Raw genomic sequence first — 288,358 nt, 5'->3', positions numbered from 1 at the left:
GAAGGGCTGTATATAACCACTTGATCTTTGTTCTGCCTGCTGTGCTGATTCAGACCTGCTTTATGCCTTCAGCGGTGCTACCTACCAGTGCTCCAACTGTGGTAGAGGTGCTCATTGATGGACTGGCTGTCCTTCTTCTTTTTGACGCACAGTATTTTATGTGGCACTTTGTGCACCACAAACATCCACAACTGTATCGGTGGGTCCATGCCATCCACCATGAATACATGGCACCCTTCTCCTGGTCCACTCAGCAAATCAGCATTCCTGAACTGATAACAGTTGGATTCTGGAGCAACCTGGACCCCATCCTGTTGAAATGCCACCCTTTCACCATCTGGTGCGTCACCATCTTAAGTATCTGGATGTCAGTGGAGGACCACATAGGCTATGACCTGCCATGGGGTCTTAACCACCTGGTACCATTTGGTCTGTTAGGAGGAGCACCAGCGCATGACATGCACCACCAGAAGCCCAACAGTAACTATGCACCTTTCTTCAGCCACTGGGATAGAATTTTTGGGACTGCCATCCTGGCAGGGAAGATAACTGAGAAAAAAGTGTTTTATTCTCTGTAAATAGAAAAATTCACTATAATTATTACGTTCATACTTACTTTTTATTGCTTACTGTGCATTGTACATACAAATAAAATGTGTCTTTGTTTTTATTCATTTGTCAGTGTCGAACATCAATTGTATTAAAATGTACTACATTTTTACACACAAGTGCAATGTTTGAACATTTTCTAAATTAATTAGATATGGTAATTGCTGGAATTAGAGCAAAAGTAGTAATACATAGTCAAAGGATACAACTAGACAGCCAACTCCAGTTTACCATTTGCCCCAGAGGATGGCAGCAAACCATAATTTAAGCTTTTGTTTGCCTTGTCTGTTACAGTCTGATTCAGTAAAACATTTTTAAAAAACTGGATTCTACACAATGCAGCACAAGCTTACGATTTCTTAAACAACACAAACATACTTCGTCTTTGAAGACTTAGTAAGGATTTTCCTGTTTTCGTCTGGCTTTCATATCAACAAATCTGTTTGTTGGCCAGGGGTCAAGTTGAGCCACGGGCCAAGTTTTAAGTATAGGGCAAGGAAATGTTAGAGCCAATTAAAGAAATGTATTGTTAATCCATAGCTATGTGACAAAACTAGGTAAAATCAAAAATCTATATACAGTTGAAGTTGGAAGTTTACATACACTTGTTGGAGTCATTTGTTGGAGTCGCTGTTGGAGTCATTAAAACTCGTTTTTCAACCACTCCACAAATTTCTTGTTAACAAACTATAGTTTTGGCAAGTCAGTTAGGGCATCGTCTTTGTGCATGACACAAGTACATTTTCCCAAAATTGTTTACAGACAGATTATTTCACTTATAATTCATTGTATCACAATTCCAGTGGGTCAGAAGTTTACATACACTAAGTTGACTGTGCCTTTAAACAGCTTGGAAAATACCAGAAAATGATGTCATGGCTTTAGAAGCTTCTGATAGGCTAATTGACATCATTTGAGTCAGTTGGAGGTGTACCTGTGGATGAATTTCAAGGCCTGCCTTAAAACTCAGTGACTCTTTGCTTGACATCATGGGAAAATCAAAAGAAATCAGCCAAGACCTCAGAAAATAAATTTTAGACCTCCACAAGTCTGGTTCATCCTTGGGAGTAATTTCCAAACGCCTGAAGGTACCACGTTCATCTGTACAAACAATAGTTTCTCTAGGAGACAAGTTCTGTCTCCTAGAGATGAACGTACTTTGGTGCAAAAAAGTGCAAATCAATACCAGAACAACAGCAAAGGACCTTGTGAAGATGCTGGAGGAAACAGGTACAAGATTATCTATATCCACAGTAAAACGAGTCCTATATCGACATAACCTGAAAAGCCGCTCAGCAAGGAAGAAGCCACTGCTCCAAAACCACCATAAAAAAGCCAGACTACGGTTTGCAACTGCACATGGGGACAAAGATCGTACTTTTGGTGTCCTCTGGTCTGATGAAAAACGAAAATAGAACTGTTTGGCCATAATGACCATCGATATGTTTGGAGGAAAAGGGGGATGCTTGCAAGTCGAAGAACACCATCCTAACCGTGAAGCACGGGGGTGGCAGCATCATGTTGTGGGGGTGCTTTGCTGCAGGAGGGACTGGTGCACTTCACAAAACAAATGGCATCATGAGGGTGGAAAATGATGTGGATATATTGAAACAACATCTCAAGACATCAGTCAGGAAGTTAAAGCTTGGTCACAAATGGGTCTTCCAAATGGACAATGACCCCAAGCATACTTCCAAAGTTGTGGCAAAATGGCTTAAGGACAACAAAGTCAAGGTATTGGAGTGGCCATCACAAAGCCCTGACCTCAATCCTATAGACAATTTGTGGGCATAACTGAAAAAGCATGTGCGAGCAAGGAGGCCTACAAACCTGACTCAGTTACACCAGCTCTGTCAGGAGGAGTTGGCCAAAATTCACCCAACTTATTGTGGGAAGCTTATGGAAAGCTAGCCGAAACATTTGACCCAAGTTAAACAATTTAAAGGCAATGCTACTAAATACTAATTGAGTGTATGTAAACTTCTGACCCACTGGGAATGTGATGAAATAAATAAAAACTGAAATAAATCATTCTCTCAACTATTATTCTGACATTTCACATTCTTAAAATAATTGTTTACTAGGATTAAATGTCGGGAATTGTGGAAAAACTGAGTTTAAATGTATTTGGCGAAAGTGTATGTAAACTTCCGACATGAACTGTATTTAGTGCAACAGGTTTCTTCAAAAGTTTTGAGTAATGACACCACATTGGGGTTTACAGTGAAGAAAGAGGGGAGAGGGGCAGAGGTACTGCTGTCTAAACTATGTAAACGTGTCTCATGTCTCAACCGCTCTCTGCTCTCTCTGAGCTCTAGGCTAAAGCCATCACAGAGGAAAACAGATGCTCTCTCTACTCTAGGCTAGAGCCAACACAAAAGAAGACCGATCTCTGCTCTCTCTGAGCTCTAGGCTAAAGCCAACACGGGGGAAGACCGGTCTCTGCTCTTTCTAAGCTCTAGGCTCTTCTGAACTACAGATTTTTGAGTTTACTTAACTCTTTTGTACTTACTGATTATGTGCAAGTTATGCTAATTTATAAAATTGTGGTAATCAGTTTCAAAAACATTTTTATGTCAACTTAGTTACATTTCAGAAATGATATGTTATAGTTTTTGAGTAAGGTTGGACTTTGTTAAACTCAAACATTTCAAGTATTGCAACTTATACTTAAGTAACTTTGACTTATAAAGATTGTCATGTTCACTTCACCATATTGATTTAATTTAACTTGTTTTTTATGTAATAGAAAAATCAAAATAACTAAGTTGATTTACATGAAAAATGTTAGTATACTCAAAACATTGCATGTGTTACTCATATGAAGGTTTAACGATTCACTTCAGCTATTTGAGTTGGAACTTTTTTGAGGTAATCATTTCTTTTCTTTTTTATTGTATAATTTATCCGGTTTTACAGTGTGCGTATTGCTTGACATAGATTGGATTTGGCGCATCAAAGGCTGCGTTTACACATGCAGCCCAATTCCGATCTTCTGCCCAATTATTGGCAAAAGAGCTGATCTGGGGTCAATACCCCAATTACTTAAAAAGATCTGAAATGGGCTGCCTGTGTAAACACAGCAATATTGTTCAGTCGGTTGGGGAGACTGGCGGGGGATACTTGCAAAATGGTTTGACTTGCCTGAGAAAACACATTTTGGAGGGAAAACAAATTGCCCTAGGTGTAGGTGTATTTTTTTCCAGCACATTGTCATCAGAGAAGGGATATCAGTCATAGCAGAAGGGATCTTTTGAGGACAAAGGATGCTGATGCAGTCATGTACATGTTTATTTGCAATTATTTGAAGTAAACATTACAGCAAGGCACAATGGCCGATGCAGTTTGAATAGATATGTGATGGCTTAAGAAATAATGCTAATAAAAGGTTAATTAGCTACTGTGTACATGGGTTAGCTTACAAGTCCTTAATATTGTACATATCAAAAGTACAAAGTTTCTCAACAGGCTATAAAAACACTGAGATGTGAATTTTCATATCAGCCACTGAGTTAACACTGATTCTATTTAAAGCATGAACACTGATTCATATAACCACTAGACAATGAACAGTTCATACAGCACTTAAATAGAAAGTTCACAAATAAGTCAATGTGACTATAAATATCAATCTCCAAAGTAATTTATAAAATTGAATATTGTGGGAGATAATAAACATTTTACATTGCAGCAAGACCAAAGGTGAAATCTCCCAAAACATCCGAAGTTTAACAATCACTGCCATACACCGTGGAGGTAGGAAGGAAGAGCTGCACAGGTCTTTATATTCAGCTTATTTCACATTTTTCACATGCACTCAAACATGCTATAACCCTTTACATTTAATCATTGCTCTTTCAATTGCCTTAGTACACCGTTAGAAATGAGCCATTTAACACCCTGCATTATCTTGCAAAACAGATGCTCTCTCACATTCAATGAACACTCGCCAAAGATCACAATTAACTAAGAAAAACAATGACATCGCTAAGACAAGTCACCACTACTCTAAACATAGATATAAGAGCATTTTAAATTAAAAGCTCACTTTTATCAGGGTACAAAAGCAAGAGTACAGTAAAACAGTGTAATATCTTTAAGCAAGGCATTTAAAGCAGCAGAAAAAATAATAAAGCGTTATCCCTGCCCATTTCAGTAAAAAACAGATGGGGCTGGAGAAACATAAGCACTAGAAATTATAGCCATGGCTCTGGATGCAAGGACTGATCATTCATGATATCAAAATTATATATCTTTAACCATGTTGTACATGTACATTGTCAGTTTACATTTACTAATGTATGACAGTTGAAATAAGCTCATGTTATATTTTAAGAATCAAATGGGTACATATAAATGTATAGGTCCAAAAATGGATGTAGCAACTGCTGATTGCCTCTAACTCCAACACATGTATTTTATCTTGTAGAAAATTGCTATTTTGGTAATTTAACCAGATTTTATAATACATTCCATATCACATACCATGTGGTATGGAATTGATATCAAATATATCTTCTGTGCTAAGTGATACCTAGGTCAGAGTAAATATTTCAACATACACATACAGTATGATAGAAGTTGCAATACTGTTACATACTGTCAGTATCATCACGACCTGCCTGAAGCACCATCTATTATAATGTACTTAAGTAGGAAACCAAACATATATGCCTGCTATAGACTAAAGCAAAGTCTATAGGCTTTTATTATTTCAAATTTAATGGGAGGTTAGCCTGAGGGACAGCTCCTTGACGTTCCTGAGTCGCTTGTCAGAGTAACTGGAGTCACTAGAGAATACTGCTGAACCAAACAGTGTGCCTTAACAGGTGGGTGTGGTTATGTACCAGAGGCTCTTAAAGACATTTAATACAACACATGCAAACTTCAAAAGGTAAAATGAAAGTAAATAATTAATGATAATCTTGGCCAAAAATTACACATGATTAATTTTATATTTTCAGTTGATGTGGAACATCTGCCAGTCCCAAGGGCTTGAGAAACATACAAATTATTTTGTTTTAAGGCAAAAAAAGAAAAGCGTGACTATTATTTACCAAAGAAATGGAGATAGCATTTTTTAAGAAGTTCAAAATTTTTCTTATTGATTCTATTATGCCTGAAGATTATCCATGAATCTCTAGGTCAGTGTTGTATGTAGATTTAAAGGTCAATGGTCTTACTGCAGTCTCACAGTGCAACCTGGTTGGATCCTCTTCTAGTGAAGGGTCAGATTTAACTAATGGAGGTGGCAAGTCCTCTCCCTCATTCACACCCACTGTTTTCCCCACATCCTCTTCCTGCTTCTTTCTGCGCTCATACTCCACATCCATTATTTCCTTCTTCTCTTCCTCGCGGTCTTTGACTTTGTGCACAATAAACAGGTGTCTGTTGAGAGACAGCTGAGATGCAAAACATAATCCACAGTGCAGGCATTGGGGAGAATTTTTATCGGTTTTATGCTGAGGTATGTGCTGCTGGAACTGTGTGCCATCCTCTGAGGTGAAACCACACTTAGCGCAGCGAAAGTGAGATTTCAGACGTTTGGTAGAGGAGCCTTCTAGGGCAGCACCATCCTCCCCCTCCCTCTGGGATGCCACAGCAGGTCTCTTTGAAACAAGCCTCTGCAAGTCAAAGTTAATGATTAGATTTCAAGTGTCCTTTTTGACAATCAGTAAAATGCAGAAAAAAATAAGAAAATTAAAATCACCTCTCCCAAGGCTTTGCTGGTATCTAGAGGGGTTGATTTTGACAGACTAAAGTCTGGATTTTTGATCCCATGCATCAAACTGATGTGGTTCTTCAGCATGATGTTTGTGGTGAATGTTGTCCTCTCATCTGTGCAATACCTGCACAATAAGAACAAATTATATCATATACAAAAAATTTTCAAAATGTGGTAACCACAGCTTTGTTTTTGCACGTTGGACCATTTCCTGCAGTGCCACCCAGGGGCCAATCATTGCCAGATATGACCCAACCTTTCATAAAGTAATGTACTTTGTAATGTAGATTTCAGGATAAATCTCACCAGCAGGTAAAGGTTTTCTTTCCATTGTGGTCATTGCGAATGTGTCTTCTCAAACTTGTGGAGGAATTGAAAGACCTCTCACACTGCCGGCATGGATACCGTTTCAGTGACTACAAAAAGCACAGAGAGAAGATTGACTTAATTAGGGTTGAGCTGAACTTGGGAATTATTTCATTTCATTAAGGGCCTGAAAGATGAAAATCCCACGTCTGAAATGGTCCCTAAATTATCATCGGTCCTATAGTATAATTGCTACAGCTAATTAGTTTGAATGAGCAATAGAATAACTAAGTTGCTCCTCACCCTCCCATGGTTGTTCTTCATGTGAGAGACGTAGACTTCTCGGTCAGGCAGCCAGTGTAGGCACTCTTCACAGGTCCAACCAGCATTTTTCAGATTGGTCTTCCTGTCCCGAGAGGCCAAGTTGGCACTCTTTCTGGTTGCATCAGAGTGTTCATTGGGAGTGTTTACCTTTGGCTGGTGGAATGCAGAGGTAACATCTTGGTGCTGTGCAGTCATCTCTGTTGGTTTTGTGCTTTTCTCCACCTCTTTGAAGATTCCTTCATGCACCCCCTGTAATATAGGCAGACAGCGTTGAAAAAGACAAAATAAAAAACGTAACATTATGTGCCCCATTTTATGTCAATGTGACTAGGTTGAATTTTAGGATGATGGCAAACCTTAAAATGCTGCATTAACGACTGCTTGTGGGTGAAGATTGAAGTGCACTCAGGGCACTTGAACACACAGGTTGTAAGCTTTTTGGCGTTTTGATAGAAGTGCTGAAGCAATAACTGCTTTTTCTTGAACACTGTCTCACAAGAACACTTGAAGATTAACCTGCAACAGGTTAAACAATTAGAACGAACAATCATGTCAAACTTTAACATGGGTTAGCAAATATGCAATTTCAGAACATGCATTTAGTTAAACTCACTGAGGAGACACTACGCTGGCGTTGTGCTTAGTTGTCAAATGCATTTGACATCCATCAGAAGACTTGAAGGCAACAGGACAGATAGTGCACTTATAGAAGATCTCACAGTGTTTCTCCTCAATGTGACTCTTCTGCACATTAAATGACATGAAAACCATATCACAGTGAAGACACCTGAAAGAAAACAAAGGACTTAGAAAAGGAGGCCAATGTTATAGAACACTTTTGTGATATGTATCCACCGAGTCCCATTCAAGGTCCTAACAAAAAGCATATACTTCAGTATTGATTTACTTATAGCCAGGCTTGCGTGCATAGTGAAGACAGTTCTCCTTCACATGCTTCTGTATGTCCACAGAGCGACTCAGCGCACCACACTCAGGGCAGCAGTAAGGGGACTTGTGGGCATGAATACGCTGGTGAGCCCGGAAGCTGCACTTGTTTGGTAGCAACATTGGGCACACCGTACACATCTATACATGACAAAACAACACAAAGCAAAACATATAAATACTGTCATTATTACCTGGCCTATGAAAGTGAACATCTCAGCAATTATTATCGTTTCAATTCAATCTTTACTCACCAGTCCCTCCATTTCTTCCGACAGCCTCTGGTAATGGCCTGCGAGACCTCTGTAATCTGATAGCTGCTTGTTACACTCCAGGCAGCAGAGTCTGTGGCGGATGACTTTGTCTGCATAGAGGGGCATGACTGGTTGGGTTTTAGGTGAGGATAATGGGGGCACATGGGAGCCCACATGCACAGAGGATTCAGCGAGCAAAGGTACAAACATCTGTCCCTCTGCTATGGGCTTCATGGAGAGCTGTGTGCACTGCATCACCACACCTTTGTTCTTATGTTCCCGTGCATGTGCCAGCAGGGCACACTTGTTGAAGAATACCATGGTCTTAGCACAGTGGGTGCAGGCTACTTCAATGTGCACACTCCTCCTGCCATAATGATAGGCGAGACTCCTTTCTACCCCAAAGGAGTCCCCACATTCAAGACAGCAATATCCGCGTGGTGGCAAGTGGATGTTGCTCTCAGGTGGTGGGTTCAGGTTGGGTACGAATGTGGGTACAGGGTTGGCATTGTTTAACAGTCTGTTTAAATTACCTGCTGATGTACTAGGAATGGCAGCACATGGTTTAGGGGCAGCTTTTTTTACTTGATGCACCAATGGGACAGTGCTGCACACCATAGAAGAGGAAAGTGCATGTTGTTGGCTCTGTTGATGGGAGGTGGAGCGTGCTGCGACTGATGCAGCAACACTGTGAGGGACTAGGTTCAGGTTAGCTAAGTGCATTGCCTTAGGAAGGAAGCTTGCATTGGGCGAGTTGCCTGTTTGAACTGATGAAATCCTCTTTTGTGTAGAAGGCCCGTGCTGGGCAACCGGCATAGGTCTCATAACCGGACTAATTGTATTATGAAAAATAGTTGGGGATTGCATTGGTCTTGGCCTCTTGGAGTTCCCCTTTAATTTGTCATCAGTAACCTTTGATGGCAGAATGCCAACTGGTGTACTTTTGATGGGCTTATCAACAATGATATCGCTTATCACATTATGAGAGGGATAGGGAGACAAACTAGAGTAGGCCTCCTCAACAATAATTCTCTGGGATGGGGAGGACTCAACAGACAGGACCTCCTCATTTTCTGAATCAGGTACTACACTGGTAACCGTGCGCTGGATTTGCCCAGTCGTAGTTTTAATGGTCTTTATTCTGACCCTCGGTATGGCTGGGGGTGAGCCAGATGCCAGTGCTGGGGATCCCTTGCCACTGCTATCACTGCAAATGCTTACAGGACTGTCAGGTGGTTTCATTAACCGCTTCACAGCTTCAGGGGGACTTCGGGGACTTTGTGGTGACATGGGCATTTTTGGACTAATATTCATGGTGCCGTCATGAGCCACTGATAAGTCTCCAGAGTTTGGTGGTTCACTGGGATAATTTCTGGCATTCAGAGCCACTAATGCCTCAAGGCAAGATGATAGTTTGGATGTTGGAGTTTTGACACATGGATGAGAGGTGGGCATCTTAGACGTTGCCACTATATTGTTACTGCTTGACTCAATAATGTTATGATCATTTGCAGGGAGCACTGCACTACTATGACAATCTCCCTTGTCCTTCTGGTCACTGGCATTACTGTCAGGCTTCACCTCTGTTCTGGTATCCTTTGCTTTGATAGATTCTCCTTTGCTCCTTGGCAGGTTCTCAAGTTCTTCACAGTCTACTTTATGGCACTGGTCAAACATGCTGTAAGACAGCTGTTTTTTCTGATTGTCTGACATTGGGGGTTCTGCAGACATAAATATAGAGGCAGCAGGGAAGTAGGGTCTCTCTTGTTTTGGATGGAAATCAACCCCATTGCTTGGGGTGTCTTCAGATTCTGGACTAGAGATGGGGCTGAACTGGGAAAAGGACTGAGAGAAGGAAGGTGTTCCTTCAGGTTTTTGCTGGACGGGGGTCTTCCCTAAGAGTCCTCTTGAGCCATTCCCCTTCAAAGCACACACAAAAGACTTAGAACCACAGTGGCCTATCTGATGGGAGTCCATGGAGGCCCCTGACCCCCTGAACCCATTTTGCAATGGGTATCTGAAATGTGGGCCCTCTCCACCACTATCAGGCGACTCCTGGTGACTTGTGTTCTTCACTATAACACTGACAGCAGGAACATCAGACGCACCCACAGCTTGGTGAACAGATACACTGTCCTCCATACACATCTCTGTGTGTTTCAGCTGACCTTCTGCCTCATCATGACTCTCCTGGGTGGGCTCTTTAGCATCCAAACTGGTGGCATCAGGGATGTCAAAGGCAGCCAAAAGATCGTCAAAATCAGGGGTCTTCATGTCACCCATGTTTGAAAGCTTACAAACACCTGAGGAAAACATAAAGAGGTCAAACATGAGCACATAAACTGGGGTACCAGAGATGTGGCACATTCCCCAAAGATAGTGATGTTGAGGAGAGTTATTTACCATTTGGCTCTCAATTATGGGTTGTTGCTATAATTCTGCATGGTTGTCAATTGGTGTCATGATGGGCTGCTCCATCTGTGCACATACCTGAGATCAATTAATAGGTATTAGGTTTCCTTTTGTACATTATAGACATACAGTAAGCTAACTAGCTTGTAATGCTAAAAAGTGTATTTCACTGGCTAGCTAAGTTAGCTGTCAAATAACTGCGTCTAGACATGAGCCAAGTGGATAGTTAGGTAACTAGTAACTTGCATCTTCAGCTGGCTAGTTATCCACAGCAAAGTGTAATTGAAGTTGAGCATCAAAATTGATAACTAGATATACAATATATCACCAAACAACGCATTGTGCAGCAACATAATTGTTTAAACTGTAAATAGCCAGAACATGTGAATACAGTGGCCGGAGTTATCATGCTAGCTGTTAGTTACCAAGTTAGCTAGGTGTGTAGCTAATGTTAGCCAGTTTGCTTGCTAATTGTCTAGCTAACGTTAGCTGGCTCGCATATTTGACACTCGCAGATCTAGCTACCATTAGCCAACTAGCGCTAAATTAGAGAGCTAGCTAACGTTAAACGACACGCTAAATCATCTACTGCCGAGTGAGTTGAGGTTAGCTTTAAGATTAAAAACAAATTCGAGCATATCGTTATAGCCTAATGAGTTAAAATGTAGAATTCACCTACTTGACGATTAGTTAACATGTTGAAGCCATAATTCATCCGATTCACAGGCCTCATTATTTCGGGTGGATTTCTTAATTTGCAACAAAACAGCTAGCTAGCTTCTAGCTTATTGCTTGCTAACTCGCGAGAGCTAAACACATATGTCATCTCGCGAGTCTGAAGTGAAAATGGATTGATAAATCACAAATCGATGCAATGTTGGAAGCTATCAATGCAAACTGCTTCAGTAAATTTGATGTGGAAATTCTACAGTCCCTCTCCTGTACCATTCCTTACAGCTAGCTAGTCGCTCAGAATAACATTTGTTCTGAGCTCTCTAGCTAGCGACTTTATGGCGCATCGCCAGCTTCCTGACGCAATTCCTATAGGATCAGTGTTGCTATCCGGAATCCTTGGGAAATCCTTACCTTAACCTGAACCTTAATCCTAACCCCTACCCTAACCATAACCCTTGCCTAACCCTCATGTTTACCTTCAAACTGCAGTTCTAATCTTAACCATTAATCCAAATCCCAACCCCTACCCTAACCATATCCCTTGCCTAACCCTAACGCTGACCTTAAACTGCAATATCAAATCAAACCAAATTGTATTGGTCACATACACACATTTAGTAATGTTATAGCGTGTGTAGCGAAATGCTTGTTTTCCTAGCTCCAACAGTGCAATAATATCTAACAGTGCAGTAGTATTTTAAAATGATTCACAACCATACAAACCAATTTTTATTTTTTTCACTGTATTATTGACTATATGTTTGTTTTTACTCCATGTGTAACTATGTGTTGTTGTATGTGTCGAACTGCTTTGCTTTATCTTGGCCAGGTCGCAATTGTAAATGAGAACGTGTTCTCAATTTGCCTACCTGGTTAAATAAAGGTTAAATAAATAAATAAATAAAATCTGAAAGTAAAATAATGGAATTAAGAAATATATAAATATTAGATTGAGCAATGTCGGAGTGGCATTGACTAAAATACAGTAGAATAGAATACAGTATATACATATGAAATGAGTAAAGCAGCATGTAAACATTATTTAAAGATGAAAGTGACTAGTGTTCCATTATTAAAGTGGCCAGTGATTCCAAGTCTATGTATATAGGGCATCAGCCTCTAAGGTGCAGGGAAGAAGCTGTTTTGACCTCACCTTCTCAATGATAGTGGGGTGAACAGGTCGTGGCTCAGATGGTTGATGTCCTTGATGATCCTTTTGGCCTTCCTGTGACATTGGGTGCTGTAGGTGTCCTGGAGGGCAGGTAGTTTGCCCCAGGTGATGTGTTGGTGTAACAGTTTAACTTTACGTCCGTCCCCTCGCCCATACCCGGGCGCGAACCAGGGAACCTCTGCACACATCAACAACAGTCACCCACGAAGCATCATTACCCATCGCTCCACAAAAGCCGCGGCCCTTGGAGAGCAAGGCGAACCACTACTTTAAGGTCTCAAAGCGAGTGACGTAACCGATTGAAACGCTATTAGCACACACCACCGCTAACTAGCTAGCCATTTCACATCCGTTACACTCACCCCCCTTTCAACCTCCTCCTTTTCCGCAGCAACCAGTGATCCGGGTCAACAGCATCAATGCAACAGTTTAATTTTAATCCGTCCCCTCGCCCCGACGCGAACCAGGGACCCTCTGCACACATCAACAACAGTCACCCACGAAGCGTCGTTACCCATCGCTCCACAAAAGCCGCGGCAACCAAGCCGCGGCCCTTGCAGAGCAAGGGGAACCACTACTTCAAGGTCTCAAAGCGAGTGACGTAACCGATTGAAACGCTATTAGCGCGCACCACCGCTAACTAGCTACCCATTTCACATCCGTTACATTGGGCAGACCGCACCACCGTCTGGAGTGCCCTGCGGTCGTGGGCGGTGCAGTTGCCGTACCAGGCGGTGATACAGCCCGACACAATGCTCTCAATTGTGCATCTGTAAAAGTTTGTGAGGGTTTTAGGGGCCAAGCCAAATTTCTTCAGCCTCCTGAGGTGGGTGGACCATTTCAGATCATCAGTGATGTGTACGCTGAAGAACAAACGTCAGTGATGTGTACGCCAAGGAACACATGTTGGGCGACCCATCCAAGATTAACATAGAAATGTGAATTATAGATCTGTCATTCTCATTGAAAGCAAGTCTAAGAAGTGGTAGATATATTTTATGTGAGCTATTTCTATGCTTTCTGTTTTTAAGTTTCATTTGGGGTCTTTTACATATGGTTTTGTACACCAGCTTCAAATGGTTGAAAATACAATATTTTTGGTTATGGAAAATATATTTCACAGCCGTTTAGATGGTACAATGATTCTCTACACTTGCTTTTTTTGTCACATAAACTGAAATGAGGCGAACAATTAGAATTTTAGCAACCAGGAAATGGCGGAGTGATTTATGCATAGTGAATCTTTAAAATATCCACATCAATAGGGATGTCCCAAGGAACCTGGATAGCACATATCATTCCCCTAGTTGTAACCATAGAGATAGATAGAGGACACATAGAGATAGAGATAAATAGAGATAGAGTACTCGGCAGGTAGCCTAGTGGTTAGAGTGTTGGACTAGTAACCGAAAGGTTGCAAGAGCTGACAAGGTGAAAATCTGTCGTTCTGCACCTGAACAAGGCAGTTAACCCACTGTTCCTAGGCCGTCATTGAAAATAAGAATTTGTTCTTAACTGACTTGCCTAGTTAAATAAAGGTAAAATAAAATAAATAAAAAAACAGCCCAAACTGGCTCTAACCAGAATAGAAAGAGTGTGAGGCCACGGTGCACAACTGAGCAAGAGGACAAGTACATTACAGTGTCTATTTTGAGAAACAAAGTCCTCAACTGGCAGCTTCATTAAATAGTACCCACAAAACACCAGTCTCAACGTCGACAGTGAAGAGGCGACTCCGGGATGCTGTCCTTCTAGGCAGAGTTGCAAAGAAAAATCCATATCTCAGACTGGCCAATTAAAAGAAAAGATACAGGTGGGCCAAAGAACACAGACACTGGACAGAGGAACTCTGCCTAGAAGGCCAGCATCCCGGAGTCGCTGGTGATGCCGAAACGTAGGTAAATAACCAATAAATTACTGGGAGTTTATAAAGGGAGTTTGCGACTCTCTTTATTTTGATAGTTTATAGTTTATTCACCGTTAGTCTTCATCTCCACACAAACACATGTTTCTGTCTTTCACTAATTCATTCTAATTAACTTAATCATTATGACACACCCCTCACTATTTTCATTGGTTGCACCAATTGCACTGTTTGTCTACATAACCTGGTTCAAGTATTCATGATATTACCATGAAGAAGGCACAGTGATGTCGAAATGTTGGTAAATACCTAATAAATTACTGGGAGTTTATATGGAGTGTGCGACTCTCTTAATTTTGATACAAAATCCGTTGGCACCACATAACATACCAAGTATTACAGTGTCATGGACATTAATTTCAGTAGCACTCTGCCAACACGCACACACATATACCTCACTCACTCACTCACTCACTCACTCACTCACTCACTCACTCACTCACTCACTCACTCACTCACTCACTCACTCACTCACTCACTCATTCACTCACTCACTCACTCACTACAGTACATACACTACAAACTAGTGACAATATCACCCTATTACAGACATTTAACAGTTTTCTCTTGTTTTTATTTATTTATTTTATTTTATTTTTACATAGCCCTTCGTACATCAGCTAATATCTCGAAGTGCTGTACAGAAACCCAGCCTAAAACCCCAAACAGCTAGTAATGCAGGTGTAGAAGCACGTCACATCAAACAACAATTTTCTTACAGTAGTTTTGACACGGTCATCTACAGTTCATGAATAAGTAAACACCAGAAGTGTGAATGATGTGAATGCATATCAATTTCAGTCATAAAGATAAGCTACCAGGTGAGCTACTGCTTTACTCTGACCATGGGCCAGGTCCAACCCAGTTTTTACATGGTTCTCATGTTATATAGCCATGTCTTTCACTTTGTAAGTTGACCCATGTGTGTAAATGGCACTAACAAAGTTAGTGTTTATTTCTGTAAGCCCCTTCCCACTGTTTATCACTCAAAGCTTTGTCAGTTACATATCACGACAAGTGCCAATCCTTTGAGGAACCAGGGTAAGGGGATCAGTGTACTGTACTGTTCAGACTTAAGCATAGTTTTAGGACATAATACTGCCATGACAGAACATCTTAGAACATGCTATTCCACTAACATTAACAAGATCCAATTACTGACCAACAAAAACTATTTCTACAGTGCATTTGGGAAGTATTCAGACTCCTAAACTTTTTCCACATTTAGTTACGTTACAGCCTCATTCTAAAATGGATTAAATTGTTTTTTCTCCCTCATCAATCTACACACAATACCCCATAATGACAAAGTAAAAAAAAATATTGGGACATTTTTGCAAAAATACTCAAACATCACAAGTATTCAGACCCTTTACTTAGTACTTTGTTGAAGCACCTTTGGCAGCGATTACAGCCTTGAGTCGTCTTGGGTATGACGCTACAAGCTTGGCACACCTGTATTTGGGGAGTTTCTCCCACTCTTCTCTGCAGATCCTCTCAAGCTCTGTTAGGTTGGATGGGGAGCGTTGCTGCTCAGCTATTTTCAGGTCTCTCCAGAGATGTTTAATCAGGTTCAAGTCCGGGCTCTGGCTGGGCCACTCAAGGACATTCAGAGACTTGTCCCGAAGCCACTCCTGTGTTGTCCTGGCTGTGTGCTTAGGGTCGTTGTCCTGTTGGAAGGTGAACCTTCGCCCCAGTCTGAGGTCCTGAGCGCTCTGGAGCAGGTTTTCATCAAGGATCTCTCTATACTTTGCTCCTTTCATCTTTCCCTCGATCCAGACTAGTCTGCCAGTCCCTGCCACTGAAAAACATTCCCACAGCATGATGCTGCCACCACCATGCTTCACCGTAGGAATGGTGCCAGGTTTCCTCCTGACGTGACGCTTGGAATTCAGACCAAAAGGTTCAACCCTGGTTTCATCAGACCAGAGAATCTTGTTTCTCATGGTCTGAGAGTCCTTTAGATGCCCTTTGGCAAACTCCAAGCGGGCTGTCATGTGCCTTTTACTGAGGAGTGGCTTCAGTCTGGCCACTCTACCATAGAGGCCTGATTGGTGATATGCAGCAGAGATGGTTGTTCTTGTGGAAGGTTCTCCCATCTCCACAGTGGAACTCTGGAGCTCTGTCAGAGTGACCATCGGGTTCTTGGTCACCTCCCTGACCAAGGCTATTATCCCCGATTGCTCAGTTTGACCAGGCGGCCAGCTCTAGGAAGAGTCTTGGTGGTTCCAAACTTCTTCCATTTCAAAATGAAGGAGGCCACTGTGTTCTTGGGGACCTTCAATACTGCAGACATTTTTTGGTACCCTTCCCCAGATCTGTGCCTTGACACAATCCTGTCTCGGAGTTCTACGGACAATTCCTTCTACCTCATGGCTTGGTTTTTGCTCTGACATGCACTGTCAACTGTGGGACCTTATATAGACAGGTGTGTGCCTTTCCAAATGTCCAATCAATTGAATTTACCACAGGTGCACTCCAATCAAGTTGTAGGAACATCTCAAGGAGGATCAATGGAAACAGAATGGACCTGAGCTCAATTTCGATTCTCATAGCAAAGGGTCTGAACACTTATATAAATAAGGTATTTAGATAAGTATTTCTAGAAACCTGTTTTTGGTTTGTCATTATTGGGTATTGTGTGCAGATTTATAAAGAATACAATTCATTTAATCCATTTTAGAATAAGGCTGTAATGTAGCAAAATGTGTAAAAAGTCAAGGGCATTGAATACTTCTCGAATGCACTGTACTTAACCCATTTCTATATCTTGTGTTGTTTATAGCCTCCATTTGCCCATCCAGAAGTAGCAATATCTCTTCTTTAGTGTTGAGAGGCCTGTTCATAGGTACCTATGTATCTCTGATTAATGCCTGTATTGCAGGTAAGTGCTTATTTTCACTTCAAAATGATTCTTGATATCACAGTTAACGCATCATCTGACTCTCCTTGGTGTAATATATCACACATTTCTTTTTCGATTTGTTTGAAGTGGACCATGCTTGCTTTGTTTTTCATTGTTCATTGTGACCTCTCCAGTTATTCTCTATGTTCCACCTCCTCTTGACCTTTTGAATGTTTTTGGGACCTCCTTTTTCAACACCACACATATAGACCTAAAAACCTGCTTTACTGATCTCTTTGGAAGGTAGGTTTGAACATTTACAACAGTAAAAACGGTTTAAGAGCTGGTAGATATCAGGATATAACATGTTTCTCTACAGATCATTCTACAAATCTAACCTAATGTTTTGTTGCTGCACTGTGAACAATGGGACCATATCATTTGATGGCTCCTGGAGCACGGTGACCAATGCCACTTTGTACTTCACCAAATGCTGTGACCTCTTTGATAACACCGATTGTAACTAGGTCATCCTGTAAATCTTATGTTGATTACCAGTGAGTAGATTAACTTATTCATTGTATGTATATATTTTTCATAACCTTTATTCACATTTTATTGTATATATTTATACTGTAAGTAATATAGAGTAAACTCTGTCCCGAGATTACAAAATTAAGATAAAGCATGTACAGATTAAACCAGCCCTTTGACATGTTATTTTTTTAATGATAAATATTTATTTCTTAAGATTCACCCTTTCATTCAAAGTGTCAGAAGACAGATATCATGAAAATAAATGTAAAGAAATACTGAAATGTATATTGATTGTAAATTATAAGAGTAGATTATTATATTGAGTAAATCTGTAAATACAGTACGTAAAAATATGAGTATGAACGTTTGACAAGAATGGTATGTACACTTTTATTTTACAAAATCCGTTGGCACCACATTACATACCAAATATTATAGTGTCATGGACATTATTTTCAGTAGCACTCTGCCAACAAGTACACAAAAAACCTCTCTTCCTTCCTTCCTTCCTCCCTTCCTCCCTCCCTCCCTCCCTCCCTCACTACAGTACATACACTACAAACTAGTGACAATATCACGCTATTAGACATTTAACAGTTTGCTCATGTCACATCAGACAACAATTTTCTTACAGTATTTTTGACACGATCATCTACAGTTCATGAATAAGTAAACACCAGAAGTGTGAATGATGTGAATGCATATCAATTTCAGTCATAAAGATAAGCTACCAGGTGAGCTACTGCTTTACTCTGACCATGGGCCAGGTCCAACCCAGTTTTTACATGGTTCTCATGTTATATAGCCATGTCTTTCACTTTGTAAGTTGACCCATGTGTGTAAATGGCACTAACAAAGTTAGTGTTTATTTCTGTAAGCCCCTTCCCACTGTTTATCACTCAAAGCTTTGTCAGTTACATATCACGACAAGTGCCAATCCTTTGAGGAACCAGGGTAAGGGGATCGGTGTACTGTACTGTTCAGATTTAAGCTGTGAACATATTATTTTCTAATTAACAGATTATGGGGTTAATAAAGTTCAACAAAAATGAACTGAACTACAGAAACCTGGCAATTTTCAAAAGGCAAGAAAACATTTGCAAAAAAAGTGCACAAAAACAAATTCCCAGTAAAGAGGCAAGAGTAATATTGTCTTTGCTCAGTATTTGGAAGACTGCATTGCATAGTTTTAGGACACAATACTGCCATAATAGAACATCTTGGAACATGCTATTCCACTAACATTAACAAGATCCAATTACTGACCAACAAAAACTATTTCTACAGTGCATTTGGGAAGTATTCAGACCCCTAGACTTTTTCCACATTTTGTTACATTACAGCCTTATTCTAAAATTGATTAAATTGTTTTTTTCTCCCTCATCAATCTGCACACAATACCCCATAATGAAAAAGTAAAACAGTTTTTTAGACATTTTTGCAAAAATACTGAAATATCACAAGTATTCAGACCCTTTACTTAGTACTTTGTTGAAGCACCTTTGGCAGCGATTACAGCCTCGAGTCTTCTTGGGTATGACGCTACAAGCTTGGCACACCTGTATTTGGTGAGTTTCTCTCATTCTTCTCTGCAGATCCTCTCAAGCTCTGTTAGGTTGGATGGGGAGCGTTGCTGCACAGCTATTTTCAGGTCTCTCCAGAGATGTTTTATCGGGTTCAAGTCCAGGCTCTGGCTGGGCCACTCAAGGACATTCAAAGACTTGTCCCGAAGATGCCACCACCATGCTTCACTGTAGGAATGGTGCCAGGTTCCTCCTGACTTGATGCTTGGAATTTAGGCCAAAAAGCTATCATGTTTCTTGTTTCTCATGGTCTGAGAGTCCTTTAGGTGCCTTTTGGCAAACTCCAAGCAGGCAGTCATGTGCCTTCTACTGAGGAGTGGCTTCTGTCTGGCCACTCTACCATAAAGGCCTGATTGGTGATGTGCAGCAGAGATGGTTGTCCTTGTGGAAGGTTCTTCCTTCTCTACAGAGGAACTCTGGAGCTCTGTCAGAGTGACCATCAGGTTCTTGGTCACCTCCCTGACCAAGGCTATTCTCCCCCGATTGCTCAGTTTGACCAGGCGGCCAGCTCTAGGAAGAGTCTTGGTGGTTCCAAACTTCTTCCATTTCAAAATGAAGGGTGCCACTGTGTTCTTGGGGACCCTCAATGCTGCAGACATTTTTTGGTACCCTTCCCCAGATCTGTGCCTCGACACAATCCTGTCTCGGAGTTCTACGAACAATTCCTTCTACCTCATGGCTTGGTTTTTGCTTTGACATGCACTGTCAACTGTGGGACCTTATATAGACAGGTGTGTGCCTTTCCAAATGTCCAATCAATTGAATTTACCACAGGTGGACTCCAATCAAGTTGTAGAAATATCTCAAGGATGATCAATGGAAACAGGAGGCAATTTCGAGTCTCATACCAAAGGGTCTGAACACATATGTAAATAAGGTATTTCTGTCTTATTTTTAATACATTTGCAAAAATTCTGAAAACCTCTTTTCCCTTAGTCATTATTTGGTATTGTGTGTAGATTGATGAGAGAAAAAAATGATTTTATCAATTTTAGAATAAGGCTGTAACTTAACAAAATGTGGAAAAAGTCAAGGGGTCTGAATACTTTCTGAATGCACTGTATGTCCAAGACATATACAGTACATCACAAATGTACAAGGCAGTTGGTGCACTCCAATCCCCTTGCATCTGCATCAAGCTATTAGATTGCTGCTTACAGCCACCGCTTTTCATCCAGCACCATTGTTTCAACCACTTCATAAGTCTCTTCTCCTTTGCAGAGGACAGAGCACTGGGTTCAGGTGAATCACTGTGTCTCATTTCCGTAGTGCTGGAAGTTGAAGAGACCTTAAAAGTACTGTACCTCCACTCAATTAACCAGTTCAGCAGTTCAACAGTAAGCTGGAGAAGGGGGAGTATCTTTCTACTGATTGTGATTGAGAAATTCACAGTATTGTTACATAACCATCCAACAGGGTCAGTCATTGACCTATTCCCTAGATTTGAACTAATCTCCCTGTTTTTCTCTTGGATGAGGACTTTTCAGGTACAAAGTCTGCTGCATTTTGTTCAAGGCCATGCTGGTCATCTTAGCTTCAACCAAACTAAATACAGTAATAGGTGACAGGAAAACAAAGTTGAATGTTTGCGTGAAAGAAAAGGGAAGCTGTTTTGATATATATTCCCTTTTGTCATTTTTTACCTCATACCACAACTTTGAGTCTGTCATCGGCATTGGGTTTGGCTGTGGACTTGTTTTCTGTCTCCCCAGTCTTTCTTGGCACCTTTGGGCTGGAGGTTGGCTTTCTGGTTGTCAAGGGGCTGTTCAGTCCTTTTCTCTGTAGCTGGGGGCTGGATGAGCGCAACTTCCTGTTGAGCTGAGGGCTGGACGAGCCCAACTTCCTGCCGAGCAGGGGGCTTCGGGAGACTTTGATTTTAGGGGGCTGCTGCAGGGTGTCCATGGGCTTCAGGGTTCTCAGGCTGAGAAGCCCACAGTAGTAGTTACACTGATGCTGGGTCAGGAACTGCTCAAACACCTTAGGAGAACCATCCTCTGTAAGGCCTTGATACCTGCAATGCAGAAGTAATTTCCTTAGAGTTGGATAAGATGATGTGGACCAACTGGTAAAACATTAGCACACATATATGCCTACTTTAAATAATAGCAGCAACAGAGATGGGGAGTAGTGAACTACATGTAGATCAACTGTAATTTAATGACATTTTGCCGTAGCTTGGTGGTAGTTTTACTGAATTCATATCTAGGTAGTGTTTTCTCTAGTTAATTACCTTTTTTCCATGTAGCGGTGTAGCTAACTACTGGAAATACACACTACCTTATTTTTGCAAAAAGATAAGAAAATATGGGTAAAGTAAGCAATCATTTCCTTTCTTTTTCAGCATCAGACCTGCTTAATACTCACTTGAAATGTTTAATAGGCTAAATTACACATTATGTTAACTTATGACCCCAGAGTTATCTGTTCTTGTAATTTGTAGTTTGACATTTCAGATATGATAATAAAATAAAAAAAGTAGTGAACTACTTTTTCAAAGTAACTATAGTTAAGTAAACTCGATTTCTCTTAAGGGTAGCTGTAATGTAGCTTAACTTCTTCCAGTGTGAAGTAATCGTTAGCTTGGTAAACTATATTTTCAGAGTAGCTTCCCCAACACTGAGCCTTAATGTGTATTTCCATATGACAACCTAAATATATAATGATATACAAACCCCTTCAATTTTGTGACGATTCTAACTTTAGTGATCTTTGGTCCAACACCTGAAATAAACAAATAACACGGATCATTTTATTTGAACTGCCTTTTGTTCTTCTTTTTCTTTTGAGAATGACCTTGTCTGCTAGTCTTTCTTACCCTCCAGCCCAGTGACCAGTAAGTTGCCGTTTGTCCATTGGTGGATCCAATGCTGGAAGGAGCAGCATTTCATTTCCACCTCTGAGGTGGCTCTGGTGATGAGCCTGTCTTTGGAATCCATCATACAGTACTTGAGGAAGATGTCCTTCAGGTCAGCCTCCACAGTGGCATATGGGACCGAGTTGGCAGGGCGGTACATCAGATAAAGAGGGCTCACTCTGTGTAAGCATGCAGAAAAACAAAGGAAATGAATGACATAACCATACTCTGTCGTTTTTTGTCATTGATTTACTCATACAATTGTGTATTGATAATGATCATTGATAAGTGTATTGATAATGATCATTGATAATAATCAAAATTTGAATTGCAGTCATTATACACTGCTCAAAAAAATAAAGGGAACACTTAAACAACACAATGTAATTCCAAGTGAATCACACTTCTGTGAAATCAAACTGTCCACTTAGGAAGCAACACTGATTGACAATAAATTTCACATGCTGTTGTGCAAATGGAATAGACAAAAGGTGGAAATTATAGGCAATTAGCAAGACACCCCCAAAAAAGGAGTGATTCTGCAGGTGGTGACCACAGACCACTTCTCAGTTCCTATACTTCCTGGCTGATGTTTTGGTCACTTTTGAATGCTGGCGGTGCTCTCACTCTAGTGGTAGCATGAGATGGAGTCTACAACCCACACAAGTGGCTCAGGTAGTGCAGTTCATCCAGGATGGCACATCAATGTGAGCTGTGGCAAAAAGGTTTGCTGTGTCTGTCAGCGTAGTGTCCAGAGCATGGAGGCGCTACCAGGAGACAGGCCAGTACATCAGGGGACGTGGAGGAGGCCGTAGGAGGGCAACAACCCAGCAGCAGGACCGCTACCTCCGCCTTTGTGCAAGGAGGTGCACTGCCAGCGCCCTGCAAAATGACCTCTAGCAGGCCACAAATGTGCATGTGTCTGCTCAAACGGTCAGAAACAGACTCCATGAGGGTGGTATGAGGGCCCGACGTCCACAGGTGGGGGTTGTGCTTACAGCCCAACACCGTGCAGGACGTTTGGCATTTGCCAGAGAACACCAAGATTGGCAAATTCGCCACTGGCTCTTCACAGATGAAAGCAGGTTCACACTGAGCACATGAGCACATGTGACAGACGTGACAGAGTCTGGAGACGCCGTGGAGAACGTTCTGCTGCCTGCAACATCCTCCAGCATGACCGGTTTGGCGATGGGTCAGTCATGGTGTGGGGTGGCATTTCTTTGTGGGGCCGCACAGCCCTCCATGTGCTCGCCAGAGGTTGCCTGACTGCCAATAGGTACCGAGATGAGATCGTCAGACCCCTTGTGAGACCATATGCTGACACATGCACATTTGTGGCCTGCTGGAGGTCATTTTGCAGGGCTCTGGCTGTGCACCTCCTTGCACAAAGGCGGAGGTAGCGGTCCTGCTGCTGGGTTGTTGCCCTCCTACGGCCTCCTCCACGTCTCCTGATGTACTGGCCTGTCTCCTGGTAGCGCCTCCATGCTCTGGACACTACGCTGACAGACACAGCAAACCTTTTTGCCACAGCTCGCATTGATGTGCCATCCTGGATGAACTGCACTACCTGAGCCACTTGTGTGGGTTGTAGACTCCGTCTCATGCTACCACTAGAGTGAGAGCACCGCCAGCATTCAAAAGTGACCAAAACATCAGCCAGGAAGCATAGGAACTGAGAAGTGGTCTGTGGTCACCACCTGCAGAATCACTCCTTTTTTGGGGGTGTCTTGCTAATTGCCTATAATTTCCACCTTTTGTCTATTCCATTTGCACAACAGCATGTGACATTTATTGTCAATCAGTGTTGCTTCCTAAGTGGACAGTTTGATTTCACAGAAGTGTGATTGACTTGGAGTTACATTGTGTTGTTTAAGTGTTCCCTTTATTTTTTTGAGCAGCGTATTACTTACTCCAGTGAAAAGCCAAAGTTTTCAATCACCCTCGCCTCAGCAGCAAAGATTTTGCAATACTCCCGAACTGTGTTTTGGATTTTGCACTCCTGGTGAGACAAAATGCAAAGATGCATTGCATTTGTGTCACATTTGTTTTCTCATATGCTTTTTCTCTACAATCTCCAATTCAATGTTAAACTAGTCAAAGCCAATTATGCATTGGTTTGCACACTGGACTCTTTTAAGTTTCTTAAATCTGTACCTGAATGCTGTTATTCTGTCATCCAACCAGTGGTCACCAGGGTCATATTCATTAGGGCATACCATAGAAAATATTTTGCAACAGAAAACGGTAATTAACGTTTCTTATTGGACAAGTTCAGGTAGTCCCGTCCCTCCCTGTTTCAGTCCATTTCCTTCTGTTTGGTGCCTACTGAATATGACCCAGTACAGATGACTTCCTAAGCTACAATACCAAGTCAGAGCAATACAAAACACTACAGGAGGGCTGTCCTCGTGATGTGATGTACAGTAAGACTCACCTGCTTAGTCATTTCCATGTTTCTCTCTGCAAGGTTGCTGTCCTCATTGGTCCCATAGGCGATGGGGTTTTGTACTTTGATGATGCAGTTGGTTCCGGATTCAAACACAGGGTCCAGGCCATAGATGACCTTCACCCTGCAGGCCTTGTGTGCACAGCCCTCTCCCAGGTGGGCCTCTTGTGTCATGATGCGCCCAAAGAACTTCTCACCCCAGTATCCCGGGTCTGCTAGGCCTTTGGTGAATAGCATTGGAGTCATTTCTATCTCTTCTCCAACTGTAAAGGATGCAATATGAATGTCAGAAACTCTCCGCAGGAGCAGTAACATTGTGTTATATCATAGCAATAAGGTAATCAACAATACAGTGAGTTTAAGTTATTTAAGCAATAAGGCCTGAGGAGGTGTGGTATATGGCCAATGTACCACGGCTAAGGGCTGTTCTTTTCACGACGCAACGCAGAGTGCCTGGACACAGCCCTTAGCCGTGGTATATTGACCATATATCACAAACCCCCGAGGTGCCTTATTGCTATTATAAACTGGTTACCAACATAGTTAGAGCAGTAAAAATAAATGTTTTGTCATACCTGTGGTATACAGTCTGATATACCACGGCTATCAGCCAGTCAGCATGCAGGGCTCGAACCACCCAGTTTATAATATTGTATAAACCTCCTCAGAGCCTATGAGGCTTACCTTCTAAATCCTCACGCAGGAAGTACTCTGAAAGTACTGCAGAAAAAAACAAACACAATTAGTAACTCATGGAATACATGGTTGAAGTAATGTTGTGGGATTTGAAATATGCCATTAGGTTAACATAATTTACAGTCTACGCTGAGAAGGAAGTCAGTTGAATCAGTCCCAAATTCGTTCTTGATTGTGCAGCCGTACACCCCACAATCTTGACTGGATGTCTGGACGATGGCCAGTGCTACTTGGCTCTCATCTCCTCCACTGGGAAATTAAAGAAGATAAAAAGGTTGACGTGACACAAGACACACGCTCACAGCATATTCAATAATGTATTCACCTCCACAAGAGGTCACTGTGAGACTGAGACAGACAGTAGTGCTGCGTGCCATGCTTGCATGAGGGGAGATTTTGCTGACCTAGCAGCCAATAGCACAGATTTATACTTTAAAGCCCCCTGGTGAATAGCGAAATAGTGTCTGGCCAAAGCTTCACCTCCCTGTGTCAGTCAGGATCAGAGCTGTGGGCTCCCTCGTCACATAAACTGGACACCTCCCAGAGTGAGAATGAGAGAATGACATGGCTGTGTGATAAACCCGCTGCTAAAATTAAAGGCTGTTCATCTTCAGAACATTAGTCCTTCAAATATAGCACAGGGCCCAGATGAACCAATCAATGGGGCTATTAATGAATGCTTACAGTAATATTGTACAAAGCAACTGCTTTCAGAGGGCAGGTGTCTAATACTGTAACTGCATGATGGCGTTGATCAGAGTGAATATAAATGCCATGTCACCGCTAGATTGTATTGCAAGCAGTTACTGTAAACTCTGGGATGGGAGATTTACCTTCTTTTCACCTCAACTATCTCTTCCTCGTCCCTGTACCACTTGATGGAGGAGTCACTGAGCACGTTGAAGAACTGGCACCAGAGTTTCAAGTGTCCTGAGGCATCTGGGAAGGGCTCTCCCCTGATTTTACGGATAACCTGAGGAGCTGGGTGGGGGGACACCAAGGTAAAGATATACTGTACATGATTTCCTCTAACGTTTCTACTTCATTCAGTGGCAGCTTCCTGATCAGCTCCTCCTGATATGAGACACCAACACCAAGAGATGGACATAGAAACAATATTGGATTTCCTATTTTATTGTTTTACCTTTGAAGGGGTTCAGCTTCTCCTTCTCAGGAGGTTTGACCTCAGTCTTTGGGCTCTCTGGCTCCTCTGTGTTGGTCTCCACAACTTTAGGCACCTCCAGAGTTGCCTTCCTACGGCTCAGCAGAGGGGAGCGTCTCTCCAGCGGTGGGGTCTGTGAGCCTGCTGGGGCCTGCAGGAACGCTGCCCTGCGAGCCTGACTGGGCGACAAGTATGGAGCCGCCTCCTTGACCTGGGTGTCCAGTGGGCTACCACCCACACCCAGCGCCACCACTACCCCTTCTCCCTCCCTGGGGATGAAGATCTTGCGGCGAGCTCCAGACGCCAGCTCCTCAGGCGTGGCAGAGCGGATGAGGGTCAGACTGTCCCTTCTTTTCAGCTTGGGGCTGCTCTCACAAGACAGGGAGGACGTTGGGGTGTCTCCACCACTCTGCTCCAATCCTGCCTTCTCACTGTTAGCAGGGTCATCCACAGTAATGGCAGGGGGAGTCCTGGACATAAACCTGCGAAGAGTACTGGGACTCCTGGGGGGTGTTGGGGGTTTGACAGCAAGCCTCTCAATAGGGGTTCTTTCTCTTGGTTCATCACCAATGATGTAAGACTCTATCCTTGACTCTTTGAGTGGTTTTACTTTATCAGTTTCAGTAATACTGATGTCCTCAGCTTTTTGGATTGTTGTTTCTTCTGTTGGCATTACAGGTTTATATGACACAGAGGGGATGTTGTCTATCACGCTATGTTCCTTTGTTTCTATAGTCTGTTTTTGTGGAATACTATGGGGTTTGTCAGACTCAGGGGTAGAAGAATTTTCTAAATCACTCTTGACCCCCCTGAGCATAGCCGCCAAGGATTCTGATTCTTTACTCTCATTTTTAAGAAGCTCTTCGCTTTCAAAAGGGCTATCCTCACAGATTACAGAAATAGGAGGGACCACAAACAGAGGCACTTTGGGTAATTCCTCTGGTGTTCCTGTATCTAAGACGAGGGGCTTAACTTGTGGATGCTCATGGTCTAGTTCACTATCATCAGAATATGAAACATTTATTTTAGGAATTAACTTAGTATCCATCTTTGTGAGGCACTCACTATTAGTTGGTTGCTCTGCCGTAGGCGTTTTTGCCTCTTCAACTGGTGTAACTTCCTGCACTTTCTCCATTGGTTCGATGATAATATTATTCTGCTTACTTTCTTGAGTGGGTGTCACATCAATTATCACTGGGGTAACAGCTGCACTTTTTTCTGTGATCATTATGTCTAAAACTTCGTTTGCATCATCCTTTTGGAAAATGGCTGACTCTGATGTAGGTTCATTGGGTGTAATAGGTATTAATGGCTGTGTAGGCTCTTTGACTTCTGGGTCCGTAATCTCTATATTTGGTATAATCATTGGCTCTTCTTTTGCCTGTTGTTCTGTCACAATAATTTTGATTTCTGGGATTTTAAGAGCAGAATCTACAATTCTAATCTCTTTTACATTTCCAGAATGTCCACCCAGATGAGTGGCATTAGCCTTTCGACTGGTAACTGATGCTGCCACTGGTTGCTCAGCGGGCACAATGGCAGAGCCTCTCACAGGCTGTGTCTCTAAGTGGCTCTTAGATTCACCCAGCATTTCTACCTTTATCTCAGTCACAATTTCTTCCATTTCAACCCGTCTCTCCATAGTGAGGGTTCGCACCTCATTTCTCTGTAATCTCACATTCTGTTTGCCAAATGGACAGTCAAATAAACTTTTCTCCAAAGCAGGAGTACATTCCACTTTTAAGGCACTTTCAATGCTTTTCTCTAAAGCTAAGGTAGATTTCCTTTTTGTGTTGAGATCATGGTCCTCTATGCTCTCCACTGCCACAGGAGGGTATTCATCTGTTATTTTTAGATCTCTATTCTTTAAACTCTTTTGCAGCAAAGTGGGAGAAGATTCCTCCAATCTTTTAAAATGTATCTCCTCCTCCTTGTTATGTATTTTCTCTTTACTCTCCTCTAAAACCGGGATGCATTCTATGTGTGCTTTTGAAGAAATTCTCTCTACATTCTCTTGCAAAGTATCAATATACTTGTCTTGGGATTTAGAATCGTGTGTATTAACTTTATCATCCAAAGTAAGAGTCTGCTGCTCTTGTGTTTTAAAATGGCATGTTTCAATTCTCTCTTCTACAGCAAGTGTTTTGATATAAAATATCCCTTCACTCACATTTAAAAAGGGACATGGTTGATTCTCTGCTTTGACATCACCTTTCTCTCCTTGATTCTTATAGACACTTTCAATGCCCTTCTCATCCACATGCATTTCCTTCTCTTTTTCACTTTCGATGAGGCACTGGCTGACTGTGGGTGGGACATTATTGTTAGGAGCACTCCCACTGTCATCCATACTAGTTAGGTTTGACATGTGGGGACCTGCTCCACTGCTGGGGTCTGGGTTCTGTGTAGAGTCAGATATACCCTGTTTGTGTAAATCTTCAGTTTTATCATTTAGTCTTGTCACCTGATCAGTCCCGGATGAAAACACTTGGATGTTTATCTCATGTGGGGCTGAGACAACCATGTGGGGGACTGAGTCTGCCTGGGTCTGATCCTCAGCAGCCTTGAGGCAAAAACAAACACAGCTGTTTAGTACCACATAATATCAACACTCACATGGTATTTGGAAAGCCCTGAACAACACCATAATTAATAACAACACCATGATAACTACTATGTTAGGATTTACCTTAGTGGTAGCCGATATAATCATATTATCTTGTGATAATGAATCTTTATCGACACTTAGCTTTGGAGAAGTATCACAAACCAATAATGATTACCTGCAACGAAAAGGGTTTTTAAATCATTGACAAACTATTTGTTATGGCCAACCACATGACCAAGGCCAGTATGTTCACCTTTGACTATTGAACACTCAGTGCTTCTTTTAGACTGAGGAAAGTTGTTTTCCATAATAAATCAGTTTTAAAGAATGACCAGAGATATAATATAATTCCAGAATATTTAAAAATCCATATCAGAGTTTGGTAACACTTTATTTGGATAGATGGTTTGTAGATGTTCCATAGATATTCAATAACTGTCAACAACATTTCAACTATCTACTATCCCTATCCCTAACCCTAACCTTAACACTTACCATAACACTTAGTCTAAACCTAACCCTTTGTCACGTTCCTGACCTGTTTTCCTTTGTTATGTATTTGTTTTAGTTGGTCAGGGCGTGAGTTGGGTGGGTTAGTCAATGTTTCCAGAATATGTGGGGTTTTGTGTTCGGCCTGGTATGATTCTCAATTAGAGACAGGTGTGTATCGTTTGTCTCTGATTGAGAGTCATACTAAGGCAGCCAGGGTTTCACTGGTGTTTTGTGGGTGTTTGTTTCCTGTGTCAGTGTTTGGGCCACACAGGACTGTTTGAGGTTAGTCACGTTTGTTGTTTTGTATTTTGTAGTGTTTTCTTGTTATTTACATTAAACATGTACAATTACCAATCCGCATCTTGGTCCGATCCATGCTCCTCCTCGTCTGAGGAGGAGAACGACATTGACAACCTTAACACCCTTACTGTAACCTTAGCAAGCAGATTCTTAGCAAGCAGATTCTTATCAACAGATAGTTTGTTGATAGTATGACCATCTGAAGATAAAATACAGTATATGGGAATATCCAAATAAAGTGTCACCCAGTTTTCAACATACGTGAACTGTATAACCTTTGTGAATATGTTAAATCGGTAAATGTGTACATAATGTTTGTGTGACCACGGACAATTTAAAAACAATGTTTGCGACCTGTCAGTTTTCATGAACTCTCCCTTACCCATATCGAACAGGCTCAAGGTTAATTGAAACCAAGTGTTGGAAAATGTCAAGTGTTTAAAAACGGACAGCTTTATCTGCACCAGATAAGGTAAACGGTTCCTCATTTTTTCCACACAAAGAAAAAACCTGTAACCCAAATACTGCTACTGTATTACATATGGCAGTCTAATAAGGGAAATAATCATTTGATCTGATGATACAATTAATGAAGCAATAAATTAAACCATTCTATCGTTTATTTTATTTCATGCTTTTCTATTTTGCAGTAATGTATTTAAAGGGGGACCATGTGTTGGGATAATTCAGATGTTTTCTTGCCAGGTACAGTAGGTTAAAGGATGCTGAAAATGGACCTGTTGTGTTGAAGTTGGGGATTTCCCCAGTCCTTTAACAGGTGTGTTTACACAGTGAGCTGAATGAATGAGTGCCTATCTGTTGACAAGGGAATATCATCCCACCTCAAGTGACTAATGCTCAAAGTAATTTGCCGTTGCTGAGCACATGCTTAGAAAATTTAATTGTCTTTGGGGAATTAGGGACAACACGTGACTTTAACATAAAAGTCTAATTATATTTTTATCAACATTTCTTCTGTTTTGAAAAATGGAGCCATTAAAAAGTAACATTGCCTGTGGCAAAAGCAATTTCCATGTTAATTAAAACAATCAGACGCATAAATGTTTTATTCTAATGCAATATTTTTACTGGATTACAGGATTGTTTGAAGAGCAGTATGTAGTATAAATATGTGAATAATAACGTTTATCATTTTGAGGAATCTATCTGCAACTTCCCCTGGGTTTTTTCTCAGGTCATTCATTTTCTTATGTGACGTCAAACAGACACGTACAGTTCCATGACATGTTAGAACAGGAGAGTTCGAGTTGTGTTTAATGAAGAGGAACTGGTGTCACGTTCAGTCTAAAAAATGTTACTCTAGCCCGAACAAGGCCTCTTTAACAGAATTTTCACTCTTGTGCACAAACAAAGTTCTCTCAATTGTTATGAGTTCCTCCAATTGATTTGCCGCAACTTCTAACATTAACTGGCCACAACAGGAAAGGGGAGTTGCAGTTCCACATTATGGAGAAACATATCCACAAAACCATTGTTTGTGTGAAGAGTGGAGAGCAGCTCCCCTTACTGCATGTTCTAATGTTCTAATCCAATATAAACACAATAGGCAGCAGACTTCGAGGTTAATTGGAATTAGCACCGTAGGGGACTAATAGAATTAGTGTCATCATGTGTCACACTGGCATTGAGAGAGATGTTGATTCTAGTTACATTACTGAGACAATCTGTCAGATTGCATTTCAACAGGAAAGGAAGTAAAGCCATTAAACAGAACCATATCAGTTTGCCAGTGAAGTTAATCTTTGATGTGTCATATAGTTGCGTTGTGTACGGTATAACATTACATTGAACAACGTCAGTAAGTTGTGGGCAGGACTATAATCAAACAACGATTATATATACAGTACCAGTCAAAATTTTGAACACACCTACTCATTCAATGGTTTTTCTTTGTTTACTATTTTCTACATTGTAGAATAAAAGTGAAGAAATCAACACATATGGAATCCAGTAGTAACCAAAAAAGTGTTAAAAAAAACTAAATATATTTTATATTTGAGGTTCTTCAAAGTAGCCATCCTTTGCCTTGATGACAGCTTTGCACACTCTTGCATTCTCTCAACCAGCTCCATGAGGTAGTCACCTGGAATGCATTTCAATTAACAGGTGTGCCTTGTTAAAAGTTAATTTGTGGAATTTCTTTCCTTCTTAATGCATTTGAGCCAAATTGGCAATTAACTACACCTCAGATTGCAGCCCAAATAAATGCTTTACAGAGTTCAAGTAACCAACACATCTCAACATCAACTTTTCAGAGGAGACTGCATGAATCAAGCCTTCATGGTTGAATTGCTGCAAAGAAATCCCTACTAAAGGACAGCAATAAGAAGAAGAGACTTGCTTGGGCCAAGAAACACGAGCAGTGGACATTAAACCGGTGAAAATCTATCCTTTGTTCTGATGAGTCCAAATTTTTGGTTCCAACCGCCGTGTCTTTGTGAGACGCAGAGTAGGTGAACGGATGATCTCTGCATGTGTGGTTCCCACCGTGTAGCATGGAGGAGGAGGTGTGATGGTGTGGGGGTGCGTTGCTGGTGACACTGTCAGTGATTTATTTAGAATTCAAGGCACACTTAACCAGCATGGCTACCACAGCATTCTGCAGCGATACACCATCCAATCTGGTTTGCGCTTAGTGGAACTGTTATTTGTTTTTCAACAGGACAATGACCCAAAACACACCTCCAGGCTTTGTAAGGGCTATTTGACCAAGAAGGAGAGTGATTGAGTGCTGCACCAGATGACCTGCCCTCCACAATCACCCGACCCCAATTGAGAGGGTTTGGGATGAATTGGACCTAGGGCTGTGGCAGTCACGAAATTTCATCAGCTGATGATTGTCAATTACCGTCGGTCTCATGGTAATTGCCCATTAATTAACATAAAGGAGTTCCACACATGCAAGCTGCTGATGCGTGCCTTTGAAACATCTACATTTTAAAAGTCTAAAGTGTAATAAATCCATTTAATTGCCTGTACACCATCACAATAAATCCATTATTAATTTTAGGCAGGTCTTTTCTATGAAACATTATAATATGAAGAAGTGCCATTATTTTATATTATATGATTTTATAGTAAGAATATAATTGAACTTCACTGAATAAAATTGAAAGAATATTTTTCCTTGCTAGTGCGTGCATGGAGCTGTTATTCTGTATTCAGCTTAAATTGTGATCATTTGAATCATTTGAAAATATGCTTGATTTTGAGTTATTTGGCAACTTCAGTTGTGAATGATACAAACCTTAGAATGTCTTATGAAATAAAAACATATATGGGCTGCATGATTCCACATTATTGATGATGTAAAAAACTTTAGTGGTTATCTCGCCACAATGACAGGGGTCAGCAGATGTGTCCGGTTCCTTCTCTTCCATAAAGCAGGTCATCTCGGTGTCGGCACGCACTTACAACTTTAGTTGTTCTACAAACGTTGAGCTATATGTTTTGATTTTTAATACATTGTAAGACTGCATGATGAGACTCTAATGATGATTTGAAAAGAGTCACTTGAAAGGCATGAGCTCTGCTTTCTTATTGTGCAGTCTGTACACACTCCAATAGTCTCTCATTCACGATTTGACAACTTGATAATGCCTTGAATTTCACGGCGGCATCCCCTTTGTGGCCATAATGCACCCTAAAGAAATGCATGCCTTTTTGGCCCGGAGTGCTGCGTAGTGCCCTTCTCCCTTAGTGTTCTGCACAATCCGAAGCTCGCGGACGCACCTGCACGTGTCCTTATCCAATTACGAGGTGCATATTGAAGATATTGGAAGAACTGTCCACATTGACTTTTCGTCAGCCAACAAGAGTAAGCCTAATGAACAGCAAAAGCACTAGACTATGTCAATCTACTATCCCCCATAGTACAAAAGTCGACCAATTCTATTCTGTACAAGAAATAAATATTTCGAACATCGTCTGAGACACTTGTGGGATGCGATAGGTCCCAAATTAATACAACCACTAGCATCAAACATTTTTATGCAATGTGGCTGACACAACATATCAGAATGTTTAGCTTAAAATGTTGATAAACTATTAGGCTATTTCTTCACATTTTAAGCGCTGCAATGCGCACATGGCAGTAGGCTATAAGCGCCAATGGTCCATTAGCGGAAAACACCCTTATCAAAAGTGACCGCAAATGCAATTATGCATGAAATGCTTTTATAAAGGTACATTTTATGGTGAAAAATATCTTCCCCAAACTTTTAAACCTACGCACTGCTTATATATGCTAGTTAGACTCTACACCCCTTGTAAAGTGGATTCATTTGCTTAATTTTAAGAAGTTATTTGGCCACTTTAGTTGTGATATAAACCTTACTAAAACATATAGGCCTATGGGATAGGCTACATGAGGTGTGCGACTATGATTCAAAAAATTCGAAAAAAAAAAAGACATTCTTTCTTATGCTGGGCATCATTCACAAGTGATAATATCATTCACAAGTGGTAGGCTAATATTGTCACCCATCAGACTATCCTTGATTTAATCTTGTCTTTACATATACTAAATAATATATGTGTGACATTTGTTTTGATTTAGAATGTACCATTATCATGCACCTGTCTCGAAACAGGGGCAGCGGGAATAAATGCATGTCATCTATGTACTTAAATAGCATCTATGCTTTTCCCTGTGGTTAATTTAAAAAAAAAATACATTTTAATTTTCATGCCAGCCAAGTAGGCTATACTCCTGTTGTAAATGTGAGCAATGTGCTTAATATAAGGAATGTTCGACAAATAAATATAGCAGTCCTAGCCTATAGAAAGCTGATGGGATCCTCGTCTTTTTATTCGTGGCCATCACTCTGTTTTCTTGCGCAATTGCATAGCCTATAGAAATGTTGCGCAACATGAGCTCATGGGCTCTCATGAAGTGTTTGATTAGATTTTCAAATACATTTGCATTGATGTCAGAGTGATTAGAGGGACAATAGATTGCTGAGTGCCAGGCAGTTAGCAAGTTTGGTAGCATCAGAGCTTGGAGAAGCCTAATTACCGTGACAAACGGTAATGTGGAATTTGACTGCCTTCATGACTTGTAACCGCCGGTGTGGCGGTAAAATGGTGACCGCAACAGCCCTAGTTGGACCACAGAGTGAAGGAAAAGCAGCCAACAAGTGCTCAGCATATGTGGGAACTCCTTCAAGACTGTTGGAAAAGCATTCCAGGTGACTACCTCATGAAGCTGGTTGAGAGAATGCCAAGAGTGTGCAAAGCTGTCATTAAGGCAAAGGATGGCTACTTTGATGAATCTCAAATATGAAATATATTTTGATTTTTTTTAACACTTTTTCAGTTATTACATAGTTTGACGTCTTCCCTATTATTCTACTTTGTAGAAAATAGTAAAAATAAAGAAAAACCCTTGAATGAGTAGGTGTGTCCAAACTTTTGACTTAGTATTTTATTTAAACTTTTTGTGAGGGTAGATCAGCTTTAATATTGTGGACAGATGATTATATTATCCAGCAGAGCTAATTGTTAAAATATAATGCTATTTCATGGTCACAACATAATGGTAGGGTACGCCTATCTTAATGTCTTCAGTACATGCAAATGGGTGCTAATACAACCCTAAGAGTTTGACATTGAGATAGATGTAGAGTTTTGTCATTACCATCAAAGCACAATGAAAACAGTGCACAGAGAATTACAGAATGTTTTTCATTTCAATTCCTAGGAGTTTTTGTAAATACATTTTTTTTCAGTTTATCCAATCTCCCTGAGAATTATTTGTATTAGTCAACACCAGACCGCCCCAAATGGTCTCATTCTTTTATACAAGTTGGGCAGATTCACTGTTTCCCCCACTACATTGCTTGAGGTGTTGCTCTCGAGTGATACTGATGCACTGAAACCCACACTCTCAAGAGTCTAGATAGTCTGACAGAGCCTGGCTGACACACTTGCCCCCATGTTGCTGATTAGTTTCTTTAATGGGTTAGTGTGTTCTGTCTGTTTTAGACAGTACAGTGGCTACGAACACACAACAAACAAACTAATAGTCTCTGTTATGATTCATCTGCATTCAGCATGTTCTTTGGACTTGCTCTAGCTATTTGCTGTGGCTTAATCATATGTACCATTTTATCTGTTGACCTGGAGTGGTTAGACTCAAGTCTTGTTGCACAAATGTACAATCTATAAATAGCCTTTAAGTGGCTCCCTACTGCAGTGTGCGACTGAGCGGTCAATGTAATCTTAGACGCAACAAGGCACAACTTACCTCACTGAGGGCTGGAGGGCCAGACATGGGCACTGTCTCCGTAGTGTTGCTGATCACCTCCAGACATACATCCATGGCCCTCTGCTCAACATGCTCCAGTGAATGAGGCACACTCTCTGGTGCTCTTTTGGAAGCTGAAGGGGGTTCTTCTGGGTGTGAAAAAGTAATTCCACGCTTGTGTTCATCTGGGTTCAACCGCTCCAATGAATCTGGCTGCTCATGTGGTAACAGCGTTATTGGGGCTTTCTGTGGCCCATCTACCTCCATGGGTACTGTCTCCTCTGTGGGTTTTTTATCAACAACATCTTGCTCTTGTGGATGTGGATGGGGAAGGCTAGGGTATGGCTGTGTTGGGGCTAATGGATGACCTCTCTCGCTCTCCTGACCTTTCACATGATGATCATGAGAAGCATGATCCTTCTTGCTCTTACCAAAGAAAAAGTATTTGACTGAGTGGAGCACATTGGAAAGAGTTTCCTGCATGTGGTGGTGATCGTGATGATCTCCCTCCTTGTGGGCATGCGCCTTAGCCTCCATTTTGACTTCTGAGGCTGTGTTGCTATGTGCTGTTGTCCTATGCAGCTGTTCTGCCTCTCTTGCTCTTTCTTTTTCTCTCTCAATTGACAGTTCTCCCCCTCTCATTTTTTCTCTTTCCTGTTCTCCAAGAATCCTCTCTCTGTCCGTCCCCTTTCTGTCCTCCCTCTCTCTCCCCTTCTCCTCTCTCACATCTGTTTCAGGATCAGCAGCAGTAGTATCCATTATCTCCGCTGGCAATGTTTCCTCCACTTGTGCAGGGATCTTTTCTTCAGCAGTCTGTGAATGAAGAGTATCTGCCAGAAATTGAGACAAACTTATCCCTCCATCATATGAATTTTCTCCGGTGCCCGGTCCTGTATGATTACTGCCCGGTCCTGTATGACTACTGCCCGGTCCTGTATGACTACTGCTGACAACACCAGAATCTACACCATTTGAGATCTTTATTTTCTTTTTGGCTTCTCTGGTTTCTCTGTTGGGAATTTTGCCCCCATTCTCTGTAGGTTTTACTGGAGCCAGTTCACTGACTTTAGCACTGACCCCATTAGGTTCTTCAACAGCAGGAGCTAGCTGCTCCACAGCCTCTGCCCCCTGGCTGACTGTGATCTCCTCCCCATCTGATGGATAGGAGGGGACGCTTGAGGCCCGGCGCTTCCTCTGAGAGGGGATCGGGCTGCTTCGGAGAGGCTGCTGTTCCCGAGGCTCTTTCTGGACGTTCTCCTTGCCCCTTTTCCTGCTCTCCTCCAACTCCCTCTTCTTGTTCTCTGCCTTCTGTTTCAGCTTGGCAAAGAACCTCTGGTGGATCTTGTACTCGCTCATGGTGCCTACCTCCAGAACCCCAGAGCAGGAGACAATGCCTTTGCTGTTCCTGGCTGAAGCCTGATAGATGGCTGCATCATCCACTGTGCAGCTGCAAAAAGAGAGGTTCAAATAATTTAGGGAACTGTGCAGGGATCATTGAGCACAAATTCAAATATAAAACGCAAATTGTAATTGTTGAATTATCTGGTGTAAATGGTATATGGTTTTCTCTGTCTTACTTACTTGTAAATGTGGAGTATGTGAGTTTTTCCATTGCAGACAATTTTATATTTTGGAAGACCGCAGTATCGGTCCAACTCCATGTCGTCTCGGTACCACGTCAGTTCTGGGGCTGGGTTACCTATGGACATCACATGGAGATGGTACATCACAGACATACAGTATAATATAATGACTTGGTTTAAACCTAAAATACATCTATATTTGATAAGATATCTCTCATTAAGAGTATGCCCTCATTAACCTCATTTTTTAATTTACAAGTTACCCTTGAGATTTACATACAGTAGCCACTAATCATAAAACAAATCTACGTTTTGAAAGGAAATTGTATCAAGAACAAAGGCATGTTTCAGACTGTTGCATCACAGCAGTATGCAAGGCCACAAGTTTTACTGCGGTGGTTGAAAAGCAGCCAACCCAAGTGCCAGAGGGAAGGCAACAGCAAAACCTGCTTAGATTTTCAAACCTATTTTTGTCTTGATTCTCTGCGCCAACATTATGCCATTGCATCATTTAGTCTCAGCTGCCTTTATTTTTTAACTGCTTTTTTTCTTTTCACGTTATTGAATACGCTTTAGAATAATTGTAAAGAACAGGAAGGCCTGCACACTGTTTATGCTCCCAATTTACTGCTTTATTGACTACACTTGTAGAGTGCTCACATCCCAAAATATACACATTTCACCTCACATGACCATTACGCACATGCAATGGTGGGTGAGGAAACAATTAAATTCACTTTTGCGCATAGTCAATCATAATTATTCACAGAGGTACATATGGTCATATTGGATTCTATACATACAAATGTGTCCAAGTTAAAGCCTAGGCAACAGTAAAAAAAGAGATTACATTGTAAGACCCGTCCATATGACCATTACGCGCAGGACGCGTGGTGGCCATAGTTATAACTATAGCGACCCACACTACAGGACCAAAAGTATGTGGACATCTGCTTGTCGAACATATCATTCCAAAATCATGGGCATTAATATGGAGTTGGTCCCCCCTTTGCTGCTATAACAGCCTCCAGTCTTCTGGAAGGCTTTCCATTAGATGTTGGAACATTGCTGTGGGGACTTGCTTTCATTCAGCCACAAGAGCATTAGTGAGGTCGGGCCATGATGTTGGGCGATTAGGCCTGGCTTGCAGTCGGCGTTCCAATTCATCCCAAAGGTGTTCGATGGGGTTGAGGTCAGGGCTCTGTGGAGGCCAGTCAAGTTCTTCCACACCAATCTCGACAAACCATTTCTGTATGGACCCCTCTTTGTGCACGGGGGCATTGTAATGCTGAAACAGGAAAGGGCCTTCCCCAAACTGTTGCCAAAAAGTTGGAAGCACAGAATCGTCTAGAATGTCATTGTATGCTGTAGTGTTAAGATTTCCCTCCACTGGAACTAAGGGGCCTAGCCCGAACCATGAAAAACAGCCCCAGACCATTATTCCTCCTCCAACAAACTTTACAGTTGGCACTATGCATTGGGGCAGGTAGCGTTCTCCTGGCGTCCACCAAACCCAGATTTGTCCGTTGGACTGCCAGATGGTGAAGGGTGATTCATCACTCCAGAGAACGAATTTCCACTGCTCCAGAGTCCAATGGAGGCGAGCTTTACACCTCCAGCCGACGCTTGGCATTGCGAATGATAATCTTAGGCTTGTGTGCGGCTGCTCGGCCATGGAAACCCATTTCATGAAGCTCCCGACGAACAGTTCTTGTGCTGACGTTGCTTCCAGAGGCAGTTCGGAACTTAGTAGTGAGTGTTGCAACCGAGGACAGAATTATTTTTATGCGCTTCAGCACTCAGTGGTTCCATCTTTGAGCTTGTGTGGCATACCACTTCGTGGCTGAGCTGTTGTTGTTTCTAGATGTTTCCACTTCACATTAACAGCACTTAGAGTTGACTGGAGCAGCTCTAGCAGGGCTAAAGTTTGACGAACTGACTTGTTGGAAAGGTGGCATCCTATGACGGTGCCACGTTGAAAGTCACTGAGCTCTTCAGTAAGGCCATTCTATTGCCAATGTTTGTCTATGGAGACTGCATGGCTGTGTTCTTGATTTTATACATCTGTCAGCAACAGGTGTGGCTGAAATAGCCGAATCCACTAATTTGCAGGGGTGTCCACATACTTGTGTATATATAGTGTATTTCAAAAACAACTTGTGTACCTCTAATAATATCAATGAGATGGGCACATGTAGTAGTTACAAAAAATCATATATATGTGTACCAAGTGGAGACCTGGATGGCAGGACTAATCAACGTGACATATTCCTGTAAGAAATGGTCTGATATCAAACTCTTGGTTCAGACTAGAGGTCGACCGATTATGATTTTTCAACGCTTATACCGATTATTGGAGGCCCCAAAAAAGCCGATACCGATTAATCGTCCGATTTTTAAAAATGTATTTATTTATTTGTAATAATGACAATTACAACAATACCGAATGAACACTTTTATTTTAACTCAATATAATACATCAATCAAATCAATTTAGTCTCAAATAAATAATGAAACATGTTCAATTTGGTTTAAATAATGCAAAAACAAAGCGTTGGAGAAGAAAGTAAAAGTGCAATATGTGCCATGTAAAAAAGCTAACGTTTAAGTTCCTTGCTTAGAACGAGAACATATGAAAGCTGGTGGTTCCTTTTAACATGAGTCTTCAATATTCCCAGGTAAGAAGTTTAAAGTTAAGGTTATTATAGGAATATATCATCAACCATGTGTAGTTAGCTAGTGATTATGTTAAGATTGATTGTTTTTTATAAGATAAGTTTAATGCTAGCTAGCAACTTACCTTGGCTTCTTGCTGCCCTCACGTAACAGGTAGTCAGCCTGCCACGTAGGCTCCTCGTGGAGCACAATGTAAGGCAGGTGCTTAGAGCGTTGGACAAGGAACCAGAAGGTTGCAAAAACGAATCCCCGAGCTGACCAGGTAAAAATGTGTCATTCTGCCCCTGAACAAGGCAGTTAACTCACCGTTTCTAGGCCATCATTGAAAATAAGAATGTGTTCTTAACTGACTTGCCTAGTTAAATCAAGGTGTAAAAAAAATTAATTATAATAAATAAAATCGTCCACAATTGGTGTACAAAAATACCGATTTCCAATTGTTGTGAAAACTTGAATTCCGATTAATTCCGATTAATCGGCCGACCTCTAGTTCAGACCTTTAGGAAACATGGTGGACAAACGGTGAATCCAATACAATTCTCTTCTCTGTAATAGATTATCAGTATCTCCCCCTCCTAGGAGGCTTAACATGTTCAATACCAATGTATCTCAGAGAGCTGATGTTGTGACGAGCTTCCATGAAATGCGCAGCAATAGGCGTTTCTCTGATGAAGAGTCCTGATATTACTCCTGTGTTCTGCAATCCTTGTTTTCAGAGCTAGTTTAATTTTATCCTACATAGTATAGACTACAAATAAACTTGATCAGGTATACCATATTTTTTGTGGAACACGTAATGATGCCTGCAATCTTAATGGCCTTGCCCGTGATAGGGTGATTGAACTTTTGCATTTGTTCGTAAAGTTACACGGCCGCATCTGTAATTATTGTTTGGCACATTTTGTCTAGGAAGGTGCTACGCCGCATCGGTGGAAGATCAGACCTCACCACCATTTGACTGATGTTGGGGGTGCTTCTGAAAACTACCCTTGGGGGTTCTTTAAATGTCTTTTCCAGTTGTGGATCAGTGCTGGGTCATTGTTTTTTAATGATGTGGTCGAACTGTTTGCCAAGTGGGGAGTATTGAAGGAAGCATTGAACTCGTTGGTCAGGGGGTTTGGGGTGGATAAGCATTCGTGAGCAGTCATAACCATTTTGAAGTAACTTGTCTCTTTGCATTGTCTTCTGCAAGAAGAGCAAAAGTAATCGTTTCTCATAATTTATCGCCATTCTTACTTCATTTTTGCATCGCTGTTTAGAAGTTGGTTTGTTTCTCCGCTTTTATTTTCAAACTAACCACGGAGTGACTAATACTTAATACCAAATCCTCAACTCACAACTATCTAATGCATTCCAACACACATACACAACTCTGAAGGAGGTAGGCGTACCTGTAACCACACATGTCAACTTCACATTACAGTTCTCTGACACAGCCTTGGATTTAACGGTGGTCTCAAATACAGGCTGGGTGTCCTCAGTCAGCTGAGCCATCACACCGAACAATGTACTCCTGGAGAGAGAAAGGGTGCTTTAGCTTGAGTGTCTGTTCTTCAGGGCATGTGCTAAAGTACTTTCCAATGAGAAGACCAATATTTCAGGGATCTTTTAGCCAACCTTTATTCTGTACATTGTTTATTCCAGGCAGGGGAAGAAGGCAGTTACTTATCATTACTGATTGTGAAGGGAGATTGCTCTCTCAAACATTAAACATTTCTCAGCAGTTGAAAAAGTGACATGGTAAAAGTACTTACAAAGTTATATTTTCAACAATGTCATATCAATGAAATTGTATATCAACGTCAATGTTCAATAACATCAAAGTCAATATAACAGGTTCACTTACAGCATTGTTAAAAACCGGTGTAGATTTGCTCTTTCACTCTTGGGGGTAAACCGGGATGTGTGGTTAAGATGTTAGTTGGAATAGGTGTTGTAAAAGTATGCATTACCTCGATGACCTGGATTGAGAATACCTTGAGTAGCTATTCAGAGAGAAGGCAAATAAAGGCAGCTCATCAGACATATTGGTGGTTTTGTGTCTTAGATTCTCTTACACGGGACTCAGTTGTATTTATAAAGTAGGCTACAAAAGAGATTCTTACTGGTATTCTAAGATTTGTGCTTTTCTTAAGAATGCTGAAATACTGTTACTTGGTTATTACTTGCCATGTAGCATTTTGGACTTCAGGAAACAATCCACAGATATGTTGAGATGGCCGAAATATCTAATGAATGTGTGTGGTGGACAAAGTCGCACTGAAACGCCAAGCGTCACACTGAAACAAGTAAGAAGAGGTGATCTACCTGTTTTCAGGCCTGACATTGGAGAGGTAGTTGCTGCTCTCCAAGCGGCCATTCGAAGAGCTGACCTCCTCCTCATTGTAGCTTCCGCCGGACCTCCCGTTACCAGAGTAAGAACGGGTCATTGGTCTTCTGGAAGTCATTGTCCACGCAACAGATATTCCCACAAATATAAAGGAAATGTGTCTACTACAGCAGACTGCTCCTTGAGTAAAAAATGCTCAGCTTGTCATGGATCAAAGCCCCAGGTTCAAGTTGCAGTGTCTTACCGGTGTAAGAGTAGCTGGAAACGAAAGGAGAAAACAGCTGTGAATACTGTTAAATGTTGGTCTAGGTTAGTCTGGGAAACCATTCACTCATTCGAATAGATCCTTGAAGAAAATATTACCTGTATGCATCTTTCTCAAGCAATGCAACAATTATCAAAACTCCAAAGTAATTCAGACAGTGGCAACTGCTTTCCTTTGACCAAGCTAAGCAGTTGCAATGAAAAAGGTATAAATGTGAACCGTTATCAGGCTCTACAATGGTTATTAGGAGTCAAACTGAACCCTTAGACATTATTTTAGAATTCAGAGGTTAACATTGAACTCAAACACTTCTTGGTTGAAACAAAAGTTGATGAATTTGTGAACTTACCATTGATAGGCTTTTCAGAGTCCCAGAGGCAAAGCTCTGACTGCAATTGTCAATCATACACATGCTTGTGGTGCCAGCAGGACCCTATTTATAGCAGGCCTACAAATAGGTGCAAGTGCACATCACATTTTCCTAAACCAGCCTTCAGACATGTATTCAACAAGAGAACGCTATTTTGCTCTGAGAACAAATCAATGTTCTCCAAATTTGAAAAAAATATTTAAAATCGAAATACCAAGAGAAAACAGATCATTATACACTACCATAGTTGACCAAGAAAGGTCATGTCAAAAACACAACCTCTTAACATGTTGACAGCAGTGAGTAGAGACTCACATCTAGGTGGGACACTGTGTTGGTGAAAGACTTATTGCAAAACACTGATATGTCATGTGTTCAGAGATACTTGGGGATTTATTTCATGAGGTAGATGATGACGACCTAAGCATGCTTGGTTCTTACTCAGGACAGCCCTCTCCCTTGATACTGCCTGCCCCTCAAGAGTTCTTCCAAAACACCCTTGAGAATAAATTCAGCCATCTGATCACATTGCTTCATTTTCCAAACATAAGATTGCCTGCTTAGGTTACACAGTAAGGTCACAGAGGACTACCAGGGTATTACATAAAATAAATGAACTGTATTGCTGTTGAATTCCAAATCTAAACTAATGAGCACAAGAGTTGTAATTTCATAACATTAAAATAAGTTTATTTTTAGACAAAAAAAAGCAACAGGCCTATCTATTTTTTATTATAAACTGGGTGGTTCGAGCCCTGAATGCTAATTTGCTGACAGGCGTGGTATATCAGACCATATACCACGGGTATGACAAAACATTTATTTTTACTGCTGTAATTACATTGCTAACCAGTTTATAATAGCAATAAGGAACCTCAGGGATTTTGATATATGGCCAATATACTGTACCACGGCTAAGGGCTGTATCCAGGCACTCCGCGCTGCGACGTGCGTAAGAACAACCCTTAGCCGTGGTATTTTGGCCATATACCACACCCCCTCGAGCCTTATTGCTTAAATATACACTCCAGATATGAAGAACAAAATCCTTCTTAAGTGCTTCAGAAGCAAGGTTGGGTAGTTTAGGCTACTTTCTAAATGTTTTCTGTTACATTTACTAGTTAACTGAACAAAATTGTAATCATTAATGTAACTTTTGGATTACCCAAACTCAGTAATGTAATCTGATTACTTTTACATTACTTTCCCCTTAAGCGGCATTAGAAGAAGACAAAAACAATACAGCAAACACATTTGGTGTGTCATCATAGTGGTCTCTGACTTGTGGTCAGACTCGTTCAGGTGGAGCAAACTTAAACTTGCTATTTCTTTCAATGCTGATTTGAATGTCATTGAGAAAACAGAAAGGTGTCATAGTGTATTTCTTCGCAAACATCCTTTCTGAAATGAAAAGTAATCCAATAAATAATCATCTAGTTTTTCAAAGGTACAGTGTCTGTAATCCGATTTCAATATTTTAGCTGGTAATTTAACTGTAATAATTTCGAGTTAAATCAATTTATAATCAATTTACCCTGTTCAGAAGTGAGAAGGTTGGTGAGAGTATTGTTGACAGTGTTGAGAGCATTGAGGTATAAGAGAGAGAGACATCTGAAGAAACTCAAAAAAGACAGTAACATTAACTGTACTTTTGTGATGAGCATCCAGAAACAGTTTTGCATTTATTTTGGCATTGTCTACAGGTAAAAAATATTATGGCAAGATATTTGTATATTTATTGGTGATAATATTCTTGATGACTTTTGTTTATTATGGGAGAATGTGCAGTTTGGTTTCCTCAACTACAATAAGGATAAAGAAAAAACAATTTGACCTCTTAAATGTAATTGTGCTAATGGAAAAATGTCATATTCAGAAAATCACTAATAAAAAAACACTTCCTTGTTTTCTAGTACATTAAGATCATTCTAGATTATTTGAATAAGAAAGCTGTAAAAACAGTCAATGTGTCTTTTAAGGCCTTTGTACAGCCAGTGGTGTAAAGTACTTAAGTAAAAATACTTTAAAGTACTACTTAAGTAGTTTTGGGGGGAATTTGTACTTTACTTTACTATTTATATTTTTGACAACTTTTACTTTTCTACATTCTTAAAGAAAATAATGTACTTTTTACTGCATATATTTTCGCTGAAAAAGTACTCGTTACATTTTTAATGCTTAGTAGGACAGAAAATGGGCCAAATTCCACACAAAATAACATCCCTGGTCATCTCTATTGCCTCTGATCTGGTGAACTCATTAAACACAGATGCTTCATTTGTAAATTATGTCTGTGTTTTGGAGTATGCCCCTGGCTATCCATAAATTTAAAAAACAAGACAATTGTGCTGTCTGGTTTGCTTAATTTAAAGAATTTGAAATGATTCATACTTTTACTTTTGATACTTAGGTATATTTTAGCAATTACATTTACTTTCGATAATTAAGTATATTTATAACAAAATACTTTTAGACTTTTACTCAAGTAATATTTTACTGGGTGGCTTTCACTTTTACTTGAGTCATTTTCTATTAAGGTATCTTTACTTTTACTCAAGTATGACAGTTAGGTACTTTTCCCACCACTGTGTATAGCCTAATCTGTCATTTATTGTACCCTCTAGCATATAGCGTTTATATGTTTCTCCTGTTTGTTTGTTGGTTTGCTTGTATACGTCCTATACGTCCTATTGTGTATATATATATACACTGGTGTTTTGAGCAACAACAACCCCCCCCACCCAAAAGAGAACAATTTCTTCAAAAGTGAAATCAAATTATAATCCATTTCACAATACCGTAATATCTGTGCTATGCTACTTTGACCCACACGTAATTGTGGATGGATCTGGTTTTGGATCATTATTTCTGCTAATTGAATTACGATATGATTTTGCCTTTCATAGAATATTTAATTAGCTATACGTGTATGTGAATGTATAACATGTGCCCTGGAGTCAATTCTGTATTTAGAATGGATTTCCAATTCAAAAAAGTTGCTGATGGATATCCAAAAAATATTTGGCCTCATATACTACATACAGTACGGTAATAGGTGGATATCATTGTTCCGGGAAAAGGATGTTCTGTTTTTTGTTGATATAAAGTTTTGAGGATTTACAAGAGTTACATTCTCTTCTATAGTTTGTAAAGGCCATCTTAAATTCTCTACTCTAGTTTGTTTAATGCCATCGGGTGAATGCTGTTACAGACAGTGTGGCATGTGCATGGTGTTTCGTCGCATTTCAGGTATGTACAATACATTGATAACAGGTAGCCTACACAATAACCCTCTCTAACAATAGAAATGTGTTGATACATTTTCCAATAATATACTATTTGCCTGTTTGACTTTAGTTTAATTTAACCATACCTCTCACAATTACAACAATTAACATAGGCCTAGTTGTTTTTTTAAATTATCTATGACAATAATTGCGTAATTATCAATGCACTCATAATTTTATAACATATATGTATTTTCTTGACTTCCAAGAGCTGATACACCATAACTCAAAACATATGGGCTGAGTGTGCAAACAGGAATGTGTTGTGATTCTCTTGACCAGGGTTGCCAGGTTTAGCTTATTACATTTTCAATGAAGACCACTCAAAATCCACGCACAAGGCCTCAAAACTGGGCCAAAAAAATGTTTTTGCGCAGCAGTAGAGGAGTTGCCATATGTATCCAATAAACCCCTTTTCGATAACGCTATTGAGCTCATTTAGAAGGAATATCGATTTAACATGTAATGACAAGAAGCAAAATTCAGATTTCCATCAAAATAATAATTATTGCAAGCTAACGTGACTAAAGGAATTTGAATATGTAGCAAGAGAAAGGATAATTTGCCTTTATTAAACTCGCCAGATAATTTACCATCCATCAATGGATGTCCATTTAACTGGTTTGACTGCTATGAATAAGCAATAAGGCCCGAGGGGGTGTGGTATATGGCCAATATACAATGCTAAGGGGTGTTCTTAAGCACGTTGCAACGTGGAGTGATATATTGGCCATTTACCACAAACCATGAGATACCTTATTGCGATTATAAACTGGTTACAAATGTAATTAGAACAGTAAAAAGTAATGTTTTGTCATACCCGTGGTATATGGTCTGATATATCACAGATTTCAGCCAATCAGCATTCAGGGCTCAAACCACCCAGTTTAGAATTGTAATTATCAACTATGTGGTTTGAGCCCTGAATGCTAATTGGCTGACAGCCATGATATATCAGCCCATATACCACTTGTATGACAGAACATTACTTTTTACTGCTCTAATTACATTTGTAACCAGTTTATAATAGCAATAAGGTACCTCAGTGCCTTAGACCGCTGCACCACTCGGGAGCATTTCAGGAAGTCCAGGATCCATTTGCAGAGGGAGGTGTTTAGTCCCAGGGTCCTTAGCTTAGTGATGAGCTTTGTGGCCACTATGTTGTTGAATGCTGAGCTGTAGTCAATGAACAGCATTCTCACATAGATGTTCCTTTTCTCCAGGTGGGAAAGGGCTGTCTGGAGTGCATTTGAGATTGCGTCATGTGTGGATCGGTTAGGGCGGTATGCGAATTGGAATGGGTCTAGGGTTTTCGGGATGATGGTGTTGATGTGAGCCATGACCAGCCTTTCAACATGAATAGTGAGGCAATTTCGAGGTAAGAAGTGCTTGTGTTGAAGAATAGCCTTCTGTAATAGGCTACTGAGGGGAGGATGGCTCATAATAATGTTTGGAATGGAGTCAATGGAGTGGTATCAACCACATGGAAACCACGTCTTTGATGTGTTTGATACCATTCCATAGACTCCATTCCAGCCATTATTATGAGCTGGCCTCCCCTCAGCAGCCTCCACTGGGATGGGGGTCTTTCAATCACAAAATCAAATATGAATAATATGGATATAAACTGAATATGCTTGTCAGTAACACCCAGCATTTTTCTTTTTTACCTGTAGCCTAATCTGATTTAATATTACCGTCAATCTAATGCATTCTAACAACAGCTTCATGGCAAAAAATGTTTTTTGATAGAGCTATGACCATGGTCACAATTGATAACTTCCAATTGAATTACCTAAACATAGACATTAATAATTGCATAATAACACAAGGCTACAACAACAATAAACTGAAGTTATAGGCTACTTATTAAATCAATTTTCCAGCTCCAGGTAGGCAACACAAGTCGCACAAATTGATTAGCAATTATTATAATAAAAATGTTTCACCTTTATTTAACCAGGTAGGCCAGTTGAGAACACGTTCTCATTTACAACTGCGACCTGGCTAAGATAAAGCAAAGCAGAGTTACACATGGAATAAACGAATGTACAGTCAATAACACAATAGAAAAGTATATACAGTTGAAGTCAGAAGTTTACATACGCCTCTGCCAAATACAATTAAACTCAGTTTTTCCACAATTCCTGACGTGTAATCCTAGTAAAAATTCCTTGTCTTAGGTCAGTTAGGATCACCACATTATTTTAAGAATGTGAAATGTCAGAATAATAGTTGAGAGAATGATTTATTTCAGCTTTTATTTCTTTCATCACATTCCCAGTGGGTCAGAAGTTTACATACACTCAATTAGTATTTGGTAGCATTGCCTTTAAATTGTTTAACTTGGGTCAAACGTTTTGTGTAGCATTCCACAAGCTTCCCAGAATAAGTTGGGTGATTTTTGGCCCATTCCTCCTGACAGAGCTGGTGTAACTGAGTCAGGTTTGTAGTTCTCCTTGCTCGCACACGCTTTTTCAGTTCTGCCCACAAATTTTCTATAGGATTGAGGTCAGGGCTTTGTGATGGCCACTCCAATACCTTGACTTTGCTGTCCTTAAGCCATTTTGCCACAACTTTGGAAGTATGCTTGGGGTCATTGTCCATTTGGAAGACCCATTTGCGACCAATCTTTAACTTCCTGACTGATGTCTTGAGATGTGGCTTCTATATATCCACATAATTTTCCATCCTAATGATGCCATCTATTTTGTGAAGTGCACCAGTCCCTCCTGCAGCAAAGCACCCCCACAACATGATGCTGCCACCCCCATGCTTCACAGTTGGGATGGTGTTCTTCGGCTTGCAAGCTTTCCCCTTTTTCCTCCAAACATAACAATGGTCATTATGGCTAAACAGTTCTATTTTTTTTTTCATCAGACCAGAGGACATTTCTCCAAAAAGTACGATCTTTGTCCCCATGTGCTGTTGCAAACCGTAGTCTTGCTTTTTTATGGCGGTTTTGGAGCAGTGACTTTTTCCTTGCTTTCAGGTTATGTCAATATAGGACTCGTTTTACTGTGGATATAGATACTTTTGTACCTGTTTCCTCCAGCATCTTCACAAGGTCCTTTGCAGTTGTTCTGGGATTTATTTGCACTTTTCGCACCAAAGTACGTTCATCTCTAGGAGACAGAGCGCGTCGCCTTCCTGAGCGGTATGACGGCTGTGTGGTCGCATGGTGTTTATACTTGCATACTATTGTTTGTACAGATGAATGTGGTACCTTCAGGCATTTGGATATTGCTCCCAAGGATGAACCAGACTTGTGGAGGTCTGCAATTGATTTTCTGAGTTTTTGGCTGATTTCTTTTGATTTTCCTATGATGTCAAGCAAAGAGGCAAAGAGTTCAAAGGTAGGCCTTGAAATACATCCACGGGTACACCTCCAATTGAATCAAATGATTTCAATTAGCCTTTCAGAAGCTTCTAATGCCATTAAATAATTTTCTGCAATTTTCCAAGCTGTTTAAAGGCACAGTCAACTTAGTGTATGTAAACTTCTGACCCACTGGAATTGTGATACATGAAATAATCTGTCTGTAAACAATTGTTGGAAAAATGACTTGTGTCATGCACAAAGGAGATGTCCTAACTGACTTGCCAAAACTATAGTTTGTTAACAAGACATTTGTGGAGTGGTTGAAAAACGAGTTTTAATGACTACAACCTAAGTATATGTAAACTTCCGACTTCAACTGTACAGTGTGTGCAAATGAAGTAAGATTAGGCTGTTAAGGCAATAAATAGGCCGTAGCGGATACTTTTAGAAAGAGAGGGTCCAGATTATCTAGCCCAGCTGATTTGAAGGGGTCCAGGTTTTGCAGCTCTTTCAGAACATCAGCTATCTGGATTTGGGTGAAGGAGAAATGGGGGAGGCTTGGGCAAGTTGCTTTGGGGGGTGCAGATCTGTTGACTGGTGTAGGGTTAGCCAGGTGGAAAGCATGGCCAGCCGTAGAAAAATGCTTATTGAAATTCTCAATTATCTTGGATTTATCGGTGCAGTGGGCAGCTGGGAGGAGGTGCTCTTATTCTCCATGGACTTTACAGTGTCCCAGAACTTTTTTGAGTTTGTGCTACAGGATGCAAATTTCTGTTTGAAAAAGCTAGCCTTTGCTTTCCTAACTGTCTGTGTATATTGGTTCCTAACTTTCCTGAAAAGTTACATATCGCGGGGGCTATTAGATGCTAATGCAGTACGCAACAGGATGTTTTTGTGCTGGTCAAGAGCAGTCAGGTCCAGAGTGAACCAAGGGCTATATCTGTTCTTAGTTCTACATTTTTTGAATGGGGCATGCTTATTTAAGATGGTGAGGAAAGCACTTATAAAGAATAACCAAGCATCCTCTACTGATGGAATGAGGTCAATATCCTTCCAGGATACCCGGCCAGGTCAATTAGAAAGGCCTGCTCGCTGTATTGTTTTAGGGAGAGTTTGACAGTGAAGAGGGGTGGTTGTTTGACTGCGGACCCATTACGGATGCAGGCAATGAGTCAGTGATCGCTGAGATCCTGGTTTAAGACAGCAGAGGTGTATTTAGAGGACAGGTTGGTCAGGATGATATCTATGAGGGTGCCCGTGTTTACGGATTTAGGGTTGTACCTGGTAGGTTCCATGATAATTTGTGTGAGATTGAGGACATCTAGCTTAGATTGTAGGATGGCCGGGGTGTTAACCATATCCCAGTTTAGGTCACCTAACAGTACAAACTCTGAAGATAAATGGAGGGCAATTAATTCACATATGGTGTCCAGGCCACAGCTGGGGGCTGAGGGGGGTCTATAACAAGTGGCAACAGTGAGAGACTTATTTATGGAAAGGTGGATTTTTAAAAGTAGAATCTCGAACTGTTTGGGCACAGACCTGGATTGCATGGCAGAACTCTGCAGTAGATTGCAACTCCATCCCCTTTGGCAGTTCTATCTTTTCGGAAAATGTTGTAGTTGGGGATGGGAATTTCAGAACTTTTGGTGGCCTTCCTAAGCCAGGATTCAGACACAGGTTGGCGGAGTGTGCGGAGTGTGCTAAAGCAGTGAATAAAACAAACTTAGGGAGGAGGCTTTTGATGTTAACATGCATGAAACCAAGGCTTTCACAGTTACAGAAGTCCAGAAATGAGAGCGCCTGGGGAATAGCAATGGAACTGGGGGCTACAGGGCCTGGGTTAACCTCTACATCACCAGAGGAACAGAGGAGGAGTAGGATAAGGCTATAAGAACTGGTCGTCTAGTGTGTTGGGGACAGAGAATTAAAGGAGCAGATTTCTGGGCGTGGTAGAATAGATTCAAGGCATACTGTACAGACAAGGGTATGGTAGGATGTGAGTACAGTGGAGGTAAACCTATGCGTTGAGTGGCGATGAGAGAGGTTTTGTCTCTGGTGGCATCAGTTAAACTAGCTGAGGTCTCTGCATGTGTGTGGGGTGGGATGAAAGAGCTATCTAAGGCATTTTGAGCGGTACTGAGGGCTCTACAGTGAAATATAACAATAAAAACTAGCAATGTCTCCAGTGATATCGTCATTTCAACATATTTATTGTATCAAGTGGTAGGCAAGTAACCTACAATGGCATAGACATGAATAGGCTACTTGATGACCAACAGATGCAAATGTATCATTCTCCACGTTTATTGTGAGTTTCATTGTGGACTTTTCCCCAAAACAGAAGCACGCAAGGGAGTTCCATAATTTCCATTTAAAATTTCCAACTGCGCAGCGCTCGAGACCCAAGAACTGAGCATGCGTAAAACCCTTTCCTTGCATGCAGTTAAAACCACCTTCGAGAGAATTTGTGTAATGCGCACTAGTGCGCCTAAAGTCATTTCCCAGTGCTTTGTCGCAGTTATTTCTTTAGAAGTAGCCCAAAAACCTGGTAAATTTTCATCCTTGACATCTTTTTCAAATTAACTAAATGTCTGGAAAACTGCGCACATGTCAACCCTGCTCTAGACACTTACAGGCTATTCATCTTATTGGTCCAGTTAGAGACCATATCATTTAGAGTCACAATTTGAGCTGTAGACTATAAAGGACATTATTTGGCCCTAATTTTACAGCCATTGATAAACTTGCAAATGTTGATAGTAGCCTATAATTGTTACTACTCTGTAGTAAGCCATTTTCAGGAAGATGTCCAGTTTGGCTGACCTTTTATTAAAGCACAGATTGTTTTGCAAATATGCTACCCTACCTACCAGTCTTCTTGAAATAGATTCATTGTTCCTTGTGTTATCGTGTTTGTCACATGCGCGGTTGTGAAATGGGAAGTGGGAAGAAAATCTATTAGTGACACTTGTGCGTACATTGTATGCACATTTGTTCCATGTGGCCCTTATCAGACGTCATCTCCATGACATGTTCCTGTGATTTTTGGCTGGATCTTGACTTGTTTTAGTTGATACCCTGTTCACTCACCTCTGGCACAACTGATGCTCATATTCTGTCTTTTGCTTATTAGGTAGCACAGTGCAGTAATGACCTGAACAGATCATACTTGAAGTTCTTATTTCACATTGAAGTGATGAAAAACATGATCAGAGGTGTGTATTTGCCCTATTTATTGTGCAAGTTAACTATGTTCCATTTGATCAGTACACTGACATAACATTATTTTGAATAACAAAACATAGTATTATGTTATATAACTTAACCTACAGTAACTGTGAAAGGGGCTATCTATTTTTAGACTTATAAATTAATGATGTATACATAGTGATTCTTGAAGAATATAACTTCATGAGCTTAGTTCAAATGTCACACGTCATCAGAACCCAAAATATAAGGTTGTTTTACTCCAATGTTTGTAAACATTGTAAATGTTAACAAACACTGCATAGCCTAAAAACACTAATGCTGATATCATGGATGGTAAGCCCTTGCATCCATATCTGTCTATGGCCCATCCCTCAGGTTTTTACCAACACATAGGCTTTGTTATAGTTTCAACTGCGGATTGGCCCTTTAATCACTTATCACTTTATAAATGTACATTTTCAGACATCGTCATTGTGCAGCATCCTGTTTCTGTGTATGTACCACTGAACTATAAGGTGACTCTGAGTGTGAGAGCAGAGGGAACCGGTATCCTGAACTACCAGTGGTTCAAGTCTAGTAAAGAGGAGGTATGTGGTTGTTGAGGATTTTTGTCATTCTTGTCTGACACAGTATTATGTTGTCAATTCATAGAGTAACACAGTATATATCCAATGAAATGGTTAATGTTTTTTAGGTATTTGGTGGGACCAGAGCAGATCTGATTGTCACAGCCCAGAGGTCTCAGCTCTACATTTGTCGCGTGAATGACCAGTTCTGCAACTGTGTGTTCAGTGAATGGGTCAAAGTAAAGGTCCTGGACATTGCTAAACCAGGTATAGGAATCCCCTATATTAGTTACCAGTTCTAAGATAATAACATGTTTGTAATACAGATTATTAAATCTTATTTGATCAATTTAGAGCACTATTCTGCCTATAATGTATTGCTATTGCATTTTTTCTTATTTTTTTTCTTCAGGTCTCCCAGTAGCATGGCGAGGGGAGCCCCATATCGCTGTACACCCTGCACCCCAGACTGTCAGACAAGGGGAGAGACTCACCCTCAGCTGCACTGCCTTTGGCATTCCCACCCCTCACTACCAGTGGTACAGAAATGGACATCCTCTGTTGGGCAAGACCACGGACACACTGCAGGTAACACCAGTGTTTATTTACTCCTGCACTGAGGGCATCGTGTTTACTCTGTCTTATCATTTGCTGGCTGCGATACCATGCTTCACCACTCCTATTTAGTGATATAGTGGTAAAAAAATAGGTGTGAAAAAAGGCGAAAAAAGTAACTCTCCCTATATTTTCAATGCAATTTCCCACAGAAAGTGAGTGACAAGTGCCGTGCAAAAAAAAGTGGGTTAACTGTGTTTACTTGTGTTTACCCTCCACTACACCACTGGTCCTATGTAAACATTGTAATTTAGAATAACTTAGTTCATATTTAACATGAGGTTTAAATTCTAGGAGAGAAGTCTTATTTGTATGAGTAGAGCCAAACAGTGATGTGAATGCATTTGATTGTGTCCCTTGTAGATAGAGAATGCAGAGTCAGACCATAGAGGAACATATCTCTGCTATGTATCCAATGTTCTAGAGGAGAGATGGACAGAGGCAGCTGATGTTGAAATAGGTAAATGGAAGTGGGATTCTACTTGAAGGGCATCTGGGCAACAAAAAGGAAATAATGTTTACATGAATTGAACATACTGTGAATGATGATGTCATATAGCCAAGTCTTTTGTGAATGCTGCTCTGTAATTATATACAGATGTGCAATAGTGAATATAAAACTCTCACAGTAGCACATGACATAGCACTAGCAGCAGTTATTTTACGTTTTCAGTGGCATGAGCTTTACTATTAGCGTTTTATATATTCCCTGACAAAGTCTACCACATAATTCACTGGAAAGTAATTCCCCACTTTTCACTGAGCTAGTAAGTTCAGATTTCTGCACATCCCTTCCACAAGTGGGTCTTTCCATTCCACTGACGATTTAAGGTACTTTCCCTTTGTTAAAGACTGTACTAGAAGTTTTCAGGCTCTAAAAAGTGGTCAAGGAACTAGGCTTTGGATGTAGGTTCCCCTTTGTATGTGTTTTCTACATGTTGGCACATCAACAACATTCATATTTCAAAATCTTTATGAATTTGACCCAACCAGTTTGAATGAACACTAGGAGTCCTTTTACACTCTCATATTGCTTTTGATCTTGTTTGTTGTGTTAACAGATTGAAGTGTGAAGTGTTAGGTTATGCACCTTTGTCTTTTATTTTTTTTCCATTTCTTTTAGTGCCATCTAATCAACTCACAGGTAAGGGTCAGTGGAATACAGTATCCGTTTGAGGTATTTTTAGAATGCGGTTTGAGCATTATGTCATTGAAGTGGGGAACTGTTGTACCAGTATTTCCTGATATGTGTGGTTTCATGTTTCTATAGTATAATTAATTAGCTGTTCTCAAAGTACAGTAAGGTGACCCTGATTACAAATTCCACCATGGTCTTTTCGTCCAGCTACTGACAAAGTGGCCCTGCTTATTGGTAACCTCAACTACTCCCACCATCCGGACCTGATGGCTCCCACTATGGATGTCCATGAGCTGGCCAACCTGCTGCAGCAGCTGGGCTTCAGAGTGGTGTCTCTACTGGATCTCACCAGGGAGGAGATGCTGGCGGCCATTGACAAGTTCCTTCTCCTGCTTGACAGGGGCGTGTATGGTGAGTTCAATACTGTACAGTATTCAGGTGGTTACACTACAAGGGAGAATGTATTTTGAAATGAGGGTTTTTCAGAGACTCTAGAAAGCTAATGATGACACTATTCACTGAAAAGGTGCAAATGCATACAAAAATATTTCTCTGTTAAGCTGAAACCAGACATCGTAGTCTTGTTAAGCTCCCTTTAAACGTATTCTGCCCGTTTTGGTTGATCTAGCATAATCCTATGCTGCTGTTTAGAGATCTTATTAGTAGCTTGGTGTGAGAGTGTGGTTTAACATGCAAATAAAAGGTGGAAAGGAGAAGCTTGGGCCTGTAGTGTTTGGAGCGAGATGCCTTGCTATGTATAGCTGTTTCCAGTGGTGTGAAGTACTTGAAAGTACTACTTAAGTCTTTTTTGGGGTATCTGTATTTTACTTGACTATTTATATTTTTTACAACTTTTTACATTTTCCCTGACACCCAAAAGTACTCATTACATTTTGAATGCTTAGCAGGACAGGAAATTTGTCCAAATAACACACTTCTCAATAGTACATCTTTGATCATCCCTACTGCCTCTGATCTGTCTGACTCACTAAACACATGCCTTGTTTTTAAAGGATGTCTGAGTGTTGGAGCATGTCCCCTGGCTATCAGTAAATGTTTAAAAAATATATAAAAAATGTATGCTGTCTTGGTTGCATAATATAAGTAATAAAAATGATTTATACTATATATTTTAGCAATTCTATTTACTTTTGATAATTAAGTATATTTGAAACCAAATACTTTTATACTTTTACTCAAGTAGTATTTTACTGGGTGACTTTCACTTTTACCTGAGTAATTTTCTATTAAGGTATCTTTACTTTTACTCAAGTATGAAAATTGGGTACTTTTTCCACCACTGGCTGTTTCTGAGGCCTGTAGAACTTCTACTTGGCAGATTTATTTTGCACCTGTAAAGGGCCTTTAGCAACCTAGCAATTGTCAGCTTATCTTCCTTTTTATATTTGAGTCAAATAAGAACATTACATTTTATGTGGCATGTAAACATTTGAAAGAGTTTGACATTTTCTGTCTCATCTAATAATCCATGCTTGTGTGTTTGTTGTATGGCTGTTATAGAAAACGAGGTCAGCTTAACATGAAAACCAATCTGAAAAGTAGCGATCTAGATTTTCTAGGAGCTTTAAGGACCTGCACAGTTTACAGATTCAAAACATGCTACCTGAAATTACCCAACTCAGCTGTACAGGGATGCAAAGCTTCCAGTAGTTTACCAAAGTTACTGGAATCTTCAGTCATTTTGGTAATTAACAGAAAATCTATGGCAATCTATCATAACTTTGGTGATTTATACTTGAATAATTTTTTTTTTTTAATTATTCATACATAGTATATTTTTTTTTATATCGGTGTCCATATTGTCCATACATTTCTAGTAGATACACCATATGGTTCAAGAGAAAATGCCTAATTAATGAAAAAAGCATCTTATCAACAATGGCATTATTTTAAGTTATTATTTTAACTCTTCCAACTATTGACTTTTTTCACAACTGCCTCCAGTTTGACTATGAAACATTGACAGCAAATACATACTGACATAGTAAAATAAATCAAAGTGTATGAAAAAATAAAGGATATTTCATGATGATATATATATTTCTATATTTTATTTGATTAACATTTTTCAAGTGATACAGCCACACAGAGGGACAGAGATAAAGTATCTGAAGTATCTAGAAGGGCCACTAGATGTCTGGTGATATATTACATAAAATCCTTGAAGGATACCAAAACTCTGGTAGTTGACTGGTAGTAACATACCGTCCCTTTGCAACCCTACACATAATATATAGAGCACAAGCAACATAATATTTTATTGATATAGGACAGGGTCAGTGTTGTGTGATATTCTACAGTATATGATTGCTAAAATGAAACATGGAGCCTTGTTTGACAGATGCCATATTAGATCTGTACCTCTCGCTGAACTGGAGTATCGGGTGCTCTGAATTTACTCTTATGCTGAGAGACTTTGCTTTTCCTGTTCACGCCATGTAAAATGTGTTTGCCACGGATTTGATTTTAATCTGATTAATTAACAGCGATCAATGCTAAATAACTAAATAGTTATTTTGGTGTATAACTGATATACACACAAAATATACAACTAACATAATGCTATCCCCCACAGCCCTGTTCTACTATGCTGGTCATGGGTACGAACGTTTAGGGAGAAACTATCTGGTGGCCGTAGACGCTCCACAACCATACCGTCCAGAGAACTGTGTCTGTGTACAGAGGGTCATGCGCAAGATGCAGGAGAGACGGACTGTATTGAATGTGGTCTTACTAGACACCTGCAGAACATGGTAGGCCTCCTGATGGACACCTCATGTCATTGTTTGTTGCTCTACAGTGCCCTGCAAAAGTATTCACCCCCTTGGTGTTTTTCCTATTTTGTTGCATTACAACCTGTAATTTAAATGGATTTTTATTTGGATTTCATGTAATGGACATACACAAAATAGTCCAAATTGGTGAAGTGACATGAAAAAAAAATGAAAAAATTATATATACAAAAAAAACGGAAAAGTGGTGCGTGCATATGTATTCACCCCCTTCGCTATGAATCCCCTAAATAAGATCTGGTGCAAACAATTACCTTCAGAAGTCACATCATTAGTTAAATAAAGTCCACATGTGTGCAACCAAACTGTCAAAGGATCTGTCACATGATCTCAGTATATATATACTTGTTCTGAAAGGCTCCAGAGTCTGCAACACCACTAAGCAAGGGGTACCACCAAGCAAGCAGCACTATGAAGACCAAGGAGCTCTCCAAACAGGTCAGGGACAAAGTTGAGGAGAAGTACAGATCACGGTTGGGTTATAAAAAATAACAGAAACTTCGAACATCCCATGGAGAACCATTAAATCCATTATTAAAAAATGGAAAGAATATGGCACCACAACAAACCTGTCAAGAGGGCCGCCCACCAAAACTCACGGACCAGGCAAGGAGGGCATTAATCGGAGAGACAACAAAGAGACCAAAGATAACCCTGAAGGAGCTGCAAAGCTCCACAGCGGGGATTGGAGTATCTGTCCATAGGACCACTTAGAGCCGTACACTCCACAGAGCTGGGCTTTACGGAAGAGTGACCAGAAAAAAATAAGCAAACATGTTTGGTGTTCGCCAAAAGGCATGTGGGAGACTCCCCAAACATATGGAAGAAGGTACTCTGGTCAGATGAGACTAAAATTGAGCTTTTTGGCCATCAAGGAAAACGCTATGTCTGGCGCACACCCAACATCTCATCACCCTGAGAACACCATCCCCACAGTGAAGCATGGTGGTGGCAGCATCAGGCTGTGGGGATGTTTTTCATCGGCAGGGACTGGGAAACTGGTCAGAATTGAAAGAATGATGGATGGCGCTAAATACAGGGAAATTCTTGAGGGAAACCTGTTTCAGTCTTCCAGAGATTTGAGACTGGGACGGAGGTTCACCTTCCAGCAGGACAATGACCCTAAGCATAATGCTAAAGCAACACTCGAGTGGTTTAAGGGGAAACATTTAAATGTCTTGGAATGGCCTAGTCAAAGCCCAGACCTCAATCCAATTGAGAATCTGTGGTATGACTTAAAGATTGCTGTACATCTGCGGAAGTCATCCAACTTGAAAGAGCTGGATCAGTTTTGCCTTGAAGAATGGGCAAAAATCACAGTGGCTAGATGTGGCAAGCTTATAGAGACATACCCTAAGAGACTTGCAGCTGTAATATCTGCAAAAGGTGGCTCTACAAAGTATTGATTTAGGGGGGGTGAATAGTTACTCACGCTCAAGTTTTCAGTTTTTGTCTTATTTCTTGTTTGTTTCACAAGAAAAAATATTTAGCATCTTCAAAGTGGGTGGCATGTTGTGTAAATCAAATGATACAAACCCCCCAAAAATCAATTTTAATTCCAGGTTGTAAGGCAACATAATAGGAAAGATGCCAAGGGGGGTGAATACTTTCGCAAGCCTATTTAACATTTTAAGAAGTCTACAATTCCATTGATTGAAAGAAAAAATAACACATCAGAAGACAAATAAGGCTAACACAAACATAAGCAAGCATGATGAGCAGATCAATTTTACTTCACTACATTCCTAAAGAAAATAATGTACTTTTTACTTCATACATTTTACCTGACACCCAAAAGTACTTGTTACATTTTGAATGCTTAGCAGGACAGGAAATTTGTCCAATTCACGCACTATCAAGAAAACACCGTCATCCCTTTTGATCTGGCGGACTCATGAAACACAAATGCATCTTTTGTAAATGATATCTGAGTTTTGGAGTGTGCCCCTGGATATCCATAAATACAAAAATAACAATAAATGGTGCCACCTGCTTTGCTTAATAGAAGGAATTTGGAATAATTTTACTTTACTTTTGATACTTAAGTACAGTGGGGCAACAAAGTATTTAGTCAGCCACCAATTGTGCAAGTTCTCTCACTTAAAAATATGAGAGAGGCCTGTAATTTTCATCATAGGTACCTTCAACTATGACAGACAAAATGAGAAAAAAAATCCTGAAAATCACATTGTAGGATTTTTAATTAATTAATTTGCAAATTATGGTGGAAAATAAGTATTTGGTCACCTACAAACAAGCAAGATTTCTGGCTCTCACAGACCTGTAACTTCTTTAAGAGGCTCCTCTGTCCTCCACTCGTTACCTGTATTAATGGCACCTGTTTGAACTTGTTATCAGTATAAAAGACACCTGTCCACAACCTCAAACAGTCACACTCCAAACTCCACTATGGCCAAGACCAAAGAGCTGTCAAAGGACACCAGAAACAAAATTGTAGACCTGCACCAGGCTGGGAAGACTGAATCTGCAATAGGTAAGCAGCTTGGTTTGAAGAAATCAACTGTGGGAGCAATTATTAGGAAATGGAAGACATACAAGACCACTGATAATCTCCCTCGATCTGGGGCTCCACGCAAGATCTCACCCCGTGGGGTCAAAATGATCACAAGAACGGTGAGCAAAAATCCCAGAACCACACGGGGGGACCTAGTGAATGACCTGCAGAGAGCTGGGACCAAAGTAACAAAGCCTACCATCAGTAACACACTACGCCGCCAGGGACTCAAATCCTGCAGTGCCAGACGTGTCCCCCTGCTTAAGCCAGTACATGTCCAGGCCCGTCTGAAGTTTGCTAGAGAGCATTTGGATGATCCAGAAGAAGATTGGGAGAATGTCATATGGTCAGATGAAACCAAAATATAACTTTTTGGTAAAAACTCAACTCGTCGTGTTTGGAGGACAAAGAATGCTGAGTTGCATCCAAAGAACACCATACCTACTGTGAAGCATGGGGGTGGAAACATCATGCTTTGGGGCTGTTTTTCTGCAAAGGGACCAGGACGACTGATCCGTGTAAAGGAAAGAATGAATGGGGCCATGTATCGTGAGATTTTGAGTGAAACACTCCTTCCATCAGCAAGGGCATTGAAGATGAAACGTGGCTGGGTCTTTCAAACACACCGCCCGAGGAACGAAGGAGTGGCTTCGTAAGAAGCATTTCAAGGTCCTGGAGTGACCTAGCCAGTCTCCAGATCTCAACCCCATAGAAAATCTTTGGAGGGAGTTGAAAGTCCGTGTTGCCCAGCAACAGCCCCAAAACATCACTGCTCTAGAGGAGATCTGCATGGAGAAATTGTCACGATCTATCACAAGGATGACGCTGGAGAGACGAAGCAGGTACGGGGAGTAACATTTAATATGGAACGAGACATAAACAGCTTAGCAAACAGAAAAACAATCACTGCAGAAGCGGGGAACAGAGCTGGGGAACTGACACATATAGGGGAGGAAATGAACAGGTGATAAGAGAGTCCAGGTGAGTCCAATAACGCTGATGCGCGTGACGAGGAAAGGCAGGTGTACGTGATGGATGGCAGGAGTGAGTGATGCAAGGCATTCTGGCGCCCTCAAGCGCCAGGGGGAGGGGAAGAGCGGGAGCAGACGTGACAGAAATGGGCCAAAATACCAGCAACAGTGTGTGAAAAACTTATGAAGACTTACAGAAAACGTTTGACCTCTGTCATTGCCAACAAAGGGTATATAACAAAGTATTGAGATAAACTTTTATTATTGACCAAATACTTATTTTCCACCATAATTTGCAAATAAATTCATTAAAAATCCTACAATGTGATTTTCTGGATTTTTTTTCTCATTTTGTCTGTCATAGTTGAAGTGTACCTGTGATAAATTACAGGCCTCTCTCATCTTTTTAAGTGGGAGAACTTGCACAATTGGTGGCTGACTAAATACTTTTTTGCCCCACTGTATATATATAACCAAATTCTTTGACTTTTGCTCAAGTAGTATTTTACTGGGTTACTTTTACTTGAGTAACTTTCAATTAAGATATCTATACTTTTACTCAAGTATGACAATTTATTACTTTTTCCACCACTGCTAAAACAGGTGTTAAGTTGCATATTTTTATTTTCAGGTACAACCAAGATTGCATAGCTTCTGAAATCAGGCCCTTGGTACCAATGGGAAACACAGTGTATGGATATGCCACGTATGTATTTTTACTCTATGTAACAACAATTGATTTATGAGTGTTCATTCATGGCCTGAAATCTAAATGACATGCCTTAATTAACAGATGTGAAAATGCAGAGGCTTATGAGGTACAGGACGGAGGGAAGAGCACCGGAATCTTCACTAAATATCTGAACAAGCACATCCTGCAGCCAGAGAAAGTCACCCACATCCTAGAGCTGGTGTCTGAGGGTCAGTGTTCTTGTATGATAGGCCTTGCTCTTGTGGAAGCCATTTTAACATATATTCATTGCATTTTTTAAATATTAATATTTGTATTTTTTTATATCAATAATGGAATTTTCTATATCAATTATTTAAAATGTTTATATACAAAAATGAATTGCTGATATCAATAATAATAATAAAAATCATATTCATAATTACATTTTTTATATCAATAATTACCCATTTGATTCATTGGAGAAACCCATTTTGATAAAAAAAAAAAAAATCAATCATTCAAATTATTTATATAAAACATTTAATTATTGATATATATTTTATTTGTAGATATACATTTTATTTGTTGATATTGCTCATAATTTTAAATATAAAACACTCAAATTACTGAATTATTATTATTATAGTGATAATTGGAATTATTGATATCGATTATTCAATTTTTTTATTTTTTTATTTTTTTTATTCATTATATAAGAAAATTCAATTATTGATATAAAAAACTCACCCCTGAATCCTATGGGGAGTTATTGATATAAAAAATTGGAAGTTTTGATATTGAAAATCTGAATTATTGTTATTGAAAATGACATTACTGATATCAAAAATACAATTATTGATATAAAAAATATATGAATATTAGCATATATTTAGCACAATTAAGACTTAAACCTGTATTTAAATTGTATCTAAACATTTATTCAATTATTTTCCATTTCTAAAGTAATAGAAAATGATAGAAAATAAAAAAGACAAAAAGAAAATGTCTTGATTACAAACTGTATGTCTTCACACCCCATAGTTAATGTGTGAATCATTTTGAAGAAGATGAGTATTGTGGTGACAGCAGCATGTTATGGGTATGCTTGTTACTGGCAGGGACTGGGGAGTATGTTAGGATCAAAATAAATATCAAAGGAACAGGTAAAAAGTTAGAGGAAAACCCGCCATAGTCTTCTGAAAACCTAACCCGGCGACAGTTTTATTTTTCAGTGGAACAATTACATAAATTCTAATGCCAAAGACACACCACAATGGCTTTCCATGAAGTGTTGAGTGTTCCTGAATGGTTTAGTAGTCTCAATCTTCACCTAAATCTGCGCGAAAATCAGTGATAACATAAACATTGAGTATTGCTGTCCATCAATGATTCCCAAGCAATTCCTTGAGCAATTTTGACAAAAACAATAGATATATGTTGCCCTAAGTGTTGCGTAAAGCTGGTAGAATCTTATTACTCCGTACGGGAGTTGCAGCGATGGGACAAGACTGTAACTACCAATTGGATACCACAAAATTGGGGAGAAAAAGGGGTAAAAAAATAAAAAAATAAAATGTGGTGTAGGTTGTATACATCAGTAGGAAAAATATCAAATAAAATTTTAAGGCAGCAAATGTCAAGACTGTGCAAGGGGTGTGTATACTTTCAATAGGCACTGTATGTTGGAGCATGAAAATGTAATACCACCCCCATGAAGGTCTTTAAAATATAGTTTTTATATCAATAATTCAGTTATCGATATCAAAAATGTGAATAATTTATATAAAAAAATATATGATTGATATAAAAATATATATATACTGTATATTGATGTATGACGGTGGCTTTGCTTTTAGTACTTCCCTCTAGTGGCCACATTCTGCAGTCTGTGTGACTGACATTTCAGGATGGATGTTTTGACATACTATTAACACCAATCCATGACTCACATTGAAAACCCCAGGGTTTCTTTTGATAAATAGGAAAATTACTTTTGACAAAAATGACAAGATATTATGCAAGAAATACTAAATTCCCTGCTAATAAGAGCAGAAGTGTGGCTTTTGGCTCCATTGCTCCTCTATACGAGATGTACAGCAGTGTCTGTAAACGGGGTCAGACAACGTGTTGTTGTCTACTTGTTGGAGTACAGACATGTTGACATCTAAATGTTTATCCGTCACTGGCTACTCCACCTGGTGTTTACCCTGCAGCAGGTAGCAGTGGGCGGAGCTTGGAGGGGTAAGCATGCTTTCCCCACTGGGTGCTTGTTTGTTTGTTTGATGGGTCTCTCTGGTAACATGACTTTGTGCGACAGAGCTGCATTAGCATGTGACCTCATTCTCTAGAAATTCACACTGTTGGCCATAGCACAGCAGGAAACCTGAGAGGGGTAGAGTTAAAGACAGCTGCTCTGCCGTGTGTGTGCGTGTGTGTGTGTGTGTGTGTACCTCCCTACACTGCTCTCCTGTGGTCACTCAGATCCAGTGACAGTGATCCTGCATAGCTTAACACAGCCCATCAAAGGGGGTGGTGGCACAGTACTGTATAGGTTGACTGATGAATGTGTGTGGCTGTAACAGTCGAACCTTGGCACAGAACCTCACGGCTTAGATTAGAGATATTTGCTGTATGTTAAGATTTCTCAGATGAGTTGCACCGCTACTCACAATAGGTTTTATTTCAGGGTTACAGCTGAAATACATTTCTGAAAGTGTTACAATTGTATCCTTGTCACTGAAGTGACAGATCACATCACAATCAGATCATGAGACCATTTTATGAACAATAAACACAGCGTTCCCAGAAACTCATTTGAGGAATTATGATCTATGTCCTTCTTGTCTTAGACTTATTTATAAATGGAAAAATAGTTGATGTTGAACTGCTGTCCACTCAACTCTAATAGAAACATGGCGAAGACAGTGTCACGAATGACGTCACGGAAATGACAGGACCAAGGTGCAGCGTGGTGAACGTACATTTCTTTTAATGTTATAAATGTCGCCAACAAAACAAGAAATACCAAAAACGAACGTGAAGCTGACTAGGGCTATGCAGGCCACTAACACAGACAACTACCCACAACTAAGGTGGAAAAACAGGCTGCCTAAGTATGATTCCCAATCAGAGACAACGATAGACAGCTGTCCCTGATTGAGAACCATACCCGGCCAAAACATAGAAACAGAACACATAGAAATAAAGAAACTAGAATGCCCACCCTAGTCACACCCTGGCCTAACCAAAATAGAGAATAAAAGCCTCTCTATGGCCAGGGCGTGACAGACAGCTTGCTTAAAATATGTACTGATGCCAAATCCTCTGCAAGGCTAAGAGTAAGCCTGTATCCAGACACCTGAATATGATTTCAGTGTATCAGTTTCTGATCTGGCCAGCAATGCCTTTTACATACATGCCTTTTGCCTAAACATTTCTGTAAGTTCACTCTTATCATGCACATGTTTATAATTTAGGAGCCTTTACATCAGTCAAATAGTATTATTATTTTCATTTCAGTCCTACCATTAAATCCTCCTTAAGAACAGCTGTTACCTCGGTTGCATAGGCTAACCTTTAACCTGTTCCTCAGATCTGGGCAGAGACCCTTTCGTCACAGGCAAGCAGGCGGTGGAAATCAAACACACGCTAAAGGAGCCTCGCTCCCTCACAGATCCGATCAGGACCACCGGCCACACTGGAGAACTACACATGAGAGACGCCTGCTGGAGACAGGCCAACGGTAAGCTTTAACACACCAAAATATCCCCAATACAGACATGATCTTTACCCCATTTTTCACAATTGAAATCCAAAGACACTATTGATAAATGACTGTGTGTATGTCAAGTGCTGTTTTTATTTCAGATGTTTTAGCCATGGTGTATCTTTTTCTTTGAAATCGTGTAACTGCTAAGTTAGTTTCTTGCCCTAAGCTAGTCTTAACAAGAAAGAGGAAAAAGCACTCTTTTTCAGTGTTGTTATGTGACATGGTTGTGGCTGTTATCATGTACAAACAGTGTGGTTTAGCATGAGTAATGACCATCACACCACCATTCAAGATTTTACTGTTTATTTGTGGTGATAGCAGAAAGCGAACTTGTTTGTATATTTAAAGTCAGCCTTCAGCTTATTTCACTCACAGTGTACCAGTATGTATAACATAAGGGAATATACTTTTGTCTTCCCCATCACATAAAAACGTACTTATCTTGTATTCTTTCTTCAAATAGAATTTTGTCGTCACTGAAGTTCTTCAGAATCCCCATATATACATTTCTGGCTCAGATTAAATGGGAAGAAATAGTATCTGCTACTATAAACTTCTTCAAGGACAAGATGACGACCTTTAAAAGCAGCATTTCTTAACATGGCTGCCTAACTTTCTTATCACATGTATCTAGTCTGCATTCCAGAGATGCTTTGTTGCGTAGAATTTGTATCTTAAAACTGTCTTTCTATGTGATGTCCTCCTACACAGAGCTACCACGTCAGAAGTTGCTTATTTTCACCTGTGGAGTTGAGGTGGAGGTCAGCTTCTCTGCCTTGTTCTCCAACGTCATGGTTGCTTTTGGCACAGTGAAAACCACTGGACCCAGAGCCCAGGACTGCACTATCGCTCTGAGGAGCACACCTGTGAGTGACATTTTCACTCTTACTTACCGCTACCTGCCACACTACCTAGAGGGCAGGACATGGTGTACAAACAGCCCTTATTAATAAGCAGTTTGATTTAGTTGCATGACTTCACATGATACTACACATAAATATTTGATTAAAATTACTTTTTAACTCCTTGTGAGACCTGAGAAATATATGTAACCCTGACAACAAAACTGAAAACCAAAGGTTAGGAAAATGTGTTTAGGTGCTAAACTTTAGAAGGTTCTAAGAGTGGGTTCTGCACAAGGTGTATGAACTATTTCCTGTTGTGGTCAAATCAAGTTTATTTTATATATCCCTTCGTACATCAGCTAATATCTCGAAGTGCTGTACAGAAACCCAGCCTAAAACCCCAAACAGCAAGCAATGTAGGTGTAGAAGCACGGCGGCTAGGAAAAACTCCCTAGAAAGGCCAAAACCTAGGAAGAAACCTAGAGAGGAACCAGGCTATGAGGGGTGGCCAGTCCTCTTCTGGCTGTGCCGGGTGGAGATTATAACAGAACATGGCCAAGATGTTCAAATGTTCATAAATGACCAGCATGGTCAAATAATAATCAGGAGTAAATGTCAGTTGGCTTTTCATAGCCGATCATTAAGAGTATCTCTACCGCTCCTGCGGTCTCTAGAGAGTTGAAAACAGCAGGTCTGGGACAGGTAGCATGTCCGGTGGACAGGTCAGGGTTCCATAGCCGCAGGCAGAACAGTTGAAACTGGAACAGCAGCAAGGCCAGGTGGATTGGGGACAGCAAGGAGTCATCATGCCCGGTAGTCCTGACGCATGGTCCTAGGGCTCAGGTCCTCCGAGAGAGAGAAGGAGAGAATTAGAGAGAGCATACTTAAATTCACATAGGACACCGGATAAGACAGGAGAAGTAATCCAGATATAACCAACTGACCCTAGCCCCCCGACACATAAACTATTGCAGCATAAATACTGGAGGCTGAGACAGGAGGGGTCAGGAGACACTGTGGCCCCATCCGATGATACCCCCGGACAGGGCCAAACAGGAAGGATATAACCCCACCCACTTTGCCAAAGCACAGCCCCCACACCACTAGAGGGGTATCTTCAACCACCAACTTACCATCCTGAGACAAGGCCGAGTATAGCCTACAAAGATCTCCACCACAGCACAAACCAAGGGGGGGCGCCAACCCAGACAGGAAGATCACGTCAGTAACTCAACCCACTCAAGTGACGCACCCCTCCTAGGGACGGCATGAAAGAGCACCAGTAAGCCAGTGACTCAGCCCCTGTAATAGGGTTAGAGGCAGAGAATCCCAGTGGAGAGAGGGGAACCGGCCAGGCAGAGACAGCAAGGGCGGTTCGTTGCTCCAGAGCCTTTCCGCTTACCTTCACACTCCTGGGCCAGACTACACTCAATCATATGACCTACTGAAGAGATAAGTCTTCAGTAAAGACTTAAAGGTTGAGACCGAGTCTGCGTCTCTCACATGGGTAGGCAGACTATTCCATAAAAATGGAGATCTATAGGAGAAAGCCCTGCCTCCAGCTGTTTGCTTAGAAATTCTAGGGACAATTAGGAGGCCTACGTCTTGTGACCGTAGCGTACGTGTAGGTATGTACGGCAGGACCAACTCGGAAAGATAGGTAGGAGCAAGCCCATGTAACGCTTTATAGGTTAACAGTAAAACTTTGAAATCAGCTCTTGCCTTAACAGGAAGCCAGTGTAGGGAAGCTAGCACTGGAGTAATATGATCAAATTTCTTGGTTCTAGTCAGGATTCTAGCAGCCGTATTTAGCACTAACTGAAGTTTATTTAGTGCTTTATCCGGGTAGCCGGAAAGTAGAGCATTGCAGTAGTCTAACCTAGAAGTGACAAAAGCATGGATGAATTTTTCTGCATTATTTTTGGACAGAAAATTTCAGATTTTTGCAATGTTACGTAGATGGGAAAAAGCTGTCCTTGAAACAGTCTTGATATGTTCGTCAAAAGAGAGATCGGGGTCCAGAGTAACGCCGAGGTCCTTCACAGTTTTATTTGAGACGACTTTACAACCATCAAGATGAATTGTCAGATTTAACAGAAGATCTCTTTGTTTCTTGGCACCTAGAACAAGCATCTCTGTTTTGTCCGAGTTTAAAAGAAGAAAGTTTTCAGCCATCCACTTCCTTATGTCTGAAACACAGGCTTCTAGCGAGGGCAATTTTGGGGCTTCACCATGTTTCATTGAAATGTACAGCTGTGTGTCATCCGCATAGCAGTGAAAGTTAACATCATGTTTTCGAATGACATCCCCAAGAGGTAAAATATATAGTGAAAACAATAGTGGTCCTAAAACGGAACCTTGAGGAACACCGAAATGTACAGTTGATTTGTCAGAAGACAAACCATTCACAGAGACAAACTGATATCTTTCCGACAGATAAGATCTAAACCAGGCCAGAACTTGTCCGTGTAGACCAATTTGGGTTTCCATTCTCTCCAAAAGAATGTGGTGATCGATGGTATCAAAGGCAGCACTAAGGTCTAGTAGCACGAGGACAGATGCAGAGCCTCGGTCTGACGCCATTAAAAGGTCATTTACCACCTTCACAAGTGCAGTCTCAGTGCTATGATGGGGTCTAAAACCAGACTGAAGCATTTTGTATACATTGTTTGTCTTCAGGAAGGCAGTGAGTTGCTGTGCAAAAGCTTTTTCTAAATTTTTTGAGAGGAATGGAAGATTCGATATAGGCCGATAGTTTTTTATATTTTCTGGGTCAAGGTTTGGCTTTTTCAAGAGAGGCTTTATTACTGCCACTTTTAGTGAGTTTGGTACACATCCGGTGGATAGAGAGCCGTTTATTATGTTCAACATAGGAGGGCCAAGCACATGAAGCAGCTCTTTCAGTAGTTTAGTTGGGATAGGATCCAGTATGCAGCTTGAAGGTTTAGAGGCCATGATTATTTTCATCATTGTGTCAAGAGATATAGTACTAAAACACTTAAGTATCTCTCTTGATCCTAGGTCCTGGCAGAGTTGTGCAGACTCAGGACAGCTAAGCTTTGGAGGAATACGCAGATTTAAAGAGGAGTCCGTAATTTGTAAATTCACATCTCAATGCTAAAACTGTTGTATAGATATTTATCTGATCCTGACATGGCATTACTCTTTATAATTTTGAAAATGTATTGCTCATAAAACAATGTTTTATACACTGCTCAAAAAAATAAAGGGAACACTTAAACAACACAATGTAACTCCAAGTCAATCACACTTCTGTGAAATCAAACTGTCCACTTAGGAAGCAACACTGATTGACAATAAATTTCACATGCTTTTGTGCAAATAGAATAGACAAAAGGTGGAAATTATAGGCAATTAGCAAGACACCCCCAAAAAAGGAGTGATTCTGCAGGTGGTGACCACAGACCACTTCTCAGTTCCTATGCTTCCTGGCTGATGTTTTGGCCACTTTTGAATGCTGGCGGTGCTCTCACTCTAGTGGTAGCATGAGACGGAGTCTACAACCCACACAAGTGGCTCAGGTAGTGCAGCTCATCCAGGATGGCACATCAATGTGAGCTGTGGCAAAAAGGTTTGCTGTGTCTGTCAGCGTAGTGTCCAGAGCATGGAGGCGATACCAGGAGACAGGCCAGTACATCAGGAGACGTGGAGGAGGCCGTAGGAGGGCAACAACCCAGCAGCAGGACCGCTACCTCCGCCTTTGTGCAAGGAGGTGCATTGCCAGAGCCCTGCAAAATGACCTCCAGATAGCCTGCAAAATTCTGTCATACTTTCCAAGTCTATGCCCAAACAGTTCGAACTTCTAATTAAAAAAATTAATCTCTCCAGAAATAAGTCTCTCACTGTTGCCGCCTGCTACCGACCCCCCTCAGCTCCCAGCTGTGCCCTGGACACCATCTGTGAATTGATCGCTCCCCATCTAGCTTCAGAGTTTGTTCTGTTAGGTGACCTAAACTGGGATATGCTTAACACCCCGGCAGTCCTACAATCTAAGCTTGATGCCCTCAATCTCACACAAATCATCAAGGAACCCACCAGGTACAACCCTAAATTCCACCTGGCGACTCCTTCCACCTGGCGACTCCTTCCACCTGCCTTCCACCTGGCGACTCCAACCTTGGCCAACAGCCCCGCCCCCCCCCGCTGCTACTCGCCCAAGCCTCCCCAGCTTCTCCTTTACCCATATCCAGATAGCAGATGTTCTGAAAGAGCTGGAAAACCTGGACCCATACAAATCAGCTGGGCTTGACAATCTGGGCCCCCTATTTCTGAAACTGTCCGCTGCCATTGTCGCACCCCCTATTACCAGCCTGTTCAACCTCTCCTTCGTATCATCTGAGATCCCCAAGGATTGGAAAGCTGCCGCTGTCATCCCCCTCTTCAAAGGGGGAGACACCCTGGACCCAAACTGTTACAGACCTATATCCATCCTGCCCTGCCTAGCTAAGGTCTTCGAAAGCCAAGTCAACAAACAGATCACTGACCATCTCGAATCCCACCGTACCTTCTCCGCTGTGCAATCCGGTTTCCGAGCCGGTCACGGGTGCACCTCAGCCACGCTCAAGGTACTAAACGATATCATAACCGCCATCGATAAAAGACATTACTGTGCAGCCGTCTTCATCGACCTGGCCAAGGCTTTCGACTCTGTCAATCACCATATTCTTATCGGCAGACTCAATAGCCTCGGTTTTTCTAATGACTGCCTTGCCTGGTTCACCAACTACTTTGCAGACAGAGTTCAGTGTGTCAAATCGGAGGGCATGTTGTCCGGTCCTCTGGCAGTCTCTATGGGGGTACCACAGGGTTCAATTCTCGGGCCGACTCTTTTCTCTGTATACATCAATGATGTTGCTCTTGCTGCGGGCGATTCCCTGATCCACCTCTACGCAGACGACACCATTCTGTATACTTCCGGCCCTTCCCTGGACACTGTGCTATCTAACCTCCAAACGAGCTTTAATGCCATACAACACTCCTTCCGTGGCCTCCAACTGCTCTTAAACGCTAGTAAAACCAAATGCATGCTTTTCAACCGTTCGCTGCCTGCACCCGCACGCCCGACTAGCATCACCACCCTGGACGGTTCCGACCTAGAATATGTGGACATCTATAAGTACCTAGGTATCTGGCTAGACTGCAAACTCTCCTTCCAGACTCATATCAAACATCTCCAATCCAAAATCAAATCTAGAGTCGGCTTTCTATTCCGGAACAAAGCATCCTTCACTCACGCCGCCAAACTTACCCTAGTAAAACTGACTATCCTACCGATCCTCGACTTCGGCGATGTCATCTACAAAATAGCTTCCAATACTCTACTCAGCAAACTGGATGCAGTTTATCACAGTGCCATCCGTTTTGTTACTAAAGCACCTTATACGACCCACCACTGCGACCTGTATGCCCTAGTCGGCTGGCCCTCGCTACATGTTCGTCGTCAGACCCACTGGCTCCAGGTCATCTACAAGGCTATGCTAGGCAAAGTGCCGCATTATCTCAGTTCACTGGTCACGATGGCTACACCCACCCGTAGCACGCGCTCCAGCAGGTGTATCTCACTGATCATCCCTAAAGCCAAAACCTCATTTGGACGCCTTTCCTTCCAGTTCTCTGCTGCCTGCGACTGGAACGAATTGCAAAAATCTCTGAAGTTGGCGACTTTTATCTCCCTCAACAACTTTAAAAATCTGCTATCCGAGCAGCTAACCGATCGCTGCAGCTGTACATAGTCCATCTGTAAACTACCCACCCAATTTACCTACCTCACCCCCAAATACTGCTTTTATTTATTTACTTTTCTGCTCTTTTGCACACCAGTATCTCTTCTTGCACATGATCATCTGATGATTTATCACTCCAGTGTTAATCTGCTAAATTGTAATTATTCGATTTATTGCCTACCTCATGCCTTTTGCACACATTGTATATAGATTCTCTTTTTTCTACCATGTTATTGACTTGTCTATTGTTTACTCCATGTGTAACTCTGTGTTGTTGTCTGTTCACACTGCTATGCTTTATCTTGGCCAGGTCGCAGTTGCAAATGAGAACTTGTTCTCAACTAGCCTACCTGGTTAAATAAAGGTGAAATAAAAAAAATAAAAATAAAATAAAAAAATGGATTCATTCTCGGATCCTTTGATTGGGTAGACAACATGCCAGTTCATGCAGCAAGAGTTCTGATAGGTTGGAGGACGTAATAATTACTGCTAGCGTCCCACCTCTACAACAGCCAGTGAAATTGCAGGGCGCCAAATTCAAAACAACAGAAATCCCATAATTCAAATTCCTCAAACATACAAGTATTTTACACTATTTTAAAGATAAACTTCTTGTAAATCCAGCCACAGTGTTCGATTTCAAAAGGGCTTTACAGCGAATGCACACCAAATGATTATGTTAGGTCAGCACCTAGTCACAGAGAACCATAAAGCCATTTTCCAGCCAAGGAGAGCCCTCACAAAAGTCAGAAATAGCGATTAAATTAATTACTAACCTTTGATGGTCTTCATCAGATGGCACTCATAGGACTTCATCTTACACAATAAATGTGTCTTTTGTTCAATAAAGTTAATCTTTATGTCCAAAAACCTAATTTGAAATTGGTGTGTTATGGTCAGAAATGCATTGTCTCAAACAAACATCCGGTGAAAGTGCAGAGAGCCACATCAAATTACAGAAATACTCATCATAAACATTGATAAAAGATACAAGTGTTATTCATGTAAATATAGATAAACTTCTCTTTAATGCAACCGCTGTGTGTCACGTTCCTGACCTTTTTTCTGTTGTGTGGTATGTGTTTAATTGGTCAGGGCGTGAGTTTTGGGTGGGTAGTCTATGTTATGTGTTTTCTATGTTGGGTTAATGGGTTGCCTGGTATGGCTCTCAATTAGAGGCAGGTGTTTGGCGTTTCCTCTAATTGAGAGTCATATTAAGGTAGGTTGTTTCACATTGTTTGTTGTGGGTGGTTGTCTTCCGTGTCTGTGTATGTTGCGCCACATGGGACTGTTTCGGTATGTTTGTTCGTTCGGTTTTTGTGTAGTCTGTTTTTCCCTGTTCGTGCGTTCTTCGTGTTACATGTAAGTTCTTACGTTCAGGTCAGTCTACGTTGTTTTGTTATTTTGTAAATCCTTCCAAGTGTTTGTTTTCGTGTTTCGTCGTTTGTCTAATAAATCATTATGTATTCACAACCCGCTGCATTCTGGTCTTCCGATCCCTCTCTCCTCTCCTCGTCCGAGGAGGAGGAAGAATATTACGACAATCGTTACAGAACCACCCACCAAACCCGGATCAAGCAGCGGGTTAACGGACAGCGCACGAAGCAGCATTTCTGGTCTTGGGAGGAAATCATGGAAGGAAAAGGACCATGGGCTAAAGTGGAAGTGAATCGCCGCCCATGGGAACAGCTGGAGGCAGCTCGGAGAGCGGAGGAAACCGGAGAGAGGAACCGGCGTTATGAGGGGACGCGTCTAGCACGGAAGCCCGAAAAGCCCGCAAGTACAACCCAAAAATTTCTTGGGGGGGAGGCTAAGAGGTAGTGGGTCTAGGGCAGGTAGGAGACCTGCGCCCACTTCCCAGGCTAACCGTGGAGAGCGGGAGTACGGGCAGACACCGTGTTACGCAGTAGAGCGCACGGTGTCTCCTGTACGTGTGCATAGCCCGGTGCGGGTTATTCCACCTCCCCGCACTGGTAGGGCTAGAATGAGCATTGAGCCAAGTGCCATGAAGCCGGCTCTACATATCTGGCCACCAGTACGTCTCCTTGGGCCGGCTTACATGGCACCAGCCTGACGCATGGTGTCCCCGGTTCGCCTACATAGCCCGGTGCGGGTTATTCCACCTCCCCGCACTGGTCAGGCAACGGGGAGCATACAACCAGGTAAGGTTGGGCAGGCTCAGTGCTCAAGGGAGCCAGTACGCCTACACGGTCCGGTATATCCGGCGCCACCTTCCCGCCCCAGCTCAGTACCACCAGTGCCTACACCACGCACCAGGCTTCCAGTGCGTCTCCAGAGTCCTGTTCCTCCTCCACGCACTCTCCCTGTGGTGCGTGTCTCAAACTCAGTGCCTCCAGTTTCGGCACCACGCATCAAGCCTCCTGTGCGTCTCCAGAGCCCTGTACGCACTGTTCCTTCTCCCCGCACTCGCCCTGAGGTGCGTGCCCTCAGCCCGGTACCTCCAGTTCCGGTACCACGCACCAGTCCTATAGTGCGCATCGAGAGTCCAGTGTGCCCTGTTCCTGCTCCCCGCACTAGCCTTGAGGTGCGTGTCTCCAGTCCGGTACCACCAGTTCCGGCACCACGCACCAGGCCTACTGTGCGCCTCAGCAGGTCAGAGTCATCTGTCTGCCCAGCGCCGTCTGAGACATCTGTCTGCCCAGCGCCGTCTGAGCCATCTGTCTGCCCAGCGCCGTCTGAGCCATCTGTCTGCCCAGCGCCGTCTGAGCCATCTGTCTGCCCAGCGCCGTCTGAGCCATCAGTCTGCCCAGCGCCTTCTGAGCCATCCGTCTGCCCAGCGCCTTCTGAGCCATCCGTCTGCCCAGCGCCTTCTGAGCCATCCGTCTGCCCAGCGCCTTCTGAGCCATCCGTCTGCCCAGCGCCTTCTGAGCCATCCGTCTGCCCAGCGCCTTCTGAGCCATCCGTCTGCCCAGCGCCTTCTGAGCCATCCGTCTGCCCAGCGCCTTCTGAGCCATCCGTCTGCCCAGCGCCTTCTGAGCCATCCGTCTGCCCAGCGCCTTCTGAGCCATCCGTCTGCCCAGCGCCTTCTGAGCCATCCGTCTGCCCAGCGCCTTCTGAGCCATCCGTCTGCCCAGCGCCTTCTGAGCCATCCGTCTGCCCAGCGCCTTCTGAGCCATCCGTCTGCCACGAGCCATTAGAGCCGCCCGTCTGCCACGAGCCATTAGAGCCGCCCGTCAGTCAGGAGGCGCTAGAGCCGCCCGTCAGTCAGGAGCCGCTAGAGCCGCCCGTCAGTCAGGAGCCGCTAGAGCCGTCCGTCAGTCAGGAGCCGCCAGAGCCGCCAGCCAGTCAGGAGCCGCCAGAGCCGCCATCCAGTCAGAAGCTGCCAGAGCCGCCATCCAGTCAGAAGCTGCCAGAGCCGCCATCCAGTCAGAAGCTGCCAGTGCCGCCATCCAGTCAGGAGCTGCCAGAGCCGCCAGCCAGTCAGGAGCTGCCAGAGCCGCCAGCCAGTCAGGAGCTGCCAGAGCCGCCAGCCAGTCAGGAGCTGCCAGAGCCGCCAGCCAGTCAGGAGCTGCCAGAGCCGCCAGCCAGTCAGGAGCTGCCAGAGCCGCCAGCCAGTCAGGAGCTGCCAGAGCCGCCAGCCAGTCAGGAGCTGCCAGAGCCGCCAGCCAGTCAGGAGCTGCCAGAGCCGCCAGCCAGTCAGGAGCTGCCAGAGCCGCCAGCCAGTCAGGAGCTGCCAGAGCCGCCAGCCAGTCAGGAGCTGCCAGAGCCGCCAGCCAGTCAGGAGCTGCCAGAGCCGCCAGCCAGTCAGGAGCTGCCAGAGCCGCCAGCCAGTCAGGAGCTGCCAGAGCCGCCAGCCAGTCATGAGGTGGCCTACAGTCATGAGCTGCCCTACAGTCATGAGGTGCCCTACAGTCATGAGCTGTCCTACAGTCATGAGCTGCCCTCCAGTCATGAGCTGCCCTCCAGTCATGAGCTGCCCTACAGTCATGAGCTGCCCTACAGTCATGAGCTGCCCTTCAGTCATGAGCTGCCCTCCAGTCATGAGCTGCTACTCAGTCATGTGCTGCCACTCAGTCATGTGCTGCCACTCAGTCCGGAGCTGCCACCCAGTCCGGAGCTGCCACCCAGTCCGGAGCTGCCATTAGTACAGAGTTGTCCCTCTGTCCTAAGCTACCTCTCTGTCCTGAGCTACCTCTCTGTCCTGAGCTACCTCTCTGTCCTGAGCTACCTCTCTGTCCTGAGCTACCTCTCTGTCCTGAGCTACCTCTCTGTCCTGAGCTACCTCTCTGTCCTGAGCTGTCTCCTCTATGTAGGAGGGGCCTTAGTGAAGGTTCCTGGACCATGGTCGGGGGCGAGGGTCGCCACTCAAAGGACGCGAAGGAGAGGGACAAAGACAGTGGTGGAGTTGTGTTCTCGTCCACCGCCGGAGCCGCCACCGCGGACAGATGCCCACCCAGACCCTCCCCTTGAGTTTTAGGGGTGCGCCCGGAGTTCGCACCTTGAGGGGGGGGTTCTGTCACGTTCCTGACCTGTTTTCTGTTGTGTGGTATGTGTTTAATTGGTCAGGGCGTGAGTTTTGGGTGGGTAGTCTATGTTATGTGTTTTCTATGTTGGGTTAATGGGTTGCCTGGTATGGCTCTCAATTAGAGGCAGGTGTTTGGCGTTTCCTCTAATTGAGAGTCATATTAAAGTAGGTTGTTTCACATTGTTTGTTGTGGGTGGTTGTCTTCCGTGTCTGTGTATGTTGCGCCACACGGGACTGTTTCGGTATGTTTGTTCGTTCGGTTTTTGTGTAGTCTGTTTTTCCCTGTTCGTGCGTTCTTCGTGTTACATGTAAGTTCTTACGTTCAGGTCAGTCTACGTTGTTTTGTTATTTTGTAAATCCTTCCAAGTGTTTGTTTTCGTGTTTCGTCGTTTGTCTAATAAATCATTATGTATTCACAACCCGCTGCATTCTGGTCTTCCGATCCCTCTCTCCTCTCCTCGTCCGAGGAGGAGGAAGAATATTACGACAATCGTTACACTGTGTCAGATTTAAAAAATGCTTTACGGCGAAAGCACACCTTGTGATTGTTTGGTAAGCGCCAAGTCACAGAAAAACAATCAGCCATTTTCCAAAGAAGGAGAGGTGTCACAAAAGTCAGAAATAGCATTATAAATATTCACTTACCTTTGATGATCTTCATTAGAACGCACTCCCAGGAATCCCAGTTCCACAATAAATGTTTGTTTTGTTCGATAAAGTCCATAATTTATGTCCAAATACCTCCTTTTTGTTCGCGCGTTTAGTACACAAATCCAAACTCGGGAGGCGCGGGCAAGTCCAGGTGAAAGGTCAGACAAAGTCATATTACAGTTCGTAGAAACATGTCAAACGCTATATAGAATCAATCTTTAGGATGTTTTCATCATAAATCTTCAATAATGTTTCAACCAGAGAATTCCTTTGTCTTTAGAAATGCAATGGAACGCAGCTAACTCTCACGGGCATGCGCGAGACTGAGCTCATGGCACTCTGCCAGACACCTGGTTGAAGCAGCTCTCATTCTCTCCTCCTTCACAGTAGAAGCCTCAAACAAGGTTCTAAAGACTGTTGGCATCTAGTGGAAGCCTTGGGAAGTGCAATATGACCCCATAGACACTGTATATTCGATAGGCAATGACTTGAAAAACTACAAACCTCAGATTTCCCACTTCCTGGTTGGATTTATTCTCAGGGTTTTGAGTTCTGTTATACTCACAGACATCATTCAAACAATTCTAGAAACGTCAGAGTGTTTTCTATCCAAATCTATTAATTATACGCATATTCTAGCTTTTGGGCCTGAGTAGCAGGCAGTTTACTCTGGGCACCTTATTATCCAAGCTACTCAATACTGCCCCCCAGTCCCAAAGTTAAATCAATTATTTGGTGACATATTTATATTAAGTATAGTTTTATCTAAAAAGGATATGTTTTTTAATGTTTCACTATTTTTATTTTATTACATTCACTGAGGAGGATGGCCCTCCCCTTCCTCCTCTGAGGAGCCTCCGTTGAGGCATACAGAGCATTCAGAAAGTATTCAGACCCCTTGACTTTTCCAGATTTTGTTATATTACAGTCTTATTCTAAAATGGATTCAATAGTTTTTTTTCCCCTCATCAATCTACACACAATACCACATAATGACAAATGTATAAAAAAGATTGAATAAAATATAACATTTACATAAGACCCTTTACTCAGTACTTTGTTGAAGCACCTTTGGCAGCGATTACAGCCTTGAGTCATCTTGGGTATGACGCTACAAGCTTGGCACACCTGTATTTGAGGAGTTTCTTCCATTCTTCTCTGCAGATCCTCTCAAGCTCTGTCAGGTTGGATGGGGAGTGTTGCTGCACAGCTATTTTAAGGTCTCTCCAGAGATGTTCAATCGGGTTCAAGTCTTGGCTCTGTCTGGGACACTCAAGGACATTCAGAGACTTGTCCCGAAGCCACTCCTGCGTTGTCTTGGCTGTGTGCTTAGGATCGTTGTCCCGTTGCAAGGTGAACCTTCGCCCCAGTCTGAGGTCCTGAGCACTCTGGAGCAGGTTTTCATCAAGGATCTCTCTGTACTTTGCTCGTTCAACTTTCCCTCGATCCTGACTAGTCTCCCAGTCCCTGCTGCTGAAAAACATCCCCACAGCACGAGGCTGCCACCACCATGCTTCACCATACGGATGGTGCCAGGTTTCCTCTAGATGTGACACTTGGCATTCAGGCCAAAGAGTTCAATCTTGGTTTCATCAGACCAGAGAATCTTGTTTCTCATGGTCTGAGAGTCCTATAGGTGCCTCCAGGCAGGCTGTCATGTGCCTTTTACCTAGAAGTGGCTTCTGCCTGGCCACTACCATAACGGCCTGATTGGTGGAGTGCTGCAGAGATGGTTGTCCTTTTGGAAGGTTCTCCCATCTCTACAGAGGAACTCTGGAGCTCTGTCAGTGACCATCAGATTCTTGGTCACCTCCCTGACCAAGGCCCTTCTCCCCCGATTGCTCAGTTTGGCTGGACGGCTAGTTCTATGAAGTCTTGGTGGTTCCAAACTTCTTCCATTTAAGAATGATGGAGGCCACTGTGTTCTTGGAGACCTTCAATGCTGCTGTAATTTTTTGGTACCCTTCCCCAGATCTGTGCCTTGACACAATCCTGTATCGGAGTTTTATGAACAATTACTTCGACCTCATGGCTTAGTTTTTACTCTGACATGCACTGTCAACTGTGGGACCTTATAAAGACAGTTGTGTGCCTTTCCAAATCATGTCCAATCAATTGAATTTACCACAGGGGACTCCAATCTAGTTGTAGAAACATTGCACCTGAGCTCAATTTCGAGTTTCATAGCAATCAATGGGTCTTTATACTCATGTAAATAAGGTATTTATGTTTTTTATGTTTAATACATTTGCAAAAATGTCTAAAAACTTGTTTTCGCTTTGTCATTATGCGGTATTGTGTGTAGATTGATGAGGGGGAAAAAATGTTTAATTAATTTTAGTGTAATTAATTTTAGGCTGTAACATAACAAAGTGTGGAAAAAGTCAAGGGGTCTGAATACTTTCCGAATGCACTGTATCTTATGAACAGCACAGTTATTTTCATAGTTTTCATAGTCTGCCTTATGCGCTCTCAACTTTCATGACAACCTTGCTATTAGAAATGGCTGAAGTGAGAAACAAGAGCAGGACATTTTGGCACAACAGTTTATCAGGTTTCTGCTTCTGTGAAGTAATAATTCCTAGGAGCATACTGACACCTAGAGGTTTAATCCATTATGTTCTCCCTACTTAATCCACTAGTCTGCCACTTGTTATGCACTTTGTAAAATAACAACAGTTTTTGCTGTAGTTGCCTGATGTATCTTATTCCTGACTTCTGTGTTTAGGCAATGGAGGATATATTCTCTAGTCCTGGGAGGTCAGGTGAAATGGACTCTCTGTTGCTAAATAACTTGGTTGCTGAAAACCCTGACTGTAGCCTCAGACTTTGTGGCCTTCAAAAGCTTCAGGTAGGTTTACTATGTCTGGGACCCCATATTTAATATTTGCAATTATATGTCTAGAAATGTATAAATTCAATCTGTATTATGTTTTTTCTCTCTCCCTGTTGTAAAGGGATCCTTAGTGATAAAGGTGGACCTACACTATACCCACATGGACAGGAAGCTGCGGCTGCAAGAGAGCAAACAGCTGGACATAGGGAAGCCTCTGGTGGCATCCTGTGATCTGCACAGGGGACAGCAAGCAATGGTTGGCCAGAGACCAGATGGTGCCACTGCCCAGAGTATGGGACACAGCCGCATCTCACACAGCAAGCAGCGCCCACGTCAGACATTGGGCCAGCCAGGCCGTCCCTTCACTAAGAGGGCAGAGTGTGCTGCCAAAGTCCTCACTGCAAGGAGCAATGAACCAGGGGAGAATGATGAGACTGAGCCTCAAGACTTTACCTCTTGATTTCCCCTCTCCACGTCTATGGAAAAAGGATAGGTTAGTAGTAGTGACTAGTGTAGTCCATCGGATATTTGCTGTTTAGGCTTTAATCAATGCACATAATAAAATCAGCATGATACATTCCCTTTCTCTGGTTAAATTCTATCAGTTTAATTGTGGTTATAAGGTGTGTATGTACTGTATACATGGGTGCATGTGAGTTTGAGGAGATGACATTCTGGATCATGTTCCTCTCAATAAGCACTATTGTTCTGTTGTCAGTATAATACTGAAAGAAATGCAAAATTTATTATTTAAATGATCACAGAATGAAATAAATTACACAATATAATGGGACAATATTTTCATGTTGCACATCTTTTAGTTGTCTCAGTAAATGGTTTCAATATCTGTATACACAATTTATAGTTGGTTAGAAGTTTTTAAGTCATTGAAATTTGGAGCTATTGAAATTGAAAATATTGTCCCATGTACAGTGCCTGTACAAGTATTCATACCCCTTTATTTATTCCATATTTTGTTGTGTTACACTCTGAATTCAAAATGGATTAAATTGTTTTTCCACTTACCCATCTACACACAATATCCCATAATGAAAAAGTGCAAACATGTTTATTAATGTTTTCACATTTATTCTGAATGAAATATGGAAATCTAATTTGCATAAGTATTTAAAACCGAGTCAATACTTTGTAGAAGGACCTTTGGTGGGGATTACTTGCACATGTCTGTAACAGCTTTGCACATCAGGATTTAGCGATTTCTCCCATTCTCCCTTGCAGATTTTCTCAAGCTCTGTTAAATTAGATGTGTAGCAGCGGAGAACAGCAAACTTCAAGTCTTTCCACAAATGTTCATTGGGATTCAGGTCTGGGCTTTGTCTGGGCCACTTAAGGACTTTCACATTCTTGTTCTAAAACCATTCCAGTGTTGATTTGGTTGTATGCTTGGAGCCATTGTCCTGTTTTAATTAAAATATTCACCCCATTCTAAAGTTGTTTGCACTCTGAAGCAGGTTCTCATCAAGGATTTGCCTGTATTTGGCTCCATTCATTGTTCCCTCTATCCTTACCAGTCTACCAGTCCCTGTCGCTGAAAAGCATCCACATACAGTAGTATGATGCTGCTACCACCATGCTTCACAGTAGGGATGGGATTAGACGGGTTATGAGCTGTGCCTGCTTTTCTCCAGATATAGCACTTTGCATTCAGGCCAAAGAGTTACATTGTTGTCTCATAGAACCCCTGAATCTTTAGTCTTTTGCTCTTGGAGTCTTTCACGTGCCTTTTTGCAAACTCCAGGCGTGCTGTCGTGCGTTTTTCTCAGGAGTGGCTTCCGTCTGGCCACTCTTCCATAAATGTCAGATTTGTGAAGTGCTGTAGAGATTGTTGTCCTTCTGGCAGGTTCTCCCATCTCAGCCAAGGAACTCTGTAGTTCTGTCAGTGTGGTCATTGGGTTCTTTGTCACCTCCCTGACCAAGGTCCTTCTTGCCTGGTTGCTCAGTTTGGTCTGACGACCAGCTCTAGCCAGTCTGGGTAGTTCCATATTTTTTGAATTTCCCAAGGATGGAGACCACTGTGTTCTTCAAACCCTTCAACAGTCTATAAATTGTTTTATCCCCTTCCCCAGATATATGCCCCATCACAATTCTATCTCAGAGATCTGTGGTCAGTTCTTTGGAGTTCATGGTATAGTTTCTGGTCTTACATGCGCTGTCAACTGTGGGACCTTATATAGACAGGTGTGTTTCTTTCTAAACTGAACAAAAATATAAATGAAACATATAAAGTGTTGGTCCCATGTTTCATGAACTGAAATAAAAGATCCCAGAAATGTTTAATGTGCACAAAAAGTGTATTTTTGGCAAATTTTCTGCACAAATTAGTTTACATCCTTGTTAGTGAGCATTTCTCCTTTGCCAGGTGTGGTTTATCAAGAAGTGGATTAAACAGCATGATCAATACACAGGTGCACCTTGTGCTGGGGACAATAAAAGGCCAGAAAGATGTACAGTTTTGTCACACAACACAATGTCACATGGAATTGGCATGCTGACTGCAGGAATGTCCACCAGAGCTGTTTCCAGAGAATTTCATGTTAATTTCTTTACCATAAGTCACCTCCAACATAGTTTTAGAGAATTTGGCAGTATGTTCAACTGGCCTCACAACTGCAGACCACGTGTAACCACACCAGCCCAGGACCTCCACATCCAGCATCTTCACCTACGGGATCGTCTGAAACCAACCACCTGAATAGTTAATTAAACTGAGGAGTATTTCTGTATGTAATAAAGCCCTTTTGTGGGGAAAAACTCATTCTGATTGGCAGGGCCTGGTTCCCCTTGGGGGGTCATATGCCCTCCCAGGCCCACCCATGGCTGAAATCGCGCCTCATTAGCTCATTGTTATGGATGTTTCCAAATAACTGTCACTAGAAAACAGCTTAAACAAAAGCAAATTCAGCTACTGTTGTTATTCTGGCTGCAATGTTTGACGTGACCGTAAGTTAGCCGTAATTGGCTAGCGAGCAAGCAAGGGATAAGAACTGGCAACGGAACATTTAAAACGAACGACTGGGTTGCGTCCATAGATACAGAACACAAAGACTGAGCGACTGGGTCGCATCTCTGGCAACCGAACCGATAGAACGAACGACCAGCCAGCTTGGGTAGCAACCCTAGATTTGTGTCGGGACGATATCTTGTGGAAGGATGAAATAGCATGAATAAATTAACCAAAATAAAAAACATTTTGAAAATATGTAAATCATTATTTGAAAATGTTAGAAACCCGTTGTATAAAAGTGATAATGCCCTCGAAGCCGTTGTTTGGCGGATATATTGGCATGGTTTGCCGGCCCGAGATGAACAACCGTGCTAATATATCGTCCAAACACCTGCTTCGAGGGCATTATCACTTAAATAAACCCAACGGTACAGTTCACTCCGTGACATACAAGTTTTTCCTATCACCTAAGTTTTGGGCGAGACTGTCTTTATGACCAAATAAATCCTATTTATACTTTACAATACATTTTGTACACTCTAATAAAGGTTTCTGACCCATATCGATGCCAGATAGGCCGTTTTCAAAACGAGAAGTTGCTTTTTAGGGGCATAACTTGTGGTTACAATAGTTTAAGGTCTTAAAAATATATGGGTGATTTTACAACTACAGGCTTTTTTTGTGTCCCAGGTGAATTATTTTTTATAATGACATATATGAAGTAGTTAATAAAATAACCTTAAAGGCCCAGTGCAGTCAAAATGTTATTTTCCTATGCTTTAAATACCGGAAAATCAACACACCTATTAATTCCAGCTAAAAAAAAAAGTTTACTATTTTCTACACTGTAGAATAATAGTGAAGACATCAAAACTATGAAATATCACATATGGAATTATGTAGTAACCAAAAAAGTGTAAAACAAATCAAAATATATTTTATATTTTACATTCTTCAAAGCAGCCACCCTTTGCTTTGATGACAGCTTTGCACACTCTTGGCATTCTCTCAACCAGCTTCATGAGGTAGGCACCTGGAATGCATTTCAATTAACAGGTGTGCCTTGTTAAAAGTTAATTTGTGGAATTTCTTTCCTTCTCAATGCGTTTGAGCCACTCAGTTGTGTTGTGACAAGGTAGGGGGGTATACAGAAGATAGCCCTATTTGGTAAAAGAATAAGTCCATATAATGGCAAGAACAGCTCAAATTAGAAAAGAGAAATGACAGTCCATCATTACTTTAAGACATGAAGGTCAGTCAATCGGGAAAATGTCAAGAACTTTGAAAGTTTCTTCAAGTGCAGTCGCAATAACCAACATGCGCTATGATGAAACTACCTCTCATGAGGACCGCTACAGGAAAGGAAGACCCAGAGTTACCTCTGCTGCAGAGAATAAGCTCATTAAGGTTACCAGCCTCAGAAATTGCAGCCCAAATAAATGCTTCACAGAGTTCAAGTAACAGACACATCTTAACATCAACTTTTCAGAGGAGACTGTGTGAATCAGGCCTTCATGGTCAAATTGCTGCAAAGAAACCACTACTAAAGGACACCAATAAGAAGAAGAGACTTGCTTGGGCCAAGAAACACGAGCAATGGACATTAAACCGGTGGAAATCTGTCCTTTGGTCTGATGAGTCCAAATTGGAGATTTTTGGTTCCAACCGCGGTGTCTTTGTGAGACGCAGAGTAAGTGAACGGATGATCTCTGCATGTGTAGTTCCCACCGTAAACTATCAAGGAGGAGGTGTGATGGTATGGGGGTGCTTTGCTGGTGACACTTTCTGTGATTTATTTAGAATTCAAGGCACACTTAATCAGCATAGCTACCACAGCATTCTTCAGCGATACGCCATCCCATCTGGTTTGCGCTTAGTGGGATTATCATTTGTTTTTCAACAGGACAATGACTCAACACACCTCCAGGCTTTGTAAGGGCTATTTGACCAAGAAGGAAAGGGATGGAGAGCTGCATCAGATGACCTGGCCTCCACAATCACCCGACCTATACCCAATTGAGATGGTTTGGGATGAGTTGAACCGCAGAGTGAAGGAAAAGCATCCAACAAGTGCTCAGCATATGTGGGAACTCCTTGGACTGTTGGAAAAGCATTCCAGGTGAAGCTGGTTGAGAGAATGCCAAGAGTGTGCAAGTTGTCATCTAGGCAATGTGTGGCTACTTTGAAGAATCTAAAATCTAAAATCTATTTTTATTTGTTTAATACTTTTTTTGGTGTTGATGATTCCATATGTGTTATTTCATCGTTTTGATGTCTTCACTATTATTCTATAATGTAGAAAATAGTACAAATAAAGGAAAACCCTTGAATGAGTAGGTGTGTCCAAACTTTTGACTGGTACTGTATATTTCCACACTATAAGGTTGGATTAATACAGTGAAAGAGCTGATTTTATGTTGAGATAAATTTGATATCGAGATAAAAAACAGCTGCATTGGACCTAAGCTTTTTCTTTCAGCTTTCAATTTAGTTTTTCTGTTCATTTTCTAAAGCATTTCATGTCTCGATTTCACTGTTTTACACTTTTTTTGCCATGTCCTTCACCCAGACTTTTGATATTCAGCAATGTATTACACTTAGAAAATATTTAATGCACCTGTTTAGAATAAGAGTAAAAAAAGGAAACAAAATAAATATTTGATGTTCATATGTCAAGGCTGTGGGTAACTGGTGAAAGGAGTCAGGCGCAGGAGAGCTGAGATGCGTGGACAAGGTATTTCATTCAAGAAAACACCAGTATAAACACAATGCTATGGTGCTGGAAAAATACCGGTACCACGAAATAAACGGGCGTAATAACAAAACCTGGCAACAATATACCAGCCGTCAGATACAGCCTTACAATAAAACAAACATGCACACAAACATGGGGGAAACCAGAGGGTTAAATAATGAACATGTAATGAGGGAATTGAAACCAGGTGTGTAAAAAAACAGTGACAAAACAAATAGAAAATGAAAAGTGGATCGGTGATGGCTAGAAGGCCGGTGACGTTGACCGCCGAACGTCGCTCGAACAAGGAGAGGGACCAACTCCGGCGGAAGTCGTGACATCATAAGCCATTTGTTACTCAGTATTGCATCATTAAAATCACTGGGAAGTGGCAAGGGAGAACAAGGATATGACATGGAGAGTGTATGATATTATATCTCCACCTTCAAGAAAAGTCACTTTGAATATGTAAAGATAAGATCATATTTGTATTCTGCGTATAACTCATCAAGATTGTCCTCTTTGAAAGAATACATCTCATGTTGTGGTTGGAAATGATCAAATGATAGCTGATCAAATGATGGTGGTTCAACTGGTAGTTAAATCCAGAAATGTAGCAAATTGTTATGACTAACATTGTCATTACCACCACAAAATATTTCGGTAATGACGATTTCCAGGTTATTACCATCAGAATGTAGAGACTTTTTGTATGACTGTTGTAAAAATGGGTATACCCCTGCTCAATACTCAAATTATATTTTACAGTCTTTATAGCAATCAATGATCTTGTAAATATCCCTTTCCACCTTGTCATTACTGCCACACAGTCATTACCACCACAGTGAACACATATTCCTTAAGAAAAAATATATTTACAACTTAAAGACATGCTCCGGTACTTTGGCGACTAAGAAACCTTTTTTTAACCTTTCGCTTTGGGCTGGATGTGTCAATAATCTATGACCTGAATTACTGTTTTTCCTCAATTAGCAACGGAATCCCTAGTTTGAAAGCGACCAGGCACGTGCACAGATAAGAGGTCTGTGCCCTTTTGGGTATACAGTTTTTGTCACTGTTATTCTGAATATTATATTACCGAGTTATTATTAATTAAGGAGCATTGAAGCTAAACCACAATCAGTAAAAATATAATCGAGCTAGCTAACTATCAGATTTACATCAATCATGAACGATCAGCTGATAGCCTACCCTGTTTTCCTGATGTCAATCATGTATTTAGGAGGCAACTATCTTGCTTACAATTTGTGATTTCTGTGTTGTTTCAGGAATAAATAGGCCTATGAAAATGAGCACCTGCTCTCTAACATGAACACCTGCCCTCTATCTGTGCACGGCCCTAAAAGCGACTGTTTTCTTGAAGCTGTGCTGTGCCATTTTCCCTACATTTCATCCCATTTGGGCCAGCCCCCTAGCAAATTGAGTTTTAGCCAATGAGCTTCAGCCTCTCGCATTTGAGTGACAGCTATTTCATGTCTCGATTTCACTGTTTTACACTTTTTTTGCCATGTCCTTCACCCAGACTTTTGATATTCAGCAATGTATTACACTTAGAAAATATTTAATGCACCTGTTTAGAATAAGAGTAAAAAAAGGAAACAAAATAAATATTTGATGTTCATATGTCAAGGCTGTGGGTAACTGGTGAAAGGAGTCAGGCGCAGGAGAGCTGAGATGCGTGGACAAGGTATTTCATTCAAGAAAACACCAGTATAAACACAATGCTATGGTGCTGGAAAAATACCGGTACCACGAAATAAACGGGCGTAATAACAAAACCTGGCAACAATATACCAGCCGTCAGATACAGCCTTACAATAAAACAAACATGCACACAAACATGGGGGAAACCAGAGGGTTAAATAATGAACATGTAATGAGGGAATTGAAACCAGGTGTGTAAAAAAACAGTGACAAAACAAATAGAAAATGAAAAGTGGATCGGTGATGGCTAGAAGGCCGGTGACGTTGACCGCCGAACGTCGCTCGAACAAGGAGAGGGACCAACTCCGGCGGAAGTCGTGACATCATAAGCCATTTGTTACTCAGTATTGCATCATTAAAATCACTGGGAAGTGGCAAGGGAGAACAAGGATATGACATGGAGAGTGTATGATATTATATCTCCACCTTCAAGAAAAGTCACTTTGAATATGTAAAGATAAGATCATATTTGTATTCTGCGTATAACTCATCAAGATTGTCCTCTTTGAAAGAATACATCTCATGTTGTGGTTGGAAATGATCAAATGATAGCTGATCAAATGATGGTGGTTCAACTGGTAGTTAAATCCAGAAATGTAGCAAATTGTTATGACTAACATTGTCATTACCACCACAAAATATTTCGGTAATGACGATTTCCAGGTTATTACCATCAGAATGTAGAGACTTTTTGTATGACTGTTGTAAAAATGGGTATACCCCTGCTCAATACTCAAATTATATTTTACAGTCTTTATAGCAATCAATGATCTTGTAAATATCCCTTTCCACCTTGTCATTACTGCCACACAGTCATTACCACCACAGTGAACACATATTCCTTAAGAAAAAATATATTTACAACTTAAAGACATGCTCCGGTACTTTGGCGACTAAGAAACCTTTTTTTAACCTTTCGCTTTGGGCTGGATGTGTCAATAATCTATGACCTGAATTACTGTTTTTCCTCAATTAGCAACGGAATCCCTAGTTTGAAAGCGACCAGGCACGTGCACAGATAAGAGGTCTGTGCCCTTTTGGGTATACAGTTTTTGTCACTGTTATTCTGAATATTATATTACCGAGTTATTATTAATTAAGGAGCATTGAAGCTAAACCACAATCAGTAAAAATATAATCGAGCTAGCTAACTATCAGATTTACATCAATCATGAACGATCAGCTGATAGCCTACCCTGTTTTCCTGATGTCAATCATGTATTTAGGAGGCAACTATCTTGCTTACAATTTGTGATTTCTGTGTTGTTTCAGGAATAAATAGGCCTATGAAAATGAGCACCTGCTCTCTAACATGAACACCTGCCCTCTATCTGTGCACGGCCCTAAAAGCGACTGTTTTCTTGAAGCTGTGCTGTGCCATTTTCCCTACATTTCATCCCATTTGGGCCAGCCCCCTAGCAAATTGAGTTTTAGCCAATGAGCTTCAGCCTCTCGCATTTGAGTGACAGCTATTTCATGTCTCGATTTCACTGTTTTACACTTTTTTTGCCATGTCCTTCACCCAGGCTTTTGATATTCAGCAATGTATTACACTTAGAAAATATTTAATGCACCTGTTTAGAATAAGAGTAAAAAAAGGAAACAAAATAAATATTTGATGTTCATATGTCAAGGCTGTGGGTAACTGGTGAAAGGAGTCAGGCGCAGGAGAGCTGAGATGCGTGGACAAGGTATTTCATTCAAGAAAACACCAGTATAAACACAATGCTATGGTGCTGGAAAAATACCGGTACCACGAAATAAACGGGCGTAATAACAAAACCTGGCAACAATATACCAGCCGTCAGATACAGCCTTACAATAAAACAAACATGCACACAAACATGGGGGAAACCAGAGGGTTAAATAATGAACATGTAATGAGGGAATTGAAACCAGGTGTGTAAAAAAACAGTGACAAAACAAATAGAAAATGAAAAGTGGATCGGTGATGGCTAGAAGGCCGGTGACGTTGACCGCCGAACGTCGCTCGAACAAGGAGAGGGACCAACTCCGGCGGAAGTCGTGACATCATAAGCCATTTGTTACTCAGTATTGCATCATTAAAATCACTGGGAAGTGGCAAGGGAGAACAAGGATATGACATGGCGAGTGTATGATATTATATCTCCACCTTCAAGAAAAGTCACTTTGAATATGTAAAGATAAGATCATATTTGTATTCTGCGTATAACTCATCAAGATTGTCCTCTTTGAAAGAATACATCTCATGTTGTGGTTGGAAATGATCAAATGATAGCTGATCAAATGATGGTGGTTCAACTGGTAGTTAAATCCAGAAATGTAGCAAATTGTTATGACTAACATTGTCATTACCACCACAAAATATTTCGGTAATGACAATTTCCAGGTTATTACCATCAGAATGTAGAGACTTTTTGTATGACTGTTGTAAAAATGGGTATACCCCTGCTCAATACTCAAATTATATTTTACAGTCTTTATAGCAATCAATGATCTTGTAAATATCCCTTTCCACCTTGTCATTACTGCCACACAGTCATTACCACCACAGTGAACACATATTCCTTAAGAAAAAATATATTTACAACTTAAAGACATGCTCCGGTACTTTGGCGACTAAGAAACCTTTTTTTAACCTTTCGCTTTGGGCTGGATGTGTCAATAATCTATGACCTGAATTACTGTTTTTCCTCAATTAGCAACGGAATCCCTAGTTTGAAAGCGACCAGGCACGTGCACAGATAAGAGGTCTGTGCCCTTTTGGGTATACAGTTTTTGTCACTGTTATTCTGAATATTATATTACCGAGTTATTATTAATTAAGGAGCATTGAAGCTAAACCACAATCAGTAAAAATATAATCGAGCTAGCTAACTATCAGATTTACATCAATCATGAACGATCAGCTGATAGCCTACCCTGTTTTCCTGATGTCAATCATGTATTTAGGAGGCAACTATCTTGCTTACAATTTGTGATTTCTGTGTTGTTTCAGGAATAAATAGGCCTATGAAAATGAGCACCTGCTCTCTAACATGAACACCTGCCCTCTATCTGTGCACGGCCCTAAAAGCGACTGTTTTCTTGAAGCTGTGCTGTGCCATTTTCCCTACATTTCATCCCATTTGGGCCAGCCCCCTAGCAAATTGAGTTTTAGCCAATGAGCTTCAGCCTCTCGCATTTGAGTGACAGCTATTTCATGTCTCGATTTCACTGTTTTACACTTTTTTTGCCATGTCCTTCACCCAGACTTTTGATATTCAGCAATGTATTACACTTAGAAAATATTTAATGCACCTGTTTAGAATAAGAGTAAAAAAAGGAAACAAAATAAATATTTGATGTTCATATGTCAAGGCTGTGGGTAACTGGTGAAAGGAGTCAGGCGCAGGAGAGCTGAGATGCGTGGACAAGGTATTTCATTCAAGAAAACACCAGTATAAACACAATGCTATGGTGCTGGAAAAATACCGGTACCACGAAATAAACGGGCGTAATAACAAAACCTGGCAACAATATACCAGCCGTCAGATACAGCCTTACAATAAAACAAACATGCACACAAACATGGGGGAAACCAGAGGGTTAAATAATGAACATGTAATGAGGGAATTGAAACCAGGTGTGTAAAAAAACAGTGACAAAACAAATAGAAAATGAAAAGTGGATCGGTGATGGCTAGAAGGCCGGTGACGTTGACCGCCGAACGTCGCTCGAACAAGGAGAGGGACCAACTCCGGCGGAAGTCGTGACATCATAAGCCATTTGTTACTCAGTATTGCATCATTAAAATCACTGGGAAGTGGCAAGGGAGAACAAGGATATGACATGGAGAGTGTATGATATTATATCTCCACCTTCAAGAAAAGTCACTTTGAATATGTAAAGATAAGATCATATTTGTATTCTGCGTATAACTCATCAAGATTGTCCTCTTTGAAAGAATACATCTCATGTTGTGGTTGGAAATGATCAAATGATAGCTGATCAAATGATGGTGGTTCAACTGGTAGTTAAATCCAGAAATGTAGCAAATTGTTATGACTAACATTGTCATTACCACCACAAAATATTTCGGTAATGACGATTTCCAGGTTATTACCATCAGAATGTAGAGACTTTTTGTATGACTGTTGTAAAAATGGGTATACCCCTGCTCAATACTCAAATTACATTTTACAGTCTTTATAGCAATCAATGATCTTGTAAATATCCCTTTCCACCTTGTCATTACTGCCACACAGTCATTACCACCACAGTGAACACATATTCCTTAAGAAAAAATATATTTACAACTTAAAGACATGCTCCGGTACTTTGGCGACTAAGAAACCTTTTTTTAACCTTTCGCTTTGGGCTGGATGTGTCAATAATCTATGACCTGAATTACTGTTTTTCCTCAATTAGCAACGGAATCCCTAGTTTGAAAGCGACCAGGCACGTGCACAGATAAGAGGTCTGTGCCCTTTTGGGTATACAGTTTTTGTCACTGTTATTCTGAATATTATATTACCGAGTTATTATTAATTAAGGAGCATTGAAGCTAAACCACAATCAGTAAAAATATAATCGAGCTAGCTAACTATCAGATTTACATCAATCATGAACGATCAGCTGATAGCCTACCCTGTTTTCCTGATGTCAATCATGTATTTAGGAGGCAACTATCTTGCTTACAATTTGTGATTTCTGTGTTGTTTCAGGAATAAATAGGCCTATGAAAATGAGCACCTGCTCTCTAACATGAACACCTGCCCTCTATCTGTGCACGGCCCTAAAAGCGACTGTTTTCTTGAAGCTGTGCTGTGCCATTTTCCCTACATTTCATCCCATTTGGGCCAGCCCCCTAGCAAATTGAGTTTTAGCCAATGAGCTTCAGCCTCTCGCATTTGAGTGACAGCTAGCAAGAGGCCTGCCCAGCGTTATCCAATGATGTTGAAGGGCGGTCCCAACGGCTCAGTGGACACAGCAGAGAGAGAGAGAGAGAGAGAGAGAGAGAGAGAGAGAGAGAGAGAGAGAGAGAGAGAGAGAGAGAGAGAGAGAGAGAGAGAGAGAGAGAGAGAGAGAGAGAGAGAGAGAGAGAGAGAGAGAGAGAGAGAGAGAGAGAGAGAGAGAGAGAGAGAGAGAGAGAGAGAATGCTTTTTGGCCCTAAACACAGTGGCAGAATACCTGACCGCTGTGACTGACCCAAACTTAAGGAAAACTTTGACTATGTACAGACTCAGTGAGCATAGCCTTGCTATTGAGAAAGGGCGCCGTAGGCAGACCTGGCTCTCGAGAGAAGACAGGCTATGTGCACACTGCCCACAAAATGAGATGGAAACTGAGCTGCACATCCTAACCTTCCTAACACATATTTCCCTCAGATCAAACAGATCCACAAAGAATTTGAAAACAAACCCAATTTTGATTAACTCACATACAGTGGGGCAAAAAAGTATTTAGTCAGCCACCAATTGTGCAAGTTCTCCCACTTAAAAAGATGAGAGAGGCCTGTAAATTTGCATCATAGGTACACTTCAACTATGACAGACAAAATGAGAAAAAAAAATCCAGAAAATCACATTGTAGGATTTTTAATGAATTTATTTGCAAATTATGGTGGAAAATAAGTATATGGTGCCATATTCTTTCCATTTTTTAAGAATGGATTTAATGGTGCTCCGTGGGATGTTCAAAGTTTATGAGTTTTGGTGGGCGACCCTCTCTTGGCAGGTTTGTTGTGGTGCCAATCTCCGCTGCAGAGCTCCACAGCGGAGATTGGAGTATCTGTCCATAGGACCACTTTAAGCCGCACACTCCACAAAGCTGGGATTTACGGAAGAGTGGCCAGAAACAAATAAGCAAACATGTTTGGTGTTCACCAAAAGGCATGTGAGAGACTCCCCAAACATATGGAAGAAGGTACTCTGAGCAGATGGGACTGAAATTTAGATTTTTGGCCTTCAAGGAAAACGCTATGTCTGGCACAAACCCAACACCTCTCATTACCCCAAGAACACCATGTTTTACATTGGCAGGGACTGGGAAACTGGTCAGAATTGAAGGAATGATGGATGGCGCTAAATACAGGGAAATTCTTGAGGGAAACCTGTTTGTCTTTCAGAGATTTGAGACTGGGACTGAGGTTCACCTTCCAGCAGGACAATGACTTTAAGCATCAGCTGTCAGAGCAGCTTACCAACCATTGCACCTGTACATAGCCCATCTGTAAATAGCCCACCCAACTACCTCATCCCCATATTGTTATTTATTTATTTGCGCCTTTGCACCCCAGTATCTCTACTCGCACATTCATCTTCTGCACATCTATCACTCCAGTGTTTAATTGCTAAATTGTAATTATTTTGCCACTATGGCTTATTTATTGCCTTACCTCCCTAATCTTACTACATTTGCACACACTGTATATAGATTTTTCTATTGTGTTATTGACTGTATGTTTGTTTATCCCGTGTGTAACTCTGTGTTGTTTGTGTCGCACTGCTTTTCTTTATCTTGGCCAGGTCGCAGTTGTAAATGAGAACTTGTTCTCAACTGGCCTACCTGGTTAAATAAAGGTGAAATAAAATAAAATAAAAATATATAATGACCCTAAGCATACTGCTAAAGCAACACTCGAGTTGTTGAAGGGGAAACATTTAAATATCTTGGAATGGCCTAGTCAAAGCCCAGACCTCAATCCAATTGAGAATCTGTGGTATGACTTAAAGATTGCTGTACACCAGCGGAACCCATCCAACTTGAAAGAGCTGGATCAGTTTTGCCTTGAAGAATAGGCAGAAATCACAGTGGCTAGATGTGCCAAGCTTATAAAGACATACATACCCCAAGAGACTTGCAACTGTAATTGCTGCAAAAGGTGGCTCTACAAAGTATTGACTTTGGGGGGGGGGGGGGGGGGGGGTGTGAATAGTTATGCAAGCTCAAGTTTTCAGCTTGTTTGTCTTATTTCTTGTTTGTTCCACAATAAAAAATATTTGAATCTTCAACGTGGTGGGCATGTTGTGTAAATCAAATGATACAAACCCCCCAAAAATCTATTTTAATTCCAGGTTGTAAGGCAACAAAATATGAAAAATGCCAAAGGGTGAATACTTTCTCAAACCAGTGTATAGCCTATTTAACATTTTAAGAAGTCTACAATTCCATTGATTGAAAGAAAAAATAACACATCAGAAGACAAATAAGGCTAACACAAACATAAGCAAGCATGATGAGCAGATGAAGAACCAGAGGATATTAGTTAGCTAATTACATTGAACATTTCCAATTCTAATTGAAATTTCCCAAGCAAAAATAAAGATAGCTACCTAGCTACTGTTTATGGACAGGCGTCAGCATCCAACGTTAGCTAGGCTAGTTCTAAGCTACTTCAGATTCAGTATATCTGAATAGTTTACTAAACATACCATTCGAAATGTGAAATTAATACAAAATACAGAAAGGTTCTAGCCACATATTTATCAATTTAAATAGCTATCTGTAGTTGAATGCGTCACCACTGGCTAGGTTATAAGCCCAATATCTCCCATTCAGTATAAGCCCTGGTAGCTCGCCGTGATCGTATAGTGGTTAGTACTCTGCGTTGTGGCCGCAGCAACCCCGGTTCGAATCCGGGTCACGGCATTGCAAACACAATGTCACGGCATAAGGGCATAATTTTTCCTTATGCTTATTATTTGACATATATTATCCTGTTCAGTCATTGCGTTGTCGAACCAATATTCCGAACACAGCGAAGCTACCAAATCGTCTGGAGTGTTATTCATATAAGAATTGTGTTATATGTCCACCAGGGGGTGAACGCGTCTCGTCGATATATTGTGTTGCTGTGCTGTTGTTGTCCTGAGACTGTGTGAAAAGCCATCTTTTTAAAATGTATGTCATTCAAGTAATATTGAAGCTATCATATTCGGAATGGTAGGCTACATAAAAACCTGTCTTCATACCTGCCAGCAAATTGTAAACGATTTAGTCCGGGTAACCTATTGGGCCTAATTATGAGAAGAGCCCCCTGCAGCCCCGTTTATTGTCTTTAAATTATTTTTTTTTTTTTACTATTGTCAACCCCCACAATTTGTTTAATTGTTTAATATAGTTTCATGCACATACCGTCGCCTATATGAAGGTTTCATTACTGCTCTGACTATGGGTTAACTCGTCACTGCAATTGGGAAAGAAAATCTTGCCATTGTGAATATGCAATACACTATTATTGTTGCCGACCACCATTGTCTATCAAGTCTACTCAACTGCTTTATTGTGATGGCCTGTTGATCTATGCCTGTGGCATATGCCTACTGGCCATTGAATAGCATGATGCTCTCTTAACGACTTTTCCCTCATGCATTTAAAACAAAAGTTTTTAACATTTTGTCAGATATGAAACTTCAGCCAATTCCTCATCCGTTTGCTCTTCACGCATGAAAGAGGCCTTGCCTGTCGTAAACATTTATAAACATGGGTTTCATAGAAGACTGCAATTCCCACATTTTTACCGGCTAGTGCCAATTGGTGGTTTAAGAAAATTAAAGGATGAAAAAAAATATTCCGTTTATACTAAGGGCTAAATTGCCCATTTTGTAGAAATCTCTCCCCGTTGGTTCTCATTGACGTCAGTCTACTCTAAGGGATCCGCCCTGTAGCTCAAATTGCAAGCAGTGAGTGGTGAATGGTCACCCATCTTTCGATTACGGGTACACAAGGGTGAATTGCTCCTGGATCTGGATGCGGGCATCCTTTCAATAATTCCGCACTGTGGCTCGTGTCTGTGTTGTGTTCACTTCATGGGATAGACAATGCTGTGTCTTGGCATTACAATATTCAGCTGCTGCTCGTCTGGTTGATCGGAACATGTAGTCATTCAATGTGACATTAGCCTACTTCTATGCTGTGTTCAGATTATTGCTCTGGTCCTAGACGCAGACCAGCAATTCTGTGAAAAGATGTTGAGCCGAATAATGAGTGGCAGTATCCGGAATCTAGATAGAGAATACGACTGCACCGTCAGACTCCTGGATGATACGGAATATACCTGCACAATTCAGGTCAGTCACTTACTATTTTCAGACAATAATTGTTTATATGCCATCAGCAGAGAATATCAAGTGGTGAAATTGTCTCTCATTGGAAGAAAAGCGCGCAAGTGCCTGCATCCCGCAGGTCCCGCGATAGTCACCGTCTGAATCTATTGTTGTGTGAATCATTTGTTTTCTGACACATTTTATTACCATATGCCATTTGACTTGATGCAAATATCGATAGTTTCGTCGTCCGACGAATAGACTGGATGCTCTCAGGACCTTATCGATGTTTTTGTGACTGATCAAAACATGGCAAAAAATGAAATGGTTTATCACAGACAAATAGCCTACTGGTATTGTTATTATTCACCATGAGCGCTGGAAGTTTGAAAAGTGATTAACAACCTCTCGAACACTTGATTTTATAGGCTTTGAGCAGCATTGTATTTCCAATGTCTATATTCATCGTTTTTGTTGAGGTAATTAATCTGACAGTGAGAGTTACAATAAAGCTGTAACTGTGTCACAATCTATATTTAACAGAGTTACAATCTAGCTGTAACAATTCAAATGAATGCAGAGGAGATAATCCCATCACTATCAAGTTATATATGAATTTGTCAACAAAATCAAAACTTACAATAGAGGTCTATGTTATTGTGAGACCTTTATTTTGCGTTTATAAGGTGGGACTCTTAAAGTGGGACTCTGAAATGTTATTCTGGCTCTTGGGAGAAGAGCAAAGGTTCATGGGTAATGCTTGAGTTTGAAGCGAAAGAAGAAGCCACACTCTTGGCTCACTTCATTATTTTGTCCTGTATAAATTGTGTACCACTCAGTCTCATAATAAACATTGAGTCTAACACTGAAGTCGCAGTGTCCCTGGTTTACATTCTTATCATCAGCGTTACATCAGGGGTACCCCTCCAACATTTAAAAAAAATATATATATATTTAAAATTGAAGCTCATTTACTGAATTTTACACAATTTAAAAGCTCTAAAATGCTATTTAGAGTACAGCAAAAACAAGCAACATTACTCTAGCCATTATTACCTTTTTGCTGTAGCTTAATTTACCTCAGGGCAATTCCACGATATGCCAAACAAAAACCATTGATTTGAAAGGATAAATAACCATAAAACTCTATGCACAAGGACTACTTTTAACAATTTGTAGTGAACATTTAAAAAAAAAAAAAAAACACATTCCCTGGGAGAACTGTGAAGATGCCAATTCTGGTAACAGAATTTTTTTGTTAAAACTCCCTCCGTTTTTTATGTGACCATGTTTTCCAAAAAAAAAACTCCCCCGAATTAAGATTCAAAGATGTCTGCAGAAAGAATGGGGTGTCATACAGTTGAATTCGGAAGTTTACATACACTTAGGTTGGAGTCATTAAAACTTGTTTTTCAACCACTCCACAAATTTCTTGTTAACAAACTATAGTTTTGGCAAGTCGGTTAGGACATCTACTTTGTGCATGACACAAGTCATTTTTCCAACAATTGTTTACAGACAGATTATTTCACTTATAATTCACTGTATCACAATTCCAGTGGGTCAGAAGTTTACATACACTAAGTTGACTGTGCCTTTAAACAGCTTGGAAAATTCCAGAAAATGATGTCATGGCTTTAGAAGCTTCTGATAGGCTAATTGAAATCATTTGATTCAATTGGAGGTGTACCCGTGGATGTATTTCAAGGCCTACCTTTGAACTCTTTGCCTCTTTGCTTGACATCATGGGAAAATCAAAAGAAATCAGCCAAGACCTCAGAAAATCAATTGCAGACCTCCACAAGTCTGGTTCATCCTTGGGAGCAATATCCAAATGCCTGAAGGTACCACATTCATCTGTACAAACAATAGTATGCAAGTATAAACACCATGGGACCACACAGCCGTCATACCGCTCAGGAAGGCGACGCGTTCTGTCTCCTAGAGATGAACATACTTTGGTGCGGAAAAGTGCAAATCAATCCCAGAACAACAGCAAAGGACCTTGTGAAGATGCTGGAGGAAACAGATACAAAAGTATCATATCCACAATAAAACGAGTCCTATATCGACATAACCTGAAAGGCCGCTCAGCAAGGAAGAAGCCACTGCTCCAAAGCCGCAATAAAAAAGGCAGACTACGGTTTGCAACTGCACATGGGGACAAAGATCGTACTTTTTGGAGAAATGTCCTCTGGTCTGATGAAACAAAAATAGAACTGTTAGGCCATAATGACCATCGTTATGTTTGGAGGAAAAAGGGGGAGGCTTGCAAGCCGAAGAACACCATCCTAACCGTGAAGCACAGGGGTGGCAGCATCATGTTGTTGGGGTGCTTTGCTGCAGGAGGGACTGGTGCACTTCACAAAATAGATGGCATCATGAGGCAGGAAAATTATGTGGATATATTGAAGCAACATCTCAAGACATCAGTCAGGAAGTTAAAGCTTGGTCGCAAATGGGTCTTCCAAATGGACAATGACCCCAAGCATACTTCCAAAGTTGTGGCAAAATGGCTTAAGGACAATAAAGTCACTAGTTCACTGTAGTGTAGACCTAATAATACAAATTCAATGTCATGTTTTGAACAAAGCAAGGTGGAATGGATTTCCTTGAAGGGAAGACAGGAGTCAGGGGCTGGTTCTTTTTCTTTTGTTTCCATGCTGCTAGTCTTGCTTTGATGTTTCCTTCGTTTTATCTTCAGCCTGAAATAAAGGCAGGGGAGAAGGTCGATCAGAATCCATTACAGTATGTTTGTGTGTGTGTGTGTGTGTTCATCTGTGGATCATCATTCCTCAGAAGTTATTGGGGAGAGCTGTCTCCTGGACTGAGGAAATCCTACTACTTTTTATTAACACATTGAGACATTGAACAAATCTTCTAGAAATAAAATCACAAAGATTTAGGGATACCTCTATGATGTAATGAAATGTAAAAGCTACAGTCCTGGTTTCTGTTATTTTGCAGAAAATATTAAAATTTTTGGTGCACGGAGGTGTCTCCTTTGGAGATATACACTGAGTGTACAAAACATTAGGAACATCTGCTCTTTCCATGATTAAGGTAATTTGTACATGTAGGTAGGGGTAAAGTGACTATGCATAGATAATAAACAGCTCCGGAGGTCTACATCACCGGCCTTCTAGGCATCAATGAACTAGATTCATTACCACCAACCCCAGACTGTCATTACCACCAACCCCGGACACCTGGTTCCCATTCCCCCTGATTAGTGTGTTATATATGTGCCCTCTGTTCCCCAGTGTCCTTGTCGGTTATTGTTACCATGTCTGTTGGTCCTGTGAGTACCTGTGCTGTTGTATCGGCTTCCATGTTATGTGTTATTGTGCACTTGTTTTACGAGTCTCATCCCGTGTATTATTTAGATGTTTACACCTCGCTCTTTTGTTTGGGTGGAGTAAATAAAAACCCCATTACGTATTCCTGCGCCTGTCTCCAATCATTAGACATCGTGACAGAATAACCGACCTCATAAATGGAGACAGCAGGAAAGACCGAGCTATCGACCATCGTCGGGACAGTCCAGCATCACGATGACTGTCTTTCCAGACTCGGCAGCGCCATGCACAGCGTGCTGGCAACCATCCTGCGTTTTGAGGTGCGCGCCAGCGAGATACATTCCTTCTGCAATGAATCCAGTTCTGTGATGCCTAGAAGGCCGGTGATGTAGACCTCCGGAGCTGGTGAACGGAATGAGCAGCAGTACCGGGGGGATCCGTGACACCAGAAGTGGTTAGATTCTGGATTATTACATTGAGCTGATTTCTGATTTCTGACGTGCTGTTCCTTCTTTTTCCGTAGTGTATTTCTGTATTGTTTTAGTGATTCACCATAGTGAATGTGTAGGCTCAGGATTTCTGGGTCTCTATGTTTTTGGTTGGATAGGTTTCTCAATTTCTTCCTTAGGTTTTTGCATTCTTCATCAAACCATTTGTCGTTGTTGTTCATTTTCTTAGGTTGTCTTCTTAAATTTTTTAGATTTGATTGGGAAACTGAGAGGTCATGTATACTGTTTAGGTTTTCTACTGCCATGTTTACACCTTCACTATTACAGTGAAACATTTTTTCTAGTGAAATTGTCTATTAATGATTACATTTGTTTTTGCCTAATTGTTTTTTGGTAGATTTTCACATTACTTTCCTTCCATTTATAGCATTTCATTATATTATTAAGTTCCTTGGGCTTTGATGCCTCGTGATTGAGCATAGCTCTGTTCAAGTAGAGTGGGGTTTTGCTGTGATCTGATAGGGGTGTCAGTGGACTGACTGTGAACACTCTAATAGACTCTGGGTTTAGGTCATTGATAAAGTAGTCTACAGTCTACAGTACTACTGCCAAGAGATGAGCTATAGGTGTACCTACCGTAGGAGTCCCCTCGAAGCCTACCATTGACTATGTACATACCCAGCGTCTGACAGAGCTGCAGGAGTTGTAACCCGTTTTTGTTGGTTAAGTCGTAGTAGTTGTGTCTACGGGGGCATATGGGGGAGGGAATGCTGTCACCTCCAGGTAGGTGTTTGTCCCCCTGTGTGCTGAGGGTGTCAGGTTCTTGTCCAGTTCTGGCATTAAGGTCACCACAGACTAGTACATGTCCCTGGGCCTGGAAATGGTTGATCTCCCCATCTAAGATGGAGAAGCTGTAGGTATAGGTAGCACACATGTCGACATCTTTCTCTGTTCAGATCATTTCCTTACTAATTTCTAGCCAGATGTAAAATGTTCCTGTTTTGACTAATTTAATAGAGTGGGTTAGGTCTGCTCTATACCAAATTAGCTCTATACCAAATTAGTCTCTTCCCTGTTTCACACCTGGTAGTTTGGTGGATGGGACTACCAGCTCTCTGTAACCTAGAGGGCAACCAGTGGGTCCGTTTCCTTTATACCATGTTTCTTGTAGGATGACAATGTCTGTATTTCCAATTTCTTTGATGAAGTCTGGCTTCCTGCTCTTTAGGCCAAAGGCCTAAAATTGAATTAAACCTGAAACCTTGTATATTCCCGGATGAGATAGTAAAAGCTTTGTGTTCAATGGTGTCTAGTGTTTTTGTGTGGTTTAGGCCTGGACCATCACAGTATGCATGAGCAGAGCATGTTGAGCATCTGATACGTCTTAGGTCGCAGGATGGGGCTTGGGTGGGTGTAATAGTGTGGGTTGGGCCTGTTGCTCTGCTCACAGCCTGGGCATGTTGAGGTCCTTTCTCTCGCTCGCTTACTTACATACTTTTGCTCATATCCTGTTCCCACTATGGGCTGCGATTCAATCCCCTGTGGACCTGTTTTCATTACACTCTGATCTCTTCCCTAAACTGTTTAACTGCTCCATATTCAGGGTTACCTCTGGTGCAGGCTGGCATCCTTCCTCTGACATCCACACAGCACAGGTGGGCCATTACAGCCTTGAGTTCTGGTAGCTATTCCTGTGTTCTGAATGTTATCATCAATATCATCAGCTTCAGAAATTATAATGCCAGAACCAGGGAGGAGAAAGTCCTTATGCTAGCAGATACCCATAGACTTCCAGTCATTGCACTAACACCAGTAGCATTTGCTTGTGAAACTACCTCTAACTTCCTTCATACTGGACACAGAGACATAAAAATGGTATCCATGAGTTCATCTGACTCTGGGAAAGTAGATAAAGGGATTCATTGCCAAAATCCTGAAGTATCCCTTTAAAACCACTATCTGTCTTCATATTTTTAACAGCTATAATGCATGACTTTAAAGTTTTACTTCAATGAATTCTGGATCTTTCCTCTATATTTGTGCGATAAAAAAGTGAGTGCTCAACATTATACACCCCTGTAGTTTCATGGAAGTCGCTGCCATCCCGCTTGCCCCAGGCCTCTTCCGCTCTCTAATGCAGTATTGCAGCACCGGTGATTGTTGGGAATTTAGAGGCTCCTCACATCTCTAGGTCACAGTTGAATACCATACAGGCCACAGCAGCCAGGCTGCAGTGATTTTGCACAAGAGAGAATTCAAAATGGTAAGGTAGAGAGCTGAATGTTTAAAGTGTATACACGGAAAGTCACAGTAATTACATAAATGCATACACACATACACACATACACACACTCAGAGGGGTTGGGTTAAATGCGTAAGACACATTTCAGTTGAATGCATTCAGTTGTACAACTGACTACGTCTCCCCCTTTCCCTTTCGTTAAGAGTGTTTTTCCAGAGTGCTTCTCTATTCAGGGAGTGTGCTGTTTGTTCACCAACCTTGTTTGTTGAATTTACAGTTGAAAGGGTGCATTTTACACTTTGAGCTGACTTACTGGGAGTGGGGGTTACTTGCCCTGTATGGAAGGGGAGGTGAAAGTAGGCTCCAAGTTGTTTGTTACTCCAATAAAACACATTTGAGTGCAATGAGGTGTGTTGCAGGTGCGTTTCTAATGTAAACTAATAGCTATCTCTGTCTATGTGTGGTTGTTGTTGTTTTTATCCAAGAACACCTTTTATTTCTGACTAGATGGTGAGTTGAATAGGAGATGAGTAGTGTCTCTCAGAAGTTGTTTGCTGGTAAAGACATACCCCTGCAGAATAGTTGTCCAGATGGAGCTAGTCTTAGTGGGGCGGCAGGTCTCCTAGTGGTTAGAGCGTTGGACTAGGGGCAGGTTGCAAGATCGAATCCCTGAGCTGACAAGGTCAAAATCTGTCGTTCTGCCCCTGAACAAGGCAGTTAACCCCCCGTCATTGAAAGTAAGAATTTGTTATTAACTGACTTGCCTAGTTAAATAAAGGTAAAATAAAATAAATAGTGTTGAGGTAGAATTTAGAAGGGCACAGAATGAAGGCACTTTATTCAGCTGCAATCAATGCAGTGTCTTCAGGTCTTAAGCAAGACTTAAACATTATTCTAGTCCTGTCCAATATATTATTTAATATTCTGAATGGGACTTCTTTGCTCAGGTTGTTTATTATGTGTTTGCTATACTTTCAAATGTTTTGTCAAGCCCCTAAGTAAAGCTGCATGGTGACACAAAAGCCTTGAGTGCTTGTTGCATCGCTGCATCTACAGACTTTTTACCAGCTAAGCCCATAAAGAACCACAAAGTTAAGGCGGGAAGGAGCAATTATTGTTCAAAATACAGTGATGGTGTGCTTTATGCTGAGAAGGTGCAGTTTCTTGCCTGTCAATGGTTTAAATGCCAAGATGTGCAATAGATTGTGTTGAATATGTACAGGACAAGTACATTCAACACAGTCCAGGGAGTGTGTGCAGGCAAATGTATTTATTAAATGTGTGTGTGCATGTGTGTGGGGGGCACTCATGATAATAGCTGGCCAGCATTATTTGGCTTTTTAAGAAGCTTTATTTCCCACAGCTCAGACTTTTTATAGAATAAAAGTAGAATACACTTTAAAGTCATATCAGAATACTTACATTTTGACGATAGTGTTCATAGAGAATTTAGTCACAGTTTAGTCAAGAAAGCATGTTTGATAAATTCAGTGCTTGAGTCAATTTTTTCTCTCTAATTAGACATGTCATTTCCAGGAATCCCAATGTGTTGTTTATTGTTAATTTGTGTTTTATTCTTACATTTAATTGGTGATTTGATGAATGCCCAGATGGTTGTCAATACTGCTGCATACCTTCCCACATAAATTTTAATTTATTTATTTAAATTTCACATTTATTTAACCAGGTAGGCCAGTTGAGAACAAATTCTCATTTACAACTGCGACCTGGCCAAGATAAAGCAAAGCAGTGCAACAAAAACAACAACACAGAGTTACACATAAACAAACATACAGTCAATAACACAATATATATATATTTTGAAAAATCTTTGTACAGTGTGTGCAAATGTAGAAGAGTAGGGAGGTAGGCAATAAATAGGCAAGAGGCAAAATAATTACAATTAAGCATTATTACTGGAGTGATAGATGTGCAGATGATGATGTGCAAGTAGTGATACTGGAGTGCAAAAGAGCAAGAGGGTAAGTAATAATATGGGGATGAGGTAGTTGGGTGTGCTATTTACAGATTGGCTGTGTACAGGTACAGAGATTGGTAAGCTGCTCTGACAGCTGATGCTTAAAGTTAGAGAGGGAGATATAAGACTCCAGCTTCAGTGATTTTTGCAATTCGTTCCAGTCATTGGCAGTAGACAACTGGAAGGAAAGGCGGCCAAAGGAAATGTTGGCTTTGGGGATGACCAGTGAAATATACCTGTTGGAGTGTGTGCTACGGGTGTGTGTTGCTATGGTGACCAGTGAGCTGAGATAAGGCGGGGCTTTACCTAGCAAAGACTTATAGATTACCTGGAGCCAGTGGGTTTGGCGACAAATATGTAGTGAGGGCCAGCCAACAAGAGCATACAAGTCGCAGTGGTGGGTAGTATATGGAGCTTTGGTGACAAAACGGATGGCAATGTCATAGACTACATCCAGTTTGCTGAGTAGAGTGTTGGAGGCTATTTTGTAAATTACATCGCCGAAGTCAAGCATGGTCAGTTTTACGAGGGTATGTTTGGTGGCATGAGTGAAGGAGGCTTTGTTGCGAAATAGGAAGCCGATTCTAGATGTAATTTTGGATTGGAGATGTTTAATGTGAGTCTGGAAGGAGAGTTTACAGTCTAACCAGACACCTAGGTATTTGTAGTTAGGTGTAGTGTAGTTGTGTAGTGTAGAGTAGTGATGCTAGTCGGGCGGGAGGGTGCGGGCAGCAATCGGTTGAAGAGCATGCACTTAGTTTTACAAGCATTTAAAAGCAGTTGGAGGCCACGGAAGGAGTGTTATATGGCGTTGAAGCTCGTTTGGAGTTTTGTTAGCACTGTGTCCAAAGAAGGGCCAGATGTATAGAGAATGGTGTCATCTGCGTAGAGGTGGATCAGAAAATCACCAGCAGCAAGAGCAACATCATTGATATATACAGGGAAAAGAGTTTCCCCTTGAATTGAACCCTGTGGCACCACCATAGAGACTGCCAGAGGTCCGGACAACAGGCCCTCCGATTTGACACATTGAACTCTATCTGAGAAGTAGTTGGTGAACCCGGCAAGGCAGTCATTTGAGAAGCCAAGGCTATTGAGTCTGCCGATAAGAATGTGGTCGAAAGCCTTGGCCAGGTTGATGAAGACGGCTGCACAGTACTGTCTTTATCGATGGCGGTTATGATATCGTTTAGGACCTTGAGCGTGGCTGAGGTGCACCCATGACCAGCTCGGAAACCAGATTGCATAGTGAAGAAGGTACGGTGGGATTCGAAATGGTTGGTGATCTGTTTGTTAACATGGCTTTCAAAGATTTTAGAAAGGCAGGGCATGATGGATATAGGTCTGTAACAGTTTGGGTCTAGAGTGTCTCCCTCTTTGAAGAGGGGGATGAGCGCGGCAGATTTCCAATCTTTGGGGATCTCAGACGATACGAAAGAGAGGGTGAATAGGCTAGTAATAGGGGTTGCAACAATTTCGGGGGATAATTTTAGAAAGAGGATCCAGATTGTCTAGCACAGCTGATTTGTAGGGATCCAGATATTGCAGCTCTTTCAGAACATCAGCTGTCTGAATTTGGGTGAAGGAGAAGCGGGGGAGGGGGGGTTTGGGCAGTTGCTGCAGGGGGTGCTGAGATGTTGGCCGGGGTAGGGGTTGCCAGGTGGAAAGCATGGCCAGCCGTAGAAAAATGCTTATTGAAATGATCGATTATCGTAGATTTATCGGTGGTGATGGTGTTTCCTATCCTCAGTGCAGTGGTCAGCTGGGAGGAGGTGCTCTCATTCTCCATGGACTTTACAGTGTCCCAATACTTTTTGGAATTAGTGCTACAGGAAGCAAATTTCTGTTTGAAAAGCTAGCCTTTGCTTTCCTAACTGACTGAGTATATTGGTTCCTGACTTCCCTGAAAAGTTGTATATCGCGGGGTCTATTCGATGCTAATGCAGAACACCACAGGATGTTTTTGTGCTGGTCAAGGGCAGTCAAGTCTGGGGTCGACCAAGGGCTATATCTGTTCTTAGTTCTACATTTTTTGAATGGGGCATGCTTATTTAAGATGGTGAGGAAAGCACTTTTAAAGAATAACCAGACATCCTCTACTGATGGGATGAGGTCAATATCCTTCCAGGATGACCGGGCCAGGTCGATTAGAAAGGCCTGCTTGCTGAAGTGTTTTAGGGAGCGTTTGACAGTGATGAGGGGTGGTCTTTGACCGCGGACCCATTACGCACGCAGGAAATAAGGCAGTGATCCTGAGATCCTGGTTGAAAACAGCAGAAGTGTATTTAGAGGGCAAGTTGGTCAGGATGATATCTAAGAGAGTGCCCATGGTTACTGATTTAGGGTTGTACCTGGTAGGTTCCTTGATAATTTGTGTGAGATTGAGGGCAACTAGTTTAGATTGTAGGACGGCCGGGGTGTTGAGCATGTCCCAGTTTAGGTCACCTAACAGTGCGGACTCTGAAGATAGATGGGGTGCGATCAGTTCACATATGGTGTCCAGGGCACAGCTTGGGGCTGAGGGGTGGTCTATAACAAGTGGCGACGGTGATAGACTTGTTTCTGGAAAGGTGGATTTTTAAAAGTAGAATCTCGAATTGTTTGGGCACAGACCTGGATAGCATGGCAGAACTCTGCAAGCTATATCTGCAGTAGATTGCAACTTCGCTCCAGTGGCAGTTCTATCTTGTCGGAAAATGTTATAGTTAGAGATGGAAATTTCAGGATTTTATGTTGCCTTCCTAAGCCAGGATTCAGACACGGCTAGGACATCCGGGTTGGCGGAGTGTGCTAAAGCAGTGTATAAAACAAACTTAGGGAGGAGGCTTCTAATGTTAACATGCATGAAACCATAGGCTTTTACAGTTACAGAAGTCAACAAATGAGAGCGCCTGGGGAATGGGAGTGATGCTGGGGTCTGCAGGACCTGGGTTAACCTCTACATCACCAGAGGAACAGAGGAGTAGAAGAATAAGAGTACGGCTAAAGGCTATAGGAACTGGTCGCCTAGTGCGCTCTGAACAGAGAGTAAAAGGAACAGATTTCTGGACGCGGAAGAATAGATTCAAGGCATAATGTACAGACAAGGGTATGGTAGGATGTGAGTACAGTGGAGGTAAAGCCAGGCATTGAGTGACAATGAGAGAGGTTTTGTCTTTAGAAGCACCATTTAAGCCAGGTGAGGTCACCGCATGTGTGGGGTTGGAACAAAACGGCTAGCTAAGGAATACCGAGCAGGGCTGGAGGCTCTACAGTGAAATAAGACAAACATCACTAACAAAAACAGCAATAGACAAGACATATTGACATTAGGGAGAGGCATGTGTAGCCGAGTAATCATAGGGTCCAGTGAGTAGCTAGGGGAGCTGGAGACACGGCGATTCAGACAGCTAGCAGGCCGGGGATAGCAGGCTAGCAGATGGACCTCAGGAGGACGTCGCAACGGAAGTGCCTGTTGAAACCCCCTTGTGTGATTACGTCGGCAGACCAGTCGTGATGGATCGGCAGGTCTCCGTGTTGGCAGCAAAGGGTCCAAGCCAATTGGCAAAAGAGGTATTGAAACCCAGGAATTGTTTGATGGATCTCTTCGGGTAGCCGGGAGATTGGGCCTAGCTCCAGGCTAGCTCCAGGCTAACTGGTGCTTGCTTCGGGACAGAGATGTTAGCCAGGAGTAGCCACTCGGGTAGCAGCTAGCTAGCTGCTATGATCTGGAGTGAAGGTTCAGAGCTTGCGGTAGGAATCCGGAGATGTGGTAGAGAAAAAGCAGTCCAATATGCTCTGGGTTGATATCGCGCTGTGAAGACTGGCAGGAATTGGCCGGGCTGAGGCTGACTGATGTCCGAGTTAACGGTGATGACCGCTAATAGTGGCTAACTGACTACTAGCTAGTAGCTAGTTAGCTGGCTGGCTACTGATGGGGGTTCCAGGTCTAAAGTATAAAAATAGCAGATCCATACCACATTGGGTGGTGCGGGTTGTAGGAGAGTATGTTCAGTCCGTAGATGGAAATGTTGATAAAAAATATAAAACATATGTACGAAATACACTGCTCAAAAAAATAAAGGGAACACTTAAACAACACAATGTAACTCCAAGTCAATCACACTTCTGTGAAATCAAACTGTCCACTTAGGAAGCAACACTGATTGACAATAAATGTCACATGCTGTTGTGTAAATGGAATAGACAAAAGGTGGAAATTATAGGCAATTAGCAAGACACCCCCAAAAAAGGAGTGATTCTGCAGGTGGTGACCACAGACCACTTCTCAGTTCCTATGCTTCCTGGCTGATGTTTTGGTCACTTTTGAATGCTGGCGGTGCTCTCACTCTAGTGGTAGCATGAGACGGAGTCTACAACCCACACAAGTGGCTCAGGTAGTGCAGTTCATCCAGGATGGCACATCAATGCGAGCTGTGGCAAAAAGGTTTGCTGTGTCTGTCAGCGTAGTGTCCAGAGCATGGAGGCGCTACCAGGAGACAGGCCAGTACATCAGGAGACGTGGAGGAGGCCGTAGGAGGGCAACAACCCAGCAGCAGGACCGCTACCTCCGCCTTTGTGCAAGGAGGTGCACTGCCAGCGCCCTGCAAAATGACCTCCAGCAGGCCACAAATGTGCATGTGTCAGCATATGGTCTCACAAGGGGTCCATTTTTTTCTGAGATCTTTTTTTCTTGTGCTCAGCTTCTCAATCAATGTCATGCTGAGATCTTATCAACACAAATGAAAGATCTTGCAAATGTGGGGTCTTTACTGTAACTAGCACTGAAGAATCCAGTAGCCATTAGATCTTACATCTGTGCATGTGGTGAGACAATATTGGATGATAGATAATTCCATGCAGGAACTGCACTGTAAAAATAAGCTTTGGGAGTACACCCTCCCCTCCTTGCAGGAATGAAAGGTTTGGGAACATTTTCCCAAGAGGGTGCTGCACACCTCTCCTACACTCCTATCCTTGGTGATACGGCAGGCAGGGGGAAAGGGGGTTTACATTTAAACATTGTGCCACTGTCAGCCAGGGTCCCAACTGTTGCTACGGTGACTCCCCAGTAACACTGCCAAAATGTGAGAACACTTCATTCAGGATATCCCATTGTAATGTAGAAGCCCCAACAATGGACAAAATGTAGCTGCTCACAGTGTAACAGAGGATAAGATAAGGTTATTTATTCCCTGAATGTTATTGGAGAATGCTGGTGATGATGTGACTTATCCCACTTAAACCACTACCACCCCCAATCCTTTCCCACTGTCCCCCTGACCCAGTTTCCTAGTTCCCCTCTCCTGTTCCCCTCTCCCCCACAATGGTGTTCTCAGGGTAAACATTAAACAAACTCCTAACTCCACTGATCAGACACTTTTGTGTCACTCAACTTTTATAAGCTAAAGAACAACTAATTGTGAAAATTACATTTTTCTATAATTACTCTCTTGTGGTGTTTGTACTTTGATGCTACAGTGATCATGGAGCCTGCAAGTGTGAATGGGGTTGGAACTCATTGAAGAAGCTCAAGCTGTCACTGTCACTGTTTCTATTGGCTATGGCTAAGCCACACTTTCTCGATTGCGGGGTCTATAAAGCAGCCCATACGATCTACAATGTGATTGGTTAATGTGCACCTTTGTCTTGTTGTGAGTGGTATCTTGATATTCCAGCTGGATTTGCAGATATTAAATAATGCACTGCTGCTTGACCTGGCAAGCATAATCCAGAATAATTTTCATAAATTTAGCTCGATTCTGCCTGAGCTGTTCGACATGGTAGAGAAAGGTTAAATGATAATCTCTAATTCAATACCTTGTCAGCACATTTTAGTTCATATTCAAGCCTATAAACTGACAGCACTCTGGTACATCCCAGCAGACACATTATCAGTGTTTTCCAGTCTGTTCCCAAGCTTCTCCCAGGCCTCGCTAAAGGCCTCTCCCAAGCTTCTCCCAGGCCTTGCTAAAGGCCTCTCCCAAGCTTCTCCCAGGCCTCGCTAAAGGCCTCTCCCAAGCTTCTCCCAGGCCTCGCTAAAGGCCTCTCCCAAGCTTCTCCCAGGCCTCGCTAAAGGCCTCTCCCAAGCTTCTCCCAGGCCTCGCTAAAGGCCTCTCCCAAGCTTCTCCCAGGCCTCGCTAAATGCCTCTCCTACACTCCTACACAGTCAATACAAACAGACAAAACAATAGACAACTTAACATTTCACAAACATAGATCCACTAAACTATACACAACGTATGTTTGGGACTTAATTCCCATGTTTTGTTGTATAGCACACTGTATTACTTATACAACTAATATAAGTACAGGACATGAGACGGGAGTAGAAATTAACGTGGGGATTGTTTAATGCGTTTCACAGGAAGAACATTCCAAGCATTTCAACGTAGTTAAGCAAAAGGGGGGGGGGGGGGGTTACAGGTGCCCTAAAGGGACAAAACTAGAATATCAATACACAACACATTCCTCCCCCTTTACCTTTGATGCCTCATAAGGAAAAAGTAAATATTCACTGTTTTGCCTATTGTTTTCTTTTTAACATAAGTTCTCTTAATGTAAATAAATGAACTTTTCAGAATAACCTTTTCTAAACTAGGGAAAGAGGGTAGACTGCCTCAGTTCCCAGATTTAACCCTGGGGTGTATTCTGCACCAATGTCGAAGGTTAGTCTGGACTAATTAGTCAACCTGTCAGGGGGTCGTCTTTCCCTTGCAGAGTAATGACGATTTACAGCTACCCCCCCCCCCCCCTTTCAATTTCCGCCTGAAGACATACCCAAATCTAATCTAACTGCCTCTAGCTCAGGCCCAGGAGCAAGGATATGCATATTCTTGGTACCATTTGAAAGAAAACACTCTGAAGTTTGTGTCATTTTTAATTTTTTCTGTTATTTTACCAGGTAAGTTGACTGAGAACACGTTCTCATTTGCAGCAACGACCTGGGGAATAGTTACAGGGGAGAGGAGGGGGATGAATGAGCCAATTGTAAACTGGGGATTATTAGGTGACCATGATGGTTTGAGGGCCAGATTGGGAATTTAGCCAGGACACCGGGGTTAACACCCCTACTCTTACGATAAGTGCCATGGGATCTTTAATGACCTTAGAGAGTCAGGACACCCGTTTAACGTCCCATCCGAAAGACGGCACCCTACACAGGGCAGTGTCCCCAATCACTGCCCTGGGGCATTGGGATATTTTTTAGACCAGAGGAAAGAGTGCCTCCTACTGGCCCTCCAACACCACTTCCAGCAGCATCTGGTCTCCCATCCAGGGACTGACCAGGACCAACCCTGCTTAGCTTCAGAAGTAAGCCAGCAGTGGTATGCAGGGTGGCAAATGTGAATTGAATGTAGGAGAATATAACACAATAGATCTGGTTTAGATAATACAATGCAAAAACCATACGTTTTTTCTTTTTAATTGTCGTATCATCATCTTTAAAATGAACAAGATAAAACAAACATTCAGATATGAATATGGGGACAATTTCAGTGAAAAACATAAGAGGGCAACAGTACTTGTGCAAAGTTTCAGAATGATAACTTCCAAAATGAGTGTGCTACATGACATTTATCATGAAGTCACCCAGGTGTCCCACACAAGTAGCCCAAATGTACCCAAGTGGCCAAATTGGTGAAGGTATACATTTTGAAACAAATAACTAGATACAAAATACCAAAATGGTATTCTAACACACCCCCCCAAAAAATGGAGGGGGAAAAATGGGGAAAAAATATATAAAAAAAAAATATACATTTACAAAATAACATGGGTAACTATTTACACGCTTTCAATATTTGGAAGACCCTCAGTCCTCTATCAAATCAAATCAATTTATATAGCCCTCAAGAGTAAATATGAACAGTTTACCTCTAGATGGCCCGGGACGTGTGGAGCCAGAGACAGCAGGGGTCCAGCTGGATGAACCAGCTTCAGAGGGGGATGGACACGTTGGAGATGGACACGTTGGCGGCAGACACACGCATCTCGACCATGCTCCCTCTAATCCATAATATGTAGACTGAGTTGCGGAAGCATGCCGCTGGAGGAAGTATAGCCAATGTGTACTTTACACATTTCATTACATTTTTATATATTGCAAATAAAATGTAAAAACAATCACAAATAATATTTTATATTATTAATTTCAAACAACGGCATTAGCATGAGAAGAACTTACCAGTCCAAAACAATGTCCTCTCCGTTCCAAAAATATGCTTCCATTTGAGTCATGGTCGCTAACTGAGTCGTCTTCCAAAAGCATATGTTTCACTTTCACGATCAATTTCCTCTATAATTTTGTCTACATTTGTATATCTAGTCTTAGATTTAGCTTTCCCTGACTTATTCGCCATGATTTTCGATATATAAATATCTGAAGATGCTTGTTACTGAGACAGTGCTGAGCGTAACGAGTTTGGCTCCTTCCAGTATGAATCTTCAATGGCGAATGACGGTCTTTACGCCGGAGTTTACTACATTGGTTGGTCTTCCAAAACACAAACATTAGATATTGCCGTTTACCTCTGTTCATTGGCTATCTACCCAGCTAGATTTCAAGACGATCAGTGGTCATTGGGTTAAAACAGTCAATCAACGAAACAGCGGTCATATAATTGGTGCACAATGAGGTTGTCTTGTTGTCTTCCAATCGGTTTCTTTGGGTCAATACGTCCCGCGAAATGACCCATCAAGTTTGGTTGTGTTACAAACAAACAGTTGATTGCAAGGAAACCAAACATGACTGGATAAAGTCAGGTTTAGTCTGTGTATTTACGTCGAATGTTTCGTCGAAAATTGAATGACACGAAATTCAACAAAATAAGCGTTCACAAAATGTTTTGTGTTAGGCTATAAAAATGGATTTAACCGAACAAAAGACCATTCATTGTGTAACAATGAGCCTTGGGATTGCAAACAGAGCAAGATCTTCAAAGGTAAACAATTTATTTCATTGCAATCTGTGATTTTGTTACACCTGTGCTGGTTGAAAAAGTATTTTGGTATGGGACTCTGTGCTCAGATAATCGCATTGTATTCTTTCGCAGTAAATCCTTTTTTACATCTGACAACGCAGTTGGATTAGCAAGATTCTAGGCTTTTGAAGCATGTGAGACACTTGTATTTTCAGAAATGTTTAATATGACTATTTGTGGCGATCACCGTATGTTGTCGAATTTAAACCCGCATCCGGTATCCGTAGATCAGAGAAGTTAATGTAAATAAATGAACTTTTCAGGATAACCTTTTCTAAACTAGGGAAAGAGGGTAGACTGCCTCAGTTCCCAGATTTAACCCTGGGGTGTATTCTGCACCAATGTCGGAGGTTAGTCTGAACTAAATAGTCAACCTGTCAGGGGTCGTCTTTCTCTTGCAGGGTAATGACGACGTACAGGTGAGTCTACAGTCACAATGCCTCTGAGTCTGTGGTAATGGTGTATTCCCAGACTGGGGTGCAACTGTACCCTGAGTAGGCACTCTGGCTGGTTCAGGTGAGTCTGGAGCACTTTCCACATTTGTAGGTTGCTGCAGTGGATGTTCAGGTGATGGCTCGTAGTCATGGTAGGTCTCCAGTAGCTGATCTTGGTTTGTCACTTGACAGGAGTCATCTCTGAGGTTGGTTCCTGGCAACAGTTGATCTACGTGTCTCCTCCAGATTATGTTTTCAGGTGTGTGAACTGTGTGGGACACACGCCCTGTTTGTGCAACCACTGTGGCTGGTATCCACTTTGGACCTTTGCAGTAGTTCTGAGCAAGAACTCTCTCTCCAGCTATGAAGCTTCTGTCTTTTGCTTTGCTCCGTCTCTCCACCTGTGCTCTCTGTTGTGTCTGTACAACCTGTTTAGTCTTTGGAGGTCGAGTCGCGTGCGAAGCTGTCTTTTCATCATGGCTGACGCGGGTGCCACTTTGGTTGTAGCGTGGGAATGTTTCTATAGGTTAACAGGAAGGTGTTTAGGCGCCTATTGAGGGAGCCGTTATCTTGTGATGATTTTAAAGCTTGCTTCATCGTTTGGACAAACCTTTCAGCGAGGCCGTTTGTTGCAGGGTGATACGGCGCTGACTTGATGTGCTGAATTCCATTTGCTTACATGAATGACCGGAACTCTTCAGACACCAATTGGGGGACATTATCACTAACGAGTTGCGTTGGCAAGCTGAAGCGACGGAAGATTGACTGTAGCTCTTCGATGGTTGTCTCTGCTGAGGTGCTCTTCATCACTGTGACCTCAGGCCATTTGCTGTGTGCGTCAACTACGACTAAGAACATACGATCCTCCAGTGAGCCTGCATAGTCTATGTAGACTCGCTGCCAAGGCTCCTCTGGGAAGTCCCATGGGTGTAGTGGCACTAGCTGAGGCATGTTCCTCATCTTTTGACATGCAGAACATGACTTGACCTTGTCTTCGATAGCTGCGTCCAGACCTGGCCACTAAAAGTAGCTGCGTGCAATCGCCTTCATTCGCACCATGCCACAGTGCCCTGAATGGAGTTCTTCAAGCACCTGCCTTCTCAGTGGCGGCGGTATGATGACTCGAAAACCCCATAGCAAGCATCCAAACTGAACTGTGAGCTTGTTTCTCCTCACTAGGTAAGGTTGTCTGACAGCTCTCCTTTTCCACGAGTGACAACGTCCACGACCTCAGACATCACTGGATTAGTGTGGGTGAACTTTTTCACTTGGACAGATGTAACTGGGGTGTTCGTCACTTCCTTGAAGTAGAAGATTTCAGCCTGGGAGTGCTCAGTGTGTGCGACAGGTAAGGGAAGCCTTGAGAGGCCGTCTGCATTGCAGTGCTGCTCAGACCTTCTGTACTTGATATCGTACTGGGGAGCAGATAACAATAACGCCCATCGCTGCATGCGGCTGGCTGCAAGCGGCGGAATGCCGGTGTGGGGACCAAAGATGGAGGTGAGGGGTCTATGGTCCGTCAGCAGTGTGAATCGTCGGCCAAACAGAAACTGATGAAATTTCTTAACTCCAAACACAATCTGTGCATAATTGCTCTCAGCTTTACTTAAGGTCCGTGATGCGAAAGCAATTGGCCTTTCTTCACCTGATGGCATGATGTGTGAGACAACCGCACCAACGCCATAAGGCGATGCATCACATGCTAACTGTAATGGCAAGTTGGGGTTGAAGTGGGTTAGGGCCTCTGACTGAGCTAAGGCTGTTTTCACTTTCTTGAAGGCCTCCTCACATCTGTCTGTCCACTGTCCACTTCCACTGTTTGGTTTTGTTCAAATTTCATGCAGTGGCTTTAACATGTTAGCTAGGTTTGGCACAAACTTTGCGTAGTATGTATGTAGTCCTAAGAATGATCTCAGCTGACTCACGTTCTGTGGGGATGGAGCTTCCGTGACGGCCTTCACCTTCGATGGCACCTTCTGGAGCCCCGAACTGACAATGACGTGGCCCAGGTACTCAACAGAGGGCCGGAAAAACGTGCATTTGTCCTTCCGGACCCGCAGACCGTACTCCTCCAATCTCTGTAGTGTAGCGTTCAGGTTTCTCAGGTGCTCCTGCTCGTCTTTGCCGGTGATGAGTAGATCATCGAGGTAACATTGGACCCCAGTGAGCCCGCTCAGAATCTGGTCCATAGCTCTCTGAAACAAGGACGGAGCTGAGGGGATTCCAAAAGGAAGCCTCCGGTACCTGTACAGTCCTTTGTGAGTCACTATGGTCAACAGTTCTTGCGACTCTTGGTCCACATGCATCTGTAGATAGGCCTGACATAAGTCTCTTACTGAATTTTTGTCCTCCAGCTAAACCAGAAAGAGGTCGTCAATGAGGGGTAGTGGATATTTTTCAGCAGTCAAGACTGGGTTAATGGTGACTTTGAAATCACCACAGAGTCTGAGTGATCCATCTTTTTTTATGACTGGAACAACGGGTGTAGCCCATTCAATAACATTCACTGGATTCAATACTCCCCTCTCGACTAGTCTGTTTAGCTCAATTTCAGCTTTTGGTTTTATGGCGTATGGGACAGGTCTAGCTTTGAAGCATTTTGGCTTGCTGTCTGGTTTCACGGTCAGTTTAACTGTTATGTCCTTCATACTGCCAAGTTCTCCTTTGAACACAGAGGAGTGTCCTCTTTTGCAACCATGTGAATTTCCTGCCTCTTTTCCAGCCATGTGCGTCCTAGCAATGCTGGATGGTTGCCTTTCACAATGTAGAGTGGTAGCTTTACCTTCTGTTTGTTGAGCTCCACTGTAACAATCACGCTTCCTCTCACTGGAACAAACTCACTGGTGTATGTTTTCAGCGTCATCTTTGTTGGCTGTAGTGTGAGGTGATGTAGTTTCTCCTTGTATACAGCCTCAGACAGCGAAGATATGGCTGCTCCAGTGTCCACTTGCATCCATACTGCGTTTCCATCCAGTAGCGGTGTCACCCAGTATCCGTGTCCATAGTCTGAAATGGACAAAACATGCAAAGATTCCCCTTTAGACAGGGTATCACTTTATTCATCCTCTGTGTGCTCCATTTTATGCACTTTCTTTTTGTACTTCCTGAAGTCGCTTTTCTTTTGTCCAGTACTTTTGTTTGATTGTCTCTTTTTGTTTTTACATGCACGGTCAATGTGACCCCTTTTTCCCCAACTTCTGCAGTCTAAGTTTTTGCACCAACACTCCTCTGCTTGGTGACCTGGTTTCCCTCAGCGATAGCATGACCTGCCACCTACTGCCTTGTTTTCTAACTCCGTAGACACCTTATGCACTTGGATCGATGCACTTAGCTGTTGTGCGTCTTTATTTGCCATTTCCATTGACGTACTCACTTCTATTGCTCTCTGCAATGTTAAGTTACTCTCATTCAAAAGGATTTTCTGAATTGCCTCGCTGCGCATGCCAAACACTAACCTATTACCTAGTGTCACTCATTGATCACCCAAATTCACAGTGTTCAGAAAGCTGTTTCATTACAGCCACAAATTGTGAGATTGATTCCTGAATCTCTCTGCGATTATCAGTGGTTTGGGAGAATAAAGTCCTTTTAAGGTAGCCACAATTTCATCATATGATTTATCACCAGGTTTTTCAGGCGTTACTAGGCTGCGCAGTAGATTGAATGTTTTTCCTCCCATAACAGTCAAAAATGTTGGCACAACAACTTCTGTTTTAATTCCATTTGCCAACACAAAGTGCTCAAAACGTTCTGGTTAACCTTTCTAGCGCAGGCGTTCCACTAGCGGAACCCCTCGACAACATTCCACTAAAAAGGCAGCGCGGGAAATTCAAAAATATATTTTTTAAATATGTAACTTTCACACATTAAGAACTCCATTGTTCCACAGATTCATGAAATGTTCATATATTTCCAACCAATAAAGACATTTTCGGTTTCTTTCTCACACTTTTCAGACGGTCCCTTACTCCCAGACCTTTTTTTTCTCTTTTAACTCACGCTGTCTTCACTTTCTCCTGCAGCGAAACTCTTCCTATCGCTAGAGCAGGGGTGTCAAAGTCAAATGGACGGAGGGCCAAATAAAAAATTTAGCTACAAGCCGAGGGCCGGACTGTTCGAATGTTCATTGAAAAATTTTTAAATGACGCATATAGTCTAGTGAACCTAATTGAACCTACTGAAAACCTAACAAATATATTCCAATATGATCAGATAAATAAAGCAATATTTTCTTATGGCTCTGTCAGTAATCTTTAATTTTCAACAGACACAAAAGACAAATTTCCTTTATATAAAAATCCCCATAACATGAACATTAAATGAAAGAAACCGGTATTCAAGGCACCATCAGTAGCCTATATTTTCTATTTTAGCAAAAGTGGGCTAAATTTACTTCAAAGAAAAAAACAATAATAGCAATTTTCTATCATCCACTCAACTGAAATATTTTTAAAATATAATTGGATTGAAATACAATAAAATAAAGTGCAAAAATCTATTAATCAAAAACAACACTTTGTTTAAGGAGAAGTAACATGCAGTGAAAACAAATATTAAACTTTAACTTTTAAACTTGAACTGAGTAAAAACTCTAAATATGTGATTGCACAGTAATGTTCACTTGTTTGAGGTTGAGGGTGATACTTGGTGGTGTCCCATCTTTTCCACAAGTTCATCAATGTTCGGGGTAAGGCTCTGAGCTGAGGAAATCCTCAGAATTGAGTGGAGGTGTTCAGCAGTAAGTCGACTTCTGTGTGATGTTTTGTTCAGGTTCATCAAAGAAAACAGTTGTTCACACAGGTATGTGCTGCCAAACATAGACAACGTTTGAGCAGCCTGGATGCGCAGCTGGGGCATTGTGTCGGGGAGGAAACGGGCGAACTCCGCAGCACCCACTGCCGCATATTTTGCCCTCAGTGCATCATTGCATTGGAGGTCAATCAACTCCATTTGGAGGTTTGGTGGTGAGCTTTCCACGTCAACAGCAAATGGGTTACCGAGCAGTTCCAACCTGCTTTTTTGTGCTTCAAAGTCAGCAAATCGGCGTCGAAAGTCAGCGGCAAGCATACCTATTTTATCAGCCAACTGTGCGCTCGGGAACGCACTGGTAGAGAGCTTCTCTTTCATGGTCTGGCAGCTGGGAAAGTGGCTCAAATTTTCTTTCCGCATCTGCGTCTCCCACAGAGTCAGTTTGGTTTTAAATGCCTTCACTGTACTGTACATATCAGAGATGACATGATCCCGACCCTGCAGCTGCAAGTTCATTGCATTCAGATGACTCGTAATGTCACACAGAAAAGCCATTTCACACAGAAACATTTCGTCTCGGAGTTGTGTTGTGTCTTTCCCTTTGCTGTCCAAGAACAGACAAATCTCCTCACGAAGCTCGAAACATCTTTGAAGCACCTTTCCCTGGCTTAGCCATCGCACCTCTGTGTGATAAGGCAAATCACCATGCTCCGTTTCTAACTCCGTCAGAAATGCCTTGAACTGGCGGTGATTCAAACCTTTGGCTCTGATAAAGTTAACTGTGCGCGTGATGATGCTCATTACATGCTCCATTTTCAAGGCTTTACCGCACAACACTTCCTGGTGTATGATACAATGATAAGCTGTCAGCTCACCTGTCGCGTTTTCCTCTTGCATCTTTTCCCGTATCTTCGCCACCAGTCCGCTCCTGTGTCCACACATCGCAGGTGCTCCGTCGGTTGTCAAACCCACGAGTTTTTCCCAAGGCAGCTCCATCTCATTTACACATCTTGACACCTCTTCATACAAATCATGCCCCGTAGTTGTGCCATGCATAGGACGTAAAGCCAAAAACTCCTCTGTCACGCTTAGGCTGGAGTCCACTCCGCGGATGAAAATTGACAACTGGGCAATGTCAGAAATGTCGGTGCTCTCATCCACAGCCAAGGAATATGCAATGAAATCTTTTCCCTTTTTCACAAGCTGCTCTTTTAGATTGATGGACAACTGGTCTACTCTCTCGGCAATGGTGTTTCTGCTCAGACTCACATTTAAAAAGAGTTGCCTTTTTTCTGGGCAAACTTCGTCACAAACTTTAATCATGCAGTTTTTGATGAAATCCCCCTCCGTAAATGGCCGGGCTGATTTAGCGATCTCTTCTGCCAAAATAAAACTGGCCTTGACAGCAGCCTGGCCTTGTGATTTGGCTTTTTTGAACAGAGCCTGTCGAGATTTGAGGCCTCGTTTTAATTCCTCTGCCTTTTGTAGCCTTTGTTCCATGTCCATATTCTTGTTTTTGTCCGCGTGTTTCGTTTCATAATGTCGTCTCAGATTATACTCTTTCAGTACCGCCACACTTTCTCCACACAGAAGACACACAGGTTTTCCAGCTACCTCCGTGAACATATACTCCGACTCCCACCTTGTTTGAAACCCCCGGTTCTCAGTGTCCACCTTCCGTTTTGCCATTTTTGATGGGTATCTGAAAGTTAATTTTACTGTGATGCTGACGACTGCTGTGCCAATAAATATTGAAATGAAGCAGCCTACTGCTCGGTGCGTCACCGTTGCATTGTGGGAAATGTAGTATTGGTGCGTGTAAAAGATCTGCGGGCTGCCGGCTTGCTGCGGTCTGCGGGCCGGTTCTAATAATAAATCAAGATCATCCCAGGGGCCGTAAAAAACCTTCTCGCGGGCCGGATGTGGCCCGCGGGCCTTGACTCTGACATATGTGCGCTAGAGGGTCTTATTGCCGTGACATTAAAAGCTAGCTAGCATCACTCGACTGGCTAGCTCCACGTTTTGTTTGCGTCTTTCTACAGCGAACAAAAAAAATACGAATTTAACCTAGACTTTCTGCCGAAGATAATGAGCACAAACGTGAGAACGTTTCTTCTCGTCGCCAGTTTTGTTGTATAGCACACTGTATTACTTATACAACTAATATAAGGACAGTACATGAGACGGGAGTAGAAATTAACGTGGGCATTGTTTAAAGCGTTTCACAGGAAGAACATTCCAAGCATTTCAACGTAGGTAAGCAAGGGGGGGGGGGTTACAGGTGCCCTAAAGGGACAGCACTAGAATATCAATACACAACACCAACCTTCAACATTAAGAAAAAAGACGAATAAAGACAAAAACACAAAATCAGACGTACATACATTTCAACAAACATTGACATCCTACTTGCTCAGACCCACATGTTCCCACTCTATTCATACCCATCTTGTTTCTTTCATACATTTTCTTCCTCATTTTTCATCCATTGGATAATGATGGTCCTCGTAATACTTATGCCATATGACTTCAAATTTTACTATTTAGTTTTTCTCTAGCCCACATTATTATAATTAGAATGCAGTTGATTCTTCCACTGTCTTAACGATGGAGGATCATTCGATTTCCAGTTAAGTAAAACATTTTTCAAAATGATTGACGAGAAAAGTATGGTCTAACCCATTGGGTATCTCACCGCACCCCTAAATGCTATGTCTTGAAATATGCAGAACACTAGGATTTCCTCAAGAGCCTATGCATATTCAAATGTTGGGATAGTTACCTAAATATCTAAATAATAATGTTATAAATGTTATATCAAAATATGTAAAGTGCAAATATATTCAAGGGGACTTTACTTTTGCAGTGTACAAACTTAATATGATAAACAGGAATGACATTTACTCACACGGGTGGCCAACCATAACTATCTAAAAGCCACACCCCTAATAGGCCACGCATCCCTGAAAATTGCTTATGGATTACCCCCCATAAAAGACCCAGCTGCTGTTTTTGACATCAGCGGATTAAGGAGGGAGGAGAAGGTGGCAAAATTTCCTAGGGTTAGAGACAGAAGCTTGACATTTTAAGTGATTTGAAGTGGCTTTGGCAGTGGATACAGAGGAAGAGAAGATAAGAGAGGAGGGAGTGAAGGATAATAAATCCTCCGGAAGTTTAATTTTCCTCTATTTTTGCTCAGCTGCCTGCAGCCCTGTTCTATAAACTCACATTGAGTCACTCAGCTACGTAGCAGGGGTACAGTGCGAGTCATAGAATGTGGAAAGGGAGGAGAGAAGGGTCGAGGAGGCAGAATCAGGAGACAGTAGGGAGAAGGATTTAGCAGAAGGAAGAGATGATAGGATAGAAGAAAGAGAGAGTCGTGGGAGAGGGAAGATTGCTACGACACATGACCATCTGGGTAGTGGCTGAGTGGTTAGGGTTGGAGGAGAGGGAGACAAAAGGAAGCCAAGTAGTGATCAGAGACCTGGGTGGTGGGGGGGGTTCCAGCCTCTAGTAAAGTTGAGGTCAAATGTATGTCCTGCCTTGTGAGTGGGAGGGGACTGGGAAAGGGTGGGGTCAAAACAGTTAAGGAGGGGAAAGAAAGAGGTAGAAAGAAATTAAATGAAGGCAGACGTCGGGAAGTTGAAGTCGCCAAGTACGAATACTTGTAAACTTTCGTCAGGAAATTAGATTGTCAAGGTGTAAAACTCATTAAGGGACTCTACGGGCACCTGGTGGGCGATATATGACAATGTTAAGCTTGAGTTGACAACTGACAGTGACAACATGGAATTCAAATGAGGAGATGGACAGGTGAGTGAGGTAGAAAAGGGAAAATATCCACTTAGGAGAAATTAGTATCCCTGTGTCACCACTGCGACGACCAGATGCTCTTGGACTATGAGAAAGCACATAGTCAGATGAAGAGAGAGCAGCTGAAGCAGCAGTGTTCTCTGGGGTGATCCATTTCTCTGTCAGGGCCCAAAAAGTCTAGGGACATAGGCTGAGATGAACATGACGTTCTTGACCAAAGATTGGGAGTTCTAAACGCTGCCGAAGACCAGGAATTCCACATGCGTTGTGCGTGCAGTGTTCACTAAATTAGAAGGGTTGCAGCCAAGGGGTGGGGAGCATCTGTAAAGTCTACAGGGAGAGGAGCAAACAAGTATAGAAAACACACACATAGTTGATAAAGGTACACGAGAGCAACATTTGATAATCTGTAAATAACTAGGTAAGATACTCAAGTGAGAGAGTGGTGTGGAGTCTTCCTCTCTTTCCTTCCTCGAATAACCCTCCAGAACCGTCTTTGTTTCGGCGACGAGAAAACCGGAGTACTAACACTAATGGCTAATTGCCTAGCAGAGGTGAAGAGCACACCTCCTGGTACTAATTGCTGATTGCCTAGGGGAGGAGAAACCACTCCCCCTCCAATACAGCAACTGATTACCAAAACAACAACAGTCCCAAATTTTTCTGCCCCTTAATCCTGGTTGATGTGTAAAAAATCAGATGCAAGTTAAGAGTAGTCAACAGTTAACACACTGTAGGCTACTGGAAAGACAGACAGCACTTGAAGTAGATGACCCTAGTTAGAAGAAATACAATACTAGACAACAACAGATTAAGACCAAAATGATACTCATCACTCCTAGAGATATCAGGAGTTCTCTAGCTATACATTGAAGAACATTGAGATGGAGCCTGAGTAGCTGGTTATACAGTGTACTCCCATACTGCCTGTGTTGCAGTGCTGAAATAGACTGGTCCTCAGGAGCCGCATGCAGCGCTCTGCCAGATAGTCATGTGTCAGCCTGCGATGATGGAGTAGCCGCCCAGCCCTTCAGACACTGTGTGTTTTGAGATCATGCTGCCTGCCACACTGTTGCTATGCTGCCTATTAAATATTAAAATGTGTGCTAGGCCTAAATATTTTATGAGGAGTTACCTCTGGAGTACGTTGCCACTGTTTACCAGCGTCACGACGCAGCAATGCTCCGATTGGCTAGCTTCACGCTGTGTGCCTGCCACGTTTAATGATTACATCACATGGAGTGCCAGTACAGAATCATACCAAGAGAAGATCATCCCAGCTCTCTGGATCCCTTTCATGTGTTTTATCTAGGAAATAAGCCAGTTGCCATCATCACTCATGTCTGGTTCATAATGAAATCTTTGATGCATCCTTCCAGGGTTAAGAGGCAGTCTTTTTTTTTACGGCTGTCTTTGGATGGGATTCGTCACAGTTCCAAAGCTCTGATATTCCACTGAAGTGTTGTAGTAAAATTCAACTCTTACAGACCTGCATTGGATTTCCGGAATTCATTATGGTACTTAGTGTGGTAGACAAGCTGCTCAGCTAGTCTGTCCCAAATTCACACACACATAAAAGACAGATGCAATTGACACTCATAGGCAGGCCTGGTACCACTGTGTGGGTGAGTGTTTGTGAGCTTTTGGGTGGGTGGCTGAGCGTCCTCTGCCTAGTCCTTTGTGTGTGTTTGTGTGGGCTGGACAGACAGCAGGCAAGCAGTCTGTCAGTGTATCAATAACTGTCTGTCGTGCCCTCCTATTGTACTGTCTGAGCTGTATTGTGTTAGAGAGAAATCTAAGAAGTGCCTGAGGTGATGCTCCAGCTGGGACTATGAATACTAAACCTAAACCTCCCCTGCTCTATACAGGCCAATGGCATATACCACTATGACCACTATGATGACCTATGGAGAGAAGGGGAGAGGGAATATAGAGCTCCGCGTATGCCGAGGTGCAGTGTAAAAAGAGATAGCCTGTGGCTATGGCAGGGCTAACAGATTGCACAGCTTGTTGGTGATGTTTATATGCTCCAGTGGCATCATAAATGTCTTAACACGGTGCACTGGAAGCCTCTGAGGGGAATGGGAGAGCCAGAGTAGCCGCCACTCCTGGGGAGAAACTGTGTAAAGAATCAGGGCTGTTGATGAACTGCACCGAAGATATACTGTACAAATGTAGTTGATTCTTCTATCTTCATCTACTGTAGAATTCACTGCCTCGAGGAAGGTATCTTACCAGATCTGAGCTTTAAAAGCTGACCTGAAACAGGCTTTGAATCACCTCTGGTCTCAAACACAATTATAGTTTAAATGTTATCTTACACTCAACACTTCAGCTACAATGGGATTAGATTTATTTTTATGATTCGATAAATGGTTCAAACAATGGCCAAGTATTCTTTGTATCAGGGCTTTTTAGTCTATTCACGCAGTATATTATCCTGCGTGTGTGCATGTTAGTGCTGTATGCCTGTTAGTGTCCCTTTCTGAATATGTCCAGGCAGAGGATTTAGCTATGTCGTTTATGAACGTTCAATCAGGAAGGCTGGTCTAAATGATTGTTTAACTTCATCCAGTAAGCATAACAAAATTCACTTAATTTCCTATTCTACAGGCATAGTGGGAATGAATATAAATGTATCATCAGAATAGCATCTTGTTTCTTCTCCTCTTTCCTATTAGCCATGTACGGAATGCCGTTCACCGATTTACCTTATAGCCTATAAGCACAGCACAATAATACACAGCACAATAATACACATTCCTAATGCTTGTCGTTTACCCTATGGGCTCACTCTTGCAATTATCTCCTTCCTCTCTTTCAACCAATGAGCAAAAATCTTGGGATGTATTTACAGTATATGTCAACGTACCCTTGTTCTCTCACTCACTGTTTTTCAGACAACCATACATGCCACCACCAGCAATAATAACCTTAAGGCCCATCATTGGAACTCCTTTCCCCCCTTGGGGAGGGTTCTGATGCTAGCAGCCACACATAGGGCTTCCTGCCTTCACATCATCTGGCTCAGAGAATCTTCCCACAGAGACAAGGCCTTCCCCCAAACTATTTGATAAATGTCATATTGCATTCTCTCTTTGTTGTTCATTAAGTTAAGCCTGTACTCGACTGAACTGGTAAATGTGTGTTGACAGACTGTACCAGAGAGAGATGTCATAATGACAGTGCCCATACCAACCCCTGCCCTACCTCTCCCCTCATCCTCTCCTCTCTTCCTTCTCTCCTCTCTGCTCCGGCTGGTCTTTGGGCTTCAGGGCTTTCCACTGCATGAGATGAGAGAATCCATCCTTTGTTTGGTTCTCTCCTCTGGAGCCATGTGCCTCTGCCGACTAATGAGGGAACCCAGGGATGTGCTGGTACCATTACATTCACAGAGACAAACAGCTAGCAGGGCTGGATTACTGTGTGACTGGTCACATATTTTACCCCAGGATCTGGTTCAGTGCATGTTGCTGGGATGGAAATGGATGGTGGTATTCGTAGATGCATGTAGCAGCTGCCCTCCTCTTTGTGAGTCTAGGGGATATTTTCACCATTGTGTGTTAAGTGCAGACATTGCATTACAGTTCCAGCATCAGCAGGACTGATTTCACCGCTGCTTTGATGTTTGAATACTCATTGTGTGCGTGTGCCATGACTCTGGCCAGGTCAGAGGAACTGCTGGGGCTTAAGGACTAATCTGAATGGCATCAGATCAGGAGGCAGGCACTTCGCAGGCTGGGTGCAGTGCGGTAGGAAATCAGACCGCGCTTGACAGATGTGACAGCCAGGCCAGCGCAGAGCGCTAGCCTAGCGCTGAATGGCTGCTAAAATACATCAAGTTGTCACGTGAGACCAGCTCTCTGCGCTGTTGTCTCAGAGTCCAGCCACGTTCATGGCTGAGGCCCCACTAGCCAGCCCCCTCTTCTTCCCACCTCTCTCCTCTCACTCGCTGTCCATCATCCATCTCTTATCTCACTCTTTTCTCCATTGCTCTGCCGGTCATCTCTCTGCAACATGTCTCTTGTTCCGCCATGGTCCCACTCCCTCTACACTTTTGCTATCTCTCTTATCCTCCATTTCTCTAGGTCCTCTGCCGATCTTGGTTGCTTCTCTGCAGCAGAATTGATGTGCCTCCCACCTTCCTCTCTTGGCTTGAATACGGTCACTGGTGTTCAGAGAAAGCTCTGCCACTCAACATGCTGTTCTCCACGTGTCCCGCTGCTACTGATGGTTAATGACACAATATGACAGAGGATAGTCTCTTTCTGTCTGTATCACATCCTCTCCCTTCCATGCTGTCAAGCCCCTCCCATCTCCCCCCGCATGCACACACATTCCTGCACACATGCAGACACAAATGCACAAAGAACACATTTATTGCATTGTAACAAATGATGTGGTCTTTAACAGACATGGCCTTCTCCCTCTTACAGGCTATTTCTCTCTATCTATTTCTAACCCCATCTCCCCTTCCTCCTCTCCCTAGGAGCAGAGGCCATTGATCTCATCCCTAGACTGGGAGCACTGCATAGCCACAGCTCTCCCTGGGGGCTACTCTAGCCATGGTCATGACTGGTAGACTGAACACGTTTCATATGGACTGGTTTGAAGCTCCATTGAATTTCATTCAACAGGTTCATTCAACAGGGCAACTTAATTCACATTGTCATCCCTCACCAGGCCCTGTGTCCATGCTGTAACTGTCCAGCTGACAGAAGTCTGTGACTCGTGGTGAATGGCTCTGTCTGTGAGAAGCAGACAAGGACCTGATAGGATCCAGCATGTTCACAGAGATGTGACATGAACAGAAATTATCCTCACATTTTCTTCTGTCACACAGAATGCAGACAGAACTTGTACCCTGGATTTAGTTACAGCATATTCTACCTCTTCATTTTCATAACTGAAAATATATGAAAGGTTAACCGATTCTGAAGTTTGAAATAGACAACATTTCATATGCTTCTCTTGAAAATCATAGCTAATGGAAGTAGCAAGGGAGAAGTATTTTATTTGATTGCTACTTTAAGCTTTGTTGTTGGTGTTTTGTGCTTTGCCTGATTGATATGAAAGAAAATGTTTTCTGCACTGGAACACTCAGACTACGGTAGCAGGATGTCCTTTCCAGGCTTGTGTTTACTACTACTGTGGAATAGGTTTTGGATCTCTAGCAGTCTACTGAGATGAGGCACTGAGGAAGGTCCTCTGCACTTCTCGAAATGAGTGTCTAGCTCTCAGAGAGAAATAAGACCCTGTCATGATTGTGCAAATGTTGCTAGGAGCCAGCCTGTAAAGAGGGCTACTTGAGCTGCGGTAAGGTATCGCGTCTGTTCGCTCTCTGTGGATATCTCTCTCCCTCTCACTGTCTTTCATCTTGCAGTTGAAATTCAGTGACAAAGCTCTCTTTCTCTCAGGTGTGCCACTGCTCACAGTTGAACAAATCCTTTTATGAAAACTGAAAGAGGCAGAGAGTTCTAAGAGATGTGTGTCTTGTTTCTGCACAGCACAAAGGCGAGTTTGTTATTATTTTCAGAGTTAAAAATCTCCCATTGAATGATTAATTCATATATGTCTAATTCTCTAATCCCGTCTGGCAGTTTTCCACCAGAGTGTAATTTGTTTTCCACTGGGTGGATTGATGAATGGAATCCAGTTGCTTTGTGTGGGTCTGTGCTTTTGTGTGTGTGTGCATGCGTGCCAGCCATGAGCCTGGATGGGCTAATAGTATTTATTTATTCCAACTTACTCACCAACCCACACATACACCCCCACCAGCCTGTCAGGCTGCCACTACCGGCTGCCAGAGACCAGGCCAGGTGAGACATGATGTTCCTCTCTCTCTCCCTGTTGCCATTGATTATTATATTATTGTATATAATATTATTATTATATATATTTCTTATTTTACAATGACGGCCTACCCCGGCCAAGCCCTCCCCTAACCCGGATGACGCTGGGCCAATTGTGCGCTGCCTTATGGGACTCCCGATCATAGTCGGTTGTGAGACAGCCCGGGATCGAACCAGGGTCTGTAGTGATGCCTCTTGCACTGAGATGCAGTGCCTTAGACCACTGCGCCACTCGGGAGCCCTAATTGGCTGATGTGTGTCTGGCAATGTCTGAGATAGACACAACCAGCCAATGGAGGCCTGTTGTCTTCCTTTTAAGAGAGGCTGACACACTCACACTGCTCCCCTCCTGTCCACTCTCCACCTGCCTCCCCCCTGGCCTCCACCCTCTGTCTCCGCCTTCAGTCTTTGTCCTCAGAGGCAGCAGCAGGAGGGACTGGGATAGAGAGTGCCCTCTGCCTGCACTGCATGCCCCACTGGCTATAATAGCAGAGTGGGAGCAGAGAGGACTCAATCACAAAGCAAAATGCACTCTTTGCATCTTTGTCAGCTAATTTAATCTGCAACACTGGTTCTTCTAATGTTTTAGCATTATGTATTTCATGAATGTACACACCATGCTATCACAGTAGAAAATGAACACATGCTTAGACCTGAACTAGTGATATGGTCTTAACAGAAATAATGGCTGATTGAGTGATGGTAAACTGATGAGTAGTAATTGTTATTTGTTAGATATACAGAATGCTGTATTTTTGGCCACGATGTCCCAGACCTGAACCCAGACGTGAGCAGATGTGTAGTGAAAAGGGTTAACCGTGTAACAGGGAAATGTGTTTCTCTTGGGGGTGACTGTTCTGACTGCACAGAGCATCTGACGAGTACAAAAGGATCCAGCTGCGCTACCCCTCAACCCTCTGCCAAAACAAAACAGGTGGTTTAATTTAAGAGCTAAATATGGATTCAAATGAAATTAAATGCATTGTTAGTAGACAAATCAATTGCAGTTTTGACAGTCAAAAGACAATGTAAAGTGTGATTAGTACATTTAAAAAAAAATCTGTAACGGAATTACTTCAATTGAATTGGCTACGATGGTAAATCATAATAGTCACAAACCACAGTTGGGTTTACCTACTACTGGGTTTTACAAGGCACAAGGCAATGTTTATTTCTTACAGAAGGTAAACTATTTCTCCAAAATGAAATGTAAGTGTTGATATTAGGGGTCTTTACATCAACATCATTGTATTTTGATGTATTTATGATACCTTTTTACACTTTTTCTGGTAAATGTTTTCTAAGACCCCTTTTCCATCTGTTTATCCAGAAATCAAAGCCGTTACCACATTTTTTAAATGGAAAATGGTTGAAAAATGTATTTATGCCTTCATTTCCCAAAATTTTCCCCAAAATATATGCCCTTAGCTTTCAGTTGACACCCAATTTGATATGATTCTATGAACTTCATGTTAGTGCTCATTTGTCAGGAGAAAGGGAGTCTGGGGTATTGGTTCAACAGTAGCTCTCCTCTCATTGAATAGAGCTCCCTAGGGCTGCAGACAGGTGCCGCTGGGGGAAATAAAAGACTGTTTGCACAGCTACCCTCCCTGCTGCACTCCAATCATTTGGAGGAAAGGAGTGATTGTTTGCCTCAGGTCCTGCTGCTGGGTCTACAGTCATCCCAGTTTGGAAAAGGCTATTCAATTTTAAAAAGTGTTTAAGGAATTCAAATAGGATGATCTGTCTTTTCCATGGAGTTACACTCGCACACACTAACAAAAATTCGAATTGAGATTGTTTTCCGATACCATTTACGACAATGATCCAGATAGCCGCTTACGCTTCCCTAATTGTAATTCAAGTAGATTAGTCCTATCAAGACAAGGATCAACAATTCCTGAGCATGCCAGGCAGTGTAGATGGATGCTAATGCCATGCTGCGGTCTAGCCTGTGGTGGAGTGGAGCTATATTTAGCCTGAGCAGATCCCCACAGTACAGGTATAGAGATTAAACTCTCTCTAGACGACCAGCCATGCCTCATCCGTCATCGGCATGTTGCCTCATGCGCAATGCCAAGATCATGAATTGTAATTTATACATTGTCTGATCTGTGTGTCCCTCTCACTCTTTTGTGAGGCCTCTTCATCCCTGTTAATCTAACTTTCCACAGAAGCTGCCTCTGTCTGAATTCACGTCCTTTCACTCACTACCTTGTCCCCTGGTTGTCTCCTCTTTCCTCTATTTTAGTCATATCTGCTGTTTCCATTCCTCTGCACCCATATTGGCTCTAAAACGTGGATATTAGCTCTCCCACTGGGCCCTCAGTTCTCCGCTACCATAAGAGAGAGGTTTGCAGAGAAACAATTCTGTTTCTGAAGGCTGACCCACTGTGTATTTTAAACCACGTTAGTGTGAGTCAGTTTACTGAGGCAGGGCTCCCTGCGCCGGCATCTTCTGTCAGGTGTACTGAGGCGATGGAGGGATGAAAGAAGAGAGGCTGCCTGGTTCAAACCCCTAGCCTCAGGGAGGGAGCTCAGCCTGGAGTGGTAGTGTGGTGGAAGGGCAGGGGGGTGATGACTCACAGACACCAGGCCCAGTCTCTGACTCGTGGTCTTCAGGAATCTGGCATTCCACTCGTTTTCAGGGTATTTGCACTTTCTACATTGTAACTTTGACTTTATTGACGAAAGGCTCTGATACGGAGTTTTATATTTGGTACACCGCCTGTTCACCTCGTTGTTAGGTCGATGGATATCAATCTGAGGTATTGTACCTAACACTGTGAGGTATGACTCTTCTCTGGTTGTCAATACAGTGCAGGGGTGTTTCAGGGATGGCTTGGTTCTTGATGCTCACACTGGTTTCCATGAACAACTCATTTAGCTTATTCCATCAGAATACACATGCCTACTTTGAGAAAGTACCTCACATTCAAAACCTTTCAAGTCAACTGAAGTGGCTTGCATTCAATGCAAGTTGTATTTCAGTGACAACCTCAATGGTTCCAAGTGAACTGTGTCATATTCGGCTATGGCGTTGCACTTCTTTCCTTGACCACTGTCCTCTTCTCCTTCTGCCTTCCCCCAGTGGCTCTCCTGAGAGGCCTCTCATACTGCAGGCATTAACTGTCCTCCATTATTAATGAGAGTGGCTAACAGAGGAGTGGCGGCACAGATTTGTAAAAAGCCCCCAGGAGTGCCCTTCAGGATGTGGCCTTTTACCCCCTCCCTCCATCTCAGGTGGGACCAGCCTCTGACTCGTGCTCCAGTAATGTTCTATGATGTCTGTGACAGAGGATGAGTTGTTTGTTTTTTTACTGGAAATTTCCCCAAGAAGAGGAAATTTAAGACAAATTACAGTGATAATCATTTAGATTTCAGTTTTACAGTTTTACATTTTAGCCATTTTTTCATCTTGTTCAATTGATGCCATGCACCTGCAAATAAGATTGCTCAGATGTGCGAGTGCCTTTTTGTACATTTTAGCCATTTAACAGATGCTCTTATCCAGGGTGACTTACAATTAGTGAATTCAACTTACTTTTAAGATAGATAGGTGAGACAACAACAATTACAATCGTATCAAGTACATGTTCCCTCAATAAAGTATTTATCAGCAAAGTCAGTGCTAGTAGGGAAAGACTAGCTATAAGTTATTGACTGCTTTGGGTGTAGCCTTATTGATGACAGCATACTGTAAGCCATGTGGTTTTTGACCTCTCAATTAGCTTTGTTATCTAATGCTTCTGGTAAGTTCTTTCCATTTATGTAGGATCTGGAATACTCAATAAACAAATCCCCAAGTTAAAGGCTTGTGTATAGAGACTTAGCCCATTAGGCAACACAGCATCAAAGGAAACATAAACACTGGTGGATTGAATGTCACCATAGAGTCCCGAGGGTGGACATGATGAAGCAACAGTATATCAATGTTATAGGGTGCACACTAATATAGACTTAGTACACTATTGCAATTTTCCTGTCTCTCAAAGTTGCAGGCCAGTTTCTTGAATAATAGATGCATTTAAATATGATGAATTATATATGTGCTTAGAGAATGCAACAATGTACTTTCGCAGAGTTAAGGTTAGGGATAGCATACGTTGTCAAAATCAACATATTGCCTATGAGTCCTCAACCTTTCATTGACTTAACTTCTGATCCCTGACTTGTATCAAAAGCAGTCTGAAATGGAGAGTAGGCAGAATATGACTGTTTGAGTTGTGGCCAGCCAGTGTTGTGCCCTTCAGAGTCAGTCTGCATTGCAGTAATTATGTCTCAACTGTCAGGACCTCTCTGGATTCTCCTGACTCCAGAAGCCACTAGGCCAGATAATACCTCACAGTCAGACCATCCACAATCACCTTTTTTCAATGTATTACCATGGCTCCCACGGCCATGGCACAGCCACAGGTCCAGAGATAAAACTACATGTCTGTGGAGCTTAAGTTTGCACTAATTTATGTCTGAGTTTTTCTGCTTGCAAAGATGAATGGTAGAGGCTTTGTATTGCCAACTGCCAGCTGTTCTACTCATTGCTTCACCCTGGGTAGCTTCTTGGTGGTGTCTGGTACAGACAGGTTTATTATATGGTGTCCTTTCTCTATCACTTCGCACATTCAATCAATTTAGCCCATGTGTTTTCTGTAGTGAGGCAGAAAACTCAGATGTACTGCATTTTAAAAGCCATCATTAAAGAGAACGGTCTAGCCAGGGGTCAAGCCTGCAGATAAGGTAATCGTCAGCTACATGGCCCAGCTGATTAACTTTCATAGAAGTTCCAATAGAACATGACCACTGGCTCATATCTGTCTAGTGTCAGGGTAGGGGCCAAATACGATATTTCCTCCGAAGCTGTCAGGGGGAATTGGGCAGCATTGACTTATTAACTCATTGATCGTTGTTCAATGTTCAGAAGATCTGCTCAAGCTGGTGTGGTTCACCATTGTTCTATTACTAATACAGCTCTGGTCAAACTAGAAACCGGTGTTCATATCATATCTTGGTGTGTTTGGCCCTAATAACACAATAATAGACAGATCTCTCTTAGATCAGTCGTCTCTGTGCATCAACAGAAGCGATTCACACCCTTTGTTGATATTTCAATCAGTCTGTCTTCCGTAGTGTGGTGACATTTCAGAGCATTACCAGAATACTGCTAGCCCTCCCCTGCATGAGTTGTTTATGTCTGTGTCGAAGAAGACCATTTGTGCAGGAAAAGGATGCTCCCTTTGTTAGGGTGGTAGATAAAGGACTCCTGTTTACTAGTACACGATAACAACAATCTGTGCTGCTTTTGATATTTTAGCATGCCACTTACAGAGAAAAGAGACCCTTTCCTCCCGAAGCACTGACACTGACTGTCAGCATTCTATGCAGCACAACCTCCAAAAATATGAGCTCTCCCTCCAGACTACACATTGTGTTTGTCATCAGCATGTTTCTTCAGTCCCATTCATAGTGGGGTAGATTATGTTTTTTTTTCATTGATGATATCCATGCAGAACATTGTATTCTTCCCCCAGGACAGCGCTTGGCAGATTGCTCTGCTCTACTTTTCCTCTATGTGTAGTTGTGACTGATACTGTAGTCGTTGTGTTGTTTTTCATTCTGACTGACATTGATGCACTATTCATGTCAAACGAATATAAACAAACCACATCTGAAGGCCTCTCATAACTTTATTCACTGTCTAGGAGAAATATGATAGAACAAAGTAAAACTAACAAGACAAGTACAGCGTCTAATAGACAATATTCAATCAAATATTCAGTGTGTCAGTGTAATAATACACTATCTCTGTGCTAACCAGGTGGCTGAGTGACATCCCTATGGGAAAAGGTGGTTCTACATGACTGGGAAGATCTATTTCTAAAATGCTCTGTAAATTTGAGCTGTCTGTCCACTTTGATACTAGAGCATCAAGGTCATTCATCAAAGAGGTACTTCCTGTGCAAAGGTCAAACTGTTGATCAGAGAGCGTGTGGCGTGTCTGAATCATGGAAAATCACACAGTAGGCCACATGCCAAACTTAAACGGCAATACTCTCAGGCTCTGTCACAAATCTGTCAGGATATCAACTTCAGAGAGGATGGACAGATGCTTGAAAATAGTCCAGAAGGTCATTTGAGGAAACAGAACTAAAAGTCAGACAGCATGAAATATGTATCACATTAAGGCATGTCAGGCAGATGAAATATGAGTTTTAAAACTGGTCAAAGCTAGGTGAAGTGTCTATTGGCTGTTTGGTCAGTCTGGTCCAACCAACCAAGTAATTAGCTATGACAGGTAAGAAAATGTCAGTTCCTATGCGAGGAACGTTTCTGGACAGAACAGCACAAGGGATCACTTCACTTTTGCAGTTTGAATCCAGGTTTTCTCTGTATTCTCTCACTCTCTGCTTTACTTTTCTCTCTCCCAAAACACAGTCTATCATGCTGTTGGTCGTTTATGTAGGTTTATTTCACTCTGACTCATTTCATATCCTGTCGTGGATTATTCACTCTCAATCAAGGATTATGCATACAGTAATTCAGCAATAGCATAGAGTCCACTGTGAACACATCTTTCTAGTTTTGGCATGTTGCTTGTGACATACAGTACTGCGTCACCATGATTTTCAATCTATTCAATGCATAGGCTAATTGTTTACAGGGTGTTGAACCAGATATAACAATTATTTACAGTATTAGATGCTATATGGAAATGTTCTAATTTTGTTAACAACATCAGAACATAATCACATCTACTTGGACCACACAAAAGAAGCTCAAGGTCACATTGAAATTAGCACCCAACAGAATAGGTTAATGAACATCACTCTCCGAGATCATTTCCATTTGTCTGGTGTCTCCCTAAACGCAGCCTGGGAAGATGACTTTTCCCCGTCCTTGGATTTCTGTGATGCTGTGCCACCTCGTCTCCATGGTAACACTTCATTCCATCATCCCTCCTCAGCTGAGCTGGGTAATACATGCCTACCGTTAAACTCTCTCAGCTCAGTTTTAAGGGCAACACCATTGACACCTCTGGTTGCGCCTCTCACCAGAACTATTACCATAACATTGAATTAGCCATGCTCAGAATTTAGTAACAGTCTCAACATTAAAAGGTTCTCTGCTGTAGTAGAGAGTTCACCCACATTGCCCTACTTGTGTGAGTCATCCTCAGCATTGAGTTACAATATGATAGACTTTTGAATGATTTATTTAAACAAGGAGAGTCACGACTCCGACCGAGGCAGGCTCTCCTTCCCGTTCGGGTGGCGCTCGGCGGTCGTCGTCACCGGCCTATTAGCTGCCACTGATCCTTTCCTCCCCCTCCTTATGTGTTTATTGGTTACACCTGTTTTGTGTTTATTCTTAATTAGTTGGGCATTATCAGTCAGCCGGCCCGCCCGTTTCTTTGTGCGGGATTGTTAGTTTGTAAGCTTGGTGTTTGTTCGGACGATACGTGTTTGTTGTATGTTCGAGTTTGTTACTGGACTGTTTTCGTTCCCCGTGTCTGGGGCAGTTTACGTTGAGCACCCAGTGTCAAATGGGGTGGCCGAAGTTCTCCGTGTTTCATTAAAGGAACATTGTTATTGAATCCTCTGTTTTGCTGCGCCTGACTTCGCACTCCGACACCCAGTCCTTACAGGGAGTCACATTGAGATTAAAAAATCTATTTTACAAGAGAGCCCTGTACACATTACAATAAAAACAGAATAAAACATACACGTATATAAAACAATATAATTCAGCACAATAAACAAAAATAAACATTTAATAAAAGCAATCACATTCAACTACATAGAGGTCCTCAATCAATAATTTAAACTGCCTGAGTGGCACCAGTACATTTAGCTGCAGTGAACTCGGTATATTGTTCCACAAAATAAGGGCAACAAAACCCCTGCAGATTTTCCCAAATCTGTGGAGACTGGAGGGATCTCTAGTGTTATCCATCCATGTGAACAGGTTTGGTAACTTATGATTCTTATCTTAATTATGCTACATTAAGAGGGAGTTTCTGTCAGATTGCTTTGTAAATAAATACAAGATAATGTAGCTCTCTTCTTACATACAGAGAGGTCCATCCCACATTTTTATACAGACTACAAAGATGAGTCCTAAAATGGTCCCCTGTTATAAAACATATTGCGAAATGGTAGACTGTGTCTACCAGAGGTTTCAAAACAGAGGTTGCCGCTTGCATGTAAACAACATCACCAAAATCCAATACAGCGTTGCTTGAACAATCGTTCATCTATTTTTAATACTAAGGCATGATTTATTTTGATATAAAAAAACAATCTTGGATCTTAGCTTCTTAGTCAGATTTTCTATATGCGTTACGAAGGACAACTTGTCATCAATCCAGACACCCAGGTACTTCTATTGAGAAACAAGATAAATTTGGGCTCCATTTGTAGCGAAATATGCAGGTCCTCAGGGTCAACATTTCGTGACCTAGAGAACAGCATGAGCTTGGTTTTACATGTATTTAACACTAATTTAAGATCTGTAAGTGATTTCTGAATTGAATCAAAGTCATGCTGAAGTTTACGAATGGCCTATTTCACTGAGGAATACAAAACTGTGTCATCTGCATAGAGATGAATGTTACAAGTATTAACAGTGTTTCCTATGTCATTAATATACAAAGTGAACAATAATGGACCCAAAATCAAATCCTGAGGAACACCTTTTTGAATCTCAAGAAATTCCGATTTAAAACCCCATCTGTCAACATGGCCTGAGTTCTGTCGCTAAGATAATTCTGAAACCATAAACAGGCTGTATATCCCAGGCCTACTCTTGATCATTTCTTCAGCAAAACAGAATGATCAACAGTGTCGAATGAAGCACTCAAGTGCTCCAGTGTGGCCATTTCCCCTATAAAGAGTATAGGAGCTGTTACACCTATAGCAAATGTTCACCTTAGACTTACCCCATTTTTTTACCAAAAAAGCTCTGACTTTTCTGTCTCACTGGGCCATGGCCCCGGTGGACCTGCCCTGACTTGGGGCCAAGGCCTGGTTAATGGTACTTTTTAGCCGGCATTTACATAATGGATAACTGAAAATGGGTTAACACCTGCTCACAAGCCTTCTCTGCACACCCCAAGTCTTTTATTTATTTTTAAAATTAACCAGGCAAGTCAGTTAATAGCAAATTCTTATTTACAATGACAACTTAACCCGGCCAAACTCTAACCCAGACGACGCTAGGCAAATTGTGCACCGCCCTATGGGACTCCCAATCACTGCCGGTTGTGATACAGCCTGGAATTGAACCAGGGTCTGTAGTGACAACTCTAGCACTGAGATGCAGTGCCTTAGACTGCTGCGCCACTCGGGAGCGGTGTCACATTCCTGATAATCTCTCATGGACATTATGGTACCGTAAATCTGTCATCATGCTATGGGATTTATGAGATAATGAGCAGCATTATTTCTGGTGCTTAGATTTTCGTCACTGATTGTTTGGACTAATCAGGATTGGGCAAAGGTGGTGATTAAACTGGGAGCTGGGATATCAAGCCTCTGTGTGATAAACACAGCTGAAATTATCAGAAGGTGGGTGGGGGCTTTGCCTGAGAGTTTCCGGGCTGCGAGGGTGAAGACTTCGCTAACTGGAAATCTACATTTATAACACGCCTCCCCCAGAACCTAATCAAGCATCTGACCAAATTGCACACGATTTTAGTTCTGGGTTAACTGAGATTACACTCCTGTGAGGTTGATCATGGGGTTGGATTTTAACAGTGAGGAGGCATATGAGGAAGATGAGGAAGCATTTTCTTGCTAATGTGAGGCAATTTATTTTATAAAGTGATTTTAAAGAGCCGGCGAACTGTACAATTATTTTCAAAATCAAATAAGCAGGACGATGAACAAAACGTGAGGCAAACGTGAGGCTTCAATCATCCTGTATACCCGGCAGCATGTCAAACTGTTAGTTACCTACCTACCTACAGTACCTACCTAGCTCTCTCTCTCTCTCTCTCTCCAATAAAATTACAGGTGCTTAAATAGGACTACCCATCATGCATCTGACCAATGACAAGAATATATGACACCATGATCAATTAACATTAACAAGGCAATATTATCATACTCACCCGTTCAGGTCATAAACATACATACTTCCATCAGTATACACTTCAATAACGGTGCTCACATGCTTTAAGTCTCAATACAACCTGGGATATAAACATGTACTTCCCCTGGGAATAAGCTACTACTATGACATTACACCGTGCCATGAAAACCCTTGGGCTCGAACGCGCCCCATTAGACCATCACAACAATGACCAGGAAATGGACCGAACTGTCTTCCATCAATGAGGAAATATCAGGTAATCGTTTACATTTTTTTCGAGCTACTTTCACGTTTTACTTGCTAAACATGCTCACATTATACATGTAACTTGTGATTACTGAATGCATGCACAGAAAGAGTTATATTAACTGGAGATGCACAACAAAAGTTTTTGGTGCCAAACCAATAATCCCACCGCTCCAAACTTAAACTCATAATAGGCATTTTTCTTTCTTTGACAGGTGATCAACAACAATCAAAACATTGGATAACATGACTACATTATTACAATAAATAAATATGATACTCAACCTGTAAATCATGTCTGGTCATTTATAATAGCAAGTCTTTAGATCAAGTGAGGACAATCATCAGACTACTGATGGAAACAGTTTCTGAAAAATAGTACTAGACCTTACTTTAACATAAACACTTGTGACACTGGTGTGGGGTAAGTCTAAGTTGGAAATGCCCCACTAATGTTCTCATCTCAGCAACCGTCTGCTTCACTTCCTGTATTTACAGGTCAGAGTGCCAATAAACACTGAGGAATGGCAAGTGGTATACACTCCAGTGTGAGCAATGCAGCCTGTTGATTAAATCAATCGCTCTCTCCTACAGTAATTACTGCCTGAGGAGCCCATCGCTCTGCTAGCACATCCTGCTAATCCAGGCGGTAGTGCTCCAGTGGGGCCTCTGTCTGTCTGCTAACGCTGGCTGGGGCTGGAAGAGCAGAGCAGCGCTGGTGGGGCCCAGAGGGCCAGATTGGTGACGTGATCACAGGAAGTCTGAAAGGAGCTGCGATCATTTCAAAGGCTGATTGCAATGCACGCTACTAATGGGATCAGTGTTTTTGGATCAATGTTGGTGGTTTGGTTGCCGGGGTTCCCTTTCTGTTCTATGCTGTTCTATTATGCTACCAGATTGGCTATGAAGTTTAGAGGATTCTTCAATCTCAAATAACTCCTGAGTCCTGGCATTTACTGAAGGGTGATGTGTGATATTGCCTGTTGATAAATTGTCCCCCGCAAATGATAACGGGTTGGAACAGTCACGGGCATCATGGACGGCAGGGTAGGCAGGGTAGCGGCAGGGTAGCCTAGTGGTTAGAGCGTTGGGCTAGTAACCGAAAGGTTGCAAGTTCAAATCCCCGAGCTGACAAGGTACAAATCTGTCGTTCTGTCCCTGAACAAGGCAGTTAACCCACTGTTCCTAGGCCGTCATTGAAAATAAGAGTTTGTTCTTAACTGACTTACCTAGTTAAAAAAAAAAAATGTAAGTCGCTCTGGATAAGAGCGTCTGCTAAATGACTTAAATGTAATGTAAATGTAAGGTATAAGAGAGATGCCTCTTTAGTCTTTAAGGTAGTTTGGCTCATGCCCGGGGCAAGGTTAGGCCTTGATCTGCACTTTAATCACTGCCATTATGCCAGAAGTGGTTCTCCTCCCTGCAGACAGACTGTGTGTTTTAGTGAACCAAACACATCCATATGACCTGTTTCCTGTGGCCCTATCTGACTCATTCTTCACTGTAAAGATACAGTATGTGTATCATGATGTAACAACTAATACATCTATGCATGGCATAAGGAATATGCATGCAGAATACAGATTTATGGCAAGTTGTTCCTTGGTTTCTGACAATATAATTAAAATCATTAAACATGAATGAGTGGTGATATCCTCTACTTGAGGTCATTCAGAGACGGGTCTCCAATGACTCATATCATGTTTGAGCGTCTCCTTCCAGCCCAGAGCAGGGATTAAGATTTGATTAGAAGTATTTGTCAATTAGGATGTAACAGGAAAGTTAAATGGAAGCAAGAGCCTCATTTTGCTGGATTAAACCAGATTTACCAGCAGTCTTCTTTCTGTGGGTTGGAAAAGACTGCGCTCAAAGGCCCTCTTTCATTCACTTCATTTATTCCTCATCATATGAAAGAGTGTTTTTGGAACTCTTTACATGTGATCATGTTTTCACATGTGTAGTTTCATGTTATTTCACGTTGCTTTACATGTTGTCATATGTTATCACATTTACTTTTACATAAGATCACTTGTTTACTTGAAATTCATGTGTTTTTTCCGTAAGGGGTAAAGCTAAACAAACTTTATTTTGAAGGAATTCAGGTAGAGGGGGATGATATGAGCAGCTTAGTCTAACCCTAACCTTCTAGTAGTGGACAGAATGACCTTGCTGCTTGACTGAACCCGTCTCTCTCCCTAGTTTGGGTGTCATTTAAGTGACCATCCATGACAACCAGAGATAGGGGAACCTACTGGACTGCATATAAGAGCACTTAGTGCTGAGAGGTCAGTTTGTAGGACGATGGAGACCGTTAAAAGCTATTTTCTGAGCAGCCCCGAGCTGAGCACAGATGTAAATGTGAACCCTAACCGTGCTATTAGAGACGGTGAGAGGCCAGACAGACAGTGTAACGGCTGTCGACGTCGTTCTCCTCCTCAGATGAGGAGGAGCATGGATTGGACCAACACGCAGCGAGGTATGTAGACATGATGATTTTAATAATAATAACGAAGACGAAAAAACACTTGAACAAACTACAAAACAACAAACGATGTTAAACAGACCTGAACATGAGAACTTACATAACACGAAGAACGCACGAACAGGAACAGACTAAACAAATGAAACAGTCCCGTGTGGTGACGAACACAAACACGGAAGACAATCACCCACAAACAAACAGTGAGAACAGCCTACCTTAATATGGTTCTCAATCAGAGGAAGCGTCAAACACCTGCCTCTAATTGAGAACCATATCAGGCAACACATTTAACCCAACATAGAAACACATAACATAGAATGCCCACCCCAACTCACGTCCTGACCAACTAAACACATACAAAAACAATGGAAAACAGGTCAGGAATGTGACAGACAGACCCTGGAGGCTGCCTCTGTTCTGCCCCAACCCCATTTTTTTTCCTGAAGTCTTTTAACTGTTGTCTGTGCAGAACCTTAAAATAAATCTGGCTATGTCAGCACACACAGCTGCATGCAGCGGTGAAAGGTAGGAAATAAAAAAATATGACATTGACAAAGTTCATGTGGTGAAGGGAGGCTGTCTTGAACTCATGCACCTCAGCTCACTCAATTCAATTAAAGGCAAAGGGCTTCACTCTCCTCTAACTCTCCCTCTGTAACTCTGCCTCTCCATTTCTCAGGGTTGCGTGGGACTTTTTCTTGGTGGGTAGACCTGAACGGCAGAGCAAAGAGCACATATAGAGAGAACTTTAATTTATTTTTCTGTCAGCATTACCTCCCAATTTCCATCTGAAAAAGGATGAGGGTGTAACGGTTTTCCTCCTCCTCTTCATCCGAAGAGGAGGAGTAGTGATCAGACCAAAATGCAGCGTGTTTTGAAAACATAATGAATTTATAAACTTATGAAAACGAACACGAAAACAAACACCGGAATGACTACAAAATAACAAAACGAACGTAGACTGACCAAAAACATGAGAACTTACATATAACACGAAGAACGCAGGAACAGGTACAGACTATAACAAACGACAGAACAAACGCTACAGTCCCGTGTGGTACGAACGAACATACAGACACAGAAGACAACCACCCACAAACAAACAAACAGTGTGAACACCCTACCTTTATATGGTTCCCAATCAGAGGAAACGACAAACACCTGTCTCTGATTGAGAACCATATAAGGCTAATTACCAATGGCCTAAACATAGAAACACAAAACATAGAATGCCCACCCCAACTCACGCCCTGACCAACTAAACACATACAAAAATAACAGACAACAGGTCAGGAACGTGACAGAACCCCCCCCTCAAGGTGCGAACTCCGGGGGCACCCCTAAAACTCAAGGGGAGGGTCTGGGTGGGCATCTGTCCGCGGTGGCGGCTCCGGCGCAGGACGAGGACACCACTCCACCATTGTCTTTGTCCCCCTCCTTAGCGTCCTCCGAGTGGCGATCCTCGCCCCCAACCCTGGTCTAGGAACCTTCACACCGGTCCCCCCTAGATAGCTCAGGACAGAGAGGTAGCTCAGGACAGAGAGATAGCTCAGGACAGAGAGATAGCTCCGGACTACTGGCAGCTCAGGACAGAGAGATAGCTCCGGGCTGGGTGGCAGCTCCGGACTGGGTGGCAGCTCCTGACTGGGTGGCAGCTCCTGACTGGGTGGCAGCTCCTGACTGGGTGGCAGCTCATGACTGGGTGGCAGCTCATGACTGGGTGGCAGCTCATGACTGGAGGGCAGCTCATGACTGGAGGGCAGCTCATGACTGGAGGGCAGCTCATGACTGGCGGGCAGCTCATGACTGGCGGGCAGCTCATGACTGGAGGGCAGCTCATGGCTGGAGGGCAGCTCATGGCTGGAGGGCAGCTCCGGACTGGAGGGCAGCTCCGGACTGGAGGGCAGCTCATGACTGGAGGGCAGCTCATGACTGGCTGACGGATCTGGCTGATCCTGGCTCGCTGACGGCTCTGGCTGATCCTGGCTCGCTGACGGCTCTGGCTGATCCTGGCTCGCTGACGGCTCTGGCTGATCCTGGCTCGCTCACGGCTCTGGCTGATCCTGTCTGGTGGAAGGCTCTGGCTGATCCTGTCTGGCGGAAGGCTCTGGCGGCTCCTGTCTGGCGGAAGGCTCTGGCGGCTCCTGTCTGGCGGAAGGCTCTGGCGGCTCCTGTCTGGCGGAAGGCTCTGGCGGCTCCTGTCTGGCGGAAGGCTCTGGCGGCTCCTGTCTGGCGGAAGGCTCTAGCGGCTCCTGTCTGGCGGACGGCTCTAGCGGCTCCTGTCTGGCGGACGGCTCTGAAGGCTCATGGCAGACGGGCGGCTTTGCAGGCTCAGTACAGACGGGCGGCTTTGAAGGCTCAGTACAGACGGGCAGTTCAGACGGCGTTGGGCAGACGGACAGTTCAGACGGCGTTGGGCAGACGGACAGTTCAGACGGCGTTGGGCAGACGGACAGTTCAGACGGCGTTGGGCAGACGGACAGTTCAGACGGCGTTGGACAGACGGACAGTTCAGACGGCGTTGGGCAGACGGACAGTTCAGACGGCGTTAGGCAGACGGGACGTTCAAGCGCCGTTTGGCAGACGGGACGTTCAAGCGCCGTTTGGCAGACGGGACGTTCAGGCGCCGTTTGGCAGACGGCAGATTCTGGCCGGCTGAGACGCACTGTAGGCCTGGGGCGTGGTGCCGGAACTGGAGGCACCGGGCTAAGGACACGCACCTTCAGGCTAGTGCGGGGAACAACAACAGGGCACACCAGACTCTCAAGGCATACTATAGGCCTGGTGCGTGGTACCGGCACTGGTGGTACTGGGCTGAGGGCACGCACATCAGGGCGAGTATGGGGAGAAGGAACAGTGCGTACATGGCTCTGGAGACGCACAGGAGGCTTGATGCGTGTTGCCGGAACTGGAGGCACTGGGCTGAAGACACGCACCACAGGGAGAGTGTGTGGAGGAGGAACAGGGCTCTGGAGACGCACAGGAGGCTTTGCGCGTGCTGTAGGCACTGTCTTAACCAGACGGCTAGCACGCACCTCAGGACGAGTATGGAGAGCTGTTCCCGGTGACATTAACTCACCAACACGTTCAGTCGGACGAATGCCGTGCCTAAAGCACCAAACCAGTACATCCCTCATAACTCTCTCCTCCAATTTCTCCATTAACTCCTTTACTGTCTCTGCGTCACTCACCTCCAACTCCGCCCTCACCGGCTCCTTACGGTAAGCAGGAGGAGTTGGCTCACGTCTCCCGACTGACCCAACTACACTTCCCGAGAGCCCCCCCCCCCCTCCCCCCCCCCCAAGAAATTTTTGGGTTTGACTTACGGGCTTCCAGCCTTGTTTCCGTGCTGCCTCCTCATATCGCCGCCTCTCAGCTTTAGCTGCCTCCAGCTCCTCTATGGGGCGGCGATATTCTCATGGCTGTGCCCAGGGTCCTTTGCCTTCTAGGTCGTCCTCCCATGTCCATTTCTCCAAATAATTCAGCCTCTCCTGTTGCCGCTGCTTGGTCCTGGATTGGTGGGTGGTTCTGTAACGGTTTTCCTCCTCCTCTTCATCCGAAGAGGAGGAGTAGTGATCAGACCAAAATGCAGCGGGTTTTGAAAACATAATGAATTTATTAACTTCCGAAAACGAACACGAAAACAAACACTGGAATGACTACAAAATAACAAAACGAACATAGACTGACCTAAAACATGAGAACTTGCATATAACACGAAGAACGCAGGAACAGGTACAGACTATAACAAACGACAGAACAAACGCTACAGTCCTGTGTGGTACGAACGAACATACAGACACAGAAGACAACCACCCACAAACAAACAGTGTGAACACCCTACCTTTATATGGTTCCCAATCAGAGGAAACGACAAACACCTGTCTCTGATTGAGAACCATATAAGGCTAATTACCAATGGCCTAAACATAGAAACACAAAACATAGAATGCCCACCCCAACTCACGCCCTGACCAACTAAACACATACAAAAATAACAGACAACAGGTCAGGAACGTGACAGAGGGACCTTTATTACTTTCTCGTGATGTAGTTATCCTGTGTACCTTTTGTTCATGGACACATTATGGAAAGTGGAGTATGAAAGAGAAAACCCTTGTTTCATGAACCATACAAAGCATGAATATTAGCTTTCATATCTTGATGAACTGAATGTTGTTTCCATTGTCCACCAGAGCTGGTATTGTGTCATGTTTATCAGAGAAAGGTTGTCTAACAGTGTCACCCCTCTAATTGTTCATTTTTTCTACTTATCCTTCTCATTTAGAGATGATATGGTGGTGTAGAATGTAAATAATCCAAAAGCCATTTTCTCCTTATCCTTCTCATTTAGAGATGATATGGTGGTGTAGAATGTAAATCATCCAGAAGCCATTTTCTCTCCTGCATGCAGTGGTTTTAGTCAGACTGATTTCTCAGCTGTAGATTGGCTTTGCTGAGTGGGGCTGTTTAGTGCAGCAGTGCCCAATGAGCTGCTGTAAGGTTTGGACTTTACAACCACTCATCCATCTTGTCCTTGGTGGCAGTATGTGCAGAAGAACATGATGGTGTTGAGACACAGGCTTCCTTCTGGGACCAACTCTATCTCCTTGTCCTTGTGTCTCAGTTGATTGATGGCTTCCACAAAATCCACTGTCCTGGCCCACTGCACCATGCTCAGCTTCACATACTGTATGTGGGGAAAACAATGTTTTTATAGTGGTCTTGTGCCTAAACCTCAGATATTGTATGAAACTGTCTGAACGTCGGACATTTTTTACTGGATTAAAATAATAAAGAACCCCCTTCCCCCCCAGACCGCAAGGTAATGACTTTCTGTTTATAGCACTGCAAGGCTAATTGTTTCCTGAGGATTGGTTGGTTGGTGACAGGACAAGTCCCTGCTTGCTGGTGTAGTGGGTACAGTACCAGAAGACCCAGGAAATGGCATGTAGCAACCACATCATTATAAACTGATAATAAGAACAAAACAATATTAAAAGAGGAACATAATGTGTCTTAAAACACATTACTACGATTTTGAAAGTGGTGAAATGATCCGTTTTGCTTTTCCTAAATCCCAGGGCTCATAGCTCACTGTGTTGAGATAGACCCGTGAGGCTCCCCCATCTGCAATACTACATCACATCATAGTTCTCTAAGCCTTCAGGCACTTGGCTAAAAGGAAGGTGGAAAGATGGGGTAAAAATCACATCCTCCCTCCCACACCACCTAGTCAGAGTCTCAGTCCTAGTCTGACTGACCACATGCAGCCCAGGCCAATACAGCCAAGCCAGGCGACTCCTGCTCCCCCTGGGGAAAACAAAGCCCCCTTTCAGGCCCTTCTCATCTGTGACCATGCAGAGCAGAAGCAATCTGTTCCCTTTGGCTGCTTCATGTGAAGTGAGCCTTTCATTCGACGCTACCGTTACTGCTTTGTGTAACGCTCGACCAGCCAGGCTGATTTCACTGTTTGATTTCCCTCCCTGCTCAGCCCATCTCAGAAAAAGTAATGGAGGCATAGCTGAACAATCCACCCAAGTTTCTGCAGCAATGCATATCAACTATGCTCAGTGTGATCATTGATTTGAGAGAGGCACATTCCTTTCTGTAGTTTTGAGAACAAGAGGGAAGCAAAGATCACACAGGGAGGTAACAGTGAGTTAACTACCCCATCAGATAACAAAACCACTTCAGAAGTGTAGTTATGGACTTAACCATGGGAAGGGGCCCCTTGGCGCTCCAGTGGAAATGAGGACATGGTGATGTTGATGCTCATAGAGATGAGGAAGTGTTGAGTAAGCTCATTGGCTTTGTTGCGTGTTCATTCTAACCCTACTCTGATCGCCTGAGCAGCTCCAGGGGCATGTGCTGGGAGGCTACTGCACTGGTGACTGGTGAGATCTACTTGGACCTGCATGTACCTGTGCTCCCTTGATGGATGTCACATCCATTACCTGTCAAGCCAACAGCCTCCCTGCCCTCCTGTTGCCCAACTTCATTGGTCTGATTCAGTTACTCTTGTCTTTTCACAACCTTAGGTGATCAGATGTCCTAGTTTTACTTTTACCTGTTAACACATTCACAGTGTCTGAATAACTCAAGACGGTTAAATCTGCTTTCACAAATGTAGTCTTGTTTCAGATTTGAATTGATGATCTGAACTGAGAAGATTATGGGCTTAATATAGGCACATATGAGGAGCCCAGGTCTTTAATGAGTAGTTAATTCATCTTTGACAGGGAAAAGTTTCTATTGGTTAAACACTTTTTACAATTGACTCATTCAGAGGCAGTAAACAAAAGCAGATGGGATTTGATGAAAGCTTTATTAAAATAGACGTACTGCAGTAAAGGAGATCCATTAACACATTTGTTCTCATAAGGCTATTTCACAGGTTTAACCAACTGCTACACAGGCAGATTGTAATCTAAAGAGATGTCTCTCTTGTTCCAGTAGGTCTGTGAATCCTCCTCTATGGTAAGAGTAAGGTAATAGCTGAGTAAGATGTATCTGACCGTATTGACTTTTTACGTACCACTTTCTCTCTATGTCTTTATCAGCAAGGACGCATAGCTTTCAACTTCAAAGAAAGAGAAAGCCCTGACTTAGCCCAATGCTAATTTTAGCCAAGGCTTTTTGCTGAGTATTGCTAACGACGGCAAATAAGGCAATTTTATGTGGATAAATCAGGATGGATGCTGTAATAAATTAGTTATGTATACTTTGAAATGTGTATGCATGAAGTCTGTGGAGGCTGCGGTAGTTTATTCATCACAAGGGGCTCAAATAAAGTGCACACAGTCAGTAATGCAGTGCCTCGCTCATAATTGTATTTGGTTTATTTAAAGCTGCTTATCACAGCTTCCCATCTGATTTAAGAAAAATTGGTGAAGAGCCTCCACATTTATATTTACATAATGTCAAGGCTAAAAGTTAATGGGAAACCTTGCCCCAATGGATATCAGGGTGTTGGTTACATACTGTAGTGTATGTTTCTGGGACTTGTAGAGTAAACCCACTAAGATTAAACCTCTCCACATAGAAAAGGAGGGTGGAAGTGAAAGCAGACAGGGACGAGGGATAAGGAGCAGCTCTCTATCTGGAAGAGCTTAAGTCTATTAGCTGAGTGTCACATCTCTCATCCCTCGCCTCCATTCCAGTGTGTTCGGACTGTGGAGCTGCATTCACAGAATCTCATTACCTCCATTGGAGTGGAGGTGACAGCTCTCTATCCCTTTTTAGGCAAATGGAGGGATTGACACAGCCTCTGTTGCACAGACGTAATTAGGAATGTTAGATTAGGCCCGCTCCGAGCAAAATGGAGAGAATCAAAACTAATTTGGAAAGGAATAATTAGATACTTTATATGTGAAAATGCAGCTGTCAGTGGCTGTGTTGGCTGTAAATAAAGGGTTTAACAGTTGTCCCTCTGATATGATGAATAGGATTATGATGATTACATATTTTAGTTTGTATGGGGGTTGCTGTCCTTGTCCCCGTGCCATGAATGTCACAGTTAATCTGCATCTTCACATGTAAATACTTGTAAACACTTCTGTACAAATCATTTGAGAAAACATGGTTGCACAAACAACTTAGCATTCTTATACAGTCCCAGTCAAATGTTTGGACACATCTACTCATTCAAGGGTTTTTCTTTATTTTTTTTACTATTTTCTACATTGTAGAATAATAGCGAAGACATAAACTCTATGAAATAACACATATGGAATCATGTAGTATCCAAATAAGTGTTAAACAAATCAAAATGTTTTTTAGATTTTAGATTCTTCAAAGTAGTCACCCTTTGCCTTGATGACAGCTTTGCACACTCTTGGAATTCTCTCAACCAGCTTCACGGGGTAGTCACCTGGAATGCTTTCCCAACAGTCTTGAAGGAGTTCCCACATATGCTGAGCACTTGGGTGCTTTTCCTTCACTCTGCAATCCAACTCATCCCAAACCATCTCATTTGGGTTGAGGTCTGGTGATTCTGGAGGCCAGGTCATCTGTCTCACTCTCCTTCTTGGTCAACTAGCTCTTACACAGCCTGAAGGTGTGTTTTGCGTCATTGTCCTGTTGAAATACAAGTGATAATCCCACTAAGTGCAAACCAGATGGGATGGCGTATCGCTGCAGAATACTGTGGTAGCCATGCTGGTTAAGTGCGTCTTGAATTCTAAATAAATCACAGTGTCACCAGCAAAGCACCCCCACACCATCACACCATCACACCTCCTCCTTCATGCTTCACAGTGGGAACCACACATGCTAAGATCATCTGTTCACCTACTCTGCATTTCACAAAGACACAGCGGTTGGAACCAAAAATCTCAAATTTGGACTCATCAGACCAAAGAACAGATTTCCACCGGTCTATTGTCCATTGCTTTTGTTTCTTGGCCCAAGCAAGTCTCTTTTTCTTATTGGTGTCCTTTAGTAGTGGTTTTGTTGCAGTAATTTGACCATGAAGGCCTGATTCACACAGTCTCCTCTGAACAGTTGATGTTGAGATGTGTCTGTTACTTGAACTCTGTGAAGCATTTATTTGGGCTACAATTTCTGAGGTGCAGTTAATTGCCAATTTCTGAGGTTGGTCAATCAATAATATGTATTTATAAAGCCCTTTTTACATCAGCTGATGTCACAAAGTGCTATACAGAAACCCAGCCTAAAATCCCAAACAGCAAGCAATGCAGATGTTGTCACGTTCGTCGTAATGTGGAAGAGAGGAGGACCAAGGCGCAGCGTGAAGTGAATACATTCTTCTATTTATTTAAGAAGAAACACTAACCAAACTAATACATAACAACAAAACTAACGTGACGCTATATATAACAGTGCAGACACAGACAACTAACACATAGACAATAACCCACAAAATACCCAACGGAATATGGCTGCCTAAATATGGTTCCCAATCAGAGACAACGATAAACAGCTGCCTCTAATTGAGAACCAATCTAGGCAACTATAGACATACAAACACCTAGACTAGTAAACACCCCATAAACATACAAAACCCCTAGACAAGACAAACACATAAATCCCCCATGTCACACCCTGACCTAACCAAAATAATAAAGAATACAAAGATAACTAAGGCCAGGGCGTGACAGATGTAGAAGCACGGTGGCTAGGAAAAACTCCCTAGAAAGGCAGGACCGTAGGAAGAAACCTAGAGAGGAACCAGGCTCTGAAGGATGGCCAGTCCTCTTCTGGCTGAACCGGGTTGAGATTATAACAGTACATGGCCAAGATGTCCAAACGTTCATAGATGACCAGGGTCAAATAAAGTCACAGTGGTTGTAGAGGGTGCAACAGGTCAGCACCTCAGAAGTAAATATCAGTTGGCTTTTCATATCTGAGCATTCAGAGTTAGAGACCGCAGGTGCGGTAGAGAGAGAGAGTGTCAAAAACAGCAGTTCTGGGACAAGGTAGCACGTCCGGTGAACAGGTCAGTGTTCCATAGCCGCAAGCAGGACAGTTGAAACTGGAGCAGTAACACGACCAGGTGGACTGGGGACAGCAAGGAGTCATAAGGCCAGGTAGTCCTGAGGCATGGTCCCAGGGCTCAGGTTGTAATGATGGAGTGAGTCGGAGGCAGGTGAAACGTTTTAATAAAACAACAAAAACAAGAACACGACACTAACATAAGGCAGAATGCCGATACACAAGAACAATACCAACTGGTGAGTGAACCTGGGAGAGTGACATAAAAAGAGGAGGAAATTATGAAGGTAATGGAGTCCAGTTGTGAATCATAATGATTCACAGGTGCGCGTAATGATGAGTGCCTGGTGTGCGTAATGATGAATCCTAGGACTGGTGGTTAGTACTCTGGCGACGTCGTATGCCGGAGGGGAGGAGCAAGAGCAGACGTGACACAGGTCCTCCGGGAGGAGAGGGAGAGAGAGCGAATTAGAGGCAGCATACTTAATTTACACAGGACACCGGATAAGACAGGATAAATACTCCAGATATAACAGACTGACCCTAGCCCCCCGACACATAAACTATTGCAGCATAAATACTGGAGGCTGAGACAGGAGGGTTTGGGAGACATTGTGGTCCCGTCCAGGCCAACCAGGCAGGATATAACCCCACCCACTTTGCCAAAGCACAGCCCCCACACCACTAGAGGGATATCTTCAAACCACCAACTTACTACCCTGAGACAAGGCTGAGTATAGCCCACGAAGATCTCCCCCACAGCACGAACCCGAGGGGGGCGCCAACCCGAGAAATGACAGTCCATCTCTAATGAACTTATCCTCTGCAGCAGAGGTAACTCTGGGTCTTCCTTTTCTCTGGCGTGAGAGCCAATTTCATCATTGCGGTTGATGGTTTTTGCGACTGCACTTGAAGAAACTTTCAAAGTTCTTGACATTTTCAGAATTGACTGACCTTCATGTCTTAAAATAATGATGGACTGTCATTCTCCTTTGCCTATTTGAGCTGTTCTTTGCATAATATGGACTTGGTCTTTTACCAAATAGGCTATCTTCTGTAAACCACAACTACCTTGTCACAACACAACTGATTGGCTCAAACACATTAACTTTTAACAAGGCACAACTGTTAATTGAAATGTATTCCAGCTGCCTACCTCATGAAGCTGGTTGAGAGAATGCCAAGAGTGTGCAAAGCTGTCACCAAGGCAAAGGGTGGCTACTTTGAAGAAACTCAAATATAAAATATATTTTGATTTGTTTAATGCTTTTTTGGTTACTACATGATTCCATATGTGTTATGTCATAGTTTTGATGTTTTCACTATTATTCCACAATGTAGAAAATAGTAAAAATAAAGATAAACCCTTGAATGAGTAGGTGTGTCCAAACTTTTGACTGGTACTGTAAATCAATGACTTATATAAACTGTGTGGGAGAAAGGTGCAGGTGTCTTTGAGTGTTGCTTGATGAGAGAAGATACTGTGTTTCATTGGAGATTCTCCATAGGCAGGACTGAAGCCTCTCTCCCTCTCTCTTTCTTTCTCTCCCTCCAGCTGTCTCTCGCTCGCTTTCTCCATCTATCTTTCTCTCTATTCTTTCTCTTTCTCCCCATCTTACCCTCTCACTTTCTTGCTCAGCAAGAGACAAAGGTTTTTACGGAGTATAACAGGGAGAGAAAAGGCCAGATCTGTCCCTCTGGGTTTGTGGTTAGTTGTTATGAGGCTGAGAGAAGGAGGTAAAGGGACACGCTTAGGGTCCACTGATTGTTTCGGAAATGTCTCAGACTCTCTGGTGGGAAGGGCATAGCTCTGGAGTCACATGACAGAGTGTGTTTGTTGAACTGGTTCTGTTGGAGACAGGAGGACATTGTGGGTCGCCAGGGTGATGATGAGTCAGCGTTGTATGTGTCCTCTTCCCACCTCCTCAGCACTCCTGGGTCATCCTCTCTCTGAGTCTCTGGATCCCACTGGGTCTCTAAGAGGCAAATGTCACACACGCTTTTGTGGGAGCACACAGGTTGGGCTAAACTGTACATTCTACATCAGTACGGTATCTTTTTAAAGGTAGGCACTGTAACTTCTTCCCTAGGACAATGGGGAAATGTACAGTTGCACTGCTCTCCTGAGGAATTAAAGTCAAACTGTCCCAGAGATAAAACTGAAATGCTTCTAAAATAATTATCAGAATTGCAATTTGAAATATCTATTTTTATTGCCCTTTTTGGGCTTCTATTTTAAGAGGCTTGAATTATATTAGCTCTCTAATCAGATTGGTCTCAAAATAATCCGCTTTTAATTAAGTACACCAACCAATTAAGTGCCACTCTGTTGAGGAGGCAGTCAATGTTCCCAGTGGTTAACCTCAAAGAATGTTATCATCTTACCCTCTCTCTCTCAGCGAGAGACAAAATCATAATTTAATGATAACCTCACCGCAGAGACAGAGGTTAAGCTCGCCATATAGGCAGAGACATCATGCTCCCAGGATGTCCTCTTCTCTTCCCCAGGTTTATAGCCCACTCAAGTTTCATGTATAGCAGATTGGTACAACATAGCTTTTTGTGCTAATCTGCCTGTGTGACTGGATTCCATGTCATTGGAAACTCTTGTCAAGCATTTCTGTCACGCTACTCTCTTGGAGTGTTACTTGCTGTCTTTCTGAGTTGTGTACTGACCATGGTGGATGCAGGATTATAGTGTCATGACCTAGTGAAGGGACAGAGACAGTGGTCTAGAGGTCTAGAGGTAAGAAAGACTTTAGGTTAGCTTGCCTCCCTTTAGTGTTGTCACTTTCCCCTTTTCCTACATGTTTTATAAGGTTTGCCTTCATGTCTGTGTAGATTTAATGGATTCAATTATGTCCTACAGGCTAGGTTTGAAAAATATTTGTATATAAAGTGCATTGCGAAAGTATTCAGACCCCCTGACTTTTTCAAAATTTTGTTACGTTATTATCCTAAAATTTATTCAATTGTGTTTTTTTCCCCATCAATCTACACACAATACCTCATAATACCAAAGCAAAAACAGGTTTTAGAAATCTTTGCAAATGTATAAATTATTTTTGGGGGAAATATTACATTTACATAAGTATTCAGACACTTTACTCAGTACTTTTTTGAAGCATCTTTGGCAGAGATTACAGCCTCGAGTCTTCTTGGGTATGACGCTACAAGCTTGGCACACCTGTATTTGGGGAGTTTCTGGAAGACACATTTCAGTTGAATGCATTCAGTTGTACAACTGACTAGGTATCCCCCTTTCCCTTTCTCCCATTCTTCTCTGCAGATCCTCTCAAGCTCTGTCAGGTTGGATGGGGAGCATCACTGCACAGCTATTTTCAGGTCTCTCCAGAGATGTTCGATCGGGTTCAAGTCCGGCTCTGGCTGGGCCACTCAAGGACATTCAGAGACTTGTCCCGAAGCCACTCCTGCATCGTCTTGGCTGTGTGCTTAGGGTCGTTGTCCTGTTGAAAGGTGAACCTTCGCCCCAGTCTGAGCGCTCTGGAGCAGGTTTTCATCAAGGATCTCTCTGTACTTTGCTCCGTTCATCTTTCCCTCGATCCTGACTAGTCTCCCAGTCCCTGCCGCTGAAATACATCCCCACATCATGATGCTGCGACCACCATGCTTCACCGTTCAATCTTAGTTCAGTCTTGGTTTCATCAGATCAGAGAATCTTGTTTGGTGCCTTTTGGGAAAGTCCAAGTGGGCTGTCATGTGCCTTTTACTGAGGAGTGGCTTCCGTCATGGCACTCTACCATAAAAGCCCGATTAGGGGAGTGCTGCAGAGATGGTTTTCCTTAAGGAAGGTTCTCCTATCTACACAGTGGAACTCTGGAGCTCTGTCAGTGTGAGCATCGGGTTCTTGGTCACTTCCCTGACCAAGGCCCTTCTCCCCCGATTGCTCAGTTTGGCCGGGCGGCCAGCTCTAGGAAAAGTCTTGGTGGTTCCAAACTTCTTCCATTTAAGAATGATGGAGGCCACTGTGTTCTTGTTGGCGACCTTCAGTGCTGCAGTTATTTTTTGGTACCCATCACCAGATCTGTGCCTCGACACAATCCTGTCTCGGAGCTCTAGGTACAATTCCTTCAGCCTAATAGCTTGGTTTTGCTCTGACATGCACTGTCAACTGTGGGACCTTTTATAGACAGGTGTGTGCCTTTCCAAATCATGTCCAATCTATTGAATTTACCACAGATGGACTCAAATCAAGTTGTAGAAACATGTTAACGATGATCAATGGCAACAGGATACACCTGAGCACAAAGGGTCTGAATACTTATGTAAATAAGGTATTTCTGTTTTTTATTTTTTATACATTTGCAAAAAAACTTTTTTGCTTTATCATTATGGGGTATTGTGTGTAGATTGATGAGGAATTTATTTTATTTTTATACATTTTAGAATAAGGCTGTAATGTAACAAAAAGTGGAAAAATACTTTCCGAATGCACTGTACATCACTCGCATTCTGCATGTTAGTTTGATGTGATTCACATAGTTCGTTTTTTAATGTTTTTCAGTGAGAAAATTCCAGGTTAGCTGAGGCTGAAATTTCATTTCATTGAAGGAATAGATCAAATTAATTTAGGGGAAATGTTTGCACAGCCGAGTTAGCACTGCAGAAACAAATCATGGGAAGCAGAGCAGCCATCTGAAGATATTGGTTCTCGACAGGTGAAGACAGATGAACATCTTCCATTCAGAAAGCTTTACTGCTTCTACCATTATGCTATTCTAGAAGATCTACTTAGTTTTGTGTGGGGCCCATCAAGTTGGCTCATCCTGAGTTCAGTTATGTAGTTATTTTATATAGGCTAAGCATTTTACAGCAAACTTTTTCATTTTAATTTGTTCCCAAAGTATAAGTTTATCTTTGTGTCAGTCAGAGATAAAGCAATACACAGAGATGCTTCCTTGAAGCATCATAAGTGACACCAAAGTAAATCTCTCAAATGGGCTGTCCTGCCTGGGCATTTGATTATGGAGTAGACAGAAATGCGAGGCATCCTTGCAAGTGAGCAGTTAGTCTCCTCGCCTGCTTGCTCACACCAATAATGTCTGTCACACTGCATCAACAACATCTATTCTATCGCGCCCAGAAACCTGCTCCTTTTACTCTCTGTTTCGAACGTACTAGACGACCAGTTCTGATAGCCTTTAGCCGTACCCTTATCCTACTCCTCCTCTGTTCCTCTGGTGATGTAGAGGTTAATACAGGACCTGCAGTGCCTAGCTCCACTCCTATTCCCCAGGTGCTCTCATTTGTTGATTTCTGTAACCATAAAAGCCTTGGTTTCATGCATGTTAACATTAGAAGCCTCCTCCCTAAGTTTGTTTTATTCACTGCTTTAGCACACTCTGCCAACCCGGATGTCCTAGCCGTGTCTGAATCCTGGCTTAGGAGGACCACCAAAGACCCTGACATTTCCATCCCTAACTATAACATTTTCAGACAAGCTGAACTGCCAAAGGGGGAGGTGTTGCAATCTACTGCAGAGATAGCCTGCAGAGTTCTGTCTTACTATCCAGGTCTGTACCCAAACAATAATAGCTTCTACTTTTAAAAATCCACCTTTCAAGAAACAAGTCTCTCACCGTTGCCGCTTGCTATAGACCTCTGCCCCCAGCTGTGCCCTGGACACCATATGTGAATTGATTGCCTCCCATCTATCTTCAGAGCTCGTGCTGCTAGGTGACCTAAACTGGGACGTGCTTAACACCCCAGCCATCCTACAATCTAAGCTTGATGCCCTCAATCTCACACAAATTATCAATGAACCCACCAGGTACAACCCCAAACTCTTAGATATCATCCTAACCAACTTGCCCTCCAAATACACCTCTGCTGTTTTCAACCAAGATCTCAGCGATCACTGCCTCATTGCCTGCATCCGTAATGGGTCTGCGGTCAAACGACCACCCCTCATCACTGTCAAACGCTCCCTAAAACACTTCAACGAGCAGGCCTTTCTAATCGACCTGGCCCGGGTATCCTGGAATGACTTTGACCTCATCGCGTCAGTAGAGGATGCCTGGTTATTCTTTAAAAGTGCTTTCCTCACCATCTTAAATAAGCACACCCCATTAAAACATTTTAGAACCAGGAACAGATTTAGCCCCTGGTTCTCTCCAGACCTGACTTCCCTTGACCAGCACAAAAACATCCTGTGGTGTTCTGCATCATAAAGCAGGGTCTGATCTATTGAGTACCTACACTACAAGTTGCATTAAAATAACAACTATTTTCTTTTTCCACAACATACAGTGCTGTATGTCTCATCATGCCCACACCAGACCTTCACTGAGCTTTCAGGGCAATCCAGAAGATAACACTAAACCAAGTCATGTAAAAAAAATTGGAGGGGGCCCATAACTTTGTTATTCATAGTAAACCAGTGATGACCTCTCAAGCAAACCAAATAAACATACTGTAGCTCTCTGCTTCCCTACACTCTGTAGGAGTGGGCAATCACAATCAGATGCCTTTGTTACATGAATTGTTTGCAATCATCATTGTCATTTGTTACATCCAGGAAGAATACTGTATTTTCCTTCTTAATCAAAAAGTGTATTTCTGATTTCAAGAACAGCCTGCAGCATGAGAGTACCAGTGATTAGATGCACCACCCCTCAGGGGAAAAGGTACAGAAACCCAGCTCCATGCAACCATCATTACATTTACATCATCACATGGGGGCCTTATCTAGGTAGAAGTGACCATACCCAGAATGCTTTGCTAAGCCCATGTGAGAGAGATGAGGTAGAAAAGCTATTAAGGCAGTGCTGGCAGAGAGATCCATCATGGATGGCGTCTAGGACTCATGCCTCAGAAATCCTCTAAGAGAAACATGTTAATTTCCCTGAGCCTGCGGGTGCGCAGGATATAATTTCAGGAAACATTGTTTCCAGGCCAAATCTCTGCCTGTGTTATTCTACCCTACTCATACTGTAGCATGACAAGTTTTGTTACAATGGTCCTGTGTACTGTACAGTGTGGTTGGGGACCTGGGGACTGGTGAGCTTGTAAACGCTTTGCATCATTGCTCCTATTAAAGTGGAACCGACAGCGTTTTAACTACTTCCAACAACACATGCACACCATTTTTTAAATTAGTTTTATCTGCATTGCTGTTCATCACTTCATCACTTAACCTTACTTTGCAGACAATCATAATATTAGTCAAATACAGTGGCTTGCGAAAGTATTCACCCCTTGCCATTTTTCCTATTTTGTTGCCTTACAACCTGGAATTAAAATAGATTTTTGGGGGGGTTTGTATCATTTGATTTACACAACATGCCTACCACTTTGAAGATGCAAAATATTTTTTTATTGTGAAACAAACAAGAAATAAGACAAAAAAACACAACATTGAGTGTGCATAACTATTCACACCCCCCAAAGTCAATACTTTGTAGAGCCACCTTTTGCAGCAATTACAGCTGCCAGTCTCTTGGGGTATGTCTCTATAAGCTTGGCACATCTAGCCACTGGGATTTTTGCCCATTCTTCCAAGCTAAACTGCTCCAGCTCCTTCAAGTTGGATGGGTTCCGCTGGTGTACAGCAATCTTTCAGTCATACCACAGATTCTCAATTGGATTGAGGTCTGGGCTTTGACTAGGCCATTCCAAGATATTTAAATGTTTCCCCTTAAACCACTCGAATGTTGCTTTAGCAGTATGCTTAGGGTCATTGTCTTGCTGGAAGGTGAACCTCTGTCCAGTCTCAAATCTCTGGAAGACTGAAACAGGCTTCCCTCAAGAATTTCCCTGTATTTAGTGCCATCCATCATTCCTTCAATTCTGACCAGTTTCCCAGTCCCTGCCGATGAAAAACATCCCTACAGCATGATGCTGCCACCACCATGCTTCACTGTGGGGATGGTGTTCTCGGGGTGATGGGAGGTGTTGGGTTTGCGCCAGACATAGCGTTTTCCTTGATGGACAAAAAGCTACATTTTTGTCTCATCTGACCAGAGTACCTTCTTCCATATGTTTGGGGAGTTTCCCACATGCCTTTAAGCAATTACTTTTTTTCTGGACACTCTTCTGTAAAGCCCAGCTCTGTAGAGTGTATGACTTAAAGCTGTCCTATGGACACATACTCCAATCTCCGCTGTGGAGCTTTGCAGCTCCTTCAGGGATATCTTTGGTCTATTTGTTGCCTCTGATTAATGCCCTCCTTGCCTGGTCTGTGAGTTTTGGTAGGCGACCCTCTCTTGACAGGTCTGTTGTGGTGCCATATTCTTTCCATTTTTTAAGAATGGATTTAATGGTGCTCTGTGGGATGTTCAAAGTTTCTGATATATTTTTATAACCAAACCCTGATCTGTACTTCTCCACAACTTTGTCCCTGACCTGTTTGGAGAGCTCCTTGGTATTCATGGTGCTGCTTGCTTGGTGGTGCCCCATGCTTAGTGGTGTTGCAGACTCTGGGGCCTTTCGGAACAGGTGTATATATACTGAGATCATGTGACACTTAGATTGCACACAGGTGGACTTTATTTAACTAATTATGTGACTTCTGAAGGTAATTGGTTGCACCATATCTTATTTAGTTGCTTTATAGCAGAGGGGGTGAATACATATGCACGCACCACTTTTCCTTTTTTTTTTTTACAAGTAATATTTTTCATTTCACTTCACCAATTTGGAATATTTTGTGTATTTCCATGACATGAAATCCAAATAAAAATCTATTTAAAATACAGGTTTTAATGCAACAAAATAGGACAAACACAAAGGGAGATGAATACTTTTTCAATGCACTGTATATCAAATTCAGAGTTTATGCAACAAAACCAATTTTATAAGAGGTTTTAAAATAGGTTCTATTTGACTCATAATTTCTTGATGTACACTAAGCCATTGTTGGCAGAACAGATGGATGCAGTTCAATGCATGATTAATATAACAATTCTTGGTAGTCCCAAAAAATATCCAACAGACTCCCATTCAGAGCGACACACTGAAGCATCCAGGGTCAATGCCCTGCTCAAGGGTACGTTGACAGATCTCCCACCAGGCCAGAAAACGTGAACCCGAACCCTCCAAGATCCCCCCACAGTTCCCCAATAGCTGTCCCTCAACCAGTCCCCCCTCAAGAAAAAAAAAAAATACAATTAATTCCATTCCCCAAGAACCCCCAAATGCACCAACAACCCAGATTATTAACTTTTTAACCTTTATTTAACTAGGCAGGTCAGTTAAGAACAAATTCTTATTTTCAATGACAGCCTAGGAACAGTGGGTTAACTGCCTTGTTCAGGGGCAGAACAACAGATTTGTATCTTGTCAGCTCAGGGATTTGATCTTATGACCTTTTGGTTACTAGTCCAACACTCTAACCACTAGGCTACGCTGCTGCTAATGAGGAAAAATTAAAAGACAGAAGAAAACAGCAGTACACAAAAAAATGTATAAAAAAATAAATAATTTAAAACAAAGGACATCAAGGACAACTAAAATCACAACAGCAATGGCAACTGTATATCTTTGTGTGCATGTCTGGTACTATTACATGTATGTGTGTGTTCTTGTATGCGTTTATTTGAATGAGAGTGTGTGTATATGCATGTGTACAAACACCTGCGCGGCATCAGCCTCAGGCAAACCGGCATTAGTTGTAAAAACACTGCCCCTCAGTGTCATTCAAACATACTTTTTATTATGTTTTATTTTGACTTTTATTTTTTTACTTTTATCTTTGACCATCATTCTATCTCCTCCACAGCAACTCCACTCCCACTTGTCTCCAATTCCACATCCCAACCCTCAGCTTCCCTCAGCCCATCCCATCTATCTCTGCTGGCCACCCACTTCGTGTTTCTACGCAACACATATCTTTCAACTATGCTATGATGTTTAACGTACAATTTCAATCTATCTAACCGAATAGAATCCACAGATTGCGAGTTGAAGATAAATACTTTTACTAAGAGTATTGGTATATTAGTAATTGACTGACCCGGTCTCTCCAGATCTCCTAACAGTACTATTTCTAGGGTCAATTTTAGATCAATGCTATGCATTTTCAGCCATTCCTGAACCTGAGACCAGAAACAGGCTACCTGAGGGCAATACCAAAATAAATGGTCTACTGATTCTGTCACCTCACAACAAAATCTGCAGAGCTTCGATGATTTTATGCCCCAAATATTCAACATTTTGTTGGTGGCAAGAATTTAATTTATAATAATAATAATAATAATAATTTTAGCTGAAAAGCACAAAGTCTTGAATATTGCATTGTTTTATATATCAACTCGTACACCCTTTACCATGGAATCGGTTTATCAAAAATCTCTAACTATTATGCAATCTGTATGGCACAGTTGTCAACATCCTTGTCCTCAAATGAAACTGGTATACTTTCCTATTTATGCAATTTTTTTTCAGAAACGGAAAAGAGAACATCTGCCTAAAATAATTAGCGTAATCTTTTAAAAGATCATTCGGAGAATCATAGATGACTCCGTCTTCAGTAACGAGTTTCTGCAAGTTCTTTTTGTTAGTGTTCATGTATTGGAGATTCAGGAAGAATTTTGTGCATTTTCATAAATCAGTTTTACATTGCAGCTACCATCACAGCTACCGTCAGAAATAGAACCGAAGCAGCCAGAGTAATTACAGACACCAACGTCAAATACCTAAATACTCATCATAAAACATTTCTGAAAAATCGATGGTGTACAGCAAATTAAAGACAAACATCTTGTGAATCCAGCCAATATTTCGGATTTTTTAAGTGTTTTACAGCGAAAACACAATATAACATTATATTAGCTTACTACAATAGCCTACCACACTACCGCATTCATTCATCAAGGCACGTTAGCGATAGCAATAGGCACGTTAGCGATAGGGAATAAACCAGCAAAATATATTAATTTTCACTAACCTTCATAAACCTTCATCATATGACAGTCCTATAACATCAGTTTATACATACACTCGAAAATGTGCATATTTAGAGCTGAAATCAGTGGTTATACATTGTGCTAACGTAGCATCTTTTTCCCAGAATGTGCGGATATTTTTATGACACTCCAACTATTCTGACCAAATAACTATTCATAAACGTTACTAGAAAATACATCTTGTATAGGAAATGATAGATACACTAGTTCTTAATGCAATCGCCGTGTTAGAATTCTAAAAATAACTTCATTACGACATCCAGCTTAGGTATAGCGAGAGAGTGCCCAAACTCTGGGCGCAAACGACTATTTCACATGTTCGACAGATATATGAAATAGCATCATAAAATGGGTCCTACTTTTGATGATCTTTCATCAGAATGTTGTACAAGGGGTCCTTTGTCGGGAACAATCGTTGTTTGGATTTAGAATGTCCTCTTCTCCAGTCAATTAGCACGGAAAGCTAGCAAAGTGGAGCTAAGCTCTCCTTCCTGAACAAAGGCACACAACGCAACACGCCTAACGTCCCGAATAAATTTCAATCATCTAATAAAACTATATTGAAAAAACATACTTTACGATGATATTGTCACATGTATCAAATAAAATCAAAGCCGGAGATATTAGTCGTCCATAACGACAGCTTTTCAGAAGGCAATACCATCTCCCTTCACGCGCTCTCCAGAAAACAGGAAACTGGTGACACGTCATGCCGAGAGCTATTATTCGACCCCAGATCAAGTTACACACTCCATTTCTTCTCTCACTGCCTGTCGACATCTAGTGGAAGACGTATGAAGTGCATGTATTCTAATAAATATCAAGGACATTAATAGGCAGGCCCTAGAACAGTGCATCGATTTCAGATTTTCCACTTCCTGTCAGGAAGTTTGCTGCAAAATGAGTTCTGTTTTACTCACAGATATAATTCAAACGGTTTTAGAAACTAGAGAGTGTTTTCTATCCAATAGTAATAATAATATGCATTATGTACGAGCAAGAATTGAGTACGAGGCCGTTTAAATTGGGCACGATTTTCCCCCAAAGTGAAAACAGCGCCCTCTGTCCTCAACAGGTTAAGGTACATTTAAAGGTTTCCCAAACAATAAGGGGATTTGCTGAGCCTATATTATAATGGAAAAATTCAGTTATAAATGATTTTGTCTTAGTTAAAAATGTTGTCCTCCAGTAAACTTTGATTAAATTTCCAATATTTCCAGTCCATGTGGAAAATCTATAAGAGTTATGTGAATGCCAATTAGATGATGATCCGATCGCATTCTGTCTCCTATTAAAACTGTTTTAACCTTTGATGCAAGAGAGAAAGAAACAAGAAAGTAGTCAAGACGACTAGCTTGATTAAGTCGCCTCCTTGTATATCTCACCAAGTCTGGGTTTTTTAGTCTCCAAATATCCACTATTTCTAATGTGTCCATAATATTTGTGATTTCCTTAAGGCACAGTGATGATAGTTTGTAGAGTGATTACCTTTATACTTAACACTGTGTTATAGTCTCCTACCTTAATGATTTGATAATTTGTTACCTGTAAATTCAATAAATTGGTATAAATGTTTTCGAAGAAGTATGGATCATCCTGATTTGAACCATATAGATTAATGAGCCAAAAGTGTAAAAAATATTGCTATCAGGCTGTAAATCTCAGCTGGCCTGGTACATTGTTTGCTGCCTCCATTAAGGATGCACTGTTTCAGTTTCAATTACTCAATATTTTGGACAAAAACGGACAAATGTAACTAAGGCTGGGAATGTCAGATTAGCAAGGGCAATGATCACAAGTCAGTCATAATGTGGCTAATAGGTTAGTGTATCTATTTACGTAGTAAGCTAAAAACACGAAGCCTAATGTTAACTAGATAGCTAGCTAGCTTCTAGGAGGATGTAATTTCATCGGAGAAGTGGGTGAGTGACAGACTTTTTGCCCTGATACCGTTTTTCGGTGGCTATAACAGCTAGAGATGCAGGTGTAATTTGGTTAGCTAGCCAGCATGACTGTTATCCAGTTACTAGCATATCTCTTGCATTCGCAAATTCACTCTGGTGATCTAGCTACTCCGATTTCAGAGGACTCTCATCTGAGTGTGCCAGAGTGCAAAATAACTGATGAATTTACGAAAGCTCAACACCTGTTGAATATGACCGTAAACGTATGCAAAAAAGTTATAGTTGTCAGCCTAACCAACTCTGCTAGGGAGATGAAGTGCTCAGGGGTATATATGAACAGATTTTTACAAGATTTCATGTTGCTAAAATGCTGTAATTTCCACTGTACCTTCTTGTCAATAGGGGGGGCGCTATTTTCACTTTGGAAAAAATCGTGCCCAATTTAAACGGCCTCGTACTCTATTCTAGATCATACAATATGCATATTATTATTACTATTGGATAGAAAACACTCTCAAGTTTCTAAAACTGTTTGAATTATATCTGTGAGTAAAACAGAACTCATTTGGCAGCAAACTTCCAGACAGGAAGTGAAAATTCTGAAAATGGGGCTCTGTTTCAGGGCCTGCCTATTCAACTTGCTTATATTTATCGATATACATGCACTTCATACGCCTTCCACTAGATGTCAACAGGCAGTGGAAGGTGGAATGGGGTGTCTCGCTTGATCTGAGGTCGAACAAGAGCTTTTGGAGTGGCAGGTCAGGAATTTCCTTTCTCTACCAAGGCGCGAGGCGGAGCTCGACATTAGCTTCTGAAAAGCTTTCGGTTTACACAGCGAATATCTCCGGCTCTGATTTTATTTGATACATGTGATAATATAGTCGGAAAGTAGGTTTTTTCAACCGAGTTGTATCAGTTTATTCAACGTTTATTGGGACTTTTGGAGTTTTCCATTCTTTGCGTCAAGAGAGGGTGGGAACGTTATCAACCTTGGCTAGCATTGTTGGCGCGAATTCGACAGAAGAAAAGGACATTCTAAAACCAAACAACGATTTATTCTGGACCAAGGACTCCTTGTACAAGATTCTGATGGAAGCTCAGCAAAAGTAAGAACAATTTAATGTTATTTCGTATTTCTGTGGAAAATGTTGATTCCTATTCTCTGCCGTTTTGGCGAGCGCTGTCTCGCAATAACGCAAGCTGTTTCTTATGGTAAAGTTATTTTTAAAAATCTTACACGGCGGTTGCATTAAGAACCAGTGTATCTTTCATTTGCCATACAACAAGTATTTTTATGTAAAGTTTATGATGAGTTCTTTGGTCAGATTAGGTGAGTGTCCAAAATATCTCTGGAGATTCTGGTGAATCGATGCTACGTATTCACAATGTATAATCAGGATTTGTAGCTCTAAATATGCAAATTTTCGAACAAAACATAAGTGTATTGTATAACCTGATGTTATAAGACTGTCATCTGATGAATTTGTTTAAGGTTAGTGATTAATTTTATCTCTATTTTGTTGGTTTTGTGCAAGCTATTTTTGCGGGGAGTAAATTGCGTTGTGTGTTTGGCTACTGTAGTGAGCTAATAGAAATATATATTGTGATTTCGATGTAAAACACTTGAAATATCGGAAATATTGGCTGGATTCACATGATGTTTATCTTTCATTTGCTGTACACCATGTATTTTTCATAAATGTTTTATGATGAGTATTTCTGTATTTCATGTTGCTCTCTGTAATTATTCTGGCTGCTTCGGTTCTATTTGTGATGGTAGCTGCAATGTAAAACTATGATTTATACCTCAAATATGCACATTTTTCGAACAAAACATAAATGTATTGTATAACATGTTATAAGACTGTCATCTGATGAAGTTGTTTCTTGGTTAGTGACTAATTATATCTCTATTTGGTCGGTTTTGTGATAGCTACCTATGCGATAGAAACATGGTGAAAATATGCGGTTGAGTCTTTGGCTATTGTGGTTAGCTAATATAAATACATATTGTGTTTTCGCTGTAAAACATTTTAAAAATCGGAAATGATGGCTGGATTCACAAGATGTTTATCTTTCATTTGCTGTATTGGACTTGTGATTTCATGAAAATTATATTATATGATATCCCTGTCCCGTTAGGCTAGGCTATGCTAGTCAGCTTTTTTGATGAGGATGCTCCCGGATTCGGGATGGGTATCACTGACAGATCTGAAGAGTAATGCTCGTTAAGTAATTTCTCTCCTCTCTCAGTGGCATCGGACCAATAATGTAACTGTACCTTTAAATCCCTTTGGAATTATGATGCTTTGTCCTGGATCGCTGACAGCCATTGAATCCAACACAAAAACTAAATGAATCTGATTCTGCAAATCTGACCCTAACCCTCTGTTTTAAACCTGAGATTATTAAATCAAATCTAATTTTATTGGTCACATACACATGGTTAGTTTGTGCCACAATATCAATACAGCAATATCTAACATGTAACCTAACAATTCCACAACAACTACCTAATACACACAAATCTAAGTAAAGGAATGGAATAAGAATATACATATAAATATATGGATGAGCAATGACAGAGCGGCATAGGCAAGATGCAATAGATGGTATAAAATACAGTATATACATATGAGATGAGTAACGCAAGATATGTAAACAATGATGACCAAGGCCGCAACTGGGAAAACACTCTAGCTTTACTGTAACTATACAATGTACACAAGAGACACTACGCTACAGGCAACAGCGAGGGGGAGCTGGAGAGAGAGTTTTCATGTTCTGACACTAAAAGCGCAGCGCTTAGCAGCCCAGGCTCATATGAGAGACTGTCAATATTCCTTGACAGGGTGTCCTCTCATTAATGAGATTTGTCTATCACTTTGAGGGAAGCTGGCATCTAAATCCCTGTCTCATGCCATTTCTCTAATGAGTAAGAGAGAAGAGAGCAGGCTGAGGGGAACATGTTAAATAACACAAAACGATGGTAGGAATCACAAGTAATAGATATGTGCAGAGCCTATGCATAAAGAGCAAAGCTAAAGTGACATGAGAGAGAAAGGATTTTTAATGGTGCATATCAGACCATGCTGCTGTATTAGCAAGTAGCCTAATGCTCTATCATTACCACAGAGAATGACTTCTGAATAAGACAGCAACCAGCAGGCTGGACTAGAGAGTCTGAGGGAGTGAGGGAGAGGGAGGTGCCGTAGTTCATGTCTGTACATCCTTTAGGGTGATGAGATGACAGCCCTGTTTCTGACCTTCAGCATGAAGGGTATACTACTGACTATATACTACGCACACACACACCGAAATGCTTTTGCTAAAAGAAACAATATTAACACAAGCCACTGAGTGGACGCTGAATATAATGAGGTGTCATCATTTTACAAAGGAAATGTCACAATATAAAATAAAATAGAATCAACTTGTATTTGTCACATGCGCCGAATACAACAGGTGTAGGTAGACCTTACCATGAAATGTTTACTTACAAGCCCTTAACCAACAATGCTGAATTTTAAAAAAGTAAGTAAGAAAATATTTGCTAAGAAAATAAATACAAAATGAAATAAACTAAAGTAAGAAGAAAAGTTACACAATAAAATAACACTAACGAGGCTATATACAGGGACCGAGTCAATGCGCAGGGGGTACAGGTTAGTCAAGGTAATTGAGGTAATATGTACATGTATGAAGGGTAAAGTGACTATACATAGATAATAAACAGCGAGTAGCAACAGCGTAAAAAACGGGGTCAATGCAAATAGTCAGAGTAGCCATATGATTAACTTTTTAGCAGTCTTATGGCTTGCGGGTAGAAGCCGTTAAGGAGCCTCTTGGCCCTAGACATGGCGCTCTGGTACTGCTTGCCGTGCTGCAGCAGAGAGAACAGTCTATGACTTGGGTGGCTGGAGTCTTTGACAATTTCTATGGCCTTCCTCTGACACTGTCTGGTATAGAGTTCCTGGATGACAGGAAGCTTGGCCCCAGTGATGTACATACAGCGCCTTGGGCGGATGCTGAGCAGTTACCATACCAAGCGATGATGCAACCAGTCAGGATACTCTCGATGGTGCAGCTGTAGAACATTTTGAGGATCTGGGCACCCATGCCAAATCTTTTCAGTCTCCTGAGGGGGAATAAGCGTTGTCGTGCACTCTTCACGACTGTCTTGGTGTGTTTGGACCATGATAGTTTGTTAGTGATGTGGACGCCAAGGAACTAGATGCTCTCGACCCGCTCCACTACAGCCCCGTTGATGTGAATGGAGGCATGCCTTATTACTGATAAAACAATAACAAAGTGATTAATGGAACTTCTAGAATATATTCTCAGGATTGTGCAGAAAACTTCAATTTGATTAACTACATGCAATACTTTATGGAGGGTTGAAACAGGTTGACATTCCTCTCATGTTTTCATGCATGTTCCGTTGCAATGAAAAAAGGTTCATTCTCTCTGCGTCATTTCGGGCTTGACTTAAGATACAGTGACCTTTAGCGATCAACTACTCTCCCTAGAGATGAGCTTTACATTCAGATGGCTGCCTGCTTCCTCTACGCTGGGAAATTAAGAAATTATCTTATTGGTTACACACCAAGGAATTCACTGCTGTGAAACAAAGGGCCACTTCAATGCCTCTGTGGTTTTTCCAGTGCACTCTAAAACAGTGCCCCCTTTTGATAACCACCAAATGACATTTGTGTCAAGTCATTAAATTATAAGCGACAGGGTGGCCCAGTGCAAACGCAACACGATTTGTCATCTGCTTCATAACATTAGGCCTCCCCCAAATCACAAGTCCACAAGTCCAGTCGGCTTAGCATGCAGTGTCAATGTTGCAGAAAATTCAACCGCAAAACTGATTTCATTCAACCATGCCCTCAGAAATGTAACATTAACAATAAATATTGACATATCTATTTGCCAAATGATGTTACAGTCTGTTTGTTTCCATGTAAAAACATTAGGAGCTTTGTGAGTTTTATAAAGGAGTCACTAAAAACTGAGATTCCATCCCAGAAAACAAGGCCAGATACCAGAGTAAAGATTTCAATAGTAATCCATTGACATAATGAGATTCAATACATCAAGTCTGTAAACCCTCATAGTTTAATCTAATCTGAAATTACATAATCCTTGGCTACTCTCTGCATGAGCGACTGCATGCCACTCTCTGACAGCTCGAGACAGTTAGGGACTTGGATAAGGATAATTCCGTCATTCTTCCAGCATTTGTCCAAGCTTTGAGGACAAAATTGTGAGTAAAATGATTTATTTTCAGATCAACGTATTGAATGTTGTTTTTTATTTTTTTTATTTTTTTTCACCTTTATTTAACCAGGTAGGCTAGTTGAGAACAAGTTCTCATTTGCAACTGCGACCTGGCCAAGATAAAGCAAAGCAGTTCGACACATACAACAACACAGGAATAAACAAACATACAGTCAATCATACAGTAGAAAAAGTCTATATACAGTATGTGTAAATGAGGTAAGATAAGGGAGGTGAGGCAATAAATAGTCCATGGTGGCGAAGTAATTACAATATAGCAATTAAACACTGGAATGGTAGATGTGCAGAAGATGAATGTGCAAGTAGAGATACTGGGGTGCAAAGGAGCAAGATAAATAAATAAATACAGTATGGGGATGAGGTCGTTGGATGGGCTATTTACAGATGGGCTATGTACAGGTGCAGTATTCTGTGAGCTGCTCTGACAGCTTGTGCTTAAAGCTAGTGAGGGAGATATGAGACTCCAGCCTTAGTGTTTTTTGCAATTCGTTCCAGTCATTGGCAGCAGAGAACTGGAAGGAAAGGCAGCCAAAGGAAGAAATGGCTTTGGTGATGACTAGTGAGATATACCTGCTGGAGCGCGTGCTACGGGTGGGTGCTGCTATGGTGACCAGTGAGATATACCTGCTGGAGCGCGTGCTACGGGTGGGTGCTGCTATGGTGACCAGTGAAATATACCTGCTGGAGTGCGTGCTACGGGTGGGTGCTGCTATGGTGACCAGTGAGCTGAGATAAGGCGGGGCTTTACCTAGCAGAGACTTGTAGGTGACCTGGAGCCAGTGGGTTTTGGTGAATTTGTTGAGTAGAGTGTTGGAGGCTTTTTTGTAAATGACATCGCCGAAGTCGAGGATCGGTAGGATGGTCAGGTTTACGAGGGTATGTTTGGCAGCATGAGTGAAGGAGGCTTTGTTGCGAAATAGGAAGCCAATTCTAGATTTAATTTTGGATTGGAGATGCTTAATGTGAGTCTGGAAGGAGAGTTTAGAGTCTAACCAGACACCTAGGTATTTGTAGTTGTCCACATATTCTAAGTTAGAACCGTCCAGAGTAGTGATGCTGGACGGGCGGGCAGGTGCGGGCAGCGATCGATTGAAGAGCATGCATTTAGTTTTACTTGCATTTAAGAGCATTTGAAGGCCACGGAAGGAGAGTTGTATGGCACTGAAGCTTGTCTGGAGGTTAGTTAACACAGTGTCCAAAGAGGGGCCAGAAGTATACAGAATGGTGTCATCTGCTTAGAGGTGGATCAGAGAATCACCTGCAGCAAGAGCGACATCATTGATATAGAGTCGGCCTGAGAATTGAACCCTGTGGCACCCCCATAGAGACTGCCAGAAGTCCGGACAACAGGCCCTCCAATTTGACACACTGAACTCTATCAGAGAAGTAGTTGAACCAGGTGAGGCAATCATTTGAGAAACCAAGGCTGTTGAGTCTGCCGATAAGAATGTGGTGATTGACAGAGTCGAAAGCTTTGGCCAGGTCGATGAATAGAGCTGCACAGTAATGTCTCTTATCGATGGCGGTTATGATATCGTTTTTTAAATTTTATTTTACCTTTATTTAACTAGGCAAGTCAGTTAAGAACAAATTCTTATTTTCAATGACGGCCTAGGAACAGAGGCCTACTGGTTAGTGTGTTGGACTATTAACCAGAAGGTTGCTAGATTGAATCCCCAAGCTGACAAGGTAAAAATCTGTTGTTCTACCCCTTAACAAGGCAGTTAACCCACGGTTCCTAGGCTGTAATTGCAAAAAAGAATCTGTTCTTAACTGACTTGCCTAGTTAAATAAAGGTAAAAAATATTGGTTCCTAACTTCCCTGAAAAGTTGCATGTCACGAGGGCTATTCTATGCTAATGCCGAGGAATGTTGCAACTCCAGCGTTTTGTGTTTTTGGAAATGTGCCAATGCCTAGTGTGGCATCTGTCACTGAATGGCCTATTTTTAAGTATTTCTCTCACTGCTAAACTCGCTCAGACTAAATATATTGTTTGGGGTTGGAGTTACGCTTCTACTGTACAATAGTTCATTTTGCTCAGTATGAAAGTGTAGCAAATGCCCTCAGAATAGAATACATGCCACACAATTGGTGTCATTCAGAGGATTAGCTTAGAAACAATAACAAATTATTTGGCACCTGCGGAGCCCTGATAGTGATGTGTTAATCAGTCTCACTTTACAGAACACATTCTGGTGTCATGCTGTCTGTGAGGCAGTGACTCAATGTCTCTAGACTTCATCCTCAGCCCTCAATACCTGACATTTATTCTGTTCTACTACTGCCTTTTATCCTGCCGGGGATTGCTCTGTTGGGTACTCCCACAGCACATATCACCATAAACACATCTATGCTTGGCCTTCAGACTTGGGTTGTAGCCTGACTTAACATCACCAGTTGAGCACATTAGCATTGCTGGCAAGATTTCTTTCACACACTGAACAATTCTTCCTTGGCATTTATCAGTGCAATAGCCATAAGCCTGCAGAGTGCATACACTACTGTATCATTGGATTTCTTCCTGAAGCAGAAGTTATGTACCCCTGAGCCTGTTAAGAGTTCTCTCTCGCCTCGCTCCGTTTAATTTGGCCTTTTAAGATATCCCCAGTTGGTACACCTTAACAGAAGGTAATGTCAGACCGGTTTCATGTGGAAGGCTCCCTGTACTGTATAGGTAATAGAGGATCCAGATGGTCTCAGGGTACAGATTAAGCCCACAGTCTGTCTGGGCCCTTGGCTCTTTGGAAACAATAGATAACCCTGGCCAGGATGGGGTTGGTTGTAAGCTGAGCCCTGCCTCTCTGCCTCCATGCTCCAAGCCCTCCACCATGCCAGAGCAGCTGTGGCCTACAGCCACTCCTCTTCACCGGCCCTTTGAATTTGGCCTCCTGTTTGTAAAATATGCGTAGACACCAACTGTGGCTGATTGTCCCAGTTCCATTGCACCCTCTGTTTTGCATAATTGCCACTCTTAGTGAGCAGATAATGCGATAAGCCCCTGTGACAGGTGCCTGCATTTCAACTCCTCTTGCTTCTTTTTCTATCCATCTCCTCTCGGCCTGGCTTTGTTGATGAGCCCTGTTCAGGAATCGGTTATCTGAATTTTTTATTGGAGCTTTTTTTGACATTTAAAATTTTATTTTTATTATTTCCAACACTAGTTTGCTTGTTAAACTGTCCCTTCGACTGCCACTTTAAGAATTTGCTGACGCAAATAAACCAGCTGTTGAAGGTATTGTGTGTCTTTCTCAATAAACCTGAGATGTCAGATCTCAAAAAGAAAAGACAGTGCATAAGAAGCAGGGCAGCAAGAAGCGCTTTTCTGAAGAACAAGGGCATTCACTGTGAAATGTTTATCTTTTGACTGTCAAAATGTAATTCTCTCTTGAATGTAATGTCTTTTTAGTCAAGAAAATGCCTCCAAGTCATTCCCATTTTTGTCTATTTAATTGATTGAATCAGAGCCCACAGGAGAATAGCTCAGTGTGGATGTGCATTTCTGTCACGCCCTGACCTTAGTTAACTATGTTTTCTTGATTATTTTGGTTAGGTCAGGATGTGACTAGGGTGGGTATGCTTGTTTTGTAATGTCTGTGGTTTTTTGTATGTCTAGGGGTTCTGGTAAGTCTAGGTATATGAATGTCTATGGTGGCCTGAATTGGTTCCCAATCAGAGGCAGCTGTTTATCGTTGTCTCTGATTGGGGATCATATTTAGGTTGCCATTTTCCCTTTTGGTTTTGTGGGTTCTTGATCTATGTTTAGTTGCCTGTCTGCGCTATCCAAATTAGCTTCAATGTTCGTTTTGTTTATTTTGTTTGTTTGTTCAGTGTTCGTTCTTTTTAATAAAGAAGAATGTACGCTTACCACGCTGCGCCTTGATCTCCTCCTTACGACGGCCGTGACAATTTCAACATTTACTCTCTCCTTACATGCAGCGATGGTTGGAAGGCTCAGGCCAACTGATGTGTGATATGGAGCCATATATAGTGTTGAAGTCAGAAGTTTACATACACTTAGGTTGGCGTCATTAAAACTCATTTTTCAACCACTCCACAAATTTGTTGTTAACAAACTATAGTTTTGGCAAGTCGTTTAGGACATCTTCTTTGTGCATGACACAAGTAATTTTTCCAACAATTGTTTACAGACAGATTATGTCACTTATAATTCACTGTATCACATTTCCAGTGGGTCAGAAGTTTACATACACTAAGTTGACTATGTCCTTAAACAGCTTGGAAAATTCCAGAAAATGATGTCATGGCTTCAGAAGCTTCTGATAGGCTAATTGAAATAATTTGAGTCAATTGGAGGTGTACCTGTGGATGTATTTCAAGGCCTGCCTTCAAACTCAGTGGATCTTTGTGGTTATATTGAGGCAACATCTCAAGACATCAGTCAGGAAGTTAAAGCTTGGTCGCAAATGGGTCTTCCATATGGACAATGACCCCAAGCATACTTCCAAAGTTGTGTCAAAATGGCTTAACAGTCAAGGTATTGGAGTGGCCATCACAAAGCCCTGACCTCAATCCTATGGAACATTTGTGGGCAGAACTGAAAAAGCGTGTGCGAGCAAGAAGGCCTACAAACCTGACTCAGTTACACTAGCTCTGTCAGGAGGAATGGGACAAAATTCACCCAACTTATTGTGTTAAGCTTGTGGAAGGATACCCGAAAGGTTTGACCCAAGATAAACAATTTGAAGGCAATGCTAACAAATATTAACTGAGTGTATGTAAACTTCTGACCCACTGGGAATGTGATGAAAGAAATAAAAGCTGAAATAAATAATTCTCTCAACTATTATTCTGACATTTCACATTCTTAAAATAATGTGGTGATCCTAACTGACCTAAGACAGGGAATTTTAACTCGGATTAAATGTCAGGATTTGTGAAAAACTGAGTTTAAACGTATTTGGCTAAGGTGTATGTAAACTTCCGACTTCAACTGTAAATACTGTATTCTCATGGCTCATCCTATATAGCTACTGCACACACCTTTTCTATTCATATACTGTCCGTACTGTCTATACACACCATTATATGTATATATATTTATATTCCGGACATTGCTTGTTCTAATCATTTTGAATTTCCTTTTTTTTTTCTTTTTCTTTTTTCTTTTTTGGGATGATGTGTGAATTGTTTTGTATTGCTAGGTATTACTGCACTGTTGGAGCTCGAAACACAATCACTTCACTGCACCTGCGATAACATCTGCAGATCTGTGTATGCGACCAATGAACTTTGATTTGATTTGTGTACGGTAGCCTACTGTGGGGCTGTATGAAGAAGATTTCAGAGGCAGTTTGGTTCCCTCCAATAGACATGTTCCTCTTGGTTTCTCCCTCTTTGAGAGTTTTCTCCAGGGGACTGGCCTCTTCCCTGTCACATAAAGTTACCCAACACAGCCACAACATGTGACCACCTTGTCCATAATAGAGCTGCACAGAGCCTAGCCAGGGTGGTGAACAGAAGAGTGATGACAGGGGCATCACCTAGTCTGTGCTGTTTGATAAATTGCTTCAACAGAGCGTGGTGGATTCAAGGTGAGGCCAGGCTACTTTAGACCATAAGTGCGCATTTATTTGTCACATTTTATGTGTGCGTGCGTGTTTGTGCGTACTTGCACTTGTGTGTATGCTTCTGTATGTGTGTGTGCACAAAGGATCATAGTGCTGTGTTTTTTTTGTGGAGATACAACAGTCCCAATACCAAAGACAGCTCCTGTCTGTGAGCAGTCTGATATACAGTATAAAGCATTTCCTTGTCTGGGTGTACACTATATGTCTGACAGTTCCATGTAAGGGATGCCACTGGAATGCCCACTGAGCCAATCCAATCAGAGAGCTTGTTCTGTTCTTCAGACTCAGGTCCGGTGTTGGCTGTCTCCCTGATGTGATGTCTGTATCCTCTCAGTGCTACAGTAGATGGATAACATGTCACCAGTCTGTGCTGCTCACTGGGGTCAGAGCAGGAAGCTCTTTTCCTTTTTGCATAATTAAGAGCTTTTGCGCAGCTCTCTGGCTATTTTAATGCCTCTGTGGATGCCATGCCAAAATCTTCCTCCACCTCGTCCATATGTATTAGGTGGACCGTGCCAAATGAACATCTCTTGAACTTTGCAGCTGCTGCAGTCTTTTCTCTTACTTTCTTTCTTCACAGCATCTGCACACACAGCACACACCACAGAGATCATTTTAGTCAACAACACCCCTCAAACCCTCATCTACTGAGAGAGCAGTTGCCCCATCTCAAACATCCTCACACTGGGATCCAATGCATTTATATTTATTTTAGAGAGGATCCAGCTCAACATACAGTATTACAAGTAAACTGCACATTCAGTGACTGATCGTTGCGGTCAGTGCTGTTTCTCAGGAATACCATACAAATATTTCTGTAATCAACAGAAGGGAAAAATCTATAAACAGAGAGAAGTGCAGAAGCCAGCGAAAAGCTCAGGAGTAAATTGCAGCGGAAAGCTTGATTTCTATCTCTATGCTGATGATGTCACCTCTGCCGTAGGCCTACATGAGCTCAGCTCGACAGATCCTCTCTTCTCCCTGTGAAACTATGTGCATTGGTCTTACTGAAAAAGAACGGGCAAAAATAGCTGTGAAGGTTATACCCTGGTACCTCTGACCTTGCTGAGGGAGATTGTCCTTCTGTTCAATTTCATGTTTAGTCATTTTGATGTCATTGTGGTTTTGTGAACCGTTACCAGCTTGCAGTTGAAGCAACACACTGTAGCATGGAGTGGGCTTGACGGCAGATAATAACATATTGTCAATTTTTTTCTACAAACTGTATTATATGAATCAATCAGTATTGGCAGGCTCACTGGAGAAGAGAAAAGGGGAGTGGTGAAGTGGCATGCAATACAGTACAGCTCCTACCTCAGGACTGGAGTTCCTCTGGCTACCTCAGGTTTCCATGTGGAGAGGCAGGGAGTTCCATGGTGCCACTTTACCCCCTCCATTGTTTCCCAAGCCTCAGGAGAGATCACTTACCACTGGTGAATCCAGCCATGAAAATGCAGAAAGCTGTTTGGCCCTGGAGACTGGCTCCTTGTGCATGCAGGCGTGAGAGGAACACCGCGGCTTTGCGTGTCAACGCGTTAATGGAGGCCCCGGGGAGCCACAATCTCCTCAATAAATGATTCAGATAGACCAGGCTCTCTTACAGAACCCAGTCCAGTACAGTCCCAATCCCCCCTTCTGAATGTTGCAATTGATGGCTTCATATAATTTTTGTATGTACTTAATAAGACATTTCAGAGGGTGGACAGGAGGATACTGAATGGTATGGTACAGAATGTTATCCTGTTATCCTGTTATCCTGTTAGGACAGGATTGGTACAGAATGTTGTTAGGACAGGATTGGTACAGAATGTTGTTAGGACAGGATTGGTACAGAATGTTGTTAGGACAGGATTGGTACAGAATGTTGTTAGGACAGGATTGGTACAGAATGTTGTTAGGACAGGATTGGTACAGAATGTTGTTAGGACAGGATTGAAGACGTCTGTATGTGTTCTTGTTTTAATCTGATTGGATAGATGGTTTACATGAGTCAGATACTCAACGCAAAGTCTCAATGTTTGTCATGGATATGATTATACATACATTAAAATGTGTATTTAAAAATGTATGTGTTGGGCCTCCCGGGTGGCGCAGTGGTTTAGGGCACTGCATCGCAGTGCAAGCTGCGCCACTAGAGTCTCTGGGTTTGCGCCCAGGCTCTGTCGCAGCCAGCCGCGACCGGGAGGTCCGTGTGGCGATGCACAATTGGCCTAGCATCGTCCGGGTTAGGGAGGGTTTGGCCTGTAGGGATATCCTTGTCTCATCGTGCTCCAGCGACTCCTGTGGCGGGCTGGGCGCAGTGCGCGCTAACCAAGGGGGCCAGGTGCACGGTGTTTCCTCCGACACATTGGTGCTGCTGGCTTCCGGGTTGGATGCGTGCTGTGTTAAGAAGCAGTGCGGCTTGGTTGGGTTGTGCTTCGGAGGACGCATGGCTTTCGACCTTCGTCTCTCCCGAGCCCGTACGGGAGTTGTAGCGATGAGACAAGATAGTAATTACTAGTGATTGGATACCACGAGAAAAGGGGATAAAATGTATTTAAAAAAATACATATATATATTTTTAAAAATGTATGTGTTAATTCAAGCGGTTATCAGAGAGCTACGATACAATCGTCAGTGGTGTAATGTACTTAACTAAAAATACTTTAAAGTACGACTTAAGTAGCCTCTCGAGTGGCGCGGTGGTCTAAGGCACTACATCGCAGTGCTAGCTGTGCCACTAGAGATTCTTGGTTTGAGTCCAGGCTCTGTCGCAGCTGGCTGCAACCGGGAGACCCACGGGGCAGTGCACAGTTGTTCAGGTTAGCGGAGGGTTTGTCCTTGTCCCATTGTGCACTAGTGACTCCTGTGGCAGGCTGGGCACCAGGTACATGGTGTTTCCTCCAACTGGCTTCTGGGTTAAGATAGCATTGTGTCAAGAAGCAGTATGGTTGGGTTGAGTTTCAGAGGACGCATGGCCCTCGACCTTTGCCTCTCCTGAGTCTGTACGGGAGTTGCAGTGATGAGACAAGACTGTAACTACCATGAAAAAGGGGTAAAAGTAACAACAAATTATAAATAAAAGTACTACTAAGTAGTATTTTGGGATATCTGTACTTAATTTTGCTATTTATATTTTTGACAACTTTACTTCACTACATTCCTAAAGAAAATAATGTACTTTTTACTCCATACATTTACTCTGACATCCAAAAGTATTTGTTACAATTTGACAGGGAAATGGTCCAATTCACACACTTATCAAGAGAACATCCCTGGTCATCCCTATTGCATCTGATCTGGCAGACTCACTAAAAACAAATGCTTTGTTTGTAAATTAATGTCAGAGTGCTGTAGTGTGCCCCTGGCTATCCGTAAATATAAAATAAAAATAATAATTGTGCTGTCTGGTTTGCATAATTTAAGTATTTTAAATTTGTAATACTTTTACCTTTACTTTTGATACTAAAGTACATTTTAGCAATTCTATTTACTTTTGATACTTAAGTATATTTTAAACCAAATACTTTTAGACTTAAACTCAAGTAATATTTTACTGGGTGACTCACTTTTACTTGAGTCATTTTCTATTAAGGTACCTTTACTTTTACTACAGTATGACTTTTGAGTCTTTTTTCCACCACTGACAATCGTTAATTATGCATCATTATTGAACTTGAAGTATTGGAAGTATTACTCTGGCATTAGTGTGGATAGTGTGGATCCACTCTCGCTGAAGGGTTTGATTATCATGTGTCTTCCGTACATGCCAACTTGCATTCCATACAGCTACATTTAATATTCTGCTCAATTGAGCTTTTCAACAGCTTGTATGGATGCTCATACAAGGAGATACAGTATGTGTGGTTTATATTATGTAGTCATTGTGTTGTTTTCAGTCTGTCCCAACTCCCCAGCATCTGTTGCTTTTCTAGTTTTCCTGTTTCTTCCTGTTTCTGGGGCAAATCCATACTCCGCCTCATTCCCGTCGTGTTTTGATGGCCCACTTTTTGAGTGCAAACAGCTTGCTTTTTCTCCAAGCAGAGCATTATGCTGCTGGTGGGAACCCTGGCTACTAGGAGGCTGAAGGACCTAGTTCGTGGACAATACAACTTGATTCTCTCAACACGCAACAGCTTTCTGGAGGTTCATGTACATGTAGGCACAGTGACCAGCACAGAGCCCTGGTAACAGGAAATTACAGGTTTTGGAATTTAACACTAGGATATCTGCATTTCTTAGATGTAACTTGTATTTTTCTGTTTATGTGTACAGGCATGAGGCATGAGGCATGGGCCTATGCTGATGTCTGCCTGTCTGTTTAGCATGTTACCATGAGTGATCAGTGTGAATAGTATTTAGTATTCAGGCTGATCACACTTAAGTCATTCTGCCACTCACTGTGGTTCCTTACACTGACCTGCTAACAGTTCTGCTCTGGCATCCTGTACTTCTTGATAACTCCAGCCACACTAAGGAGATGTTTCAACTCTGTATTGTTGGGAAAGGCTTATAAGCAAGCATTTCACAGTGAGCTCTGATAGGTCAATTCAAATGAAACTGTATTTGTCACATGCACTGAATACATTGGGTGTAGTAGACTTTACTGTAAAATGATTGCTTACAAGCCATTTCCAACAATGAAAGAAAAATTGTAGCACAAGAGGAATAAAATAAACAAGAATGAAACGATATACAGGGAGTACTTGCCAGAAGATATTCACCCTACCGTTACGCTTGTTTACACTGAGCTGCACTGGGGTCGGAATTCAATCATTAAGACACCGTAGAGCCGGTGCGATATATAGGTCGGAATACAAGGATGGGATAACGCACTGTTCTCGAAATGTAACCTTTATCCAAACTGCTCCATTGAGAAGACTGCTAGTTTGAAGTACGTCGGCTCCCCGGTGTCTTAATGTAACCATGATTGGGTTCCAACCCCAGTACAACTCAGTGTAAACAAGTGTAACGGCAGGGTCGGTATCTTCTGGTAAATGGAGTTCCAGTACCAGATCAATGTGCAGGGGTACGAGGTATTTGAGATAGATATAAACATGAAGGCAGGTTAAAGTGACTAGGCATCAGGATAGATAATAATAAGAGTAAAATACAGAACAGAGCAGCAGCACCATATGATGAGTGTAAAAGAGTGTGTGTTTACACACACAAAGAGGCACTACGTAGAATCATACAGGGTACTTCGGGTTTGTCCCCATAGGGTAACCCTATTTGGTGCTGGGTAGATACCTTTGCAGATGTAGGGTTCTTCAAATAACCCCCGTATATGGTTTTACCAATAGCCATTTTATCTTTGAAGGGTTCTTCCTAAACCCTCTATGAACGGTTCCATCAGCTTTATTGGCCTTTAAAATGTAATTATTTATGACAATACTTTACATACACTGAGTGTACAAAACATTAAGAACACCTGCTCTTTCCACGCCAGGCTGACCAGGTGAATCCATGTGAAAGCTGTGATCCCGTATTGATGTCACTTGTTAAATCCACTTCAATCAGTGTAGATGAAGGGGAGGATACAAGTTAAAGAAGGATTTTTAAGCTTTGAGGGAATTGAGACATGGATTGTTTATGTGTGCCATTCAGAGGGGGATTAAAGATTTAAGTGCCTTTGAACGGGGTATGGTAGTAGGTGCCAGGCATACCGGGTTGAGTGTGTCAAGAACTGCAACGCTGCTGGGTTTTTCCACACTCAACAGTTTCCCGAGTGTGTCAAGAATGGTCCACCACCCAAAGGACATCCAGCTAACTTGACACAACTGTGGGAAGCATTGGAGTCAACATGGGCCAGCATTCCTGTGGAACGCTTTCAACACCTTGTAGAGTCCATGCCCTGACAAATTGAGGTTGTTCTTAGGGCAAACAGGGGTGCAACTCAATATTAGGACGGTGTTCCTAATGTTTTGTATGTTCAGGCTATATCATAAGGCTTTCTTTGAGAGCCTAGTTATCTCCAAACACAGTGGTGTTAGGAATCTCCTGGTTTACAGGTCACATCAGGCCTGTAAATTACATTATGATGCCTTGCAAAGTGATCTGTAATTCCTATTGGAATCCAGCCAGAGTTAGGATATCCAACAAGTGGACTTGTTAATCACCCGCAACCTGTATTCAGAATGACTGCCAGTGTAGGGAAGATTGAATACTGAGACTACCTCAACCATCTACACTGGAACAGCAATTAATCCAATTACTAACAGATTGGATTAGGTTACAAAACTGTATGTTATTTATCTTTGTGTTGCATAAAATGAATCAACCAATCAATGTACAGTACATGCAAAAACATGGATATTATAGAAAAACAAACAATTCTGAAAATCTCACTGCAATAGACTGTCGTATCTTTGGCTATGCCGGATTAAGTGATATGACATGCTATAAAATCCTTTCTCTGTAATTAATATTACCTGATTGAGCTAATCATGTAAATGTAATTAACTAGAAAGTCGGGGCACCACAAAATAATATTTATAGAGCAGTTATCTTCCGAATAAACTCTTAAAGACCTAGTAATATTTTACATCAATAGCAGTCAATATTAATCGTCACCTTATTTCAGTCTCATCTGAAAGTTGTAAATTCTTGGTTATCTTCACGAACCCTGGCTAACAAGTTGAATCAGCAATACAAAATTGGGTTTAATTATTTATTTACTATATACCGAATTAATCACACAGAATTACATATAAACAGAATGAATCATACGATGATTACAAATTATGTCATAAAGGAAAGGCCTACCATCTTCGTGTCATCAGCAAACTTGATGATGGTGTTGGAGTCGTGTGTGGCCACGCAGTCATGGGTGAACAGGGATTACAGGAGGGGACTAAGCACTAAAATAGGTTTACTCTTTTTTACTTCCTGTGTGATTTTATCCTGTTTGAGTCATCATAGACTCTCTAAAGTTTTAATTAGCTGCTGTGTCTGAGCCACGGATTCTACCATCGTCTCCCAGGTCCCAAAATGTCAGTTCAGCTTATCCCCCTCTAAATCCAGCATCCTAGCCTCCTCTCCTAGTGGGACCAGTGTGTGATGGAGACTAGGTGGTCAGGGTTGTAACTGGGGAGATGAGCAGCACCAGCCCAGTGCAGGTGAAAGGTTTAGAGGAAGCCTATTGCCTCGTTCCCAATGTTCACCAGTAGGGTTGCAAAATTCATGGAATTTTCAATAAATTCCCTTGTCTTCCAGAAATCCTGTTTGGAGGATTCCGGATTTTCTGCTTACTCTAGAAACCTCCAACTGGGATTTCGGGAAAACCAGGGAATTTATTGAAAGTTCCAGGAATTTTTCAACCCTATTCACCACCATACAGTATGAACCTAGCAGGTGAAGTGGCTGAGTGGAGAATGTGCTCTGTAATCCCTTTGCCTTACATTCCCATTACCACAGAACACTGCAGATATGTGAAGGACACTCTCTGGGGTCAATAAAGCCTAAGTGCTTGATAAATGTCTTGAGTGCTTAAGAATGAATATAACAAATCTACATCATAACGATTTGCTCTTTACAACTGTCTGATGTTATGTTCTCTGTTTAAAAGAACCTGTAGGTTTCCTGGGTGATCGTTAATCGTTCTCTAATCGTTACTTGGAATGGCTTAAGAACTTGATTGTTGATTTTCCGTTTGAAGCAGAGGTATGTGTGTACTGTATGTAATGGGTTGTGGATGAGTTGCCGTGTGTGCATGCGTTGGTGTGCTCTGGGTCCCAGGCCCCAGGCTGTGATGCTGTGGCAGCAGAACCTGAGCATGTACCTCACACAAGCTGAGTGTGCTACATTAACAATGCAATCACTCACACACCCCAGGCCCCGAAGCTAAGGAAAGTAATCTATTAATGAAACCAGAGGAATTACACCAGGGCTCTACCATTCCAGGTCCTCTCTGTGCTTTAAACCGCACGCACGCACGCACGCACGCACACACACACGAGCCAGCAGCATTGTGTTTCCTTCCCCCTCGCTATAAAATTAAACTGTCTTTTATTAATGTTCTGTATTGCAAGGTTGACATAGAGCCCATTTTAATGATTAATCTGAGAGGAAAGTGGGCATTGTACTCAAGGGGACCCTTAGGAAATAGGGTAGCAATGATGCTGTTTTAAGCCTGGGGGATTATTTTGCTGGTCAGTCTTTTTGCCATTGAGCATACTGTACGTATAAGTTGTAGGCCTATGGCTATCTGCTCCATTCAAGTATCTGGCTAGAGCTCCATCAACTTTGTGTCCTGTGAAGCCTTATACCCTGCAGGAGCTCTGGATGTCTGTTTGGACACACCGACATGATGGAGACGGGGGTTGTTTTGCCAGTTAAAGCAGCCCAACCATTTACAAGGTGACACGTTATGGGCATTGCATGGAAGATGTGCTACTGTTGGCGCAGCATTACCTCCAGGATGAGCTATTGTTCAGTAAATTACAGTTTAATGACCAAATTAAGACTGCAGCCAACAGAGACAACGCAGGAGAGGAAAACGCTTGTGAAGCAGTATGACATTTAATAGAATTATCCCTCCTTTTCATGGCTGTGCTACTACTTATGCGTACGGTAGTATTAGTACAGGAAGGCATTTTGCCACAGGTTTAGCCAAATGTTTTTATGATTTATGATGAATTAGGGCTGGGAATTGCAATATACTTACACAATACTTAGGTGCCGATACGATATGTATTGCGATTCAATATGTATTGCGATTCGATACTGTGATTGTATTGCGATTCGGTGTTACAAACATATTGCTCACCATATGTTTGCTGCAGAGGGACAAGAGAGAGCCATGAGAAAACAAGTCATGGAAATAAAAGGTCAGAAATCAAATTGGCTCCCTGTTTAAAGTAATATCCCGATATGTAACTGTATTGATTTCCCCCCCAATCATTATTATGAACCATTCTTTGGATTTGATGGCAGAGGATGCAGTCTGTTTACAGGAAAGTGCTATCTAGAACCTAAAAGGGTTCTTTGGCCATCCTCATAGGAGAACCCATTGAAGAACACTTTTTGGTTCCAGGTAGAATCTTTTTGGGTTCCATGTAGAACCCTTTCCACAGAGGGTTCGACATGAAACCCAAAAGGGTTCTACCTGGAACCAAAAATAATTATCCTATGGGGACGGCCAAAGAACCCTTTTGTTACCCTTTTTAATAAAAGTGTACTCAACTGTAAAATGTCACTATGGGTAACAAAATGCATAGGTTTTCACACCAGATGCTACTGCCACAACAACAATCACTGAATCCCTGTTCACACGAACAAACCAATGTCTTTATCGGAGATGCTATTTGATTTGGTTAGTCAATGGTCAGACCAGGGGATTCTATTGGCAGTTTGGTCGATACCCTTTAACAACCCCTGACCAACCCAGCTGAAGAGACGCTGCATTAGTTTTAATTAGGAATTCACCAGCATCATTCATTAGATCCTTTTTTCCTGCCACACCGTCACACAGATCCTATAATTACAGAGCATGTTGGAGGGGAATAATGCAGCTGGGCTTTGTGTGGGGTAGAGAAATGACTCAGGGAGGGAGAGAGGAGAAGGAGCGAGAAAGGGGGAGAGGAGTGCTTTGGAATACTAACACACTTGCTGTCTGCAGAAAAATTCAGGCTTCCTGTCTGACTCAATGCGTCATCGGTTGCCCATATACATCACTGTCTACCAGACTTTTTTGCTTTGTCATTGGCTCGCCTTGGCGGGGATTTCTGCCCAGTGGTGGTTTTTGTGGCCGGTGCATCTCAGAACAATGTGTATTGTCTATTTACAGCTTTCATAAAATACAACTTATTCAAGTTGAAGAAACAACGTTTAATTCTAATTCTAAATGCAAGGTGAACAAGAATGTTTTATTACGATGGGATGTTGTGTCAATACTCAGAGTGAGAGACTGTGATTGATCATATTGAGGGATCTGTGTCCCATACCTATTTTATAAGGATGTAATATGCATAATTGATAAGCGTGTGTGTGTGTGTCCTTGCGCAATGCATTGCCCCTTTGCGCTTCAATTTCTGCCCGGGGCAAGTAAGCAGGCATGTCGGGTTGAGTTGGATGTGAGGGAGAGGTCTAGAAGTGACAATGACGATTGCCTATGGAGGTCCGCAAGCCCTAAGGCTTCCTGTGAGAAAGGTCAGACTGTTAGCAGCGCTTGCTCGCACTGATATTTGGCACCCGGTAAGCCTTCTCTGACAGGGCTCTCTCTGAAGTGTGTTAGCTGGAGCCTGAGTAATGACGTTGAGGAGATTACTGATCAAAGAGACACTTCCTCTGCCATCACAGGCCCAATGTGGACAGAGAGAGTGATTGAGGCTAACTCTAGCAGCCCACTGCCCTGGTCTAGCCTGGCCTGAGGTGACCTCCACTCACAGTTCACTCACAGCTCTGTTCTTAATGGTGAGGGGGAGGGACATGTCTTCTTGTCCTCTGGACTGGAGAGATCCATTGAGATCCAGTAGCAGCAGCCATCAGGTGGTGTCCAGGCCAACAGCAGCATGTTACCCACGCATGGTCAGTGTCTTATTCTCAGCAGACCTCAGCCCCCTCTGTGTCAGGAGCTCATTTAGGGAATCATCTGCTGTTCACCCACACATCACATTGTGCTTTGCATGCTTCAATCGTATGCGTTTAACGTCGACTGCTCCCCATCTGTCAGACTACCAAAAATAGGCATGCAGAGCTCTGACTGCACTGAGGGCATCATGAACATCTCTGGTTGCTATGCAAATGTAGACAGTGGGAAATGCTAGAGATATCGATGTGCTGTAGATACAAATGTGGATTAACCACATTATCCTCCCCTCCAAGGTCACAAAACAGTCCTCATTGGCTGACATGTTATCAATAGGAGCGTGACAGATTCATCTGACGCATGATACTTGTATGCTTGACCTGGAAGCGTGTTCCTTTAAAAGTTTGAGTGAAGACTTATGAGCTTATATGAGTTTGATTGTGATGAGCATGTGTGTTGACTGACCCCATTACTAAGCTCCATTAAACGGCCCCTAGTGATCCAGTGGGGAGGGACGGAGGTGGCACGTGAGGCCTGTTTGTCCCTGGCATGGGGAGGGAGAAGGGGAGGGAGAGCAGTGGAGCGATCATTAATCTGCGTTCTCTCCCTGGCACTGATGTATCACCTCTTCATCCACATCCCAGTTATTAGTAAGACTGGGAGATGCAATCCTCTTAATATGTCACACGTCATGCCTAGAAGGCACAACTTCAGCACCTGCATGTATCCTCTTCAGCTATTAAAATGCAATGGCACTGAGTGATAAACAGATCATTCACATGTATTGATTGCATTTCTTTTATAACATTGCTTTGAAGATGACTTTTTACGTTGGTACTGATTCAGGATATTGTAATAATTGTTATCATTTAGTCTGTTGTTTCCTGATGTTGCACAGTAATCTGTGAGGGGTGCCAGTGTATCAGAATTCTAGTCCACCCAGTTTCGGTACACATGCTCATCACAGAAGCACTGCCATTATTCTAGTTAGCTGACTAACAGACACAGTGTTAAGCTGACAGCCTAACTGAGTCTGCAGTATATAACTCCCAGGTTGTCGGCTAGGTAGAGAGGTGTATTAGTTGCCTGCCTGCCAGATGGATCACCACCCTGTTCCAATGAGCTGTAATCATCCCTGGTTTGTGCTTCTGCTAATACCAGCAGGCCTTACAAATGCCTTAAGCTCCACCAGAGGGAAACAACTTATTATGGTGGTGTGCAATGTTTGCTGAAAATTCAAATAACTTATCTTTCTGGAATAATTCAGAGAGGGTGGATATTATTATGGAAAACATGTTGATTTGAGTGACATTTCAAATAGTAATCAGAGCTGGGAGCATGATAGGTCTTTCAGTGGTGTATGAGCGAGGGAGGGGAAAACTGGTGCTGGTACAGGTGGGCAGAGTCTCCCCTCCTCTTCTATCCTCTCCTCTGCCTTGCCTTCTCTTTTATCTCCTCTTAACTAGAGTCGATACCCGCGACCTCGTGGAAATCTAATTAGCATAATCAAAAATCCAGGCTGTTTAATCTAGTGATATCTGTTGTTTTGGATGTCCTTTGGGTGGTGGACCATTCTTGATACACACGGGAAACTGTTGAGTGTGAAGAACCCAGCAGCGTTGCAGTTCTTGACACACTCAAACCGGTGTGTCTGGCACCTACTACCATACCCCGTTCAACGGCACTTAAATGTTTTGTCACCCTCTGAATGGCACACATAAACAATCCATGTCTCAATTCTCTCAAAGCTTACAAATCCTCCTTTAACTTGTCTCCTCCCCTTCATATACACTGATTGAAGTGGATTTAACAAGTGACAAATGATCGCTCAATAAGGGATCATAGCTTTCACCTGGATTCACCTGGTCAGTCTTTGTCATGGAAAGAGCAGGTGTTCCTAATATTTTGTACACTCAGTCTATGGAAGTACTTTAGTGCCAAAAAAGGGTTTAACTCTAAATCAAAAAGCAAAAATGTTCCTTGGTATGACCATCGGAAAACAATTACATATGTTAGCTTAGTTTAAACCCGGGACCTTAATGAATGCCTTTAAATCATATGCAATTGTTCTCAGCATAATATACTCTATATAGTGTATATAGTGTATTATGGGTTTGACCAATCATCATACCTAAACTGTGTGATACTTGGTTAACCTTCATTAACCTTTAGAAAATAGGTGCGGTAACACACCATTTGTCTGTCTAAATGTACAGGCCTAGAGGTACAGTAATTTTAAGGAGAAGAAACATTTGCATTAAACTCAGTGTAGAGGGTCTGGACTCAATAGGGAGGCTGGGTTAGTCCATAGGAATTGCACCCGTGGCTGTGCAGAATATAGGAGACCGACGGGGGCATCAGATGTGTAGGAGAGAGTCAGTGGAAGAGTGTGCCCACTGCGTCTAGTCCTCTGTGCCACTGTGTGGTGTGCCAGACTGCTGCTCTGAGGGCAGCGTGCCCACACGCAAGCAAGGGAGGGTCACAGTCCATCAGTCTAACCCAGCCAGATCTCAGCACACTTAATCCACTCTCTCATTTTTTCTCAGCTATGGAGGGCTTCTGGCCCAGACTCAGCAGATGGCTGTGGTGGCTGTCATCAATATTGGATAAATCCTAGATATCTCTACAGGTTCTGGGAAATATGAAGCACATTTATATATCAGTAAATTACCTCCCTCTTGCCCTTAATCTCACACTCAAACTTTGGCAGAGGTTCTCCCTCATGTCCTAATGGAGTTGTTGAGTCCCTGGAACACTTATGTCCTTTAAGTGGGGGTATTTCCTCGAAATTGCCTGCTTACAGTAGTTTGTTGTGCTCTTTTCTTGTGTTTTCTGTCAGTTCCTCATGTTATTGTTTTCTCCTTGTCTTGCAGCGGGATGCTAAAGGACAGTATCTGTTCGACCTCATCTGCCACCACCTGAACCTACTGGAGAAGGACTACTTTGGCATCAGATATGTGGACCCAGACAAGCAGCGGGTGTGTGTGTGTGTGAGTGCTTGCGTGCGTGCGTGTGTCTGTGTGTCCGTGTGCTGCATGAAGCATACTGCAGTAGAGGTGACGGTTCAAAGAGATACAAGGCCAGATTGAAGATGTATGTTATTTTCTTTCTTTCATAACACACCATATTCGAGTGACACTCATTCCATCAGCAGCAGCAGAGCACTAAAAATAGCTTGTAGCTGCACTGCTTGATTCATAAAGAATTAACATGTGCTCAGAGTGGGTGTTTTAGCCACAGAGACAAGACACAGGTCCTGCTGATCCTGCATTACCAAAGAAGAGAGGGGCTTGATGGAGTTAATGTTCCCAGAAGGACAGGGGGGTGAACCAGGGCCTGATATACTGGCAGAACCAGAGTTACCTTCAGCACTGAGCCTAGAGAGCACTGCCGCAGTGTGTCTGTCTGTCTGTCTGTCTGGCCAGGCCCAGGCATACTGGTGTAGTATCATCTGATACAACATCCATTACTGTCATTTATAGACAAAGATTTAAAGTCTTTAGGAATACACTGTTTGTACATATTTATAAATATTTCTTTGTTTTTTTTGTATTTTTGGGCCTTCACTGTTCAATTTGCTTCAGCATGATGTTGATTTAATTATACAAATCAGGACTTGATAGCATGAATGGTGTTGGTGTGTTTTAGATCCGAAGCTGACATGACATGACACAGGCTTTCACACGTCTTTAGATGAATGGTCATTCCTGTCTATTGCATTTAACCTGCTAGCTTTTGTAGAGTGATATGGAGTGATATGAGCATGGTGTCAGGAGTAACAGCTCAGCTCAGCTGTAGTTAAGGCGGTAGAAGCAGGATTTTCAGACGTTTCACTTTTGTCACACTTTGATCATGTGTCTTTTTTGTTGTTGATGCAGCATTGGTTGGAGGTCACAAAGTGTATTGCCAAGCAGATGAAATGTAAGTATTTTGAGTGTCTTCCGGTTCATGCTATGATCATTCTGCCAATTGAGCAATTATAGTTATCATCACCATGGGGTCTCTAATGACACATTATGTAATTTGACTAATGGGTGGCAGGTAGCCTAATGGTTAAGAGCATTGGGCCAGTAACCAAGAGGTTGCTGGTTCAAATCCCTGAGCCAGCTAGGTGACAAATCTGTCATGAGCCCTTGAGCAAGGCACTTAACCCTAATTTCTCCTGTACATGGCTCTGGCTAAGAGTGTCTGCTACAATGTAAATGTAATGATTGTGCATTTGAATACAGATGGTAGGAAGTTACTGTATTATGATTTCAACAGATCAAGATTCTCCATTTGACTGTGAGTATGGACAGAAAAGATGAACTGTCCCTCAAAAAAACTCAAATAAATCCTAGCAGAAGATAATCCACACTAAGGTCTCTCACCCACTCTCTTGTCTTTGCAAATCATCATGAACTGTGTCTTGCTAATTGTGGATACAGAGTTTAAGTGAGATTCCGTTAACCTAATCTACTGTATACTGTGCTATGATATGAAGTAAAGATCGAAACTCATTTTCATTTATGGTAGTAATTTTTCAGTGCCACCTTCAAAGATTGCTTAATTAATGGGTTCTGTTTAAATTGAGTAGCCATTTGAAATGCTAATATGTTAACTGAAATGGTTTCATCAATTCATGTTAGCACTATGTTAGAACACTTTTGCAAGGTGGTGCTTTTAGAGCATTTTTTTCAGTTAATCATTTTAACTGACCATGAAATGTTCCTGACTATTTTGTTCTCCATTGCTGACTCAAGCCTTTGTCCCCCAGCCCAGCCTCCGTTCACCATGTGTCTCAGAGTCAAGTTTTACCCTCCTGATCCCGCTGCTCTCAAAGAGGAAATAACCAGGTAGGATTTTTTTGACGCTCAGCAAAGTAAAGAAATGCCAACAACCACTCCCCCAGCCACCACTCTGGGTTCCTCTAGTACAGGTATTCCCAAACTGGGGTACGTTTCACTGCCAAAAATAAAATGAAACCAACTAGTGTTCAGCGAAATAACAACACAATGTCAAATACAGGTAGCCTATAAAATAATTAACATCCAATCACATTAACCGTTACTCTCTCGCGGGAAACTTTCACTCTTGCGCAGACATTTAGAAACGAAACATGACAATTTGAAAAATAAGCCACGGGAGTTTTTGGAGCGAGAATAAAGACGACTTTCGAGTAGTAAGACATGTATAAAAGCAACAGATACCATGAATAAGAAGGGGCTAGAAGCGTCTTATATGGTGAGCTACCGAGTGGCTAGGACAGGCAAGCCCCATACTATTGTGGAGGACTTAATTATTCCTGCTGCCACGGATATGGCTGGGACAATGCTGGGGAAAAGGCACAAAAAACTATTGCATTATACAATGATATGGGCAGGGAACATGTAACGCTTTTAAAACATACAGAAGTGCGTTGGTTATCAAGGGCAAAAGTATTGACACGTTTTTTTAAATGGGGAGACAAGTTTAAAGTTTTCTTTACTGACCATGATTTTCACTTGTCTGATCGCTTGCATGATGATGAGTTTCTCACATGACTGGCCTATCTGGGTGATGTTTTTTCTCGCCTGAATGATCTGAATCAAGGATTACAGGGACTCTCCACAACTATATTCAATGTGCGGGACAAAATTGAGGCTATGATTAAGAAGTTGGAGCTCTTCTCTGTCTGCATTAAGAAGGACAACACATAGGTCTTTCCATCATTGTATGATTTTTTTGTGTGCAAATGAACTCAAGCTTACGGACAATGTCAAATGTGATATAGCGAAGCACCTGAGTGAGCTGGGTGCGCAATTATGCAGGTACTTTCCAGAAACGGACGAAACAACTGGATTCGTTATCCCTTTCATGCCCTGCCTCCAGTCCACTTACCGATATCTGAACAAGAGAGTCTCATCGAAATTGCAACAAGCGGTTCTGTGAAAATTCTATTTAATCAGAAGCCACTGCCAGATTTCTGGTTTGGGCTGCGCTCAGAGTATCCTACCTTGGCAAATCGTGCTGTTAAGACACTGATGCCCTTTGCAACCACGTACCTATGTGAGAGTGGATTCTCGGCCCTCACTAGCATGAAAATTAAATACAGGCACAGACTGTGTGTGGAAAATGATTTAAGACTGAGACTCTCCAATACAACCCAACATTGCAGAGTTATGTATATCCTTTCAAGCACACCCTTCTCATTAACCTGTGGTGAGTTATTCACAATTTTTGATGAACAAATAAGGTTTTATGTAAGATGGATAAATAAAGAGCAAAATTATTGATTACTATTATATTATTATTTGTGCCCTGTCCTATAAGAGCTTTTTGTCACTTCCCACGAGCCGGGTTGTGGCAAAAACTCACACTCATTCTATGTTTAATACATTTATTGTATCGCTTTCAATGATGGCAAAAAAACACAATTTGAGTGTGCGCTGACCCTGGTGCTAGAGGGGGTACGCAGCTGGAGGTTGAATGTTTGAAGGGGTACGGGACTATAAAAGTTTGGGAACCACTGCTCTAGTATAAAGAAGAAGTAAGGTAGAGCAGCTATGGTTTGGTGTATAACATCTTTTAATAACTTTTGCCTTTTCAAAAGCAGTTTCAAAGTACCCTCTGCTTATCACATTTTCTCATACTTTTCTTTTTCTCCAGAAGTGTTTGCCTGCTGAATGCACATACAGTATTTTTAGTTTTTCTAGTCATTATTGAAGGGCCTCCATAATAAAACAATTCTGAGCACTTTGTGTCTAAAATAGTGCGATAAATATTAAAAAGAGCCTTCCTAAGTAAGCTGGCGGGCGAGCCTGTTCTCAGAAATGTATGCTAAATTGGGAGGCTGTGTAGCTGGGCTGTGCTCTCAGTTGGTCTCTCTGGCCGGCTGACTGGCTGGCTGTTGAGGGAAGGCAGGGAAGGAGGAGGACTGAGGGTCAGTGACGGCTAGCAGACTCCTCTAAATGATACATGATTAGCCCCCAGCTAGCTCAGATTGGAATCATTTTTGCACAGTTCTTTGCCTGACTCCCTCATCCCCTGTGCAGTCTGCAATGAGGTCACCCAGAAAAGCCTCTCTGTGCCCTCAATAGGGCCTTTAAACACCCTCTGATACGCTCTGATTTCTACCTCCTGATGATGACATCAAAGAAGCAGGTACAGTGCATTCGGAAAGTACCCCTTCACTTTTTCCACATTTTGTTACATTACAGCCTTATTTTAAAATTGATTCAATAGTTTTTTTCCTCATCAATCTACCCACAATACCCGATAATGGCAAAGCTAAAACAGGTTTTTACAAATTTTTACAAATTTTTATAGAATTTAAAAATGGAAATATCACATTGACATATGTTTTGAGATCCTTTACTCAGTACTTTGTTGAAGCACCTTTGGCAGCGATTACAGCCTCGAGTCTTCTTGGGTATGACGCTACAAGCTTGTCACACCTGTATTTGGGGAGTTTCTCCCAGTCTTCTCTGCAGATCCTCTCAACCTCTGTCAGGTTGGATGAGGAGCGTCGCTGCACAGCTATTTTCAGGTCTCTCCAGAGATGTTCGATCAGGTTCAAGTCTGGGCTCTGGCTGGGCACTCAAGGACATTCAGAGACTTGTCCCGAAGCCATTCCTGCGTTGTCTTGGCTGTGTGCTTAGGGTCGTTGTCCTGTTGGAAATTGAACCTTCGCCCCAGTCTGAGGTCCTGAGCGCTCTGGAGCAGGATTTCATCAAGGATCTCTCTGTATTTTGCTACGTTCATCTTTTCCTCAACCCTGACTAGTCTCCCAGTCCCTACCGCTGAAAAACATCCCCACAGAATGATGCTGCCACCACAATGCTTCACCATAGGGATGGTGCCAGGTTTCCTCCAGACGTGACGCTTGGCATTTAGGCCAAAGAGTTTCAATCTTGGTTTCATCAGAGCAGATAATCTTGTTTCTCATGGTCTGAGAGTCATTTAGGTGCCTTTTGGCAAACTCTAAGCGGGCTGTCATGTGCCTTTTACTGAGTGGCTTCCGTCTGGCCACTTTACCATAAAGGCCTGATTGGTGGAATGCTGCAGAGATGGTTGTCTTTCTGGAAGGTTTTCCCATCTCCACAGAGGAACTCTGGAGCTCTGTCAGAGTGACCATTGGGTTCTTGGTCACCTCCTTGACCAAGGCCCTTCTCCCCCGATTGCTCAGTTTGGCCGGGCGGCCAGCTGTAGGAAGAGTCTTGGTGGTTCCAAACTTCTTCCATTTAAGAATGATGGAGGGCACTGTGTTATTGGGGACCTTCAATGCTGGACTTTTTTTTGGTACCTTTCCCCAGATCTGTGCCTTGACACAATCCTGTCTCGGAGCTCTATGGACAATTACTTCGACCTCATGGCTTGGTTTTTGCTCTGACATGCACTGTCAACTGTGGGACCATATATAGACAGGTGTGTGCCTTTCCAATTCATGTCCTATCAATTGAATTTACCACACGTGGACTCAAATCAAGTTGTAGAAACATCTCAAGGATGATCAATGGAAACAGGATGCACCTGAGCTCAATTTCGAGTTGTTTTGTCATTAAGTGGTATTGTTTGTAGATTGATTAGTAAAAAAAATTATTTAATCAATTTTAGAATAAGGCTGTAACGTAACAAAATGTGGAAAAAGTGAAGGGTCTGAATACTTTCTGAATGCACAGTACGTGTGCAATTGAGTATGAGTGTGTTTCTTTTGTCTGTGTATCGGTACGTGTGTTTGATTATGTCTGTTACAATGTGTGTGTATGTGTTGAAAGGAGGCATACACACCTAGCCTGTTTCATATGAGGTGTTCGACATCTCATATTCATTACTGTCTAGGGATTCATTCACTTGGGTGTGATGAAATGAACATAGAATGCTGAATGCAGATAATGAATTGTGTGGATTGTGTATGTGTGAGAGGTTCTGATGGAGTGGGAGAGGGAGGGGAACAGGGGAGTGAAGGCTGAGGAAAAGAGAGATAGAGAGAGAGATTATGAGAGTGGCAGGGAGGGATAGACCACCTCATCTAGTTGGAGGTCAGGGAGAGGAACAGTAAAAGGAGGGTAAATGATATAAATCAATGACATGTCTTTTTCAATATTGTTTCCTTGTTAATCAAATACTGAAAGGATACTGTATAATATATAACACAATGGTTAGACCACACAATGAGGGAAGAGGATAGGGATGGGTAAAATATTCATTTCAATTCACGGCTGCCCTTCAACAAATCTACCGACAGCAGAAGTGTGAAAGGCAGATAAAAAGACAAAATAAATGTAGGGCAGAAAATTGGCAGGGTACAGCATCGGTGATTTACTGGTGTCACCCAGAGAGAGAATGCGAGGTAGTTTTTTGAACACGTATGGCTCCTTAAGTGATATGCTATCAACTGTTGTGGAGCTGGTCTAGATTACAAAGTTACAGCCGAGCACACGTGTCTTTTCGCATTCACATGGGTTCTCCTGGACTTATTTTGGTGTTGGTTGTGTCAAGTTCGTGTCAGGGGAATCTGGGGTCCATTTGGTCGTCTCTCCAAATGGTCCATTAAACCGTTTCTTTCACATGTTACATTCACTTTCAGAATCTTTAAATGGGCAAACCTGTACAGAAACCAATGCTAACGCCTGCATTGTTCCAGGTGTTAGTCTCAGTCTGCAGCCAGTGCAGCTGCATTGTTCCAGGTGTTAGTCTCAGTCTGCAGCCAGTGTAGCTGCATTGTTCCAGGTGTTAGTCTCAGTCTGCAGCCAGTGCAGCTGCATTGTTCCAGGTGTTAGTCTCAGTCTGCAGCCAGTGTAGCTGCATTGTTCCAGGTGTTAGTCTCAGTCTGCAGCCAGTGCAGCTGCATTGTTCCAGGTGTTAGTCTCAGTCTGCAGCCAGTGTAGCTGCATTGTTCCAGGTGTTAGTCTCAGTCTGCAGCCAGTGTAGCTGCATTGTTCCAAGTGTTAGTCTCAGTCTGCAGCCAGTGTAGCTGCATTGTTCCAGGTGTTAGTCTCAGTCTGAAGTCAGTGTAGCTGCATTGTTCCAGGTGTTAGTCTCAGTCTGAAGTCAGTGTAGCTGCATTGTTCCAGGTGTTAGTCTCAGTCTGCAGCCAGTGTAGCTGCATTGTTCCAGGTGTTAGTCTCAGTCTGCAGCCAGTGCAGCTGGTGTATCTGGCAGACAGTGCTGCTGTGTTCTGGGAGGCCCTGGTCCCATCTGGGTTCTAATCTGTAGGCTTAAACAGAAACACAGTCAGTCGACAATAGCAGCAGTTTGCCTCAGGACCTTCCCTACCAAACCCTGTCCCCAAAACTAATTTAAACATCCTTTCCCCAGAAACAGAAAGCACATTTTGTGCAAAATCTATAATTTTTTATTCAAAGCTGTCACGTTCCTGACCTATTTATGTTAGTTTTTGTGTGTTAGTTGGTCAGGACGTGAGGTTGGGTGGGTATTCTATGTTATCTGTTTCTATGTTGGTTTCGGTTTGCCTGGTATGGCTCTTGATTAGAGGCAGGTGGTTTGCGTTTGCCTCTAATTAAGAGTCATATTTAGGTAGGGCATTCTCACTGTTTGTTTGTGGGTGATTGTCTCCTGTGTCCGTATGTTATGTTCGTACCACATAGGACTGTAGCGTTTGTTTGTTTCGTTTTCGTTTCGATGTCGTCTGTTACCTGTACGTAAGTTTATGTTTAGTTATGTAAGTTTATGTTCAGGTCTCGTCAACGTCGTTTTGTTATTTTGTAGTTTTGCAAGTGTTTGTTTCGTTTCGTGTTGCCATCTTTATCGTTGTGTTAATAAAGATGGCTTATTTCCCAAAGCCTGCGTTTTGGTCTGAGGATCCTTCTCTCCTCACCTCATCTGAGGATGAGGAGAGCGTCACTCGTTACAAAAGCACCCAAGGGAATCTGAAAATCAACATTCTTTTGAGTTTGTCAGTGGTGATGTCTTGCCATGTTGTTGTTTTGCAATAGATCTAAAAATATGTGTCTGTAATATTGATGAATCTCATTAAAGTAGACGTGTGACTGAGTTTCATGACCTCTGACCTTCTTTCCCCTCTCTGTTCTGGTCACAGATATTTAGTCTTCCTGCAGATCAAGAGAGATCTGTACCATGGCCGCCTCCTGTGTAAGACATCGGATGCGGCCATGCTGGCTGCCTTCATCCTGCAAGGTACAGTGACAGGAGTTGACAGGCTGGATTTGCCTGCCCCACTCTCTGGACTGTATTTTCAAATTACTTTTCCCCTGCCAGTCACCCCACCATCGAGATAAATACCAGCCAGGAAAAAAATACCTGGATTGTAGTGTAATCAGTTTGTAACACAAATTATATGTCCTGTGGGTTTCTTACCTCTGTATTGACTGATCTCTACTGTATACTAAAAAGTATGAAATTAGAATTTCATGCAGACAACATGTGCACCGCCATACTAATTTACACTGTCAAACCATAGCTGACAAATAAAGATGGGACGGCTGATAAGTAAGATCAATGCTTTGAATGCATAAACATGAGGTTGTCGTGCTAGGTTATTAGGTCTTCAACATGATTATCAGGCATCTTGCTATCAGCACTATCGTTAGCTGTTTAAAATCAAAGCAAATTGTATTCGTCACGTACACAGTTTACAGCAGGTGCAATGAAATGCTTATGTGCTTGCTCCCTCAACAATGCAGTATTATTGTGTGTAAGATTTGGATGTGTGGGTAGTCAGTGGAAATAACCTCTAAGGTGCAAATAGTCTCTAAGGTGTAGGTCTATGCAGGAAGACATCTAGGGATAGCTGTTCAGCAGTCGAATAGCCTGGTGGTAGTAGCTGTCAGAGCCTGTTGGTCCGAAACCCAATGCTCTGATACCGCTTGCCAGATGGTAACCGAGTGAACAGTCTAAGGCTCGGGCGACTGAAGTCCTTGATTATCTTTTGGGGCTTCCTCCGACACCCTCTGGAGTAGACGTCCTGCCTGGCAGGGAGCTCGCCCCCAGTGATGTATTGGGCCGTCCTCACCACCCTCTGTAGAGCATTCTGGTTGAAGGTGGTGCAGTTGCCGTACCAAGTGGTGAAGCAGCCGGTCAAGACGCTCTCGATGGTGTAACTGTAGAACTTCTTGAGGACCCGTGGGCCCATGACGTATTTCTTCAGTTGCCTGAGGTTGAAGAGGCACTGTTGCGCCTTCCTCACAACGGTGGTTGGTGTGATTGGACCATGTCAGGTCATCTGTGATGTCCAGGCCAATGAACTTGATGTTTTTGACCCTCCCCCCCTCTGTTTCCTGTAGTCCACGATCAGCTCCTTTGTTTTGCTGACATTGAGGGAGAGGCTGTTTTCCTGGAACCACTCTTGACAGGGCTCTGACCTCCTCCCTGTAGGCTGTTTCATCGCAGTCAACGTCAGGCCCACCACCAGTGTGTCATCGTTAAACTTAACGATGGTGTTGGAGTCATGCGCGGCCACGCAGTCGTGGGTGTACAGGGAGTACAGGAGGGGGCAGACCACACACCCCTGGGGGGCCCCCCATGTTGAGGGTCAGCGTGGCGGAGGTGTTGTTGCCTAACCTCACTACCAGAGGCGGCAGGTAGCCTAGTGGTTAGAGTGTTGGGCCAGTAACTGAAAGGTTGGTGGATCGAATCTCTGAGCTGACAAGGTAAACATCTGACGTTCTGCCCCTGAACAAGGCAATTAACCCACTGTTCCTAGCCTGTCATTGTAAATAAGAAGTTGTTCTTAACTGACTTGCCTAGTTAAATAAAGGTTAATAAATAAATAAATAACCTGGGGTCTGCCTGTCAGCAAGTCCTGGATCCATTTGTTCCTTGAGCTTAGTGTCAATGGTGTTGAATGCTGAGATGTAGTCAATGAACAGCATTCTCATGTAAGCATGGAGCTCACACACAGTAGACCCTCTTAAAACAGGCAGGCTGTATGTTTGAGGGGTACAGCGAGCGAGCCAAAGTCTGCAGAAAGTGCAGTATCAGGTCCCTTGGCAGGTGCCCTTGCTCTGTTCAGGAGGGGCTGCTGTTGAATTAAAGATGTGCTGCCTGGTCACCTCCTTGTCCTCGCTCGCTGGGGGAAATAATTGTCAGGGACTTTAGTGCTGCATGAAGTCACAACAGCAACCCTGGGCCAGTTTAAAATGTTGTCATTTCAGAGCTCTGCTGCCTGTGATCCAACACATGGAATGATGTGGATATTAGACATATTACTGTATATACTGTATGTAACCATGTAGGGTTAGAGTGTTGTGCTGTGAAATGCTATATAATTTCATGAACATTTTTCTATCTCTGTGTTCCAGCTGAGATTGGGGACTATGACCCTGGGAAACATCCTGAAGGATACAGCTCTAAATTCCAGTTCTTTCCAAAACATTCAGAGAAGCTGGAGAGACGAATCTCAGATATACACAAGACAGAATTGATGTAAGGACCAATCCACTGTTCCTGGGTCTCTCTCAACCACTCACACATGCATGCACGTTCATGCATACACACAACATTCAACCTATAAGACAACTCAAAGCACTTACAAGTGATTCAACTTTTATAGCACTATTCATTTAAAATAAATCTCAAAGCGCTGTAATTGTTATCGTCTTGTAGACTAGTTCCTTCACCCTTTTCTCAAACATTTGTTTCATCAAATGGAAAATCTTCTAAAGCTTGCAACTAGCAGAAACAGGTAGTTAGACTGGCTAATGTCCCTCTGTTATTTAAGGGTTTTATAGAAAGCAGGGTTGAGATGGTGGAATTGTCTTGAGCACACAAATGAGTACTACCTTTCATTAGTACAGTCATTAGTGTACTAATGATCTGGTAGGGAGTGCAATGCAGCACACCTAATGAAGTAGGAGAAGGTAGTGTGCACACAACGCACACACACAAACATGCACACGCATCACTTTCTCTGCCAGCAGGTTAGGAGATTAAGCATCACTGAGGGTTTCTTCATGATTATACACAGGTTAGCAGATTAAGCATCACTGAGGGTTTCTTCATGATGATACACAGGTTAGCAGATTAAGCATCACTGAGGGTTTCTTCATGATGATACACAGGTTAGCAGATTAAGCATCACGGAGGGTTTCTTCATGATGATACACAGGTTAGCAGATTAAGCATCACTGAGGGTTTCTTCATGATGATACACAGGTTAGCAGATTAAGCATCACTGAGGGTTTCTTCATGATGATACACAGGTTAGCAGATTAAGCATCACTGAGGGTTTCTTCATGATGATACACAGGCTGTGACAGAGACTTACCACACTGATCCTTCACTCTCTCCCTCAGGACTCTGAAGGTCATGTGATTGAGGCCGCATGGATAATGGTTTAGCCATAATGAATGAGCTATTTATCCTTCCGCAAGTCACTTCTCCTTTGTTTAAACCATAATTAGTATGAGATAATGTGCTCTATAGAAATGAAAATACATTGAAACATGGATCAGACATTTTCACTTTACCTCAGAGGTGATTTGAAGGTTCTTTAATGTTTGTTGCCATTACTGAGTGCTTTGTCTACACTGAAAAAAAGGTGCTTCAGTATCTAGAACCTAAAAAGGTTTCTTTGACTGTCCCCATATGCGAACCCTTTGAAGAACCCTTTTTGGTTGTAAGTAGAACCTTTTTGTTTCCAGGTAAAACTCTTTTGGGTTCCATGTAGAACCCTTTCCACAGAGTGTTCTACATGGAACCCAAACGGGTTCTACCTGGAACCAAAAAGGGTTATCCTATGGGGACAGCCGAAGAACCCTTTTGGAATCCCATGAACTGGTCATGGCCATGGAACACACTTTATACTGTGGAAAGCATGGAGGATGTGACTGCACCCAAATGAGTGTAGTCTGGGGTTCATATTAGCTATCCAAGGTGGCTTAGCAGTTCAGACGTCTTTTTCCGTATTGTCGTGTCGTATCCTGTATATATATATATTTACACCTTTTCTTCACATATCTTTTATTTATTTTATTATCCAAGAACTCAACTACAAAAGCTTTCCTGCAAAAGCTTTCCTGCAACCCGCTTCACCAATTACAATAAGTATTATTCACCTCAATCTGAAAATCCATCGTGGAAGATAGCCAGGGGCTAATTCAGAAGCTAGCCTGAAAGCTAACCAGAAGCTACTCCGATAGCTAGCCAGAAGCTAATCTGTAGCTGCCCCGAAATTAGCCGGTTTGCTGGCTAGCGTTGGTGTTTCAGCTGCCCACGTTTTGCGGTCATCAGCTATTCCTTTAGCTCGATAATCTACCGGCACTTTTGTGCAACGCGACTCGGACCTGAGCATTCCGGGACTTTTTTTCTCTCAGTTTCCCCGGATTCCAACCGCAGGCTCTGGACACTTGCACCTTGATTTCGCAGCTAGCTAGCTGCATACCGTGTGACTATTGGCTTACGTCGACCCCGGAGCAAACTCAAATCATGCTGGAGCTAGCCAGCTGAGGAGTTCCATCACCATCCGGACCCGTTTCTTTTGTTGCTGCTGCAGATACGGAACCCCACCGGGCCTTCACGACTGACTGCCGACGTTATCTGCCCGAGGGATTTATCCAACCGGCACCTCCGTCCCGACGTTACCTGAACGCTCACCTGAGGCCCGCTAATCGTTAGCTGTCTTATCGGCTGCTATCTGAACAAAACCCCACTACACGGAACCTACCGACGGAAACGCACGAGGTATCTACAAACAGACCTCCATCCTATGCTGCTACCGATAGCCATATACCCGGCCAGCTGTCTGGATCGCCACGACCCCAACCAACCTCTACTCACTGGACCCTTACTGATCACTCGATTAAGCATGCCTCTCCTTAATGTAAATATGCCTTGTCCATTGCTGTTCTGGTTAGTGTTTATTGGCTTATTTCACTGTAGAGATTCTAGCCCTGCTCTCTATACCATATCCAACTTCTCAGTTCCACCACCCACATATGCGATGACATCACCTGGTTTCAATGATGTTTCTAGAGACAAGATCTCTCTCATCATCACTCAATACCTAGGTTTACCTCCACTGTATTCACATCCTACCATACCTTTGTCTGTACATTATTCCTTTAAACTATTTTATCGCCCCCAGAAACTTCCTTTTACTCTCTGCTCTAGTAGCTCTAGGCGACCAATTCTCATAGCTTTTAGCCGTACCCTTATCCTACTTCTCCTCTGTTCCTCTGGTGATGTAGAGGTGAATCCAGGCCCTGCAGTACCTGGCTCCACTCCTATTCCCCAGGCGCTCTCTTTTGATGACTTCTGTAACCGTAATAGCCTTGGCTTCATGCATGTTAACATTAGAAGCCTCCTCCCTAAGTTTGTTTTGTTCACTGCTTTAGCACACTCTACCAACCCGGATGTTTTAGCCGTGTCTGAATCCTGGCTTAGAAAGACCACCAAAAATTCAGACATTTTTATCCCCAATTACAATATTTTCAGACAAGATAGAACGGCCAAAGGGGGCGGTGTTGCAATCTACTGCAAAGACTGCCTGCAGAGTTCTGTTATACTATCCAGGTCTGTTCCCAAACAATTTGAACTTCTACTTTTAAAAATCCACCTCTCTAAAAACAAGTCTCTCACCGTTGCCGCCTGCTATAGACCACCCTCTGCCCCCAGCTGTGCTCTGGACACTATATGTGAACTGATTGCCCCCCATCTATCTTCAGAGCTCGTGCTGCTAGGCGACCTAAATTTGAACATGCTCAACACCCCAGCCACCCTACAATCTAAGCTTGATGCCCTCAATCTCACACAAATTATCAATGAACCTACCAGGTACCACCCCAATTCCGTAAACACGGGTACCCTCATAGATATCATCCTAACAAACTTGCCCTCCAAATACACCTCTGCTGTTTTCAACCAAGATCTCAGCGATCACTGCCTCATTGCCTGCATCCGTAATGGGTCAGCGGTCAAACGACCTCCACTCATCACTGTCAAACGCTCCCTGAAACACTTCAGCGAGCAGGCCTTCCTAATCGACCTGGCCGGGGTATCCTGGAAGGATATTGATCTCATCCCGTCAGTAGAGGATGCCTGGTCATTTTTTAAAAATGCCTTCCTCACCATCTTGAATAAGCATGCCCCATTCAAGAAATTTAGAACCAGGAACAGATATAGCCCTTGGTTCTCTCCTGACCTGACTGCCCTTAACCAACAGAAAAACATCCTATGGCGTTCTGCATTAGCATCGAACAGCCCCCGTGATATGCAACTTTTCAGGGAAGCCAGAAACCAATATACACAGGCAGTTAGAACAGCCAAGGCTAGCTTTTTCAAGCAGAAATTTGCTTCCTGCAACACAAATTCAAAAAAGTTCTGGGACACCGTAAAGTCCATGGAGAATAAGAACACCTCCTCCCAGCTTCCAACCGCTCTGAAGATAGGAAACACTGTCACCACCGACAAATCCACTATAATTGAGAATTTCAATAAGCGTTTTTCTACGGCTGGCCATGCTTTCCACCTGGCTACCCCTACCCCGGACAACAGCACTGCCCTCCCCTCTGCTACTCGCCCAAGCCTTCCCCATTTCTCTTTCTCCCAAATACAGTCAGCTGATGTTCTTAATGAGCTGCAAAATCTGGACCCTTACAAATCAGCCGGGCTAGATAATCTGGACCCTTTCTTTCTAAAAATATCTGCTGAAATTGTTGCCACCCCTATTACTAGCCTCTTCAACCTCTCTTTCGTGTCGTCTGAGATCCCCAAAGATTGGAAAGCAGCTGCGGTTATCCCCCTCTTCAAAGGGGGGGACACCCTTGACCCTAACTGCTACAGACCTATATCTATCCTACCCTGCCTTTCTAAGGTCTTCGAAAGCCAAGTCAACAAACAGATTACCGACCATTTCGAATCACACCACACCTTCTCCGCTATGCAATCTGGTTTCAGAGCTGGTCATGGGTGCACCTCAGCCACGCTCAAGGTCATAAACGATATCGTAACCGCCATCGATCGGAAACAATACTGTGCAGCCGTATTCATTGACCTGGCCAAGGCTTTTGACTCTGTCAATCACCACATCCTCATTGGCAGACTCGACAGCCTTGGTTTCTCTAATGATTGCCTCGCCTGGTTCACCAACTACTTCTCTGATAGAGTTCAGTGTGTCAAATCGGAGGGTCTGTTGTCCGGGCCTCTGGCAGTCTCTATGGGGGTGCCACAGGGTTCAATTCTTGGACCGACTCTCTTCTCTGTTTACATCAATGATGTCGCTCTTGCTGCTGGTGATTCTCTGATCCACCTCTACGCAGACGACACTATTCTGTATACTTCTGGCCCTTCTTTTGACACTGTGTTAACAACCCTCCAGGCGAGCTTCAATGCCATACAACTCTCCTTCCGTGGCCTCCAACTGCTCTTAAATACAAGTAAAACCAAATGCATGCTCTTCAACCGATCGCTGCCTGCTCCTGCCCGCCTGTCCAACATCACTACTTTGGACGGCTCTGACTTAGAATATGTGGACAACTACAAATACCTAGGTGTCTGGTTAGACTGTAAACTCTCCTTCCAGACCCACATCAAACATATCCAATCCAAAGTCAAATCTAGAATTGGCTTCCTATTCCGCAACAAAGCATCCTTTACTCATGCTGCCAAACATACCCTTGTAAAACTGACCATCCTACCAATCCTCGACTTCGGTGATGTCATTTACAAAATAGCCTCCAAAACCCTACTCAATAAATTGGATGCAGTCTATCACAGTGCCATCCGTTTTGTCACCAAAGCCCCATATACTACCCACCACTGCGACCTGTACGCTCTCGTTGGCTGGCCCTCGCTTCATACTCGTCGCCAAACCCACTGGTTCCAGGTCATCTACAAGACCCTGCTAGGTAAAGTCCCCCCTTATCTCAGCTCGCTGGTCACCATAGCAGCACCTACCTGTAGCACGTGCTCCAGCAGGTATATCTCTCTAGTCACCCCCAAAACCAATTCTTCCTTTGGACGCCTCTCCTTCCAGTTCTCTGCTGCCAATGACTGGAACGAACTACAAAAATCTCTGAAACTGGAAACACCTATCTCCCTCACTAGCTTTAAGCACCAGCTGTCAGAGCAGCTCATAGATTACTGCACCTGTACATAACCCATCTACAATTTAGCCCAAACAACTACCTCTTTACCTACTGTATTTATTTATTAATTTATTTTGCTCCTTTGCACCCCATTATTTCTGTCTCTACTTTGTACTTTCTTCCAATGCAAACCAACCATTCCAGTGTTTTTTTAGTTTTTATTTTACTTGCTGTGTTGTACTCACTTCGCCTCCATGGCCTTTTTATATTTTTATTTATTTATACATATATCTGTTTGCCTTCACCTCCCTTATCTCACCTCACTTGCTCACATTGTATATAGACTTATTATTTTTTTATTTTTTTCACTGTATTATTGACTATATGTTTGTTTTTTACTCCATGTGTAACTATGTGTTGTTGTATGTGTCGAACTGCTTTGCTTTATCTTGGCCAGGTCGCAATTGTAAATGAGAACGTGTTCTCAATTTGCCTACCTGGTTAAATAAAGGTTAAATAAAATAAATAAATAAATAAAATAGATATAGGAGCTGTAAGATAATTATAGATAAGATCCTCTGCTGCACTCTAGTGGATGGTTCACGTCTTACCACCAACAAAACACCTGTCCAACATGCCTGGCTGTGGAAAATATCCTTGGAATGCTGAGGCAGGTGCCTATTTAAATTTTTTGAGTGTATCAGTAGTTCAAGCCGAAGGGTCGCGGGCATATCTTGATGTGTTTTTTCCATTGATTGTGCTGGAGGTCAGGCTGATACGTTACTCCATTGCTATTGGATGTTGAATGGTTGGTGCTTGATTAAATGTTAAATTTGTAAAGGCATTTGTAAAGGCATTACATTTGTAAAGGCATCTAGGATGGTTGACACACTATCTGCATGTCTGGCCATGTATCCAGATCTCTGTGGTCTATTCAGCATCTGCTAGCTCCGTCTGGTGATCAATCCTCTGTGTAAGGGGAAGAGTTTTGCCACTGTTAATATTATTCAGGCACTTTACCTTTACTTGTTCTTTTCATAGACCTGGCTGTATTGATGTTAAGTATCTTAATCAGACATTGATGCCATATTTGTTGGTGCTCTCTCTCAGTGGCCAGACACCTGAAACATCAGAGCTGAACTTCCTCCAGAAAGCCCAGATGCTGGAGACATATGGTGTGGATCCTCATCCATGCAAGGTGGCCAATTATCACACACTGCTGCTTCAGTTTAAGACATTTTCATTTAAAGACCCTTTTTTCCCTCTACTTGAGCTTTGAGGTCTCTCTTGGTAGAACGGATAACAACTTTCTAAAACAAATAGCAGCATATACAGTTATGTAGTATGTTCAGTGCGTGTGTGTATTTGATACAGGTATATCGAGTATGTATGTATGGTGCCATTATGTAAAACACTTTATTCTGTTTCTGACAGGATGTATCTGGAAATCCAGCCTTTCTTGCCTTCACCCCGTTTGGATTTGTCGTGCTTCAGGGAAATAAGAGGGTTCATTTCCTCAAGTGGTGAGTAGAAAGATTTCTCCTCTAACCCTAAACCAAAATACCCTATCTTGTTATACAGTCACAATCAACAGAGTGTGTCCATCTGTCTCTCTCCTCCTGACCAGAGGGCCAGAATGCATACAGGACTTACAGGAAGGAGTCTCATTATCTTAGCTAGTCGCTACCATTCTGGGCATATGATTCCACAGCCTGTCTGTTCAAAATCAACTTCTTTACAGATTGGATGCTTAAGAGAAAAACATGTTTTCAACCACAACGCAGAAATGTTCATGCATGCAGCAGTGGCTAGAAGAATCTTCGAAGACATATGGATCAATGCTGAATTCTATTACATACAGAAATGTTCATGCATGCAGCAGTGGCTAGAAGAATCTTCAAAGACATATGGATCAATGCTGAATTCTATTCCATACAGCTCCTCTCTTTAAGCCAGTAACCCACTATTTTGGGTAGTGTAATAGTTCAATATGGGTTAGATATAGAAATCCCACCACCTAATTCAGTACCGTATGTCTGTAATACTTACTAATTCTGGCCAAGTAGACAATGTGAATGTTACAACATGTTACAATATTTATGGCTGCTTTGTTGGTTTTACCCATCCCATGTCCCCAGTTTGCCTGGGATATTATCAGAAATGTGTTCTGTCAGACAAACATGGAGCTTTTTGTGTGATCTGTTAGTGGTTGTGAGGACTTTTTAAAGAGCCTCATTGCAGCCGGATGTGTGTGTAACTATCCCCTTTCCTTGTGGGCAGGAATGAGGTGACTAAACTGAAGTTCGAGGGAAAGATATTCCATATATATGCAAATCAGAAGGAGGTGAGAGCATTAATTATTGTTGTGTGTTGGGGGGTCAAGCAGAGAGAGCAGCGCAGCAACATACTGTGACTGTTCTATGCCCATTATACTCCATGATCTAGTCATACCACAGACCAGTGTGTTCAATCAACAGCGGTAGTTACAGTAATGACTCTTGACCCTTGAAACTCTGAGATAAACTGTCAGTTTGTTTTATTTTCCTGCACATTTATTTCTAATGTGCAGGACAAAAAGATCATCTTGACATACTTTGCACCAACACCAGAGGCCTGCAAGCACCTGTGGAAATGTGGAGTGGAGAACCAAGCATTCTACAAGTAAGTGTTGTTCTTCCTCTAGTCTGTAGCTACACACTGTACTCCAGTGTATCTGTGAGAGTGGTCCAAAGGGGGCTCTCCTCTCACCCTGAAGTGTCCTTCTCAGAGAGGGGATGAGACGCGTGGCAACGGTGACCTATTGTGAGTGTGCACTGGAGTGAGGCGGTGAACACCCCACTGCTCCTCCAGAGAAATGAGTACTCCTTCCGTCTCAGCCATGACTGATTGTATGTCCTCTACCCACCACCTCTGGGAGGAGTTAAAATATCACCACCCCCTGCAGCACATCAACACAATGGATGAGGGTGACAGGGAATGATGCTAAGGAGCGTGTGGGCTGAGAGAGTGATCAGGTGATATAAGGACACAGAGGAAGGGGGAGGGAGAAGAGGGAAAGGGGGGAGGAAAGGGCAAACGTAGGGCAGCTCACAGCACACAGCGAAATGGAATTAGTATGATGAGATTTCCGGCTATAGGGCTGTAGATCTCAGTGGGGACTGGTGGATTTTCAGGGACGCCTGGCTCATTGGCACAGAGTTTCATACTGCTGTAATGAAAGCCATCTGTCTATGAGGGCTACATCCCACAGAAACAGACACATGCACATCAGGCACACACCACACATTTATAATTCAGGGCACCATGATCTTTTATCTAATTTTCCCATAGTTATAACTAAGCTATGTCTTACATATAGTATACATATGCTATTATGTCTTAGATATAGAATAAATATGCTATTATGTCTTACATACAGTATAAATATGCTATTATGTCTAACATACAGTATATTATTACACACAGGCAGTTAGGAAAGCTAAGGCTAGCTTTTTCAAACAGAAATTTGCATCCTGTAGTACTAACTCAAAAAAGTTCTGGGACACTGTAAAGTCCATGGAGAATAAGAGCACCTCCTCCCAGCTGCCCACTGCTCTGAAGCTAGGAAACACTGTCACCACCGATAAATCCACTATAATTGAGAATTTCAATAAGCATTTCTCTAAGGCTGGCCATGCTTTCCACCTGGCTACCCCTACCCCGGTCAACTGCACGGCACCCTCCACAGCAACCCGCCAAAGCCCCCACCATTTCTCCTTCACCCAAATCCAGATAGCTGATGTTCTGAAAGAGCTGCAAAATCTGGACCCCTACAAATCAGCCGGGCTAGACAATCTGGACCCTCTCTATCTAAAATTATCTGCCGAAATTGTTGCAACCCCTATTACTAGCCTGTTCAACCTCTCTTTCGTATCGTCTGAGATTCCCAAAGATTGGAAAGCTGCCGCGGTCATCCCCCTCTTCAAAGGGGGAGACACTCTAGACCCAAACTGTTACAGACCTACATCTATCCTACCCTGCCTTTCTAAGGTCTTCGAAAGCCAAGTTAACAAACAGATCACCGACCATTTTGAATCCCACCGTACCTTCTCCGCTATGCAATCTGGTTTCAGAGCTGGTCATGGGTGCACCTCAGCCACGCTCAAGGTCCTAAATGTCATCATAACCGCCATCGATAACAGACATTACTGCGCAGCCGTATTCATCGACCTGGTCAAGGCTTTCGACTCTGTCAATCACCACATTCTTATTGGTAGACTCGACAGCCTTGGTTTCTCAAATGATTGCCGCGCCTGGTTTAGCAACTTCTTCTTTGATAGAGTTCAGTGTGTCAAATCGGAGGGCCTGTTGTCCGGACCTCTTGCAGTCTCTATGGGGTTGCCACAGGGTTCAATCCTCGGGCCGACTCTCTTCTCTGTATACATCAATGATGTTGCTCTTGCTGCTGGTGATTCTCTGATACACCTCTACGCAGACGACACCATGCTGTATACCTCTGGCCCCTCTTTGGACACTGTGTTAAATAACCTCCAGACGAGCTTCAATGCCATACAACTCTCCTTCCGTGGCCTCCAACTGCTCTTAAACGTAAGTAAAACTAAATGCATGCTCTTCAATCGATCACTGCCCGCACCTGCTCGCCCGTCCAGCATCACTACTCTGGATGGCTCTGAATATGTGGACAACTACAAATACCTAGGTGTCTGGTTAGACTCTAAACTCTCCTTCCAGACTCATATTAAACATCTCCAATCCAAAATTAAATCTAGAATCGGCTTCCTATATCGCAACAAAGCATCCTTCACTCATGCTGCCAAACATACCCTCATAAAACTGACCATCCTACTGATCCTCGACTTTGGTGATGTCATCTATAAAATAGCCTCCAACACTCTACTCAACAAACTGGATGCAGTCTATCACAGTGCCATCCGTTTTGTCACCAAAGCCCCATACACTACCCACCATTGCGACCTGTATGCTCTCGTTGTTTGGCCCTCGCTTCATACTCGTCGCCAAACCCACTGGCTACAGGTTATCTACAAGTCTCTGCTAGGTAAAGCACCGCCTTATCTCAGCTCACTGGTCACCATAGCAGCACCCACTCGTAGCACGGGCTTCAGCAGGTATATCTCACTGGTCACCCCCAAAGCCAATTCCTCATTTGGCCGTCTTTCCTTCCAGTTCTCTGCTGCCAATGACTGGAACGAACTGCAAAAATCTCTGAAGCTGGAAACACTTATCTCCCTCACTAGCTTTAAGCACCAGCTGTCAGAGCAGCTCACAGATTACTGCACCTGTACATAGCCCATCTATAATTTAGCCCAAACAACTACCTCTTCCCCTACGGTATTTATTTATTTATTTAGCTCCTTTGCACCCCATTATTTCTATTTCTACTTTGCACATTCTTCCACTGCAAATCTACCATTCCAGTGTTTTACTTGCTATATTGTATTTACCTCGCCACCATGGCATTTTTTGCCATTACTTCCTTTATCTCACCTCATTTGCTCACATTGTATATAGACTTATTTTCCTACTGTATTATTGACTGTATGTTTTGTTTATTCCATGTGTAACTCTGTGTGGTTGTATGTGTCAAATTTCTATGCTTTATCTTGGCCAGGTCGCAGTTGCAAATGAGAACTTGTTCTCAACTAGCCTACCTGGTTAAATAAAGGTGAAATAAAAAATAAAGAAATAAAATAAAATATTGCATGCACACATCTCCCAGAAGGACTAGGCACTAGGCCATAATACATGACAGTCAGGGCGTTGGTTTCCAGTCCAACCTGGGCTTAGAGAACCAGATAGAATATGAGAGGGCTGGAAATAAAGAAGCCCATTGTATGTACTAAAAGTGAGAACAGCAAAGTGAGAATATGCTGTGATGCTGTAGGAGAGAGAATAGGATCAGTCCACAGACTCCTTACAATGTAAAGAGTAAAAAGTATTAACAGCTCCAAAGTTCACCCCTCTTTTCTTTCTTTCCTTTTTCTTGTTTTCCTCTTCCCTTCTTTTCCCCCTTCATCAGGCTGGAGAAGTCGAGTCAGGTGCGGACAGTGTCCAGCAGCAACCTGTTCTTCAAGGGGAGTCGTTTCCGCTACAGGTATAGTCAATTGTGACAGTGAATAGAGGGCACAGCAGAGAGCCCACAGCTGTGCTGTAGAGCTTGTCGCTTAGGAGGGGACCTTAAACCTGTGCCTGACACCTCACACAGTAGGCTAGAGGACACAGACGGGATAGTGTTTTAGTTGCAGGTTCCATTTCATTCTTTTCATATCTGTGAACACCAAAGGGCAAGGGGCGGGAAAAATAACTGGGAATGTGAAACCTTTTAAAGGTTTTATAGTTATTGTGTTTCACCTGTTTTATAGTTATTGTGTTTCACCACAATATGAACTAGAAATCTAAATGTTCAATGGTTTCAAATGGTTTCAAATGATTACAGGTGAGTCCAGTGTGTTATGATGAAAGGTTGAGTTTGTGTTTCAACCTTTGGTTATTTGTTTGATATTGCAGTATTGTCTTGAGACAGTGATTGGGTTAGAGAGTGGGTTCACCAGGTTAATCTAATCTCAGTTCCCATGTACTGAACTGATGCTTCTCACTGAACTGCTGTCAGTGTACTGTGTGGCACTAGGGAGTCTGGGGTCGTGTGTGTGTGTGTGTGTGTGTGTGTGTGTGTGTGTGTGTGTGTGTGTGTGTGTGTGTGTGTGTGTGTGTGTGTGTGTGTGTGTGTGTGTGTGTGTGTGTGTGTGTGTGTGTGTGTGTGTGTGTGTGTGTGTGTGTGTGTGTGTCTGAGCTCAATTATTGTGCTCTATTGTAGTGGACGAGTAGCGAAAGAAGTGATGGAGCAGAGTGCCAAAATCAAACGAGAGCCTCCAGAAATACACAGGTAATATCAATGCTATCCACTAGATGTCAATGGGGGCAGTGTATCATTTCAGATTACAAATATGGGATGTGTGTGCATGTGTGCCTACGTATGTGTGTTTGTGCATGTGTGGACATGTGCATGTTGTGTGTCTCCACAGGGCTGGCCTGGTTCCCAGTAGAAGCTGTCCGTCCATAACTCACGGCCCGCGCCTCACCAGTGTTCCACGCACCCGCCGGAGAGCTGTCCACATATCCATCATGGAGGGTAAGGGTTTGACCTGACACTTGACACACTAGTCCCCTCAGTCAAACCTGGCATTGTGGACAGTAGGGACACAGCTCTGTCAGTTTTCTGTAGCTATATGAACATGTACGGTAGACTGGAGAGTTGTGGGAATGTGTCGCAACGCATTAGTTTGGATCTGGGGTTTTAAAAGTCATCTGTGGATAATTCAATGGAGCAATAAAAGAGGGGAGGTTGTTAAATCCAACGAGTTTTAAATGGATCAGGTTCTTGCTCCTATTTGGGAGCCTGTTATCCCCCTCCCCAGAACACACACGCATATACACACACTGTAACCTGAGCTTGACCATGTCCCGGCTTGTGGGAGTGTTGCAGGTTCTAAGTCGCATGTGTGTGTGTCACTCAGGCTGCTCTATTTCAGTGCCAGCTCTCAGCGCTGGGCGTGTGTGTGAGAGTGAGGGGTACAGTGCCAGTACAAAGGCAGTTGGTGCAACCATCAGTCAGTCCACCTGCCCTGGGGCCTGGGCTCTGAGCCTCCTCACACACAGCGATCTGACCTGCCTTTGTCCCTGAGGCTAACCTTGCAGGCTGACACTGCAGCATGGGCTTGGGTGAACAGGAGCAGCATGACTGAAGGTCACTGGTACCTGTCCTTGTCACAGTTGAGTCCCTGCCTGCCTCCCAGTATGTACACCTGGCTATACGCAGGTCTGGCTCTAGGCTGCTTGCAATGAGTGAGAGGGTCTGGTGCTGCATGTCTCAGAGAGCTATGAGAAGTTCTCACCCATCACCCATCACCCCCTGCCTGTGCTGACTGGCTGTCTTACAGTAGTATTAATACCCCTGCTGAAAATAGCCAGGGCCTTTCTCTCCATGTATGTCACTGCCCTGGGTGGGGCCTGAACAGGGCCAGCGCTGGCCGTCTGAACACTGCTAGAGCAGGACAGTGGCTCTCGCTAGCCCTCATACTGCCAGCCAAGACAGCAGCCATCAGTCTAACACACATAGTGAGACCACCAGGGCTCTGGGACAGGGACCACCAGGACTGTACAAAGACACATGCTTTGAGCTCTAGAAGACGCCATCATGGTAAAGTGTCTGATCCGCATCACCACCCGGGTGAACGTCCACCTGCGGATGATCAACCACTGCTACCGAGATGTGAAGGTGCGCGTGCTGAGCCTGGGACCCCGGATGCTGGGAAAGGCCCTGGGCGTTCTGCCCCTCTACCCTGCCCTGACTGGGCAGGAGCCTGACAGCCTCTCCCCTCTGCCTCCCCCCATCCTGCCTGGCACCCCTCTGCCTGACGGCCAGCCCGACAGCCGTCCCCAGTCCAGCACCCCGACAGGTAACCTCATCAGCACCATCCTGGAGTGTGTGTTACACAGTTACCAGCTCTCTCTGTGTTAAATCACTCCCACCACATCAATGTTGACCGAATGGAAATGGCACCATACATTTGATGCTGTTGATGTCTGATCCTCTAAATCATATGGTCCTTGGTGGTCCTTTGTGAATGGAGTGTCTTTTGGTCTATTTTTCTTTGAGATGTTGGTTCATTTATCCTTTTGTTGGTTTAGACGAAGTCTTGAGTTTATGGGTCTCATTATTCTGGTTGTGGTGGTTGAGGTACAAACTAATGAGCTGATCCTGGTTTGTTGTTGATTTGTGAAGTTATGATTTGATTTTGAATTCAATATATTTTGAATTATATCTTGGCCTTTCAAGGATTTTGATGTCCTTTGCAAAATATATTGTGCAGTCAATTGTTTGTAGGTTGCATTTGGCAATCTGCCCTGCAACCAAGCATATCCTATGATGTACTGAAGGAGATTACCAATGAGTAAAGATGGCCTCTCACTGCCACCCACTTCAGAGGCACCCTGCTTTTGCTTTGACAGAATCTCAGCAGTCAGCATGGTTTAACAGAGCTGGCTTAATCTCGATTTTGTAATTCCTTGACAAGGATTTTTTGGGCCTATGGATGAAAAGCACACGTATGAGCATTGACATACGCCTCATCTTCAGGAGATACGTTAATCCCTCTGCCTCTATGAAGGTGTAATATTGCGGCGGCTGTCTGAGGAATGGAACAGTCAGTGCAAGCTCAACCCTTTCTCACCCGCAGTGACGTCTGTCCTTCAGCTCTTATAAAGAGAATATCTAGATACTTTTGTTTGCATGTCCTTTAGGTATATTCAAAAATGCTGTTTTTGGTTTTTACAGGGTAAGCATGTGATCACCAATGAGCTAGCAACCTTTAATGCATCCAAAAGCTCCCGCTAGGCTACCCCAGAGACCAATACTGTGTCAGAAGTTATTTAGGAAATCATGACAGTTGAAAATGAGAGCAAAGGGAATTCAATTGACATGGGACATTACTTGAAATATTTATATGTATTACTATCTTGTGGATTATGATATTCTCCCCGTTATTGCATAGGCCTGTTTACTTCACATGTTGTGGTCATTTTAACTCCCTGTTAGTAGGTTGAAATGAGCAATACTTAGTGTGTGTTATTATCGTCCTGTACTTTGACTTGAAGGCCTATCAAGAGTCCATATACAGTACATAGGCCTATATTAGCTTCTGACTGAAAGATAAAACGCACACCCACTGTGACCTTCAAGGTTTAGACCTGGAAGGGCTCAGAGTGCCGTGGGACTAATGAACGAGCTGCTAAATAGAATGGAGCATGTGTTTGTTGATCTATCTATATGTCACTGGACATTGCCCACTCATCAGACCTTCATCTAGATCAATGATCCAGTCCAGACTCATGTTCATATGATCCACCATTAAAGCAAACAGATTGCATTATGTTACTGTATAAACACACTGATATGCTCTCACAGGATTGAAGCTATCTCTTATTAGACATTAGCACTGCAGTATTGTGTGTACTGGAAACCCCCTCTCACTCTGGGGATCTATGATCAGGTTTCCCTTCTCAGACTGGTATGACTGGAGCCTGAGTGTCTCATGCCTGTAACAGACCTCTTTACACCCCGTTTATGAACTCCTTTATACCTGCTGTACCAGTGTGAACACTAGATAGTCTGTAGATACATCTCATGTCAGTGGTCTGTCGTGTATGCATAGTGTGTGGATAGTGTATGCATAGTGTGTGGACAGTGTATGCATAGTGTGTGGACAGTGTATGCATAGTGTGTGGATAGTGTATGCATAGTGTGTGGATAGTGTATGCATAGTGTGTGGATAGTGTATGCATAGTGTGTGGATAGTGTATGCATAGTGTGTGGATAGTGTATGCATAGTGTGTGGATAGTGTATGCATAGTGTGTGGATAGTGTATGCATAGTGTGTGGATAGTGTATGCATAGTGTGTGGATAGTGTATGCATAGTGTGTGGATAGTGTATGCATAGTGTGTGGACAGCTGGAGTCTGTAGCCAACTCTACTGGTATGTTTTTATTTCTCCTGAGTGTTTCTGTTTCTCTCTTCCCTCACCCTCCTCGCCCCGCCCCCCTGCCCTGACAGGTCTGGAGTCGTTGCGTGACAGTGCCCACTCTACACCTGTGCGCTCTGTGTCCCATGGGGACTCCTTCATGCCGCGCTCCCGCAGCCTGGCCACGAACGCCAGCGAGGGCTCTGCGGTGATCTCTGACGAGGCCTACAGCCCCTCTGACAGTGTGCTGCCCACCCCCGTGGCGGAGCACAGCCTGGAGTTGGCCGTGGCACGCCAGGTCAATGGAGCCCCCTGCAGCATCGAGGAGGAGAAGGAGTCGGAGGCGGGCACCCCCTCTGTGGGGGAGGCAGGCGACTTGACAGACAGTAGAGCGGCGGTAGAGGGTGCAGGGGGTGCCTCGTCGCTCAGCGAAGTGGAACAGGTGAATAAGTTTGTTTTAAGTGTCCTCCGTTTGCTCCTTGTGACCATTGGACTCCTCTTTGTCTTGCTCCTCCTCCTCATCGTCCTCACCGAATCCGACCTTGACGTTGCATTTTTACGTGATATCCGCCAGACCCCCGAATTTGAGCAGTTCCATTACGAATACTTTTGTCCCCTCAGGCGGTGGTTTGCCTGCAAGCTCCGCTGGGCGGGCAGTTTGCTCATTAACAAATGAGAGAGAGCATGAGGCCGTAGAGTGCGTAAGCCCATTCGGGGGTTTGAGAAGACGATTAAGGCTCCGGAGAGATGGAGGGCAGCCCCGTCCCAACCATGAACCCAGCTTCTCTCATGATACTCCCGCTGACATACACCTCGGACCACTCCTGGAATCACTGTGCCAGGAGTTTCTCTCTCTCTCCCTCCATTTTGAGTTACTCCCCCTTTTTTTCCCTTTACGTTAGTTTCTTTTTTACAAAGCCAGAAGACATTTTTGCATTTTTTTTAATTTCAGGTCATTTCAGGTATTTTATTTTTTCAAAAAATATAAACAAAAAAATATTAAACTGAAATCAAAGAACTGAAGTATTTTAGAACGTTGCTTTTTAGGAAGTAGACATTTTGTTGCAACGAATGAAAGTTGCCTTCATTTACTATTTATTGTTTGGAACATAAAACATTTGCATATGGGAGGAATGTGTTGCAAGAATATCAGGAAAGCCACCAAGTCATTGAAATGGTTCAGAACAAAGTGAGCTAGATACAGTTTTGAAAACATCCATCCCAATCTATACATCTTTAATGGTTTTCATTGGATGGCCATCAATCAGAACACCTTATGTGAGGGAAATTAGAGCAATGTGCATTGTGTCTGTCTGTCAAAGTGCAAGTGATTGAAATTGAGTAAGTCAGGATGATTACCAAATGCCTTTTATGAAGAAAAAAGTAGATGACATGAAGACCGTTTTGAATTTGGTGGATTGTTTTAAAGTTATAATTTAGTGGAAATGCAACTACTGTATGTGTTTAAAGTAGAAACTGTGAAGTTTTATAAAGGATACAGGATAAACCAGTAACCATGGTGTTTTGTGACCCCATTGTGTCAGTAGCTGTTAGAAGTGTTGATGATCAACCTCATGGAAACACTCACTAGCACCAATAGGACCAGTCTAGTTAGATGTGCAATACTCTTATTGTTAAATACTTCAGTACTTTTGAATGAGTGCATTTGTTTTGTCATATTTCTTAATTTAGTTGTGTCTACATGTCTTTATTATGTTAAGATCTGATGAAATTGAAGGATTTCTTTGTATAAAGAATTTATGGTTTATTTTAGTTACATATCAACCTTGCTCTTAAGTTTGTGTATATCACACTACAATTAATTGTTAGCATAAGAATTACAATGATGTACTTTTTGTACAAAGTAGTTTGTTTCCTAATATATTGACAGTTTTTCCATGTATATTTTAACAGAACTGAAATGTTATTTTGTTAATGAAGATTAAATTATACATTTTTTTAGCGCTGTGTTTCAAGTGAGGTCTAGCATTTATGGACAAATTGGAAGGGGGGTTTAACTCAGAAACAGGTATTTTATCCAGATCCACTGACTCTCCACAGATCACACCTCTCTCACTCCACCAGCAATGAAGCATCAGTCACTGTATGCACGCTTTTTAGAAGTCAACACAACTATTTCCAATGCCCACTATGGGCCAGGAAGGCACAACAGATGGTGGAGGAACAATACATATTTTAGAAAGTAGGCTGGACTACAATACCAACCGAAAAAGCATAGTCAGTCCAAAGACATGCCTGTAAACATCACAACAAATGCAGATAGTCAATAGTTTTCCAAAGTTTGAGTGGTGACTGTACAGACTCTTCTGCCTCATAGCTCAAATGAGCAATAATTCTGCTGTCATGGCTGCTGGATTCTGGGTAAAATCTGTTTTTGTGTTTTTGTCTACCTCCTCTACTGTACCTGGTGCAGGTGTGAGTGTGTTTGTATGTAGGAATGTAACAAACTTCAAGATGATAATGTGAAGTGTTGACAGAAAAATATGGTCTTATTTTTGAAAAGGGAGAATAAAAGAGAGTGATAAGTAAGAGAGATTGGAAAGAAAGAGATTGAGTGAGAAAGAGGTACAAGGGACGTCAGAAGAGGTAAGCAATGAGGAACTGGTGAGTGACCAGCCTCACATGAAAGTGGCAACTATACAAGTATAGTCAAAGGGGAATGCATATGTGAGCACTTGGTGCTTGTGATTCAATTGGCAGTACAGCCATGCCTGTTTTGGCCTGTTATTTAACACCATGACCTCCATACAGCTGATCCATCCTCTGATCCCCCAGCGGTGCTGTTGCCTGCTCTGCCCTGGGGAACCCAGCCTGGGCCCATGTAACCAGAGCACTGTAGCCCCTGGCCCTAAGTGTAGTCTGTCTCCCAACAGCACCCTGCTAGTTGAGGTAGACCCAGCAATGAAGACACTACAGCATACTGTAGTGCTATGGCTGGGTGTCTACTGTATTCATAGCCATTTCAGTTCTTAACCCTCAATCAACCGGGTGGATCCCAGACATCTGTGGTGATAAATATCCATGTTTATGGCACAGGGGTGGTAAAAGCAGCCCTTAGTAGCAAATCTGGTGCAGCAACCGTTATATACCGTATAAAGGCAGAAATCCCTGAGTCAAATATGCATGCTCTCTATGCTCGTATACCATGCATGCACTTCCAATGAACAACAGATACAAGGATGGAGGATGACTTGAAAGGTTGAATTTGTCTGTACCTGGACGGGGAGTGTAGATCCGATATGCAAGATAACGGTACTGTTTCATTGTTTTATGCATTCATATTTCCTATTTATTACTTGCCTAAAGCTAAATACTGTAAAGGTCAACAGGACAGTAGGCAGAGTATGTTAGTGTTACTTCTTAAATGTCAGGGAACTGGAAGAGCTAAAAGGGAAATGTCAATTGATGGTCTACGTTCGTATGCATTAGCATTATGTAGCTTCAAATGTCTTTCCAAGCATGCACCAATTAAGGCAGCATCATTCAATGAGCAATAATCAGTCAAACTGTAAGAGCAAATGGACATAGAAATGTAAACAGGAGTCTTACACTGGACATTGTGCTGTTGGTTTTTGCAGTGCCAAAAATCTGTCTACTGTCGCTGTATCTACAAAACCAACAAGAGCTCATGGTATGCTCCTTTTCCTTTTTTATAAAAACAGTAATAATGTGAAGACAAAGGCAGTTATCATTATTCTTAGTATTTACCACATTTTATAGTGTTTCTTTCATTGTTAGTGCTCTTGTTGGGATGTTAGCCTTCAGAGTTTTGTTCAACAGTACTTCAATGTGACCGAAGCGTCTTTCCCTGTGCCTGGAATCTTTAGTACCTAACAGCTCTGCATTTTACAAAAGGGGCAAATGAGTGAATGGACATAGACATATATTCAGTGCATCCTCCTCAGAAAGTATGGATGAACCTTTCATTTCACAGACTCAAAGGGAAAACACTGCTTGCTGTGTAGCTTTGACTTCTCATGCTGTAGATATTGTGTTAATATAGGGTGGTGGTTACTGATCCCATGTCATGTTTATGGTCAGCACTTATGGCAGCGTAAGTCATCTGTGTGTCTGGGGGAAAGTTCTGTAGTTGTCTCCACCTGTATCTGTCTGTACAGGTATGTTGCCTTTGAAAAACCTTGAAACTATACAGTAACTTTGGTCTGGTGATGTCATGTTTAAATTATTTTATTTGACTGATCTCTATTGAGAACTGGCTGTAGTACTTGTTTGTCTGGTAGGTGTTTCAGACTCTTGCTGGTAGTGTGTTAAACAGTATGGAATTGTTCTGATGTTATCTTTGGACATCTGCTATGGTTTACATGCAGTATGTTGGCAATCATTCTGCAGTTAAGTTCTATAGGACAAAATACATTAATTTCAAATGACATTAATTTCAAAAGTCAATACACTGGCCATACACAAAGTCTGAACTGGAAACCACAGGCTAATACATAACATTGACTGGCTATTATTCTGATAAAAGGAGGTGCAAGATATTCTACATATGATGGCTGTTTGCCAGTGACATGAAGAGTAAACAGTAGCCAAGCAAAAAGGACAGCTTGAAAAAGAATATGCTAGTTTGACTGCCTACAAGGTAAATGGCATTGAGCGGTCTTTTCCTGAAGGTCCCCTTTACTCTCACAGTAATACTACTTAACAAGTAGAGGGCAAACAGAGCAGCTGAGGGAGTTAATAAAATCACTCATACTATTGTCACCTTGTAATATGCTTCTACCCCTTCACCAGCTCCCAAGCAAACAGACGCTCACACAGCCATGCATATACATGTAAATAAGTGTATATGCATACCAGTGTCTGTCGGCATGTCTTATGTATTCTGCATCTTTCCATGTCAGGACTGAAGGTTGCTGTTTATTTACGTAATATATGAATATACAAATATATACAAATGTATGTGCCAAATCCAGTCCTTGTTCAGTCTCATCCATTCCGAACCCATGTTTGTACTGTAGGAAACCTTCTGTACAACACAGTATAAAATATTGTTTCTCTCTGATAGTCCCTTGTAACTGGTGCCATTAAACTACTCAAACTTGAAATAAACATTGGATAAAAATGTAAAGTGGATTCTTGTAGTTTATGGCTCTTCACTGCACATTCCCATCAATGCAATTAAAATGTCAAATGTTGTATAATCTTTCCATGAAAACAGTATGTCTCCGATAGATTTTCTGAAAGTTCATACTATACTGACGTCTAAAGGAAACCTCTTCATATTGTATGTTTTGGGGGTAAATGGCAGTAAGTACAGTATTCGAACTAGGTGTTCAAGACAACAAAAAATCAACACAATCTCTCAAATGAGCTTTGTTCAGGTGAAAGCAGGTGAGCAATATCACATTTAGGAATCATATTTTCAGGAGCCTTTATTAAAAGTGGAAACCTTCACAGCTGAAAGGATAAAACTAAGAAATATTGTTAAAGAAAAAAACAATGATAAATAGACAGACTGGAAGACAAAGATAACGCTGTAGAAAAATACACATTGTGGAAAAACAGTTAAAATGTAACAAGTAAATCATTTACAGTAAATTGTAAACAAAATGAGTCAGTCTCAAATGATGTACTGTTGCCTATGACTACGATTGTTTTGTCTGGAGTCCCTCTGTTGGACTCCAGGTATACACCTACAGTGCAGAAAAGGCTGGTTTGAGGAATGACCAGCTGTTGGTCTGTGGTGTGGGGAGGGCCATGAAGCTGGGGCTCCATCCCACTGGGGGGGGGGGGCTGCTGCTGCTGGCCTTGCGCCTCGTCCTGCTAAGACCCTTCCTGCTGAGCCCCGGCCTTTAGATTCACCTCTGGAGTTAGACCCTGCTCCATAACCTCATAAGACTTTTCAAATCAAATGTATTTATAAAGCCCTTCTTACATCAGCTGATATCTCAAAGTGCTGTACAGAAACCCAGCCTAAAACCTCAAACAGCAAGCAATGCAGGTGTAGAAGCACTTTTGAGACATAACACGAACCCTTTCAACTTTTTGAATTTCCAGAATGCAGGGGCCTTCTCTGCTGTTATTGTTGAAATAACTGGATGACCCAGTGTCTTTCTCTTGGTCTCTGCGGCCTCGCGTCATGTCTATCCATGCCATAGTAGAGCTTCCAGTGGTGTCAGCCGACTGCTCCTCAGCTGCAAAGAGGTTCAGACAGCGTTAACAGAAACCAACCACTCTACAGGTCAAACAGCAGGGCACAAATATGACTGACCAACATCTTTGTATTTAATTTTGGTTAATTCAGCAGGATTTCATATACAGTGGGGAGAACAAGTATTTGAAACAATGCCGATTTTGCAGGTTTTCCTACTTACAAAGCATGTAGAGGTCTGTAATTTTTTTATCATAGGTACACTTCAACTGTGAGAGACGGAATCTAAAAAAATCAAAAAAATCCAGAAAATCACATTGTATGATTTTTAAGTAATTAATTTGCATTTTATTGCATGACATAAGTATTTGATCACCTACCAACCAGTAAGAATTCCGGCTCTCACAGACCTATTAGTTTTTCTACTTGTTTGTCTGGTAGGTGAATGGCATTGAGCGAATGGCATTGCACATTTGTGGCCTGCTGGAGGTAATTTTGCAGGGCTCTGGCAGTGCACCTCCTTGCACAAAGGCGGAGGTAGCGGTCCTGCTGCTGGGTTGTTGCCCTCCTACGGCCTCCTCCACGTCTCCTGATGTACTGGCCTGTCTCCTGGTAGCGCCTCCATGCTCTGGACACTACGCTGACAGACACAGCAAACCTTTTTGCCACAGCTCGCATTGATGTGCCATCCTGGATGAACTGCACTACCTGAGCCACTTGTGTGGGTTGTAGACTCCGTCTCATGCTACCACTAGAGTGAGAGCACCGCCATCATTCAAAAGTGACCAAAACATCAGCCAGGAAGCATAGAAACTGAGAAGTGGTCTGTGGTCACCACCTTACAGAATCACTCCTTTTTTGGGGGTGTCTTGCTAATTGCCTATAATTTCCACCTTTTGTCTATTCCATTTGCACAACAGCATGTGAAATGTATTGTCAATCAGTGTTGCTTCCTAAGTGGACAGTTTGATTTCATAGAAGTGTGATTGACTTGGAGTTACATTGTGTTGTTTAAGTGTTCCCTTTATTTTTTTTGAGCAGTGTATATATATATAGAGAGAGAACATCCCTGGTCATCCGTACTGCCTCTGATTTGGTGGACTAACTAAACACAAATACTTAATTTAAAAACTATGTCTGAGTGTTGGTGTGCCCCCAGCTATCCATAAATGTAAAGAATAAAATTGTGCCATCTGGCTTGCTTAATATAAGGAATTTGAAATGATTTATATACTTTTGATACTCAAGTATATTTTAGCAATTACATTTACTTTTGATACTTAAGTATATTTAAAACCAAATATTTGTTTTCTTTTACACAAATAGTATTTTACTAGGTGACTGACTTGAGTAATTTTCTATTAAGGTCTACCTTTTACTCAAGTATGACAATTGGATACTTTTTCCACCACTGGAAAGCAGCACTCCTACTCACTTCATTGTCGACACTAAACAAATCTGTAGGCATATATCAATATCTTTAATAATATCATATTCAGTGCTTTCAGGAAAGTATTTAGACCCATTTTACTTTTTTTCACATTGTTAAGTTACAGCTTTATTCTAAAATTGATTAAATAAAAAACTAAATCCTCAGCAATCTACACACAATACCCCATAATGCCAAAACTTATTTACATAAGTATTCAGACGCTTTGCTATGATACTCGAAATTGAGCTCAGGTGCATCCTGTTGCCAGTGATTATCTTTGAGATGTTTCTACAACTTGATTTGAGTCCACGTGTGGTACATTTAATTGATTGGACATGATTTGGAAAGGCACACACCTGTCTATATAAGGTCCCACAGTTGACAGTGCATGTCAGAGCAAAAACCAAGCCATGAGGTCAAAGGAATTGTCCTTAGAGCTCCGAGACAGGATTGTGTCGAAGCACAGATCTGGGGAAGGGTACCAACAAATTTCTACAGCATTGAAGGTCCCCAAGAACACAGTGGTCTTCATAATTCTTTAATGAAAGAAGTTTGGAACCACTGAGACTCTTCCTAGAGCTCGCCACCCTGCCAAACTGAGCAATCAGGGGAGAAGGGCCTTGGTCAAGGAGGTGATCAAGAACTCGATAGTCACTTGACAGAGTTCCTCTGTGGAGATGGGAGAACCTTCCAGAAGGACAACCATCTCTGCAGCACTCCACCAAGCAGGCCTTAATGGTAGAGTGGCCAGACAGAAGTCACTCCTCTGTAAAAAAGGCACATGACAGCCCACTTGGAGTTTGCCAAAAGGCACCTAAAGACTCTTAGACCATGAGAAACAAGATTCTCTGCTCTGATGAAACGAAGATTGAACTCTTTGGCCTGAATGCCAAGCGTCACATTTGGAAGAAACCTGGCACCATCCCTACGGTGAAGCATGGTGGTGGCAGCATCATGCTGTGGGAGTGTTTCTCATGGTCAGGGACTGGGAAACTAGTCAGGGTCGAGGCAAAGATGAACAGAGCAAAGTACTGCGAGATCCTTGATGAAGAGTGCTCTGGACCTCAGCCTGGGGCGAAGGTTCACCTTCCAACAGGACAACAACCCTATGCACACAGCCAAGACAACACAGGAGTGGCTTCGGAACAAGTCTGTGAATGTCCTTGAGTGGCCCAGCCAGAGCCCGGACTTGAACCCGATCGAACATCTCTGGGGAAACCTGAAAATAGCTGTGCAGCAATGCTCCCCAGTGTTAGCAGTTGTTACTCTTCAATAACACAGACTCCAAAGCAAATCAGGGGGAGAGAAATAGGTTTATTTAAAGAGGACAAATCATAGATGTTATGCTGAGAGATAGATGTTCATTCTCCCGTCCTCAGTGATTCTCTCCACAGAACAAAGTGACAGGGTGTAGTTTTATACCCCCAACCCTAGTCTGTGGTTGTCCAATTACAATTCCTGGCAATACAAGTATCCTGTTTCAGGCTCAATGCCTAGACAAATTCCTCCCATGTCTCTGACCCATTGATCATTAATTCCCTATTACAGAAAAAACACTTTCCATTGATTTGATAGCACAGTCTGACTGAGCGGTGGTAGGCAGCAGCAGGCTCGTAAGCATTCCTTCAAACAGCACTTTCCTGCGTTTGCCAGCAGCTCTTCGAAATGCTTCAAGCATTGCGCTGTTGATGACTTCAAGCCTATCAACTCCCGAGATTAGGCTGGCAATACTAAAGTACCTATTAGAACATCCAATAGACAAAGGTATATGAAATACAAATGGTATAGAGAGAAATAGTCCTATAATAAACTACAACCTAAAACTTCTTACCTGGGAATATTGAAGACTCATGTTAAAAGGAACCACCAGCTTTCATATGTTCTCATGTTCTGAGCAAGGAACTTAAACATTAGATTTTTTACATGGCACATATTGCACTTTTACTTTCTTCTCCAACACTTTGTTTTTGCATTATTTAAACCAAATTGAACATGTTTCATTATTTATTTGAGACTAAATTGATTTTATTGATGTATTATATTAAGTTAAAATAAGTGTTCATTGAGTATTGTTGTAATTGTCATTACTACAAATATATATATAACAATCGGCCGATTAATCGGCATCGGCATATTTTGGTCCTCCAATAATCGGTATAGGCGTTGGAAAATCATAATCGTTCGACCTCTAATTTCAACTCATCGTTACCACTTGCATTACATGGGACGTGTAAATTCATGCATCATCCTCTCACTCCTCCGTAAAATAAATAAGACTGCAGCTAACCACAGCACACAAAAATAACATAGGTACCGAGAGCCGGGAAAGACAGCAAACTGGCAAACCAGTAGTCTTTACCTGCCGTTGCTCGCTTTGTGACTGACAGGCACCTGTCCTATCAATAGATCACTAGAAGATGCATATTGTTCATTCTAGCAGAAGTCTACACAGACTTTTCTGACTAGCGAATTTAAACTTTTAAAATGAAAAGAAGCCTAGTTAAAGTGGAAAAAGTAGCTAGATTACAATGAAGGCTGGTGGCTGGTGCATATGGAAAACACTGCCATTGAAGAGTATGTCTTCACATGAAGCCAGTGTGTGATGTGTGCGTCCCCCTAGGATGTTTATGGCATTGAGTCCAGTAGAGCTGTAGGCCACTGCCTGGCCGTTGGCTGTGATGTACAGGTCCTCCACCAGGAGGTGATCCAGCGCAAGCTTCTTGAACAGCCTGTCAGCGTTGTGTCTGGAGAAGGCCGCTCCAAACCCAAACATCCCCGATTGGAAATGGGCAGTTTTAGTGCCTATCAGAACACATTGTTGGTTTCTCTGAACACATACAGCATTGTTAATGCTGAATTTGAGTGACGCTACACTTTACTGCTTACCCAATTAAATGTCCACCAGCATGTTCAGAGTCAGTCGGTTAAGGTTCGCAGATTTGCCATATCTGGATCCAACTTTTCACACTTTGACATACAGGATTTTAGACCCTTCCATGAAACTTGCAATACTTTCACAGAAATGTTCCAATGTGTGTGTGTTATAACACATACAAACTTGCAGAGTATTCTTTGTAAGAAGATGTAGGCCTATATAGTCAGAATTCAGATACGTACCTGGTAAAATAAGGATTAAGTAAAAAAAATCTCTAAAATGAACCTCTCGATGCGAATGATGTCAGAGTAGGTGTAGAAGAGGATGCAGTGAGAGATCTCTGTCCCTGGCTGCTCTGCCCGACTATAGTTATTTGAATTAATGCATTATAATGCACTTGTTGTATAGTACAATGTTCTTAACTCTTCTTGAACTGCAGTGATGGTTAAGGGCTTGAAAGTAAGCATTTCACAATAAGGTCTACACTTATATTCGGCGCATGTGACAAATACAATTTGATTTGATACAATCTGCATTGATTCATCACTCACCTGTGGGCTTCAGGAAAAATTAGTCTTCACCGAACAACGTAGCATTAAGCACTTGTGGAAAATCATAATCTCTGGACAGTTGGGGAAGTTGAAGCCTCTGAAACGATCGTGGGCAGGGTTTCTTTATGTGGGCTCTGCAAATGGTATGAGAGATAAACATGGGTGTCTGGGCTACAGACCAAGTAATATATGTAAGAAAAAATAATCACATTTGTTTAGTAGAAAGAACAATACAATCAAATCTCAAGGCTGCTCTATAACTTGAATGTACTTGCCAGGAGAGGGGATTTTAGGAGCCTTGGCCACAGGGGCTGGTGTCGCTGGTTTCTTTTGCCATGTTGATGTTCTTGGTCCTCCCTCACACACCACTTTAGTGACAGCACTGCAGTGCTTCTTGCCTTGATGCTGAGGAGCTCAGGGGTTCATCAAAGTAATCAGGGATATCTGAATCACTGATGTCATCTATGTCAAAGTCATCAATGAAAAAAAAGATATCCGGCTCCGTGACTGCCTGATCAATGGAGTTCTGACACAAAGCACCTCTTGGAAACCCAGCACTATTGAGCAACAGAGGCTTGGGTACTGCTCTCCCCAGTCCCTTGTACAGCAGCTGCCGGCCTCTTCTGTGAGAAGAAGAGATTTGACTGATCCACATCACAAGTTAGATTTTTGGAGATGGTGTTATTTGGAGAGAGTCACAATTACTTTGGCCTCTTGTAAATACTTTCCCCTTGTCTCCAGAGAAAATAGGACTTGCCAGAGTACTGGGTTTCCAAGAGGTGCTTTGTGTCAGAACTCCATTGATCATGCAGTCAGAGTCCTCAAACAAACTGCTGTTGTAGTCCACAAATATGACTGAGGATCCCCTGAATGAAAGGGTTTTCATGGAAGAATCTCCTTTATCCTTGGGCAGGCAAGTGGTGGTAGACTCGGTGTAGCAAAAGAAAAGGTAGGCTTTTCTCTAAATCTGGGTTCAAAGACAGTGCTGTCTGGCTGTTGTGTCCCGAAAGATGTGTCACTGCTGCCAGTAGCAATGATCATTTTCCTGAGGGTAAAACGTGATATAACTAGCAGATTTGTTAGATTTAAAAATAAATGTAACCTTTATTTAACTAGGCAAGTCAGTTAACCTGTTGAGGCTGGGGGCGCTGTTGTCACTATTTATGGTAATCGTGTAATTTTTTAAACGGCTTCCTACAAAATTCTTGATCGTACAATATGCATATTATTATTATTATTGGATAGAAAACAGTCTATAGTTTCTATAGGAGTTGAAATTTTGTCTCTAAGTGGAACAGAACCCATTCTACAGCAATTTCCCTGACATGGAGTCAGATTTCAGAAATTTTGGCCACTGTTCTGGAGTCAGTTTTAAAGCCAATGTTATTCCTATGAGTATACGGACACTGCTTACGTCTTCCCCTGGATGCCTTTACGTGATGACGATTTGAATGGGGTCGATTGCGCGTTCACAGGCACTATAAATTAAAAAACCCTGTAGCTAGTCCCTCTTTTGGAGCTGCGTCATGCGCCTGGAGGACACCGACCCGCACCTGTTCCAAGCATTAGTTTAGGGAGTAATCTTTCTCCGGTCATGTTAAGACTCGTTATAGGAGTTAAAAACATCATAAGGTAGTTAATTTAAAGCGTTTTATAGCAATTTATATCCGTTTAGTGCGATTTTGGGACATTTATTTCTGAAACGCTGTGAATCGCTGGGCACGCTTCCAGTTCATGCTGAACGCAGTTGGCATTTCCACATGGCAAGAGGACAGCTTTCCACCAAAAGACGATTAGACCCAAGAAAGGATCCTTTGCCCAAGATACTGATGGAAGAACAGCTCAAAGTAGGAAATTTTTATTATGATAAATCATGTTTCTGTCGAAAAATGTTAGTGGCTTAGGACGCCATGTTTTTTGACGTAGCTTCGCTTGGCGCAAACTGTATTGAAAAGTAAGGATAATTTAAAAAATGTAATTCCGCGATTGTATTAAGAATTAAATTGTCTATCAATCGCTGTCCACCCTATATTTTTTAGTCACGTTTATGAGTATTTATGTATACGAGTAGATCACTGTCTAATATGGCGCACGGACATTTTCTCACCAGCTGGGCTACTTTCCCCATTGTCTAACCATGATTTTGGTGGCTAAATATGCACATTTTCGAACAAACTGTATATGCATGTTGTAATGTGATGTTACAGGGGTGTCATCTGAAGAATTCTGAGAAGGTTAGTGAAAAAAATAATATATTTTGGCGATGTTTACGTTATCGCTCACTTTGGCTAGAATTAATGCTGGGGTAATGTTTGCACATGTGCTATGCTAATATAACGATTTATTGTGTTTTCGCTGTAAGACACTTAGAAAATCAGAAATATTGTCTGTATTCACAGGATCTGTGTCTTTCGATTAGTGTATGCTGTGTATTTTTACGAAATGTTTGATGATTAGTAAGTAGGTAAACACGTTGCTCTATGTAGCCAATTTGTAAGTCGCTCTGGATAAGAGCGTCTGCTAAATGACTTAAATGTAAATGTAAATGTAGTTATTCTAGTCCATTTGTGACGGTGGGTGCAATTGTAACCTATGCCATCTACCTGAAATATGCACATTTTTCTAACAAAACCTATCCCATACCATAAATATGTTATCAGACTGTCATCTGATTAGTTTTTTTCTTGGTTAGGGGCTATAAATATCTTAGTTTAGCCGAATTGGTGATAGCTACTGGTGTTGGTGGACAAATAAAAGATGGTGGATTATGCTAATGTCTTTTTAGCTAATAGATTTACATCTTTACATATTGTGTCTTCCCTGTAAAACATTTTAAAAATCGGACATGTTGGCTGGATTCACAAGATCTGTGTCTTTCATTAGCTGTATTAGACTTTAATGTGTGAAAGTTAAATATTTAAAAAAAAAAAATTGTTTGAATTTCGCGGCTCTGCCTTTTCAGTGGGGGTGGGGGGGGAGTGCCGCTAGCGGCACCCTCATCCTAGACAGGTTAAGAACAAATTCTTATTTACAATAGGCCGTCATTAAACATTTAATAAAAATATAGGACAAAACACACATCACGACAAGAGAGACCACAACACTACATAAAGAGACCTAAGACAACAACATAGCATGGCAGCAACACATGACAACACATCATGTTAGTAACACAACATGACAACATGGCAGCAGCACAACATGGTACGAACATTATTGGACACAGACAACAGCACAAAGGGCAAGAAGGTAGAGGCAACAATATATCACGTGAGATTAATACATGTCACAGTAAAATTACAGCTGAAACTTAATCTACAGCTGTTGTCCCATATTGCGCAGAATCAAGGAATTACCTGTGAGCCCGCTGCAGTAAGAGTTCTGTCCCGCAGGAAAGGCCTATCAGTTCATGCTTGGAAATGGAATCCACCAGAGCACTGATGATACTCAATGATCCATGATCCTCAAAAATGGATCTTCTGATTTTAGATTTTTAATTTTTTAATTTTTTATTTCACCTTTATTTAACCAGGTAGGCTAGTTGAGAACAAGTTCTCATTTGCAACTGCGACCTGGCCAAGATAAAGCATAGCAGTGTGAACAGACAACAACACAGAGTTACACATGGAGTAAACAATAAACAAGTCAATAACATGGTAGAAAAAAAGAGAATCTATATACAATGTGTGCAAAAGGCATGAGAAGGTAGGCAATAAATCGAATAATTACAATTTAGCAGATTAACCCTGGAGTGATAAATCATCAGATGATCGTGTGCAAGTAGAGATACTGGTGTGCAAAAGAGCAGAAAAGTAAATAAATAAAAGCAGTATGGGGGGTGAGGTAGGTAAATTGGGTGGGCGATATACCGATGGACTATGTACAGCTGCTGAGCATCGGTTAGCTGCTCGGATAGCAGATGTTTAAAGTTGTTGAGGGAGATAAAAGTCTCCAACTTCAGAGATTTTTGCAATTCGTTCCAGTCGCAGGCAGCAGAGAACTGGAAGGAAAGGCGTCCAAATGAGGTTTTGGCTTTAGGGATGATCAGTGAGATACACCTGCTGGAGCGCGTGCTACGGGTGGGTGTAGCCATCATGACCAGTGAACTGAGGTAAGGCGGCACTTTACCTAGCATAGCCTTGTAGATGACCTGGAGCCAGTGGGTCTGACGACGAACATGTAGCGAGGGCCAGCCGACTAGGGCATTCAGGTCGCAGTGGTGGGTCGTATAAGGTGCTTTAGTAACAAAACGGATGGCACTGTGATAAACTGAATCCAGTTTGCTGAGTAGAGTATTGGAAGCTATTTTGTAGATGACATCGCCGAAGTCGAGGATCGGTAGGATAGTCAGTTTTACTAGGGTATGCTTGGTGGCATGAGTGAAGGAGGCTTTGTTGCGAAATAGGATTTAGATTTAATTTTGGATTGGAGATGCTTAATTTTCTCAATAGGGGATGCTGTTTGCACTTTGTAATAATTTCGTTCCCAAATTAAACTGCCTCGTACTCAATTCTTGTTCGTACCAGATGCATATTATTATTACTATTGGATAGAAAACACTCTCTAGTTTATAAAACCGTTTGAATTATATCTGTGAGTAAAACAGAACTCGAGTTGGAGCAATTTTCCTATGAGGAAGTGAGAAATCTGAAATCTGCAGGCTGTTCTGAGGTCGGTTTATTAATTTGCATGTCTTCTATTGGTTGAGATGCACTGCAGACGCCTTCCCCTGGATGTCAGCAAATAGTGAGAATTGAAATGGAGTTGCTAGGCAGATCTGAGGCCTTATAAATGGGCTGGCAACGTGGGGTTCTCTCTTTCTTCCCTTCGCCATGACGCAAGACAGACATCAGGATGGCGTTCTAGAAAGCTCCCGTTATAGCCCTTATATATATCCGGCTCTGATTTTATTCAATATAGGTGTTAAAGACATCATAATGTTGTTATTTTAAACTGAGTTATATCAGTTTATATCAGTATATTGCGATTTTCGGGTATTTATTTGTGCTGCGTTCTAATGGAGTTGGGCACGTCTGGCCCACATGGCTAATGTTTACTGCTAACTCCAACGTTGAAGGCGACAATCTACAACCGAGCAACGATTCTTTTGGAAAAAGGACAACTTGCCTCCCGAATTGTCCCCCCCCCCCCCCGGGGGAACCACAGGAGAAAAAGCCCAGCCTCCCCCTCCTCGATTTCGAGGGGCCAGTCGAGACACCCCCTGGGGGCCAACTGAGGGGACAATTCGGGACGGCCCAGTGGGAGGATCCTAACTTAAAAGCCACCTCAGCCCAAGTGATAGCGGTGGATGGACAGCTACTTCCGGGGGTGAGTGACTGGCGACTCCGGACCTGACTCCGACTCCGGACCTGTACAGGTTGATCAACCGTTTGCTTCCGGGCTGCACAGGCACAGGCAGCACCACAGGGGCGCGATCAGCGGACAATGAGTGTTCTGATGCGTCTCCACTGCTTCCAGGAGGCCCTCCAAGGTCTAGGGCGCGCATAGACTCGCTGCCCTCTTCATGTCGTGTTGTAGTGCCCTTAGGAAGCAATCCAGGACCACTTTGTCTAGGATGGAGAGGATGGATACGTCGGTTAGGAGCCATCCCCTGGTGACGTGCAGTAGGTCGCTCATCTAGTCTCGGGGGGATGCGTCACTACGAACCTTTAGTCGTGGAATAGTTGAGCCCAGTGGGCCTGGCTGTACCCGTAGTGGCTGAGTATCTCCCGTTTGAGTCCGTCGTAGTTAGCCGCCTGTTCATCGTTCAGGTCCCAATACGTCTTTTGAGACTGGCCCCCTTCTGCCTTGGCCATCCTTACTTACCCGTCCTTTCAAACGTACAGAGGTAGGTTTCGATGTCGTCATCTTCTGTTAGCTTGATTAAAAACTTGTTTGGATGTGATTCAGTAGACGCTCCTCCTTGTAGCTTCCTGATTTCCTCAATGAGGCGGATGTTTTGTAGCCGCTGTTCCTCCGGCGTTCGTTCCTGAACCACCTGTTGGGCTTGTTGGGCCCGGATGGACTGAGCTATCAACTTGTCCATGCTGATGCTACGTAAACTTCAACCCTGATCTGACCACGTTATCAGAGGGCCTGCATTCTCCACCACTTGTGGCAGACACCACTTGGGTCAAAACATTTACACAGATCAGACACGGACAGAGTAGGATTAGCTCAGTTTCAAAGGTGTTTATTAAAATAATAGTCCAAAAGAAAAGAATAGGTCTCCCCCAAGAGGCCTTCTCCGGGATACCGTCTTTTGGGCTCCGGGTCTTGCTGTATCCTGTGGGAATCAAACCTGAACTCCCTCCTGTTACCTCTGGTACTGTCCCCAACTATACGGGAGTCCTTTCCTCCCCCAGTCTCTCCCTTTTGTGCTGCCCTTCTGGCAGCTTTATGGGAGTTGTACAGCTGGTGAGCAATCATCCCTTGATTACTCACCAATCCCCAGTCAGCCCCAATTAGTCCTGGCCAGAGAGCCCGTCGAGACCTGGCACGTCCAGCAGATGGAGCCATCGCCTCGTGATGTATACTCCGTCTGTCACCAGGCCTCGACGAGTCTCCGCCTGGTGACTGACCTGCTGTACGCCACAACAGATATCACCATTATTATAGGTTTAAAAATATAGTAGAGACTCATTCTCATCTGCTGTGTACACCATTATGGTAATGCATCAAATCAGAGGTCACCTCATAGGCAAGGCTGACAGGGTTGTGTCTGGCCACTGCATCCAGCATACCCATTTCATCATTCTGCCATGAAAAAAAACATACAATAAGATGACTGCCTGGGTAGTCAATGCACCAAATAACCCAAAGTAATGTGAATTTACTTACCCGTGTTATGTTGACCACATCATTAACGAAAGCAGCGGCCAAATCAGTCTTGAACTTGCAAGTGCCCTCCTTCAAAATGATTTCAGCATAAATGATGTTAATAGATTGTCACCTTTCGAAGTGCTAGTACTCTAGTTGTTATAAAGATGGCATTGCTATTTACATATATGTGCTGTTATGGATAGTTATCCTCTGTCATGAGTCCCTTGTTATACTTGATGTACTCAAATGCTTGACTGGAGAGACGCTAAAATATATATTTTTTCAGAGCCGGAGTAAGAATCTAATAGCGTACAGTTAGACCAAGAGATTTTTGTGAATATACAGTATTTACAAGGAAATGGGTTTTCCAGTGGTGACACTCACCCCTTACGGCCATGGTTGTTGAAGGCCTGAGCACAGTAAGGTTGTGTCCGAGAACTGATTCAGTCCCACTAGGTAAGGAGGTCAAATGTCAGAAGAAGGCACAATTAATATATTGACATACTCAAAGGATATGGACACTTCTAACAACTGAAGAAACACAACTATAATGCAATTATTCATACTTGTGAACTTGTGATTTCCTTCATTGTGATGGTCAATCCTCTTGTTCTCAATGAAGATCTGAAGTCTGTGGTAGTACTCCTCCATGTCAAACACCTTGTTGTACTGCATGGATGACACAGTAACACCAAAAAAATTCAGGTCATTGTGAATTTACCGTTTTATTTTATGTGGATACAGTGCATTCCAATATGCATTAGATAAGACAGTATCTAGTATCCTAGTTTCTCAGTAATTCCATACGGCTATTGAAGTTGAAAACAAAATGTAGTATATCTATCTATCTACAGGGCCTAGTATGATGATAATATAATGCAACACAAAAATAGTTTAATAGCTTTTATTGCAACAACACAAATTCTTTCACCTCCAGCACCCGTACTTCCCACGGCTATGGCAGTGTGTGTTTGTGTGGTGTGTGCATGTGATAGAGGGGGTGGGGAGTGAGAGAAGAGCGAAATAAAAAAATGTATTGTTTTCTCACAAACACACTTGAGACAACAATGCCCCTGAGATAGAATAGATTTATTAGCAAGAGGTAATCAGGAAACATACATTTTTTCTTTTTACAAAACTGGAAATATTTCTCAAGCTGTGGAAATAAACATAAGGGTTGAAAGATAATTCTCATACCACTGGGTATTGCTAACAGCAAAACGTTTGTTTGTTAATATTTCATTTATAAGAGTATGTGCACGTATAAGTGTATACAGTATATATATTGTTTTAATATTGTCTGATACAGTGTTGCATGCCTGCCATATGAGCTTTAAATGTTTCTAGACTGTACATGGTAAAAATACATACAAATATTCACAGAATAAGCACTACATTACTATATTCCTGCTAAGAGAATGATTATAGACAGGATTACAGTATATGCAAAACACTTTGAAGTTGTCTTCTACCTCTAAGTCATGGTTTCAAAATTACAATTGTTGTAGCATTTTGTGTTGACGCTTGGGATACAATGCTTTTCAGAGGTGTACTTGACACTGTTCCACATTAAGAAATATGCAGGGCTGCATGTACAAAATGTACAGCATACATTTCAGCAAGGTGAATTAACAACAACAAAGTACAAAATACTTTCCTGTGTTCTTGTAACCCCTTACCTTATACTAATACTACAAAAATACCTTTTGAATGCTGCAGGCGGAGTAACTCATTCACTTACTTTTATCATACTCTTAAACAACAATGCATTTAACAGAGTGATATACGGTCACGTTCCACAATCACTGGAACAGCAAAAGGACATAGATCGTCTTTGAATGATACAGTATAATAGCGGAACAACCTTTTACTGTACACAAATATCACAAAGCCTGAAAATACTACAATTTCAAGGGTGTTGCTTTATTTTTCTTTAATATGTGTGCTCCGTTAAGTTTAAATTGAAAGCTAACACACATGTGCTTTTAAAAAGGGAAACAGCTACAATGGCATGCTCCAAGAATAGCAGCAAACTTCCCCAAACTCCTAGTCAAACAAGATGTCACCCCCAACTAATCATTGTCAAACTGGAAGTACACTCGTATTGGAGATATACGTACACTGGTTTATTACCAGCCATTTCAATTGCATGGATTAATAGAGTTTATTCTGCAAACAAAATTGTATTTATGGCTACTTGACTTGAATTACTTCTGCAAATATACAGTAAGAGGTTTGTGATTTAACCGCCTGTTACAATGCAACATGCAACAGTAATGAAATAAAGCTACAAATATTGTTAATCGTGTTTTAGGGTAGGGTGTATTCACACTTGACTTCAATGTTTTCAAAAGAAACCAGACCTTGCTGGTTCTTAGATAAAAGCTTGTTGTGTGAATATGCCCTTATATACTAATTGTTCTTCATTCATTTCAGAGCAGATTCAGTACTGTACTGCAAGTCAGAAACTTCTACTAAGAGCAAGTGTTTCCTGTATCAGGCAAGTGTAATATCTTATTATGTAAGAATCAGTCCTCATGACGACAAGACAAAGCTCTGTGGTGCTAGTGGCTCTCACATCTCTTACATCTCAACTGTGACAAGATTGCTCAAATGTTGATAGAAATTCAAATGGAAGCAAATAATCAAAGCAGGGAGGAGGCGGATTGATATAGAACATTTAAAGGAACACACATTGGTTTAGCCGCATCAATTTTGGGTTTAAAAATGTCCATGTTGTTATACCTGGTTAGATTTTTACAATGCTACATCAGTTGCAGATAAACACATTATATCTATTTGAGTAAAGAGAACAATATTTCCTGTACAGTAGGACCCTGGCAGCAGGTGTGCTTACAGGAAGTGCAAAGTCCACAGTATGAAAAGGTGTCAATCAATTTCATTGGTTACAAAGGACACACCATTATGCAAGATCATTGTGACTTTAGTTATCACTCTAATAAGCCCAGTGAAATGGTCCTTGTTGCAGAGGAAAAATTAAATATTTCAACAACAATGTGACAATTAAATTAACATGTGTACATAAGATAACATCTAAAAACAATACATGTATAAAGAGCAAAAATGTTAAACATGACTTAACACCAGCTATTGTTTATGTCTACTGTGTATGATAATAGTTTTTGAGCAGAGATTACACTTTGGGAAACTGCCATCCTCTTCAGTTGTTGACTTTAGGCTCAATTCTGAGAGAGGCTTCATATAGGCTTTCTTCATCCAGAATAGAGCCGTTATCCAGCAAATACCGTGCTGCCTAGACCAGGACAAATATACAGTTTCAGCAGGTTGGCTACAACTACGATAATCTATACGATGTGACAAATACCGACACTCAGACTTTAAATTGGAATTCCCTCATGGCCAATGCCATTTTCTTCTGTTTCTCTTTATATGTACTATTTAACAGAAGTTACCACGAAACAGCTTTAAAAGTTTACCTTTGGCTGATGATCAATCTTGTATGCTGTTTGCTGGAATTGTCTAATTTCTCTGATGATATGTGAAATCTGCAGAGAGATAACAACATAAGCCATGTATACAATACAAAGCCACAGAATGCATTTGAATATCTCTGTAACATTACACAAAGCAGAGACCGCTTACCATCCTCATCTTTGAGAAGTTGACTAATTTGTCCTCAGTGTAGTTGGGAGTCCCCTCCTCAATGAAAGCCAGATCAGTGAGGTACATCCCCAGGTATGGTACACAGGGAGGGTCACAGCTAAAATGAAAAACAGAAGTCAAAAATGTGCTAATACTTTGATCGAGCCACTGCCCGAATGGCCAGTATAATTTTTCTGATACACATTGGCTTTTGTAGTTATTAGAACAAGCAGAAGAAACACTCACTTCTTTAAAGCCTCCCTCAGGTTTTTGAACCTCCCCTCTGACGAAACCAACTTCTGTAGTTTGTCAATGACGGTTTTAGTCTGAGAGATTAAATAAAATACTGTATCAAAATATTATGTTGGAAAACAATGGTATAATCACCATTGTTAAAGTGATGTGTAATCGGTAGTAAGCTATAAGGATTCATAGGGGTCTGAGGTGTCATAACAAGCTGTTTATAAGAGTGTATTGAGGACCCAGTGCAATGATAAAATGTGTAATAATATTACAAGGACCAGGCTAAGAGCCATCAGTGAGCTGGGTGTGTGTAGTGAGGAGATGTGGCCTTACCTGCTTGGACACTTTGAGCCAGGTCTTCTTGAGGCGGAACACAGAGCTGCGGTTGAGGGAGGAGGTGATCTCCAGCACAGCGTTGTAGTTATGGAGACAGCGGCAGATGTCCGCCACCGCCACCCACTTCTCCATCACCACCACCCGCGTGGTCACATCGTCACAGCGCAGGATCTCCGTAGCAATCAGATTACTGATCTAACAGAGGCAATACAGACAAGGAATAGCCATGTTCCTAATGCATAACAACCAAAGCCATACACTGTAATAAAAAAGTGAAAATGTACAGTTGTAATATTATGTTGGGGGGTGGGCGTTGTTAGCTGCATACATCATTGAAGTGCTTTGTTGTTTTCATGATATATGGTGTCCTTTCAGTCTTGTCATTCTTCATCCAGCCTTGACCAAAGAACTCTCTGTAAAACAATATTGGAGGATCAAGTAGAAATACATCTAATTTGTTCTCATTAATACTGCATGGTTGTTATTCAAAATCACTGTATGTCTCCCATATTGTATGTCTGTACGTATCATCAACTGAGAATACAACATGTGTTTGGGTATCACTCACTCATATGGGATGACCTTAAACACCAGGTGGTCTAGTAGGGTGAGCTGCTCTGCTATCTCCAGGGCAGAATGGCTCTCAAACGCCTCTGCCTTCCCTACTGACGCCTAGTACACACAAAAGAGCATCAGTCGTAACCATTCTCAAGACGCGAGGTATGACAACTACTGCCCTATATTCTAACATTCCTGAGACACATACTTAACATATGTCAAGGAGAGATTGTCCTCTATTGACTCAATTGCCATCTTGTGTAAAACATAGTGTCTTCTTTACATTACTGCCAGATCCACATGCAGTCATCCCACTCACCAGCTGTTTAACCTCCTCCAGGCTGATCTGATTATCACCAGGGTCTTCCTGTGTCAGGGTCCTAATAGACCATACAACAGGTATGTATTTTATAATGTGTTTCTCTTTACTCTGTACATCAGTGTTAATCAGCACTATAGAAGTTATAGCCCATGTATTCAATGTTAGTAGTGTGTGTCTATAAGCTGAGGCGATGGTAGTGCTGGTAGGTACCTGATGATGTTGGCGGCTGCTTTCCTCTCCTGGGTCAGCAGCTCCGGGTCATGCATCACCTCCTCCAGGAAGGCTATGACCTTTAGCTTCAGCTCAGTGTTACTCTCAAAGTCCTGGAGGTCAACACAAATGCACACAAAAAAGTTAACTGATTGGAAACCTTCACTCTATTTTACATTAGAAGTAGTGAATTATCATAACTATGTATCTGGAAGTATTACCTGAGAGTGTTTTGACACCCAGTGCCTCAGAACATTCAGGACTCTGTTGGTTGCAGCCCTTCGGATGACAAACTCTTTGTCCCCGTTCCTCTGGTCTGTTTGGAACCCTGGGAAAATGGATCAAAAACGGCATGTAAATATCACACCTACATTTTTAATGACTATATAGATTTTTTTTTATCTTGAGAAGAACAAAAATGACATTAAAGTTCTCATGCTTTTGAAAATGTGGTATATTCAAATTGTCCCATTGTGAACAGAACTGATGTTTAACACGCTCTGTACCTGTGCTGGCCAGGGACATGCGGCGATACTTCTCCTTGGTGGGCGTGCCCTCATTGGCTCCTGCCGTGGCGATGGCGAAGGCGGAGGCTGCAGAGAGGGCACTGCGGTTGTTGTTGTCCATCTCAGGGCGACACGAAGACATCACCGTGCCATTGTTGTATGAGAACAGGGAGAATTCTACAGGAAGATACAATATGGAGACAGTTATACTGGCTGTAAAATGCCATGGGATTTATTTTAGTGTACTTAATTGATGTAATGCGATACCTTTACAATAAAGTACTGTAGGTATAAAATGGAAAGACCATTCCAAGCCAATAAAATAGAATTGTTGAGATTATGACTGCACTTGGACAGCCACTAAAGTGATCCATGATAGTGTCAGCTGCATGAAATGCTCTTTATTGGTCTCTAACCACTGGGCAAAAACGGGTTGAATCAACGTTGTATCCACATAATTTCAACCCCCAAAATTCTATATGATGACAGTGAATCAACGTGGAGAAATGTATCAACGTAAGGGCATTTATTATTTTCACCTAACTTTTAACCTAAATCCAATGACATGGTGACATTTTTTGTTGACTTCACATTGAATTCAAAATAGTTGACAATTCAACCAAATTTAAATCAATACTAGACGTTAAACGGACGTCTGTGTCCAGTGGGTCACTACTACTTCAGTAGGTACTGCAACTCTAACCTTTTCGCTGAGATTTAAGAGGTAGTTGACAACGGTTAGCAAGCAACATTAATCTTGATATGCAACTAAATGGATCTTACCCCAAAAGGCATTAGCTATTGTGTCAGTGTAATTCATTGTGTAACAGGACAGGTTTTCATTTATTCTGTCTCCAGTAGAGGGCAGCAGAATCGAAGAGCACCACATTCTCTCCCAGTAGAACATAGACTATACATGAGGCTTTGATATTTAGGATGGGTGTAGCTAAATATAGCCACCAATATCAGCATAATGGAAGAATGGACTGATTTCTGTGCACACTGACTTACAATAACCAATCATTAACAAATAAAATCAATTGAGCTTTATGGTGAGTGTAATATAAAACAAATCTGAGTACAATTTAGTGGAGCGACTTACATGACCAATTCGGTTTTAGTGCCTTGCTCAAGGGCACATCAACAGATTTTTCACCTAGTCGGCTCAGGGATTCAAACCAGCAACCTTTCCATTACTGGCCCAATGCTCGTTACTGCTAGGCTCAGGGATTCAAACCAGCAACCTTTCCATTACTGGCCCAATGCTCGTTACTGCTAGGCTACCTGCCGTCCCCAGTACTGTTAATGCAAATTATGGCAGATTTCGATTCACCTTTGACCTGGTGTACATTCTGTCCTGAGAGCAGGAAGACAGACAGCAGAGCTTTCTTCACTGACTGTCTTGTACTAAAAGAACCTCGTTACCGGGGGCGGCATGCAGGGAAACACGCTCATACTGTAGTTGCTATGACACAAGTATCCCCAACACCTACTCATTTCTAGCGTTGGCTTTCCCTGCATGTTCATATTCTCTACACCGAATTAGTCTGCATGAATTTTATCTTGTGTGGCAGAGATCACTGCACACAGAATTGAGCATTTCTGCAGTGTATGCACCATGCCACTGACAATTGAATAGGCATAGAACACTCAAAGAAGCATTTTTCTATATCACTTTTGACTATTTATTAGAAAAACAGAGGTAGAGGAAATAACAAGAATAATATATATATATATATATATATATATATATATATATATATATATAGAGGTAGAGGACATAACATGAATTATATATATATATATATATATATATATATATATATATATATATATATAGAGGTAGAGGAAATAACATGAATTATATATATATATATATATATATATATATAGAGGTAGAGGAAATAACATGAATTATATATATATATATATATAGAGGTAGAGGAAATAACATGAATAATATATATATATATATATATATATAGAGGTAGAGGAAATAACATGAATTATATATATATATATATATATATATTATTCATGTTACTGAGATTTGTTTTATACAGTGTCTTCGGAAATTATTCAGACCCCTTGACTTTTTCCACATTTTGTTACGTTACATCCTTATTCTAAAATTGATTAAATTCAAATCCTTGAGATGTTTCTACAACTTGATTGGAGTTCACCTGTGGTAATTTAAATTGATTGGACATTATTTGGAAAGGCACACACCTGTCTACATAAGGTCCCACAGTTGACAGTGCATGTCAGAGCAAAAACCAAGCCATGAGGTCGAAGGAATTATACGTAGAGCTCCGAGACAGGATTGTGTCGAGGCACAGATCTAGGGAGGGGTACCAAAAAATGTCCGCAGTATTGAAGGTCCCCAAGAACACAGTGGCCTTCATCATTCTTTAATGGAAGAAGTTTGGAACCACCAAGACTCTTCCTAGAGCTGGCCGCCCGGCCAAACTGAGCAATCAGGGGAGAAGGGCCTTGGTCAGGGAGGTGACCAAGAACCCGATGGTCACTCTGATAGAGCTCTAGAGTTCTTCTGTGGAGATGGGAGAACTTACCAGAAGGACAACCATTTCTGCAGCACTGCGATTAGCATGAGGTTGTAAGTAACAAGAAAATTTCCCAGGACATAGACATATCTGATATTGGCAGAAAGCTTACATTCTTGTTAACCTCTTGACGCTAGGGGTCAGATGTAAAAAAAAATTTTTTTTTTTTTAAAATAACGTTCTCAAAGTAAACGGACTATTTCTCAGGTCCAGATCGTAGAATATGCATATAATGTACAGATTAGGATAGAAAACACTCCAAAGTTTCCAAAACTGTCAAAATATTGTCTGTGAGTATAACAAAACTGATTCTGTAGGCGAAAACCTGAGGAAATCTAACCCGGAAGTGATTTTTTAAATTTTAAACCTGTTTCCTGGCCAGTCTTTCTTCCATTTAAAGGGGTACCAACCAGATTCCTTTTCCAATGGCTTCCTCAGGCTGTCACCAGGCTTTAGACATAGTTTCAGGCTTTTATTTTGAAAAATGAGCGAGATTTTTCAAAAGTAGTCAGGTGTCCTTTGATTAGTTCCTTTGAATAGGTTACGGTCCGGTTGAAATATTATCGATTATGTTTGTTAAAAACAACCTGAGGATTGATTATAAAAAACATTTGACATGTTTCTACGAACATTACGGATACTTTTTGGAATTTTCGTCGAACGGAACGAGGCTTTGGTTTTCTGAACATAGCGTGCAACCCAAATGGCGTTTTTTTGTTATAAAAGTAATATTTATCGAACAAAAAGAACATTTATTGTGTAACTGGGAGTCTCGTGAGTGCAAACATCCGAAGATTATCAAAGGTAAGCGATTAATTTTATTGCTTTTCTGACTTTCGTGACCAAGCTAACCAAGCTAATATAAGGCTAACTGTTCAAGAATTGATTGATACACTCACAAAAGCTTAGATTGCTTTCGTTGCAAAGCATATTTTAAAAATCTGACACGATAGGTGGATTAACAACAAGCTAAACTGTGTTTTGGTATATTTCACTTGTGATTGCATGATTATAAATATTTTTAGTAATATTTTGTGCCCTGCAATTCAGCGGTTGTTTAGGAAAATTTTCCCGTAAAAGGGATCCATAGCGCAGAGAAGTTAATCTTATGGCTGCAAGCCCGACGTCGGTACACTTATGACAACAGCCAGCTCAAGTGCAGGGCGCGAAATTCAAAATATATATTTTTTAAATATTTAACTTTCACACATTAACAAGTCCAATACCGCAAATGAAAGGTACACATCTTGTGAATCCAGCCAACATGTCCGATTTTTAAAATGTTTTTAAAAAATACAGTGAAAACAGCACGTATATTTATGTTAGCTCACCACCAAATACAAAAAAAGGACAGACATCTTTCACAGCACAGGTAGCATGAACAAAGCCAACCTAACTAACCAAGAACCAACCAAGCTAACCAACAAACAACTTCATCAGATGACAGTCTTATAACATGTTATACAATAAATCTATGTTTTGTTCGAAAAATGTGCATATTTCAGGTATAAATCATAGTTTACATTGTAGCTACAATCAGAAATTGCCCCGAAAGCAGACAGAATAATTACAGACACCAACGTCAAATACTTAATTACTCATCATAAAACATTTCTGAAAAATACATAGTGTACAGCAAATGAAAGACAGGCATCTTGTGATTCCAGCCAATATTTCCGATTTATTAAGTGTTTTACAGCGAAAACACAATATAGCGTTATATTAGCTTACCACAATAGCCAGAAAGACAAGCCATTTCCCAGCAGTAAAAGTTAGCGATCGTAACAAACCAGTAAAAGATATATAATTTTTGACTAACCTTGATATTCTTTATCAGATGACAGTCCAATAACATCAGGTTATACATACACTTATGTTTTGTTCGAAAATGTGCATATTTAGAGCTGAAATCAGTGGTTATACATGTTGTGGAAAAAGTAGCTAAGATAGCAACGTCTAAACAGCAACGATATTTTTCTGGCACTTTTTCTGACACACATATTCTGACCAAATAGCTATTCATAAACATAACTAAAAAATACATGTTGTATTGGAAATGATAGATCCATTAGTTCTTAATGAAATCGCAGTGTTAGAATTCTAAAAAATAACTTCATTACGACATCCAGCTTCGGTATATCTAGAGTACCCCAAAGTTGGGCGCAGGCGACTAGTTCACATGCACGACAGATATATGAAATAGCATCATAAAATGTTTCTTACTTTTGGTGATCTTCCATCAGAATGTTGGACAAGGTGTCCTTTGTCAAGAACAATCGTTGTTTGGATTTAGAACGTTCATTTTCCCTCTTGAACTAGCCAAGTGGCTCGAAGCTCTCCATGTCAACAAACGGAAGAGAACGGAACACGGCAAAACTCCCGAAAAATGTTCAATAATCTGATGAAACTATATTGAAAAAACATACTTTACGATGATATGGTCACATGTATCAAATAAAATCAAAGCCGGAGATATTAGTCGCCTATAATGGCAGCTAAACAGAAAGCAAATCCAAGTACCCCTTCGCGCTCTCCAGAAAACAGGAAATGGGCGGACACGTCATACAAAGAGCTTGTATTCCACTTCAGACCAAGATAAACACTAAATGTCTTCTCTCACCGCCTCTTGACATCCAGGGGAAGGTGTATGAAGTGCACGTATACTAATACGTATCATGCCCATGTATAGGCAGGAAGTAGAACAGAGTCTCGATTTCAGACTTTCCACTTCCTGGTCAGGAAGTTTGTGCCAAATGAGTTCTGTTTGACTCACAGATATAATTCAAACGGTTTTAGAAACTAGAGAGTGTTTTCTATCCAATAGTAATAATAATATGCATATTGTACGAGCAAGAATTGAGTACGAGGCCGTTTGAAATGGGCACCTTTTATCAGAGCTACTCAATACTGCCCCTGCAGCCATAAAACGTTAAAAACAAACGTGTATGCCATTTGTAAATACGAATAGAATTGTTCAATTGGTTTAGCCACAGAAAAAGCTGGCAACCTTCCCGCTAGGCATGATTGGCTGAGATAACGAGTGGGCTGGACATGCCTAGAGATGAGTTGGGATTTTTCTGCCATATAGCACGCTTCTGTCTATTTGAGCTGGTCAGTGTGTCTAGGTAATCTTATTTAGCGCTGCTTTTTTAAAATGTTTCGTGAATTAAAAATGCATAAGGGTTGCTCTCCACTTTCTGGAGGACTGAGTTTTGAAATCAGTGGAATTTGAGTATGATAGCTAAGGAGATTGAGAAAACACCTGTTCAAACTAAGGGCAACTATGGCAACCGACAGGAGACCTTGAATGATGTATACGGGTAAGATAGTCTAGCTAGCTACATTTTCACATATGTTCTAGTTTTGACAGAAAAAGCCATTTGCTTGGCTAGCTATAGCCTAATGTTAGCTAGCTAACATTGAACCTGGTTGCTTAGCTACCTGCAGATTCATGCAGGATAGTAACGTCACGAGTTGTGATTATGGTTAATTGTCTACCTAGCTAGCTAACATTAGCTGGTTGGCTCGGCAGCTAACATTACGTGTATGATTTTATTATTCGTATCTCAGAGCTATTTGCTTGACTAGTGTTAGGATTTATGGTTATGCACTATAGCCTGCTAGCATATTGTTTGAAGATGAATATTGTTTTGTTACACACACACACAAACAATACAGATGTAGGTGTGTAATGACTGACCAACACAGGCCATAAAAGCTGTGGTCAATCTGGAGAGGGGAGGGGTGCATCTCTCTAGGCCAACCAGGGTGGTTAGCGCACTGATCAGTACCATATTAGGAATTGTTTGAGTGAAGAATCAAGGGGGAGACACAAGACGGAGCTAATCTACCTAGCAACCAGATGTGGACAAAGGAAAGCACTAAGGGACTTGGACAAGTCCGGGTGCCACCAAAGGCGGGGCAAGAGTTTAAACCGCGCTCAGCCTCTACTGTGAAAGTTAACAGACGCGTTGGAACTACGTCATCACGGTATAAGAACAGCTGTTTACGTACTTCCTGCCAGTTCCCTGCGTGGTGATACAGTGAACCTGTATATACGAAAATTGCATTTACCATTTATCGTTTGAGTTTAATTAAAATATATTCGGTGACTCTGAATCACATTTTGTCCTGATACCAGATATGAACTGACGCAAATCTCTTTCACTAGCTATAGCCTAATGTTAGCTAGCTAACATTGAACCTGGTTGATTAGCTAAGTTACCTGCAGATGCATGCAGGGTAGTAATGTCATGAGTTGTGATTATGGTTAATTGTTTACCTAGCTAGCTAACGTTAGCTGGCTGGTTCGCTAACGTTACGTGTATGACCTTATTGTTTGTATCTCAGAGCCATTTGCTTAGCTAGCTATAGCCTAATGTTAGCTAGCTAACATTGAACCTGGTTGGTTAGCTACCTGCAGAGCTAGCTAGCTACATGTCTTAAAAAAATACTCCACTATGCAAGTAACCATTTTGGGTGAGTTCGTAAATTCAGTCTGGCCATCTACTCCGATTTCAGCACTCTCACCTGAGTGTGCCAGAGAGCGCAGAATAACTGATGAACTTACGAACACTCAACACCCGTTGAATATGGCAGTAAACGTTGGCAAAAAAGCGGAATTTAATTGTTGCCAGCTGCTCTTCAGACGAAGAGGAGGAGTAGGGATTTGACCAAAACGCAGCGTATGTTGAATCCATATAGATTTATTAAGACGAAGACGAAAACACGAAAAAACACTTGAATAAACTACAAAACAAATAACGACGTAGACTGACCTAAAACATGAGAACCTACATATAACATGAAGAACGCACGAACAGGTACATACTACAACTAACGAACGAACAAACCGAAACAGTCCCGTGTGGTGCACAGACACGGAAGACAATCACCCACAAACAAACAGTGTGAACAGCCAACCTATATATGGTTCTCAATCAGAGGAAAACGTCAAACACCTGTCCCTGATTGAGAACCATATAAGGCTAATTACAAGTGACCTAAACATAGAAACACAAAACATAGAATGCCCACCCCAACTCACGCCCTGACCAACTAAACACATACAAAAATAACATAAAACAGGTCAGGAACGTGACACCAGCAGCACAGTTAGAGTCACCAACGCTCTGGATAACATGAAAACAACCTACCCAGCCACTAATTTCTGTCTACCAGAATTCAGCCGACTTTGTCGGAATCTTACCAGAATCCCACCAGAAGCAGCTAGATGCAAATTTTTATAAATGTATACAAAATTACCCGATTTAGTCATTTTAAATAATACTATTATACACTTTTTACATACAAATTATACCCATCCACAAAAAAAACATGTTGAGTCGGAGGAAACACCATACACCTGGTGACAGTGTTAGCATGCATGCGCCTGGCCCACCACAGGAGACGCTACAGTGTGATGGGACAAGGACATCCCGGCCGGCCAAACCCTCCCCTAACTCGGACGACTCTGGGCCAATTGTGCGTTGCCTCATGAGTCTCCCGGACGGCACGGGTCTCGAACCAGCATCTGTAGCAACACAGCTTGTACTGCGATCCAGTGTCTTAGACTGCTGCACCACTCGGGAGGCTCCAACCACAAAGTTTTTAATGCTTATCAATTGCCTTGCACAAAGTATCAAAATACTAAAATACTACACAGGACTCTTAAAGAATTTCATGTAAATGTTAATTGTCTTTTTTGATCACAGAAACAATGAAAAATAAATAATGAAAGGTTAATGATATAAAGCAGCCTGGGTAATCATTGCAAGAGAGTAGCCCCAATGGCCGAGCCCCAAGTGATACATTTGGGCCAGATAACTATCACCGGAATCCGCCCGAGCTCAATCCTCGCATCCCAGCCATAAGTAATACTGCCGAAGGCGGCTCAGACTCGGGCCACATGATGTCGGTGAGTCTGACTCACAGCTGAGTGCCCCGACTTTCAGCCGGAGCTGGCCCTGAATCACTGTGATGGCTGGGTAACCAGCTCTGCTAAGGCGAGTAAAATGGTCAGAGTGGGGTGTTCTTTAATTATGTGTCTGGAAGTAGCTAACAAGCTAGCCAATGTTAGCCAGTTAGCTCGGCGCTTGACTGCTGTTGTGAGGTCAGACAGAACGTTCGGATCGGCCAAAGCGTCCGGTATGCGCTCTGAATTTATGAACGGACAATCTGACAAGACAGCTGCAGTCACCAATGCTCTGGAAAACATAACAGCCTAACCAGGTCTACTTGGGCGAGTAATGTTCAGTGAGCTGTTCTCTCTCACTTAGATGTCTGGACGTAGTTAGCTTGGGTGCTTGACTGCTGTTAGTACATTCGGATCAACCCTTAAAGTGATGGGTGGGGCTAAAGTTTAAGAGGGTGTGGACGATACTGAATGGGTGTAGACAAAGAGGGCTCTCCAATAGTAGTACCAAAACATTAAAAGGCCATTTTCTCAAAAGTAAGCTTACAAGTATACCAACTTTCAAAGCAAAATAACTTTTCCATTGTTCCTCAACTGTAGTGTATGATATACCATTTTGTAACTCTGAGTCTCTACTTTTATCCAATATAAAAAACGCAATTTCAAATTTTCCTACATAATATCCATTTGAGCCGGTCGGTCACAAATATGGTATTTTGGCTGAGAGGAGTATGCAGGTGGCTTGCCAGCATGTGATTCAGGTGCTCTGGTATCATGGCATGAGTGATAACAACACCACTGTGCTGTCTGGGACACAATGTACCTGAGGAGTTTTTGCACTTCAGGTTTTTTTGAGGGGTGGTTGGCGACTTGATAGGAGACGTTTCTGGGTCTGCATCATCGCTCTGGCTTTGGTCAATGTCACTTTCCTCTGGAACTGAAATATCTACACCAAGCGCAAAACAGGTCAGCAAATACCACATTCTAGACACCTGTCATGATTCAAAACAGGTCAGTAAATACCACATTCTAGACACATGTCATGATTCAAAACAGGTCAGTAAATACCACATTCTAGACACATGTCATGATTACAATTCTGAACCCTCATTCTATATTCAAATAAATAGCCCAACATTCCTCTTTAGAAGCATCAATAAGGACATAAATCCCCCCATCTCCACAGTGCAGATTAGCTGGCTTACCTTGTTTAGACACAGTGGTCTCCTCTGCCTTGTCCGTCTTGCCCTCTCCCTCAGCAGGGATCTTGCTGGTGATGGGACTGGTGACATATAACTTGTTTATGTCCAGGGTGGTCTTGCTGAAGGGGGACATGGAGGAGTACATGCTTGCATAGCCGTTGGAGGAGCAGCTGAGGGCGGCCAAGTCCAGAGCCTTTCCCCCAGTGATGATAGGGATGTTGAGTGAGAGTTTACGCCGGCGGTTGGGGGACGATGTCTTGGTGATGGCCAGAGGAGGGGGGGAAGAGAACTTACGGCTGGCCCTGGGGGATTTGGGTGGCTCCCCATATAGGAGTTTATTGTTCTGACTGCTGGCGAAGAACAACTCCAGGGATCTGCATCAGGGAAAACAACACATTTTATTCTAATCAGAAGAATGTATTGTAGCTATATACTTCAGTACTTCAGTGTGTTGCAAATATCTAAGACATCTGAATTATACATGTCTTTCTGTGTTAAATATAGAAACCAATACATTGTCAACAGCGACAATACAAGGCAACATGGTGTTTCTGCAATAAAAGTAAAAAATCTGATACAATGTTGCAGAAGACCTCTCCCACTCACTGCCACCCTTCTCGAGACCTCACGAGTTCCCATAAATAGCACAGCAAGTGACACCGCGAGCGAGCAGCCATGCTGCTGACACAAGCATCAGAGTGGCGGTGGCTCACAGAGACATGACAGGCTCCACAGGAGAACATGCTGCAGGGTGTGGGCATGGGGAGGGGGCTCCCCCTGATAAGAGCCTGGGAGCTGGGCTCACTATCCTAGGCCGGAGAAGGGACCTGCTCTGCTTTGGCCAACAACACGGACCATAAATATTTCATACTATAGATCCTCTGCAGACCAGGGGAGGGTGGGGTCCTGCAGCAGAGAGACCGGTTGCTAAGGTGACAGCGACAGAGACCCGCTGAGACGCTCTTAGGCAAGCAGGAAAAGAGTCTGGGCCCAATTACTGCCTTCTCACACAGAACACACCACACTGACACACACAGACATGACCTCTCCTCACCTCACCTCACCTTCCCTCACACACACACACGCACACACGCACGCACGCACGCACCCACCCACCCACCCACATCAAAACATAAATGCACACACACACATAGACACACAGACACAGGACGTGGTTAAAAATACCTAATACTGTGGGCTGTGGAAGTAGAGCTGTGAGGGAATCAGTGGTGGGCTAAAAGAGATAGAGGCAGCCAGAGGAGGCCAGAGGCTGTTGGGCCTGTCAGGGGATGTTATCGTCATCAGCACTAACTACAGCCCTCTTTACTGTGTCGGGGACATTGCAATGCAAAAACACTGACAATGTATCTTCTTTAAACAGCTAAAGCACCATGCATGAGATAGATCTAGACATTCTGCTGACTGTGTTTGTCAAAGTCAAGGCTAAAGCACTAGCAGCTCCTTTATGGCCTTACCGGGCTGGGATGGCACTGATGGGTTTCTTGTAGATGGTGATGAGTTTGTCCAGCACCACGTTGGCGCTGGTGAACACGCGGTAGGAGTGCAGGAAGGTGTTGAGAAAGTCAATGGAGAGGAAGCGCAGGTCTGTCAGCCTCTCCAGGAGTCTCTCCACGCTGGCATAGCGGATCTGCAACACCTTACACGAGTTCATCATCTTACTGAAACGGATGTCCACGTCATCACAGTACAGGCTGGCGTCGGACCTGCTCACAGAAAAACACACAAACACATATGAAAACACTAGAACACACAAATAAAGACATCACAAAGATCTGCCTGTTGCATGAACATCTCATTGACTGTTTTGCTGTGATTGTGAATGGGGCTCACTTGATCATCTGTGGCACGGTGACTTTAGAGTTCTCCTCAAATGCGTTCATCATAAGCCCATTGCAGCGGATGTTGTCTATGCACTGTAAGAGAGAAGAAGAGAAGGAATGAGGGAGAGGAAAGGTGTGAGTACAGTCACTCTGCAGACAGACACCCATGTCTCCCTGGTGGAGAGAGACAGATGCAATGCATGCAGAGCAGAACAAACGTGCCTGGCTGATGTCACTGGTCCAGGCAGATTTCTCCTGCCGCGAGGAGGCCACCAGGATCACTGTAAACGACTGGCCTTCTTTAGGCTCCACCACGATCTTAAAGTCCAGATGCTCCATGTCCTGTACACCCTTGTCTGGTTTGGCTTTGGGCAAAACAAAAACAGAGGTGAATAGGAGAAATGGGTCATTACTATGGCATAAATGAGAGGTTTATTGTACTTCTAAATGATGAAGAACAGATAAAACTCGCAGGGAGTCTATAGTATAGCTCATCAAATTGTGCCACTACATCTTGTACCATATCTTACACTGTGCATACAGGAATCATACATTATACAGCACCGTATACATGCTCCATATTTCAGTGAGGTAGGAATGAAACATTGTGGTGCTTACACTCATCATCTGTCCCCTCGGGGTCTTCCAGAAGAGTGCAGTCAATAAGAGAGACCACGCCATTCTGAGAACAACAATATGCATTAGCACACTCACAACCACATTCCATAAATCCCCTCCACTACTGAATAATCAATAACAATATCACTGACATTATTATGTAGCTCAACAACTTTCAACACGTGTAGGACGACAGGTCAATAAACAGATGAAATCAGATACAGTCAAATGACCAACTGACCAAAACTGGTGTGGCAGGGTAGCCTAGTGGTTAGAGTGTTGGACTAGTAACCGAAAGCTTGCAAGTTCAAATCCCCGAGCTGACAAGGTAAAAATCTGTCATTCTGCCCCTGAACAAGGCATTTAATCCAGTGTTCCTAGGCTGTCATTGAAAATAAAATATATATATTTTTAAATCGCCCTCTTGTGGCCTCATGGGTGGAATTGTATTAATACTTGTCATCATTTCATAATTAATAAACATTTACAAAAACCAGCTGGAAATCCGGTGTTTCTATGTCAAACGTTTTTTGTTTTTTTCAGTCTTCTGTGATGTATATAAAGTATAATTTTGGGATGAAAACTTACAATGTACACATTTTAACTCTATATCTGACATGGTACAGGTTCTTTTTTTTTTCTTTTTTTTACCCATAAACATGTGTGTGAGGTGTATACTTTTGTTACAAAGTAGATTTGTTTAAGACTACCAAGAAACACTCTGTGTGACCCTGATTTAGCCCAGTGCAGTAAAAGGATTTATTAATTAATAAGGCCTTCTTTTAAGGGCCTAGTTTTAACCTAATACAGTGGCCTGAAACTCAAGGTTTATGATGGCTTGCAAAGTGATGTGCAATTCCTATTGGAATCCAGCCAGACTGGGTATATCTAACATTTTGAATGAATGACTGCAAGGTTGGGAAGACTAAGATATGAACCAACTTAACTGGACAACCATTTCAGTAATGGGTGCAATAAGTCCACGTAACAGATTGGATGAGTATAGAAAAATGTACACTAGTGTACAAAAGTTTGGGGTCACTTAGAAATGTCCTTGCTTTTGAAAGAATATCAATTTTTTTGTCCATTAAAATAACATCAAATTGATCAGAAATACAGTGTAGACATTGTTAATGTTGTAAATGACTATTGTAGCTGGAAACGGCTGATTGTTTAATGGAATATCTACAGAGGCCCATTATCAGCAACCATCACTCCTGTGTTCCAATGGCACGTTGTGTTAGCTAATCCAAGTTTCATTTTAAAAGACTAATTGATCATAAGAAAACCCTTTTGCAATTATGTTAGCACAGCTGAAAACTGTTGTTCTGATTAAAGAAGCAATAAAACTAGCCTTCTTTAGACTATTTGAGCATCTGGAGCATCAGCATTTGTGGGTTCAAAATGGCCAGAAACAAATAACTTTCTTCTGAAACTCATCAGTCTATTGGTGTTCTGAGAAATGAAGGCTATTCCATGTGAGACATTGCCAAGAAACTGAAGATCTCGTACAATGCTGTGTACTACTCCCTTCACAGAACAGCGCAAAATGACTCTAACCAGAATAGAAAGAGGAGTGGGAGGCCCCAGTGCACAACTGAACAAGAAGAAGAGTACATTAGAGTGTCTAGTTTGAGAAACAGACACCTCACAAGTCCTCAACTGGCAGCTTCATTAAATTGTACTCACAAAACCCCAGTCTCAACGACAACAGTGAAGAGGCGACTCCGGGATGCTGGCCTTCTAGGCAGAGTTGCAAAGAAAAAGCCATATCTTAGACTGGTCAATAAAAAGAAAAGATACTCTGCCTAGAAGCCCAGCATCCCGGAGTCACCTCTTCACTGTTGACGTTGAGACTGGTGTTTTGTAGGTACTATTTAACTTCTCTAGGGTAGGGGGCAGCATTCGGAATTTTAGATGAAATGCATTCACAAATTAAACGGCCTGTTTCTCGGGCCCAGAAGATATGATATGCTCGGTAGATTTGGACAGAAAACACTCTAAAGTTTCCAAAACTGTTAAAATAGTGTCTGTGAGTTTAACAGAACTGATTTGGCAGGTGAAAACCTGAGAAAAATCCATTCAGGAAGTTTTTGTTTTGTTTTGTAGTTTTCTATTCAATGCCATTACAGTATCCCTTGACTTAGGACTCAACTTGCAGTTTCTATGCCTTCCACTAGATGTCAACAGTCTTTAGAAAGTGTTTCAGTCTTGTATTCTGAAAAATGAGGAAGTAAGAGCACTCTGAATGAGTGGACCCTAAAGTTTCACTGAGCTTTTTCTTGCGCACAACCAAGAGTGCGCTTCTTGTTTACATTTTATATTGACAATGTTATTGTCCGGTTGAAATAGTATCGATTATTTAGGCTAAAAACAACCTGAGGTTTTAATTCAAACATCGTTTGACATGTTTCTATGAACTTTACGGATACAATTAGGATTTTTTTGTCTTCCTATTTTGACTGCGTTTGAGCCTGTGGATTACTGAAGAAAACGTGCGAACAAAACTGAGGTTTTTGGGTATAAAGAGACTTTATCGAACAAGAGGAACATTTATTGAGTAAATGAATGTCTGCGTGCAACCATATGAATATCATCTAAGGTAAGGGATTCATTTTATCTCTATTTCTAAATTGTGTAACTGTTCTATCTGGCTGGCTACTGTTTGTAATGATTTGTTTAGTGGGCTATGTTCTCATAATCGTAATGTATGCTTTCGCCGTAAAGCATTTTTTAAATCTGACACCGTGGTTGGATTCACAAGAAGTTAATCTTTAAACCTATGTAAAATATGTTTTGTTTTCTGAATTTTTATAATGATTATTTCTGTATTTGAATTTGGCGCCCAGCAGTTTCACTGGCTGTTGAAGAGGTGGGACGCTACCGTCTCACGTGCCCAAGAGAGGTTTAATGTAGCTGCCAGTCCAAGTTCATCAAAATGATGAACTTGGACTGATGATAAAATGATCAACTTGGATTAGCTAACACAACATGCCATTGAAAAACAGGAGTGATCGTTGCTGATAATGGGCCTCTGTACGCCTATGTAGATATTCCATAAAAAGCTACAATAGTCATTTACAACATTAACAATGTCTATACTGTATTTCTGATCAATTTTATGTTATTTTAATGGACAAAAAATTTGCTTTTCTTTCAAAAACAAGGACATTTCTAAGTGACCCCAAACTTTTGAACGGTAGTGTATGTTATTTATGTATGAGTAGCATAAGATTAATTAATCAATCAATGTACATGCAAAAACATAGATATTGAAACAAACAATTCTAAAAACCAACCAGCACTAGAGAATTCTGGGAAAAATAATGTTTTTTATTTAACACTGGTTAATAACACCAACTCTGGGGTTCTTTTACACTTTACACATCATGAGTGTTAATTTAACACCTGAATAAACACAAAAAATGTTACACTAAAAAGGTACGGCCAATTTGCTGTGTATTAACTAAAGCCTCATCTGTGTATTGTATCCCCTGAATGTTATTTGATTTTACATTAAGCTCTAGGAGTTTAGTCAATGATGCATCTTGAGAGATTGTATAGCAGGCTCAGCAGCCCAGGGCACACCCACCTTGGTGAGGTGCAGTTTTCCTCCAGAGCCCCTGGTGCAGATAATGACATGCTTAGAGAAGAGGAAGCACTGCCTCTCCCCCTCCTTTTTCAGAGACAGAGAGCCCAGTCGCCCACGGGTGATCTTGCCCTTCTCACTCATTGGCACCTGGATGAGAGAGCCTGTATGGCAGGAGGGGGAGAGAGACAGCAGGGGGCCCTGTCAGTGACGAGAGGCCCACAGATCAACTGTACTGCAAGACTGGGAGAGGCCTCCCCTCACCTGTTCACTGACTGGGGGGATATATACATACAATAGGGTTAAACCATTTCTCTATATGTTTTGCCTCTTCTTCTTTAAACGTCCATCAAAGACTGTTGGGGATGTATGACATTTACAAATCCTGACTCATCGTCATATTGCCTCCTAACAGTCTAATTACCCTTGGAAATGAAAGATTTGGCCCACTTTCAGTACATGCTGTTCTTCAGAGACAGACAGGATTATATGGCCCAACCCTCTGGTTAAGTCTTTCCCTTATGGAGGCTCAGGTAGGGCTATGGATGTTTGAAGTTGTGAGAACACAAAGGGGCTGGCAGTCAAACAGTTGAGAGGCAGAAAATCCATCTCTATGATAGTGTCCTTATGTGGGATCTGGGGTTCCTTTGTGGGATCTGGGGTTCCTTTGTGGATCTTCTCTGGGGGCTTACCTTGTCTGACGAATGTCTGGCTGGTGTCAAGGAGGATCTCGCAGCCTTCTACGATCATGCGCTCAATGGCCAGGTTCTTCCTGATGTTCTCTGTCTCGCTCACCTCATCATGCATGATTCTAGGTGCAGATTTGGAATGTCATTGTATTCACTTTGTCAGTGTGTATACATTCTGTACAGTAAGCAATTATCCTACTGCGTTTCTGTTGAACAACTTAGGAAAGCGCTGATTAACTGGGGTGTCCTGTGTGCTGCTTGGTGCAATAAGGTGGTAAGGCAGGTATACCTGGACAGCTCCTCCAGCTTTGACTTGGCATAGTCCAGACTCGTCCTCTCCACATGCTCATGTGGTGTGTGGGCCAGGAGCTCATGGAGTGTAAGAATGTAGCGGGGAATCTGGAATGACAGGGAATGAATAGGGACAGGTGAGTCACACACACTTGCATACAAGATTGCGTGCAAACACACACACATACACAAACTCGTAGCAGCAGATCAGTGGGGAGCTCTATGCACATCCACAGTCATCAGCAGAAATGTATTACCAACACAGCAGAGCCCAAAGTAGACCCCAGTGGAGCAGACTGCACTGAAACTGCATGCCTTGCCAGAAAAGAGCCATTATGAAAACCTGAGCATCACAAACAACCGGTTTATGTGGTTATGAAAAACATAACAGGGATGTTCTGAGCAAAGGCATGTGAGACAAATGGCTGCTGTGTTGTCAGTGATCAGTGGTGGAGACTTTGTCTGAACAGAGAGAACTGTTTCAGGTGAGAGACAGGGTTTGGACAGTCAATGAGAGGACAGAGTGTACAGTACTGTATGCCCACCTGGAACATGGGGTAGGTGAGGAAGGTCTCCAGAGTCCTCTCCTCACAGTCGGGCTTGGCCTCATACTGCTTCAGCAGCTTGTCAAAGTCTCGGTTCTGCTTACAGTGGGCCAGAATCTGCAGACTGTACTGGTGGTTCCTCACAAACTCCTGGTAGATGTTTAGCATGGGCAGTAGAATATCAAACAGGTCCGCTGTGGAAAGAGGACCAATGAGAGATTGAGACACTGAATGAGAGATTGATAGATGATATTGAGGACAATTGGGGCATATTATTACCATAGTATTATCATATTCATCCATCCAGTTGAGTGATCCCCAAAAAAGGAGTTTAGTCTACTTACCCAAAACTAATGTTGGCCAGCTTGCTATTCTTGCTTTCAACCCTTGGTAGAATATTTGATGCAGAAACATGATGGTCTCACTAAAGAAAAGGGTAAATCAACAAGACTCTAAGTATCCATTCTGAGAAAAATATACACTAGCCATAGTTATGTAAAAAGGATTCAAACATGCAAACAGCAAATATGCCTGTACTTGCAAGTGTGTTTAAATGTTATATCGCTGCACTTGTCTCTTGACAGGTCATCATTGCAAATAATAATCTGTTCTTAAGGTTAAATAAATAAAATAAATAAACATCTTAGAATGAGGCTTTGACATTGTATATTGCCATCACATCTTACTGTCTTTATGTTCTCATTATCGACCATAGTTGTAAAGCATGAACATAAAGTCCGACAGCATTGAGACAGTCATATCACTGTCTCCCTGAGAGAGGTGAGAGACAGCAGTGTGAGTGGATAGCTTGGTGTGATCATCTTCAGCTGCACACCTGTTGAGGAAGATGCTGCTGACGTCGTCGTGGGTGATGGGTGGTTTCTTGGAGCTGGCGGCCATACGGAGGGGTCGAAGGAAGTTGTTGACCAGAATGTGGAGCTGCTGGACATACTCAGCCTCAGAGTCCAGCATGCTGAACACCACCTGGTTCCTCTTCCTCATGCTCTCTGCATGGGGTGACCGGATGTAGTCCTGGATGATGGTTTTCCACTTCCTCCTGCACATCCAGCCTCGCAGGAAACTCTGCACCTAGTGGACCACGGGAATTGTGGGGAATGGAAGGTGATTATTTTCCCCCAACATTGGCAAGTATACAGAAAATAGAATCAAAAATATGTAATATGTAAAATATGTACTTTTTTGATTTTCTTGAGTTCAGAGTCATCATCTTCGCTGGGTTCGGCTGTTGGACTTGACTGGATCTTCCCGTTGTCTTTGTGCAGCCCAGAAAGCTGCCAAAGAGAACATCCACAGACAGGATAGACCAGTCATCATCCCTCACAACCTGCTCTCCAAGTTTCCTCTTCACTTGCCAGCGTATTAACAAAGTGACTGTGTCAAATGAGATTAGAGGCTGTCAGAGCTGCCAGCTCTGACATGTGGTAGTGGTGGTAGATATACTAACTCTATTCACCTGGCTGATATCTCTACATCAGCACTCATTTCCATTGGTTAGAAATGCAGATGTACTGTGCATACAAGATACAATCTTCGGCAAATCATTCGCAAGGAGATTCCTGCAAAAATATTATTTGAAGATGATAAATGCATTGAAATGCATTTAGTTCCAAGAAGGCGTAGCAGTCGGACGTGTATTTGTCTTGTCCCGCGTAAATAGTCCTCGTATTTTTTGTATACATTTCGTATATATTTTAATTTCACTTTCCATCTCGGAACTGAATATACATTCCCGCAACCGGCCTCACCCAATGTGGTACGGATCTGCTATTTTTTATACTTTAGAACCGTAACCCCAATCAGAAGCTAGCCAGATAACTAGCTACTAGCTAGTAGTCAGTTAGCCACTGCTGCGGTCTTCGCCCTTAACTCGGACACCAGCCAGCTTCAGCTCGGGCAAATACCTGCCAGTCTGCAGGCGCGATATCAACCCAGAGAATATAGGACTGCTTTTTCTCTACCACATCACCGGATTCCTGACGCAAGCTCTGGACAATTACACCGGATCATCGTCGCTAGCTAGCTGCAACCAGGTGGCTACTACTGGCTAATACCTCTGTCCCGAAACAAGCACCAGTTAGCCTTGAGCTAGCCTCGAGCTAGGCCCATCTGCCGGCTAGCCGAAGAGGCCTACCAGCGAATTATTGGGCTACAATACCTCTTTTGCCAATTGGACTGGACCCTTTATTGCCGACACGGAGCCCCGCCGATCCATCACGACTGGTCTGCCGACGTAATTGTCCGAGGTGGTTTCAACAGGCTTTTCCATTGCGACGTTTCTGAATACCCATCTGCTAATTATTAGCTGTCTTATCGGCTGCTATCTAAATAAATATACCGGACAATTTTTTTTTTTTTTTTTTTTCCCTGGGTCACTATATCTATTTTGCCAATTGGATCGATCCCCTCTACCACACGGAACCCCACTAATCTACCGACGGAAACGAACGAGGTGACAAAAAAAATAAAAAAATAAATAAAATAAAAACAGACCTCCATCCTATGTTATCTTGCTACCGATAGCCAGCTACCCGGCCAGCTGTCTGGATCGCCGTGCCCCCAACCAACCTCTACTCACTGGACCCTTATGATCACTCGATTAAGCATGCCTCTCCTTAATGTAAATATGCCTTGTCCATTGCTGTTCTGGTTAGTGTTTATTGGCTTATTTCACTGTAGAGCCTCTAGCCCTGCTCACTATATATCCAACCTCTCAGTTCCACCACCCACATATGCGATGACATCACCTGGTTTCAATGATGTTTCTAGAGACTATATCTCTCTCATCATCACCCATTACCTAGGTTTACCTCCACTGTATTCACATCCTACCATACGTTTGTCTGTACATTATTCCTTGATGCTATTTTATCGCCCCCAGAAACTTCCTTTTACTCTCTGTTCTAGACGTTCCAAACGACCAATTCTCATAGCTTTTAGCCGTACCCTTATCCTACTCCTCCTCTATTCCTCTGGTGATGTAGAGGTGAATCCAGGCCCTGCAGTACCTAGCTCCACTCCTATTCCCCAGGCGCTCTCTTTTGATGACTTCTGTAACCGTAATAGCCTTGGTTTCATGCATGTTAACATTAGAAGCCTCCTCCCTAAGTTTGTTTTGTTCACTGCTTTAGCACACTCTGCCAACCCAGATGTTTTAGCCGTGTCTGAATCCTGGCTTAGGAAGACCACCAAAAATTCTGACATTTTCATCCCTAACTACAAGATTTTCAGACAAGATAGAACGGCCAAAGGGGGCGGTGTTGCAATCTACTGCAAGGATTGCCTGCAGAGTTCTGTTTTACTATCCAGGTCTGTTCCGAAACAATTTGAACTCCTACTTTTAAAAATCCACCTCTCTAAAAACAAGTCTCTCACTGTTGCCGCCTGCTATAGACCACCCTCTGCCCCCAGCTGTGCTCTGGACACCATATGTGAACTGATTGCCCCCCATCTATCTTCAGAGCTTGTGCTGCTAGTCGACCTAAATTGGAACATGCTTAACACCCCAGCCATCCTACAATCTAAGCTTGATGCCCTCAATCTCACACAAATTATCAATGAACCTACCAGGTACCACCCCAATTCCGTAAACATGGGTACCCTCATAGACATCATCCTAACCAACTTGCCCTCCAAATACACCTCTGCTGTTTTCAACCAAGATCTCAGCGATCACTGCCTCATTGCCTGTATCCGTAATGGGTCAGCGATCAAACGACCTCCACTCATCACTGTCAAACGCTCCCTGAAACACTTCAGCGAGCAGGCCTTTCTAATCGACCTGGCCGAGGTATCCTGGAAGGATATTGATCTCATCCCGTCAGTAGAGGATGCCTGGATATTTTTTTTAAATGCCTTCCTCACCATCTTGAATAAGCATGCCCCATTCAAGAAATTTAGAACCAGGAACAGATATAGCCCTTGGTTCTCTCCTGACCTGACTGCCCTTAACCAACAGAAAAACATCCTATGGCGTTCTGCATTAGCATCGAACAGCCCCCGTGATATGCAACTTTTCAGGGAAGCTAGAAACTAGTATACACAGGCAGTTAGAAAAGCCAAGGCTAGCTTTTTCAAGCAGAAATTTGCTTCCTGCAACACAAACTCAAAAAAGTTCTGGGACACTGTAAAGTCCATGGAGAATAAGAACACCTCCTCCCAGCTTCCAACTGCACTGAAGATAGGAAATACTGTCACCACCGACAAATCCATTATAATTGAGAATTTCAATAAGCATTTTTCTACGGCTGGCCATGCTTTCCACCTGGCTACCCCTACCCCGGTCAACAGCACTGCCCTCCCCTCTGCTACTCGCCCAAGCCTTCCCCATTTCTCTTTCTCCCAAATACAGTCAGCTGATGTTCTGAAAGAGCTGCAAAATCTGGACCCTTACAAATCAGCCGGGCTAGATAATCTGGACCCTTTCTTTCTAAAACTATCTGCTGAAATTGTTGCCACCCCTATTACCAACCTTTTCAACCTCTCTTTCGTGTCGTCTGAGATTCCCAAAGATTGGAAAGCAGCTGCGGTTATCCCCCTCTTCAAAGGGGGAGACACTCTAGACCCAAACTGCTACAGACCTATATCTATCCTACCCTGCCTTTCTAAGGTCTTCGAAAGCCAAGTTAACAAACAGATCACCGACCATTTTGAATCCCACCATACCTTCTCCGCTATGCAATCTGGTTTCAGAGCTGGTCATGGGTGCACCTCAGCCACGCTCAAGGTCATAAACGATATCTTAACCGCTATCGATAGGAAACAGTACTGTGCAGCCATATTCATTGACCTGGCCAAGGCTTTTGACTCTGTCAATCACCACATCCTCATCGGCAGACTCGACAGCCTTGGTTTCTCTAATGATTGCCTCGCCTGGTTCACCAACTACTTCTCTGATCGAGTTCAGTGTGTCAAATCGGAGGGTCTGTTGTCCGGACCTCTGGCAGTCTCTATGGGGGTGCCACAGGGTTCAATTCTTGGACCGACTCTCTTCTCTGTATACATCAATGATGTCGCTCTTGCTGCTGGTGAGTCTCTGATCCACCTCTACGCAGACGACACTATTCTGTATACTTCTGGCCCTTCTCTTGACACTGTGTTAACAACCCTCTAGGCGAGCTTCAATGCCATACAACTCTCCTTCCGTGGCCTCCAATTGCTCTTAAATACAAGTAAAACTAAATGCATGCTCTTCAACCGATCGCTGCCTGCACCTGCCCGCCTGTCCAGCATCACTACTCTGGACGGCTCTGACTTAGAATATGTGGACAACTACAAATACCTAGGTGTCTGGTTAGACTGTAAACTCTCCTTCCAGACTCACATCAAGCATCTCCAATCCAAAGTTAAATCTAGAATCGGCTTCCTATTCCGCAACAAAGCATCCTTCACTCATGCTGCCAAACATACCCTTGTAAAACTGACCATCCTACCAATCCTCGACTTCGGTGATGTCATTTACAAAATAGCCTCCAAAACCCTACTCAATAAATTGGATGCAGTCTATCACAGTGCCATCCGTTTTGTCACCAAAGCCCCATATACTACCCACCACTGCGACCTGTACGCTCTCGTTGGCTGGCCCTCGCTTCACACTCGTCGCCAAACCCACTGGCTCCAGGTCATCTACAAGACCCTGCTAGGTAAAGTCCCCCCTTATCTCAGCTCGCTGGTCACCATAGCAACGCCCACCCGTAGCACGCGCTCCAGCAGGTATATCTCTCTGGTCACCCCCAAAACCAATTCTTCCTTTGGCCGCCTCTCCTTCCAGTTCTCTGCTGCCAATGACTGGAACGAACTACAAAAATCTCTGAAACTGGAAACACTTATCTCCCTCACTAGCTTTAAGCAGCAGCTGTCAGAGCAGCTCATAGATTACTGCACCTGTACATAGCCCATCTATAATTTAGCCCAAACAACTACCTCTTTACCTACTGTATTTATTCATTTTGCTCCTTTGCACCCCATTATTTCTATCTCTACTTTGCACCTTCTTCCACTGCAAACCAACCATTCCAGTGTTATTTTTTTACTTGCTATATTGTATTTACTTCGCCACCATGGCCTTTTTATATTTTTTTTATTTATTTATATATATATATTTTGTTTGCCTTCACCTCCCTTATCTCACCTCACTTGCTCATATTGTATATAGACTTATTTTCACTGTATTATTGACTGTATGTTTGTTTTACTCCATGTGTAACTATGTGTTGTTGTATGTGTCGAACTGCTTTGCTTTATCTTGGCCAGGTCGCAATTGTAAATGAGAACGTGTTCTCAATTTGTCTACCTGGTTAAATAAAGGTGAAAAAATTGAAAAGCCATAAATGTGTTGCACAAAAGAGCTGGGAGCTACTCAGAACTGTCTGAAGGTAAGTGTCCCCATTTACTTTGTATAGACTGATATAGTTTATTATTATGTTTGTGAGGAGGGTTGGGGGGTGGGATGGTGGTGTGGGGGGGTGGGGGGGGTGCACCGTGTATAATAAAGCCCTGTTCATGCATATTCAACACACCATTTCATTTCAAGCCCCACATTTGCACATTAAAGTAAAATGACTATTTGATCTGAAGAATACAGCAGGGAGCATAGTTTTATTGGAGGGATTATTTATGAGTGGAGATGCAAAGTGGAGCCCGGTGGGTCTGCACACATCTCTCTGTGACAGAGTGGCGCTCCCATTTCTCCTCTCCCAATCTCTCTCTCTCTCTCTCTCTCTCTCTCTCTCTCTCTCTCTCTCTCTCTCTCTCTCTCTCTCTCTCTCTCTCTCTCTCTCTCTCTCTCTCTCTCTCTCTCTCTCCTCTCTCTCTTTTTCTCTCTCTCTCTCTCTCTCTCTTTTTCTCTCTTTCTCTCTCTCTCTCTCTCTCTCTCTCTCTCTCTCTCTCTCTCTCTCTCTCTCTCTCTCTCTTTTTCTCTCTTTCTCTCTCTCTCTCTCTCTCTCTCTCTCTCTCTCTCTCTCTCTCTCTCTCTCTCTCTCTCTCTCTCTCTCTCTCTCTCTAATGATCAAATAAGATAGACATAAAGAAACAACTAGCACAGCCCTTATCCATTTCAGTTCACTCAGATGACAAAATCCTAGAAATCTTGAGCGGTGCTCCTGAGAGACATTTAACTGTACTGTAGTTGCCCTAGATCCCACACAAGCTCCAATCCATTTCCTGTTCAGTATGGCAAAAACATAACAATCCCCCACCGAGGCAGAAATAATCATTATGAATATTACCTCTGATTTTAGCCGTTCAATCTCTATTTCCCCGTCCTCTATCTGTTGTCGAAGTTGCTTAGCAACCGTTTTCTCTGTCTCCACGATCTGGAGTAGATGGAGATACTTCTGCATGAGCGTCTCATGCTCTGTGGCCAGGTTCCTGTAACTGTGGACAGGAAACACACACTCACACACACTGCAGCAACTCACCACAGACATAATTCCAAAGCTCCAGACACACTCAAGACTCTATATGCTCCCCCACATGCAGACTGTATACAGCCACCAATCCACCCCCGCCCCACAGACACACCTGTACCCATACAGCACTCTCAGGTGTGTAGGTCTATGCACATTCACATAATGGAGTGCTATAAAATATTAATATCCTTTGTGTTCAGTGAAGTGTAACTACAGTAGATTGTCTCGGCAGATAAGCAACCAAAATACAGCAGGCCCATTTGGTTTAGAACAGGAATGGGCAACTTTTATGGGGGTAGGGTCCACAAAAAATGGGCCATAGTGGCTTGCGGGTCTGCGTATCCCACCCATTTAGCTGCAATTCTACTCATTTTTCCATTGGGCAGAATGTTTTCCCTCAGTTTTATAGCAGATTTTCCTCAATTATACACATTTTGGCATGGGTGGAGAGAAATGTTTGCAGTTTTTAATATTATATCTGAGTGAGAGTGACTAACAAAATCAATGGGGGCCGGGTCGGTAATGCAACCATGATTTCTACAGGTTTAGATAGCTGGCCGATAGACACATTTTTTACATAAATAATGTTAGCTGACATGGGCTAATCGAGTGACTGTCAGTAGGCAGGTTTCAGTTGACCCAGGTTTATTCAACAAAAGCAATGTTGCAAAAAATATCATTGCGACATGTATAATGGAAATGGTAGATAGAGAATCCATTTTTATCTGTTAGACAGGGTTGGATTTTTCTTTTGTCTAACTTTATTTACTGTGACAAATGATGATGGAAACTGTTTTTCGAATAAATTATGTTTGCCGAAAATGTTTCAAGGTTGTCATGACTTCGGCCGAAGTCGATGCCTCTCCTTGTTCGGGCGGTGTTCGGCGGTACCTCATCCAGTACAACAGGAATCCTCACTAACCGTCCCTCCTGTACCCGGTTCCGGTACTCGCCTTTCCCGGAGAGTATGATGGAGCGGCGGCACGGTGCCAGGGCTTCCTGCTACAGCTGGACCTCTAACTGAGCACCGTCTATCCAGCTCCCCCGGGAAGGGAGAGGGTGGCCGTCCTCGCCTCGGGCCTCTCAGGGTCAGCTCTGGAGTGGGCCAACGCCGTATGGGGAGAGGGAGATGCGACGTTGGATGACTTCACGGACTTCACCTGCCGCTTCTGGGCAGTCTTCGACCACCCTCCCAAAGGTAGAGCGGCGGGTGAACGTTTGTGCCACCTAAGGCAGGAGATGAGGAGCGCCCAGGAGTTCTCACTGGAATTTTGGACATTGGCCGCTGGAGCAGGATGGAACGACAGGGCTCTCATCGACCACTACCGTTGTAGCCTGCGCGAGGATGTCCGTCGGGAGTTGGCCTGCAGGGATACCACGCTTAGCTTCGAACAGCTGGTGGACATGTCCATTCGGCTGGATGACCTGCTGGTCACCTGCGGACATCCAGAGAGGGTTCTGTCTATTCCTTTTCCCAGCATCACCGCTCCGATGCCTATGGAGTTAGGAGGTACTGAGCACAGGGAGACCGAAGGAGGGGCTCTCACGTGTACCATTTGTGGCCGCAGAGGTCACACTGCTGGTAGGTGCCGTGTTGGTTCCTCTAGGGTTCGAGGCAGCAGGCAGGACACTTTGGTGTCACCCCAGGTGAGAAGGCACCATTCTCACCCAGAGCCCTCTGTTGCACACATGTTTTTGTCACTTTTCCTGAGTTTTCCCCGCATTCCCAGCATAAGGCGCTCGTCGATTCAGGCGCGGCTGGGAATTTTATTGACAGATCATTTGCGGATCCCCATTGTTCCCGTCGTTTGCGGCTCCCCATCATTCCCATCGATTTATTGACGGATCCCCATCGTTCCCGTGGATGTACCTTTCCCCATTCACGCCGTAGATAGTCGACCATTAGGGTCAGGGTTGACTAGGGAGGTCACCGCTCCTTTGGGCATGGTGACGCAGGGGGGTCATACGAAGATAATTAATCTCTTCATTATTGATTCTCCTGTGTTTCCCATGGTGCTGGGCCTACCCTGGTTAGTCTGTCACAACCCCACTGTTTCTTGGCCACAGAGGGCTCTCACGGGGTGGTCGCGAGAGTGCTCAGGTAAGTTTAGGGGTTTCTGTTGTTGCAACTACGGTGGAGAGTCCAGACCAGGTTTCCACCGTGCGCATTCCCCCTGAATATGCCGATTTGGCTCTCGCCTCCTGAAAAAGCAGGCGACTCAATTACCACCTCATCGACGGGGCGATTGTGCGATAGATCTCCTGGTAGGCGCTGCACTTCCCAGGAGTCACGTGTATCCCCTATCACAGGCGGAGACGGAGGCTATGGAAACATATGTCTCCAAAACCCCGCGTCAGGGATACATTCAGTCCTCCACTTCACCCGCCTCCTCGAGTTTCTTTTTTGTGAAGAAGAAGGATGGAGGTTTACGCCCGTGCATTGACTATAGATGTCTCAATCAGATCACAGTGAGGTACAGTTACCCGCTACCTCTTATCGCCATGGCGATTGAGTCAATGCATGTGGCGCGCATCTTCACGGAACTGGATCTCAGGAGTTCGTACAACCTGGTGTGTATCCGGGAGGGAGACGAGTGGAAGACAGCGTTTAGTACCACCACATGGCATTATGAGTACCTCGTCATGCCGTACGGGTTGGTGAATGCTCCATCAGTCTTCCAATCCTTTGTAGATTAGATTTTCAAGGACCTGCACGGGCAGGGTGTAGTGGTGTATATAGATGACATTCTGATATACTCCGCTACACGCGCCGAGCATGTGTCCCTGGTGCGCAGGGTACTTGGACGACTGTTGGAGCATGACCTGTACGTCAAGGCTGAGAAATGCCTGTTCTTTCATCAGACCGTCTTTTCCTAGGGTATCGCATTTCCACATCAGGGGTGGAGATGTAGAGTGACCGCATTGAAGCCATGCGTAATTGGCCGACTCCCACCACGGTAAAGGAGGTGCAGCGATTTTTAGGGTTTGCCAATTACTACCGGAGATTTATCCGGGGTTTTGGCCAAGTAGCTGCTCCCATAACAAAACTATGACGTGGGGGACCGGGAGTTGTTGGCTGTCGTCAAGGCTTTGAAGGCGTGGAGACATTGGCTTGAGGAGGCTAAACACCCTTTTCTCATCTGGACTGATCACCGTAATCTTGAGTACATCCGGGAGGCGAGGAGACTGAACCCTCGCCAGGCAAGGTGGGCCATGTTTTTCACTCGTTTTGTTTTCACCCTTTCTTACAGACCAGGTTCCCAGAACGTGAAGGGAGACGCACTGTCCCGGCTGTATGACACAGAGGAGCGGCCCATGGATCCCACTTCCATACTCCCGGCCTCCTGCCTGGTGGCGCTGGTGGTGTGGGAGCTCGACGCGGACATCGAGCGGGCGTTGCGTACAGAGGCCGCTCCCCTCCAGTGTCCCGCTGGGCGTCTGTACGTTCCGTCTGCTGTCTGTGACCGACTGATCTATTGGGTCCACACGTCACCCTCATCTGGTCATCCAGGCATCGGTCGGATGGTGCGCTGTCTGAGCGGGAAGTACTGGTGGCCCACCTTGGCTAAGGACGGGAGGGTTTATGTTTCCTCCTGCTCGGTGTGCGCCCAGTGTAAGGCTCCTAGACACCTGCCAAGGGGTAAGTTACAACCCTTACCTGTTCCACAACGGCCATGGTCACACCTGTCGGTGGATTTCCTAAATGATCTTCCTCCTTCACAGGGTAACACCACGATCCTGGTCGTTGTGGATCGTTTTTCTAAGTCTTGCCGTCTCCTCCCTCTGCCCGGTCTCCCTACGGCTCTACAGACTGCGGAGGCCATGTTTACACACGTCTTCCGGCACTACGGGGTGCCTGAAGATATAGTGTCTGATTCGAGGTCCCCAGTTCACCTCAAGGGTCTGGAAGGCGATCATGGAGCGTCTGGGGGTCTCGGTCAGCCTTACCTCAGGTTTTCACCCCGAGAGTAATGGGTAGGTGGAGAGAGTAAACCAGGATGTGGGTAGGTTTCTGAGGTCTTATTGCCAGGACCGGCCGGGGGAGTGGGCAGCGTTCGTGCCCTGGGCTGAGATGGCCCAGAACTCGCTACGCCACTCATCCACTAACCTCACCCCCTTCCAGTGTGTATTGAGGTATCAGGCTCCTTGGCTCCTTGGCATCAGTCAGACTGAAGCTCCTGCGGTGGACGAATGGTTCCAGCGCAAGGAGGAGACATGGGACGCCGCCCATCTTCATCTTCAGTGCGCCGTGCTGCGCTAGAAAGTTGGTGCAGATCGTCACCGCAGTGAGGCCCTTGTGTTCGCACTGGGGGACCGGTCTGGCTCTCGATCCGAAACCTGCCCCTCCGCCTGGCCTGCCGGAAGCTGGGTCCGCGGTTTGTGAGGACATTTAAAGTCCTGAGGAGAGTGAACGAGGTATGTTATAGGTTACAGCTTCCCCCCAATTACCGCATTAACCCCTCGTTCCATGTGTCTCTCCTCAGGCCGGTGGTGGCTGGTCCGCTCCAGGAGGCTGAGGTGCGGGAGGTTCCTCTGCCCCCTCTGGTCATCGAGGGGGCCCGGCGTGCTCCGTTCGTTCCATACTGGATTAGAGACGTCGGGCGAGGGGCCTTCAGTACCTCGTGGACTGGGAGGGGTATGGTCCGGAGGAGAGATGCTGGGTTCCGGTGGAGGACGTGATAGATCCTTCTCTGCTGCAAGAGTTCCACCTTCTCCATCCGGATCGCCCTGCGCCTCGTCCTCCGGGTCGTCCCGGAGGCCGGTGTCGATGCGCGGTACTGTCACGACTTCGGCCGAAGTCAATGCCTCTGCTTGTTCGGGCGATGTTCGGCGGTCGACATCACCGGCCTTCTAGCCATTGTCGTTCCATTTTTCATTTTCCATTTGTTTTGTCTCGTTTTTCCACACACCTGGTTCTCATTGCCCCTCATTATGTGTTGTGTATTTAACCCTCTGTTTCCCCCATGTCTTTGTGTGGTATTGTTTATCTGTTTTGATGTATGCGCATGTTAGTCTGGTTGCGCTGGGTTATGTGTACCCGTTTTGTATTTCGTGTTCATTGTGCCGTGTGCTTTTGGTTTGCCTGAATAAAAGGCTCCGTGTGCTACCAAATACCTGCTCTCTTGCGTCTGACTTCCTTGCAGCCACTTACGGATACCTGACAAACAGTATGAAGCTTCACCGCACACATTGGCCTTTTGCCTGCTAAATAAAAATGTCAACTATAAAAATTATGTTTTTTGACTTTTAAGAATAGCTGAATTACTTTGCCTTGCTTTTCTGGTTGGCTGGATGCAAGTTTCACCATCCAATTATTTCAGATCTACAGGAGTGCAAGATTCACCATGGCACGGACCGTGGCGATACATTGGCACATGACAATAATTAGAATATGGCAAATATTCTTGCATTCTATCCATGCTGACTTTTGCGGGCTACCTGAAACATGAAAGAGATAGGTGGGAGGGCATGCAGGCTGTCTGCAATTTATTAATGTGCAATTTGCCTAAATGGGTAATGGAAACACTTGAACCAATTAATTTCTATTAGACACTGTAAGTTTTGGGAACAAGTAGATTTTTTGTTGTTGTGTGCCATCACGTCCAGATGTTTTTATCGACGCAAGATTGTTAAATGGAAACGCACTGTAGCAGGCAATTTTCAAATCTATTTTCTACTAGAACAGAAAACTAAAACAAAACAAAAAAAATCACTGGGCAAGTTATTGGAAACATGACATAACAAGCGAAAAACTGGTGATGTACAACCACATTTCGAAATTGCACCTTGTTTACTCTAGTATTCTAACTCTCAAATCCACAGTCACAATAGACCACCAATCATTACAACGCCACTCCTTTTTTCACAATGATTATTATACAGCAGCAGCAGCAGCATACCACCCTGCATATCACTACTGGCTTGCTTCTGAAGCTAAGCAGGGCTGGTCCTGGTCAGGCCCTGGATGGGAGCAGATGCTGCTGGAAGTGGTGTTGGAGGGCCAGTAGGAGGCACTCTTTCCTCTGGTCTAAAAAATATCCCAATGCCCCAGGGCAGTGATTGGGGACACTGCCCTGTGTAGGGTGCCGTCTTTCGGATGGGACGTTAAACGGGTGTCCTGACTCTCTGAGGTCATTAAAGATCCCATGGCACTTATCGTAAGAGTAGGGGTGTTAACCCCGGTGTCCTGGCTAAATTCCCAATCTGGCCCTCAAACCATCATGGTCACCTAATAATCCCCAGTTTACAATTGGCTCATTCATCCCCCTCCTCTCCCCTGTAACTATTCCCCAGGTCGTTGCTGCAAATGAGAACGTGTTCTCAGTCAACTTACCTGGTAAAATAACGGTAAAATAAATAAATAAATAAATACAGTAAACGACATCACCAGTCAGCCTGTTTCATTCAATGAAATCATTCAATACCAATTCACTACCAAGAGTTTAATAACAAAATGTGAGCAATATGTTTTAACATGAGCTACATGCATACTATTACCTCAGGGGACAAAAAAGCCAAACAAGGGGCCTTTGCACAGACCTTATCAATGCCCCTATCAGATTTTCTTTAGGATTTGTCCCCAGAACTGTATTACATTTACATTTACATTTAAGTGTCACAAAGCTTGCCTTAATGCTGCATGACACTTCTACCACACCTCAACAGAGTCAAGTTTCAAACCGTACATCATGCCATATCTACAGTAAGAGACTAAACCCAGCCATACAGCAAGCATCAATAATAGCCCATGTGTGTGTTGACGCAGTTGTTGACTGGATAGAGCAGAAGTAGTAGAGGCCTGGTACCTGGCATGTGTTATTGCAGCCACCCATTCATCGCAGTCCTTTACATCCTCTGTACGCAACTCCAGGGCTTTCTGGTTTTCATGGGTGAAATTTACCGTGAAATAGTACTGAAACACACAAAAAAAGCACAGGTTTAATTAGCTCGTAAACAGATTACTAGATTGCATGGGTAAGGATGCCTTTGTATGAGAAAAAGTATTTGTATTACTCCATAGGAATCTAGATGAGATAACATGTTATAACCACAAAATGCAATGAAAAGGTCAGACAATGCACAGTATAGGCGCTATACCACAAAAACAATTACACTACATGTATATTTTACAAGAAAAATATGAAGAGTGTTATTGGCCCTTAAAAATCTGTGTGCTGCAGACACACATTATTGGAACCATGAACCCTCTCACAATCTAAGCTTGTATCTATCCTTTCTCACTGTTGACATTAGAGGGGGTGGGAAAGGGAAACCCACATCCTCACCCACCAGCTCAATCGATGGGGCTTTTAGTGGGAAGCCTCCCCCTGACTGCCTGGCTGCCTGGGATGGCTCTGGTTCCCAGGAGGAAAAGCCATAAGACATGTAAGCTGGAGGCATTGCCAATTACATAACTGTGTGCTACCTGTTACCTAGCAACTCCACTCTGTGAGAATGGATAGGCTCTTAGCGCTTCTTGTCTCACTCCATTTTAACTAAGCAGGTCTTCTCTGCGCTGAATTCCCCAGCACCACTAGGTCTGTGTACAAACCATCACAGTCACGATCATAGACCATCCACCATCCATCACAGTCACCTCATAGACATCACAGATCATAGACCATCCACCATCCATCACAGTCATGATCATAGACCATCCACATTAGCTGACGGAACAAAAGTTCATTTCAGACCATGCCAGACTACTGTGTTGTGCATATAGTCAATTTCTACATGGTTGTTGTACATTTAACACTCCCTTAACATATGATGAATAATCCTTATTCAAATAAGAATATCATTGCACTTACAATTTTCTTGTAAAACAGTATGTTCTGACCACACCAAAACACACAACGACATAGCAAGATGGAAAAAGATCAGTGCTGCTTGGGAAAATAACGCCTACATTATCACATCTCACACATTGGAATCACGCTCAAGGTTAAAAACGTGACTCCTTGTGTGTACTTTGGCAGCAACCATGTTGAGTGAAAGCCAAGCCTTATCTTTGGCCTGCAGATGTCCAACAGGCGCCCGTCAACCTGCACCTCATCACTATTCATGGCTGAATGCTTTCCATCTTCACATTCATTAGGTATTCATCCTCCCTTCAAAGAGAATCTATTTGTGTCAGGGATGCATGCTTGTTGTTGTTGTAGTTTTCCTTCATCCTCTCTTTAAGAGCAGGGAGAGTGGCTTGTTTAACACATAGCCTGCTTCACGCTTTATGTTTACGGCTGAGTCATACCACTCACACACTTTCAATGGTTTCTTAACATATACAATCAATGCTGCAAACCTGATGATCTGAACTGAACAATTGTTTGTTTTGGAGATGTAAGTAATGAATAACATTTTTCTTGTACAGCTGGAAAATCAATGTTGTGATAATGGAATGTTGTGCCTGCTGGTTGAAAGTTGTGGATGACTTATGCTCCCCAAGGAAGGAATAAACAGGTTTCAGTCACCAGTAAGTGAGTCAATGTTGTGATACACCTTAAACCAACATCTGCTACATGCCTGTACCTGCAACCCATTCCCCTAACAGAATAACAAAAAAGCCAGAGCAGAGGCCTTTGTAATAAAACAATATCCCACCTGTCCACAAGAGCAACCAGGCATGTAGCGTCAATAATTTTCCTCCCATCTATGCTTCCTGTGAATTAGCATAGCATTAGCAAGTCACATATTATCCTGCCATATAATTATGCACAATGTTGGAGAACGGTGGTAAAATATACTCTATAGAGGCAATCTACTACAGCTTTTTGCTCATAGCAATAAAAAGTCCCAATATTCTGTCTGGCTTTGAGTGTCATCCACTCATTCAGCTACCTCAAAGTGGGGTGAGAAAGAACAGAACAGAAATACATCAGCCATCACTGGCTGCGGAATGCTAGAAAATGCTGCTGTTCTCCAAAGAGGAGTGACTGTGTTTTTCTATAAATGGGCCCTGACCCCTACGAGGTACTGCAAGGAACAAATTTAGCACAGATAGCGGTTGGTTGTATTAATAGGGGAAGGGAGTCGCGACGACACACAGATACTCTCTGCAGTCCCCGAGCCCTTCCACACATCATTATTTTAGATGCAAATAAGGTTGCCATAGGAACCTTGGGCTCAAATACATTAGTATTCTTTAGATAATGGCTTTTGGGGATACATACATGTGGGAATAAATGCTCAATCCAGAACTGTATTGACAGTTAAAAGGTCATTTAAACACCTGATTTTGATGCAAATATGAGAAAGGCAAGTCGTCCTGGGGCATTAATGCTCTCTTTAGAAAGCACTGGCACCCCTGTCTTTCTGTGCTCTCATCAATATGGTGGCCACTAAAGCCGTCAAACTTCACAACGACCTGCATCATTGCGTTTCTCTTCAGTAAAATTTCATGTAAATTTGCCAATGTGTGAGGGCAGAAATGGGAGTGATATAAATATGATACAGTTTGTATGAATAGTATAGATAATGTTCATTACAAACCAGCATACCATGACTATTGAAGATTATCATTAAAAGTCTACTTCTCTAAATCCTAGGGTTGTCACAGATTTAGGCTGTTGATTGTCTCTGTGCCATCCTATATCCTATCATTCAGGATACACTTGCTGTTGTGCAAACAAGTTGAATGGTCTCTGGTTATACATACTCATAAGACATAAAAATACAACTCATTCTTCTACAGATGCCATATCTTAATTTGAGCCAGTTTGCTACAGCAGGAAAATAATCATGCAGCAACAGGAAATGTGAATTATTATGTGGATTATAATTAATTGACATTTTTTGTAGGGGTTGATACATTTTCCGTTAGGGCAAATCAATTCTGACATTTTAAAGTGGAAATGACAAAAGAAGCCTTTTCCTGCCGTGCAGGAAAATAATTCTCAGCAACAAAAGAATGATCTAATTAAGAGATTTTGATGTTGTTTTGATAGTGTCTGTGGAGTCTGTATTTGAAGGAATGATCCATTCCCACCTGTCTCGCTTCATAGCTGCCAGAGTCAACAAGCTCTATTCACAACTTAATCTGTGTTACATAGTTCAGATTGTATTTGTCACACCCCATTGCATCCTACTACCATTTCCAAGCCAACATACATTACTACTTATAGCAGTTATTTATTAGAAAACAGAAACACCACCATACTCTCACATATAGTACAGGTGAGTGAGTGTTCATTGGTCAGTCAGTGTTCATTTGGTAAAAGATGAGCAATACATTATAAATTATATGTAATTATTTAATATACAGATGCCTAATCTGTTTTAGATAGCCATCCGATATTCATGATGAACAGGAAGGATCAAAACAAGGAAATTCCTAACAAATTCCTCTGTAACAATTTGCATGTTCGTGATATGAGGAGTTTTCATTCTCTTATGAGGGGACTGGGAGAGCAAAATATTAGCCACTATGCCACACACTGCTTTGTCAGCACAGGGACAGCTGTTCACAGGAAAGGCCTGGACTCTCTTTGGACTGCAGCCCTATAGAGTCATGGATAGGGACTGCAGACTGAACAAAACAGACACAAACAGAACCACTCATAGATAGAGCCTCAATCCAATGATCCTACACACAAAACATTCCACAATCATTACATCTTCCTTCATGTGCACAATACTTCTAACTATCCTATATCAGTAATAGAGAACACCAGGATTACAGCACTATTTTGTATTCTATTTTTCATTACTGTTTTTCTGTAAGGAATGTGAAACAAGTTGAGCCATATAAGAAGATGAAGGGTATCAGTTAACCATCTTATTTGAAGTAAGAACGTAGTATCTTATGGTGTTTACTTCTACAGATTTACTTCAGCATTATAAACCATATTCTTCCACATCAATGGGTATATTTCATTAGTTGAAAGTACTGGAAATATTACAGACCCTGGCCTACTGTATATTCATAATAGGCTTACAGTGAGTAGCCAATCAAGACAAATGATTACGTTTTATTTCATTTCTTCCAGATTTTTATTTTTATTTTTATTTTTTTCTTCCAGATCTGAACAGCCTCATCCTACCATTCACTGATCCCAATGTGAAGGAATAACTCAGCCCATTTCTTTGAGAGCAAAATGCAATGTACCAAAACATAAAAACACTAGTGATGATGACCCCAGTGCTCGCTTGAAATAGGCCTACGGTCTTGTTATTAAACACTATTTGCTGCAGACGCAGTTGCCAAGGTAGGATGCTATTAATATCAGTGCGAGTCTGGGAGAGTTAAATCAATACGTCAAACAGTGATATTACGTCCATGTCCCACAAGATGGCGACGCTGGGATGCAATACCTTTTTTCTTTAGCGCAATTTTGCTGAAAAAAAAAACAGTATCACCAAACTTGACTGTATATCAGTGAGATAACATTACGTTGGTTGCACAATGATATGTCCAGATCAACCACATTTCAAAACACATAGGCCTTTAGACTATGTAGGGTATATAGATTAAGGGATTTATACATTTCTATAAATCCATAATTTCCTATTAGTTGCTATTATATTGTTGTCTAAAATAAGCAAACCCGATGAAGGCACAATGCAGCAAAATCGCGAGGTAGCTCGGTATTCAATTTGGTGTTGATAATGGAATCATTAATCCGATGCACAGATTACATAACACACGCACACTGAGCAAACGACTCTGAATTTAATCTGATATAGGCCTACTGTAGGTTATAATTCCGCTGGATTGGAATGGAATAATTGCTGTGGATAAAGAGGAATAGGAAAGAAACATAAATCATAGCAATACTTCAAGTAGGCTAGACTACTCTTCAAAAAAAAAGATCCGTTACATGCACTGATAACACTGAACCGTCTGATTCACATGATCACCTGTTTTCAACCTCACCATGAGGATATCTGTACATCGGTAACTGGTGCATCACTCATGTTTATTCAATCAACCTGTAAATTAGTTACAGTCGTTCCCCCCCCAAAAGACAAATGAAACAATGTTATGAACTTGAATGTGTGTTATTCCTACCTGCTTTTCTAAACACTCCTTGGATGATTGTGAGGGTTTCGGTGACGGCGCTCTGTCACACACACATCCCTCCAACAGGTATAATCCCGCGGGTCGAGAGCTGGACTCGCTCTCAAAATAAAACAGCATATTTTGTAATAAAGCGAACCACTTTGTGTGCCATTTAGTGTTGTCTGAGCTCTTTTTGCTCAAGCAACCTCGCCTCGTACCATCCTTCTTTGCCAAAAGACCCAGGTAGGTGACATGACCATCATTAAATCGTATTCCCTTCTGCATTTTGATAAAGAGACTTTGGTTGAAAAAAGCTACTTGATCCTTACATCTTCTTAAACTCGGTCCCCAGACAGACGTGGACTTTCTGATTGCGGACAAGCAGTCCGCTCTACCCCCTGCATTTACCGTGTTGGCATGAAGGAAAAAGAGAGAAACAAAACGAAGAACACGGGTGTATCATCCTAAATTCGTTGACGAGCTTGTTAGGGCTTCGATTATCACATTCCTCCACAAAAAGAAAAATTAAACAGACCGACTGTCAATTTCAACCGAGACTGTCAAAGGAAGAGAATTACAGTGTGCGCGACGTGGTTTGTCGTATTCTCACGTGAAATCTCCAGAAACCAGTGAGCTCGGTGCTGAGCTAGGCAGGCAGGGAAGTCACGTGACGGGTCCTTGGGAAAGCACATTTCAGAACCTTGGACAACGAATTAAAAACAAGTAAAAGTGAAGACATTGCATGAGCTGTTTTTTTTCGCGCTTATTTCTCAGGTGTTTCGAATTAAACATGACACTTGACTACTCTCATTAAACAAACATGGAAGTTGTGTTATTGGCGAATTGCTACTTATTTTTTTATTCCATGAGGTGGAATGGTAACTCCTTGTCACTCAGAGAATAAAAAGCATACATTTCAAAAGGGGGCAGTAATATATTGAAAGCTAATTACAGACTATAGTACATTGGACAAGTGGCTATATAAGGGTCCTAAATCCATGTGATTCACAGAATACCATAGACCTTTTCAAATGTTAAAATTAAATAATCTCAAAACAGTTGGCAGTCTTGAACACTCAACTGTAAAGCTCAGTATTATTCACTGACACATCAATAAAGAGTTTGCCTTGCCAATACATTCATGTAATCCATTTGGTTAATGATTATGTCGATTGGACATCTTGAATTGCTTTAGCCCATGTTTGGCAACCTATTCAAGTGGACCCACCTGAGCAATTGTCAGTGTATTCTGTTTCCTTACAATAAAACATGGTGTTTTGTTGCTGTCAGTACTATTACACTCTCAGCCTACCTAACAAAGATTTGGCTGCAGTAAATTATGGTCCAGTGACAGAAAGCAGATGGTTGGAGAACGCTGTCCCATATTGCTCCTCGATCTGGGATGAAGAGTGAGATGTTTTCAGAGCGACCATCATCACAGGACAGTAAGCAGCAGTATTTTTCAAATAACATCCAACTGTGTTTCCTCAATTATTTCAACAAATGTATATTTAAAAATGGTATATTTATAATATTGAATGTAAATGGAACTGGCTTTAGCCTACTTTACAGGATGTTAGCATAGGCAATACTTTGACATTTTGTTTGTTGAAGATCAAAGTGCTTATTCTAGCAGAAAAAAATGAAATCCATTCTCTTCACTTCACACATGATGCAAAGAGCTGGAGGCCATAGCTGAGTCCTGTCTTATCCGCTAAGACCGTGGCCTCCCTCAGATTCTCTATTATATTAAGCTTATGCTAATGGTCACTCATCCATCATTCCCTAACATGGCTCTCCTCAGCCAGCCAGCCAGGTCCACACATACCAGAGTGGCAGGGACAACTCATTTCAGCACATCTGAGGGCTGTCTGCTCTGCCCTTGCTGTGCCATACAGATTCCTGCTTCATCCTCTTTCACCTCTCTCTCTCTCTCTCTCTCTCTCTCTCTCTCTCTCTTTCTCTCTCTCTTTCTCTTTCTCTTTCTCTTTCTCTTTCTCTTTCTCTTTCTCTTTCTCTTTCTCTACTCTCTCTCTCTCTCTCTCTCATTCTCTCTCTCTGCCATCCAATAACCACCACTTTCTTATTGCAATCATACAGGCTGTTTACATCCATGTCACATACATGAGGAGATACGATAAGATCTCCTTAACCCATACAGTAATTGATTCACAGCAATTTGTCTTTATTGACCTTTGGTAGCTCTCTTCTCTTGTATTATATTTCTCTCATTAGTTGCTCTGATTAGTCCCAGGGCAGCAGATTATCTACAGCCATTCCATAAGAGACTTGATGACAACATTTTCAGACACAATAAAATCGACAGCTCCTCATAAAATACAATATGTTGCTGAATAAGGCTATCATTCAAAGCCAGCACAAGATGATACAAAGAGCAACATCAGGATGACTCTGTTCAATTAATGGATACCTTTAGCTATTCAAATCCCTTACTGGGGGACTTAACCTTCATAGAGTTGATTAAAAGCCACTAGGATTTTTGAAGGTGATTCGTGAGACATCCATTGGCATTACTCAAATAAAGTGACTCAAATGTCAGACTTTAACAGTTAATGTAAGGTGTTGGAAATCAACACCAGTGAAATACTGTAATAGAATGAGTTAGCAGGGTTGTTGAAGTATTTCGGGAGGTCTCTCAAATGTTTCAAACCAGTGAACAGGAGATCATTTCACCCTCCCTCTCTATTCCAGAACATGTAGGTGTTGGATTTGAGTTTTAAAGGTCATTGCACACTGGATCTAATTCAGCCTGTTTTCATAAAATGCAGCCTCCCATAAAAAGGGAGGCACAAAAAAAACAGTCCATCATCTGATTAATAGATTGACCTGACAATAAATGTGTACACTACTCTGTTTACAACAATACATAATGGTATTCCATAGTGTTCATTAATATCATATGAGGAACCCATTATCTGAGCTTGTTGGAGCTCATGGCATAATGTCCTGTGGCTTGTGGTGTAAGTGTTCTGTGTCACAGTGGTTATATATCTGAGCTATAAAACATCTTCTAGGACACAGGCAATATGCCTCTCTGACCACCCAATTTGTTTAAAAGGCCTAGCCTTTAATCTGGTGCTGTCAGTCCTCTGGCTACTTCTCTCTCACTGGACATTTATTTATGATTTCATCCCTGTTGTTATCTGCTCTCTCTCAGATTCATTCTATCATAAATCCCTCTTGTTTCTAAGGCAGCTATTTAATCAGACCTTTTTTTCCTCTATTCTGTCAATTAGCTAGCTATTCATGGGGATTGATATTAATCCAAAGTCAAATTCATCTAATGGTTATATAAACCGTACAATGTATATAGATTTGAAGAAATAAGAGCAGATGTCTACTTTTGCCGTAAACTGAGCCAACGTTGGCTTAAGGCACCAATCAGCAACTAATCTTTACGGCCTATTTTGAATACATTTGCTTAAACGCACATGTGAGAGGCTGATAACACTGGGTGTATTGTTGGTTTGCTCTCCTGGAGCCAAGCTCAGGGCCAGGTGAAACCATCAAACAACTGGGTTGTTGTGCTCAGTGGTTAGACTCTGACTCCGCCAAACAAACACAGCACAGTGAATCCTTGATCTTTGAGCGTGGAACACTCAACACATGCATCGTTTGTATGTTTAGAGATACCTCTATGCTGCTCCCTTCAACATATTCATAGAGCAGATAAAAGCCACTATATGTTTGGGGCGATCTGAATCAGCATTCCTCTGGTAGCTAAGGTAATGTTCTGCTGGAGCTCCAATCGGGCTGACTACACTGTTGGTCTGAGACAGAAGAATGGCTCTGCAACTCTGCCGGAGACCCCTCTCCCCCACACACCAACACAATGTCTATAGCCTACCCCCAGATGCACACTTCCTACAAAGGGGAGATGGCACTTGCTTGTCTGTCGATACAATAAACGGATGATCAGCTAGTTATCCATGCCTCTTCAAAGTCTGTTTTAACACTCAATTCATGCTGAATGATAAGTGCACATGTTGATTTAAAGGCAACAATATTATAGTCATGGTCATACACAATCCTAATATTTTTGTGAAATATATTTTCTAATGATTTCCACAAGCATTAAAGTAGTCATGATGAAGGCATGACCACTGTGATTCTGATATTTCCAACACTGAGATCCCTACAGTACCCTCCTCTCAGTGCTGTGGTCCAGACATGCCTACTCCTAATTACATGATCCAGCAGGTTTCTAATTCGCCATACTCCTCTCCAACCAAATTCACTAATTACTCCTTCCTTTTTTAGAAACAGCCTGCTTGGTTTGATCATGCCCCTCCTTATTGCTCATTGTCTTCTTGATCTTATGCATACTCAGGGTGGCTGGGGTGGGGGCAGTCCCAAGCTGTCTCTTTGAAACTGAGTAAGCAAAACATTCAAATTAACATCACTGAAACATGATTTTACTCTGAAGAATCTGGCAGAGAAAGTGGAAGGTATAGAGCTTGGTTGACCCTATCAGTCATAGATAGCTTGTAATAGTTTGCATCTCAAACCATTCGGACTCTACAGATGTTTTTTCGGGATCTGCCCTTGCCTCACAAACACCGCTCTAGCTTCAGTTAATCACACAGACTAATGGTTGGTATGTACCAACGGATGCAGAAGTCTTTAGCTCAAGCACATTATGTTTAGAAGGGGTTAGAAGTCCATATTGCACCAGTGTCATGATGGGTCTCATTGAGTTAAAATGCAGAGCACGAAGGGATATGTTGGAAGCTGCATTGCAGTGATAATGTGGCATCCTAATCTGTCTGAATTCTGCCTTTTGTCTGAGAGCTCACACTGGTAGTCCAACGATGCCAGCACATTAGCCCATGATTTTCTGGAGGCTAGCTAGTACAGTTTGACCAATGTAAAGTAATGATCCACACAGTTGTCATTGGAGATTGGATTTGACAGGTGATGACTGACCAATAAGCTGTAACCAAACAACCCTCACAGTTTAAAAGCAAAACTTGGATCATGCTATAGGTGTTATCATGTAGCTTTGGTATTGGGTGCTGTTCTGCAGGCTAAGAAAGGAGGAATGGTTGGGTGGTGGTAAAGGAAAGTAAGAGATGGTATTTAGAATCTTGTATGAATGAAGCCTGCTCGTTCTTGCTGATGGCCAAACAGAGTGGCAGGCAGGTGTTTCTCCAACAGCTGCTCCCTCTCAACTGAAGCTGATTCTCTTCTGTCAGGACCCATTAGTTGGTCTGCCAGTCAGAGGTGATGGTGATGGGTGGGGGAATGTGGGGACCCAGGAATGCTCGTCTGATTTTGTCTTTACTTTTGCCTGTTACTGTGCCATTGACAGTAACAGTCTTGATTTCATAATACATTTCTGTTACCACTAGTTTTACTGTTACCACTAGTTACTGTACATCTACTGTGGTACAGTATTTCTTGAAGGCACTGAGTCTTGGTCACATGTAGAAAGTAAATTTTTGAACAACATGGAGGTGTCATGTCTGCCTGGGTGAGCCTTCTCCAACCAGAAAGACCTCTGACTTAGTTCTACTTCAATCCCACATCAGCCCAGCCACTGGCACTTACTGTCCCTATATCTCACAGTGGCAGAGACAGACAGAGTCACCAGGTGGTTCAATTCACCTAATACATAATACATAACCATGAATTCAGTATCATAAACAAACACTTCACTTTACCAGTTCAAACTCCAAAGGAATGCATGATGTTAAGGGTACAATATACACTGAGGGTACAAAACATTAAGAACACCTTCCTAAGAACAGACTTACAAGTTCAGTGGCAGAGTTTAGTATAATAATCCAAAGGAAAATAGTCTACAGAGAAAACCCCCAAAATATACACTGAGTATACCAAACATTAGGAACACCCACAAGGAGGCGGGCCCATGTTGACTCCAGTGCTTCCCACAGTTGTGTCAAGTTGACTGGCTGTCCTTTGGGTGTTGGACCATTCTTGATACACACAGGAAGCTGTTGATCTTGAAAAACCCAGCAGCGTTGAAGTTCTTGACACAAACCAGTGCGCTTGGCAACTACTACCATACCCTGTTCAAAGGCACCTATATCTTCTGCCTTGCCCATTGAATGGCACACATACACAATTGTCTCAAGGATTAAAAATCCTTCTTAAACCTGTCTCCTCTCATTGTCTCCTCTCCTACACCAATTGAAGTGGATTTAAGAAGTGACATCAATAAGGGATCTTAGCTTTGGATTCACCTGGTCAGTAAATTCTCTGGTCATGTAAAGAGCAGGTTCAAAAAGTTTTGTTCACTCAGTGTATGTCATCATAATGTTCGGTACTTGTGTGTTTTTCTAATCACAAACACAGTTCTACACATGTTTTCCCCTCAAAATCCTCCCAGATACAGTGATTCTACTCTGTGAGTGTGTGAAGATGAAAGAACCAGAACGTGCTATTTCAGGAGCAGTACATGAGGTATAGAGGAAAGTGTCCAACAATGTACTTTACCTTCCTAGTGACCTGAGTGCAGAAAGGCAGCTAGAGCCATCTGTAGAGACTGCATGTCTGCGACTAGTGACCATGTCAATTTACTTGTGTTGTGTGGAGTGGTGAGTGGTGGTGTTGGTGGGCTGGGAGGTGGCAGAGCCCCAGCTCTTGGCCGTGGCCCAGGGCATTGTGCTGTGTGTTAGATACTGCCTGCAGGGTCGCCACCTGGCTGGTGCTTCCTCCAATCAGCCAGTGTTGCACAGAGGGCCTCCACAGCGGGTCTGTAATTGAATTTCACACATGCCACACAGTCCACTTAACTGTTCAGTACTGCAAAAAGCCTCAGTGAAAAGTTCTCAGTAATTATTACAATGAATAAATACTTACTGTATTGTAACTTTTTTGATGTATCATGAAGTTATAATAGTATGTATTTCTGTTCAATAATTGTTCAGACATTTTGTATCATAGAATCATAAAAAAATATATTTGTATATCTGTGAATATGCTTACAAGACGTTTTCAGTCTATTTTAAACGTATACCTCAAGTAGACAAAAGTAGTTTTACTAGAAATGCAGCATTAACAACTCCTAAGCTGTCAAGGTCCTTCGATTCTCTATTTGTCTGATTTCTGTCATCACACAGCTTAAACAGAGTTTATTAGGGATGGCATGTCACACAGTGGGAAAAAAACCTTCAAAGCAACATCCCAGACATGCAGTACAGTGTGTGCTGCAAGCTTCTCAGGAAACATGCTTATTTTTTGGAATGACTGTCATTGCCTCTCTTGGCTAATGTCTTATTTAGTCTAAACAGTTCCATTTTAAGGGTTTGATATCCTGAACATTTCTCCTATTGCATGTTCGCCAAATAAAAACAGAACACATTCATTTGGCTGTAGTGCACAAGGAAACACCACAGTTATTATGTACAGTAACTTAGCATAAATGTATCTTACTCAGTGATAAAATACAGATTGCAACCATGCATACAATCCTAATCTGAATACTGTATAAATGTTTTATTCTTATTGTAGATATTTAACATTGTCTGCAATGGTCAAACAATGAGACTGTGGACAATAATTCAGGGACTAAATGCAGAACAATTCCTGATGCATGAAAGAATCTAGCCTCCAGTAGCAGTTTAGCCATGTACTGTATTTTTTCCATTTTCTATTAGATTTCACTGTATTCTCACTCTCTCTGCTTCTCTCTGCTTCTCTTTGCTTCTGCTTTTGCACATTTACTAGGCTGCAGATCGGAGAAATCAGTCTGCATGTTGCACACCATAGTTATATAAATGTATAATTCTACAGTATATACAGTACCAGTAAAAAGTTTGGACACACCTACTCATTCAAGGGTTTTCCTTTATTTTAAAAATGTTGTACATTGTAGAATAATAGTGAATATATCAAAACTATGAAATAACACATATGGAATCATGTAGTAACCAAAAAAGTGTTAAACAAATCAAAATACATTTTATTTTTTATATTCTTCAAAGTAGACACCCTTTGCCTTGATGACAGCTTTGCACACTCTTGGCATTCTCTCAACCAGCTTCACCTGGAATGCTTTTCCAACAGTCTTGCGGGAATCCCACATATGCACACTTGTTGGCTGCTTTTCCTTCACTCTGTGGTCCAACTCATCCCAAACCATCACAATTGGGTTGAGGTCGGGTGATTGTGGAGGCCAGGTCATCTGATGCGGCACTCACTCACTCTCCTTCTTGGTCAAATAGCCCTTACATAGCCTGGAGGTGTGTTGGGTATTTGTCCTTTTGAAAAACAAGTGATAGTCCCACTAAGCGCAAACCAGATGGGATGGCGTATCGCTACAGAATGCTGTGGTAGCCATGCTGTTTAAGTGTGCCTTGAATTCTAAATAAATCACAGACAGTGTCACAAGCAAAGCACCCCCACACCATCACACCTCATCCTCCATGCTTCACGGTGGGAACCACACATGCAGAGATTATGGAGACACATGCAGAGATTACCTACTCTGCGTCTCACAAAGACACAGTGGTTGGAACCAAAAATCTCTAATTTGGACTCATTAGACCAATGGACAGATTTCCACTGGTCTAATGTCCATTGCTCTTGTTTCTTGGCCCAAGCAAGCCTCTTCTTCTAATTGTCTCTAATTGTGTCTTCTTCACACAGTCTCTGAACAGTTGATGTTGAGATGTGTCTGTTACTTAAACTCTGTGAAGCAATTATTTGGGCTGCAATCTGATGTGCAGTTAACTCTAATGAACGTATCCTCTGCAGCAGAGGTAACTCTGGGTCTTCCATTCCAGTGGCGGTCCTCACGAGAGCCAGTTTCATCTTAGCGCTCTATGGTTTTTGTGACTGCACTTGAAGAAACTTTCACATTTCTGGAAATGTTCCACATTGACTGACCATTTCTTAAAGTAATGATGGACTGTTGTTTCTCTTTGCTTATGTGAGCTGTTTTGCTATAACATCGACTTGGTCTTTTACCAAATAGGGCTATATTCTGTATAGCACCCCTACCTTGTCACAACTCGACTGATTGGCTCAAACATTAAGAAGGATAGAAATTCCACAATTTAACTTTTAACAAGGCACACTTGTTAATTGTCATGCATTCCAGGTGACTACCTCATGAAGGTGGTTGAGAGAATGCCAAGAGTGTGCAAAGCTGTCATCAAGGCAATCGTGGCTACTTTGAAAAATATAAAATATAAAATATATTCTGATTTGTTCAACACTTTTTTGGTTAGTACATGATTCCATATGTGTTATTTCTTAGTTTTGATTTCTTCACTATTATTCTACAATGTAGAAAATATTAAAAAATAAAGAAAAACCCTTGAATGAGTAGGTGTGTCCAAACTTTTGACTGGTACTGTACAAAGAAACAAACCCCTCAAAGTAGGCCAATTATCAGTGACTAGGAATGGGAGACAATAATGCAGTGTGGCATAGCCCAAGTAAGGAAAGGCAGGGTGTCTTGAAGCTTCCCCTCCTCCATCTGCTAATGTGAACTAAGAGGGGACATGCAAACAAGTCCCTCCATTATGTAACCAGGCCTGTCCTCCTCTCTGCAACCCCTCCATTCCACCATCCCTGTTTATTTATGTCTTCTATCTGCTCTGGAGGATGGCTGGAGAGGAGTGGAGTGGGGGGAGATGGAATGCTTGATGTTGGTTGGCTCACACTTGCTCTCATCCCTCCTGGGAATGTGTGATAGTTGGACAAGTCTCCTCCTCCCATATTCTTAACATTGGCATTGGATTCACCAGCAGGTCTTGCTCTGCTCAACAACAAAAAATATGTCCAGTGCATCCCATAACTGAATAATGTAACATTTAAGGTGTTGCTATGATGGCCAGCGACATTAAAGTAGCTGTCTACCACCATGCACATTTGTTCACTGAAGACGCCAAGCCACCTCATAAATTAAAATGAGATATTGATTAGTGACTTAAGAACAACTGTGCAATCGCTCAAGAACAAATGGTCCCTGGTCTTCCTCTATCTAGAGCAGGGATGTCAAACATATGGCCCCGCGGGCAGCATATACATTTTTATTTATTTTTTATTTTTGGGAGGGAACAAACTCAATCTAATCTACGACTAAAACCAAATCAAGACTGTGTAGAAATGCTAATGGACCTACATTCATACAGTTTCTTGACTGTGTCAAGCTCGCTAATAATCACTGAAATGAAAGATAGACAGTCAGGGAGCATCGTAAATTCCCAAAATGATGGATAGAGGACTATTTCCGGACACATTTTGTGTGTGGCCCTCCAAACCTAATTGAAGACCGAATGCGGCACCCGGGGCAAAATGAGTTTGACGCTCCTGATCTAGAGTATCAAGAACACAAACAATGTTGTGGTGTGCTGATGGGGAATCGGAGAGCGGGGCTCTTTCAGGGCAGGTTGTCACAGTCTCGGAATATATCACACCTGGACATTCCAGAACTATTTACATCTGTTGTCTGAAATTAAGTTTGTCTTCATCATGGTAAGTATAAAATTTATATGGGAAAAGAGAGCAAAAGCTACTGTAAATACGTATCTTGAACACACCCCCTGCATTTGCAGCATAGATCAAGTGGGCACAGAGGTCAATGTGCCATTAATGTTGGCGGACACAGATTCCATCTGGAAGAGCCAGTGCAATGAGATAGCCCACAGGGGTTATTACCAAGCTGTCCTCTCCAGCACTCAATCACCGCTAAATTAAATCTAAGGATGACAGATGCTGCCAATCAGGGATGGGTTAGTGAGGTCAAATCAATATCCATACGCTGACCTTTTCCTGCGCCGCTACCTTTCAGAGTACCTATCAGTGCATCAGGGCTATCAATTGGGACTAATGAGTCTTAGTGGTCAGATCCTGGCAGAGACCCATCACTTATACTACAGCTCAGTACTCGTCAGGCCCAGGCAAGGTTACGCCACTGTTGATGAGGACTCTCAATAAAAGCTCTATTATCAACGACTGCATTGGACCTTTAAAAATACTATTTTAATAAGTAAATTCATCCTATTTCATTCTTCCCCAGACGAAATAGTACGGACAAAACTGATTTTCAATTCTATAGCTAAACTAGCTAGCTAGCTAGCTTACAGCTAGCCTAGTTATGTCTGCTAACATTTGTTCACATGAATCAGTCCATTGCCATTTATCATGCATTCACTAAAAAAGTGTCCCATGTTGCCTGTTGCGTTGTCTTCAGGAACAGTATCCATTCTCCTCTTTGCTGCCGGATTGGTGTTGATCTTTGTGACTAACGTCAAAGAACATTTGAATAAAGTGGCCTATAAACTGCTTCTCCATAGAAATCCCTGATCTAAATCAAATCAAATCAAATCACATTTTATTGGTCACATACAGATATTTAGCAGATGTTATTGCGGGTGTAGAGAAATGCTTTTGTTCCTAGCTCCAGCAGTGCAGTAGCGTATTATGCACAACAATACACACAAATCTATAAGGGCACAGGACGAGACCAGATGCAGACACGGGAGGCAGATGGTTAGATTCTCTGATATTTATTAGTATCCAAGGGGCAGGCAAGAGAATGGTCATGGACAGGCAAAAGATTATAACAAGGTCAGAGTCCAGGAGGTACAGAGTAGCAGGCAGGCTCGAGGTCAGGGCAGGCAGTATGGTCAGGCAGGCTCGAGGTCAGGGCAGGCAGGTTCAGAGTCAAGGCAGGCAAGGGTCAAAACCGGGAGGACTAGCAAAAAAAAAAAAGCGGGAGCATGGAGTAACACGCTGGTTGACTTGACAAAACAAGATGAACTGGCACAGACAGCCAGAAAACACAGGTATAAATACCCAGGGGATAATGGGGAAGATGGGCGACACCTAGAGGGGGTTGAGACAAGCACAAGGACAGGTGAAACAGATCAGGGTGTGACAAAATCTGAAAGTAAAATAATGTAATTAAGAAATATATAAATATTAGATCGAGCGATGTCGGAGTGGCATTGACTAAACTACAGTAGAACAGAATACAGTATATACATATGAGATGAGTAAAGCAGTATGTAAACATATTTTAAGCATTATTAGAGTGACTAGTGTTCCATTATTAAAGTGGCCAGTGATTACAGGTCTATGTATACAAGGCAGGAACCTCAAAGGTGCAGGGTTGCGTAACCGGGTGGAAGCCGGCTAGTGAGAGATAGATAAGATAGAAGCGGTTTATCAGTCTCTCGGTTCCAGCTTTGATGCACCTGTACTGACCGCTCTTTCTGGATGATAACGGGGTGAACAGACTGTGGCTCGGGTGGTTGTTGTCCATGATGATCTTTTTGTCGCGACAAACTATTCATGTGCAAGCTGTCAAATCAAAGGCACTCATTTTATGTAAAGTCGTTTTTTATGAAAATTTCACAAGGTCGTAGTAATGACAGTTTCATCTACATTGTTTTGACGTTGTTTCGAATCTTGGCATTGCTTTTAGATTTCGAGAAGATTTTCAAAGATACATCTATTTTTATTAACTAGTATGATGGGAAATTCATTTAAATATGAAGAGAAAAAATAGATTAAAAGTGAAATAAAAATGTAATAATAAAAAAATGAGTTAAAGGGCAGGTGCTCTATCTGTACACTTGCCTGGGTGTTACTATTCGGCAAATACAGCTGCGAACTTCCTATTTCCTAGGTGTGACATCAGAAATCCGACTTTGTTTGATTCATTCTTGATAAGCTAGCTAACGTTTCTAATAGTAAAGGTGGCTAGCTTGCCTAACATTGACAATATGGTCAAACTAACTACACAATCCATATTGATAAGGTTGTAGTTGTCAAAAACAGATTTGTTGTCATTTGGATGAAAAGGTAAATGGTCAGTGGTTAAACATTACAACTCGGCAACTTGACTCGGGAAACAATTTTCAATGGCAGGGGAAAGTGGCATACAGCACGGCTTGGAACGTGGTTTGTCAAATCAGCATCCAGGATCCAAACAAAACGTTTTACAACAAATGATATGTAACTACAATTTTATTACAAAGGATACACTTGCAATTATAATGCACCTACTCAGGAGAAAGCAAGTTAATGTAAAGTTAAATAA

General features: G+C 42.4%; 6 protein-coding genes, 1 non-coding gene and 1 pseudogene across 16 annotated transcripts in view; 4 read left to right on the top strand and 4 right to left on the bottom strand.

The window, feature by feature from the left end:
* The window catches only part of ch25hl1.1 (cholesterol 25-hydroxylase like 1, tandem duplicate 1), an 897-nt gene extending 319 nt beyond the window's left edge, over positions 1–578 (top strand). The window contains exon 1 of the mRNA XM_055939289.1: positions 1–578. This exon is cut by the window's left edge and continues 319 nt beyond it. Coding sequence (XP_055795264.1) covers positions 1–578 — 578 coding nt within the window.
* A 3,298-nt stretch (positions 579–3,876) lies between these two features.
* Positions 3,877–11,778, bottom strand: LOC129867046 (zinc finger protein 592-like). The gene is made up of 10 exons (XM_055940157.1): positions 11,255–11,778; positions 10,567–10,653; positions 8,164–10,466; positions 7,872–8,050; positions 7,578–7,751; positions 7,321–7,480; positions 6,944–7,213; positions 6,641–6,750; positions 6,320–6,458; positions 3,877–6,233 (listed from the first exon to the last, which is right to left on the bottom strand). Exons 3-10 carry the CDS (start codon positions 10,444–10,446, stop codon positions 5,736–5,738), a joined length of 3,813 nt encoding a protein of 1,270 aa, XP_055796132.1. The 5' UTR covers positions 10,447–10,466; positions 10,567–10,653; positions 11,255–11,778; the 3' UTR covers positions 3,877–5,735.
* A 6,479-nt stretch (positions 11,779–18,257) lies between these two features.
* Positions 18,258–42,976, bottom strand: LOC129867045 (uncharacterized). Its single transcript, XM_055940156.1, has 14 exons — positions 42,706–42,976; positions 42,351–42,383; positions 41,790–41,911; positions 37,721–37,838; positions 36,140–37,586; positions 26,454–29,034; positions 26,143–26,290; positions 25,431–25,558; positions 25,298–25,333; positions 24,602–24,876; positions 24,078–24,166; positions 22,126–22,343; positions 21,983–22,031; positions 18,258–21,321 (listed from the first exon to the last, which is right to left on the bottom strand). The coding sequence occupies exons 1-14, from the start codon at positions 42,843–42,845 to the stop codon at positions 20,955–20,957; spliced, it is 5,751 nt and encodes a 1,916-aa protein (XP_055796131.1). The 5' UTR covers positions 42,846–42,976; the 3' UTR covers positions 18,258–20,954.
* Positions 42,977–46,428: 3,452 nt separating this feature from the next.
* On the top strand, positions 46,429–83,104 carry LOC129867043 (mucosa-associated lymphoid tissue lymphoma translocation protein 1-like). 3 transcript variants are annotated; one of them, XM_055940155.1, is made up of 16 exons: positions 46,429–46,611; positions 47,873–48,027; positions 53,108–53,189; positions 53,647–53,771; positions 53,879–54,017; positions 54,163–54,338; positions 54,729–54,825; positions 55,489–55,509; positions 55,711–55,914; positions 58,100–58,277; positions 62,434–62,508; positions 62,596–62,723; positions 66,068–66,217; positions 67,055–67,110; positions 80,699–80,821; positions 80,928–83,104. In XM_055940155.1, the coding sequence occupies exons 3-16, from the start codon at positions 53,171–53,173 to the stop codon at positions 81,264–81,266; spliced, it is 1,830 nt and encodes a 609-aa protein (XP_055796130.1). In that variant the 5' UTR covers positions 46,429–46,611; positions 47,873–48,027; positions 53,108–53,170; the 3' UTR covers positions 81,267–83,104. The 3 variants fall into 3 exon arrangements, with proteins under 3 accessions (XP_055796130.1, XP_055796128.1, XP_055796129.1); XM_055940153.1 differs by having other exon boundaries at positions 66,956–67,110; XM_055940154.1 differs by lacking the exon at positions 47,873–48,027 and having other exon boundaries at positions 66,956–67,110.
* A 12,668-nt stretch (positions 83,105–95,772) lies between these two features.
* Positions 95,773–95,844, top strand: trnah-gug (transfer RNA histidin (anticodon GUG)). Its single transcript has one exon. It is a non-coding gene; the product is annotated as a tRNA-His (tRNA).
* Positions 95,845–96,847: 1,003 nt separating this feature from the next.
* On the top strand, positions 96,848–220,136 carry LOC129867042 (FERM domain-containing protein 5). Of its 8 annotated transcripts, none has more exons than XM_055940150.1 (16): positions 96,848–97,265; positions 188,399–188,503; positions 189,404–189,446; positions 189,789–189,809; positions 190,282–190,360; positions 196,546–196,643; positions 198,767–198,890; positions 205,601–205,688; positions 205,925–206,013; positions 206,771–206,834; positions 207,060–207,151; positions 210,528–210,602; positions 211,323–211,391; positions 211,531–211,637; positions 215,119–215,468; positions 215,648–220,136. In XM_055940150.1, exons 1-16 carry the CDS (start codon positions 97,164–97,166, stop codon positions 215,693–215,695), a joined length of 1,554 nt encoding a protein of 517 aa, XP_055796125.1. In that variant the 5' UTR covers positions 96,848–97,163; the 3' UTR covers positions 215,696–220,136. The 8 variants fall into 8 exon arrangements, with proteins under 8 accessions (XP_055796125.1, XP_055796119.1, XP_055796120.1 ...); XM_055940148.1 differs by adding an exon at positions 127,658–127,805 and having other exon boundaries at positions 97,183–97,265; positions 215,119–220,136; XM_055940144.1 differs by having other exon boundaries at positions 96,849–97,265; positions 215,119–220,136.
* Positions 220,137–225,817: 5,681 nt separating this feature from the next.
* LOC129867709 (recQ-like DNA helicase BLM) lies at positions 225,818–231,833 on the bottom strand (annotated as a pseudogene).
* Positions 231,834–233,913: 2,080 nt separating this feature from the next.
* LOC129867041 (ras-specific guanine nucleotide-releasing factor 1-like) lies at positions 233,914–275,979 on the bottom strand. The gene is made up of 27 exons (XM_055940143.1): positions 275,326–275,979; positions 270,125–270,231; positions 263,136–263,283; positions 257,088–257,183; positions 256,727–256,980; positions 256,236–256,315; positions 255,892–256,085; positions 255,345–255,454; positions 255,059–255,177; positions 254,370–254,530; positions 250,778–250,841; positions 250,382–250,524; positions 250,170–250,252; positions 249,794–250,042; positions 248,322–248,692; positions 247,940–248,062; positions 238,639–238,815; positions 238,354–238,460; positions 238,133–238,245; positions 237,920–237,980; positions 237,611–237,714; positions 237,371–237,455; positions 237,040–237,237; positions 236,710–236,789; positions 236,464–236,581; positions 236,298–236,366; positions 233,914–236,113 (listed from the first exon to the last, which is right to left on the bottom strand). Exons 1-27 carry the CDS (start codon positions 275,599–275,601, stop codon positions 236,021–236,023), a joined length of 3,783 nt encoding a protein of 1,260 aa, XP_055796118.1. The 5' UTR covers positions 275,602–275,979; the 3' UTR covers positions 233,914–236,020.
* Positions 275,980–288,358: the final 12,379 nt, after the last annotated feature.

This window comes from Salvelinus fontinalis, chromosome 12 (genome assembly GCF_029448725.1).
Source record: "Salvelinus fontinalis isolate EN_2023a chromosome 12, ASM2944872v1, whole genome shotgun sequence".
Lineage (NCBI taxonomy): Eukaryota > Metazoa > Chordata > Actinopteri > Salmoniformes > Salmonidae > Salvelinus > Salvelinus fontinalis.
The sequence above is the reverse complement of the archived record's forward strand: the minus strand, read 5'-3'. Positions and strand labels throughout refer to the sequence as shown.

Excerpts from the sequence above, each read along its gene's own strand:
- LOC129867042 (XM_055940144.1), top strand. The coding sequence starts at position 97,164 with ATGTTGAGCCGAATAATGAGTGGCAGTATCCGGAATCTAGATAGAGAA. Across the intron at positions 206,014-206,770 it reads AGGGTTCATTTCCTCAAGTG|GAATGAGGTGACTAAACTGA; the intron begins GTGAGTAGAAAG and ends CCTTGTGGGCAG. Across the intron at positions 211,638-215,118 it reads CCACATATCCATCATGGAGG|GTCTGGAGTCGTTGCGTGAC; the intron begins GTAAGGGTTTGA and ends CTGCCCTGACAG.
- LOC129867046 (XM_055940157.1), bottom strand. The coding sequence starts at position 10,446 with ATGGGTGACATGAAGACCCCTGATTTTGACGATCTTTTGGCTGCCTTT. Across the intron at positions 6,751-6,943 it reads TGAAGAACAACCATGGGAGG|TCACTGAAACGGTATCCATG; the intron begins GTGAGGAGCAAC and ends TGCTTTTTGTAG. Across the intron at positions 6,234-6,319 it reads CCAGCAAAGCCTTGGGAGAG|AGGCTTGTTTCAAAGAGACC; the intron begins GTGATTTTAATT and ends TTTGACTTGCAG.
- LOC129867041 (XM_055940143.1), bottom strand. The coding sequence starts at position 275,601 with ATGCAGAAGGGAATACGATTTAATGATGGTCATGTCACCTACCTGGGT. Across the intron at positions 238,816-247,939 it reads GAAGTGCAAAAACTCCTCAG|AATTCTCCCTGTTCTCATAC; the intron begins GTACATTGTGTC and ends ATCTTCCTGTAG. Across the intron at positions 237,981-238,132 it reads GCAGCCGCCAACATCATCAG|GACCCTGACACAGGAAGACC; the intron begins GTACCTACCAGC and ends ATGGTCTATTAG.
- LOC129867043 (XM_055940154.1), top strand. Across the intron at positions 62,509-62,595 it reads ACAGTGTATGGATATGCCAC|ATGTGAAAATGCAGAGGCTT; the intron begins GTATGTATTTTT and ends CTTAATTAACAG. Across the intron at positions 80,822-80,927 it reads GTGGCCTTCAAAAGCTTCAG|GGATCCTTAGTGATAAAGGT; the intron begins GTAGGTTTACTA and ends CCTGTTGTAAAG.
- LOC129867045 (XM_055940156.1), bottom strand. The coding sequence starts at position 42,845 with ATGACTTCCAGAAGACCAATGACCCGTTCTTACTCTGGTAACGGGAGG. Across the intron at positions 37,839-41,789 it reads GTTGACATGTGTGGTTACAG|GTAACCCAGCCCCAGAACTG; the intron begins GTACGCCTACCT and ends TGATGTCCATAG. Across the intron at positions 25,559-26,142 it reads ATAGTTGAGGTGAAAAGAAG|TGGAGGAGATGAGAGCCAAG; the intron begins GTAAATCTCCCA and ends TTAATTTCCCAG.